Below are 288,358 nucleotides of genomic sequence, written 5' to 3' on the forward strand. Positions count from 1 at the left end.
AGGAAGCGCTCGGGCGGCGCGGGCAGCACGCGCGCCGCGAACTGCACGTCCAGGAAGGCGCCGGCGGCCTGCGTGCGGCCGTCGGGCGCCGCCACCCGGCACTCGTACTGCGCCGCGTCGGCTCCCGCCGCGCGCGCCAGCACCAGGCTGCCGTTGCGCTGCGGCGGCGTGGGCACGGGCGCGCCGGCGCGCAGCCAGCGCACGCTCCACGCGGCGCTCTTGGGCTGGCACTGCAGCTCGGCGCGCGCGCCCTCCAGCACCGTGACGTTGGAGGGCGGCGTGACGATGAGGTTGCCGCCGTCCACGTCGAGGCGGTGGAACGTGCCGTTGTTGCGCGCGGGCGGCGTGCGGTTGGGGAAGGACACGCGGCAGCGGTACACGCCGGCGTCGCTCTCGCGCACGTTGCTCACGTTGACGGCGCCGCCGCCCACGTCGCGCTCGCCGCCCACGCGCCGCACGCGCCCGCGCCAGCGCTCCGCCACGCGCGGCTCGCCGTCGCCGCTGTACCACGAGAAGATCTCCTCGCCCTGCAACCGAGCGAAGCGGTCACCTCACCGATACAAACCGGTCAAGTGCGAGTCGCACTCGCACTACCTCCTTGGCGCAGTGGTAAGCGCTGTAGTCTTATCAGTGGGAGGTCCAGGTTCGCTTCCCGGCAATGTCAGTTACAAATTTTATAATTTCTAAATTTCCTCTGGTCTGGTCTGGTCTGGCTTCGGCCGTGGCTAGTTACCACCCCACTGGCAAAGTCTTACCGCTATACGATTTAGCGATTTAGAAGTTCGATAAATCGCACACGCCAGCTTAAGCTGAGCTGGACGTTCCTGTTCTTGGTTCCTGTACATTGCGGGTTTCAAATTAAATGTAGGTACCTAATATTGAGGGTTGTAATGTCTGTAATTTCTGAACTACAAAAATAAAAATATTAAAAAAACCGACTTCCAAAAACACTACGAAGTAAAAAATAATTTTTGTAAGGCTACATTTAGGTATTGCGCGAAACAGCGGTGCGCGGGGTTGCCGCGTCCCGCTCCTGCGTCTGCCCCTCAGGGCCTCAGTACTTCCGTGTTCGACAACGTGCACGCACGCAAGACAGCGAGCTCGTCACGAGCCCTGCCGCGTTAACATTATTTACCTCGTGCCTATGTAATTCAAATGACTGTTAATTTGTAATATACTTTTATCTTGTGAGCCAAGTATTTTATTGACTCATATTTTTGTTTTTCTACACGCGTATATAATATTATGTTGAAGTCGGGCGAGCTTCACGCTCTGATTTCTAGTTTCTTTCATTGTGCTCGCCCGACTTCATACATTCATACACATGTAGAAACAAAAGTTATTTTTTACTTTGTAGTGTCTTTGGAAGTCGGTTTTTTAACGTTTTTATTTTATTTTTAGCTTGTTATTGTAGTACCTAGTTATTGCTTGGTACCTAAAATATCAATTCACCAACAGCATCAGAATTGAAGAGTTGAGACTTAGAATTTAATAACAAAGTCTATGCTTGGCATTTACAATATTATTTCACCAGGAACAGTTCCTCAATCTTTATGGTTTAGGAGTGCTGCACCCTGCATCATCAGGTTAGAGTATTTCGGACTGGGAGTGTCATCGTGAAGCCGTTGCTTGATACCTAAAATATCAATTCACTATCAGAAATTCTAAAATCCCCACGATTTAGGACTTCAGTACTTTGCAGCATCAGGATTGAGGAGTTAGGATCCGAAGTTCAATGATGTAGCCTATGCTTGGTACCTAAAATAATTTTGCATCATCCGCCGTTACTGAAACATTATAGTTTAGGAGTGCTGTACCCTACATCATCAGGGTTGAGGAGTTGGGACTTGAAGTCTCAGAATAAAGTCGTTGCTTGGTACCTACAATATGAATTCACTATGAACGCTTCCTGAATCTTGATAACTCAGGCGGGCAGTAACCCTGCAGCATCAGGATTAAGGATATCCAGAATTTTTTATGGGACTACCACGAAAACTTCGTCTGTTGATTTTTAAAAAAAATTTGAAAGTCGGTCCAGAAACCTCGAAAAAATCGATGTAGAAAAAAGAACCACCTCATTTTTGACAGTCGGTTAAAAACCGATTACCTTGAAATATTTACGGAACAATTTTTAAAATATCCCCTTTCTAACAAAAAAAGAATGAATGAAATCGGAGTACGCGTTAATGAATTACAACTCAGCATACATTTTAACTTTCATCCCCTCTCCTACGGGAACCATGCTGAATTTCGGGATTAAAAGTATCCTATATTCTTCCTCATAGTATGACCTCAAATCGTACCAAGTTTCATTGGAATCCATTCAGTAGTTTCAGCGTGATGCGCGGCCGTGATACAGACAGACAGACAGACAGACAGACAGACAGACAGATAGACAGACAGACAGACAAAAAATAAAATAAAACTGTAACAGGTCAAATTCTGTACATTGAAGATATTTTGAAATTTTTTTTCGAGGGCACTCTATAATCGATACTGAACACAAAACTGTAATTTTTTTCATTTTTGTCTGTCTGTCTGTCTGTCTGTCTATCTGTCTGTCTGTCTGTCTGTATCACGGCCGCGCATCACGTTGAAACTACTGAATGGATTCCAATGAAACTTGGTACGATTTGAGGTCATACTATGAGGAAGAATATAGGATACTTTTTATCCCGAAATTCAGCATGGTTCCCGTAGGAGAGGGGATGAAAGTTAAAATATATGCTGAGTTGTAATTCATTAACGCGTAGTCCGATTTCATTCATTCTTTTTTTGTTAGAAAGGGGATATTTTAAAAATTGTTCCGTAAATATTTCAAGGTAATCGGTTTTTAACCGACTGTCAAAAATGAGGTGGTTCTTTTTTCTACATCGATTTTTTCGAGGTTTCTGGACCGATTTGCAAATATTTTTTTTAAATCAACAAAAAAAGTTTTCGTGGTGGTCACATAAAAAGTTCTGGATTCAACTCCTCAATCCTGTTCTTAGGCTGTCGAGAGAATTAAGGTTCGTACGCACCTGAGCGGCGCGGCGCGGCGCTTCAGCGAGCTGCACGTCGCGGCACAGAGCGTCAAAATATCATTTCTATCATTTTGTATGGCGCATATCGCACTAGAGCGGCGCTGCACAGCGCTTCACCGCGCGTTGCCGCGCGGCACGGCTGGAGAGAATATTTTGAAGCGCAGCGAAGCGACGCGCAGTGCAGTGACGCTAGTGCGACATACCCAGCGGCGCGGCACGGCGCTTCGCGCTCGTACGCGAACGGGTATAAAAGTGACGCGCAAGTGACGCGAGGTGCCGCGTGCTGAAGTTGTAGTGCGGTAGGCACCGTCGAGCGGCCTGAGGTGACGTGTTCTGCAGTCGGACTGAAGCGCCGCGCCGCGCCGCTTAGGTGCGTACGAACCTTTATCATCTTTATTAGGTACCACCGTATAAAGAGTCAATAATTAATTTTTAATAATATTGCAAAATTTATAATAATAAAGTAAAAAAATAAAAATAAAAAAAGAATAACTGATGACACATTATAGGTACACACGTATAATATAGGTATAGTTAAGAGTACTGAAAAATAGTACTCACTTCGGAGCGCTGTAAAACCTTAACTATTGACTTAATGAAAAAATGATGCGAATAAAAGTTGTTCCTCAAAAAACGATCTACAAAAATGGTCAGATATCATTTTTTTGTAAAATGATAAAAAAAAAGTTATTTCGAAAAATATAATTTTTTTTTTCGAATTTCTGAAGATTTTCGCTTATAACTTTTTTATTTATAGTTCTACGACAAAAAGTTACTGGACCAAAGTTGTAGAAAATTTAATTTGCAACAAAAAATGTTAACAAATTTTTTTTATCAAATAAGTAGTTTAAGAGATATATCGTAAATACCATTTCAACCCCTATTTTCAGGATGGCGGCCGTGGGACAAGGGTGGCGACCCCACAAACTTGGTTTTAGCTTTTCACTAACCCCCCTACACATAAAAAAAAAAAAATTGCGTCCTCTAAAAAACGCAAGGTTAGGCCTAAAAAGTGTAACATTTCAATGGACTACAGGTACCTACATAACTCATTGATGTACCAACTTGTCAAAGGGCAACACGGTAACAGTAAATGTATTATGTAATGGTATAGGTAAGTACTATCAGGTTTGATTTTGGCATAAATAACCTGAGTGCAATTCAAGATGGGTTTGTTTAGGGGCTAGGAGTAGGTCCCGCACGACGCGCGACGCACGACGCACGACGCGCGACGCGACGGTCGACGAAGGCAAGTGGGTAGCTAATTATTGTTTCGTCACAGCAGTGGTCGCTGTACGTTCCTCGTTCCTCTAACGTAATAACAATAAGTGTGGCACCACTCGCAGCAGTAGGTCATTTAGATTAGCGCGCTTCCTGCCGCTTCCCGCCGCTTCCCCCCGCTTCCCGCCGCTTCCCGCCGCTTCCCGCCCCCACCGCCGCCGCCGCCGCCTCGCCTGGGACGAGACGCCGTCATCTCCACCTCGAGTCCGCCTCAATTACGACTAACTAAATTAGCCTTCGTGTTCTCGCGGCGCGCTTCACACGAGGAGCCCCATACTACCCACGCGCGCTGCGTCGCCCGCCCTCAGCGTCACCGACCGACAACTCACAACAACATTTACCCACGCGCGCTGCGTCGCCCGCCCTCAGCGTCACCGACCGACAACTCACAACAACATTTACCCACGCGCGCTGCGTCGCCCGCCCTCAGCGTCACCGACCGACAACTCACAACAACATTTACCCACGCGCGCTGCGTCGCCCGCTCTCAGCGTCACCGACCGACAACTCACAACAACATTTACCCACGCGCGCTGCGTCGCCCGCCCTCAGCGTCACCGACCGACAACTCACAACAACATTTACCCACGCGCGCTGCGTCGCCCGCCCTCAGCGTCACCGACCGACAACTCACAACAACATTTACCCACGCGCGCTGCGTCGCCCGCCCTCAGCGTCACCGACCGACAACTCACAACAACATTTACCCACGCGCGCTGCGTCGCCCGCCCTCAGCGTCACCGACCGACAACTCACAACAACATTTACCCACGCGCGCTGCTTCGCCCGCCCTCAGCGTCACCGACCGACAACTCACAACAACATTTACCCACGCGCGCTGCGTCGCCCGCCCTCAGCGTCACCGACCGACAACTCACAACAACATTTACCCACGCGCGCTGCGTCGCCCGCCCTCAGCGTCACCGACCGACAACTCACAACAACATTTACCCACGCGCGCTGCGTCGCCCGCCCTCAGCGTCACCGACCGACAACTCACAACAACATTTACCCACGCGCGCTGCGTCGCCCGCTCTCAGCGTCACCGACCGACAACTCACAACAACATTTACCCACGCGCGCTGCGTCGCCCGCCCTCAGCGTCACCGACCGACAACTCACAACAACATTTTTTATGTTCTTTAAAATCTGATCAATACAATGATTACAGTGTTTTCGATGTGGGCAATGTTGGCTACGAGACCGGCTCCGCGACTCACCGACACTGACATCGTACCACGTAGCTGCACCTCTAGCTAGTGTAGCTGCACCTCTAGCTAGTGTAGCTGCACCTCTAGCTAGTGTAGCTGCACCTCTAGCTAGTGTAGCTGTACGCCGAACAAAGCGCGGCCCCGGGAGCGCATTGTGCCGCGCCGTGCCGCAGCTGCTCTGTACTTACGTACGCTACTGCCGTGTATGACGCACCATGCAAGGAGCTGCACCTCTAGCTAGTGTAGCTGCACCTCTAGCTAGTGTAGCTGCACCTCTAGCTAGTGTAGCTGTACGCCGAACAAAGCGCGGCCCCGGGAGCGCATTGTGCCGCGCCGTGCCGCAGCTGCTCTGTACTTACGTACGCTACTGCCGTGTATGACGCACCATGCAAGGAGCTGCACCTCTAGCTAGTGTAGCTGCACCTCTAGCTAGTGTAGCTGCACCTCTAGCTAGTGTAACTGTACGCCGAACAAAGCGCGGCCCCGGGATCGCATTGTGCCGCGCCGTGCCGCAGCTGCTCTGTACTTACGTACGCTACTGCCGTGTATGACGCACCATGCAAGGAGCTGCACCTCTAGCTAGTGTAGCTGCACCTCTAGCTAGTGTAGCTGCACCTCTAGCTAGTGTAGCTGCACCTCTAGCTAGTGTAGCTGCACCTCTAGCTAGTGTAGCTGCACCTCTAGCTAGTGTAGCTGCACCTCTAGCTAGTGTAGCTGTCCGCCGAACAAACTCTGTACTTACGTACGCTACTGCCGTGAATGCACGTATTGAATACATTTGCGTTACTCAATACGAACTGTAAGCAGCCACACGTAGACAAGTGTACGTCCGCTACGATACGACACTACAACTACAAGTGTACGTCCGCTACGATACGACACTACGACACTACAACCACAAGTGTACGTCCGCTACGATACGACACTACAACTACAAGTGTACGTCCGCTACGATACGACACTACGACACTACAACTACAAGTGTACGTCCGCTACGATACGACACTACAACACTACAACTACAAGTGTACGTCCGCTACGATACGACACTACGACACTATAACTACAAGCAAACAATTCACTACTTAAACAAAACCGACAAAGTAATCCCGCCTAGAGCTATATACTTTGGACTTGGGACAAGTCCCACGGGCAGCACAAATCGAAGCTCAGCTAGGGGCTTGGCTCTACTAGAGATCTCATAACTTTTAACAGTGAAAGCATTATGAACTTGTGAGTCTTGGCAACCAAATTTACATGAAATGTTTTTGGCGGGATTTCATTCCTTTTTGGCAGATACCTAACCTAGATTTTTTATGACCTTAAACTAAATTCTTTTTATTAAAAGAAGAAAGTATGTCAGTTTGACTACGTAGTAGTAGGTCCTTGTACACAAGTAGGTACACTAGATGTTAATTTAAAATTATATTAAAAATTATATAGGTTTGTATGAATGTTTGTGAGAGTTCGATAATCTTTGTCAGCCTTAGCAGTTAGCACAGACTACGGTCTAGGTATTTGGGCTGCAAACTGCCAACTACCAACTGCCAACTGCCAACTGCCAACTACCAACTACCAACTGCCAACTGCCAACTATCAACTGCCAACTGCCAACACCAGTCTCGGCTGTTTATCAAGTTTTATCTAGTGCTTTGGTATAAAAGTGTGGTGTAAAATGTTCACGTTTCATTTTGTCGAAATAAAATAAATATTAATTATTTTTTTTATTCTTTCCTCGCAAATGGGAGAAAAGTACTATGTACTGTATGTATGTGTGTGTGTGTGTAACGGGAGTGAACTGGGAACTGTCTTGTCGACACATCGCTCGCTGCGCCACAGGGGACTGGGAACTGTCTTGTCGACACATCGCTCGCTGCGCCACAGGGGACTGGGAACTGTCTTGTCGACACATCGCTCGCTGCGCCACAGGGGACTGGGAACTGTCTTGTCGACACATCGCTCGCTGCGCCACAGGGGACTGGGAACTGTCTTGTCGACACATCGCTCGCTGCGCCACAGGGGACTGGGAACTGTCTTGTCGACACATCGCTCGCTGCGCCACAGGGGACTGGGAACTGTCTTGTCGACACATCGCTCGCTGCGCCACAGGGGACTGGGAACTGTCTTGTCGACACATCGCTCGCTGCGCCACAGGGGACTGGGAACTGTCTTGTCGACACATCGCTCGCTGCGCCACAGGGGACTGGGAACTGTCTTGTCGACACATCGCTCGCTGCGCCACAGGGGACTGGGAACTGTCTTGTCGACACATCGCTCGCTGCGCCACAGGGGACTGGGAACTGTCTTGTCGACACATCGCTCGCTGCGCCACAGGGGACTGGGAACTGTCTTGTCGACACATCGCTCGCTGCGCCACAGGGGACTGGGAACTGTCTTGTCGACACATCGCTCGCTGCGCCACAGGGGACTGGGGACTAATATTGTAACCGCATGAAGTACATGAAGTACCCAGCTATGGCGTCGTGCAGTTTCTATCGCGAGGAGTGGTCTCTTCAGTGGACACAATGTGTCGGGGTCAGGGGAGTACACGGTGGAGTACACCATGAAACACCTCCGCTGTTACTATATAGGTACCTACTATACTGGCAAAGTGGACCAAATACACTATAAACTGCGCTCTTTTTGGAGTAAACCCGTCCTTGTCCCGCTGCAGGCGGCGCGGTACTCACGTCCTTGTCCCACTGCAGCTGGTAGGGGATCTCGATGCCGAAGGGGAAGTCGAGGTGGCAGTCCATGACGGCGTGGCCGCCCACGGCGGCGCGCAGGCGCTCCGCGTCGGGCGGCGGCGGCGCGGCGCGGCAGAGCGCCCACAGCGCCCAGCACGCCCACAGCGCCCGTGTCGCGCCCATGGTCGCTCGCGCGCGGTCCGCTCGGCGCGCTGCCCGCTGGCGAGTGGGCTCCCTCGCGATATAATTATTGTCAGTCGCGAGTCGCGAGTCGCGCTCCACGAATGACCTCACTTATGCAATTTTATTCCTTTCTCGTACCTACATACATACACACATACAGTCTACACACACACACTCACACGCCGTTTAGTCATGGTTGTAACTTGGCGGTCTAGTGGTTAGATGTTCGACTGCGGATGACAAGGTCGCGGGTTCGGTTCCCGGGTCGGGTTACAATAAAAAGTATCGGGTTTTACTGTCAACAAAATATGTTCTAACCGGGCCGGAGTTAGTCAGTTGGCGGTGGCGCTGTATCACCGCGGCTCGGGAGCACGTGGAGCCGTCGATCGTGCGCCTGAGCTCTCGCCGGACGTGTCGGATTACCGTCCCGCACATCAGCATTCAGCACCAGCCAAATATTTTATGGAACGATGTCGCAAAGTTTAAAAGTCGATTAAAAAAGTAACCTATGTTACTCCTCTACTTGTCTGTGAAAGTCCCGTCAAAATAGATTTAGCCGTGCCAAAGATTAGCCCGTTCAAACAGACAGACGGACAAAAATAAACGTGTTTCAGTTATGGGTACACCGTACAGTTCAAATAACCATATGAGCTTAATATGAGGTAGTTATTTCGAAATTGCAGACAGACACTTCAATTTTATTTATTAGTTAGATAGATATACATAGATGAATCAATTTTTTGAAATATTTTTGTTTGCTGTGTTGTATGCACCAGTTACCAACAGGTGACCTAGTGGGTAATACTAGTTTTATGTTTGCTGTGTTGTATGCACCAGTTACCAACAGGTGACCTAGTGGGTAATACTAGTTTTATGTTTGCTGTGTTGTATGCACCAGTTACCAACAGGTGACCTAGTGGGTAATACTAGTTTTATGTTTGCTGTGTTGTATGCACCAGTTACCAACAGGTGACCTAGTGGGTAATACTAGTTTTATGTTTGCTGTGTTGTATGCACCAGTTACCAACAGGTGACCTAGTGGGTAATACTAGTTTTATGTTTGCTGTGTTGTATGCACCAGTTACCAACAGGTGACCTAGTGGGTAATACTAGTTTTAAATTTTAAAATATCTCTTACATTGAAAATTATCTTCCGCGCACATTATCGGGTCCACCCTGTACCTGTACTCACTGTATGTACCCACCCCCTACATGTATGTTGTCTGTCTGGCGGGCTGGTTGCTGGTTGCTGGTTGCTGGTTGCTGGTTGCTGGCTAATCTGCGGAATGGTTGTAGCGACTTCAGTGATCTACATTCTACAACTACTAGGGACCTAGGTTACCTAGGTAAATTCCACGCAGACCAAGTCGCGGCAAAGGCCAGTACCTACGTACAAATTAATTAAAAACAGCTGAGTAAATAAAAACAAAAATGTTGTTTATTACGTTTATTTAGAATCATTATTATTTATTTATTATAGTCTTTGTACATCCGTATTATACATTTCCATGATGTGTATAATGTATATAGCATGTGTATAATGTATACCTAACTATACTAATTTTAATTTAAGTTCTTAAAAATATGTTAAATTCTGGAATATGCTTATCTAAGTACTTATTTGAGGCCCAGGTGTACGACACGCGCTTAACGGCACGTTACGGGCACGGACTATACAGGTGTACGACACGCGCTTAACGGCACGTTACGGGCACGGACTATACAGGTGTACGACACGCGCTTAACGGCACGTTACGGGCACGGACTATACAGGTGTACGACACGCGCTTAACGGCACGTTACGGGCACGGACTATACATATAAAGTGCAACGCACACTACACACTACACTAATGACACGAGGCAGGATTTGTTCACTTTGAACTAAACATATTTTACGAGTTTAGAAAGCGAAATAAATACAATCACTTGTTTCAGTTCAGCGCGTGTGGTTTTTGGGTCTTTATATTCTACATGAAATAGAAACAAAATTGAACACAATTTCCTCGATAGAAAATATTGAAATGACATTGAAAACTGCTCCAAATTTCTAGATTTTTAGTTTCGATTGTTAACAATAATTAATTTTTCTGTAGTTTTTTAGTAGTACCTAGATAATTGCAATTTCCAACCATAAATGGTTAGAAATTACGGTTACTATGGTTTGGAGGTATGAACAGTTGTGCAACTCACTTTACTTTTTTTCGCAGTCCAAATGTAACGCTAACCGTAACGTAACGTCAGCCACCTGTCGTGCACCTGGACCCAAATCGTTAATTAATAATTTATAATAAAAATGGAAATGTCAGGGAATTGTTAGTGTGACCCAACTACAACTGTCTCACACACACTCCGGCTCGTCGGAGCTACACCTACACACTGTCGGTGAGTGTCGAGCATCACACACCCACTCCGGCTCGTCGGAGCTACACCTACACACTGTCGGTGAGTGTCGAGCATCACACACCCACTCCGGCTCGTCGGAGCTACACCTACACACTGTCGGTGAGTGTCGAGCATCACACACCCACTCCGGCCCGTGGGACTGTCGGTGAATGTGAAGCGCCACACACACACCCACTCCGGCCCGTGGGACTGTCGGTGAATGTGAAGCGCCACACACACACCCACTCCGGCCCGTGGGACTGTCGGTGAATGTGAAGCGCCACACACACACCCACTCCGGCCCGTGGGACTGTCGGTGAATGTGAAGCGCCACACACACACCCACTCCGGCCCGTGGGACTGTCGGTGAATGTGAAGCGCCACACACACACCCACTCCGGCCCGTGGGACTGTCGGTGAATGTGAAGCGCCACACACACACCCACTCCGGCCCGTGGGACTGTCGGTGAATGTGAAGCGCCACACACACACCCACTCCGGCCCGTGGGACTGTCGGTGAATGTGAAGCGCCACACACACACCCACTCCGGCCCGTGGGACTGTCGGTGAATGTGAAGCGCCACACACACACCCACTCCGGCCCGTGGGACTGTCGGTGAATGTGAAGCGCCACACACACACCCACTCCGGCCCGTGGGACTGTCGGTGAATGTGAAGCGCCACACACACACCCACTCCGGCCCGTGGGACTGTCGGTGAATGTGAAGCGCCACACACACACCCACTCCGGCCCGTGGGACTGTCGGTGAATGTGAAGCGCCACACACACACCCACTCCGGCCCGTGGGACTGTCGGTGAATGTGAAGCGCCACACACACACCCACTCCGGCCCGTGGGACTGTCGGTGAATGTGAAGCGCCACACACACACCCACTCCGGCCCGTGGGACTGTCGGTGAATGTGAAGCGCCACACACACACCCACTCCGGCCCGTGGGACTGTCGGTGAATGTGAAGCGCCACACACACACCCACTCCGGCCCGTGGGACTGTCGGTGAATGTGAAGCGCCACACACACACCCACTCCGGCCCGTGGGACTGTCGGTGAATGTGAAGCGCCACACACACACCCACTCCGGCCCGTGGGACTGTCGGTGAATGTGAAGCGCCACACACACACCCACTCCGGCCCGTGGGACTGTCGGTGAATGTGAAGCGCCACACACACACCCACTCCGGCCCGTCGGAGCTACACCTACACACTGTCGGTGAATGTGACACACTATAACAATGAAATGCCAAACTCGACTTAAAAACAAGGTAATTAAATAGATACATTAAAATGCGATCCGGTTTTCAGATAAGATACTTGTACAGACGCATGTTGTTGCATAACGTGCGAGTAGGACAGAAGATGCGAGAGTGCAAGAGACCACGCGCGGTAGTTTCAAGTGTTCGCGTCACATATATATATCGTGTATCGACTTCCTTCATAGTACAATAACACGAACTGCGAGCCATCGTACTAATGCAAACAGAACATTGTGACGTGTCTATTGTCTATGGAATGCTTTGAGTCCGTTGACTTTGACGTACCCAAGCGTAGATAGAGTAATAAAGTTAGGAACGTTTGCTTTCTCATTCACACAAAAAAAAAACCGGCCAAGTGCGAGTCAGGCTCGCGCACTGAGGGTTCCGTACTACAGTCTTATTTTTTCGACATTTTGCATGATAATTCAAAAACTATGATGCATAAAAACAAATAAAAATCTGTTTTAGAATGCATAGGTGAAGACCTTTCATATGATACCCCACTTGATATAGTTATCTCACTTCGAAAGTTGAAAATACTAATTATTAGTTCATGACCACAATTTAATTTTTTTTGTGTGATCTAACCCTAAGTTCACGGTTTTCAGATTTTTACCCAAATGTCAGCTATAAGATGTACCTACCTACCAAACTTCATGATTCTAGGTCAACGGGAAGTACCCTGTAGGTTTCTTGACAAACACACAGACAGACAGACAACAAAGTGATCCTATTAGGGTTAAAGAGCACAGATAAAGTTACTAATGTGATAAACAGAGACGCAGCTAACGTATTTTTTGTCCCTTATCGTGTAACTGGGTTTTTTCAAGAATACATACAACTTACATTTACATAGGTAGTCAAGGCATGCAACTTTAGTTGCGAAACAAACTTTGAGAATTCGTGGCGTACCTAATTACCTACTTGTTTTCACATAAAAAACGTTTAATACAAATATTATTGATCGGTTAATACAAATATCGACTACTAAACAATGGTAATAATTGTCGTGTTATTCGTCGTTAGTCGTTACGTCGTGCTATCGCTATCTCACACGCGGTTACACACTTACACAGTACTCACACATCTACCTGTATGACTCTATCTACGTGCCCAATACTTAGGGAGGCGAATAGGGGAATTTTCGGCAATACTCGAGCGTGGCAGTTTAAGATATGAGAGATACCTTAGACCTAATAGAACAACCTTGTAAAGTATTTAGCTCTATATGTAGTGACGCGCGCCTAGGATAGACGATCAGATTAGTAAAAAAAATCGATAGTCTGAAATACTCGAGCGCGTCAGATTAAGATATTGGGGGTTGATTTTAGTGTTTTAAGACTAAATTTAACTAATCTGCCGATAAGTCCTTGACGCCGCCGAGTTATAGGGTCGCGAACTTGTAAAAAAAAACGTTAATCCGGAATTCTCGAGCGCGATTTTTTATTTTTTTATTTTGAAGAATATAATCTAAAATTTACTAAAAATACAAAATCTGCCGGTTTCCGCATGACCGGATGTGTGGAGGAGCCATTTCGTCTTCCGAAAAACGCGTTGCGGCATATAAGTCGCGAACGATACATTTTACCAAAAAAAAGTTTAAATAAACAAAAAAGGTAATTTTATTTTACACAAAAAAGGTCTCTTTACATTTTTGTCCAAAGTTAAAACTTTTTGACTTGAAGCATCATAAAAACTCAAACTCCCGGTTTTTTGAGTATATCTCGAAAACTGAGGGTGTTAAAAAAATTGATATGAAATAATGATAATTAAATTATGTGACTTTTATTATATCTCAAAATTTATTTTTTCTTAAGCTTCTCGACAATTTTCGTGGACTCGGAAAAGTTACGCGTATCTGTATACAAAAGTATCATTAACATGTACAGTTTCATGTATGTATATTATTCAATAGCCTGTTGATCTTCAAATTGTTTTTTGGACGTACCGTAAGCAAATCGAAGTGAAGAATTGAAGCAAAAAAGAAAAAAAAGAAAAAAAATTTGCCATAAACATGTAATACAGACTGAGCGCTTCGCGGAAATATGCCGTCCTACCAGTATTTTTCCTTAATTTCAATTATCAAGGAGAAAGAAAGGAAAAAAAAAGAAACCAAAAAACCTTTTTCGGTCAGATTAAGAGAACCCACCAACATTTTTGTCAGATTAATAAAATATGCTTTCAGGATACCGAGATAAACCTCCCCTATGAAAATCTGACGCGCTCGAGTATTTCGAAAAAACTTTTTTTTTTGCATTTTCAAAAATTCATCGTAACTTATCGTCGCGCCGAAATCGTCAGTTTTTTTAAAGGGAGCTTCCTTGGGGCCTACTCAACACCCCTTCCGAAAATCTGACTAATTTTTTTATTTTGCATTTTTGACTACTTTATATACCTACCCCCACCACGCAAACCGGCAGATTAGTATACCGTTGTTATCAGAGGCACTTGGGGCATACGTAGTATGAATATCTGACGCGCTCGAGAATGCCCAAGTAACTGTTTTTTTAAACATTTTTGAAAAACCGTACACGCCAAACCCACCGCTAAAATGGTTTTTACCATACGAGCTTTTCTTTTCGAAATTATTTTATCTTTCGATTTTGATAGGTCTCCACGGCGCCGTTGAATTACGCCATTTAGCTACCTCGCCTCCCTAACTACAAGTCTTTGCCAATACGGGGCTCTACAAACATCATGCAATTTGAATCAAATTTTAGCAATGAAGCCCTCAAAAACGTAAATATAATATATTTTTACCAAAAGTACAGCTAAATGTATTTTTGCGGTTTGGATGAAAACCGAAAATAAATACTAATTTCCCATCATCAATATTATGTAAGAAATGCTTCACAGTCACCACCGACACGACACGTTGTGTCTCTCAGTGCCGTGGCGGCGGGTGGTGCGGCGGCTAGCCCTGCATGATGAGGTGCACGAAGTTCTCGTAGTTGATGTTCCCCTGCGAGTCCTCCTGCCCCTGCAGCAGCTGCTCCACCTGCACACACACACACACACACACACACTATTGAGTACCAACTGACTTGCATTATCTATGCAACTACAGTTAGAGACAAAAGATATCTGTAATGGCGAGGCACTCCCTACGAAAGGAATTTTAGACACCCTTACGGGGTTCATGTAGGGGATGAACGTTTGTATGGGGAGTGAGTCATACCTCAAGTTACAACCAGCAAAATTGGCATAGTTTAGGTTATCAGTTAAAAATTAAGAAATAATAATTTCAGGATTGTTGCAAATGCCACTTGAGCAAAGTGAGGCGGAGTCAGCTGACACACGACATACAGTGTACACTCTATATTGCAAAGTGAGGCGGAGTCAGCTGACACACAATATACAGTGTACACTCTATATTGCAAAGTGAGGCGGAGTCAGCTGACACACAATATACAGTGTACACTCTATATTGCAAAGTGAGGCGGAGTCAGCTGACACACAATATACAGTGTACACTCTATATTGCAAAGTGAGGCGGGGTCAGCTGACACACAATATACAGTGTACACTCTATATTGCAAAGTGAGGCGGAGTCAGCTGACACACAATATACAGTGTACACTCTATATTGCAAAGTGAGGCGGAGTCAGCTGACACACAATATACAGTGTACACTCTATATTGCAAAGTGAGGCGGAGTCAGCTGACACACAATATACAGTGTACACTCTATATTGCAAAGTGAGGCGGAGTCAGCTGACACACAATATACAGTGTACACTCTATATTGCAAAGTGAGGCGGGGTCAGCTGACACACAATATACAGTGTACACTCTATATTGCAAAGTGAGGCGGAGTCAGCTGACACACAATATACAGTGTACACTCTATATTGCAAAGTGAGGCGGGGTCAGCTGACACACAATATACAGTGTACACTCTATATTGCAAAGTGAGGCGGAGTCAGCTGACACACAATATACAGTGTACACTCTATATTGCAAAGTGAGGCGGAGTCAGCTGACACACAATATACAGTGTACACTCTATATTGCAAAGTGAGGCGGAGTCAGCTGACACACAATATACAGTGTACACTCTATATTGCAAAGTGAGGCGGGGTCAGCTGACACACAATATACAGTGTACACTCTATATTGCAAAGTGAGGCGGGGTCAGCTGACACACAATATACAGTGTACACTCTATATTGCAAAGTGAGGCGGGGTCAGCTGACACACAATATACAGTGTACACTCTATATTGCAAAGTGAGGCGGGGTCAGCTGACACACAATATACAGTGTACACTCTATATTGCAAAGTGAGGCGGGGTCAGCTGACACACAATATACAGTGTACACTCTATATTGCAAAGTGAGGCGGAGTCAGCTGACACACGACATACAGTGTACACTCTATATTGCAAAGTGAGGCGGAGTCAGCTGACACACAATATACAGTGTACACTCTATATTGCAAAGTGAGGCGGAGTCAGCTGACACACAATATACAGTGTACACTCTATATTGCAAAGTGAGGCGGAGTCAGCTGACACACAATATACAGTGTACACTCTATATTGCAAAGTGAGGCGGGGTCAGCTGACACACAATATACAGTGTACACTCTATATTGCAAAGTGAGGCGGGGTCAGCTGACACACAATATACAGTGTACACTCTATATTGCAAAGTGAGGCGGGGTCAGCTGACACACAATATACAGTGTACACTCTATATTGCAAAGTGAGGCGGGGTCAGCTGACACACAATATACAGTGTACACTCTATATTGCAAAGTGAGGCGGAGTCAGCTGACACACAATATACAGTGTACACTCTATATTGCAAAGTGAGGCGGAGTCAGCTGACACACAATATACAGTGTACACTCTATATTGCAAAGTGAGGCGGAGTCAGCTGACACACAATATACAGTGTACACTCTATATTGCAAAGTGAGGCGGAGTCAGCTGACACACAATATACAGTGTACACTCTATATTGCAAAGTGAGGCGGAGTCAGCTGACACACAATATACAGTGTACACTCTATATTGCAAAGTGAGGCGGAGTCAGCTGACACACAATATACAGTGTACACTCTATATTGCAAAGTGAGGCGGAGTCAGCTGACACACAATATACAGTGTACACTCTATATTGCAAAGTGAGGCGGGGTCAGCTGACACACGACATACAGTGTACACTCTATATTGCAAAGTGAGGCGGAGTCAGCTGACACACAATATACAGTGTACACTCTATATTGCAAAGTGAGGCGGGGTCAGCTGACACACGACATACAGTGTACACTCTATATTGCAAAGTGAGGCGGGGTCAGCTGACACACAATATACAGTGTACACTCTATATTGCAAAGTGAGGCGGAGTCAGCTGACACACAATATACAGTGTACACTCTATATTGCAAAGTGAGGCGGAGTCAGCTGACACACAATATACAGTGTACACTCTATATTGCAAAGTGAGGCGGAGTCAGCTGACACACAATATACAGTGTACACTCTATATTGCAAAGTGAGGCGGGGTCAGCTGACACACAATATACAGTGTACACTCTATATTGCAAAGTGAGGCGGAGTCAGCTGACACACAATATACAGTGTACACTCTATATTGCAAAGTGAGGCGGAGTCAGCTGACACACAATATACAGTGTACACTCTATATTGCAAAGTGAGGCGGAGTCAGCTGACACACAATATACAGTGTACACTCTATATTGCAAAGTGAGGCGGAGTCAGCTGACACACAATATACAGTGTACACTCTATATTGCAAAGTGAGGCGGAGTCAGCTGACACACAATATACAGTGTACACTCTATATTGCAAAGTGAGGCGGGGTCAGCTGACACACAATATACAGTGTACACTCTATATTGCAAAGTGAGGCGGAGTCAGCTGACACACAATATACAGTGTACACTCTATATTGCAAAGTGAGGCGGAGTCAGCTGACACACAATATACAGTGTACACTCTATATTGCAAAGTGAGGCGGAGTCAGCTGACACACAATATACAGTGTACACTCTATATTGCAAAGTGAGGCGGAGTCAGCTGACACACAATATACAGTGTACACTCTATATTGCAAAGTGAGGCGGAGTCAGCTGACACACAATATACAGTGTACACTCTATATTGCAAAGTGAGGCGGGGTCAGCTGACACACAATATACAGTGTACACTCTATATTGCAAAGTGAGGCGGAGTCAGCTGACACACAATATACAGTGTACACTCTATATTGCAAAGTGAGGCGGGGTCAGCTGACACACAATATACAGTGTACACTCTATATTGCAAAGTGAGGCGGAGTCAGCTGACACACAATATACAGTGTACACTCTATATTGCAAAGTGAGGCGGAGTCAGCTGACACACGACATACAGTGTACACTCTATATTGCAAAGTGAGGCGGAGTCAGCTGACACACAATATACAGTGTACACTCTATATTGCAAAGTGAGGCGGAGTCAGCTGACACACAATATACAGTGTACACTCTATATTGCAAAGTGAGGCGGAGTCAGCTGACACACAATATACAGTGTACACTCTATATTGCAAAGTGAGGCGGGGTCAGCTGACACACAATATACAGTGTACACTCTATATTGCAAAGTGAGGCGGGGTCAGCTGACACACAATATACAGTGTACACTCTATATTGCAAAGTGAGGCGGGGTCAGCTGACACACAATATACAGTGTACACTCTATATTGCAAAGTGAGGCGGGGTCAGCTGACACACAATATACAGTGTACACTCTATATTGCAAAGTGAGGCGGAGTCAGCTGACACACAATATACAGTGTACACTCTATATTGCAAAGTGAGGCGGAGTCAGCTGACACACAATATACAGTGTACACTCTATATTGCAAAGTGAGGCGGAGTCAGCTGACACACAATATACAGTGTACACTCTATATTGCAAAGTGAGGCGGAGTCAGCTGACACACAATATACAGTGTACACTCTATATTGCAAAGTGAGGCGGAGTCAGCTGACACACAATATACAGTGTACACTCTATATTGCAAAGTGAGGCGGAGTCAGCTGACACACAATATACAGTGTACACTCTATATTGCAAAGTGAGGCGGAGTCAGCTGACACACAATATACAGTGTACACTCTATATTGCAAAGTGAGGCGGGGTCAGCTGACACACGACATACAGTGTACACTCTATATTGCAAAGTGAGGCGGAGTCAGCTGACACACAATATACAGTGTACACTCTATATTGCAAAGTGAGGCGGAGTCAGCTGACACACAATATACAGTGTACACTCTATATTGCAAAGTGAGGCGGGGTCAGCTGACACACAATATACAGTGTACACTCTATATTGCAAAGTGAGGCGGGGTCAGCTGACACACAATATACAGTGTACACTCTATATTGCAAAGTGAGGCGGGGTCAGCTGACACACAATATACAGTGTACACTCTATATTGCAAAGTGAGGCGGGGTCAGCTGACACACAATATACAGTGTACACTCTATATTGCAAAGTGAGGCGGGGTCAGCTGACACACAATATACAGTGTACACTCTATATTGCAAAGTGAGGCGGGGTCAGCTGACACACAATATACAGTGTACACTCTATATTGCAAAGTGAGGCGGGGTCAGCTGACACACAATATACAGTGTACACTCTATATTGCAAAGTGAGGCGGGGTCAGCTGACACACAATATACAGTGTACACTCTATATTGCAAAGTGAGGCGGGGTCAGCTGACACACAATATACAGTGTACACTCTATATTGCAAAGTGAGGCGGGGTCAGCTGACACACAATATACAGTGTACACTCTATATTGCAAAGTGAGGCGGGGTCAGCTGACACACAATATACAGTGTACACTCTATATTGCAAAGTGAGGCGGGGTCAGCTGACACACAATATACAGTGTACACTCTATATTGCAAAGTGAGGCGGGGTCAGCTGACACACAATATACAGTGTACACTCTATATTGCAAAGTGAGGCGGGGTCAGCTGACACACAATATACAGTGTACACTCTATATTGCAAAGTGAGGCGGGGTCAGCTGACACACAATATACAGTGTACACTCTATATTGCAAAGTGAGGCGGGGTCAGCTGACACACAATATACAGTGTACACTCTATATTGCAAAGTGAGGCGGGGTCAGCTGACACACAATATACAGTGTACACTCTATATTGCAAAGTGAGGCGGGGTCAGCTGACACACAATATACAGTGTACACTCTATATTGCAAAGTGAGGCGGGGTCAGCTGACACACAATATACAGTGTACACTCTATATTGCAAAGTGAGGCGGGGTCAGCTGACACACAATATACAGTGTACACTCTATATTGCAAAGTGAGGCGGGGTCAGCTGACACACAATATACAGTGTACACCCTATATTGCAAAGTGAGGCGGGGTCAGCTGACACACAATATACAGTGTACACTCTATATTGCAAAGTGAGGCGGGGTCAGCTGACACACAATATACAGTGTACACTCTATATTGCAAAGTGAGGCGGGGTCAGCTGACACACAATATACAGTGTACACTCTATATTGCAAAGTGAGGCGGGGTCAGCTGACACACAATATACAGTGTACACTCTATATTGCAAAGTGAGGCGGGGTCAGCTGACACACAATATACAGTGTACACTCTATATTGCAAAGTGAGGCGGGGTCAGCTGACACACAATATACAGTGTACACTCTATATTGCAAAGTGAGGCGGGGTCAGCTGACACACAATATACAGTGTACACTCTATATTGCAAAGTGAGGCGGGGTCAGCTGACACACAATATACAGTGTACACTCTATATTGCAAAGTGAGGCGGGGTCAGCTGACACACAATATACAGTGTACACTCTATATTGCAAAGTGAGGCGGGGTCAGCTGACACACAATATACAGTGTACACTCTATAGTGCAAAGTGAGGCGGAGTCAGCTGACACACAATATACAGTGTACACTCTATATTGCAAAGTGAGGCGGAGTCAGCTGACACACAATATACAGTGTACACTCTATATTGCAAAGTGAGGCGGGGTCAGCTGACACACAATATACAGTGTACACTCTATATTGCAAAGTGAGGCGGGGTCAGCTGACACACAATATACAGTGTACACTCTATATTGCAAAGTGAGGCGGAGTCAGCTGACACACAATATACAGTGTACACTCTATATTGCAAAGTGAGGCGGGGTCAGCTGACACACAATATACAGTGTACACTCTATATTGCAAAGTGAGGCGGGGTCAGCTGACACACAATATATAGTGTACACTCTATATTGCAAAGTGAGGCGGGGTCAGCTGACACACAATATACAGTGTACACTCTATATTGCAAAGTGAGGCGGAGTCAGCTGACACACAATATACAGTGTACACTCTATATTGCAAAGTGAGGCGGGGTCAGCTGACACACAATATACAGTGTACACTCTATATTGCAAAGTGAGGCGGGGTCAGCTGACACACAATATACAGTGTACACTCTATATTGCAAAGTGAGGCGGAGTCAGCTGACACACGACATACAGTGTACACTCTATATTGCAAAGTGAGGCGGAGTCAGCTGACACACAATATACAGTGTACTCTATATTGCAAAGTGAGGCGGGGTCAGCTGACACACAATATACAGTGTACACTCTATATTGCAAAGTGAGGCGGAGTCAGCTGACACACGACATACAGTGTACACTCTATATTGCAAAGTGAGGCGGAGTCAGCTGACACACAATATACAGTGTACACTCTATATTGCAAAGTGAGGCGGAGTCAGCTGACACACAATATACAGTGTACTCTATATTGCAAAGTGAGGCGGGGTCAGCTGACACATACAGATATTCTTGTTGATGAACTTCTGTTTAACCAAAAACTCCTTATAGTGTACAAATTGCTAAGGTTTGCTTGGTTTACATTGTTACCCTTGTGTTGAAACATTGCATATAGAGTAGCGACCACTCTCCATAGCGAAACAATACATTTAAGAGTAGATCCCAATAAACATTAACTCCACTAACCTTAAACACCATACTGATATTATATAGTCGTTAATATTTGGTACGTACAATGGAATATTTAGAAACATGTTCACTTGTTTGTTGTATTTGCGAGCACATATTTACTTACTGTACTTGCTAGTATCGTTTTATTGCTTTTCGTTTTAGTAACTACTTATTGATAAAATTACCTTGTTTTCTCTTGCTTTCCCTTTAACGAAAACTCTATAATGCAATAGAATACTCGTTCCTACGCTTCGCTTCGCTACCTACAGTGTACAGTCAGTGGCGTGCACAGGAGTTCAAGCCAGGGTATGCATTTAGGTATGAACTTATTTTACGGCAGGTTATAATGAAAAGTAAGCATTGATTTATTACAATGAAGGTAAGCAGTGCGTTCATGCCTCTATGAGCTGTACGCCACTGTGTACAGTGACAGTGTACACTGTACACTGTCACTGTACACTGTACACTGTACACTGTCATTACAATAACATATTCTCTGTACACTGTATATATATTTTCTGCAGAACTTCAGTTGAACCTTTGAATTTCTTGTTCTCCATCAGCAAGTAGTCACATCACACCCAACATGTCTCTACTTATATGCAAGTGTCATATCTTGACACTTTTAGTAGAGATATCTTGGGTGACTAGAAACATTTCTGGGGAAGTACACAAACTGGTTTTACAAAAGAAAATTTGGGAATCAGAGAGTTGTCATCAACCATCGTAATATTTGAGCTTGAAGAATAGCCAACTATTATGTGTTACCACTTCCCAGACGTGTACTTGTGGTCCAGGTAGTTCTTCATAGTTAGGTGTCAAAACTATGGACAACCACCGGGACCACCCGGAGGTCCCATCGCATGTACCACATAGAAGCTGTGACCCTGAACGCAGAGAGACAGTACCTCGTCGTCGCTGAGCTTCTCCCCCAGCGTGGACAGCAGGTGGCGCAGCTCGGCCGACGAGATGAAGCCGTTGCCGTCCTTGTCGAAGTGCCGCAGCCCCTCTATGAAGTCGTTGGCCGTGTCCCCGCTGCGGGCCTTGGAGATGGCCTGCAACAATGCGCGACCCGCGTCAGTACTGGGCGGACGCGGCGAGGCTCGCGCAACTCGCCGTCGCGCACCTGGTAGATGGGCAGGAACACCTCGAAGGAGATGCGCTCGTCGGGCTTGAGGTGCAGCGTGCACTTCTTGACGTCCGACTCGGTGGGGTTCTGGCCGAGCGCGCGCAGCGCGTCGCCGATCTGCGCCACGTGGATCTTGCCGTCGCCGCGCGAGTCGAACAGCTGGAACGCCTCCTGGAACTCTGCAACAGAGAGCGGGCGCTGTAGCGCGGCGGGCGGGGCGGGGGCGGGGGCGCGGCCGCTGCAGCCGCGACGTACCTTCCACGGAGGACAGCTTGAGCTTGGTCGGCGGCTCGTACGTGAACATGGCGCGGGGGCGGTCGCGAAGGCACTGCGCGCGAACGACCTCCGCACGAATGTTAAAGTACGAGCCGTATAAGGTAAGTAGGGCGCTTGCAAAACTCGACGCTTTCGGTGACAACGGTGACGATGTTGATTGACGTGACTCAGTCGCAGGCGAGTCGCAGCTCGCAGGGCAGCCCGCGCCGCCGACTGGCGACTGCTCCTCGGTCACACTTGTTACGTTGTTACGATTGCGATAGTGCAATGAGTTAAAATAATAAGTTAACACACCGAACGAAAGAATAATGACGACAAATTAAACGAAATGATAGCAAATGACTCACCCGCTAGTTGATCTTCGGAATACCCAGCCTGCAAGCATAATAAGTGTAAGATTATACAATGACAATGAGTTAGTTATTTAATTCTAACATTAAAAGTTAATTTGTATTGATTTTACCATAGTTTTTAGTGAATTTAGCTTAGAAAACAAACAAATAATTTTTAGTTTAGTTCCGCTCACAGCACAGCTTATCTGTCACCATTGTCTGTCAACTGTCATCTGTCACCACGTCAACTGTCATTATAGATTTTTTCTACCTTAGATGAATGTATACTATCTCTATGCTATCTACTGGCTCTGTGTACTACCTCCGCGGCCCCCGCTTGGTAATACCAATGTTACCCATGTCTACTGTACATACTTTAAATATAATAATGATTAATTAATATTTTGGCCTTTTGCGCAAGATTTTCTTAAATATTGATCTATTTTCTATTCTTATTTCTGCTATTCAACGTACTTTTGGTTTAATTATATCTAATTTAATTTAAAATATCTTATAAAATCATTTCTGAACGTTTGTAGCCATTGATCTTTTCATTCGAAAAAAAGCCGATTGATACGATGGCGCGGTCGGGTTGGTCGACGATTGGTGAACGAATAATTTGTAGAGGAAAGGAAAAAGAAAAAATGGCAAAATGGTGTTGAAGTCGTTGAAAAGGTTAGTCGATCGCTTTATCGGACAATATTGGATTTGAAGAGGATTTAATCATCAACGTTCATCTTAAACCGTTCTACTCATTATTCGGCAAGCGACACCGTTATCGGGCGAGGCGGCCGCCCCGGGGCGACGGCCGCGTTCGGCACGGGCTTTGTTCGCCAGACTCCACGTGCCTTCCGCCATTTAGAATAATTTTTGGAACGATTTACTGCATATACTCGTCGAAATCGATCGCATCGGAATCGCCACGCGGTCGTCTGCTTCCTTTTTCTTATTTTTATCGAATTGTTGGCCACAGTTTACGGAAAAAAATGGACATCGGTGAAGGAGCGGCGTGGTCTGCCGGAGCCGGCTCGCGCTGAGGCGGGCGCGGCGCATGGCGGGCGAGTTCGTGGAGGGCTGGCTGGTGGCGCAGGTGCTGGGCGAGGGCGCCTACGGAGAGTGAGTGCGCTTTATATTTCCCACCTAACCTTAGCGCTAGGGCGAGTATGTTTTGCGAGTACGAAGGATGATAACAGCTGGTTAGAGGATGGCGCCTAGCTTGTCGTAAAAACAATGGCAGTGAATATCGTACTGAAAATATGCACCATCAGTTTAATACTATAATGTTAAGCATTGCATTGACTTTTATATTGTTTAAACCACATTTCGGTAAAAATATTGGATACAATTGTGTGTTACCATGAACAATAGTGAGTGTAAGTAAGGTCAGTGTAATGTAATACAAATTATGAACAGGATTCAATTGAATAACATGCTTGGAGCTTCGTAACTATCTATACCCTGTGGCCAACATGGTGGCCACTTGGAACAAGACATGTTCTACGGGGAGCCGTCACTTCAGTTGTGTAGAACTAGCCTCTTTGTATTGGCGTTGGCTGTGGTTTGGTTATGTGTTACATATTACTGATAACAAATTCATTTGGTAAATATACTGAATATGTGTTCTCAGGACACAAACTATCACAATTAGTGTTTAAAATGAACTAAACTAGGTTTTGTATGAATCACAATATAGTACTGAATCCATCACCACAGGACTGCAGCCGAGTCCTGAACTGAGGAGCTGTTACCGCTTCAGTGAAATACTTAAGTAGTTTATACAGACAAACACTCCTTCAGTTTCATTATTATGAATGTTGAGATGTATTGGGACTTGCCAGATTTGAGACTACATATTCATCATCATGGTGATCAACCCATCGCCGGCTCACTACAGAGCACGGCTCTCCTCTCTGTACACTGACTGAGTGCAGATTGGCAGGTTTCCTTGCGAAGTTATATTTGATTGGGGGCAAACCCCCACCAGCCCAACAGGAGGCAGAGGTCCAGCAAGTCTGCCAGCTCGGGTACAGATACCTGTCAGAAACTAATTATTGGAATTCAAGATCTCGATCACTTTGTACATCAATGCACATTTCACTTGTCCCTCACAATATGGGCATTTTTGGCAAAATATCTGGAGCCCTTATCTTCTATACTAGTTTACATGGTGGACCAGGAGCCCGGGCGAGCCAAACCTTCGTTTCTTTATAAAGCTGAAAGGTTCCCTGTAAATCGACAGTGGCATGCTTTTTACATACACTTGGGTTTTTACTTACACTTGGGATTCTGATTTTTTTTTAAATAGACTAGTGTTTGACTGCACTTACAACTGCATCTTCACCTGGTGGCAAGTGATGGTGCAGTGCATCATCACCTGGTGACAAGTGATGATGCAGTGCAAGTTGAACTCGCCTAGAAGATAGTCTAAAGTCAGCAGAAACTAGAGGCAGTTGTAAACACAAAGTGAAACAACGACACAACCACACGCACACGCACAGAGCACGCACGGCAACTACTGGGCCGCGTCGTGAGCACTTCGACAAGGACGTGGCCCACTGCTTGCACACACACACACGCTGCTACTGGGCCGCGTCGTGAGCACTTCGACAAGGACGTGGCCCACTGCTTGCACACACACACGCTGCTACTGGGCCGCGTCGTGAGCACTTCGACAAGGACGTGGCCCACTGCTTGCACACACACACACGCTTGGAAGCACATGCATGGTACCTCCTCCTAGTGTTGTGTCACAAGTCTGCTCAGCACCTATAATATTGTTTTGCCACCGACCGTTCCTGGATCCCACCATAACTTTAGCAGGCAGGAACCTTGCAGCATCAGGATTGAACAGTTAGATCCAGAAATTTTTAAGGAGCCATCTTGCAAACTTCTTTCTATTGAGTTAAAAATCGCGAATCTGTGGTTACATCATGAAAACTAAATATTATATTCATGAACAAATAATTAGTATTTTCAACCTTCCAAGGAACATTAATATACCGAGTGGGGCATCAAGTGAAATGAGTTTACCTGTACATTCTAAGGCAGATTTTTATTTATTTTTATGCTATAGTTTTTGATTTATCGTACAAAATGTTGAAAAAATGGACTCGGAGGTCGCGTCCGGTGCGCGAGCCTGTCTTGCACGGGGATAGGTGGTGTGCAGCAGTGACGTCACGCGGCGCGATCGTCGAGGCGGAACTGGCCGTGTGTCTGCGTCCTTGAGAGTGTGAGCACCTCGCGCGGTCAGTGCCGCCGCCGTCGCACGGGGATAGGTGGTGTGCAGCAGTGACGTCACGCGGCGCGATCGTCGAGGCGGAACTGGCCGTGTGTCTGCGTCCTTGAGAGTGTGAGCACCTCGCGCGGTCAGTGCCGCCGCCGTCGCACGGGGATAGGTGGTGTGCAGCAGTGACGTCACGCGGCGCGATCGTCGAGGCGGAACTGGCCGTGTGTCTGCGTCCTTGAGAGTGTGAGCACCTCGCGCGGTCAGTGCCGCCGCCGTCGCACGGGGATAGGTGGTGTGCAGCAGTGACGTCACGCGGCGCGATCGTCGAGGCGGAACTGGCCGTGTGTCTGCGTCCTTGAGAGTGTGAGCACCTCGCGCGGTCAGTGCCGCCGCCGTCGCAAGGGGATAGGTGGTGTGCAGCAGTGACGTCACGCGGCGCGATCGTCGAGGCGGAACTGGCCGTGTGCCTGCGTCCTTGAGAGTGTGAGCACCTCGCGCGGTCAGTGCCGCCGCCGTCGCACGGGGATAGGTGGTGTGCAGCAGTGACGTCACGCGGCGCGATCGTCGAGGCGGAACTGGCCGTGTGCCTGCGTCCTTGAGAGTGTGAGCACCTCGCGCGGTCAGTGCCGCCGCCGTCGCACGGGGATAGGTGGTGTGCAGCAGTGACGTCACGCGGCGCGATCGTCGAGGCGGAACTGGCCGTGTGCCTGCGTCCTTGAGAGTGTGAGCACCTCGCGCGGTCAGTGCCGCCGCCGTCGCACGGGGATAGGTGGTGTGCAGCAGTGACGTCACGCGGCGCGATCGTCGAGGCGGAACTGGCCGTGTGTCTGCGTCCTTGAGAGTGTGAGCACCTCGCGCGGTCAGTGCCGCCGCCGTCGCACGGGGATAGGTGGTGTGCAGCAGTGACGTCACGCGGCGCGATCGTCGAGGCGGAACTGGCCGTGTGCCGTCGCGCTGCTGCTCGTATCTACTCGTGTGGTGCGATCGTCGAGGCGGAACTGGCCGTGTGTCTGCGTCCTTGAGAGTGTGAGCACCTCGCGCGGTCAGTGCCGCCGCCGTCGCACGGGGATAGGTGGTGTGCAGCAGTGACGTCACGCGGCGCGATCGTCGAGGCGGAACTGGCCGTGTGCCGTCGCGCTGCTGCTCGTATCTACTCGTGTGGTGCGATCGTCGAGGCGGAACTGGCCGTGTGCCGTCGCGCTGCTGCTCGTATCTACTCGTGTGGTGCGATCGTCGAGGCGGAACTGGCCGTGTGCCGTCGCGCTGCTGCTCGTATCTACTCGTGTGGTGCGATCGTCGAGGCGGAACTGGCCGTGTGCCGTCGCGCTGCTGCTCGTATCTACTCGTGTGGTGCGATCGTCGAGGCGGAACTGGCCGTGTGCCGTCGCGCTGCTGCTCGTATCTACTCGTGTGGTGCGATCGTCGAGGCGGAACTGGCCGTGTGCCGTCGCGCTGCTGCTCGTATCTACTCGTGTGGTGCGATCGTCGAGGCGGAACTGGCCGTGTGCCGTCGCGCTGCTGCTCGTATCTACTCGTGTGGTGCGATCGTCGAGGCGGAACTGGCCGTGTGCCGTCGCGCTGCTGCTCGTATCTACTCGTGTGGTGCGATCGTCGAGGCGGAACTGGCCGTGTGCCGTCGCGCTGCTGCTCGTATCTACTCGTGTGGTGCGATCGTCGAGGCGGAACTGGCCGTGTGCCGTCGCGCTGCTGCTCGTATCTACTCGTGTGGTGCGATCGTCGAGGCGGAACTGGCCGTGTGCCGTCGCGCTGCTGCTCGTATCTACTCGTGTGGTGCGATCGTCGAGGCGGAACTGGCCGTGTGCCGTCGCGCTGCTGCTCGTATCTACTCGTGTGGTGCGATCGTCGAGGCGGAACTGGCCGTGTGCCGTCGCGCTGCTGCTCGTATCTACTCGTGTGGTGCGATCGTCGAGGCGGAACTGGCCGTGTGCCGTCGCGCTGCTGCTCGTATCTACTCGTGTGGTGCGATCGTCGAGGCGGAACTGGCCGTGTGCCGTCGCGCTGCTGCTCGTATCTACTCGTGTGGTGCGATCGTCGAGGCGGAACTGGCCGTGTGCCGTCGCGCTGCTGCTCGTATCTACTCGTGTGGTGCGATCGTCGAGGCGGAACTGGCCGTGTGCCGTCGCGCTGCTGCTCGTATCTACTCGTGTGGTGCGATCGTCGAGGCGGAACTGGCCGTGTGCCGTCGCGCTGCTGCTCGTATCTACTCGTGTGGTGCGATCGTCGAGGCGGAACTGGCCGTGTGCCGTCGCGCTGCTGCTCGTATCTACTCGTGTGGTGCGATCGTCGAGGCGGAACTGGCCGTGTGCCGTCGCGCTGCTGCTCGTATCTACTCGTGTGGTGCGATCGTCGAGGCGGAACTGGCCGTGTGCCGTCGCGCTGCTGCTCGTATCTACTCGTGTGGTGCGATCGTCGAGGCGGAACTGGCCGTGTGCCGTCGCGCTGCTGCTCGTATCTACTCGTGTGGTGCGATCGTCGAGGCGGAACTGGCCGTGTGCCGTCGCGCTGCTGCTCGTATCTACTCGTGTGGTGCGATCGTCGAGGCGGAACTGGCCGTGTGCCGTCGCGCTGCTGCTCGTATCTACTCGTGTGGTGCGATCGTCGAGGCGGAACTGGCCGTGTGCCGTCGCGCTGCTGCTCGTATCTACTCGTGTGGTGCGATCGTCGAGGCGGAACTGGCCGTGTGCCGTCGCGCTGCTGCTCGTATCTACTCGTGTGGTGCGATCGTCGAGGCGGAACTGGCCGTGTGCCGTCGCGCTGCTGCTCGTATCTACTCGTGTGGTGCGATCGTCGAGGCGGAACTGGCCGTGTGCCGTCGCGCTGCTGCTCGTATCTACTCGTGTGGTGCGATCGTCGAGGCGGAACTGGCCGTGTGCCGTCGCGCTGCTGCTCGTATCTACTCGTGTGGTGCGATCGTCGAGGCGGAACTGGCCGTGTGCCGTCGCGCTGCTGCTCGTATCTACTCGTGTGGTGCGATCGTCGAGGCGGAACTGGCCGTGTGCCGTCGCGCTGCTGCTCGTATCTACTCGTGTGGTGCGATCGTCGAGGCGGAACTGGCCGTGTGCCGTCGCGCTGCTGCTCGTATCTACTCGTGTGGTGCGATCGTCGAGGCGGAACTGGCCGTGTGCCGTCGCGCTGCTGCTCGTATCTACTCGTGTGGTGGTTACAACCAATGAGCAAAAGTCGTCGTTTTTGCTCACCCCACTGGGTGAGAAAGTGTTTTGAATTTAGAACACTCTGGATTCGGCATTTCTTCAGTTTGTTATCTCAAGAAACGTTCGAAAACTTTCTATGTAGTATTTTATATTGTATGGGGAGCCCCAAACACAGAATACATCTTACACTTACCAAGTTTCAACAGTATAGCTCTTATAGTTTCGGAAAAAAGTGGCTGTGACATACATCCAGACAGACATGACGAATCTACATATAAGGGTTCCGTTTTTTGCCTTTCGGCTACGGAACCCTAAAAAGAGAAAAAAAATAAGGATATAAAAAATCTGTTAAGTTACTGCCCCCGCCTAAGTTATCAAGATTCAGGAAATGTTTATAGTTAATCAATATTGTAGGTACCAAGCAACGACTTTATGCTTGGGCTCCAAGCCCCAACTCTTCAACCCTGATGATGTAGGGTACAGCACGAGTTATTCCCGTTGAGTCACACCCCCGTGTGTAACACTGAGACACAAGGTGCCAAAAATTTCAAAACATTCCCGTTGAGTAACACTGTTACACAACGGGAATTTTTTGAACTTGTTGGCACCTTGTGTCACACCTACATAAATACATATTATTGCGCGTGTATCAAGTATTAACTGATTGTGCACTTTTCCGGGATGTTATTTATTTATAAATCCAAGATGGCGGACATGAATTTTTTTTACAAAAAATTTACATGGGTGTCGTTTTTAGGGTTTTCGAGGGTGCTGAATTTGATGATGACATTTATTCTGAAATCCAAGATGGCGGACATAGATTTTTTTACAAAAAATTGACATGGGTGTCGTTTTCAGGGTTTTCGAGGGTGCTGAATTTGATGATGACATTTATTCTGAAATCCATAAAAGTAACTAGAAATCAAAGCGTGAAGCTCGCCCGACTTCAACATACATACACGTGTACAAACAAAAATTATTTTTTACTTTGTAGTGGTTTTGGAAGTCGGTTTTTAATATTCGGAAATATTTTTTTGATGATTCTTTTTGTTTGGGCTACACCATCCTACAAGTATGTATGTTTGGGCTACACCAACCTACAAGTATGTATGTTTGGGTTACACCAACCTACAAGTATGTATGTTTGGGCTACACCAACCTACAAGTATGTATGTTTGGGCTACACCAACCTACAAGTATGTATGTTTGGGCTACACCAACCTACAAGTATGTATGTTTGGGCTACACCAACCTACAAGTATGTATGTTTGGGTTACACCAACCTACAAGTATGTATGTTTGGGCTACACCAACCTACAAGTATGTATGTTTGGGCTACACCAACCTACAAGTATGTATGTTTGGGCTACACCAACCTACAAGTATGTATGTTTGGGCTACACCAACCTACAAGTATGTATGTTTGGGTTACACCAACCTACAAGTATGTATGTTTGGGCTACACCAACCTACAAGTATGTATGTTTGGGCTACACCAACCTACAAGTATGTATGTTTGGGCTACACCAACCTACAAGTATGTATGTTTGGGCTACACCAACCTACAAGTATGTATGTTTGGGCTACACCAACCTACAAATATGTATGACCTATCATACTTCAGAGGTGGTTCCATTACAGTTTGGTGAAGATCTGATGAATATCTTCAGAGATGGAGAACGGAACACCTCAATGGACAAGAGTTAATTGGTCGCGATCAGTGTAACAGTTTAGTAAGCGGTAGAGTGTTTAATCAGGCATAGCATATTCTAGTACAATGGAGCCACTCAAAATTGTGTAATAAAATATTCAAAAAAAATAAACAACGACTGCAATAACTACACACTGAAAGTGGTGCCAATGTGGAGTCACAAAACAAGATGCAGAGTAGTTGGACGCTTCGTGCGGCTAATTGTGCACTGTGCAGGGTGCGGCTGCTGGTGCACTCGGCGACGGGCGCGTGCGTGGCGCTGAAGGCGGTGCGCGCCGAGGCGGAGGCGGCGGGCGAGGCGCGCGAGGCGGCGCTGCACCGCGCGCTGCGCCACCCGCACGTGCTGCGCTGCCTGGGCGCGCGGCGCCACGGCGCGCTGCACTACCTGTTCCTGGAGTACGCGCAGGGCGGCGAGCTGTTCGACCGCATCGAGCCCGACCGCGGCATGCCGGCGCCGCGCGCGCGCCGCTACGCGCGCCAGCTGCTGGCCGGCCTGCGCTACCTGCACGCGCGCGGCGTGGCGCACCGCGACCTCAAGCCCGAGAACCTGCTGCTGGACGCGCGCGACCGCCTCAAGATCTCCGACTTCGGCATGGCGACGCTGTTCCGCGTGGGCGCGCGCGAGCGGCGCCTGGCGCGCGTGTGCGGCACGCTGCCCTACGCCGCGCCCGAGGTGCTGACGGCGCCGCGCGCGCCCTACCGCGCGCCGCCCGCCGACGTGTGGAGCGCCGCGCTCGTGCTGCTCGCGATGCTCGCCGGCGGTCAGTACGCACTACGCAGACATATATACGCTATATTCATATGTTATTTACTGTGTTATTATTTTTGTTGGTCACGGTTTTTTTCTGGAGAAAGATGGTTTGACACATTCGGAAGATACTAAATACTGTGAAGGTAATGAATACCTTTTCATGCAATAGTTTCATAAAATACTATTATCGCCCGTGTGATAAAAGTCTTCTTAATAGTTTTAATAGCGAGCGATGAAGTAAGAGCCCCTTTACTAACAAATGTAATGTAAGTACATTGTAGGTAATAGTTTGTTCTCCCACTCTCGCTCGGAATCGGCGACTTTACTGAAGGGGCGATGTCACTACAGAGGACTGTAAAGGTTCGTACGCACCTGAGCGGCGCGGCGCGGCGCTTCAGTCCGACTGCAGAACGCGTCACCTCAGGCCGCTCGACGGTGCCTACCGCACTACAACTTCAGTACGCGGCACCTCGCGTCACTTGCGCGTCACTTTTATACCCGTTCGCGTACGAGCGCGAAGCGCCGCGCCGCGCCGCTGGGTATGTCGCACTAGCGTCACTGCACTGCGCGTCGCTTCGCTGCGCTTCAAAATATTCTCTCCAGCCGTGCCGCGCGGCAACGCGCGGTGAAGCGCTGTGCAGCGCCGCTCTAGTGCGATATGCGCCATACAAAATGATAGAAATGATATTTTGAAGCTCTGTGCCGCGACGTGCAGCTCGCTGAAGCGCCGCGCCGCGCCGCTCAGGTGCGTACGAACCTTTAGCGGGTCTTCACTGGCCGCACGCCAGCAGGTTCCAAGAGGACTGTTAGCGGGTCTTCACTGGCCGCACGCCAGCAGGTTCCAAGAGGACTGTTAGCGGGTCTTCACTGGCCGCACGCCAGCAAGTTCCAAGAGGACTGTTAGCGGGTCTTCACTGGCCGCACGCCAGCAGGTTCCAAGAGGACTGTTAGCGGGTCTTCACTGGCCGCACGCCAGCAGGTTCCAAGAGGACTGTTAGCGGGTCTTCACTGGCCGCACGCCAGCAAGTTCCAAGAGGACTGTTAGCGGGTCTTCACTGGCCGCACGCCAGCAGGTTCCAAGAGGACTGTTAGCGGGTCTTCACTGGCCGCACGCCAGCAGGTTCCAAGAGGACTGTTAGCGGGTCTTCACTGGCCGCACGCCAGCAAGTTCCAAGAGGACTGTTAGCGGGTCTTCACTGGCCGCACGCCAGCAGGTTCCAAGAGGACTGTTAGCGGGTCTTCACTGGCCGCACGCCAGCAGGTTCCAAGAGGACTGTTAGCGGGTCTTCACTGGCCGCACGCCAGCAGGTTCCAAGAGGACTGTTAGCGGGTCTTCACTGGCCGCACGCCAGCAGGTTCCAAGAGGACTGTTAGCGGGTCTTCACTGGCCGCACGCCAGCAAGTTCCAAGAGGACTGTTAGCGGGTCTTCACTGGCCGCACGCCAGCAGGTTCCAAGAGGACTGTTAGCGGGTCTTCACTGGCCGCACGCCAGCAGGTTCCAAGAGGACTGTTAGCGGGTCTTCACTGGCCGCACGCCAGCAGGTTCCAAGAGGACTGTTAGCGGGTCTTCACTGGCCGCACGCCAGCAGGTTCCAAGAGGACTGTTAGCGGGTCTTCACTGGCCGCACGCCAGCAGGTTCCAAGAGGACTGTTAGCGGGTCTTCACTGGCCGCACGCCAGCAGGTTCCAAGAGGACTGTTAGCGGGTCTTCACTGGCCGCACGCCAGCAGGTTCCAAGAGGACTGTTAGCGGGTCTTCACTGGCCGCACGCCAGCAGGTTCCAAGAGGACTGTTAGCGGGTCTTCACTGGCCGCACGCCAGCAGGTTCCAAGAGGACTGTTAGCGGGTCTTCACTGGCCGCACGCCAGCAGGTTCCAAGAGGACTGTTAGCGGGTCTTCACTGGCCGCACGCCAGCAGGTTCCAAGAGGACTGTTAGCGGGTCTTCACTGGCCGCACGCCAGCAGGTTCCAAGAGGACTGTTAGCGGGTCTTCACTGGCCGCACGCCAGCAGGTTCCAAGAGGACTGTTAGCGGGTCTTCACTGGCCGCACGCCAGCAGGTTCCAAGAGGACTGTTAGCGGGTCTTCACTGGCCGCACGCCAGCAAGTTCCAAGAGGACTGTTAGCGGGTCTTCACTGGCCGCACGCCAGCAAGTTCCAAGAGGACTGTTAGCGGGTCTTCACTGGCCGCACGCCAGCAAGTTCCAAGAGGACTGTTAGCGGGTCTTCACTGGCCGCACGCCAGCAAGTTCCAAGAGGACTGTTAGCGGGTCTTCACTGGCCGCACGCCAGCAGGTTCCAAGAGGACTGTTAGCGGGTCTTCACTGGCCGCACGCCAGCAGGTTCCAAGAGGACTGTTAGCGGGTCTTCACTGGCCGCACGCCAGCAGGTTCCAAGAGGACTGTTAGCGGGTCTTCACTGGCCGCACGCCAGCAGGTTCCAAGAGGACTGTTAGCGGGTCTTCACTGGCCGCACGCCAGCAAGTTCCAAGAGGACTGTTAGCGGGTCTTCACTGGCCGCACGCCAGCAAGTTCCAAGAGGACTGTTAGCGGGTCTTCACTGGCCGCACGCCAGCAAGTTCCAAGAGGACTGTTAGCGGGTCTTCACTGGCCGCACGCCAGCAAGTTCCAAGAGGACTGTTAGCGGGTCTTCACTGGCCGCACGCCAGCATCTTTTTTAAATAATTTTTAATAGTTTTTATAATTAGGTATAATTTTTTTGGTTTTTTTATCATTATTACTTTTTCAATAATACATAATTTAGTAATTTAGAAATAATAATAATTTGTTTATTTGTGTCTGTATATGCTTGAATATCTCATATGAGCTTCGTCTCTGCCACTCACACCTGTATGACGATGTGTTACATATCAGCTGATGTGCTCGGCGACGTTCGGCCGGGGACAGGTAACAGACAAACAGGAGGTACTTTCGCATTTATATTAATGTTATCATTTTCTGCTGTTTCTAGAAATACAATTATTTTGTGTAATGTTCCAAAAATATTGTTTAGCATGTTGTGTATCCCAATGTAATATGTGTGTGTGTGTCGGATGCGGGGGGCGGGGCGGGGCGGGGCGGGGCGCGGGCCGCATCTTTGGTATCCTAGCTGTAGGCGTGCTGCGGCCTAAAGTTATGGTACCGAAGTTACGGCGCGCGCTGCGGCGACGGCGCGGAGTGGAGTGGAGTGGAGCTGAGTGGAGCGGAGCGGAGCTACCCACGTGCACATGCCATTCTAGTGTTGGACACCGAACGTGGATTTAGTTCCGAGGCTACTACTTACCTACTTATTCAGCCTTGTAACAGTTAAAGCGAGACAGTTGTATACAGGGTGTAACCAGAACGCTAGCAAAACTTAGCGTTATTGTTATACTACCTAAACACAATCCAATACCAATAACTTTGCCTCATTTTGCAGTTTTAGTGATTTGGTATTTTTCAAACCCGCAATGTATAGTGTGCAACACTCAGGTTGATGCCCCGCCTACGAAGCGGAATTGACTCCGCGTGGCCTACTTACGCAATCAGATGTTTTATTTGCATTATATGTATTTAGTTCTTGTTTGTGTAGTTGTAAGTTTTCTTTTTGTGTAACCTGTTGATTGTCCTTGCAAATAAAAAAAATTAAATTAAAAATTTATTAAATTGATTTTAATATAACTGAACTAGCTTCTGCCCGCGGCTTCGCCCGCGTGGCCTACAGGAAACAAATGGCATTTTTTTTCAGAAACAAACATTATAACATCAGGACACGCACTCTGAACAGCACCGAATAACACATATAACCTTCCAACCCCCATTTCACTCCTTTAGTGGGGGGGGGGGTTTCTCATAGTCGTTTCTTAGCTGACACCTAACCTCAAGAAAAAACCTACTTTCCAAATTTCAAGTCAATTATAATATCAATAATTAAAACTTTCCCATACAAACTTACATCCCCTATTTTACCACCCTTATGGGCGAATTTTCCAAAAATCCTGAAACACGTATTTCTTCATTTGTGACCGAAAACCAAATACCAATTTTCATGCAAATGACCGACTTTCATACAAACTTCCATCCCCCATTTAACCCACTTAGGGGTGGAATTTCGAAAAATCCTTTCTTATTGGATACCTACTCTTTACAAAGAATAGACCCTCCAAATTTCATGTCTTTAGGACCAGCGGTTTAGGCGGTGCGTTGATATCTATGTCAGTCAGTCAGTCAGTCAGTCAGGACTTTGAATTTTATATAATATATAGATGTATTCAGTATTTATAACAAGCTATCTGCATTGTACATGTCAGCCATGTGTGTGTGTGAAACAGTAACTAATAACCAAACTTGCACATTTGTAACATTGTGGTCTAGTCTACACTCTAGGTCTAGGATGTTATGTCTTACGTATTTATAACAAGCTATCTGCATTGTACATGACAGCCATGTGTGTGTGTGAAACAGTAACTAATAACCAAACTTGCACATTTGTAACATTGTGGTCTAGTCTACACTCTAGGTCTAGGATGTTATGTCTTACGTATTTATAACAAGCTATCTGCATTGTACATGTCAGCCATGTGTGTGTGTGAAACAGTAACTAATAACCAAACTTGCACATTTGTAACATTGTGGTCTAGTCTACACTCTAGGTCTAGGATGTTATGTCTTACGTATTTATAACAAGCTATCTGCATTGTACATGTCAGCCATGTGTGTGTGTGAAACAGTAACTAATAACCAAACTTGCACATTTGTAACATTGTGGTCTAGTCTACACTCTAGGTCTAGGATGTTATGTCTTACGTATTTATAACAAGCTATCTGCATTGTACATGTCAGCCATGTGTGTGTGTGAAACAGTAACTAATAACCAAACTTGCACATTTGTAACATTGTGGTCTAGTCTACACTCTAGGTCTAGGATGTTATGTCTTACGTATTTATAACAAGCTATCTGCATTGTACATGTCAGCCATGTGTGTGTGTGAAACAGTAACTAATAACCAAACTTGCACATTTGTAACATTGTGGTGTACTCTAGACTCTAGGATGTTATGTAAATACGGAAGGTATTTAGAGACATCAAATCTTGATTCAAACTCAGTAGCTTATATTTTGACTGTGTGTGTGTGTTAGTTGTGCACCGATTTGTGCAGGATTTGTGACCGATGGGGACTACTAGTCAAATCGGCGATTTATTATCAAACGTCGAAACGCTCGCTTAGTATGGCAGTTTGTGTGAAATACACAGGTGTGACGTCATAAACATTTGACTAGGGATTGCAATCCCGCAAAACGGGATCCGGCATTCCCGCGGGATCCCGCTCCACTTAATAATCTGCTGGATCCCGCACCTTCAAAACGCAGATCCGCGGATCCCGCAAATTTAAATTTACCGCTAAAACATTGGTGAAGTTTTGCGTAAGAAAGCGAGTGGCTCGAGTACGACGTTGCCGTTTCGCAGTGGCGGGGGCGGGCGGGCGGCTTCGTGTCAGTTTCACATAGACTCACCGTGCGCTTCGCGCGTCGTTTTACATTTAAAAATTAAGGTCTAATAAGGCTGATTACTAATTACTCGTACTTAATTATAATTTCATTGTTATTTTGTTAGAAAGCAAATAATTTTTGTTGCATAATGTAAGACATGTTTAATAGGCTACTTGACTCATATCTAATTTCGTCCAATAAATTATTATTTATTATAGTATTTTGCTTAAGACAACGAAATATATCAATAACAATTATTAAAAACGCAGGATGGATATATAAATCCAATTTGAAAAAAGACAGTTTTTATTTTTATTTGAAACGCAGAAAACGCTGTCAGCCATGATGTGACGTCATTAAATATGTAAACAAAGAAATGTCATCCCTATGTCACGGAAGTTTATGCTGTTGTTTACAAATGCATGACGTCAGAGCACAGATAATCAATAGGCCAAACATGGCCGACAGTGTTTTCAGCTGTCTATGAAAAATATATTTTTAAATTAAAGTTTTACGGTTTTTAGGGCGTAAAAAAATATAGTGTTAATTTTTTTGATCTAACAGGACAAATATTAACCATTTAAGACCAACTTAAAAAAAGTGTCAACTAGCCTATTAATAATACTTGATCTTTTAAACAAAAACCTGTAATTTCAATTCGATTTTATAACATAATTTTAAATAAGATAATATTAAAATGGTTAGCAAACTTAGTACAGTAAAGTAAAATGGTTAGCAAACTAAGTACAGTAAAGTAAGTTAAACAAAAGTAACAGTGCATGTGGATTTCACGAAGAAGGCCGTCTATTTGATAATTCCAAATAAATAATTAAATTTTGACGTTCGGCGTCGCTCGTACCGAGTGGAGCGGTGTTATTCCCGTTGAGTCACACCCCCGTGTGTAACACTGGGACACAAGGTGCCACCAATTTCAAAACATTCCCGTTGAGTAACACTGTTACTTAACGGGAATTTTTGAAATTGTTGGCACCTTGTGTCACAACTACATAAATACATATTATTGCGCGTGTAACGAATATTAACTGAATGTGCACTTTTCCGGGATGTTATTTATTTTCAAATCCAAGATGGCGGATGAGAACTATTTACAAAAAATTAGACATGGGTGTCGTTTTCAGGGTTTTCGAGGACCGTGAATTTGATGATGACATTTATTTTGAAATCCAAGATGGCGGATGAGAACTATTTACAAAATATTAGATGGGTGTCGTTTTCAGGGTTTTCAATTCAATTCAATTCCCAATTATTGGCTTTTAGGTGTGCCAGCTGGGCACAGAGTGTTTCGCCAGTGTCACGTTCAGGGTTTTCGAGGACGCTGAATTTGATGATGACATTTATTTTTAAATCCAAGATGGCGGATGGGAACTATTTACAAAATATTAGACATGGGTGTCGTTTTCAGGATTTTCGAAGACGCTGAATTTGATGATGACATTTGTTTTCAAACCCAAGGTGGCGGATGAGAACTATTTACAAAATATTAGACATGGGTGTCGTGTCGTTTTCAGGGTTTACGAGGACGCTGAATTTGATGATGACATTTATTTTCAAATCACATTAACTCGTCTACCCTGATGATGCAGGGTAACTTGAATATATGTTTTAAATTAGTATTTATTATTGTCCCATGTCTAATATTTTGTAAATAGTTCTCATCCACCATCTTGGATTTGAAAATAAATAACATCCCGGAAAAGTGCACATTCAGTTAATACTCGTTACACGCGCAATAATATGTATTTATGTAGGTGTGACACAAGGTGCCAACAATTTCAAAAAATTACTTGAAATTGTTTTGAAATTGGTGGGGGTTATTCCCGTTGGGTCACACCCCCGTGTGTAACACTGACACAAGATGCCAACAATTTCAAAACATTTTTTTGAAATTGTTGGAGCGGCTTATTGTGACGCGCCTCGTGTCCGCAGAGCTGCCGTGGGAGCGCGCGAGCGACGACGACGCGCGCTTCGCGGCGTGGAGCGCGCGCGGCGGCGACGGCGCGCGCGTGTGGCGCAAGGCGGGCGGCGCGCTGCCGGCGCTGCGCCGCGCGCTGTGCCCCCGCGCCGCGCGCCGCGCCACGCTCGACGAGCTGCTCGCCGAGCGCTGGCTGGCGAGCGCCGACGACGGTGAGACCGATACCTACACCTGTTGCTGAACTTTCCTCGTGTGTTTTAACGATTTGTTCGGCAGGCGCGGCTCTCGATCGTCCGCCGAGGGGAGTCCGCGCGGCCGCCTCAGGTACTAGGTGACTCTGAGTGGCTCGGTCTCAGAGGCGCCTCGTGCCTCAGCGCGGCCGCGCGGCTCGGCACTGCGCGGCGCGGCGCGGCTCGGCGCGGCGCTTTGGCAATTTAGCTCCATGACGTGTCGAAGGCTCATAAAGCTAGATTACCAAAGCACTGCGCCGCTGCACTGCCAGCGATGGGGCGTGTCCAGCTGTTGTCTACTCGCTGTACCCGTGTTGTGTGTGATGTATTATGACGTAGTAATGTAGTCTTATCAATTTACGTGTATTGTAATTATCTTCGCACACCATATCGATTGAACTGCAACTCGCCCCGCGTGTGCACGCAGAGAGCTCGGACGCGCGTCGCGCGTGGAGCTCGCAACCGCTGCCGGGCGCGACGCCGGCGCGCGCGCTCACCGCCGCCGACATGGACGCCATGCTGAGCTCCTCGCAGCCCGCCACCGCAGACGACCTGCTGCTGGCCACGCCCGACCAGGTACGTACGGAGACTATATGCCGCCGCCGACATGGACGCCATGCTGAGCTCCTCGCAGCCCGCCACCGCAGACGACCTGCTGCTGGCCACGCCCGACCAGGTACGTACGGAGACTATATGCCGCCGCCGACATGGACGCCATGCTGAGCTCCTCGCAGCCCGCCACCGCAGACGACCTGCTGCTGGCCACGCCCGACCAGGTACGTACGGAGACTATATGCCGCCGCCGACATGGACGCCATGCTGAGCTCCTCGCAGCCCGCCACCGCAGACGACCTGCTGCTGGCCACGCCCGACCAGGTACGTACGGAGACTATATGCCGCCGCCGACATGGACGCCATGCTGAGCTCCTCGCAGCCCGCCACCGCAGACGACCTGCTGCTGGCCACGCCCGACCAGGTACGTACGGAGACTATATGCCGCCGCCGACATGGACGCCATGCTGAGCTCCTCGCAGCCCGCCACCGCAGACGACCTGCTGCTGGCCACGCCCGACCAGGTACGTACGGAGACTATATGCCGCCGCCGACATGGACGCCATGCTGAGCTCCTCGCAGCCCGCCACCGCAGACGACCTGCTGCTGGCCACGCCCGACCAGGTACGTACGGAGACTATATGCCGCCGCCGACATGGACGCCATGCTGAGCTCCTCGCAGCCCGCCACCGCAGACGACCTGCTGCTGGCCACGCCCGACCAGGTACGTACGGAGACTATATGCCGCCGCCGACATGGACGCCATGCTGAGCTCCTCGCAGCCCGCCACCGCAGACGACCTGCTGCTGGCCACGCCCGACCAGGTACGTACGGAGACTATATGCCGCCGCCGACATGGACGCCATGCTGAGCTCCTCGCAGCCCGCCACCGCAGACGACCTGCTGCTGGCCACGCCCGACCAGGTACGTACGGAGACTATATGCCGCCGCCGACATGGACGCCATGCTGAGCTCCTCGCAGCCCGCCACCGCAGACGACCTGCTGCTGGCCACGCCCGACCAGGTACGTACGGAGACTATATGCCGCCGCCGACATGGACGCCATGCTGAGCTCCTCGCAGCCCGCCACCGCAGACGACCTGCTGCTGGCCACGCCCGACCAGGTACGTACGGAGACTATATGCCGCCGCCGACATGGACGCCATGCTGAGCTCCTCGCAGCCCGCCACCGCAGACGACCTGCTGCTGGCCACGCCCGACCAGGTACGTACGGAGACTATATGCCGCCGCCGACATGGACGCCATGCTGAGCTCCTCGCAGCCCGCCACCGCAGACGACCTGCTGCTGGCCACGCCCGACCAGGTACGTACGGAGACTATATGCCGCCGCCGACATGGACGCCATGCTGAGCTCCTCGCAGCCCGCCACCGCAGACGACCTGCTGCTGGCCACGCCCGACCAGGTACGTACGGAGACTATATGCCGCCGCCGACATGGACGCCATGCTGAGCTCCTCGCAGCCCGCCACCGCAGACGACCTGCTGCTGGCCACGCCCGACCAGGTACGTACGGAGACTATATGCCGCCGCCGACATGGACGCCATGCTGAGCTCCTCGCAGCCCGCCACCGCAGACGACCTGCTGCTGGCCACGCCCGACCAGGTACGTACGGAGACTATATGCCGCCGCCGGGCGACATCGACAGCATCAAGCAGACATCGCAAAAGGTCTAAATGTTTGACTCGAGCACAAATGTACGTGCTTGACTTCAAGCCGCTTGACAGTGTCGGAACGCCGTCGCATTGAACGTGCCGTCGTTGCAGGGTACGCCGGGCGACGCGCTGGCGCGCCTCGTGCGGCGCATGACGCGCGTGTGGCTGCGCTGCGACGCGGCCGCCGCGCTGGCCGCGTTGGGCGCCGTGCTGGACGCGCAGCGCGCGCCGTGGCGCCGCGTGGCGGGCGGCGCGCTGGCCATCGAGTGCGGCGGCGGCGTGGAGATGCGCGCGCGCGCGCTGCCGGTGGCGTGCGGCGCGGGCGACGCGCGCTCGCTGCTGGAGTTCCGGCGCTCGCGCGGCTGCGGGCTCGCCTTCAAGCGCCGCTACGTGCGGCTGCGCGACGCGCTGCTGGCCGCCGCGCCGCGCGCGCCGCCGCCGCCCGGCCTGGAGCCCGATCTCATGGACGCCGATGCCGATGTTGATACGAGCAGAGCGTCGCTATGAGTTGCACCTTATGAGCCTTGTTCTAACGCTCAAATTCGTCCACGTTTCCAGACAGTCTCCGCGTGAAAACCTTGTAAAGTTGAAATCGGTGCTACTACATTTTCCACCCTAAATCGTGGGCATTTAGGTCCATTTTACTTTGACGACGTTGTAGTGTTGGAATCCCATGGACGCCACCTCGCCAGTCGCACCGACCGGACTGACAGACAACTCTGGGTAACTGAGCCGCCTGTGATCGATAGTTGTATTGTGTGCTTGTGTGTCACGAACTACGATTGTTTGGGAAATGAATGTCGTTTTATAATTAGATACGTGTTAACTATTGTTTGATTAATGACAATTATTATTTAAAAAAACGTGTGTGTATGAATTAAAATTTATTTTAATACATTTCACTTTTTCAATGAATCCATCACCAAATATTTGTGTATATACGAGGGTCATTCAATAAGTAAAGAGACAAACTCTATAATTTTAAAACTATTCAATGAATGTGTACAATCTTTTCAGGGGTGTTAGTTGGCACCCTTGGGATATGCTCTGGTCAGCTATTTCATCATTTTATGTCAACATAACCTCCAAATTTTAGTTCACCTTCACCACGGCAAGTCCACTAGAAGATTGCACCGTAGAAGAGTAGCGCTGTCATTATATTTTTAGTCGCAGAGGGAAGGTGTAAAACCAAGTGAATTTTTTTCTAGAATGTTGATACAGTACGGTAAAAGTTGTATGAACCGTGCGAATGTTTACAAGTGGGTACGGTTTAAAAGTGGCCGAACAAGTGTAGGTGATGAACCCTGATGTGGACGTCCAGTGGAAGTTTCTGGTCCCTCGTTGGAATCGAGGATTGACGGACTTATTCGTGATAACAGAAGAATGACTGTTGAAATGATAGCTGAGGAAGTTCAAGTAAGTGTTGGAACTGTTCACAATGTCATTCAGAACAATTTAAACCGTTTTTGAGCTATAGCCATTTGTCTCTACTTATTAAATGACCCTTGTATTAATATTTAAATAATCCTTTACACTTGGCACTCGAATGACATTGACAGGGAGGCATCCCTCCACCTCCCGGCCCCACCAACCTCGCGGTAATACCTATGGGCCGAATCGCGGGAGGGCGCCCGTTCGGTACTTGATCTTGGCGTTTTCCGATTGACAGGGGGGCGCTGTTGGAGAACAAAGGCTTAGATTACTATTCAAACTAGAACAAAGGGGACACTTGACGGCAACGTTAGTTCCGATTTTCGCCACGCGCCAAGATAGCCTTGTCGCACTGTACATCACTTTCTACCGCGTCTATCTGGGGTTATTCCCGTTGAGTCGCACCCCCGTGTGTAACACTGGCCAACAATTTCAAAACATTCCCGTTGAGTAACACTGTTACACAACGGGAATTTTTTGAACTTGTTGGCACCTTGTGTCACACCTACATAAATACATATTATTGCGCGTGTATCAAGTATTAACTGATTGTGCACTTTTCCGAGATGTTATTTTATTTATTAATTCAAGATGGCGGACATGATTTTTTTTACAAAAAATTTACACGGGTGTCGTTTTCAGGGTTTTCGAGGGTGCTGAATTTGATGATGACATTTATTCTGAAATCCAAGATGGCGGACATGGATTTTTTTACAAAAAATTGACATGGGTGTCGTTTTCAAGGTTTTCGAGGGTGCTGAATTTGATGATGACATTAATTCTGAAATCCAAGATGGCGGACATGAATTTTTTTACAAAAAATTTACATGGGTGTCGTTTTCAGGGTTTTCGAGGGTGCTGAATTTGATGATGACATTTATTCTGAAATCCAAGATGGCGGACATTAATTTTTTTATAAAAAATCCTCCCGAACTCCTCAACCATGATGATGCAGGGTAATGAAACTCCTAAGCCGTGTGGCCGGAAAATTTTGCTGGTGAATTGATATTTTACTGACCGAGCATTGATTACTTACACTGAAAAGCTTATCATAAAAATAATTTTCAAAAAACCAACATTTGTTTTCCAAACGCATAGGTACATGTATGAAGTCGGGCGATCATAAAAAGAAACTAGAAATTAAAACGTTACGTTCGCCTGACTTCATACATACGTATAGAAACAATATTTTTTTACTTAGTAGTGGCTTTGGAAGTCTTTTTTTTGAAAAACATTTTTGTTTCCTTAATCTACACCACTTTTAGATAGAATTATTTAAAGTTAATTAAATTTTAGGGTTAAATAAAAGAAGTTTTGTAAGAATCGCGTAGGTGCATTTATTAATTTATCAAATTCAGCACCCTCGAAAACCGTGAAAACGACACCTGTCAATTTTTTGTAAAAAATTCATGTCCGCCATCTTGGATTTATAAATAAATAACATCCCGGAAAAGTGCACAATCAGTTAATACTTGATACACGCGCAATAATATGTATTTATGTAGGTGTGACACAAGGTGCCAACAAGTTCAAAAAATTCCCGTTGTGTAACAGTGTTACTCAACGGAAATGTTTTGAAATTTTTGGCACCTTGTGTCACAGTGTTACACACGGGGGTGTGACTCAACGGGAATAAGGGTTGTACATCACTTTCTGCCGCGTACTGTACCTACTGTATCTATCAACGACAACTACCTAAGGAATGGGCTTTTCAATAAAATGCGCTTTCTTAAATAGATTTATTACAAAAGTGTATCATCACTCGACAGCAACATCCAGACTAGGAGCCAACGCAGACAATACTTATCGCTAGGTGTACTTGTACCTACATAGTATATGCTACACAGACAATACTTATCGCTAGGTGTACTTGTACCTACATAGTATATGGTACACAGACAATACTTATCGCTAGGTGTACTTGTACCTACATAGTATATGGTACACAGACAATACTTATCGCTAGGTGTACGTGTACCTACATAGTATATGGTACACAGACAATACTTATCGCTAGGTGTACCTACATAGTATGTTGTACACAGACAATACTTATCGCTAGGTGTACGTGTACCTACATAGTATATGGTACACAGACAATACTTATCGCTAGGTGTACGTGTACCTACATAGTATATGGTACACAGACAATACTTATCGCTAGGTGTACCTACATAGTATATTGTACACAGACAATACTTATCGCTAGGTGTACCTACATAGTATATGGTACACAGACAATACTTATCGCTAGGTGTACCTACATAGTATATTGTACACAGACAATACTTATCGCTAGGTGTACGTGTACCTACATAGTATATGGTACACAGACAATACTTATCGCTAGGTGTACCTACATAGTATATGGTACACAGACAATACTTATCGCTAAGTGTACCTACATAGTATATTGTACACAGGCGTATTGTTACTAGCGCACTTATTACACATTATTTCCTATTTACCTTACAGCGACCATTTCAATTGTATCGTCCACTATTACCTACTATATAAGTAACACTGAGGCCGAGTAAGCTGGAGCGTCCCGGAGGACTTCCGTGACGTCATGTAGGTGTGACGTCAAGTAGGTGTGACGACGCGACGCGCAACGGACGAGGTTGAGTGTTTCACAGTCCTCATGAAATAAAGTAATTGAGCTTCGTGCCTGAAGTGACCATAAACAATCATTGCTCTGACTTACAAACTAGCTTACGTAGGTATCAATATGTCTGTTCGTTAATTTGAAAACTTGTTAAATTATTTATCATAGTAATTATTATTATAGTCATTAATGTCTCGATCTGGTCGAAATTAATGAATTTTATTTTTATTTTATTTATTTACTAATACACAACACATAATATAGTGCTACTGCTAGGTCGTCGGCCTGAAACGGAGGAAGCCTGCGTGCGGGAGAATTGTCCGTGATGTTGTCGACAGTGTGTGCACTGTGCAGTGTGTGCACTGTGCAGTGTGTGCACTGTGCAGTGTGTGCACTGTGCACTGTGCAGGTACCGCAGCTGGCGATGACGATAGGTGCCTGCAGCTGCTTGACCTCCACACTCGCGAGGCGCACACGACAGACTATGTCGACTAGCTACTGACGCCAGTGTTGCGTGTGTGTCGTGTGTCGTGTGCCGTGTGCCGTGTACCGTGTGCCGTGACCGTGCGCATCTCCGTGGGTGAACTGATTATGTAGATAGTACCACCGGCCATCAGTGGTCGCCAGTGGTCGCCAGTGGTCGCCGATGGACGCGAATAGGCCTCCCCCGACATTAACAAAAGAGAGTTGTAGGAAGTATAACACATGGTAGCTAGTTAGCCAGTCACCAATGTCGTATCGGTAACAAGTAACGGCTCATGAACTAAACTCGCCAGCGCAGTAACAGACAACGCACGTAGTATCTAACATCATCAACGCTGATATGTGTATTGCACTCGCAGCCTCCGCCACCTCCGCCACCTCCGCCACCTCCGCCACCTCCGCCATCTCCGCCACCTCCGCCACCACGGCCGTCACAATCCTTACTATAATATTAATATTCTCTAAACGACTAGAGGCTTCAACTAGACGCAAGCGGCTGCGGCTGCGGCTCCGTGCCGCGCGGCGAGCGTGCGGCTGACTCCATTCAACTAGACGCAAACGGCTGCGGCTCCGTGCCGCGCGGCGAGCGTGCGGCTGACTCCATTCAACTAGACGCAAGCGGCTGCGGCTCCGTGCCGCGCGGCGAGCGTGCGGCTGACTCCATTCAACTAGACGCAAGCGGCTGCGGCTCCGTGCCGCGCGGCGAGCGTGCGGCTGACTCCATTCAACTAGACGCAAGCGGCTGCGGTTCCGTGCCGTGCGGCCGCCTCCCACAGTCCCACGAGATTTGGTTCCGGTTACGATTACTTACTTATAGAGTTTTAGCTTTTTCTAATAAATCGTTGATAAATTTCTGAAAAGAAAAACACCTTTTATTAATATTGTACCTACTCCTCTACACTTGAGAGCCCCCACTTTGTATGAGAGCCGCCTTCAAATATAGAAGATTATTAACCAAGGGGATAAACCAGTGTCTTCTGTCGCGGGTGACGATTTGAATCGCGAGCGTAACGAAGGACTCGAGGTTTACTCCCGAACGTAGCGAGGGTGCTAAAAACTTAAATCACGAGCGAAGCGAGGGATTTAAGACGAGTCCTGAGTGTAGCGAGGAATTTAAGTTCACCCAAGACTAAGACAGCTTTATCACTGAGGAAAATACTCTACTTTTCGTACCATTTTCGAAAAAATTAACAATAATAATATGAGATAAGCATTTATTAAACGTATTTTTAGAACATTAACTTATTTATAAAAAAAAACCGGCCAAGTGCGAGTCAGGCTCGCGCAATGCGGGAAGTGAAGACCTTTCATATGATACCCCACTTGATATAGTTATCTCACTTCGAAAGTTGAAAATACTAATTATTAGTTCATGACCACAATTTAATTATTATTTTTAAAAAAATTTTTTTTTGTGTGATCTAACCCTAAATTCACGTTTTTCAGATTTTTCTCCTAATGTCAGCTATAAGACCTACCCATCCTACCCATAGAGATGGTAATCATTCATCTAAGGACCCACCTACCTGCCAAATTTCATGATTCTAGGTCAACGGGAAGTACCCTGTAGGTTTCTTGACAGACAGACAAAGTGATCCTGTAAGGGTTCCGTTTTTCCTTTTGAGGTACGGAACCCTAATAAATTAAAATAAACTTAACGTTTATGTATTTGAAGAAAACAAAAACTCGGCAAATTCCTAGACTAATATTTTTTTGTCGGAAAAGCAAAGGCATCAATCTCATACGGCCTCGTCGGTTTTCGTAATTTTATTTAATAATCACATAACTGCATAATAAATGCGTATTCATTTTTCAAAAAGATGTATAATGCTTTATATACAAACTCAATGGTGTAAACCTTCGTGGTTTTTGCTGTGTCTAAATTGGATTTGTTAAACATTCTTTATGTTGGTAATTTAAAAAAAAAACACAGATGTAGTCTGTCTGTCTGGTGGGAGGCCTCGGCCGTGGCTAGTTACCACCCTACCGGCAAAGCCGTGCCGCCAAGCAATTTAGCGTTCCGGTATGATGCCGTGTAGAAACCAAAGGTGTTTGGGTTTAATAAAAATTGCCATACTCCTTCCAGGTTAGCCCGCTCCCACCTTAGACTGCATCGTCACTTACCATTAGGTGAGATTGCAGTCAAGGGCTATCTTGTATCTGAATAAATAAATAAAAATAAAAAAAAAAGTTCAGTATAAATTTCGGTACCTAAGTATTCCAAATTTAAATCACATTCTCTCCCTAGGGGATGAATGAAATTCAGTACAATTTTCTTTCCCTGTTTTTAACAGATTAAAAATGACTATTGTTATGTACGCTTTTTGTGGCATTCATTGAATGTCACTTTTTTGAGCAAGTGGTACGAAAAAGCTTTTTATATTTTTAATGCAATATTCGGCTGAAGACCATCAGTTTACATATCGTGTTTAAAGAAGTACGTAGGTAATTAGGTTCGTTCAGTCATTCAGAAGTTATAAAGCTCTGACAGACGGACGAGCGACTCGACACCTCGCTTCGCTCGCCGCTCGCTCAATTAAACAAAGCAAATGTTTAAAGAAGTACCTACGTAATTAGGATCGTTCAGTCATTCAGAAGTTATAAAGCTCTGACAGACGGACGAGCGACTCGACACCTCGCTTCGCTCGCCGCTCGCTCAGTTAAACAAAGCAAATGTTTAAAGAAGTACCTACGTAATTAGGATCGTTCAGTCATTCAGAAGTTATAAAGCTCTGACAGACGGACGAGCGACTCGACACCTCGCTTCGCTCGCCGCTCGCTCAATTAAACAAAGCAAATGTTTAAAGAAGTACCTACGTAATTAGGATCGTTCAGTCATTCAGAAGTTATAAAGCTCTGACAGACGGACGAGCGACTCGACACCTCGCTTCGCTCGCCGCTCGCTCAGTTAAACAAAGCAAATGTTTAAAGAAGTACCTACGTAATTAGGATCGTTCAGTCATTCAGAAGTTATAAAGCTCTGACAGACGGACGAGCGACTCGACACCTCGCTTCGCTCGCCGCTCGCTCAATTAAACAAAGCAAATGGACGTTTCCTAGACTGTCATTCTTTTCAGGACTTTTCCGAATAATAAAATATAGCTACAGTACGCGGCCTAAAGTAATGTACCTACATCGACCTTTAGAAGGAGATAGCAAAGTAGAGCACTGTCTCTGTCGTTGAGACCAACGAAACGTCATACAGGTATGAGTGACAGAGACAACGCGCTACAAAGCCGAAATTACATTCTAAAGGTCGATGTACAATACTTTACCTTCGTATAGTGTAATACTTACATTTACATCTTTTTGGGGCTTCCTGGCATCAGCTAATAACGTCTGTAACAACAATCATTACTTTAAGTAGTGTGGTGGTGGTGGTGGTGGTGGTGGTGGTGGTGGTGGTGGTGGTGGTGGTGGTGGTGGTGGTGGTGGTGGTGGTGGTGGTGGTGGTGGTGGTGGTGGTGGTGGTGGTGGTGGTGGTGGTAGGTAGGGGAAGTGAGAGTGTGTTAGATGCAAGGGGCGCATTAATACACCAAGGTGGATTTAAGTTTTTCTTTAAATCCTGTGGGAACTCTTTGATTTTCCGGTATAAAGAGTAACCTATATGTCCTTCCCCGGGATGTAAGCTACATCTGTACCAAATTTCATCAAAATCGGTTAAACCGTTGGGCCGTGAAAAGCTAGCAGACAGACAGACAGACACACTTTCGCATTTATAATATTAGTATGGATTTGAAAACCGTTTAAAAACCGTTCTACGTTAATCACTGATATCTACAGAGAATGTATGCCAATAGATCCCATATTTTACATGCTGTGACACATGCCCTATTGGAAGCATTATTTACGAAGGAAACTTAATCTTAGAAATACTGAAAAATATAGTTGCTAAGTGAACCTTAGACACGCCTGAAAGCAAAAATATAGTTGCTAAGTGAACCTTAGACACGCCTGAAAGCAAAAATATAGTTGCTAAGTGAACCTTAGACACGCCTGAAAGCAAAAATATAGTTGCTAAGTGAACCTTAGACACGCCTGAAAGCAAAAATATAGTTGCTAAGTGAACCTTAGACACGCCTGAAAGCAAAAATATAGTTGCTAAGTGAACCTTAGACACGCCTGAAAGCAAAAATATAGTTGCTAAGTGAACCTTAGACACGCCTGAAAGCAAAAATATAGTTGCTAAGTGAACCTTAGACACGCCTGAAAGCAAAAAGCTCTGCAGGAAGTTTGCAATCTGCTACAACAGTTGTTTTTACTGATTTGGATCATTCTGTCTAAAAATAGGTTTCCCAGCTTCTCTACACTCGTCGATGTCCACCTCCAGCTTCTCTACACTCGTCGATGTCCACCTCCAGCTGCTCTACACTCGTCGATGTCCACCTCCAGCTGCTCTACACTCGTCGATGTCCACCTCCAGCTGCTCTACACTCGTCGATGTCCACCTCCAGCTGCTCTACACTCGTCGATGTCCACCTCCAGCTTCTCTACACTCGTCGATGTCCACCTCCAGCTTCTCTACACTCGTCGATGTCCACCTCCAGCTTCTCTACACTCGTCGATGTCCACCTCCAGCTTCTCTACACTCGTCGATGTCCACCTCCAGCTTCTCTACACTCGTCGATGTCCACCTCCAGCTTCTCTACACTCGTCGATGTCCACCTCCAGCTTCTCTACACTCGTCGATGTCCACCTCCAGCTTCTCTACACTCGTCGATGTCCACCTCCAGCTTCTCTACACTCGTCGATGTCCACCTCCAGCGGCTCTACACTCGTCGATGTCCACCTCCAGCTGCTCTACACTCGTCGATGTCCACCTCCAGCTGCTCTACACTCGTCGATGTCCACCTCCAGCTGCTCTACACTCGTCGATGTCCACCTCCAGCTTCTCTACACTCGTCGATGTCCACCTCCAGCTTCTCTACACTCGTCGATGTCCACCTCCAGCTGCTCTACACTCGTCGATGTCCACCTCCAGCTTCTCTACACTCGTCGATGTCCACCTCCAGCTTCTCTACACTCGTCGATGTCCACCTCCAGCTTCTCTACACTCGTCGATGTCCACCTCCAGCTGCTCTACACTCGTCGATGTCCACCTCCAGCTGCTCTACACTCGTCGATGTCCACCTCCAGCTGCTCTACACTCGTCGATGTCCACCTCCAGCTGCTCTACACTCGTCGATGTGCACCTCCAGCTTCTCTACACTCGTCGATGTCCACCTCCAGCTTCTCTACACTCGTCGATGTCCAACTCCAGCTTCTCTACACTCGTCGATGTCCACCTCCAGCTTCTCTACACTCGTCGATGTCCACCTCCAGCTGCTCTACACTCGTCGATGTCCACCTCCAGCTTCTCTACACTCGTCGATGTCCACCTCCAGCTTCTCTACACTCGTCGATGTCCACCTCCAGCTTCTCTACACTCGTCGATGTCCACCTCCAGCTTCTCTACACTCGTCGATGTCCACCTCCAGCTTCTCTACACTCGTCGATGTCCACCTCCAGCTGCTCTACACTCGTCGATGTCCACCTCCAGCTGCTCTACACTCGTCGATGTCCACCTCCAGCTGCTCTACACTCGTCGATGTCCACCTCCAGCTGCTCTACACTCGTCGATGTCCACCTCCAGCTTCTCTACACTCGTCGATGTCCACCTCCAGCTTCTCTACACTCGTCGATGTCCACCTCCAGCTTCTCTACACTCGTCGATGTCCACCTCCAGCTTCTCTACACTCGTCGATGTCCACCTCCACACCCGCGCCGTCCGCACCCGCCGCCGCGGCCGCACCCTGCGCAATACGTATGACCGCAACACGGCTGGGTGGTGACTGGTGGTACTCACCGCGAGGTGCCGCCGGCGGTGGTCGTCGCTATCCATGTCCAGCAGCTCGTCGATGTCCACCTCCACGTCCGCGCCGTCCGCGCCCGCCGCCGCGGCCGCACCCTGCGCAATACGTATGACCGCAACACGGCTGGGTGGTGACTGGTGGTACTCACCGCGAGGTGCCGCCGGCGGTGGTCGTCGCTATCCATGTCCAGCAGCTCGTCGATGTCCACCTCCACGTCCGCGCCGTCCGCGCCCGCCGCCGCGGCCGCACCCTGCGCAATAAAGTTACTTGAGTGAGATTGCGCTCGTCAGTCTGTCAGAGCCTTATTTCTGAATTACTGAACGTAGTTACTTCAAATTAAAATATAAACTGATGGCCTTCAGCCGAATATTGCATAAAAAATATATAAAACATTATTTCAGGGGGGCTGTCATAGGAAATGGGGGCACTATATATCAAAACCGGCCAAGTGTGTAACGTGCACACAACCACTCTCTCCGGCGCAGAACTCACGGGCGCCTCGTACAGCTTCTGCAGCTCGTCGTAGAGCCACATCTCCACGGCGAGGCGCTTGCGGATGAGCGCCATCTGGTGGCTGCCGTACTTCGCCGTCAGGAACTTCTCGCGCCGCTCCTTCACCTGTAACGTGCACACAACCACTCTCTCCGGCGCAGAACTCACGGGCGCCTCGTACAGCTTCTGCAGCTCGTCGTAGAGCCACATCTCCACGGCGAGGCGCTTGCGGATGAGCGCCATCTGGTGGCTGCCGTACTTCGCCGTCAGGAACTTCTCGCGCCGCTCCTTCACCTGTAACGTGCACACAACCACTCTCTCCGGCGCAGAACTCACGGGCGCCTCGTACAGCTTCTGCAGCTCGTCGTAGAGCCACATCTCCACGGCGAGGCGCTTGCGGATGAGCGCCATCTGGTGGCTGCCGTACTTCGCCGTCAGGAACTTCTCGCGCCGCTCCTTCACCTGTAACGTGCACACAACCACTCAGTAGGTACCTCACCTTCACAACACTATATGTTCTACGACTTGGTCTCTTGTACCGACACGTGATTTTCTTGCATGGATAATAGTGAAAGATCTGAACATACTACATAGGTTTTTCAAAAAAATCAAAAATTCCCATGAGATTTTTGAACTTTAATCCACGCGAACGACGCCTAGTAAGTATTCAATATCCCGGGAAATTGCGAAACAGGTAATATTTTTAATTTATTCCTAAGCAATCATAAAAACAACTTACATATTAAATCTATACTTAAAATGAAAAGGGGACAGGGTCCAAGGTTTGTACCGCCCGGGGCAATAGCCCCTAGCCCCGGTAGCCGTGTACGACGACGTTGGCCGGCGAGCGCTCGGTGGGCGACAGCGCGGCGTGTGCGGGGGGCGCGAGGGCAGTACCAACCTCGCCTTTGTCGCTGAAGTTGACGTGCAGGCCCGCCTTGGCCGGCGAGCGCTCGGTGGGCGACAGCGCGGCGTGTGCGGGGGGCGCGAGGGCAGTACCAACCTCGCCTTTGTCGCTGAAGTTGACGTGCAGGCCCGCCTTGGCCGGCGAGCGCTCGGTGGGCGACAGCGCGGCGTGTGCGGGGGGCGCGAGGGCAGTACCAACCTCGCCTTTGTCGCTGAAGTTGACGTGCAGGCCCGCCTTGGCCGGCGAGCGCTCGGTGGGCGACAGCGCGGCGTGTGCGGGGGGCGCTAGGGCAGTACCAACCTCGCCTTTGTCGCTGAAGTTGACGTGCAGGCCCGCCTTGGCCGGCGAGCGCTCGGTGGGCGACAGCGCGGCGTGTGCGGGGGGCGCGAGGGCAGTACCAACCTCGCCTTTGTCGCTGAAGTTGACGTGCAGGCCCGCCTTGGCCGGCGAGCGCTCGGTGGGCGACAGCGCGGCGTGTGCGGGGGGCGCGAGGGCAGTACCAACCTCGCCTTTGTCGCTGAAGTTGACGTGCAGGCCCGCCTTGGCCGGCGAGCGCTCGGTGGGCGACAGCGCGGCGTGTGCGGGGGGCGCGAGGGCAGTACCAACCTCGCCTTTGTCGCTGAAGTTGACGTGCAGGCCCGCCTTGGCCGGCGAGCGCTCGGTGGGCGACAGCGCGGCGTGTGCGGGGGGCGCGAGGGCAGTACCAACCTCGCCTTTGTCGCTGAAGTTGACGTGCAGGCCCGCCTTGGCCGGCGAGCGCTCGGTGGGCGACAGCGCGGCGTGTGCGGGGGGCGCGAGGGCAGTACCAACCTCGCCTTTGTCGCTGAAGTTGACGTGCAGGCCCGCCTTGGCCGGCGAGCGCTCGGTGGGCGACAGCGCGGCGTGTGCGGGGGGCGCGAGGGCAGTACCAACCTCGCCTTTGTCGCTGAAGTTGACGTGCAGGCCCGCCTTGGCCGGCGAGCGCTCGGTGGGCGACAGCGCGGCGTGTGCGGGGGGCGCGAGGGCAGTACCAACCTCGCCTTTGTCGCTGAAGTTGACGTGCAGGCCCGCCTTGGCCGGCGAGCGCTCGGTGGGCGACAGCGCGGCGTGTGCGGGGGGCGCGAGGGCAGTACCAACCTCGCCTTTGTCGCTGAAGTTGACGTGCAGGCCCGCCTTGGCCGGCGAGCGCTCGGTGGGCGACAGCGCGGCGTGTGCGGGGGGCGCGAGGGCAGTACCAACCTCGCCTTTGTCGCTGAAGTTGACGTGCAGGCCCGCCTTGGCCGGCGAGCGCTCGGTGGGCGACAGCGCGGCGTGTGCGGGGGGCGCGAGGGCAGTACCAACCTCGCCTTTGTCGCTGAAGTTGACGTGCAGGCCCGCCTTGGCCGGCGAGCGCTCGGTGGGCGACAGCGCGGCGTGTGCGGGGGGCGCGAGGGCAGTACCAACCTCGCCTTTGTCGCTGAAGTTGACGTGCAGGCCCGCCTTGGCCGGCGAGCGCTCGGTGGGCGACAGCGCGGCGTGTGCGGGGGGCGCGAGGGCAGTACCAACCTCGCCTTTGTCGCTGAAGTTGACGTGCAGGCCCGCCTTGGCCGGCGAGCGCTCGGTGGGCGACAGCGCGGCGTGTGCGGGGGGCGCGAGGGCAGTACCAACCTCGCCTTTGTCGCTGAAGTTGACGTGCAGGCCCGCCTTGGCCGGCGAGCGCTCGGTGGGCGACAGCGCGGCGTGTGCGGGGGGCGCGAGGGCAGTACCAACCTCGCCTTTGTCGCTGAAGTTGACGTGCAGGCCCGCCTTGGCCGGCGAGCGCTCGGTGGGCGACAGCGCGGCGTGTGCGGGGGGCGCGAGGGCAGTACCAACCTCGCCTTTGTCGCTGAAGTTGACGTGCAGGCCCGCCTTGGCCGGCGAGCGCTCGGTGGGCGACAGCGCGGCGTGTGCGGGGGGCGCGAGGGCAGTACCAACCTCGCCTTTGTCGCTGAAGTTGACGTGCAGGCCCGCCTTGGCCGGCGAGCGCTCGGTGGGCGACAGCGCGGCGTGTGCGGGGGGCGCGAGGGCAGTACCAACCTCGCCTTTGTCGCTGAAGTTGACGTGCAGGCCCGCCTTGGCCGGCGAGCGCTCGGTGGGCGACAGCGCGGCGTGTGCGGGGGGCGCGAGGGCAGTACCAACCTCGCCTTTGTCGCTGAAGTTGACGTGCAGGCCCGCCTTGGCCGGCGAGCGCTCGGTGGGCGACAGCGCGGCGTGTGCGGGGGGCGCGAGGGCAGTACCAACCTCGCCTTTGTCGCTGAAGTTGACGTGCAGGCCCGCCTTGGCCGGCGAGCGCTCGGTGGGCGACAGCGCGGCGTGTGCGGGGGGCGCGAGGGCAGTACCAACCTCGCCTTTGTCGCTGAAGTTGACGTGCAGGCCCGCCTTGGCCGGCGAGCGCTCGGTGGGCGACAGCGCGGCGTGTGCGGGGGGCGCGAGGGCAGTACCAACCTCGCCTTTGTCGCTGAAGTTGACGTGCAGGCCCGCCTTGGCCGGCGAGCGCTCGGTGGGCGACAGCGCGGCGTGTGCGGGGGGCGCGAGGGCAGTACCAACCTCGCCTTTGTCGCTGAAGTTGACGTGCAGGCCCGCCTTGGCCGGCGAGCGCTCGGTGGGCGACAGCGCGGCGTGTGCGGGGGGCGCGAGGGCAGTACCAACCTCGCCTTTGTCGCTGAAGTTGACGTGCAGGCCCGCCTTGGCCGGCGAGCGCTCGGTGGGCGACAGCGCGGCGTGTGCGGGGGGCGCGAGGGCAGTACCAACCTCGCCTTTGTCGCTGAAGTTGACGTGCAGGCCCGCCTTGGCCGGCGAGCGCTCGGTGGGCGACAGCGCGGCGTGTGCGGGGGGCGCGAGGGCAGTACCAACCTCGCCTTTGTCGCTGAAGTTGACGTGCAGGCCCGCCTTGGCCGGCGAGCGCTCGGTGGGCGACAGCGCGGCGTGTGCGGGGGGCGCGAGGGCAGTACCAACCTCGCCTTTGTCGCTGAAGTTGACGTGCAGGCCCGCCTTGGCCGGCGAGCGCTCGGTGGGCGACAGCGCGGCGTGTGCGGGGGGCGCGAGGGCAGTACCAACCTCGCCTTTGTCGCTGAAGTTGACGTGCAGGCCCGCCTTGGCCGGCGAGCGCTCGGTGGGCGACAGCGCGGCGTGTGCGGGGGGCGCGAGGGCAGTACCAACCTCGCCTTTGTCGCTGAAGTTGACGTGCAGGCCCGCCTTGGCCGGCGAGCGCTCGGTGGGCGACAGCGCGGCGTGTGCGGGGGGCGCGAGGGCAGTACCAACCGCGCCTTTGTCGCTGAAGTTGACGTGCAGGCCCGCCTTGGCCGGCGAGCGCTCGGTGGGCGACAGCGCGGCGTGTGCGGGGGGCGCGAGGGCAGTACCAACCTCGCCTTTGTCGCTGAAGTTGACGTGCAGGCCCGCCTTGGCCGGCGAGCGCTCGGTGGGCGACAGCGCGGCGTGTGCGGACGACGCGGACGGCGCGGGGCGCGCGCGCGCCGGGTAGCCCGCCGCCGCCACGCCGCACTCCATGGCGCCGCTGACGCCGCCGCTGCGGCTCTGCAACAACCACACGGCTGCATCACCTGGTCTCCACCTCCTCGATTACGACGTCGGATACTGTGAGTGATGTGACTTTGGAATAAAAAATATATAAATAAAATAAAAATCTTTTTTATTCGAATAAACTTTTACAAGTACATACTTACGAATAGTCGGATGCATCTACCACTGGTTCGGAATGCCTTTCCTACCGAGAAGAACCAGCAAGAAACTCGGAATTGTATTGACGCAGGAAATCTAAAGTATCGAGGTGCGAGGTGCGAGGTGGTGGTGGAACACTACATAAGTACCTCACGAGCTCACAGAGCCTTGGCTGCCCACAACCTGTGAGCAAAAGTCGTTTTAACCGACTTCCAAAAAGGAGGTGGTTCTCAATTCGGCCCATTTTTTAAAATGTAGGTAGGTACCTAGTCACACCGATTTTTTCGAAGTTTCTAGACCGATTTGCAAATTTATTTTTTAATCAACAGCAGAAGTTTCCACGGTGGTCCCATTGTTTTTTGGATCCAACTCCTCGAACCTGATGATGATTCAGGAGCTGTTCCTGGTGAAATAATATTGTGAATGCCGAGCATAGACTTTGTTATTGAATTCCAAGTCCCAACTCTTCAATCCTGATGCTGCAAGGTACTGAACTCCTAATCCGTGAGGATTTGGAAAGTTTTACTGTTGAACTGATATATTTTATGTACCAGACAAAGCCTATTTTACTGGTTTTGGAAGTCAATTTGTGTAATATCCTCCTACCTATTTATAGAATTGCTCACCACTAGGTACCACTAGGTAGGCAAGGGCGGATCCCCCCCCCCTGGGCTGCGTCCAGGACCTAGGTGGACTACTAATTAAAATTGTTAAACATAATGTTTTTTATATTTTTATATACCTAGATTTTATGTAAGTTCCTTCAATACTAAATTGGCATTTAGGTATTTTGGGTTCCGTGTCTTAAGGTGAGACTGAGTGAGTAGGTAAGTGAGGCCTTTTGCAGCGGGAAATTTCAGATCTCATGAGAAACCAGAAATTTTACGCTGACGAAGTCGCGGGCAACTGCTAGTAATATTATAAATGTGAAAGTGTGGATGTTTGGATGTTTGTTACTCAATCACGCAAAAACTACTGGACGGATTTGGCTGAAATGTAATGGAGATAGATTATACTCTGGATTAACACATAGGCTACTTTTATCCCGAAAAATCAAAGAGTTCCCTCGGGATTTTGAAAAACGTAAATCCACGCGGACGAAGTCGCGGGCATCAGCTAGTTGTGAATAAATGAGGTGATACGAGTCACATCACTGCGTCGACAGGAATTACAGTAGCAGAGTGGTACATCCAAACTGTTTGCATCTCTGAGCTCTGTACTCTGTCTGTAGGTAACGGTACATTGCTCCACATCCTACCTATTTATACTCTTTGATAGGTATGAAAGCTTCGAACAACAATCCTTGAGTTAAGGTTCGTACGCACCTGAGCGGCGCGGCGCGGCGCTTCAGTGAGCTTCACGTCGCGGCACAGAGCTTCAAAATATCATTTCTATCATTTTGTATGGCGCATATCGCACTAGAGCGGCGCGGCGCGGCGCTTCACCGCGCGTTGCCGCGCGGCACGGCTGGAGAGAATATTTTGAAGCGCAGCGAAGCGACGCGCAGTGCAGTGACGCTAGTGCGACATACCCAGCGGCGCGGCACGGCGCTTCGCGCTCGTACGCGAACGGGTATAAAAGTGACGCGCAAGTGACGCGAGGTGCCGCGTACTGAAGTTGTAGTGCGGTAGGCACCGTCGAGCGGCCTGAGGTGACGCGTTCTGCAGTCGGACTGAAGCGCCGCGCCGCGCCGCTCAGGTGCGTACGAACCTTTAAGGTTCGTACGCACCTGAGCGGCGCGGCGCGGCGCTTCAGCGAGCTGCACGTCGCGGCACAGAGCTTCAAAATATCATTTCTATCATTTTGTATGGCGCATATCGCACTAGAGCGGCGCTGCACAGCGCTTCACCGCGCGTTGCCGCGCGGCACGGCTGGAGAGAATATTTTGAAGCGCAGCGAAGCGACGCGCAGTGCAGTGACGCTAGTGCGACATACCCAGCGGCGCGGCGCGGCGCTTCGCGCTCATACGCGAACGGGTATAAAAGTGACGCGCAAGTGACGCGAGGTGCCGCGTACTGAAGTTGTAGTGCGGTAGGCACCGTCGAGCGGCCTGAGGTGACGCGTTCTGCAGTCGGACTGAAGCGCCGCGCCGCGCCGCTCAGGTGCGTACGAACCTTTAGTTGTCGCGCCTCGCGTGCGGCGTGCGGCGTGCGGCGTGCGGCCGCGCGGCGTGACACCTAGCTACTAGCTAGGTAGGCAGCTGGCAGCGACGTCGCTATATGTATAATTAGGTTACCCGTGTCGCGTTACCGCTAACCAGATAAGTCCTAATCTGTCCACCATGTCCACAGACCCCGAGGAGAACGTGCCCCTGTGTGCCTGTGTGCCTGTGTGCCTGTGTGCCTGTGTGCCACCTGTCCCTGCCTAGGGCTGAAACAATCTATTCGCTGTAACAAGTCCCACCTACAATTCCTGTTGTATCTATGTAGAACTGAACGTATGTACCTAATAGGTACTATATTTTTACACGACCAAAAAGGAGTGTATTTTTAGGGTTCCGTACCTCAAAAGGAAAAACGGTACCCTTATAGGATCACTTTGTTGTCTGCCTGTCGGTCTGTCAAGTAACCTACAGGGTAGGTACTTCCCGTTGACCTAGAATCATAATTTTTTTTACAGAAAAAATAAAAACCGACTTCGATACACAAACACTAAAAATTGAAAAATAATTTAATATATTATTATGTATACAAGAGTTGATATAGTTCCATAATAATATTTTTTGGTGCCGGTGCCAATTAACTTTAGCTGCGCGAATCGTCTAGACTTCATATTCGTAGCTTTAGTTTTAAGTTTGCGTAATAATTATCACCATTATATCTTACAAATCTAACACCATACCAGACCATCAATAAGCGTAATTTATTACCTATTTTGAATAAATCATTTGACTTTGACTTTGACTTTGACTATTTTTATGAGACTACACAATGACTGACGGACGGACGGACAGCGGGGGCTCAGTAACAGAATTCCATTGGCACTTTTTGGGTAAGGACCGTAAGGCGTAAAGGCTAGATAGGTACCATGCGCGATGCCGTGCGGCAGTCGGCACCGTTAGCGGACAGCGAGGTGTCGAAGGTCGGTGCCCCCGCTCCGCTCCGCTCGCTCCGCACCACACACGAGGGACACTCGACACTAGACTCAACACACAAATCGAACGGCACATCACACGTACGAAGCGAAACGGGCTCGGATTCGGACTGCGCAGCGCTGCGACGTGCGGCGGCGGGACAGATTATCTCTGGCGTTGCGCACGTCACTGCGTCGGGCGTCCGCTCGCTGTTCACGCTTCAGCGTGCGCCGCCGGGGGGCGCGGGGCGGGCGGGGCGGCTCACACCGAGCGCGGCTACACAGACAGGCTTCAGCCGAGGTCATCGACCGGCGACGATCATAACTACAGATCCTGAATGAACAGCCAGTAAGTAGGTACAGTACAGCCTTAGATGCCTGCTGAAGGCCTGCCGCTAATTTGTAGTTTTTCTGAATAAAACACTGAATCTAACTTTTGACTGCGATCTCACATGGTGGTAACTGATGGTGCAGTGTAAAGTGGGAGGAGGCTTACTTGGATATGTAATCCATACTAAACTAATATTATAAATGCGAAAGTGTCTATGTCTGTCTGTCTGCTAGCTTTTCACAGCCCAACAGTTTAACCGATTTTGATGAAATTTGGTACCGAGTAAGCTTACATTCCGGAGAAGGACATAAGCTACTTTTTATCCCGGAAAATCAAAATATTCCCACGAAATTTAAAAAACCTAAATCCACGCGGACGGAGTCGTGGGCATCATCTAGTACCTACCCAGGGCCGTCTTTAACCTATTGTAGGCCCTGGGCACATTAGAATAACGGGGCCCCTGTGATCTTGACAGAGTAGGTACTGTTTTCTTGGAATAGGCAAAGAAAGCAGATAAGTCACGTTCTAGATAATAATATTATAGGTAAATGCGAATGTTTCTATCTATCTGTTATCTTTTTAAAGCCCATATTCTAAATCAAAATTTGGTACTATTCAGAGATAGTTAACACTCGGAAACGGCTTTTTATCCCGGAAAATTAAAGAGTTCTCACGGAATTTTTAAAAACTAAATCCATGTGGACGAAGTTGCGGGCATCAACCAATATAAAGTAAAAGCGCGAGCGAAGCGAGCGCGAAGTTTTTGATATATTTACGAAAAAATCTTTAGGTAGCTACTAATATTATAAATGCGAAAGCGTGTCTATCTACCTATCTCTTACATTTCACGGTCTATCTATTTAACCAGGTACTACACAGAGAAAGCTTTCATCCCGGAAACCTGCAAAGACTTTTTATGCAGAAAATCAAAGAGTTCTTACGGTTCTTTGAAAACCTAAATCAATGCGGTCAAGGTGGCGGGCGGGCAACAATTAATACAGAGCAAAAGCGCGAGCGAAGCGAACATGAAATTTTCGAAATATTTACGAAAAATCTGTAGGGTTATCAATAATATAATATGATAAATACGAAAGCGTGTCTGTCTATCTATCTACCTATCTGTTACCTTCTCACGGTGTATCTTCTTAACCAGGTACTATACAGAGAAAGCTTGCAAAAAACCTATAAGTATTAATGTTATAAGTGCGAAAGTGTGTCTGTCTGTCTATCATCTTGTTAGGCACTTTTTTACGGCCAAATGTAGGTACTACTCAGTGATAGCTTGCATCTCGGAAGGGATTTTTAATCGTAGTGAACAGAAAGCGCTAGCGAAGCGAGCGCAAAATTTATGACATTATTTACAAAAAAGAAAAGATAAATGTCAGAAATATTGTATTACGATATATAGATGAATGTCAGAAATTTTGTAATATTATGTAGGTAGGGGTAGGCAGGAGGTACCGTGCCTGCAAACAATACATATTATGTAGGTAGGGGTAGGCAGGAGGTACCGTGCCTACAAACAATACATATTATGTAGGTAGGGGTAGGCAGGAGGTACCGTGCCTGCAAACAATACTTATTATGTAGGTAGGGGTAGGCAGGAGGTACCGTGCCTGCAAACAATACATATTATGTAGGTAGGGGTAGGCAGGAGGTACCGTGCCTGCAAACAATACATATTATGTAGGTAGGGGTAGGCAGGAGGTACCGTGCCTGCAAACAATACATATCTCTATGTTCTACTTGATTCAGTTTCTTTGCTCACGAAGTGAAAAATCGGCCAAGTGCGAGTCAGGCTCGCGCACAGAGGGTTCCGTACTCGGCTACTTTTCTCGACATTTTGCACGATAAAACCTGACCAGAAATAAAAAGCTCGCTGGGGGGGGGGGGGGCGTCACTAGTACGGCCACTAAGTAAATGGTCTTGTATTTACAAACTAATAATAATACTCAAATACGTAGCAGCGATGAGTTCATGACGATCCGAGTTGGTGACGGTGAGCACGGAGTAGCGAGAGAACTTCACTCATCTGTGACGATGACAGATGACTGATGACTGATGACTGATGACTGATGACTGATGACTGATGACTGATGACTGATGACTGATGACGCACTCAACGCCACATATATGAGACGCCGGTGCTCATTTAAACAGAATCATGTTCTTGATGATGTGCTGGAAACTAATCCAAATAAAAGAAAAAGCTGACTGACTGACTGATCTATCAACGCACAGCTCAAACTACTTATCGGATCGGGCTGAAATTTGGTATGCAGAGCGCTGTTATGACGTAGACAATAGACATCTCCTAAAAAAGGATTTTTGAAAATTCAAGCCCTAAAGGGACAAAACAGGGGTCCGGGTGTGTAACATGTGACGTGTTGAACACAGGTGCTCATGTACCTATGTAACATGTGACGTGTTGAACACAGGTGCTCATGTACCTATGTAACATGTGACGTGTTGAACACAGGTGCTCATGTACCTATGTAACATGTGACGTGTTGAACACAGGGTGCTCATGTACCTATGTAACATGTGACGTGTTGAACACAGGTGCTCATGTACCTATGTAACATGTGACGTGTTGAACACAGGTGCTCATGTACCTATGTAACATGTGACGTGTTGAACACAGGTGCTCATGTACCTATGTAACATGTGACGTGTTGAACACAGGTGCTCATGTACCTATGTAACATGTGACGTGTTGAACACAGGTGCTCATGTACCTATGTAACATGTGACGTGTTGAACACAGGTGCTCATGTACCTATGTAACATGTGACGTGTTGAACACAGGTGCTCATGTACCTATGTAACATGTGACGTGTTGAACACAGGTGCTCATGTACCTATGTAACATGTGACGTGTTGAACACAGGTGCTCATGTACCTATGTAACATGTGACGTGTTGAACACAGGTGCTCATGTACCTATGTAACATGTGACGTGTTGAACACAGGTGCTCATGTACCTATGTAACATGTGACGTGTTGAACACAGGTGCTCATGTACCTATGTAACATGTGACGTGTTGAACACAGGTGCTCATGTACCTATGTAACATGTGACGTGTTGAACACAGGTGCTCATGTACCTATGTAACATGTGACGTGTTGAACACAGGTGCTCATGTACCTATGTAACATGTGACGTGTTGAACACAGGTGCTCATGTACCTATGTAACATGTGACGTGTTGAACACAGGTGCTCATGTACCTATGTAACATGTGACGTGTTGAACACAGGTGCTCATGTACCTATGTAACATGTGACGTGTTGAACACAGGTGCTCATGTACCTATGTAACATGTGACGTGTTGAACACAGGTGCTCATGTACCTATGTAACATGTGACGTGTTGAACACAGGTGCTCATGTACCTATGTAACATGTGACGTGTTGAACACAGGTGCTCATGTACCTATGTAACATGTGACGTGTTGAACACAGGTGCTCATGTACCTATGTAACATGTGACGTGTTGAACACAGGTGCTCATGTACCTATGTAACATGTGACGTGTTGAACACAGGTGCTCATGTACCTATGTAACATGTGACGTGTTGAACACAGGTGCTCATGTACCTATGTAACATGTGACGTGTTGAACACAGGTGCTCATGTACCTATGTAACATGTGACGTGTTGAACACAGGTGCTCATGTACCTATGTAACATGTGACGTGTTGAACACAGGTGCTCATGTACCTATGTAACATGTGACGTGTTGAACACAGGTGCTCATGTACCTATGTAACATGTGACGTGTTGAACACAGGTGCTCATGTACCTATGTAACATGTGACGTGTTGAACACAGGTGCTCATGTACCTATGTAACATGTGACGTGTTGAACACAGGTGCTCATGTACCTATGTAACATGTGACGTGTTGAACACAGGTGCTCATGTACCTATGTAACATGTGACGTGTTGAACACAGGTGCTCATGTACCTATGTAACATGTGACGTGTTGAACACAGGTGCTCATGTACCTATGTAACATGTGACGTGTTGAACACAGGTGCTCATGTACCTATGTAACATGTGACGTGTTGAACACAGGTGCTCATGTACCTATGTAACATGTGACGTGTTGAACACAGGTGCTCATGTACCTATGTAACATGTGACGTGTTGAACACAGGTGCTCATGTACCTATGTAACATGTGACGTGTTGAACACAGGTGCTCATGTACCTATGTAACATGTGACGTGTTGAACACAGGTGCTCATGTACCTATGTAACATGTGACGTGTTGAACACAGGTGCTCATGTACCTATGTAACATGTGACGTGTTGAACACAGGTGCTCATGTACCTATGTAACATGTGACGTGTTGAACACAGGTGCTCATGTACCTATGTAAATTGTGACGTGTTGAACACAGGTGCTCATGTACCTATGTAACATGTGACGTGTTGAACACAGGTGCTCATGTACCTATGTAACATGTGACGTGTTGAACACAGGTGCTCATGTACCTATGTAACATGTGACGTGTTGAACACAGGTGCTCATGTACCTATGTAACATGTGACGTGTTGAACACAGGTGCTCATGTACCTATGTAACATGTGACGTGTTGAACACAGGTGCTCATGTACCTATGTAACATGTGACGTGTTGAACACAGGTGCTCATGTACCTATGTAACATGTGACGTGTTGAACACAGGTGCTCATGTACCTATGTAACATGTGACGTGTTGAACACAGGTGCTCATGTACCTATGTAAATTGTGACGTGTTGAACACAGGTGCTCATGTACCTATGTAACATGTGACGTGTTGAACACAGGTGCTCATGTACCTATGTAACATGTGACGTGTTGAACACAGGTGCTCATGTACCTATGTAACATGTGACGTGTTGAACACAGGTGCTCATGTACCTATGTAACATGTGACGTGTTGAACACAGGTGCTCATGTACCTATGTAACATGTGACGTGTTGAACACAGGTGCTCATGTACCTATGTAACATGTGACGTGTTGAACACAGGTGCTCATGTACCTATGTAACATGTGACGTGTTGAACACAGGTGCTCATGTACCTATGTAACATGTGACGTGTTGAACACAGGTGCTCATGTACCTATGTAACATGTGACGTGTTGAACACAGGTGCTCATGTACCTATGTAACATGTGACGTGTTGAACACAGGTGCTCATGTACCTATGTAACATGTGACGTGTTGAACACAGGTGCTCATGTACCTATGTAACATGTGACGTGTTGAACACAGGTGCTCATGTACCTATGTAACATGTGACGTGTTGAACACAGGTGCTCATGTACCTATGTAACATGTGACGTGTTGAACACAGGTGCTCATGTACCTATGTAACATGTGACGTGTTGAACACAGGTGCTCATGTACCTATGTAACATGTGACGTGTTGAACACAGGTGCTCATGTACCTATGTAACATGTGACGTGTTGAACACAGGTGCTCATGTACCTATGTAACATGTGACGTGTTGAACACAGGTGCTCATGTACCTATGTAACATGTGACGTGTTGAACACAGGTGCTCATGTACCTATGTAACATGTGACGTGTTGAACACAGGTGCTCATGTACCTATGTAACATGTGACGTGTTGAACACAGGTGCTCATGTACCTATGTAACATGTGACGTGTTGAACACAGGTGCTCATGTACCTATGTAACATGTGACGTGTTGAACACAGGTGCTCATGTACCTATGTAACATGTGACGTGTTGAACACAGGTGCTCATGTACCTATGTAACATGTGACGTGTTGAACACAGGTGCTCATGTACCTATGTAACATGTGACGTGTTGAACACAGGTGCTCATGTACCTATGTAACATGTGACGTGTTGAACACAGGTGCTCATGTACCTATGTAACATGTGACGTGTTGAACACAGGTGCTCATGTACCTATGTAACATGTGACGTGTTGAACATTCTAACACATATCTACAGTAAAACTACCTACATAGGTATTCGTATCCAGATCCGTATTTACGGGCGCAGTGAGCACGGACGCGGACGCTCAACGAGCAACAGTGCACTGTCCACTGTCCACTGTCCACTGTCCACTGTCCACTGTCCACCAAGGCAAACGACGGCCGGGACTGTAGAGACGATGCCGACGAGATGCTTTGTGAGGCTTTGCAGTGAGCTCCGAGCCTCCGTTGAGACGGCCCTCCCGCCGCGCCGCCGCGCCGCCCGCCGCGTCCCGACAATGCAAATGGTGTGAATGCATTTCGCTCGCAAGACTTGGCAAACATAACAAACAAAGCCAAGTGCCTCGTTTTTGTATACGTCATGTGTGACGTCATGTGTGACGTCATGTGTGCGAGAACTTCCCCAGCTACATCAGCGTTGCTCCCAATTTTTCAAGTCAAAATCAAATGTCCCGCGCGGGACAGGCTCAGTCCCGCTTTTCGGAGATAACTCGACCGTGCGTGCAGCGTGCTGAGAAAATGTGAGCGAGTGGCACAGACGAGCCCGACAAGAAAAAATCGGCCAAGTGCGAGTCAGAAGAAGGCACCCAGGCCAGAAGGCACAAATATGAAACTATTTTCTATATTTAAATGTTATACACGAGCCGGTTCTTGGTTCTGTGAATTGCTCACGAATCGGCACCAATGAAGTACACGGGATTTATTGAGCGTTGAAATACTTAATTAATAATAATTAATGCAATTAAGTGCTTAAATCAGGTTTATTGAGTCCGCGAGCGATCGCTAAGTTCGCGGCCTCCGCGGAGGCCTCGACGCCCGGGGACGGCGACTACAAGCGGAATGGTGCAGGCTGCAGGCCCTCGCACTCGGCGGGTACTCACCGCGCTCCGGAACTTGAAGAACAGGGACATGAGGTCGCGAGGCTGCGGCGCCGGGCACACTGCCGCGCGCCGCCCGCCCTCCGCCCGCCCTCCGCCCGCCCTGCGCCGCCGCGCCGCAGCGCTCACTGATAACCGGTGATAATGGTATACGAGATTGCCCAACCAATTTATGACACTAATGGGCTACTTGACTCATATCTAATTTCGTCCAATAAATCATTATTTATTATAGTATTTTGCTTAAGACAACGAAATATATCAATAACAATTATTAAAAACGCAGGATGGATATATTATAAATCCAATTTTAAAAAATACAGTTTTTATTTTTATTTGAAACGCAGAAAACGCTGTCAGCCATGATGTGACGTCATTAAATATGTAAACAAAGAAATGTCATCCCTACGTCACGCGGGGACTAACGTAGTATCCATATATATAAAATTTAGAGTCCTGACTAACTTATATATCAACGCACAGCCTAAACATCTAAACAGCTGGTCCTAGATACATGAAATTTGGTGGGTGTGTTCTTTGTAGGTAAAGAGCAGGTATCCACTAGGAAAGAATTTTTTGAAATTCCACCCCTGAGTGGGTTAAATGGAGGTTTGAAATTTATGAAGTCCACGCGGGCGAAGTCACGAGCATAAGCTAGTTTTTATATATTTCTAAAAACTCATAGTAAACGTAAAAAAATATCGTTTTCTCTTTATAAATTGAATAAGTTATTACAACAAAGTGATCTTTGCAAAAATAAATTTGGGTTGAAGTCGTTAGTCATATAGGATCCCTTTAAGCAAGTCTTCGCGTGTTACGTATATTTATTTCACTGGGCACTCTAATCCACAACTTTCCTGTGGTCTTTATCGATGCGTTTTTTACATTCTCGGATGATAAAATAACGAAAATTACTATATTTTTCATGTACACTAGTATAGAAGTCATGTTTATTAAACTTTGGGAGGTTATGCTATTGTTTACAAATGCATGACGTCAGAGCACAGATAATCTATCAGCCAAACATGGCCGACAGTGTTTTCACCTGTCTAAGAAAAATATATTTTTAAATGAAAGTTTTACAGTTTTTAGGGCGCAAAAAAATATAGTGTTAATTTTTTTGATATAATAGCACAAATATTAACCATTTAAGACCAACTTTAAAAAAGTGTCAAGTAGCCTATTCTACGGCAAAAATTACGTATTTCTGTAGTTAAAATTATGGGGCCATGGAGTCTTAGTGCTAAAAAATTTTTACGAGACATTTCACCGCGATTAATAGCCTCAACTGGTGACAGAAGGGCTGGCTCATTTTTTGCGCAGCGGATCAGCCTGGCTGTCCAGCGCGGAAATGCAGCCAGTATTCTTGGCACCATTCCACGCGGTCATGATTTATATAGTAATTAGATAAGGCTAGCTTTAAGTTTTATTGTATAAAAAAAAAAAAAGTTAAAATAATTGTTTTAATGTAATTTAGGTAAACCACAGAATATATAATAATACATACTAACGTAGAAATTATTTAACGAATGAGGCATGGTTCCAGCGCAATAGCAATTTGCGGGACTTGTATACAGTAGCTAGTATCGCGCGCTTGCACTACATGCCAATTTGCAACCAACTCGTTGCAACGTTATTTTGAACATGAGTTGCTCACAACGTCGACTTCGCAGAGGTACATGTGATGTCGCGTGAGGCGGTACAGCGAGTGGCCCGCAGAGCTCGGCGAGCGGCGCGGCGAGCGGCGTGGCGAGCGGCGCGGCGCATGCGCGACTCTATCGATCGCGGCGCCGGCTTCAGCTGGCAGCGACGTGTTTGCTGACGCGACGTGAACAGCTTCGCGGATCCGAATGACGCTCCGAGCGCCGAGCAGGCAGCGTGCGATGCGCGCGGCGTGGTGGGCGTGCTGGGCGCGGTGCGCGCTGGCGGCGGCGCTGGCGGGCGCGGGCGGCGCGCGCGAGCTGGACCCCGCGGCGTGCGCGGCGCGCTTCGACGTGCAGCGCGACAAGATCATCCGCACGGAGGAGTCGCGCGAGATGGGCGCGCGCTACCTGTCCGAGCTGGACGTGGGCGCGCGCGCCGAGTGTCTGCGCCTGTGCTGCGAGACCGACGCCTGCGACGTCTTCGTCTTCGAGGAGAAGGTGCGGGCGCTGCCGCCTGTGCCGCCACGCCACGCCACCTGTGCCGCCACGCCACGCCACCTGTGCCGCCACGCCACGCCACGCGTCGTGCACACTTCTATATTTACGATGCTCGGAGCCGGAGTAGACCACACTACTTACACGAGGTTGCAGAGCTACCTTGAACCAAATTAGAAGCCATGATCTCGTAACGGAGCCACTGCTGCCAATGAGAAGGCTCAGGGGTCACATAAGACTTTCAAACAGCAATTCATTCAGTGGGCAGTAGTGAGTAGACAATGGAATTGTTCACTCGAAGGTGTTCCGCAAGCCTCCCGGTGCGCGGTGGCAGTGGTGGCAGTGGTGGCAGTGGTGGCAGTGGTGGCAGTGGTGGCAGTGGTGGCAGTGGTGGCAGTGGTGGCAGTGGTGGCAGTGGTGGCAGTGGTGGCAGTGGTGGCAGTGGTGGCAGTGGTGGCAGTGGTGGCAGTGGTGGCAGTGGTGGCAGTGGTGGGTCGTGTGTATATAGTGTCGCTGTGTGTTGCAGAGCCCGGGCAGCTGCTACCTGTTCAACTGCGGCCCGCCCGAGGACTTCCGCTGCAAGTTCACGGCGCATGGCAACTTCAGCAGTGGCGTGCTGGCGCTGAGCCGCCGCCTCGCCGAGCTGCAGGACCGCGAGCGCCTCGCGCACCACGAGAGGGAGCTCGCCAGCCTGAGGTACGTCTCCCCGCCTGCCACTTCAGCGGCGGCGTGCTGGCGCCGAGCCGCCGCCTCGCCGAGCTGCAGGACCGCGAGCGCCTCGCGCACCACGAGAGGGAGCTCGCCAGCCTGAGGTACGTCTCCCCGCCTGCCACTTCAGCGGCGGCGTGCTGGCGCCGAGCCGCCGCCTCGCCGAGCTGCAGGACCGCGAGCGCCTCGCGCACCACGAGAGGGAGCTCGCCAGCCTGAGGTACGTCTCCCCGCCTGCCACTTCAGCGGCGGCGTGCTGGCGCCGAGCCGCCGCCTCGCCGAGCTGCAGGACCGCGAGCGCCTCGCGCACCACGAGAGGGAGCTCGCCAGCCTGAGGTACGTCTCCCCGCCTGCCACTTCAGCGGCGGCGTGCTGGCGCCGAGCCGCCGCCTCGCCGAGCTGCAGGACCGCGAGCGCCTCGCGCACCACGAGAGGGAGCTCGCCAGCCTGAGGTACGTCTCCCCGCCTGCCACTTCAGCGGCGGCGTGCTGGCGCCGAGCCGCCGCCTCGCCGAGCTGCAGAACTATTTTTTAGTGGTATATGTATTTGACCATCCAAAGTACTTAATATCGTCCAAGTACTTAATATAGAAGATTAATAATAATTTGATCAAAAACATTTTCATTTTTACTTTATTTTCTTTGTCCTCGTTTCACACGAGCGATGCTTGCAGTCTGTTTGTTCTACGGGTCCGGGTATGTCACAGATTCTATACTAACGAAAAGAAAGTCCTTGCTGAAATGAGAAGCGTCTCTCGGGTACTATGAGTTCCTATGAGAAGAGACCCTAGAGCGGAATGATGACACGCTTGTGTGTGTGCAGGAGTCCGCCGAGCAGCACGGCCAGCACGCCGCCCACGGCGCGCAGCACGGCGCCGCCGCGCCCGCCGCCGCCGCGCGAGCCGCCGCCGCCGCCTGCGCTGCCAAGTAAATAACTATTGTGTCCTCTCCTGCTCCACCACACTCCTTGTAGCTATCATTTACTTGTATTTACTTTCTTTTGATTATAGTTTTTGCTATCGTGTGATACATGCAACTTTTCACCTCAATAGCGGAGAAACACAAATAGTTCTTATAAGTACAGGTACTTAAACCGTAGAATTCCACTTTTCATGAAGCGCCTGACTATTTCATGAAGCGCCTGACTATTTCATGAAGATGACCCTGACATCATGATCACTAAAGTTGGTGTTACAATTATATTGCATGATTTAATAAATTGAAATAATATTATAATTACGTGATGGTGTGATGGTTTGTCGCGTGGTGTTGCAGCAGGGCGGTGCCACCGCAACCAGTTCGAGTGTCGCGTGGGCGGCGAGTGCATCGCGGTGTACAACGCGTGCGACGGCGTGCCGCAGTGCGCCGACGCCAGCGACGAGGCGCCCGAGCTGGGCTGCCCGCCGCCGCCCGAGCCCGTACCGCCGCCCACCACCACAACGCCGCCCACAGCGCAGGTCAGTGCTCTCTGCTGCCAGTTCGAGTGTCGCGTGGGCGGCGAGTGCATCGCGGTGTACAACGCGTGCGACGGCGTGCCGCAGTGCGCCGACGCCAGCGACGAGGCGCCCGAGCTGGGCTGCCCGCCGCCGCCCGAGCCCGTGCCGCCGCCCACCACCACACCGCCGCCCACAGCGCAGGTCAGTGCTCTCTGCTGCCAGTTCGAGTGTCGCGTGGGCGGCGAGTGCATCGCGGTGTACAACGCGTGCGACGGCGTGCCGCAGTGCGCCGACGCCAGCGACGAGGCGCCCGAGCTGGGCTGCCCGCCGCCGCCCGAGCCCGTGCCGCCGCCCACCACCACACCGCCGCCCACAGCGCAGGTCAGTGCTCTCTGCTGCCAGTTCGAGTGTCGCGTGGGCGGCGAGTGCATCGCGGTGTACAACGCGTGCGACGGCATGCCGCAGTGCGCCGACGCCAGCGACGAGGCGCCCGAGCTGGGCTGCCCGCCGCCGCCCGAGCCCGTACCGCCGCCCACCACCACAACGCCGCCCACAGCGCAGGTCAGTGCTCTCTGCTGCCAGTTCGAGTGTCGCGTGGGCGGCGAGTGCATCGCGGTGTACAACGCGTGCGACGGCGTGCCGCAGTGCGCCGACGCCAGCGACGAGGCGCCCGAGCTGGGCTGCCCGCCGCCGCCCGAGCCCGTACCGCCGCCCACCACCACAACGCCGCCCACAGCGCAGGTCAGTGCTCTCTGCTGCCAGTTCGAGTGTCGCGTGGGCGGCGAGTGCATCGCGGTGTACAACGCGTGCGACGAAAATAAACTTTTCCTTTAAAACTTAGGTTTGTACGCACCTAAGCGTCGCTTCAGCGAGCTGCACGTCGCGGCACAGAGCGTCAAAATATCATTTCTATCATTTTGTATGGCGCATATCGCACTAGAGCGGCGCTGCACAGCGCTTCACTGCGCGTTGCCGCGCGGCACGGCTGGAGAGAATATTTTGAAGCGCAGCGAAGCGACGCGCAGTGCAGTGACGCTAGTGCGACATACCCAGCGGCGCGGCGCGGCGCTTCAGTATGCGTACGTCGCTCGAATAACATACACGCGCATCTTGTTAGGTATTTAAAGTACAGGCAAGAATCGTCAAGATAGACCTCAAAATAAATAACGTAGGTTTAATTTTTGGCACATGACGTGTTCCTCATGCTCTTAGAAGTATATCCTCAAAAGTCCCAACCAGGATGTCGGCTTCCCCCCTTCCCAGTGTCTAAACTCTAAATGTATAAATGTCTCTCCGAGCGTTAAGAGAAAACATCAATGGTAAAAATAATCCTGATTAAAATATAACTATAATAATATATTAAGGTAGAATTAAAAGTTTCGGAAATATGCCTACCTATTGTTTTTATATTACTTTGCTTTACTTGTGTTTATATTATACTAGCTTATGCCGGCGACGTCGTCCGCGTGGGCTACACAAATTTCGAACCCCTATTTTGAATTGAATTTTCATAAATCCCTTTTTAGCAGATGTCTACGTCATAATAGCTAGTTAGCTAGCCAGCATGCCAAATTTCAGCCCGATCCGTCAAGTAGTTTGAGCTGTGCGTTGATAGATCAGTCAGTCAGTCAGTCAATCAGTCAGTCACCTTTTTCTTTTATATAGGTATTTCAATATACTTATAATAAAACTGTAACAGGTCAAATTCTGTACATTGAAGATATTTTGAAAATTTTTTTTCGAGGGCACTCTATAATCGATACTGAACCCAAAACTGTAATTTTTTCATTTTTGTCTGTCTGTCTGTCTATCTGTCTGTCTGTCTGTCTGTCTGTATCACGACCGCGCATCACGCTGAAACTACTGAATGGATTCCAATGAAACTTGGTACGATTTGAGGTCATACTATGAGGAAGAATATAGGATACTTTTAATCCCGAAATTCAGCATGGTTCCCGTAGGAGAGGGGACGAAAGTTAAAATGTATACTGAGTTGTTATTCATTAACGCGTAGTCCGATTTCATTCATTCTTTTTTTGTTAGAAAGGGGATATTTTAAAGATTGTTCCGTAAATATTTCAAGGTCATCGGTTTTTAACCGACTGTCAAAAAGGAGGTGGTTCTTTTTTCTACATCGATTTTTTCGAGGTTTCTGGACCGATTTGCATTTTTTTTTTACATCAACAAAAAAAGGTTTCGTGGTGGTCACATTAAAAATTCTGGATTCAACTCCTTAATCCTGATGCTGCAGGGTTACTGCCCGCCTGAGTTATCAAGATTCAGGAAGTGTTCATAGTGAATTCATATTGTAGGTACCAAGCAACGACTTTATTCTCAGACTTCAAGTCCCAACTCCTCAACCCTGATGATGTAGGGTACAGCACTCCTAAACTATAATGTTTCAGTAACTGCGGATGATGCAAAATTAATTAAGGTACCAAGCATAGGCTACATCATTGAACTTCGGATCCTAACTCCTCAATCCTGATGCTGCAAAGTACTAAAGTCCTAAATCGTGGGGATTTTAGAATTTCTGATAGTGAATTGATATTTTAGGTATCAAGCAACGGCTTCACGATGACACTCCCAGTGCGAAATACTCTAACCTGATGATGCAGGGTACAGCACTCCTAAACCATAAAGATTCAGGAACTGTTCCTGGTGAAATAATATTGTAAATGCCAAGCATAGACTATGTTATTGAATTCCAAGTCTCAACTCTTCAATCCTGATGCTGCTGGTGAATTGATATTTTAGGTACCAAGCAATAACTACTTACACTAACAAGCTTAAAATAAAATAAAATAAAAATGTTAAAAAACCGACTTCCAAAGAATAAGTTTTTGTTTCTACAGTCTACACGTGTATGAATGTATGAAACACAAGTTATTTTTTACTTTGTAGTGTTTTTGGAAGTCGGTTTTTTTTAATATTTTTATTTTTGTAGTTTAGGAATTACAGACATTACAATCATCAATATTAGGTACATTTAACTTGAAACCCGGAATGTACAGGAATCTTTGAACGTACAGCTCAGCTTAAGCTGGCGTGTGCGATTTATCGAACTTATCTAGGCATAGATGAATAGACATACGGTCTATGATCACGGGATCGTACCAGAACGCTAAATCGCATAGTGGTACGACTTCGCCAGTGGGGTGGTAATTAGTCACGGCCGAAGCCAGACTAGACCAGAGGAAATTTAGAAATTATAAAATTCGTAACTGACACTGCCGGGAATCGAACCTGGACCTCCCATTGATAAGACTACAACATTACCGTGCTACAGCGCTTACCACTGTGCCAGGGAGGTAGTCAAAATTAGAATTTATAGGTAGGTACACTACCAAGCAACGACTAGATATAGTACGCGACAGGTCGAGATGGCAATTGGGTTACGAGGCTTGGGGACGCGAACGCCACGCACACCCCCACACCGGCTTAGCGCATACCCACCCCGATTGCCATCTCGACCTGTCGCGTTCTATACATGATGAAACTTCAAGTCCCAACTTCTCAATCAGCTATTTTAGGAATAAAAATAATCAAATAAAATAAAAATCTTTTTTATTTGATTAAACTTTTACAAGTACTTACAAATAGTCGGATGCATCTACCACTGGTTCGAAATGCCTTTCCTAACGAGAAGAACCAGCAAGAAACTCGGCGGTTGCTCTTTTCAAAGAATAGTCGATGTTGAATTGGTATAAAAGTTACGCTTAGAATAAACTATCTCTGGCTTACGTACCTACCAAGCAACGACTTCATGATTCAACTCCATATCCCAACTCTTCAACCCTGATGATGCAGGGTATTGCATTCCTAAGCCACTGTTGATTGTGAAATAATATTGTAGATGCCAAACATATATACCATTATTGAACTTCAAGTTCCAACTCTTCAATACTGATGCTGCAGGGTACTGCACTCCTAATCTATGGGTTTTTAGGAACTGTTGATGGTGAATTAATATTGTACTATTTACTATTGTACCAAACCACGACTACATGATTGAACTCCGTTCACAAAAATCCTCGCACTCCATCGAAATCCTATTCTATTCCAAACTTATTCACCAGCGAGACAGGAGTGGAGAAGGCGGATAGGGACGTGTGGGGGGTGCAACGGATCAACGTGATTTTTTCCATCATCATCAGCCTGCGGACGTCCACTGTTGGACATAGGCCTTCCCTTAAGAGCGCCACCACACCCGGTCCTCAGGCTTCCTCATCCAGCCACTTCCCGCCAGCCTCTTTATATCGTCGGTCTATCGTGCTGGAGGGCGTCCCACACTATGCTTGCCTACCTACGCGGTCTCCACTCAAGGACTTTCCGGCTCCAACGGCCATCACCTCTACGACAGGCATGACCTGCCTTCTTTTATCCCGGAAAATAAAAGAGTTCCCATGGGCTTTTGAAAACCTACATCCACGCGGACGAAGTCGCGGGCATCAGCTAGTAGATATAATATGTACCTGTGTTTACCTGCCTATTTTAAATATATTATTGCACATAAAACAAAGACATTTTGCGAAAATGCTTTTTCTAATGTAATTTCCACAAAACCTAAGGGACTAGCTGATGGCCGCAACTTCGTTCGCGTAGATGTAGGTTTTTTAAAGATCCCGTGGGAACTTTTTGATTTTCGGGATAAAACTAGCCTATGTGTAGGTACACATAGGCTACTTGTATCCTACAGGGTATAACCTATCTCAGGTATATAGGTACGAGTAGGTAATTCCCGGAAATGTGCTCACCTATAGAAAAAATCTAAATCCACGCGGACGAAGTCGCAGGCATCATCTAGTTGCAATTTTTTTTTAGATTTTTAATCCCGTGTGAACTCTTTGATTTTCCGGGATAAAAAGTTGCATACCTCTGTCAATTCCCGGAATGCAAGCTACCTCTGGTCCAAACTTCATGTAAATAGGTAGGGGGTAGGGGACACTTGACTTTAATAAAAAATAGAACTTTAAAACATCATATTTTACAAATGAATCTGGAAAATGAAAAATTATGTGTCCCACACCCACAGTATTTTTAAAAGACCTATTCAACGATACCACACACTATGGGATAGACGACAAAAAAAAAGTCATCCCCACTTTACATGTAGGGGAGCTACCCTAAAAAAAATTTTATCAAAATTTCATTTCACCACTTTGTCGGCGTGATTAATGTTTATATCTATACCCGCCAAATTACTAAAAGAATAACTTTTTAGTGAACTTATGGTTTGATGGAACAACCCCCCACCTCCCATGGCCCCACCAACCTCGCGGTTATATGGGGCGAAACGCGGGAGGGCGCCCGTTCGGTACTTGCTCGGTGGCTCTTTCCCAGGGCGCCTTCTTGACTCCCTAGTAATTCGTTCTTTCCTGTCCTTGTGCAATGTTGTTGTTTGATGGAACAGATTCAGCTGCAAGAGAGTGTGGAGGAAGGCTCGGCGGCGGCGGAGGGCGCCGCCCCGTGGCCGCACCGCCTGGTGCAGGCGCAGACGCTGCGCCGCTACAGCGCAGGTACGACAGCTCCTTCAACAAAAGGAACATGGTTATCCAAATAAACAATAAACACTTATATGTCATGGTAGTATTAGTAATATTTCATGAAATTCCACCATGTAATATGAATGCCGGCCACGACATGATATTATTATAGCTGTTTGTGTTACGGCTGGTGCTTGCAGCGAGCGCGAGCGGCGCGGGCGGCTCGCACATCTTCAGCCACAAGGGCGGGCTGCTGCAGGAGGGCGCCTTCGAGCCGCCGCCCGCGCGCCCGCCCTGGCCGCCGCGCGCCTGGGCGCCGCCGCCCCCGCCCGGTGAGTGCACGTGTGACCGACTCGGTGTTATATTCCTGTAACTGGTGTTCCCGCACTTGCACACTTATGCATGCCGGTTTGCCAGTAATTATTGTATGTACACTTTTTTTTCTTTCTGCATTGTAATTTTTCATCTGCTTTTTCATCTGTTGGCAAACCAATAAAATAAAATAAATATTACATCTTGTAAGAGTGACTAAAGTGTAAACTGTCGGAGCTGTTTTCTGCGTCTAGAACAGATCTAGAACAACTAAAAGTGATCTACTTAGAAGATCTAGAATAACAAAATTATTGTCATTTTATACTTAAGACTTTTGAAACTATTTTAACGTAAATAAGAACAAGTTAGGTATTTTTATTTCGAAGGACAAAAAACATTAAAGATTTAAATACCTACATGTTACACTATGATATCTTATGTTATATTTATAAAAGTTGCATTTGACGTTTGTTCATCCAGTAAACATGTACTTGTGCAGCAGGCGAGGGTGCGGACGCAGAGCGCGGCTGGGGCTACGGGCGCCTGGACTGGCCCGACGTGGAGCCCCGCCGCGCCTGGCCCGTGCCGCCGCCCCGCCCTGACCCGGTACACACTATCGTCATCACGCCGCGCGAGTCTCTACTCACACCGTCACCCGCTGTCCGGTCAGCAGGTCACGAGTCACGAGTCACGAGTCACGAGGTGCCTACGTCGTGTACAACAATGTCAGCTGGTGGTAGCGAGGTGGCAGTACAAAGGTCACTTCTAACTATCCACTCGCTAAAAAGATCCAGAACCCCCGACCGAGTCAACCGACCATTGCGTTTCACTGAGCCTGGTTTCGTTCATGGGCCCCGAGATGACGGTTCTATCGTAGAGTAAAGCAGTTTTGAAGCAACCCTAAACAACAGCTACCACCCTACCGGCAAGGCAGGTGCCGCCGAGCGATGTAGCGTGCGATGCCGGTGCCGCCGAGCGATGTAGCGTGCGATGCCGGTGCCGCCGAGCGATGTAGCGTGCGATGCCGGTGCCGCCGAGCGATGTAGCGTGCGATGCCGTGCCGCCGAGCGATGTAGCGTGCGATGCCGGTGCCGCGAGCGTGTAGCGTGCGATGCCGGTGCCGCCGATCGATGTAGCGTGCGATGCCGGTGCCGCCGAGCGATGTAGCGTGCGATGCCGGTGCCGCCGAGCGATGTAGCGTGCGATGCCGGTGCCGCCGAGCGATGTAGCGTGCGATGCCGGTGCCGCCGAGCGATGTAGCGTGTCGATGCCGGTGCCGCCGAGCGATGTAGCGTGCGATGCCGGTGCCGCCGAGCGATGTAGCGTGCGATGCCGGTGCCGCCGAGCGATGTAGCGTGCGATGCCGGTGCCGCCGAGCGATGTAGCGTGCGATGCCGGTGCCGCCGAGCGATGTAGCGTGCGATGCCGGTGCCGCCGAGCGATGTAGCGTGCGATGCCGGTGCCGCCGAGCGATGTAGCGTGCGATGCCGGTGCCGCCGAGCGATGTAGCGTGCGATGCCGGTGCCGCCGAGCGATGTAGCGTGCGATGCCGGTGCCGCCGAGCGATGTAGCGTGCGATGCCGGTGCCGCCGAGCGATGTAGCGTGCGATGCCGGTGCCGCCGAGCGATGTAGCGTGCGATGCCGGTGCCGCCGAGCGATGTAGCGTGCGATGCCGGTGCCGCCGAGCGATGTAGCGTGCGATGCCGGTGCCGCCGAGCGATGTAGCGTGCGATGCCGGTGCCGCCGAGCGATGTAGCGTGCGATGCCGGTGCCGCCGAGCGATGTAGCGTGCGATGCCGGTGCCGCCGAGCGATGTAGCGTGCGATGCCGGTGCCGCCGAGCGATGTAGCGTGCGATGCCGGGTAAACCAATAAGGGATCTATGCTTTGGCACGTTAGCTCGCTTCCATCTCATACTGCAGCACCACTTCTACCAGCTGAGAGTGCGTTCGAGGTTCACGGTGCATGAAGCATCACAGCAACAAATACACTCCGAACTTCGTGCAGGATAAACGTTGCTTAGCGCTGCACAATGGCGGGTTCCCTTTACGCTTCCGCTTTTTTCCAGGAGCTCCCTCTGTACTTGCCCTCGAAGACGATGCCTGAGATGCCGATGGTGTACGCAAGCCAGCAGCACACGCTGCGCGACGCTCCCAAGAAGGGCTTCGAACTGAGTGCGGGCCCCGCGCCGCCCGCCGCGCCGCCCGCCGCGCCGCCGCCCGCGCCGCCCACGCCGCCGCGCGCCGCCGCGAGCGAGGACAAGTCCGCGCCGCTCGAGAACACCACCAAGAAGAAGGCTTTGAAGGACAACGTGAGCATTCCTGACTTCTTAGATAAATCGTTTTTAAAAAATTTATTCAAATAATTTTTTTTATTCAAATAATTTTTTTAAGTAGGTCCTCTTGAATTGTTAAATGCTTTGGTTCTAAAATGCCTTTTAAAGTAACAAGTGGTTCATCCCGTTCTAAAATCTCGCGCCCTTTGAATTCGGCCTACCTGTTTTGTATTTTGCATTGCATTAAATATTGATATTAAATTTTGCAGAAAAATTAGGCCAGGCCCTTAGTGTATTATCTTTCTCTTTCACATAAAAAGTGTGACAATTTTACTTATATTAATGAATACTTTAGTTTACCCAAGTGGTGACTCACGGAGCGCGGTGTGGTTGCAGGCGGCGGAGCCCGGCGCAGCGCCGGCGGCGGCGGCGGGGCCCGGCGCAGCGCCGGCGGCGGCGGCGGGGCCCGGCGCAGCGTCGGCGGCGGCGGCGCGGGAGGCGCAGCGCTGGCCGGACGAGCACGACGGCCTCAGCGAGCACCCGCCCGCCGCCGTGCTGCTGCTCGTGCTGGGTACCTACCTACCTACCTACCTGCCTGCCTACCTACCTACCTACCTACCTACCTACCTACCTACCTACCTACCTACCTACCTACCGATATTTAAATTAACTTTTACAAATACCTACTTCAGAATCATCGAATGCATGTATCAGTGGTTCAGAACAGCATTCATTGCATTTTAAAGAACCAGCGAGAAACTCGGCAATTGTTATGTTCAATAACTCAACAGTCAACATTGTGCCATACTTACGTAAGGTAACTACTTGCCTGTGCTTCGCTCAAACCTGCGGCGCTGCGGCGCGGCGGCGCTGCGGCGCGGCGGCGCTGCGGCGCGGCGGCGCTGCGGCGCGGCGGCGCGGTGCTGACAGTTCAATCCACAAGTTTTATCATTTACATAATCTACATCTGAAATTAGTACACTTATTATAAAATAATGTGAAAGTGTGTTGGTTGGTTGGTTTGTCCTTCAATCATGTCGCAACGGTGCAACGGATTGACGTGATTTTTTGCATGATTAGGTACTAAGTATAGATAAAGACCTGAAGAGTGACATAGGCTTTTTATCCCGGAAAATCAGAGTTCCCACGGGATTTTCAAAAAACCTAATTCCATGCGGACGAAGTCGCGGGCATCAGCTAGTGTATAATAATGTGCTTTTTTCAGGAGCATTCTTTTAAATGATTACTTATGTATTGACTTTGGGAATCCTCTTGGGAACATCTTAAACCACACGTCAACTGTCGATAGTGGCACAGGGTTACGAGTAGGTCTGTATGTTCAATCACCTCTGATTGGATTGGGAAATAGTGGTTACAGGAAAAACACCCTAAACTTGCCATAGTAGCAATTGCTATAGTAGCAATTGCTATAGTAGCAATTGCTATAGTAACAATTGAAATTGTAACAATGATGGATGCGGCTTTGCCGTAGTCGACCAGCTGTCAGTGTCAGCTGAGCTACTTGCAGGCGACATCTAGGTTCCCACACCCCACACAGTGAGGAACACTTCGATGGCCACCCTCACAGTTGGACTGTCAGCTATCAGACCCGTTTTCGTATCGCGAGTGGCCATCGGAGACGTTCAGTGTGCAGTGTGCAGTGTGCAGGATCGCTTGGTAATCGGTACTCCAAGCATCTGTAGTGTGGGCAGGGCACTGAAGTGCGCGTGTTGGCACTTGGCAGGCACGCTGATGACGGCGTCGCTGGGCGCGCTGCTGGCGTGCCGCGCGCGCGCCGCACGCCGCCGCCGCCGCGCGCACCCGCGCCTCGCGCTGGACGCCGACTACCTCGTCAACGGCATGTACCTGTAACCGTCGCGCGTCGCCCAAGTGACGCACAGCACTGTCCAGCCTCCCTGCGACTGCTACCTTACCTCGCAGCACAGCACGACGCAGCACAGCACGACGCGACTGTGGCTACTCAGTACAAAACACTGCTATTAGGTGATGCGGTTGAGCGAGTCGTGCTAGCTAGTTAGTTAGTTAGTCACATATGATTGTGCCGTCAGTGCCGGGCGGCATGGAGCAGTCGCAGTACATACTATCGTAGAAGTCATTTTCCAACAACGCCACTTTTAATAAAAACCGACCAAGTGCGAGTCAGGCTTGCGCAATGAGGGTTCCGTATTAAAGTCGTATTTTTCGTCATTTTGCAGGATAATTCAAAAACTATGATACATAAAAATAAATAAAAATCTGTTTTAAAATGCACAGGTGAAGATCTTTCATATGATACCCCACTTGATATAGTGAACTTTCTTAGAATATTGAAAATACAATTATTAGTTCATGACCACAATTTAATTTTTTTTTGTGTGATCTAACCCTAAATTCACGGTTTTCAGATTTTTCCCCAAATGTCAACTATAAGATCTACCTACCTGCCAAATGTCATGATTCTAGGTCAACTGAAAGTACAGACAGACAGACAGACAACAAAGTGATCTTTTAAGGGTTCCGTTTTTCCTTTTGAGGTAAAAATCACTCGAACATGAATATTTTGAGATTTATCAAACTAAGTAGCTAACTCCTAATAAAATATTTAATTTCAACATTCAACATTCAACATTCAACATTCAACATGCTCGAACACTTCATTTGTAATTTATAACGACTAAGTATTAAGTGTTTCGTAAAAGGGACGAAAGAACATTAGGTATAATAATACTTAGCTTCGAAATCGGAAACAAAATGACTGTATTATTTAGACATTTTGTGATGTAGGTGTGTAGGTGTGTAGGTTAACAACTCACTAGCTCTCTGGTGTGTAGGTTAACAACTCACTAGCTCTCTAATGCCTATCAGTTGTTACACTTATTATCATTATAATGATTAGTAAGCAGTGGTCGATTATGAATATTACTTACCTAAGTAGAAAATGCGCTATATACCTACTTAGCTGATGAGACTAGTTTTATTTATAGGTATCGCATTATATTATAATAAATAAATAAATATTTTTTTTATTGGATTAGACCTTTTTAATCAATATATATATATATGTACAGAATTTGACCTGTTACAGTTTTATTATAAGTATTGATATATATATATATATATATATATATATATATATATATATATATATATATATATATATATATATATATACTGTACATTGTCAAATTCTGTACATTGAAGATATTTTGAAATTTTTTTTTCGAGGGCACTCTATAATCGATACTGAACACAAAACTGTAATTTTTTTCATTTTTGTCTGTCTGTCTGTCTATCTGTCTGTCTGTCTGTATCACGGCCGCGCATCACGCTGAAACTACTGAATGGATTCCAATGAAACTTGGTACGATTTGAGGTCATACTATGAGGAAGAATATAGGATACTTTTAATCCCGAAATTCAGCATGGTTCCCGTAGGAGAGGGGATGAAAGTTAAAATGTATGCTGAGTTGTAATTCATTAACGCGTACTCCGATTTCATTCATTCTTTTTTTGTTAGAAAGGGGATATTTTAAAAATTGTTCCGTAAATATTTCAAGGTAATCGGTTTTTAACCGACTGTCAAAAATGAGGTGGTTCTTTTTTCTACATCGATTTTTTCGAGGTTTCTGGACCGATTTGCAAATATTTTTTTTAAATCAACAAAAAAGTTTTCGTGGTGGTCACATAAAAAATTCTGGATTCAACTCCTTAATCCTGATGCTGCAGGGTTACTGCCCGCCTGAGTTATCAAGATTCAGGAAGTGTTCATAGTGAATTCATATTGTAGGTACCAAGCAACGACTTTATTCTGAGACTTCAAGTCCCAACTCCTCAACCCTGATGATGTAGGGTACAGCACTCCTAAACTATAATGTTTCAGGAACTGCGGATGATGCAAAATTATTTTAGGTACCAAGCATAGGCTACATCATTGAACTTCGGATCCTAACTCCTCAATCCTGATGCTGCAAAGTACTGAAGTCCTAAATCGTGGGGATTTTAGAATTTCTGATAGTGAATTGATATTTTAAAAAAAATTAAAAAATTTGAATCGACTGTTAGGCGGAACGAAGTCGTCAGCTAGTATTAAATAAATACCTATGCATGTTTGTACAAAATGTTACTATAGGCGTAAAATTTAATTATTATTATTCTTACATAGATTTCATTTCAAGTTTGTACAGTCTAGGACCTAGGTAATATACCTACATTGTTATTTTGAAATTAAAATATAATTTTCAACTGTTTCGATGTGGTTTGATTTACAATTACCTAAAACACAAAGAATCGAGTCCAAGATGTTTTGGTTAGGAACTGCACTAAAAGCGCACCGCACTCATTCGGAATGGTCAATGGACTGTGTTACAGACGTCAGAAGCAGAACGTCATACTAAATGTAGATATATAGTCTGTATAGGCTGCTGCTGCACTGCTGACAGCTTCACCAGCTGGTAGACCATGCTGCGGAACTAAGTGCCTACTCGGTGGACGGTGGTTACAGTGGTCGACCTATTCATGATGCTCGGCAGTCGCGACTCCGTCTACTCTGTGGGACCCTTCGCGTGGGAACTCTGATTTTCTGAGATAAAAAGCTCCGGGTGCAAGCTATCTCTGCACCAAATTAGCGAATTCGCCTACGATGAATTAGATTTTCAAAAATCCTATAGGAAGTCTTTGATTTTTCGGGATGAAAAATAGCCAATATTCATCCCCGGAATGCAAAAAGTCGGTTTAACCGATGCAATGGGCCGTGCAAAACGCAGCAAACACGCATTAGTGTGATGTTAGTAGTTGGCTCATATTCCTGGTTAAGTAGGTAACCTGGTAAGTACATCAATCAATTGTAATTACAGAGAAATTAAACATTCTTCTCAATCAGTTTCATTATAGTTAATACCTACTTACCCATCTGCGATTATAATTACATGTCACGGCAAATGTACGACATACGGCATTGTATAATCGGACCATAACATACAATTTAAGTACCTAGGTATATTATTTTTTAACTATTTTTTACTTAAAAAAAATTTAAAAATGTCAAATGAAATTATACCTAATAATTATCGATAGGAAAATTATTATTTTGTCGACGACTAAATATTGAAACGGGCGACTAAGTAATATGTACCGTACCTAGTTGTATGAAGTAATATGTACCGTACCTAGTTGTATGAAGTAATATGTACCGTACCTAGTTGTATGAAGTCATATGTACCGTACCTAGTTGTATGAAGTCATATGTACCGTACCTAGTTGTATGAAGTCATATGTACCGTACCTAGTTGTATGAAGTAATATGTACCGTACCTAGTTGTATGAAGTGATATGTACCGTACCTAGTTGTATGAAGTCATATGTACCGTACCTAGTTGTATGAAGTAATATGTACCGTACCTAGTTGTATGAAGTAATATGTACCGTACCTAGTTGTATGAAGTGATATGTACCGTACCTAGTTGTATGAAGTCATATGTACCGTACCTAGTTGTATGAAGTAATATGTACCGTACCTAGTTGTATGAAGTAATATGTACCGTACCTAGTTGTATGAAGTCATATGTACCGTACCTAGTTGTATGAAATAAACCGGCATCGTTTTAATTTTTTTGTGACAAATAAATGAAATAAGTAGGTAACTAATTTAAGTTAATCTTTATAAAAATATACAAACGGTAGAATAATAGAGACAAGCATGGCCGTAGCCAGCCCAGCCCAGCCCAGCCCAGCCCAGCCCAGGAGGAGGCTAAAAGTTTTCGTTTTTCCGGGAAATGAATAGAATGTCCGAATAATAGGTACAGAGTACACACGCCCGAACGTCCGAACGTCCGAGCGTCCAACACGTTGGACGCAGCTGGGTATAAGTATCGACTTATAGGTAAAGAGGTTGTTAGCGCTTCATTTACTTATTAACTAAGTAGCTACGCTCCATTGTAGAAGGGCTCGTTTGAATTTCATACAATTTTTAAATAAATATAAGTACTTCTTAAATTATTGTTAAATATCTAGGTACTCATAATAATATATCCAGGTAAGAAGTTTTTGTATTTTTAATCGGTCTTTTTTATTTTGATAAGTGCATAAAATATGAAAAGGTTCTGAAATAAAAAGTGCATCGGTGCCCCGTGCCTGCCAGTCGACGAGCACAGACCCACAGGGCAACTATATAATATCTTCTAATACACTCTGTATTAGTAGATAAATATAATAATATATTGTATGTTGAGAGAGGTCAGTGAGACCTTTTAAACTAAGTAAGTAGTTAGGTACCTAAGTTCTGTTTAAAGCCATTAATATGATTCAGCCGCAGTCAAGGTAACCTAGTTCAATTTATTTTATTTTATTCAGATACAAGTTAGCCCTTGACCGCAATCTCACCTGGTGGTAAGTGATGATGCAGTCTAAGATGGGAGCGGGCTGCGATTTCCCTTCCATGTTGGAAGGGAAATCGCAGTTCTATCAAACTCATGCCCCTTTTGGTTTCTACACGGCATGGTTCCGGAACCCTAAATCGCTTGGCGGCACGGCTTTGCCGGTAGGGTGGTAACTAGCCGCGGCCGTAGCCTCCACTGCTACATCGTCACGATCAGCCCATCGCTAGCTCACTTCCGGCTCTCCTCTCAGAATGAGAATGGTGTGGCCATAGTGTAGCATGCTGCCAGCAAATGCAGATTGGCAGACTTCATACACCTTTAGAACATTATACTTAATGTGATGTGTAATGTTTTTTTTAGAAAAATAGTTTGTTTCTCCTGCAACTAAACAGAAAGTTCGACTTTCCCGGTTTCAGCTGTCCTCAGATGATAGAGATGTCAGCTAAACTGTTCAGCGAGTCTCGTCACGGTAACGCGTTGCTGTCTCTGCGGTTCCGGTAAGTAGAAGCGCTTGCATTCATTGAACTTTTGTTAATACATGGTTAATTATTTAATTTAGTAAGTGGGTACCTACTTAGTAGGTGCTATGTTTTCCTGTGTTCACTTTGCAGCGCTCGGAGCCCTACGGCCGGCCCGCGTACACACAAGGTCTCCGTGAACGCCTCGAGGGCGGCGCACTGCACAGTGGACGAGAAGGATCTGTTCCAAGCCAACACTAAAATACTGAAATCGTTCTGGGACCCCGAAGGGACGTGGAAGCCGCTTCACCAGTGGAACTATGTTCGGTAACCTGCAGCCTCAGCCCTCAGCTCCCTCATTACATTATCGTCGGTCCATCGTGCTGCAGGGCGCTAGGGCGCTAGGGCGCTAGGGCGTCCCACACTAACTATGCAAAAGTGTGTCTGTCTGACAACCTGTCTGCTAGTTTTTCACAAATTTTTATCAAAATTTCATTTTACCACTTTGTCGGTGTGATTAATATTTATACCCACGGCAAATTACAGATTTCTAGCACTAATAGTCTCTGAGATTACCCGAGGCGCTCCGGGGAGGTTGCTCTATGAGAATATGAGTATATAGAGTGTACGAAGTGATCTGTGAGACTGTGAAGGAGCAACTATATTACATGTAGCTGGTATTGGTGTTACGACTCCGACCGCCGCACCTCGCCGCACCGCGCCGCACTTCGCCGCACCGCGCCGCACCGCGCCGCACCTCGCCGCACCGCGCCGCACCGCGCCGCACCGCGCCGCACCGCGCCACTTACCTAGTTTAAGCTTTTGCATGTCGATTTTCTCTAATAGCAGAAACCCACGAAGTAAGAAAGGGTTTGCAGAATTCTGAACCCGAAGGGTGCCATTGGGACCCTATTACTAAGTCTCCGCCATCCGTCCGTGTGTCTGTGTGTCTGTCAGCGAGCTGTCTCGTGAACCGTAGGTAGAGAGTTGAATTTTGCAGAGCGTATTTCTATCACCGCTATAATAACAAAAAATCAAATATCTACTAAAAATTAAACTACAGAACCCTTCGTGTGCGGGTCCGACTCGCATTTGACCGGTTTTTACCCCCCAAAGCGAAGCTATTGTCAGCTAACTTGACATTATTAATTACTTCCTCCACTGTTCATCGTTTTGTGTCGTCACAGACTGCCGTACATCCGGGACCGGCTGGTGGAGGTCGCTCCCGGGGAGAAGTTTTCCACCTGCTTGAAAGGGATGAAGATTCTGGATGCCGGCTGTGGAGGGGGGGTGCTCTCCGAGGTGAGTGACGTCACAGACTGCCGTACATCCGGGACCGGCTGGTGGAGGTCGCTCCCGGGGAGAAGTTTTCCACCTGCTTGAAAGGGATGAAGATTCTGGATGCCGGCTGTGGAGGGGGGGTGCTCTCCGAGGTGAGTGACGTCACAGGCTGCCGTACATCCGGGACCGGCTGGTGGAGGTCGCTCCCGGGGAGAAGTTTTCCACCTGCTTGAAAGGGATGAAGATTCTGGATGCCGGCTGTGGAGGGGGGGTGCTCTCCGAGGTGAGTGACGTCACAGGCTGCCGTACATCCGGGACCGGCTGGTGGAGGTCGCTCCCGGGGAGAAGTTTTCCACCTGCTTGAAAGGGATGAAGATTCTGGATGCCGGCTGTGGAGGGGGGTGCTCTCCGAGGTGAGTGACGTCACAGGCTGCCGTACATCCGGGACCGGCTGGTGGAGGTCGCTCCCGGGGAGAAGTTTTCCACCTGCTTGAAAGGGATGAAGATTCTGGATGCCGGCTGTGGAGGGGGGGTGCTCTCCGAGGTGAGTGACGTCACAGGCTGCCGTACATCCGGGACCGGCTGGTGGAGGTCGCTCCCGGGGAGAAGTTTTCCACCTGCTTGAAAGGGATGAAGATTCTGGATGCCGGCTGTGGAGGGGGGGTGCTCTCCGAGGTGAGTGACGTCACAGACTGCCGTACATCCGGGACCGGCTGGTGGAGGTCGCTCCCGGGGAGAAGTTTTCCACCTGCTTGAAAGGGATGAAGATTCTGGATGCCGGCTGTGGAGGGGGGGTGCTCTCCGAGGTGAGTGACGTCACAGGCTGCCGTACATCCGGGACCGGCTGGTGGAGGTCGCTCCCGGGGAGAAGTTTTCCACCTGCTTGAAAGGGATGAAGATTCTGGATGCCGGCTGTGGAGGGGGGGTGCTCTCCGAGGTGAGTGACGTCACAGACTGCCGTACATCCGGGACCGGCTGGTGGAGGTCGCTCCCGGGGAGAAGTTTTCCACCTGCTTGAAAGGGATGAAGATTCTGGATGCCGGCTGTGGAGGGGGGGTGCTCTCCGAGGTGAGTGACGTCACAGGCTGCCGTACATCCGGGACCGGCTGGTGGAGGTCGCTCCCGGGGAGAAGTTTTCCACCTGCTTGAAAGGGATGAAGATTCTGGATGCCGGCTGTGGAGGGGGGGTGCTCTCCGAGGTGAGTGACGTCACAGGCTGCCGTACATCCGGGACCGGCTGGTGGAGGTCGCTCCCGGGGAGAAGTTTTCCACCTGCTTGAAAGGGATGAAGATTCTGGATGCCGGCTGTGGAGGGGGGGTGCTCTCCGAGGTGAGTGACGTCACAGGCTGCCGTACATCCGGGACCGGCTGGTGGAGGTCGCTCCCGGGGAGAAGTTTTCCACCTGCTTGAAAGGGATGAAGATTCTGGATGCCGGCTGTGGAGGGGGGGTGCTCTCCGAGGTGAGTGACGTCACAGGCTGCCGTACATCCGGGACCGGCTGGTGGAGGTCGCTCCCGGGGAGAAGTTTTCCACCTGCTTGAAAGGGATGAAGATTCTGGATGCCGGCTGTGGAGGGGGGGTGCTCTCCGAGGTGAGTGACGTCACAGGCTGCCGTACATCCGGGACCGGCTGGTGGAGGTCGCTCCCGGGGAGAAGTTTTCCACCTGCTTGAAAGGGATGAAGATTCTGGATGCCGGCTGTGGAGGGGGGGTGCTCTCCGAGGTGAGTGACGTCACAGACTGCCGTACATCCGGGACCGGCTGGTGGAGGTCGCTCCCGGGGAGAAGTTTTCCACCTGCTTGAAAGGGATGAAGATTCTGGATGCCGGCTGTGGAGGGGGGGTGCTCTCCGAGGTGAGTGACGTCACAGGCTGCCGTACATCCGGGACCGGCTGGTGGAGGTCGCTCCCGGGGAGAAGTTTTCCACCTGCTTGAAAGGGATGAAGATTCTGGATGCCGGCTGTGGAGGGGGGGTGCTCTCCGAGGTGAGTGACGTCACAGGCTGCCGTACATCCGGGACCGGCTGGTGGAGGTCGCTCCCGGGGAGAAGTTTTCCACCTGCTTGAAAGGGATGAAGATTCTGGATGCCGGCTGTGGAGGGGGGGTGCTCTCCGAGGTGAGTGACGTCACAGGCTGCCGTACATCCGGGACCGGCTGGTGGAGGTCGCTCCCGGGGAGAAGTTTTCCACCTGCTTGAAAGGGATGAAGATTCTGGATGCCGGCTGTGGAGGGGGGGTGCTCTCCGAGGTGAGTGACGTCACAGGCTGCCGTACATCCGGGACCGGCTGGTGGAGGTCGCTCCCGGGGAGAAGTTTTCCACCTGCTTGAAAGGGATGAAGATTCTGGATGCCGGCTGTGGAGGGGGGGTGCTCTCCGAGGTGAGTGACGTCACAGACTGCCGTACATCCGGGACCGGCTGGTGGAGGTCGCTCCCGGGGAGAAGTTTTCCACCTGCTTGAAAGGGATGAAGATTCTGGATGCCGGCTGTGGAGGGGGGGTGCTCTCCGAGGTGAGTGACGTCACAGGCTGCCGTACATCCGGGACCGGCTGGTGGAGGTCGCTCCCGGGGAGAAGTTTTCCACCTGCTTGAAAGGGATGAAGATTCTGGATGCCGGCTGTGGAGGGGGGGTGCTCTCCGAGGTGAGTGACGTCACAGACTGCCGTACATCCGGGACCGGCTGGTGGAGGTCGCTCCCGGGGAGAAGTTTTCCACCTGCTTGAAAGGGATGAAGATTCTGGATGCCGGCTGTGGAGGGGGGGTGCTCTCCGAGGTGAGTGACGTCACAGGCTGCCGTACATCCGGGACCGGCTGGTGGAGGTCGCTCCCGGGGAGAAGTTTTCCACCTGCTTGAAAGGGATGAAGATTCTGGATGCCGGCTGTGGAGGGGGGGTGCTCTCCGAGGTGAGTGACGTCACAGGCTGCCGTACATCCGGGACCGGCTGGTGGAGGTCGCTCCCGGGGAGAAGTTTTCCACCTGCTTGAAAGGGATGAAGATTCTGGATGCCGGCTGTGGAGGGGGGGTGCTCTCCGAGGTGAGTGACGTCACAGACTGCCGTACATCCGGGGCCGGCTGGTGGAGGTCGCTCCCGGGGAGAAGTTTTCCACCTGCTTGAAAGGGATGAAGATTCTGGATGCCGGCTGTGGAGGGGGGGTGCTCTCCGAGGTGAGTGACGTCACAGGCTGCCGTACATCCGGGACCGGCTGGTGGAGGTCGCTCCCGGGGAGAAGTTTTCCACCTGCTTGAAAGGGATGAAGATTCTGGATGCCGGCTGTGGAGGGGGGGTGCTCTCCGAGGTGAGTGACGTCACAGGCTGCCGTACATCCGGGACCGGCTGGTGGAGGTCGCTCCCGGGGAGAAGTTTTCCACCTGCTTGAAAGGGATGAAGATTCTGGATGCCGGCTGTGGAGGGGGGGTGCTCTCCGAGGTGAGTGACGTCACAGGCTGCCGTACATCCGGGACCGGCTGGTGGAGGTCGCTCCCGGGGAGAAGTTTTCCACCTGCTTGAAAGGGATGAAGATTCTGGATGCCGGCTGTGGAGGGGGGGTGCTCTCCGAGGTGAGTGACGTCACAGGCTGCCGTACATCCGGGACCGGCTGGTGGAGGTCGCTCCCGGGGAGAAGTTTTCCACCTGCTTGAAAGGGATGAAGATTCTGGATGCCGGCTGTGGAGGGGGGGTGCTCTCCGAGGTGAGTGACGTCACAGACTGCCGTACATCCGGGACCGGCTGGTGGAGGTCGCTCCCGGGGAGAAGTTTTCCACCTGCTTGAAAGGGATGAAGATTCTGGATGCCGGCTGTGGAGGGGGGGTGCTCTCCGAGGTGAGTGACGTCACAGGCTGCCGTACATCCGGGACCGGCTGGTGGAGGTCGCTCCCGGGGAGAAGTTTTCCACCTGCTTGAAAGGGATGAAGATTCTGGATGCCGGCTGTGGAGGGGGGGTGCTCTCCGAGGTGAGTGACGTCACAGGCTGCCGTACATCCGGGACCGGCTGGTGGAGGTCGCTCCCGGGGAGAAGTTTTCCACCTGCTTGAAAGGGATGAAGATTCTGGATGCCGGCTGTGGAGGGGGGGTGCTCTCCGAGGTGAGTGACGTCACAGACTGCCGTACATCCGGGACCGGCTGGTGGAGGTCGCTCCCGGGGAGAAGTTTTCCACCTGCTTGAAAGGGATGAAGATTCTGGATGCCGGCTGTGGAGGGGGGGTGCTCTCCGAGGTGAGTGACGTCACAGGCTGCCGTACATCCGGGACCGGCTGGTGGAGGTCGCTCCCGGGGAGAAGTTTTCCACCTGCTTGAAAGGGATGAAGATTCTGGATGCCGGCTGTGGAGGGGGGGTGCTCTCCGTGGTGAGTGACGTCACAGACTGCCGTACATCCGGGACCGGCTGGTGGAGGTCGCTCCCGGGGAGAAGTTTTCCACCTGCTTGAAAGGGATGAAGATTCTGGATGCCGGCTGTGGGGGGGGGGTGCTCTCCGAGGTGAGTGACGTCACAGGCTGCCGTACATCCGGGACCGGCTGGTGGAGGTCGCTCCCGGGGAGAAGTTTTCCACCTGCTTGAAAGGGATGAAGATTCTGGATGCCGGCTGTGGAGGGGGGGTGCTCTCCGAGGTGAGTGACGTCACAGGCTGCCGTACATCCGGGACCGGCTGGTGGAGGTCGCTCCCGGGGAGAAGTTTTCCACCTGCTTGAAAGGGATGAAGATTCTGGATGCCGGCTGTGGAGGGGGGGTGCTCTCCGAGGTGAGTGACGTCACAGGCTGCCGTACATCCGGGACCGGCTGGTGGAGGTCGCTCCCGGGGAGAAGTTTTCCACCTGCTTGAAAGGGATGAAGATTCTGGATGCCGGCTGTGGAGGGGGGGTGCTCTCCGAGGTGAGTGACGTCACAGACTGCCGTACATCCGGGACCGGCTGGTGGAGGTCGCTCCCGGGGAGAAGTTTTCCACCTGCTTGAAAGGGATGAAGATTCTGGATGCCGGCTGTGGAGGGGGGGTGCTCTCCGAGGTGAGTGACGTCACAGACTGCCGTACATCCGGGACCGGCTGGTGGAGGTCGCTCCCGGGGAGAAGTTTTCCACCTGCTTGAAAGGGATGAAGATTCTGGATGCCGGCTGTGGAGGGGGGGGTGCTCTCCGAGGTGAGTGACGTCACAGGCTGCCGTACATCCGGGACCGGCTGGTGGAGGTCGCTCCCGGGGAGAAGTTTTCCACCTGCTTGAAAGGGATGAAGATTCTGGATGCCGGCTGTGGAGGGGGGGTGCTCTCCGAGGTGAGTGACGTCACAGGCTGCCGTACATCCGGGACCGGCTGGTGGAGGTCGCTCCCGGGGAGAAGTTTTCCACCTGCTTGAAAGGGATGAAGATTCTGGATGCCGGCTGTGGAGGGGGGGTGCTCTCCGAGGTGAGTGACGTCACAGGCTGCCGTACATCCGGGGCCGGCTGGTGGAGGTCGCTCCCGGGGAGAAGTTTTCCACCTGCTTGAAAGGGATGAAGATTCTGGATGCCGGCTGTGGAGGGGGGGTGCTCTCCGAGGTGAGTGACGTCACAGACTGCCGTACATCCGGGACCGGCTGGTGGAGGTCGCTCCCGGGGAGAAGTTTTCCACCTGCTTGAAAGGGATGAAGATTCTGGATGCCGGCTGTGGAGGGGGGGTGCTCTCCGAGGTGAGTGACGTCACAGGCTGCCGTACATCCGGGACCGGCTGGTGGAGGTCGCTCCCGGGGAGAAGTTTTCCACCTGCTTGAAAGGGATGAAGATTCTGGATGCCGGCTGTGGAGGGGGGGTGCTCTCCGAGGTGAGTGACGTCACAGGCTGCCGTACATCCGGGACCGGCTGGTGGAGGTCGCTCCCGGGGAGAAGTTTTCCACCTGCTTGAAAGGGATGAAGATTCTGGATGCCGGCTGTGGAGGGGGGGTGCTCTCCGAGGTGAGTGACGTCACAGGCTGCCGTACATCCGGGACCGGCTGGTGGAGGTCGCTCCCGGGGAGAAGTTTTCCACCTGCTTGAAAGGGATGAAGATTCTGGATGCCGGCTGTGGAGGGGGGGTGCTCTCCGAGGTGAGTGACGTCACAGGCTGCCGTACATCCGGGACCGGCTGGTGGAGGTCGCTCCCGGGGAGAAGTTTTCCACCTGCTTGAAAGGGATGAAGATTCTGGATGCCGGCTGTGGAGGGGGGGTGCTCTCCGAGGTGAGTGACGTCACAGACTGCCGTACATCCGGGACCGGCTGGTGGAGGTCGCTCCCGGGGAGAAGTTTTCCACCTGCTTGAAAGGGATGAAGATTCTGGATGCCGGCTGTGGAGGGGGGGTGCTCTCCGAGGTGAGTGACGTCACAGACTGCCGTACATCCGGGACCGGCTGGTGGAGGTCGCTCCCGGGGAGAAGTTTTCCACCTGCTTGAAAGGGATGAAGATTCTGGATGCCGGCTGTGGAGGGGGGGTGCTCTCCGAGGTGAGTGACGTCACAGGCTGCCGTACATCCGGGACCGGCTGGTGGAGGTCGCTCCCGGGGAGAAGTTTTCCACCTGCTTGAAAGGGATGAAGATTCTGGATGCCGGCTGTGGAGGGGGGGTGCTCTCCGAGGTGAGTGACGTCACAGGCTGCCGTACATCCGGGACCGGCTGGTGGAGGTCGCTCCCGGGGAGAAGTTTTCCACCTGCTTGAAAGGGATGAAGATTCTGGATGCCGGCTGTGGAGGGGGGGTGCTCTCCGAGGTGAGTGACGTCACAGGCTGCCGTACATCCGGGACCGGCTGGTGGAGGTCGCTCCCGGGGAGAAGTTTTCCACCTGCTTGAAAGGGATGAAGATTCTGGATGCCGGCTGTGGAGGGGGGGTGCTCTCCGAGGTGAGTGACATAGTTCCGCAGGTGCAATACATTGCAGATTCATCGTCAGCGTCAACAAGAAGAATGACAAGGATTTGCCATAGTCTACCACGCAGGTTAAAGCAAGTGATATTTAAATGCTAAAAACGCATATTAGGTACCTAACTCCGAAAAGTTAGTTGTAGATATGCGCGGGATGGAACCCCGGATCTTCCGAACGAAGCCTGCCGCCTCAACCACTACGCTATGACTACACTCTACTGTCTACAATTATAATAATAGAATGAAGGGCAATAGAAATTGGCAGCGCACGTGGGTAATATGTTTGCTTTTCACTTGACATTGTATGAGAAAGGTGAGAGGCACGATGATTTTCACCGAAATCAAGCGCGCGAAAAGGGTTTAGGAAAAGTATTTTTGAGAAAAAACTACTGAATTTATGTTTGTAAAATAAAGTTATTTCAACTAATGAATAAATATACTAGTTTTCTAATGATATTTTTTTTTAGAATTTTTGTATCCCTAATCTTATTTATTTACGCCCAAAGTTGTCATAAATTTAGTGTTAAAATAGGAATCTTTTGAGGCTCGTAACTTTTAAATCAATATTTTTTTTAATGTTTTATATATCAATGAACCTAGATAAAGACGAGATAAATCGATGTGATTCTTAGTTTTGTGCATCGAATATTGTTGTATTTTCTCTCGGACTACGTTTGTATGAAGAAAGCACTGAAGTGAGTCCCCTTAGTCCTTCTCAGCCAGTGGCGTGCAGGTCATAGAAGCATAAAAGCACTGCTTACTAAGTTGAAATTGCTCAATCGTAATTTTTTCGTCATGACAGTCGCGAAATAGGTAACCTACCTAATCACGCAATGCCTATATACCCTAGCTTCGAACTGTATGCAAGGTTGTCACTGCTCTCAGGGCTTGGCGAAGTACGGGGCCGAGGTGACAGGAATCGACCTCAGCAGAGAGCTGGTGGAGCTGGCGCAGCAGCACTGCGCCGCCAACAGGCGCCTGGCCGACAACCTGCCAACCTACATTTACACTTCCATAGAGGTATGACTATATGATTTTTTTATTGCGTCGGCTTGCGCTTGACAACCGTCATCCATACTAAACTTAATATTATAACTGCGAAAGTGTGTCTGTCTGTCTGCTAGCCTTTCACGGCCCATCCGTTCCACATATTTTGACGTTTGTTACTGAGATAGCTTGCATTCCGGGGAAGGACATAGGCTACTTTTTATCCCGGAAAATCAAATAGTTCCCACGGGATTTTCAAAAACCTAAATCCAGGCGGACGAAGTCGCAGGCATCATCTAGTGCTTAATAAAAAGCAATGATGAGGTCTGGATCGGAGTGCGCTTGTCTAGAAGATGCCTCGAAGTTATTATACCCACCTGGCACCTGGCACCTGGCACCTGGCACCTGCGTGGCAGGAAACGTGGGAGCCGGCGGGAGCGGTACGTGTCAGAAACGGAAGTGGACATCCACTAACATTTACGGCTCACCGTGGTGATGGTGGTGATGGTGGTGGACATTTGTTCAGGAGCACAGCAGCAAGTGCGCGGAGCAGTACGACGCCGTGGTGGTGTCGGAGGTGCTCGAGCACGTGGCGCAGAAGGAGCTGTTCGTGGAGAGCTGCGCGCGCGCCGCACGCCCGGGCGGCAAGCTGATCTTCACCACGCCCACCAGGACGCGCGCGGCGCAGTTCTACATGGTCTTTCTCTTCGAGAATATCCTCAAAGCGTACCCCAAGGGTGCGCACGACTACAACAAGTTCCTGAGGCCGAGCGAACTTCAATTCATGCTAGAAATGAGTAAGTGCTTAATAAAAAAAACCCGAAAAGTATTTTGATGTATTTCGCCCTTTATTTTTTCTTAGTTTAAAAATACTTAGGGCGTACATATTTCGGTCATAATTACCCATTAGATCAGCAGCAGGAACTTCTTCAATATATTTGCTATTTTAGCGTACTTTGCATTAATCTAAAGAAAAATAAAACGAATTAATAAATCAAATCTTCGTCTTGGAGGATGTCCCCAAGAAGTTCCCCAAGAGCGCGCACGACTACAACAAGTTCCTGACACCGAGCGCACTTCAATTCATATGAGAAATGAGTAGTAGAAACAACACTCCTCTCCCATGGACCAGAGATGTGCTACGTTGCTATAGCGCGGACGTATGTCAACTGTCAAACCCACCAATAGGATCGTTTGATTTTCATAGCATAGCTTAGCTTTTTACATACTGTAGTTGAAGCGAGGACGTACAAGCTAAAGGTGCAAGCTGATGACGCGAACTAGGGATGTGCGAGTTATTCCCGTTGAGTAACACTGTTACTCAATGGCGAGTAGTGTAGCTATGGGAAGTTTGGAGCACAGCCAATGACTATGACAGGCGACAGCCAATGACAAGTATACGTACTTTAGTTCGCGTCTCATGTCACACCGCTGACCGCACACGCTCGCAATATTTCTGAAAGAGCTATCCAACAAAGCGGCACCAGGCTGATATCGCTGACATACATAAATGTTGTTTAAATGAAATATTGACTCGTAATCACACACGTTTATTTTCTCGTAAAACACTAGTTTTGTTTCATCTATTATTTAGCTAATAAGTATTCTCAATTTAATAAAAATAGCGTGAGATAATCTTATATCAACGACATCTCTTTTACGGTAGGGAAACTACATTTGCTCTGACATGCAGAACTATTTTAGACAAATGTAAAAGCCTGATGATAAAAGATTTTAAAAAACTCCCGGCACCGTGACATAGACGAGAAACTTTCTTTTTCAAGATTTTAATCTCGCTCCGCGTAATACCCATGCCGAATTACAGCTTCCTAGCGATAGATGCGCATCGATCCCTAAAATCGATGTGCCAAGCAAATAATGTAAGATTCTTGGTTATTGCAGACGACTGCTCGGTGGAGTCGGTGCGCGGCTACATCTACCACCCGCTGGCCAGCTACTGGGAGTGGACGCCGCGGACGTGGTTCTCCTTCGCCATGGAAGCTGTCAAGGCGGCTTAGCTGGAGGTGTGCGTGTTGCAGACGACTGCTCGGTGGAGTCGGTGCGCGGCTACATCTACCACCCGCTGGCCAGCTACTGGGAGTGGACGCCGCGGACGTGGTTCTCCTTCGCCATGGAAGCTGTCAAGGCGGCTTAGCTGGAGGTGTGCGTGTTGCAGACGACTGCTCGGTGGAGTCGGTGCGCGGCTACATCTACCACCCGCTGGCCAGCTACTGGGAGTGGACGCCGCGGACGTGGTTCTCCTTCGCCATGGAAGCTGTCAAGGCGGCTTAGCTGGAGGTGTGCGTGTTGCAGACGACTGCTCGGTGGAGTCGGTGCGCGGCTACATCTACCACCCGCTGGCCAGCTACTGGGAGTGGACGCCGCGGACGTGGTTCTCCTTCGCCATGGAAGCTGTCAAGGCGGCTTAGCTGGAGGTGTGCGTGTTGCAGACGACTGCTCGGTGGAGTCGGTGCGCGGCTACATCTACCACCCGCTGGCCAGCTACTGGGAGTGGACGCCGCGGACGTGGTTCTCCTTCGCCATGGAAGCTGTCAAGGCGGCTTAGCTGGAGGTGTGCGTGTTGCAGACGACTGCTCGGTGGAGTCGGTGCGCGGCTACATCTACCCCCCGCTGGCCAGCTGGAGGTGTGCGCCACGGCCACACGAGAGCGAACTGCATCATTGCTATCCACCGATAGACGTCCACTGCTGGCGATAGGTCTCCTGACTCTCCTGTACGGACTTCACAACACAACGGTTCATAAGATATAGCCTCCTGGCAGAGAGGACGAACAGCGGAGGCGTGATGTGGGAGCCCCGTTAGCACCCTAACTAGCCCTAAAATCTAGCTGCATTAATCAATCAATTAGTTATTATCATGCCGAGGCAGTAGCCCCTTTAGCACACGAAATGGCTGTCTTTGTATGTTCTAGTTCGTAGTTTTAAGTTTAGCTGTAATTTTTAACCGACTTCAAAAAAATGAGGAGGTTCTCAATTCGTCGGAATATTTTTTTTGTAGTTTTAACATCTTTTGTATTTGTCTTTTCGGGTTCTGTGAGCTCATTTATTTAAAAATCACCTTAACCTTTCATTTCGACTTCTCTTACACCAAACCCCTGACGCAATCTCGGCAGGGATTTCTACTAGGTATATGTTACATAGTTATATAGTTGTGGCGACTGCGTCCATTTCTGAACGCAGCAGTCACTGACCGTAGTGACAGTTGACGTGCAATGTTTGGCGCGTTATTGTGTGACATTACTTATTATGCTAATTTTCATTGTCACATCTTATAATAATCTTTTAATGTAACTTAGGTATATCTCCTATGTAATCCGATCCTAATTATAATCACATGAAAACAATCAGCAGTATTTAATTTGGACCCTTTACTGGAGGGGTCTACCGCCAAACAGTAAATAGTCTCTGGTCTGGTGGAAGGCTTCGGTCGCAGCTAGTTACCACCATACTGGCAAACACGTGCCGCAGTATGATTTGCGTGTGGCGACTATACATCGATGGTGGCGACTCATGACGCGAGGAAGCGACACGGGGTTATTCCCGTTGAGTCACACCCCCGTGTGTAACACTGTGACACAAGGTGCCACCAATTTCAAAACATTCCCGTTGAGTAATAGTGCTACTCAACGGGAATTTTTTGAAATTGTTGGCACCTTGTGTCACACCTAATAATGCACGTGTAACAAGTATTTATTTTCAAATCCAAGACGGCGCGGCGGATGAGAACTTTTTACAAAATATTAGACATGGGTGTCGTGTTCAGGGTTTTCGAGGACGTTGAATTTGATGATGACATTTATTTTGAAATACAAGATGGCGGATGAGAACTTTTTACCCTTTTAAACCGGAAAACGACACACATTGAGTAACACTGTTACTCAACGGGAATCTTTTGAAATTGGTGGGCTGGTGGCACCTTGTGGCAGTGTTACACACGGGGGTGTGGCTCAACGGGAATAATAACCCGCGACACGCTGTCCACATTCCACAATATATTTTTTTAGAAAATTCTTGAGAATCAGTTAAGGCTATTTACAAATAAAACACATAGTTTTGATCAACATTTTATTAATTAAATGATAATTAGTTAATAATAGTTATTCTCCGTGCATCGTTTCGCGTCGCTCCACCACGCTTGCGAGCGGTAGATACACTACCCGGTAGGTGCGGGGGGGGGGGGGGGGGACGACGACAGACCACAGACGTAGCTCTGACAACGGCATCAACTTTACTGTAAGCGAGGAGGAACTGGGAGGAGGGCCCACCCCGACACATACCCTACACATATCACATCGCAGTGAAACAACCCCCTACATCCATATAATATCCGTACTACTAATATTATAAATGCGAAAGTGTGTCTGTCTGCTAGCTTTTCACGGCCCATCCGTTCAACCGATTTTGATGAAATTTGGTACAGAGTTAGCTTACATCCCGGGGAAAGACAGGCTACTTTTTATCTCGGAAAATTACAGAGATCCCACGGGATTTTTAAAAACCTAAATCCAGGCAGACGAAGTCGCGGGCATCGTCTGGTATACAATATACATGTTATATGTTATAGGTGTTACTTCTGCCACACTGATGCCAATTTGCTAGTACACAAGTCTCTGATCTAATGTCAAAGTAGTGTTATCCTTTTTACATTGTTCGCGCGGAAAAGGACAGCACTAGTTTAGGGTAAGGCATTGTGAAATTTCACCGCGCTATTAGTTCTGCAGTATTCTGTGACTTATTATGTAAATCGAGTTTTTTTTTAAAATAGAGATAGCGAGCAAACAAGCGGACGGGTCACCCGATGTTAAGTGATTACCGCCGCCCATGAACATTTGCAGCACCAGAGGAACCGCCGATGCGTTGTCGATCTTTTAGGAATTTGTTGGTCCGCCCCTTGAATAACCCCATGTTGTAATCTAGTGGGAACATCGCCGAAGGGAGTTGATGAGTGCATGCGACTTAGTTTCCCTATATAGGGAATATATCCATAATACATATTATGTATAACATAATTCTGCGAGACAAATCGCGCGGTAAAGTTCCACAGTGCGGACTTACCATAATTCAGTTGAATGACTGTACAAAGTTATTTGTGTACATAAACATCAACTGATCTTCCAACGGCAATTACTGTACAAAGTTATTTGTGTACATAAACATCAACTGATCTTTTAACGGCAATTACTGTACAAAGTTATTTGTGTACATAAACATCAACTGATCTTTCAACGGCAATTACTGTACAAAGTTATTTGTGTACATAAACATCAACTGATCTTCCAACGGCAATTACTGTACAAAGTTATTTGTGTACATAAACATCAACTGATCTTTTAACGGCAATTACTGTACAAAGTTATTTGTGTACATAAACATCAACTGATCTTTCAACGGCAATTACTGTACAAAGTTATTTGTGTACATAAACATCAACTGATCTTCCAACGGCAATTACTGTACAAAGTTATTTGTGTACATAAACATCAACTGATCTTTTAACGGCAATTACTGTACAAAGTTATTTGTGTACATAAACATCAACTGATCTTTCAACGGCAATTACTGTACAAAGTTATTTGTGTACATAAACATCAACTGATCTTCCAACGGCAATTACTGTACAAAGTTATTTGTGTACATAAACATCAACTGATCTTTTAACGGCAATTACTGTACAAAGTTATTTGTGTACATAAACATCAACTGATCTTTCAACGGCAATTACTGTACAAAGTTATTTGTGTACATAAACATCAACTGATCTTTCAACGGCAATTACTGTACAAAGTTATTTGTGTACATAAACATCAACTGATCTTTCAACGGCAATTACTGTACAAAGTTATTTGTGTACATAAACATCAACTGATCTTCCAACGGCAATTCATAAACCGAGTCTAATTTACTGATGGTATTTATAACAATCGCCAGAACATTGCACGGAAAAGTGAGGAGGTTTGAAAATATAAAAAGAACGATTTTTATTATACAGTTTTCAATTTGCGATAGTTAACTACATCAGGAATTGTATAGAATCATTAATCACCTTACAGTTAATTTCTTCAAAGTATTCAAACAAAAACTCAAATTCTTCTTTACAGTTTCAAGTAACAAAACAGTTTCATCCTAATATTTAAAAATCCTAAATAAGTTGATTCGTGTTTATATTACTTACTTAATAAGTTTATTTTGATATAATCAAAATTGAAAACCATTAATCACATAATAGCTGCATATAGCAGTTATATTATAGTGCTCCAACAAAACTCACAAAGTGTAACTTTACGCGCGCAAGTAAACACGTGAGTTGGATGTTCGCTGTAAATAGTGTTATATTTATATATAACAATCATTATATAAATGTTACACAATATGTACATTACATTAACTCCTACTTACAATGAAGGCACTTGACATAATATTATAACACGCATCCCTCCGGCGGCGGCGGCGGCGGCGAGCTGACATGTTCTAATGAAATATTCAGAAATATACTAACATTAACTAAATCAAACACCCGTTCCGCGGCCGACTTACGACTAGTCGCCCGGCAACTCGGACGACTTACGACTAGTCGCCCGGCAACTCGGACGACTTACGACTAGTCGCCCGGCAACTCGGACGAGCTGTAATGTAATCAATTTTCTGTAATTTATATGGAATTCGAAGTCGCCGCAACTGCGTGCGTACGATACACACGGCGACTTCCATATAATTGACAGATTGTAAGGATCGCCGTCGTGCGAGTTGCCGGCGACCAGTCGACCGCTCGCAATGGCTCTCATACAAACTATGGGCGACCAAGAAAAAAACCCAAAGGTAGGAATAAGGCACAACTTCATGCAAATACTCTATTAGCTATCAATACGTACGCGGGAGGTATTCATTGCTAACATTATACAGTATACTATATCGAGTATACAATTCTGTGTATCTTAGTATGTAATAGCGACAATTGACTAATACATACAATATAGTTGGGTAGAGCAGACAAGGGTAAAATGCAAGCGATTACAATGTAAACGGACAGACAGACACACAGACAGACAACAAAGTGATCCTATAAGGATTCCGTTTTTCCTTTTGTTTTGAGGTACGGAACCTTAAAAATAAAGTGTGTTGCACAAAATGTGTGGGATAGTGCACTGTACAGTGTATAGTGTATACCTACAAAGTACACAGCGCACTCCAGTTGCAATCATTAAACGCATTTCAAACGCAAAGTGGCTAGCTGTTACAACTTTATAACAAGTATAACACCTAATGTACCTACACAGTTAACGCAATAAAATTTATTCTATTCTATTCTATTCAAAATATAAGTGTTGTAAGTACATCAACGAAACGGTGACCATAGAGTCAAGTTATATAGACTGACGGCGATGCGGACTGCTGAGACAACGTGCAAGGCGCGCGATGCGGACTGCTGAGACAACGTGCAAGGCGCGCGATGCATTCCAATTGCATTTACTTGTTACATTCCATTACAATTCCATATTGCACTTGTTAGCATTCCAAGCTGAGCTATCGGCGCGGTGCGGCGCGGTGCGGTGCGGTGCGGTGCGGTGCGGTGCGGTGCGGTGCGGGCGCATCAAATACACAATGTGGACAATCACAAGTTTTCACGAGACTAATTTATTTAAATTATTTGCAAAAATTTGCTTTTACTTTTATATCAAAATGACATAGATAAAAATGAACTCTTGAACTCGTATATACGCGCCGTTCAAAACATAACGAAATGACATCAAAAAGGAAAATTGTACAAAATCCACATCTCAGTCTCTCATCAGTACCCTTATTATAAATGAGAAAGTGTGTTTGTTTGTTGGTTTATTAGTTTATTGGTTTGTCCTTCAATCACCTCACAAACGGTGCGACGCGGATTGATGTGATTTTTTGCATGGATATAAATAAACACCTGAGGAGTGACACAGACTGCTTTTTATCCCGGGAAATCAAATAGTTCCCACGGGATTTCTGATTCCACGCGGACGAAGTCACGGGCATCAGCTAGTCTCTTTAATGAAAGTCTTCTGAATGAATAGAGCGTCACACACTTGGGAATTAGATAAGTATTTGTACGTAATTTCCATATGAAGGTGTATTGATGTGAACCGTCCACGAGACGGGAAGAGCGGCGTGAAGGGAGCCGCGGACTGCCACGCTCGTGTACTGCGCACGTACACGAGGATGAGCCCGCATGCACTTGTAGCAGCTCTGTACATTTCACTTAGAGTCACATTGACAGCGAACAGACGAACAACGGACACATCTTTTTCGATACCAGTTTGCGCTTTACGTTAATAAAGATGGATGGCAATATGCAGCACGCGGCAGAAAGTAATGCACATCGGCCTTTACAATGACATTTCGGCTTTGTACAACATTGTCTCTGTCGTGTACCTATGTGACGTTTTGTCGGTGTCAACGACTGAAACAAAGCTCTACAAAAATCCGCTATCTCGTTCTAAAGGTCGATGTACATTACTTTTTGCCGCGTACTGTAATGATATGTATAATTTTAGATATTCACTTGGATTCGCTGTTCATGTAAATTGACTTTTCAGAGACTACATCAACAGAGGAGTCATCAGCTTCCTTTATAGAAATTAGCTTCTTTTATTGGCTATTCATTTCTCAATTTTTTTTCAAAGTACTAGTCCCTAGGCAAGAGATGGCGCCACTAACGTGATACTTAATATTTACTATCACACTACTAGTGTACAATAAGGATGACCAATCAACATTGAGCTCAGCTAACGTTCCGGACTCCGGTGCACATGCGACATGCACAAGTGCAAGCGAGACAGACGGAACACTGAGCGAGATGGACGATGCCACGACGAGCGAGTGTTTAACAGCACAGCAGGGTTTGTAAGAGCAGCGATAGATCACAGCACAGCACAGCACAGCACAGCACAGCAGAGCTCAGTGTTGATTGGTCACATCATCTCTGAAGTAAACTTAATCTTAGATGTAAAAGCAATATCCTTGTTCACGAGAAAAAAGGATAGCATATTTTTTTGCTCCGTCAATTTAGTTTAGTGCTGAGATTGTATACAAGCAACAATGTAACGCTAATTATAATAGTCATATGTGGAAATGTAGTGAATAATGCTTCAAAGCATATATATTATTTAATAAGATATATAGTTTCCAACTGCACCGTGTCGCAGCTGCGGCAGTTCTCGTCAAATATTGTACAATTGTTCTTCAAAAATATATATACAAATGCGTACAGTTGGACCGGTATCCGATAGTTTTGTATCAATTATTACTTAATTATTATTGTACATATAATATTATAATAAAATAGAATAAAAACATGACGCTACATGAGTGTAGTGTGGCGTTGGACATTTGCTTTGCTTTCCATTACAAATATACAAATATACAAATATACAAGTTAGTGAAGTTAGCAACGCAATGAGATAACTTACGAAGTGTTTTGAGCCATGGAATGTGTTAGTTTTGATTCGTAAGTCAAATGATCCAATGATTGACACAGTTGAGCTACCATACAGTTTGGGAATGAGCTAAACATTGCTTTATAAATATTTTGCAACTTATAGTTTTGAAACCAGACGAAAATGAAACGTAAGTGGTTCTTTGTAAGTTAGTAAATAGGAACTAGTCACTAAATATTGCGGAACGCATCGCGCGCGCGCGCAGGAGCGATCATACAATAGTTTGTTTGTGAACTGTACGTTTGCTAGGGTACAACTCCTGGGCAGTCCAGTCGGTGAGCACGGGGCTGGTCGCCGGTGGTCGCCGGTGGTCGCCGGTGGTCGCGAGTGGCCGGCGGCGGTCAGGGCAGGCGCGACTGGTGCGGCTGGTGCGGCAGGTGCGCCAGGCGACAGTTCTCGATGTACAGGTCCTGCGACAGTACAATACGTCGCTATTATATTATCTACCCGCACAATCATAAATAGTCGTGATAGCCCAGTGGTGTAACGTCCGTCTCCTATTGGGAAGGTGGGGTTTCGATCCCGGCACATAACTCTAACTTATTTGCTTTAATGGTGGAAGAAAACATCGTGAGGAAACCTGCATGCCTGAGAGTTCTTCATAATATTCTCAAAGGTGCGTGAAGTCTGCCAATCCGCACTCGGGCAGTGTAACTGACTATGGCCTAAACAGTTCTCATGCTGAGAGGCGACCCGTGCTCAGTAGTGGGCCGGCAACGATGACGATGACCATCACATCAGGTGCAGGTTTTGCAATGGAACTGTTTCCTGTTTGAGTGGAGGCGCTGATATCTCCTGACGAGTGGTCTCCCGCGCTGCGCACTCGGGCTGCGGGCGGAGTCCCCGCGCCGCGCACTCGGGCTGCGGGAGAAGTCCCCGCGCCGCGCACTCGGGCTGCGGGAGGAGTCGCTGGCATCAGCTAGTAAAACGTTTTTGTCAGTTACCTTGACGAGCAGGTCCGCGGCGGCGAGGCGCGCGTGCAGGCGCTGCGCGGCGCGCTCGGCACGCGCGGCGCGCGCGCGCAGCGCCGCCGCCTCGCGCGCGCTCCACTCCGCGCCCAGCGCCGCGCGCCGCGCCCACGCCGCGCCCGCGCCGCACGCGCACGCGCACGCCTGCGCACGCACATCGGCACAATGATAACTAGTTACAGCGTCATAGTCGCCATGTTTACCCAATGTGTCAACTGTCACGTCTAGGTCTCTAGGGTGGGCTATGGTGGGCTATGGTAGGCTATGGTGGGCCGCTTGTTAACGGTGAATCGTACTTTTGCCAAGACAGTTGACACATAGAGCAAATATGGCGACAGAGTTCTCAACATTTATACATTATTGGTATCGTGAACAAAAGTCGCAGGCAAAAGCTAGTAAGTAATAAAGTAGTGTTGCAAAACGCAAGTAGCTAGATGCATAACACTATCTGTGATAGCCTATATATATATATAGTGGTAGGTACACACCACTAACTTTTCGGAGTTTCGTGCGTTTTATGTAATTAAATATCAATTGCTGTAACGGTGATGGCAAACATCGTGAGGAAACCTATGCAATGCATACCTGACAATTTTTTATTTGTCAAAGGTGTGTGAAGTCGTGGTAGATTATGGGTTATGGGTTCTAGCCGCGAGGAGACCGGCGCGGCGATGGCGGGTGCCTACGTGTCTCAAGACATGGCGTACATCTCGCGACCATTGCCCTTAAACGTCCGGCTACAGAGAGACAGCAATAGACGCAAAGCAAAATAAGATGCAATACACTTGATCGCTTTACATACGTTTTAAAAAGGCTCAGCAAAAATTCCAGTATAAAAACTGCATTGCTTGCATATCATGTTGTGTGACCTCACTGTTACGCTATGCTCTTGTCGTATGGGGTAACTCTGTAAACGCTGATAAGGTATTTATAAGACAAAAAGCATGCTTGAGGTCCATTTGTGGTGCGAATATGATGGACAGCTGCCGGCCTTTATTTAAATGTCTCGGCATACTTCCCTTGCCTAGTCTCTATATATTAGAAATATGTTTACTTGTTAAAAAAATCCAGGATTATTCTTGGCTAATGAGGTCAATCCAAACTTGAAAAGCAGCAGAATAATAATATCCAGCTACCTCACACGAGGATAAATCTTTTTTCTAAAAGCGCATACTACATGGCAATAAAAACTTACAATAAGCTACACGAAGTGATAAAAAACACGCCTACTATACTACTCTTCAAGCGACAACTACATGATCTTCTTTTAAACAAAATGTATTACAAAATTAATGACTATTTCATGGATAAAAATTTATAATATAATTAATGAATTTGGACTTTTATATGCGCTGACAAACTATGCTCTTGTCCTGCTTCTTTTTAAATGACTGGTTTATATTCTGTAATCACTTTATATTTTATTTTGTTCATAACTACGACATGGAAATCCTTATTTTATTTTATCTGATTGAGTAATTTTTAAATTTTTGATTTCGTAAATGTAATGAAGTAGAATAATTTGAATGTAATTGTAATATTCATTAACCATTTGCACACCAGGACCTGGTAGAATGCGTCAGGCAACTCAACTGATGTAACACCTTCATATACCCACATTCCAGCGAATAAACGTTTATTTATTATTAAGAAGAAAAGAACAAGAGAGACAGAAAATGAATTGTCGCATTGCTACTGCTGTCGCTACTGCAACGTTTTACGTAATCACCCCGCCGTCCTCTGTAGTGAGCCGGCGGTTGGTGATCATGACGTTGAGATGTATAATTACCGGCGCGGGGTGCGCGGGGTGCGCGGGGTGCGCGGGATGCGCGGGGCGCCGCTCCAGCGCCTCCAGCCGCTGCTGCAGCTGCTGCACCTCCGCCGCCTGCCCAACCAGACAACAGCTCCATCAAACCAATGCAGGCTTCGGCCGTGCCTAGTTACCCTCCTACCGGCAAAGTCGTGCCGCCAAACGATACGATATCGCGTAGAAACCCGGCATGACATCATCGAACTATAGTACTGTGCCTCTGTGGGATATGGATTCATGCGTCTATCCATGCCCATTGCAAGTTAGCCCGCTTCCATCTAGTCTGCACCATCACTTACCACCAGGTGAGATCGATTAGTCGATCGCGAGGTCGATTTTAACTTTGTGTCTTGTCAAAAGTGCGATTTTAGTCCCGTACAGCACTTTTGACCTACACACTGTACAGTTGACCCATAGACCTTTAACATTTCTGATTTATTGTACCTTTTGGGAAATTAAATTATCACTTGTTTTAACGGTGAAGGAAAATATCGTGAGGAAACCTGCATGCCTGAGAGTTCTCCGTAATATTCTCAAAAGGAGAGTGAAGTCTGCCGACCCGCACTCGACTCACCCTGGCCGCGAGCTGCGCCTCCTTGTCCGCGCGGTAGGCGCCGAACTCCAGCTCCAGCGCCGTGACCTGCTGCTCCAGCGCGGCGCTCTCCTCGATGGGCGGCAGCGGCGCGGGCCGCGCGAACTGGCGCTCGTACTCCGCGATCTTGGCCACCAGCTCTGCCAGCCGCTCGTCGCCTGCAACCAGCGGCACCACAAGTACTGACACTGAGCTCTGTCGCCTATCTATCTACGTGGTGGTGGAGTGCCAACGCACCGGCGCGCTGCTCGTCCGCCAGCAGCTCGCGCTCCTCGTCCAGCTTGCTGGCCCAGTACTCCTCCGTGCGCTCCAGCTCCGCGCGCAGCTCCGCGATGTCGCTCTCGTGCCGCTGCCTCGCGTCCCCGAGCGAGGGTAGCTCCGACTCCTGCACGACTGCTCTCAGCGTGGCCAGGGTGGCTCGCGCGGCCGCGCATCGCGGACAGGCGCTCTCCGTGCGCTCGGGGAACGTTTCAGTATCGAAAATCGATTCCAGTTTTATCACAATTTGGCTCAAATTTAGTTCTGCAAGTCTCGCCGTCGGCGACGATCCGGGACTCTGAAATGAGCGCAAATCGAGTTACAGGTCTCTGGAGGGAGAGGAGAACTTATTTAACTGTTAAAGGTACAAGGACTGGCTACCTCATCGAGACAGGGCGCGGCGTGCATGGCCACCTCGTCGCGCCAGGAAGGCGCGTGCGCGCTGGGGGCGGCGGCGCGGCGCGCGCTCGCCTCCAACGCGGCGCCGAGCTCGTCGGCGCGGTCGCGCAGGCGCTGGTTGTCGGCGCGCAGCTCGGCCAGCCGCGCCGCCGCCTCCGCGCCGTCCGCGCGCGCGCGCTCCTGTCGCGCCGCCTCGCGCCGCGCCGCCGCCGCCGCCTCGTCCGCCGCGCGCTCCGCGTCGCGCGTCGCCGTCATCGCCGAAGCCTCCAGCGTCTTCACCTGCTCCTGTGACACGGAAGCCGAACGGTCGAGCTGGTCCCCGACAGGAGCTCCTCTGTCAACACCCACCTGAAACTACTGCATAGGTCGGGTTGAAATTTGGCTTAAAGAAGCTCCTATGACATAGAATTCCTCAAAAAAGCATATTCAAAATATTGAACCCCTAAGGGTAAAATAAGGGTTTTGAAATTTGTGTAGTCCATAGACAAAGGTGCAGGCATACATTAGTAGTGTTATTTTAATGTGTATATCTGTTTGTCTGTGGCATCGCCGCTCTCTATTTGAATACAGTTTCTTCTATTTGGTAACTGAGATGTTCTTGTTTACCCATTGGAGGATTATTCTCAGCTGTTCCCTCTGCCAGCGCAGTCTCCGGATGTCAGTCATTCAGTCATTAGTAGCTGACTAGCTGATGCCCGCGACTTCGTCCGCGTGGAATTAGGTTTTTTTAAAATCCTGGGGGAATTCTTTGATTTTCCGGGATAAAAAGTAGCCTATATGTCACTCTCCAGGTCTTTATCTATACCCACGCAAAATATCACGTAAATCCGTTGCACCGTTGCGACGTGATTGAAGGACAAACCAACAAACCAATAAACCAAAAACCAACAAACAAACACACTTTCGCATTTATAATAAGGGTACTGATATAACTTGCACTTGTGCTATGAATTTGATTCTGACTACAACAATATTGTGGCACTCTTGTGGAGGGTGAGCTCAAGTGTTTATATGAACTTGTTGCTGTGCAGTGTGCAGTGTGCAGTGTGCAGTGTGCAGTGTGCAGTGGCCAGTAGTTCAGCAGGTGAGGGCTGAACCGCCATTCACATTTTATGATGCTACTTAACTTGAAAAAACGTTGATGTTTATTGGAGACATTACAAGATTGTACACGAGGTCATTCATCTCGGGGCCTCGCTATATTGTGCTGAGGTGGTGGAGGAGGTGGAACGGGCTACGACATCCTGCATTCATTGTCGTTATCGCCGACCGCTAGACGAACCTGTAAGTCTTGTATCTGGTCGCGCAGCGCGGCGGTCTCGCTGCGCAGGCGCGCCTCGGCGTCCACGCGGCGCGCCGTCTCGGCGTCCAGCTGCAGGCGCGCGGCGGCGGCGCGCTCGCGCTCGGCGGCCGCGTCGGCGGCGGCGGCGCGCGCGGCGTCCGCGTGGCGCGCCTCCAGCTGGCGCAGGCCGGCCTGCAGCTCGGCCTCCAGGCGCACGTGGTTGTCGTCCACGTCCTGCGCCAGCACGCGCGCGCGCCGCTCCGCCTCCGCCAGGTCGGCGCGCAGCTTGTCCCGCTCGGCGCGCGCACAGGCCAGCGGGCGCGCGGCGGCGTCGAGGCGCAGGCGCGCCAGCGCGGCGGCGGCCTGCAGCAGCAGCGCGCGCGCGTCGGGCGGCTCGGGCGCGGCCACCGCGCGCAGCTCGTCGTCGAGCGCGCGCTCCAGCTCGGGCACGCGCAACGCGGCGCCCGCGAAGCCCAGCTCGGCCAGCAGGCGGCGCGGACGCTGCACGCCGGCGCGCTCCCACGCCTCCGCCACCGCGTCGCTCGCCAGGACGTCGCCGCCCGCCTCGCCCGCGGCGGCCAGCGAGCTCGCCAGCGACGCGTTGAGCCGGTCGAAGAACTCGCCGACGGAGACCTCGTCGACGGCGGCGGCGGCGAACACGCGCTCGACGAGCTCGCGGTCGACGCCGCCCATGCGCAGGCCGCGGCACAGCGCCAGCGCGCGCGCGCGGTCCACGGGCCGGTCGTGGTCGAGCGCGTCGTCGCGGCTCTCCATGGCGGAGGCGCTGCGCTTGCCGCGCGCGCGGGGCGCGGCGCGCGCGCTGTCGAGGCGCGACTCGGAGGCGCCGCGCGGGCGCGAGCGGCGCCCGTACTTCTTGGCGCCGCACACGAACTTGGGGGCCACCTCGCGGCCGGACGAGTCGTCGTCGCTGTGCTCGGGCGCGGGCGCGGCGGGCGGTGCGACGGGCGGCTCGCCGAGCGCTGTCAGCAGGCCGCCGCGGAACTGCGCGAAGGTGACGCGCTCGACGCGTCCCTCGAACAGCGAGTCGACGAGCGCGGCGCCACGACCCTCGAGCTGCAACGTGTCACAGAGCTGCAGCACGGCGGCGCGGTCCAGGGCGCCCTGGTCGCCTACGTCGAAGGCTTTGAACACACGGTACAGCTCTCGTTCGTAGGGGTTCGTGGACGCGCTGTCCATATCTCGGGATCGTTTGGGAACTGAACAGGTCGTGTAAAGCGCGTCGAGCTAAATATTTACTTTGAGGAGATCACATGTTGCGTTCTTGTAAAAAAAACTTATTAATGAAACGAGAACAGCTATAAAATCATCTGGTCGAATTGCCAAAATATGCCAAAGCCAAAGTGATGCCAATTGCCACTTCACTTTCATGCTATGTTGTGTCAAATTGACAACGTCACTGTCAATCTGTCAACTATGTCAAAAACTGACAAGCACAGACTAACATAATATAGTAACAAGAAGTGAGCATCTAAAAGTTGCTTAGTTCACAGCAGGGGCCGGAAAGTTGCTTATTATCACCTGTTGTAGTTTTTATTAGCGCCGTCTATTAGTTGGTCACATGAACTAAATTATTGCTTGATTTACTTTACTCTATGGTCAGAGATTGCAAATGGCTGCCATTTGTGTTTTGAATCGGCATGGTGTTTTGTTTTTTCTGTTTTGGCGAAAGGTAAATTCCGTTACTAGTACGTCGAGTCGAGTGGTTTCTTCTTCGTCTTCTCGTGAAATTAACATTTAGTGATCTGTGAGACATAATAAAAATAAAAAGTAAATCACAATCAGTGTTGTTATTCCAATGAACCTATAATAATTAAGGTGCCAATAAAAAGGTGGTCCTGTTACACTGCGTGCATTAAATAGATAAACCAAAATCACATGGATCTTTGACTTTTCAGTGTTTTGTTGTTTTCAATTCACTAATAAATTAAGTATTATTGTTAAATTAATACTTGTTTTGAAACTCAATAAAACACTGTAAAGTCAAAGGTCTATTGTGGTTTTGGTTTACCTATATGCACGTAGTAGGTACCACCTATTTATATATAGGTATAGTAGGTATATATGTATGTAGATACCTATAGGTATGTATACAGTTACAGTTGTAGTTGACCAACTAATAGATGGTGCTAGGTTTGCATTAGGAATTTGGGTGACATTAAAATCTTATGAGAAGGCTCTCTATTTCCAGTGTATTACTTTACTCTATGGTTCACAGGCTTAAGCTTAGATGAATGATTAAGTGCTTAACTCTCAGACTTGGCATCAAAGTAATAATACCTTGTTAGAGCAAGCTAGGTGTATAGAAATGAAGTGATGTAGTTAGTAGAATTGAAGTGTGTAGAAAAGCTCTGAAGAGTGAAAGAAACATAAACACAATTTTTTGTTTTTGCCATAGTTTAGCTTTTTTTGTTGGGGCACAAACTAATTACAACATCTGTGAATTTTACGATATTATAAATTTACAGAGAGTTCACAGAGTACATTGAATATAAGGGTCACAGCATAGAGCAAATAGTATATACGTTTTAAGAGACCGGACTTTCATACAAACCCAAAATGTAGGTACCTATGCTTGTATTGGATGCTTCAATACCAACATTATAACTCTTTTCATTCATTCATTCATTCACTAACACTGTCAGAAAGACAGTCCTGCCAACATAACCAAACAAGTAGCTCCACAAACCTTACATTGGCTAATCTGTGTAAAGTCAGAACAAGAGCAAAAATAAAAGAGTAGCTGCACTAGGGTTCTTCCTAACTTTTTTTTTTTAATTTAATAGGTTTAAAATATGTTTAAAATAAAACAGAAACACAGAAAACTGTTTTAATTTTAATTATAAGACTTCTTTCAGTAAAAGACTAGGTACTTATCATCTTAGGGATAAATACAAATTTCAAATAATCATCATTTAGAGTAATATATTAGGTAACTACTAACGAACTACATCAATTCATTTGAAATTAATTAATTTAACTCCATAACTTCATTTGAAATTAATCAATTTAAGACCAATCCAAATACCACAACCCGGCATGGCTTAGCTTTCAGCTGGATTCATGTTGTCACACCGGGGTCCAGGAAAAAAGAGTCTGCAGTCTCCGTACCAGGAAGTATACATTCTTCTATTCCCAACAATCTTACGCATTGCTTACAACTGCAAAGTTAGAATGGTATAATTTAATAATACAGTTTTGATGATCAAGGAATGCATATGACTTTTAATGGCTCTCCAAACTTTTTGCAGAAATCAGATGATATAGACTTGTACTCAATATAAACACCTAATACCTCAAGGTCTTCCAAAAAAAGGTACCTAGCGTAGAACCATCCGGTATTGGGCCAGGGTGTCCCTGCAGTTTTCAACCAGTCTTGAGTTAACCAACCTCCGAGGACAGAGCTGCAAGAGCTGCCTGGCTGTCCGTATTTTTTATTGACGTTGTTGTTTTGCAGGATGTTTTACGTACAAATTATTATAGCGTATACTTTCGCTCGGAAATAATTTTTCGTTTTTAGTGGGTGCAGTAAACAGCGCCATCTATGAAAATTTTATAGAACGTTCGGCCTGAAACTTCCTCATTTTCCTAACACCCGATAAGCAAGATTTATGTCGCTAATTACACATTTCCATTATGTAAAAATTCAAAATTTGTAAAAATATTTTCAGTAATTTCAGATTTTGATAGACGTTTTATGACAATAGAGTAATTTTTTAAGAATTTTTTATAATAGAGTCACAGAGAATAACCTAATTTTTTCTGTGATTTATGATTTATAATTCTGTGGATGCTGGTGTGTCATTTCAAGGCATAACAGGCATACAAAAATTTTGCTATACGAAAGTTTCGCCTGCCTGATAGGGGATGTTATTGGTCTGTGGTAATCAACAATCAATTTTCACAATTTATCCAGGGCCGTAAAATAAATTAAAAAAAAAAAAAAAAAAAATCACAAAATGGTAAACATTCAGGCCCTGTCAACTGAGGGCCATAAAAGATGCATCAGTCCATTTCTTTCGCACTTTCTATTCCTCTTTCGAAATCCACAGGACTATCTCGCTCCACTCACACAGTATTAAAGGCACATGTACATACAGCACACTCTCTCAAGATTGCTCGAATATTATTGGTCGGTGATTAGCTCCAATCGGCTTTCATTACATAGAATTTCAAAATAAAAACGTGATGTCGGTTTTGAGAGATTTTATAACCTAACCTAAAAAACTTAATTTTTCTCCTATTGCGAGAGTTGTAAACCTTGTGGTTTAAACCTGGAAGTGTGCTGCAGTTATAACAGGATATTCGTTTTATATTTCTATTTTCAGTTTTTTAAGGGATTGTTTTAATTTAGAGATATAGTGGATGTGCTCTTTAAACTTGCCTACCTAATTTAGGCTTAGTAATAATTGTTAGTGTTTCTAAATACCTACCTAGTATCCTTTTTATCCGATATGAGGCAGTGTAGTGTACCTAAGTGTAAAAGCACCTTACATTTACACGCCGTACCTTTTACCGACACAACTAGATGGAAGGCATGGTTGTTTAACTGTCCATATTTGCGTAAGTACTCCCTTAGGCAATTAGAAAATGTCAGGATTTGCGAATCCCATTTCTTACCTCGGTATATCGTAAATAATAGATTGACAAAAGATTCAATTCCCACGCTGAATTTGCATATTACACAGTCTTCTAAAAACCCTAAAACTAAACTAAAAACCCTAAAAGGTACTAAACCAGTACATTTTAAAATTGACAAATTTCTAGAGATATCCCCTTTACAGCGTGGTAAACCCTTCGATGTTAACATAGTCGATATCCCATCGACTTCACAATCAGACAACCAAAGTAAGAATGAGCAAGCTTCTGTTATTTTAAGTCCTATTGATTTAGTAAACCCCTTGCCAAATATCCCGATTCCTGACAAACAGAAGTCACCAGATTTAATTCAGCAGTCTATTTTAGAGCCAACAACTTCTATTACTCATTACTCACAACCACTGAGTCCTGCTCCTCATGAGTCCATGCATTCTGAAGTGGTACCGGTGTTATTGAAGGATTTGAAGATCTAGGAGGTGGTGAACGCACTAACAATGTTGCTGACAAAGTTTTAGTGTTTATGTTACGGGGCATATTTTTACCTTGGAAGCTACCTATAGCATTTTATTTTGTACGAGATGGAATTAAAACCTTCTTTCTAAAAAACATTATTAAAGAACTAACTAAGGAAATATTAAAGACAGGATTTGTTTTGAGATCAACAGTATCAGATCAAGGCTCTGCCAATGTTGCTGCGATAAACTCATTAATAGCTGATGCACGCGAAGATTTACTTCGAAGTGGCAACGATGGGTGTAATATAATACATTATGTCATCAAAGGAAACAAAATATATCATATATATGATGTCCCACATTTACTCAAATGTTTCCGCAATAATTTTCAGAAGAAGGACTTGCTCATCGGGAGTCAGCGTGCTCAGTGGGACTACATTGAGAAGCTGTTTGCTGTTGATGGTGTGGCAGGTGTTGGGTGGTCTACCAAATTAACAGACAAACATGTGAAACCAAATTCATATGACAAGATGAAGGCAAGTAACTTTTGCTTTGTAACAATAGCTTTGTGATAATGTCCTTGCCATGGAAAAATCCAATAAAACTACGGTGCGCAGACCTTAGTTGTTGGTACTAAAACTTCTTGTTTTCGTGGTGTCTATGTGATCACGTTTTTGAAAGCACTATCTCCGAAACTATGGGTTGTAGACCCTGTTGTTGGTCCATTTTAAGTTTCAGCTTACAAAATTCTCATCACATGATCACATAGACACCATGAAAACAAGAAGTACCAATAACCAGGGTCGGCGCCCAATAGTGTCGAAGATAATTATGAGCATACTAGGTGATGCCCGCGACTTCGTCCGCGTGGATTTACATTTTTCAAAATCCCGCGGGAACTCTTTGATTTTCCGGGATAAAAAGCAGCCTATGTGTTAATCCAGGGTATAATCTATCTCCATTCCAAATTTCATCCAAAGCCGTTCAGCTGTTTTTGCGTGATTGAGTAACAAACATCCAAACATCCACACTTTCACATTTATAATATTATTAGGATTAGGATAATTAGGTTGAGGATAGTATAGTTATGAGCATAGAAGATAATTTTTTAAACAAAAATTTGAATCCTTATGAATTTCCAACCCACTCATTTAAATTCTTTAATTATATTTTAAGCCCAATGGGGCCGATTCTCTAGTACACAATCTCTAAACTAAACTAAATTAACTGGTCTAAATCTAGTGCTTTCCTTTTCCGCAAGCAACATTATGAAAGGGATAGCAATAGATTTAGACGTACCATTTTAGTTTAGCTTAGAGTTTGTGTACAACGGAATTAGCCACAATGTTTAGTTTAAATCTAAATAGCATTATCAAATTTAGTTTATTAACATATCTAATAAAAAATAACTATGCATTACAGGTGAAACTTGCTGCGCAAGTCTTCAGCAGAGATGTGGCCCACAGCTTAAGAATACAGATGAACACTTATCGTCAACTACAACTGGAACATGGTTATTGTCCTCCATCTGTAAACATTGATAATGGACTTTTCACTGCTGAGATCCTTTTATTGATTCATAATTTATTCAGCAGCCTGAACTCCTCCGGCTATTCCAGTACTGACCTATGTAATTCTTTATCTATAAATTCAACTCATCTTGATTTTTGGAATGAAGCAGTGAAGAAACTAGAATCAATGAAATTCGATGCGTCAGATTCAAGAGAAAGTAAGCCATTGTGTTTAAGAAATTTTATACACGACATTAAAACTATAAAACATCTTTGGTCAGATCTTAGATTAATCTCAGGCGTTAAATTTTTGAGTCTGACGCGTTTAAACCAGGATCCCCTGGAAAATTTCTTTTCTCAGATTAGAGGTCAGGGTGGTTCTAGCACACACCCGGACTGTCATAATTTTGTTTCATTGTTCAAAACATTGTTGATCAATAACATTACAACCGGGAAATCTCTGTATGCGAATTGCGCCGCCGATAGTGATAAAATGCTCGGTACTCTAAGTAATTTGGTAAGTAGACCAAAACTTGATACACGATTTGTTGATTACAGTTCTGATATTCATAACGTAAATTTTATTGAAGAATGTGTTCCACCTGAAAACGTTTTTCAAACGAATGCTTTGTCTTATATTGCCGGCGCAGTTTGTCGGTATTTATTTCCAAAGTTAAATTGTGAGCAATGCCCAAATTGCCGAAATACACTATTGTCTAACGAAATTAAATCATTTCATACTTTAATTGAAATGAAAGAATTTGATTCAAGTAACAAAAAATTGTACTACCCATCCAATCAATTGTTGTCCCTGGTATGGGATTGTGTATCTATCATTGAAAAAATTTTGCCAGACATATGTAAGGTTTACATATATTCAGATTTAATTAACAAATTCGAACAAATTAATACATCTTGGTTTGATTGTGTTGAGCATAAATCAGATTTTTTAAAAGCTTTTTGGTTGTTCGTAATAAGAATGCAAGTTAGACAATGGTGTATTAACTTCAATAGAAGAATACATAATGTTGATTCGAGAAAAAAGGGAAAGGAAATGGAAAATTTGATTGCGACAAAAGTTACTAAAGGCGCAAGCTATAGAACTGTACGTCGCAAAAGTAATTAAGGTTTTAAGCCACTGTTAAAAGTTTGAATTGATGTTTTAATGTTCACTAGCATATGCTCGCGACTTCGTACGCGTGGACTACACGAATTTCAACCCCCTATTTTACCCCCTTAGGGGTTGAATTTTTAAAAATCCTTAGCGGATGCCTACGTCATAATAGCTATCTGCATGCAAAATTTCAGCCCGATCGGTCAAGTAGTATGAGCTGTGCGTTGATAGATCAGTCAGTCAGTCAGTCAGTCACCTTTTCCTTTTATATATTAAGATTAACTTTATTATTTTATCTCTCTTGAACAACATTAAAGTCGTATCATTTTGCCATTTCCGTTCGCAGACTAACTGACACGCCATGGCTTCACTCAGGTGGAATTCTATTTCTCTTTATTCTCTATCCCGTGGTAATTTAGAAAATTGCATTTCGCTTCAAAAATTTCAACTTTTTAGGTCCAAGTGTTTGGGCTGGGTGTTGATGAGTCAGTCAGTAAATCGAGACTTTTCTTTTGATGTGATGATGATTGCACTCCAATATAATATGTTATACAGCATACTGACAGGTTCATAATGTATCTATCTAGTATAATATTTTAAATTATAGCCTCATTGAGCGCTTCTAAATTCTTAACCACATAAGTAAAATGTTAAATACCTAGTATATATATAAAACTCGCAATCCGCCTGTGCAATCACTTATAATTCTAAAGTAATATTTTGAATACCTACTTCAAAACTTATTAGTTTTCTAAGTTAATATGTTTTTTGGAAAAAAACTTTTTGTTCTTATTTTATAATAGAAGCATAATCATCTAATTTCGTAAATATTTTAAAACACAGCTGATATCCTCATTGAAGCTCTGGCTATTGCAGTGATTTTGTATTGTATAAATCTTTATCATTATAATTTAAAAATTCGAGTTTTTGGGATGAAAAAATTACAATCATCCTAAAAATATGCTTGATGGTGCAACCACAGTTTTAGTGGTGCGGAGTTGCAAGTAACACGCGTGGTTTTCAAATGTATGATTTTCACACTCATGTAATGTAACGATCCTTAAAACCTTTTTGACCTAAAAATAATAAGATTGATTAAGCTGTGCAAGGGGTTGAGGCGGTTGCGCGGGTTGCACTATGAGGTTGCACTTATTTTTAGGATGACATTTCTATTGATCGAATAAATCATTTTATGTATTTTGTATCAACTAAATATGGCAAAGATAATTAATTAATTAAATGTGCACCCTGCATAAGACTTATATAATGTCAATACACTTTCTGCTGACTTAAATATGCACCTACAGCATGCGTTATATCTATCCAAACCCATCATTGTTTAGCTGGTACAAAACTATTTTAGACCTAAAATCTTTAGAATTAAAATAGAATACAAGTCTTAAAATAATGTAATACACTACAAAAAAAGAGCAACTATTGAGTTTCTTGCCGGCTCTTCTCAATAGAATCTGCTTTCCGAACCGGTGGTAGAGTCGCTTATTATTTATTCTAAATAAAGTTTTTATATTTTGATAAATTTGTTTGATTTTTCTTTTGAAAAACTAAATTCCTAAATAATTATTAGTAGGATTACCGATAAATACTGAAAATCGGTAATTAATAGCAAAACCGTTAAAATCTGTAAAAAGGACATCACTAAAAAGTTACGGTTTTCCTGCTGTCACGCCATCCCTAATTTACGACAATCCGGGCATATAATTGCTATATATTATATAAAGTTAGAAAGAGATGGTCCTGTGGATTCTCATAGTAAAAACCAATAAAATGTGAGACAGACAATCACTACTACAATGACAATTTGTTATATAAATTCCTTGCCTCCCACTTCCCCTTACTACTGAAACAAACATCGTCTATGGAGTTAGCGGTCTGTATCCTATAAGTTATTGGTCTGTGGTAAACATTGGTTGTGTTGGTGAAAATTAAAAATTAAACTGTAAATTCAGAGGATAATTTGGTAATTAATTTTAGCTTTGGAAACTCGAGCGTAATTATATCGACCTTGCTGTGCAAATTACTTCAAGTTTACGTCACACGAATCACGATAGTCGATATCACACATCATCACACAGAGAATATTCCATTGTGCGCAGTGCTGTCCCAGGTGCGCAGGGCCGGAGAGCTTCTTTGTACAGTAATCCGCGAGTGGGTGTGGTCTTTTACACCAAATTAACTAAATAAAAGCGCGCAAAATGGTATTCAAAAAAATAAAAATCAAAAAGAGCGATTTGGAGAATCCTATAAACATCCTTGAGCCGCAGGAGCCCAAGGAGCGGTGCTACGGCGTGGCGCTGTTCGCGGTGTTCGTGGCCGGCTTCATCGTGTTCTTCACGCTGCTGTCGTGGGCCGCCGTGCTGGAGGCCACCGCGGCGCGGCTGCCGCGCGACTGCGACGCGCCCGCCGGGCCCGTGCTCGTGTGCTACTACAACACGCCGCGCCCGGGCGCCGCGCGCCAGCTGCAGCCGCGCGACATCCACCCGCGGCTGTGCACGCACATCAACGTGGCGTTCGCGACCATCGAGGACGACGAGATACACCTGGAGGAGCACCAGCGCCAGACCATATCCGAGCTCGTCAAGCTCAAGGAAACCAATCCCAATCTGAAAGTGCTGCTGTCGGTGGGCGGCGCGGGCAGCCACAGCGGGTTCCAGAACATGGTGTCCAACCACACTTGCCGAAAAACATTCATACGATCCATCAAGTACATCCTCCGAAACCTCACCCTGGACGGAGTCGACCTGGACTGGGAGTTCCCCGCGGTGGAGTACCAGAGCGAGGCCGGCAAGCGGGAGCGCCAGCACTTCTCGCAGCTGCTGCGCGAGATCAGGGCGGAGTACCGCAGGGAGAGGAGGAGCTACCTGCTCACGGTGGCCGCCGCCGCGCCGCAGGTCATCGTGGACGCGGCCTACGACGTGGAGCAGCTCAACCTGTACGTGGACTTGGTCAACATCATGACGTACGACTTCCACACGTACACGCGCTTCACGCCGCTGACGGGGCTCAACTCGCCGCTGTACGCGCGCGCCGCCGAGGAGCTGTACCTGGCCACGCTCAACATCAACTACACCGTGCAGATGTACAGGAGCAAGGGCCTCGACCCCGGCAAGATGGTGGTGGGCATTCCGACGTACGGCCACTCCTTCACGCTGGTCAACAGCGAGAACACCAACGTGGGCAGCCCCGCACTCGGCTTCGGCAAGCTGGGAGAGCTGGGCTTCGTCAGCTACACGGACATATGTCGATTCCTAGACACGTTCGGAAATGAATCTAAGATACACGTGGACGAGGACGCGCGGGTGCCGTACTTCTACAGGGGCTCCGAGTGGGTCTCCTACGACAACCCCGACAGCGTCATGGAGAAGGCGGACTACATTCGGAGCAACAAGCTGCGCGGCGCCATGGTGTACTCGCTGAACGCCGACGACTACGAGGGGGTGTGCGTGGTGGCGGGGAGGGGCCGCTTCCCCCTCGCCCTCAGCATCAAGGAGACCCTCGGAGTCAAGTAACATATTCTAAGTAGCACATAGTTAGGATGTACGGAATGGAGTTATCGGAGCGTGGAAGACACTCAGTTTACCTTCTGCTTCCTGGACACGTAGGTGATCTTGTACATGGCACAGGATCTCATAGCTGCTGACGGCGCGACACTGCGCGCGCTCGGCTCATGGTGGGCGCGCCCACGCTGGGCGGCGGGCTCGGCGTGCACTGCGCGCTCACCGCACGAGCGCTCGCGGGGCACGCGTCCACTTCATTACCGTATCTACTTTTACAATTAGAAAAAAATGCAAGAAACCGTATGTTTGAAGTGGGAGTTTCCACTCGAGCGGGCGCCGCACGCGCACACGCACGCGCACGCGCACACCGCAGTACCTACTTAGTAATTATATACAGTATTGACAGTTATGTATAACTACATGTTAATTGTATTTGGGCTAATTACAATTATTTTGCGTTTCACATTAAAAGTCAATCATTTTGTCATTTATTTATGTTTTAATGTAAGTTAATTAATTTATTATGTTGAGGCTGTGAATCTGATATTTTTGTGTTGTGAATTATTTGTAAATAGGTACACTTTGTTATTGTATTCTTTGCATTGCAGTACAATAAAGGGGTTTTAACTCTCTTAGTATTTCATTTATTTATTTTTCATAACTCATCGAGTTACGATGATGATGGTCATGGATACCGGGAATTGAACATGACCCACCGAGGTGACCCACCCATTCTATCAGCTCAGGGCATCTGCATATTGTTTGATTCAGAACTAGGTAGATAGGTATGTGGTAAAATTCGAAACAACTATAGGTTACGCAGCCTTCGCCCGACCAATCGAAATACAACAATTAGGTTACGCAGCCTTCGCCCGACCAATCGAAATACAACAATTAGGTTACGCAGCCTTCGCCCGACCAATCGAAATACAATAATTAGGTTACGCAGCCTTCGCCCGACCAATCGAAATACAATAATTAGGAAACAGATATGTACCTACTCACTAATATTAGTTTATTCAGTCGGGAATCGAACCTCGAGCAGGGGCGACTACAAACATAGTAAGCTAAGCACACAAATAAAATAAAGATATTACGCGATCTCGCTTCTTTTGTTTTCCTAAATCGTGCGATTTTTAATAAAATGATATCTAACTAGATGATATGCCCGCGACTTCGTTCGTGTGGATTTAGGTTTTAAAAATCCCGTGGGAACTCGATTTTCCGGGATAAAAGTAGCCATGTCCCCTTCGGATCCAAGCTATCTCTAATCACTACCAAATTTCGTCAAAATCGGTTGAACGCATGGGCCGTGAAAAGCTAGCAGAAAGACAGACACACTTTCGCATTTATAATATTGCTTACCTAGTATGGATTAGATACGAAGTGTTAGGTAGGTATTTATTATGCGCGATGGTAGAATGACATTGACGGAACCCGTGGGAGTCTACCGAGTGTCTGCAATTTGTTATAAGTTCAAGGCTTTTCCAAGTAGAGTAGGTATGTAGTTTTTCCTTCTACTGTATTCTAAGTAGGTGGGCAACAGATTAGCATAAACTTGTACATTTTATACAAAGTAGGTTCGGTTCATATAGCCGTGGGCCCGCGGATGTGCAGTGGTTAAACCGACGAAGGTCGGCGCGTTCGATCCCGGGCACGTACCTCCAACGTTTTGGAGTTGTGCGTTTTAAGCAATTAAATATCACTTGCTTTAACATCAGTAGGATTTTTTTATTTTTCATGTACCAAAATTGTAGTAACTGGAACCCTGCACGCGTGAGAGTTTTCCATAATGTTCTCAGAGATGCGTGCAGTTTGCCAATCCGCATAGTGAGAAGACTGCGTGTCACATCGTCGCTGGGCGGCAACGAGTTGATATGATGTTCGGTTCAAGCTCAACATACGGAATGAAACGATAACGGTCGTAGATTCAAACTTTGGGTACACTCACCAGTTTTCGTTTCTCAACTTGATGTGCGAGATCATGCGAGATGCTCAACTGCTGCCACTATTACCCCCACTATTGCTGCGCGTGATTCGGTTACGGACAATTTTTCAGGTCCTGACGCGTGAACTGTTGACTTGATGTTATATTTGCCTAAGATAGGTATCTCCTCATCGTCGCCGGCTCACTACTGAGCACCGGTCTCTCAGAACGAAAAATTTGACCATAGGGCCTCTAGGGGAGCTAAATAAATCTACTTATAAAACATGCAGTAGGTACGCGGCAGAAAATAATGGGGCCGATTCTCTAGTACACAATCTCTAAACTAAACTAAATTAACAGGTCTAAATCTAGTGCTTTCCTTTTCCGCAAGCAACATTATGAAAGGGATAGCAATAGATTTAGACGTGATATTTTAGTTTAGTTTAGAGATTGTGTACAAAGGAATTAGCCACAATGTACATCGACTTTTAAAAAGAGGTTTCGGCTTTGTATAGCGTTGTCTCTGTCACTCATACCCATGCGACGTTCTGACGGTCTCAACGACAAACCGCTGTCTCGTTAGGTCGACGTAGATTATTTTCTGGCGCATACTGCACAATGCTTACCTACCTACTCAAATTAGGAGTGATTATTTTGGTTTACAAATAAAAGACGGTGTAAAAATAGGAAGCTCTTTAATATGGCACTACCTTACAGTACCTACGCCTATGTGACAGCAGTGTCAGCAATCCAGCAATAGCCCGGGCTTCCCGAGGTGCTGACCAGGCCCCTCGAGGCCCCTCGTAGCCAGGCCCCCTAGGGCGCTGCGTGCCAATACTAGGGATATCTACTCGTGTGCCAATACTGTCGCCTCTTATCAATAGCAATAGGAATTTCAAGTCAGCAAAATTATCCATCCGTCATGTAGATAAATAAAAAATTACATTAATCTTGTACGATGGTACGGAACCTTCACCGACTTTTTACGGTTCTAACTTCTATGACCGCCAAGTTTGTTGACGCGTACCAAATGTAACTTACAGACTGACAGCCGCCGGGCGCCGGGCGCCGCCGGGCGCCGGCAACCGAGCAACTCACGACAGGCTCTACATTATAAACACAAGTGAAGCTCCAGTAACCACACGACTAGCGCCACCTACATACATAGTTAAATGTACTTACACTATTAGGGCTCTCGCAAAATACTAACTTTTCGATTGACCGTAGATTGAAATTTGAAACCTATTTATAGTGCTCTCCAGGCTCCAGTATAACACCCGCTGCATACAAACGTAGTTTCACTCTCATTTGAATACTAAGCGACCAAACTCCATGACGTTTTTCAAACTAATATCTGTGTCAGGGTTGCCAGATTCCCGTAAAAATGTCAAGTTTTCAGATTTGTATTTGTATGTAAATCCTTGAGCCCGTACAACTTAAAACAAAATATTTTAACGGACATCTGAAAAATCACACACCCAAATATTAATTCCTAGAACTTATCTACATTGGGTTTGGTGTTTGAGTGGTTAATATTCAAATGAGGATCAAAGTACGGTTGTATGGAGGGTGGGACGGAGAGGCCGTCGCATCGTCCGCTAAGGACGTCCACAACGCCCACCGGCCTACCGAAGTCACGACGTCTCTGACAATGCACACGGCACTGTCTGACAATGGCCCTTCAAAGGTACAGCTGTGAACTTACCAAGTGCACCAAGTAACGATTTCTAACTGACACAATCCCTATAGGTACGAGTTCAAATCCCCTAGTTTCAGTCGACCGTATCGCCAGTAGTTTGCGAGAGCTCTTAAATCTAACTCATAATAATATGGCTGGTATTCGATATCTAACAGCCAACAGGCACTCGAACATGGTGATACGTCTCTCCAAACACTAGCTACGAGGATCAGGCGGAGATCGTGGGAGCGGAGCGGAGGCGACAACTTAACCTGTAAAACTTTTGTCGCAAAATGTTGTACCTACTCCTACACCAAAAGTTTGAAAAATCTTATTTCTTTTAGCATTTAAATAAAAAAAAATAAAAAAAACCGGCCAAGTGCGAGTCAAGCTCGCACAACGAGAGTTCCGTACAACAGTCATATTTTTTCGACATTTTGCACGATAATTCAAAAACTATGATGCATAAAAATAAATAAAAATCTGTTTTAGAATGCACAGGTGAAGCCCTTTCATATGATACCCCACTTGATATAGTTATCTTACTTCGAAAATTGAAAATACTAATTATTAGTTTATGACCACAATTTTTTTTTTGTGTTATGTAACCACAAATTCATGGTTTTCTGATTTTTCTTCTAATGCCAGCTATAAAACCTACCTACCTGCCAAATTTCATGATTCTAGGTCAACGAGAAGTACAATGTAGGTTTCTTGACAGACCGACAGACAGACAGACAGATAACAAAGTGATACTATAAGGGATCCGTTTTTCCTTTTGAGGTACGGAAACCTAAAAACCGCGTGGAAGGGGGAGGGGGACGCCGGGCAGAAGTGAAGCTTCTACACACTTTTCGGTGAAAGTGTACTCGCGCAAAAGGAGAAGTTAACAGTGACGGCGCAACAACGCCAGTCTCATAGAAGCTTCGCTTCAAAATCACTTTGAGACTAAACTTTCGCAATTAAATTGATTTAATAACTCAATTGATTGGTTTATTTAAATCAGTTCAAAAGAATTTCAGATACAGTTTACGTCAACAAAGTGGAGGGCAAGAGCTGGGCTTTTTTTCAATTGAACGCCATGTTTGCTTGACTCTCTACCAATACAACATAACTTAGTCTTTGCCTAATTATCTGCTCCCAAAATCACAACCTGTATAAAACATTTTAAAAAGATATCAAACTTCTTGCAAAAGATAAACTGAGAATTTAACAAGTGAATAGTTGAGAGACCTTAAACTAACTTAAATGTAACTCATATAATATATCAAAGCATACATATTATAAAATTATTGTATAAGTCTATGTTCTGAACATAGTAATATTGTCTAAGACCACCTTTTAAGGTGACACCTAATATTTAATTAAATTATTATGGCGCAAGTCAATTTCAATCTCAATTTTATGCCTTTTTAGAAAATTATTTGTTACAAGAGAGCTAATTAACTGTTTTGAGTATTATACCTAAATAATGAGTACCTACATAGCTCTATGACTGAATCAATAAACAATATACTAATTTATAAAATAATAGGAGTAATCCAAAGTCAGTTTGTATGTACCACATATTTTCCAATTTGCAATTGCTATTTCTTTAAGTAATCCATAAACCTACAAGTTAACCAAGTATTGAGGAATATAAATGCAAAGTTGTATTTTTTGTAAGTTCAAGGAATAGCAAAGAATTACTGAAAACCAAGGAATGTACAAAATCATGTCTAGGCAGTGAATTTCATTCAAAATGCAGTGGGGCAAGCAACACGCAGGGCGGCCTGCCCGCTGCAGGGCGGCCTGCCCGCTGCAGGGCGGCCTGCCCACTGCAGGGCCCTGCTCCTTACGCTACTTCCACCCTACGTCAGTACAGCAAATATTGTACATTTCACACTAAATGTAAATTCTTCATATCACAAACTATAGGTATACATATACTCTATACTTCTCTATGCATATATAATATCATCGAGTATCTAAATATTAGGATATGGCAACTTAACAACTTATTGTCTAATGGAATATTGTATCAACTAGGGCTTCCTCGCTGCTCACCGCAGCTATGTGACGAGTCACAAGCTGGAATGTAAGCAGTTATCCATCGCACTGCAGGCATTTCCCATTCAAAGTTTTCCTTTAGAAGGGAGGCTGTGCCAGTTCAAGCCAATTCTAAAATAGTAACTTGTGTCCAACATTGTATGGAAATCAGCTCCGCTTATTATATTATAAACTTTAAGAATCACCCAACCAACATCTTGTACAGTATTTCTCCATCCCTTCCCCATACAACTACTTTACAAATCACAAGCAGCCTGTAACATTAAACTATTCCCTAGTCTACAGCAGGACGGTTCCCTCCACTGATATGACGTGTGACGCTCTCCACTGATATGACGTGTGACGCTCTCCACTGATATGACGTGTGACACTCTCCACTGATTTGACGTGTGACACCTCACACCCCTACACAAGCTGCAATCTTACACCTCGATATGTGAACTACATTGACAATTTTGATTTTAAACTAACTATGCCAAAGCACCAAACTCATCAAAAATATTTTAGTAATTCATGTAGACTTACAGCTCAGATGATATGTCCACAACACTACCACGGAATTTCAAAAGCAGATTCTACAGAGAAGAACCGGCAATAATACAGTTAAAATGCAAATACTTGTACTACTTATTTGTGCTAAAATAATACAAGAAAGAATAGAATAAAATCAGATTGAAATGACAAGTTTGGTGCTAAGGCAATGTTTCTTAATAATGAGCTCAACAAGTGTGAATATACCTAGTCAGTGGAGTGATACGGGTCGAGCACGAGCGGCGCGCTGCTACGTCTGCAGCCAGTGGAACATGAGGCTGTGCACGGTCGGGTAGTCCAGCTCGGCGTTGGGCGCGCTCAGGAACTCCTGCAGGTCGCGCGGCGGCGGGCGCTTGTCGTCGGGCGCGTGCGCAGAGTTGTCGTCCGAGGCGCAGTCCGAGGAGCCCGCCTCCCGCCACTCGTCGTCGTAGCGCAGGTCGCACAGCGTGGGCGGCTCGTCGCCGTCGCTCGGCTCCTCGTCCGCCGCCACGGACTTGCCTCGCGCGGCCTCGCCGTCCGCGCTGTCCCGCGACCCGTCGTGTTGCCTCCTCGCGTTCTTCAGAGCCCTGTACCTCCGCGACCTCTCCCGTTGCAGCCTCCGTTTCCGCTCGTCGGCTCTCTCTAGCTCTTCGGCCGTTTTCTTTGTTGCATTCTTCCCAAAAAAATACCTCATGAAAGACTCGTCGCAGTTCCGTTTGGACAGGTAACTCGCCATCAACTTGTAGTAGTACTGGTTGTCCATTCCCCTGCACTTGATATGTAAGGTTTATGAGAAAAATAAATCAAAATAAGGGATATTTAATTAATATTCTGGAAATTGCGAAATAAAAATAATGAGAACGTAAGTGGATGACGTGACGTCATTTGACATTTTGATTTGAGCTTTTTTCAACTGGCTTTACCACTCTGGGTTCTAGCTCTTTTGAGCCAGCTCAGCTGCCATCACAGAATAAACGGCAATAATAATACACAGTCGTCACTCGTCACGGGTAACATTGTAAACATATCAAAATGTGGATTATTGGTGAGTGTCGTGAAGAAATCAATTTTTAACTGAAAGTATACAATTTTTCCATGCTTTTCCCCCTTACTAAACCCATTGTTCAAAGTTCGTCAAAAATAAAAGGCTAGTCAACTCACGACCCGAGTTTTATTTATTCTCCTGTGTCTACTACGTCACTATCTAATCTGTTGATCTATTATCATATTTATCTAAAAACAGTTCAACTGGACTGCCGACTGTAGCGGATGATAGCGTCAGCAGTTTCGCCGATGTGGCTTTTATAGAAACAAATCGGCGTCAGTTGCCTTGCAACCACTAACCACCGCTAGCACTGATCGTAAGTTTTAGGGCTAATTAAATAATTCAATTTTCCTGTGAAGTATCTTTGTTGTTACATTTCACCACAACCTTGATAGATAACACCGCGGCGCAGGAACGTATTTGGTCACTGAACCATACCATGATACCACCCTCTCGTACAATAGCTAATATCTAGTCTGATTTATAAAATAGGAACGTTAATAAAAAACAGATTGGTGAAAATGTGTTTTATTCCTTAAGACTAGATGGAGTAGGTATCAAAAGACGGGTATGTCGGTGCGCTTGACGGCGGACAGCCCGTCGTCCCAGGTGAGCAGCGCGCTGAAGGACAGGTACAGCGCCACCGCCGACAGCATGTGCCACAGGTCGTGGCTGTCGTAGAACTGCATCACCTGCCACGCGACAACACACTGCGTCACATGACGACACAACACATCACAACAACATGCATCACATTTTTTTAAAATTATAGGATAGGCATGCGCTTGATGACAATCATGCCTTAAGGTTGGAGGCAAAGTTGGAGCGCACTTGCCTAGGAGATGTGCATATTCACCTTGAAGGTAGTAGATACTTAAGTTATACGCGGCCAGCAACACGGACGCCAGAAGGGCGTTCCAAACCTCAGCGACTCATATCAGAAACATTGAGCAAAGACGTTTTGTGCGAGTGGAATAGATAATATCGACTACGCTCAGGATACTAAGCTGTGCTTTAGCTCAGAAACAGTTATCGGCCATGGCCATCCGCACCTTGCAGTCGTGATTGCGGTGCCTCGAGAGCGCGGGCGTGGCGGACCAGTCGGAGGAGCCCGACACGAAGAAGTAGAGCGCGGGCAGCCAGGCCGCCGCCGCGCCCGCCAGCAGCGCCCAGGCGTACCAGCGCAGGCGCTCGCCGTGCGCCAGCTTCATGCCGAGGTAGAACAGCATGTACAGCAGCGCGTTGCCCAGCAGCACCATCAGCATGTGTCCCGCGAAGTCGCCGCTCTGCTGAAGCAGTCTGTGCGCCACACACTCATCATGAAACATCATGCATTGCAACGGACGTAATTATGCTGACTGAACAATATCAACTGTCTAGTGTTAACGCCGTACTAGATGGCGCTAGCAGCAAGTCAACTCGCACCTAACATGTTTGTCGTTTAAAAATAGCTATATACGTATAAGATGTTTCTTCCATAAAGCATGTTACAAACCTGTTTATCTCGCGCATAAAGTTGTAACAATGCCAAGACAATAATAATCTGTTACCCGTATGCAGCCAGCATCCAGTTGAGCGCGTTGCCGACGATGAGCATGATGAGGCGCGCGCGGTACATGGGCCGCGCGCCCTTGCGCAGCTCGCTGGCGGCCACCACCAGGCTAGACTTCTCTGTGCAAGGACACACGGCAGATTAGTCGACTCAGTGACTATTAATATGAGATGTATGCAATGTAGTAAACACTCTCCACAGTCCACACCGTAACATACCGAGGCGGAACTGGCCGAAGTAGTAGATGTGCAGCGACAGCAGCAGGAAGGTGAACACATGCGCTGCCGTGAACACGCCCCAGAACACGCGCCCGCCGCCCAGCACGCCCCACACCACTGCACACACACACACACAGAGTCAACGCTTTACTGTATCATCTCTACAAAAATTCCAATTATTGGAGTATTAGGTATTTGATGATATTGACTGTCGAACTATTAAAGCAGATCGGCAGAAGGGAAGGACATACCGGTGGCGATGAGCACGGCCAGCACGGCGAAGGAGGCGTGCGCGCGCGCGTTGATGTCGGGGTGGCGCGCCTGGTAGATCTTCACCATGATGAGCGCCGCCAGCACGTACATGAACGCCGTGTCTGCAAAGCGAACGGACATGACTTCGATGTCTCAAGCCGGGTAATAACTGCTTGCTCGAATTCAAACATTCTGACATCCGCAAACAGAATCCCGCATGTGACTTTGACGAAGACACGATTCCAGCGGGTGAAAGCCCAGGACGAGCGGGAGTTCAGAGTTTCAGAATGCCGAGTTATGATGACGGAGCAGTAAGTCACATATTGTAGGGCTTTCCGAACCAAATTACACAGTTAAATTGACATTTGGTTAAAAATGTCATTTGTCATTTGGTTAAAAAATCAATAGATATAACAATACAATAAAAGATTATTATTTTTATTTTTTATTATTTTTATATTATTTTATTATTCTTATTATTAATATTTTTTATATATTAATAATAAGAATAATAAATATTTTATTTTTCTTCGTAATTTTTCTTATTTTTCTTGTTTTATGTAATATTTAGTATTTAATATTTAGTACTATTGTAAATTGCAATGTTTTTATTTTTTATTTTTTCATATTTGTATTTTTAGCTTTAAGTTAACTGGTAATCCCGCACTTGCAAGCTTTTAAAATGCATGCCGGTTTGCCAGTAATTGGGTGTACACTCTAAATTTTTTCTCTGTGAATTGTAATTGTTATTTTATAATATGTGTACTATCTGTTGGCAAACCAATAAAATAAAATAAAATAAAATACAATAATCGATCACCTGTTTGAAAAATTCCATCCATCTTAGACTGTACTTCATATCAAGCTCTGCTACCGCAGCATAAAATTAAAATGAATTCAGTACAGGTAAAAGTTTCAGATAGAAGATAGAAAGGTATGAAATCAAAAGCGTACCGAACTGGAAGTTGAGCCTGTTGGGGCAGACGTGGTAGCTGGCAGACAGCACGGCCACCACCATCATGCCGGCGCCCAGCGCCGACAGCAGCCCGTAGTGCGCCGGGATGCCGTACTCCTGCGGACAAACCACCCATTATCATTCCACTGGAAATTTTATCAAGCAAAATAAAAAACCTCTACCGCATTTTGTAAGTCAACAAATTAAGTTATCATATCAATAGCAATCATACACTCCCATTTACACACACACACACATGCACACACGCTCACACATACTCATAAGCACACACTCACACACGCATACACACACACATACAATCATACACACACTGTTGTAATTTTATTTTATTATTGTATATACCTACATTTATTCTAACTCTATTCTGTTAAAATAGTTTAATTATAATTTTAAGTAATCTCTTTTGGCCTTCTGTTATACCTAGATTTAAATTTAAATAATAATTATGTATTTGCGCTGTTGATTACTTTCAAAAAAAAAAAAAAAAAAAAAAAAAAAAAAAAAAAAAAATTATACCAGCGTATGCCCCTCATTTTGGAGGTATTTGAGAGGCTGGCGGGATATCAGGATGCCTCAATATAATACCCAACTAGTTTACTCAAACAAACGAACTGGGTACCTGGTGCCTGGGCTGCCGCTTGCGGCGCATGCGCCGGCGCCGCACTTGCAGCATGAAGAGCGCGCCCAGCAGCAAGTAGCCCAGGTTGGAGATGACGTGGTTGAAGTCGCTCAGCGCGCCGGCGCGGTGCGCGCACAGGAAGTTGTAGTAGCAGTAGTCCAGCGAGCCGGACACGTTCAGGAACTGCGGCGGAAACAAACGAACTGGGTACCTGGTGCCTGGGCTGCCGCTTGCGGCGCATGCGCCGGCGCCGCACTTGCAGCATGAAGAGCGCGCCCAGCAGCAAGTAGCCCAGGTTGGAGATGACGTGGTTGAAGTCGCTCAGCGCGCCGGCGCGGTGCGCGCACAGGAAGTTGTAGTAGCAGTAGTCCAGCGAGCCGGACACGTTCAGGAACTGCGGCGGAAACAAACGAACTGGGTACCTGGTGCCTGGGCTGCCGCTTGCGGCGCATGCGCCGGCGCCGCACTTGCAGCATGAAGAGCGCGCCCAGCAGCAAGTAGCCCAGGTTGGAGATGACGTGGTTGAAGTCGCTCAGCGCGCCGGCGCGGTGCGCGCACAGGAAGTTGTAGTAGCAGTAGTCCAGCGAGCCGGACACGTTCAGGAACTGCGGCGGAAACAAACGAACTGGGTACCTGGTGCCTGGGCTGCCGCTTGCGGCGCATGCGCCGGCGCCGCACTTGCAGCATGAAGAGCGCGCCCAGCAGCAAGTAGCCCAGGTTGGAGATGACGTGGTTGAAGTCGCTCAGCGCGCCGGCGCGGTGCGCGCACAGGAAGTTGTAGTAGCAGTAGTCCAGCGAGCCGGACACGTTCAGGAACTGCGGCGGAAACAAACGAACTGGGTACCTGGTGCCTGGGCTGCCGCTTGCGGCGCATGCGCCGGCGCCGCACTTGCAGCATGAAGAGCGCGCCCAGCAGCAAGTAGCCCAGGTTGGAGATGACGTGGTTGAAGTCGCTCAGCGCGCCGGCGCGGTGCGCGCACAGGAAGTTGTAGTAGCAGTAGTCCAGCGAGCCGGACACGTTCAGGAACTGCGGCGGAAACAAACGAACTGGGTACCTGGTGCCTGGGCTGCCGCTTGCGGCGCATGCGCCGGCGCCGCACTTGCAGCATGAAGAGCGCGCCCAGCAGCAAGTAGCCCAGGTTGGAGATGACGTGGTTGAAGTCGCTCAGCGCGCCGGCGCGGTGCGCGCACAGGAAGTTGTAGTAGCAGTAGTCCAGCGAGCCGGACACGTTCAGGAACTGCGGCGGAAACAAACGAACTGGGTACCTGGTGCCTGGGCTGCCGCTTGCGGCGCATGCGCCGGCGCCGCACTTGCAGCATGAAGAGCGCGCCCAGCAGCAAGTAGCCCAGGTTGGAGATGACGTGGTTGAAGTCGCTCAGCGCGCCGGCGCGGTGCGCGCACAGGAAGTTGTAGTAGCAGTAGTCCAGCGAGCCGGACACGTTCAGGAACTGCGGCGGAAACAAACGAACTGGGTACCTGGTGCCTGGGCTGCCGCTTGCGGCGCATGCGCCGGCGCCGCACTTGCAGCATGAAGAGCGCGCCCAGCAGCAAGTAGCCCAGGTTGGAGATGACGTGGTTGAAGTCGCTCAGCGCGCCGGCGCGGTGCGCGCACAGGAAGTTGTAGTAGCAGTAGTCCAGCGAGCCGGACACGTTCAGGAACTGCGGCGGAAACAAACGAACTGGGTACCTGGTGCCTGGGCTGCCGCTTGCGGCGCATGCGCCGGCGCCGCACTTGCAGCATGAAGAGCGCGCCCAGCAGCAAGTAGCCCAGGTTGGAGATGACGTGGTTGAAGTCGCTCAGCGCGCCGGCGCGGTGCGCGCACAGGAAGTTGTAGTAGCAGTAGTCCAGCGAGCCGGACACGTTCAGGAACTGCGGCGGAAACAAACGAACTGGGTACCTGGTGCCTGGGCTGCCGCTTGCGGCGCATGCGCCGGCGCCGCACTTGCAGCATGAAGAGCGCGCCCAGCAGCAAGTAGCCCAGGTTGGAGATGACGTGGTTGAAGTCGCTCAGCGCGCCGGCGCGGTGCGCGCACAGGAAGTTGTAGTAGCAGTAGTCCAGCGAGCCGGACACGTTCAGGAACTGCGGCGGAAACAAACGAACTGGGTACCTGGTGCCTGGGCTGCCGCTTGCGGCGCATGCGCCGGCGCCGCACTTGCAGCATGAAGAGCGCGCCCAGCAGCAAGTAGCCCAGGTTGGAGATGACGTGGTTGAAGTCGCTCAGCGCGCCGGCGCGGTGCGCGCACAGGAAGTTGTAGTAGCAGTAGTCCAGCGAGCCGGACACGTTCAGGAACTGCGACGGACGCCGGCGTAACAGATATAAGCTAATTAACAGTCAATTATAATTTACGCATTTCAGAAATCAGAAAAATATTTCTACGCAAAAAGAAAGCAAAACAGCGCCTGTAGAAAAAAAAAGTATGATAATATTGTAACTATTGATCGATATAAGAAATTACACACTTTGGCGTAATTTACTGACTGCGGACTAAACCAACTAGAAATTTAGAAATGCTGTATAATGATTACCTATATACCTAGGTATTGATAAGTTGCCTCAGTTTGCGATAAATGGAGAAATTCCTGAATCTACAGTAGCAGTAACAGTGATAAGCTTCAAGCAAGCTGTGGCAATCAGTCAATTGCAAAAATACTTATAAATGAGATTCACGTACGACTTGGAAGGCGATGACGAACTGCACGACGGGCAGCGCGTAGAACACGGCCACCGTGTACAGCGTGTGCAGGTAGCGGTCGGCGCGTGCGCGCAGCGTGCGCTGCGGCCGCCGCGCCAACTCCGCCACGCACGGCGCCGCCGGCAGCCCGAACGGGCCCTGGGAATTCACGCACGGATTCTATTATGCTATCTTTTAGCTCAAAAGCGACTAACCTCAACAATAGGCTTTTGAGTTATCGCCGAGAAACGTAGGACAGGCGTGGGACTTTCAAACAGTAATGTTTCTAAAAAGGTATACTCCATAGGATGAAGGTTTAAACTCATTTTTAGTTTGGTCTTACATAATATACTTTTAGATACAGTAATTTTTCTAAATGCTCATCTTTTGGACATCTTAAAACTGATTTTGAGGTCAAATAATAAAAAATACAGTATATGCTTAAAATCATTGTATTGCAAATTCAGCAATCGACCATCTGTTTACAAGATCAAGCGGCTTGACGGCCGCATCAAGCAGCTTCATCAAGCCGCTTGACCGTGTCGGCAGCTCTGTACCTGCGAGCCGTTCTGCTGCGACTGCACATCCCGCCCGTCGGTGGCGCTGGTGTCGCCCGGGTCGCCGGCGCGCCGCGCGGGGCTGGCGGGCTGGCTGCGGGGGCTGCTCGGGTTGGTGGGCACCGCGTCATATTCGTCGTCGGAGTTGCTGTCGTCGCAACTGTCGTATGTGTCGTCTGTCAACGAACCTTGTCGCGTGAATACCATTTGGAACTTTATTGAGAGAATTTTGTCATATATTAATTAAAGTCATTGTAGTTATTTACTACTTAGCATTTATTACTTACTAGCTTATGTTCGCGACTTCGTCCGCGTGGACCACACAAATTTCAAACCCCTATTTCACCCTCTTAGGGATTGAATTTTCAAAAATCCTTTCTTAACGGATGTCTACGTCGTAATAGCAATCTGCATGCCAAATTTCAACCGATCCATCCAGTAGCGTGCGTTCTTTGCGTTGATAGATCAGTCAGTCAATCAGTCAGTCAGTCAGTCACAGCTTTTTCTTTTATACATTTAGGTAGCCACAAAGGTGCCTACAAGTAAAAAATAAAATATAAAAAAAGAGTGTTGGCAAAGTATATAAATCTGATACACTCTCAAACTATGAACATGTGTCTTAATCGGGACAGTAGTTTTGAGCTTGATTCAAGTCATAAAACTTCCTCAGAAGTACAAACGAGGACAGCGTAGCGACTTACTAGAGCCGCGCCGTCGTCGCGGGGCCCCCGCGCCCGCGCCCGATGCGCCCGCGCCGCTCGCCTGCTCCACACCTGGAATATTTCACTTTACTTTAGCGTTTAGGTGACGTGCAGGTGTGCGGGGCGTCCCCCCACCTCATACCCCTATTGCCATCTCGAGTCTCGACCTGTCGCGTACTATAGCCACATATTTTATAATACTTATTTTTGCGATACCTATCCTTCCAAAACATTAAACCAGATATCAGATTGGATTTTAATTATTGTATGTATGACAATAATCTGCTAACCTTAAATGATGATAAAACTTTATGTATGTGTTTCTCTCCCACCAGTGCCGGTCTTCCGACCGACACTCCGAACATTAGAGTGCACTCTTGTCTGAATAAGTCTGACTGTGCAAACTGCAAAATATCTGAGGTGGGATAAGCACGTAGACATGCTGACTAAAAAAGTCCGAAGCTTGAGCTATATATACAATAATTTAAGAAACATTATGAGTGTTAACCTACTGTTAAGAGTTTACTGCTCTTTAACTCAGTCGTTAATATTATATGGCATTATAGCCTGGGGCTCATGTGGATCAACTTTACTAGACAAACTAAATAAGGCTCAAAAACTTAATCTCAAAATTATCTTAAAAAAGAACCGACGATTTCCTACGGAAGAATTATTTAAGCTAAGTAAAGTACTAACCCCAAGAAAAATATTCATTTGGCAAATAACAATGTATATGGCAAAATATATAGACAACTTCACAATCGAGCAAACTCCCAGTCACCAGGCAAAGGCAACTAAGATGTTCAGTTCCCCGACGAACGTCTGGATTCTCGAGTAGACATTTTACAGCTGCGGCACCAAAACTATTCAATAACCTTCCGCTGGAGGTATCTAATCTGATTTTATGTGCCCAGCGCCCATCCTTAAAGAAAAAACTTAAATTCTATATAAAGAAATTTCTCCTAGAAACCTCTTTTGAAAATTTTAAACGTCTTTATGACAAGATCTGTTGAAACGAATGCTTTAACTTATTACAACTTATCCTATCTATTTAAATTATATATCTAAACTCCGTATGCATTAACACTGTTGCACCAAATAAAATATAGTTTTAGTAATGTATGAATATATATATATAGTATAGTATAAATATAGTATAGTATATAATATAATATAATATAGTATGAATGAGGTCGATGAACTTTGTCAGCCCTAGCACAGACTACGGTCTATTTGGGCTGCAAACTGCCAACACCAGTCGCGGCTTTTTGTCTAGTGCTTTGGTCTGGAAGTGTGGTGTGAATTATTCGCTTTTTTTTGTCTAAATATAAAAATAAATAAATAAAAATAAAATAAATGTCGAGAGATGAACCCCTAGTGTGATCTTATGGCAACCACGTGGTTACCTGACGCATCGGTCCCCGGCTGCGGCGCCAGCACGGCTCTGGGCAGCACGTGTCGCGCGAAGGGCGGCCAGCGCTGCGCCAGCACCAGCGCGCCGAACAGCACGTAGAAGCACAGGAACACCACCAGCGTCACGACGGACGCTACGGCGTACTGCTCGCGAGTCAGCGCTGCCTGCGCCACACAATTGTTACCTGACGCATCGGTCCCCGGCTGCGGCGCCAGCACGGCTCTGGGCAGCACGTGTCGCGCGAAGGGCGGCCAGCGCTGCGCCAGCACCAGCGCGCCGAACAGCACGTAGAAGCACAGGAACACCACCAGCGTCACGACGGACGCTACGGCGTACTGCTCGCGAGTCAGCGCTGCCTGCGCCACACAATTGTTACCTGACGCATCGGTCCCCGGCTGCGGCGCCAGCACGGCTCTGGGCAGCACGTGTCGCGCGAAGGGCGGCCAGCGCTGCGCCAGCACCAGCGCGCCGAACAGCACGTAGAAGCACAGGAACACCACCAGCGTCACGACGGACGCTACGGCGTACTGCTCGCGAGTCAGCGCTGCCTGCGCCACACAATTGTTACCTGACGCATCGGTCCCCGGCTGCGGCGCCAGCACGGCTCTGGGCAGCACGTGTCGCGCGAAGGGCGGCCAGCGCTGCGCCAGCACCAGCGCGCCGAACAGCACGTAGAAGCACAGGAACACCACCAGCGTCACGACGGACGCTACGGCGTACTGCTCGCGAGTCAGCGCTGCCTGCGCCACACAATTGTTAGCGTTACTTTCTATATAGCATACGAAGCTTCATTATTGCACTACTTATTCGAGTGGAGCAAAGCACGTCTTTGTGACGGCGTTGTCGGTTTTGAGATTCACTCTCGTCCCAGTCCCATGTGCACATAAATTAAGAATTAATAAAAAGTCATTTATTCCGGACTTTAGTGGCATTTGAAAATTCAGGTGTGTAGGTTGGATAAATGTTCCTCCCAACTGAATTTCAGCCATAGCGGTCTATCTCAGCGGAGACTAGCCAGTTATATCTTATACTACACAATGTGCGCAAACGAAGTTATACCTACTTTCTTTTTCTCAACTCTCATAATTATCTAATGTCATTGCAAGACGCAATTTGACACGATCGGAGCGCGCCTCCGGCGTGTCGTGGCGAAGCACAACTCTTCGAGAACGGGAAGAATAACATCTCCTATCTAGAAGATAGGAGATGTTATTCTTCCCGTTCACTCTGGGCTCCTGTTGAAATATTTTTGACAGAAACCCCGAATAACAATAATAATTCGGGGCTGAATTTTCAAAAATCCTTTTTAGCGGATGTCTATGACATAGTAGCTATCTGCATGCCAAAGATCAACCCGACCCATCCAGTAGTTTGAGCTGTGCGTTGATAGATCAGTCAGTCAGCTTTTCCTTGTATATAATAGACGAGGCAGGGACTTTTACGTCGGTACTCACTCCGATAGCTATGGCGAAGTCCTTCTTCCGCGAGGGCGCGGCGGTTCGCGGGAGCTCGCCCCGCAGCAGGGCGTCGCCCCACAGCCAGTCGTCGCCGTGGGGCTCCGCGCCGCGGCACGGCTCGTCCGCGGGGAACACCAGCGCGACCACGAAGAAACCGCGCGGAAACTCGCTGCGCTATCACACAAGTCACTGGGGTTACAATCTTACATATTATGCATGTGAGAGTTGAGACTGAGAGTTTCATTTTAAAAAACTGCATTAGCATTAGTGACAACAAAGTTTGCCAGTGCCCAGCAGCATGTTGGTTTTTTTTATCCAAGTAAACTTTTACAAGTGCTTTTGAATCGTCAAATAATTAATTTACCATTTACCACTGGTTCGGAATGGCGATTGGTGTATTGGTGTTGATTTCAAAATAAATACTATTTCTCACCATGAGCTGCACAGCGCCGGAGTGTATCATGGTGAGCCGCTGACCGACCGTCTCCACGTCTGTCAGCGTCTGCGCTATCGGACACTGCAAATTAACAGGATTTTGAAATAGGATTGGTTTCTCTATTGGTAGTTTTCTAGTGGAAACATAGTATACAAGCATCCCGACTTTGAAGCCATCATAACTAGAGTTCTCAAACGACCAATAATTGCCAAAGTCAGAGAGATAAGAATTTAGCAGCATCATTTTAAATAATCTATTCTATATTCTATACTAATATTATAAAGGCGAAAGTGTATGTCTGTCTATCTGTCTGCGAGCTTTTCACGGCCAAACAGTTCAACAAAATTTTGATGAAATTTGGTACAGAGTAAGCTTACATTCCGGGGATGGACTACTTTTTATTCCGGGATATAAAAGAGTTACCACGGGATTAAAAAAATAACAAATCCACGAGGACGAAGTTGCGGGCATAAATTGCAATCTGTCACACCTTTTTTACAGGCACTGAATCTTACTATTGCTATTAAGTTAATGAAGGCGTTTCGAGTCGTAGACAATCTAACGTGGTCGTACCATAGGGTCGTACGTTAATCAACGTATGGTAGTCGACGTACTTACCGAGTAGTTCTGCACAGAGAGCATGGCGCAGGCTTCGCTTTCGGAGGACACGACAAGTCGCACGCTGCGCTGGTCGCCATCGAATGCGTAGTGTGAAACGCGTGGTGCTGACTGGGCCAACAAAAAAAAATTTACATTTAGATCGGGGATTAAATGGCATTGGATTAATTTGCCACTTCGTTCAATTGATTACCTTACACTTCAGGTGATTATAAAGTTTCATTCATAGTTCATTCTAATAATTCATACACTGACAGTCACCTTAAAAAAAACCGGCCAAGTGCGAGTCAGGCTCGCGCAATGAGGGTTCCGTACTACAGTCGTATTTTTTCGACATTTTGCACGATAATTCAAAAACTATAATAATAATAATATTAAGCATAAAAATAAATAAAAATCTGTTTTAGAATGTACAGGTGAAGAGCTTTCATATGATACCCCACTTGATATAGTCACTCACTATGAAAGTTGAAAATACTAATTATTAGTTCGTGACCACAATTTAATTTTTTTCGAGTGATCTAACCCTAAATTCACGGTTTTCAGATTTTTCCCCAAATGTCAGCTATAAGATCTACCTACCTGCCAAATTTCATGATTCTAGGTCAACGGGAAGTACCCTGTAGGTTTCTTGACAGACAGACAGACAGACAACAAAGTGATCCTATAAGGGTTCCGTTTTTCCTTTTGAGGTACGGAACCCTAAAAATCACCTCCGATGCAATTGATAGCGTTGATAAACATTTTGCAATAATGTTAATAAATTAATGAAAATGCAGTAAATAGATGCTAAAAGATCGGGGACAGCCAGGCTATGCTGTGACCTGTTATAGCTTACTGCTACACGATAGTCCTAGCTTGGCAATGTGCAGTGGCAGCACTGCAGCATGGCAACACGTGACGTAGAGCCACTTCCAGAGATAGGTGATAGAAGGTTCTATTCTATGCGAATCACGATATACCAGATCTCTAGGGGGATCACTGTCATCGCGTATTTCCTATGACAAAGGTTCGGTGGTTGTAGCGTACCTCAGTGGCGTATACGCTGACAGGGTCGCCGAAGGGCAGTCGCCACACGGCGGGGCGCGACACGCGCACCGCCAAGTGCAGCGGCGCCGCGCACGCCGTCGACACGTGCACCGAGAACGCGCTGCGAGCCTTCTCGCCCTCTGCACACAAACACAGTCTAAGCGCCACCGACCAATTCCAATATACACTTTTTTTCATGTTCTCAAAGAAAATCTTAGATCTGTCATTGCATTAGAAAGATTTTTCATTCAAATTCATTTTAACAAATGATTTTCAGTCGTCAATAGAATTTGCCACTAATTTGAAATGTCATTCCTTCCGAGAAGAACCAGTAAGAGTTCCTTGTCTTCTTGATTAGGGTTGCTCTTTTCAAATGTTCAATTTACAATAATTTTATAACGTAAATAATGTGTAATGTTAGTGTTAAATTGTATGTAATGTGTAAGTTTAAAAAGTTTTAGTGTATTTAAAAAAAATCACAAAATACTTTCCCACTTTGTGAGGCAAAGCGTAGTAGTCGCGAGCCTGTTACGATTTCTAGTTTGCTTTGTGGATACGTAACTAATAAGACCTCGCCGAGGGCTCATTTTTTATCTACCTACGGATAGATTATCGTCACATTGCGACGATTAGTTTGACGGAGAGGTAAATGTAAAGTAATTCATTCTGATTGTGGTACAAACTTAAACGGGGCACAAAATCAATTCTCGATTTTAATCATAACTGCTTTTGATTTAAACAAAAGAAAGGACTAGAATTTGAACAATGTAATAATAGAGTAGATACCGCAGTCGGAGGTAGCGTCGCCCGCGTTCGCGGTGTCGTCCGGGCACAGCGTGCGCTCCAGCTCGAACAGCAGCCGCGTCTGCAGCTCGTAGGGCAGCTGCCAAGTCACCGCGCCTGCGACAGACACCACGCGAGCTTTGTATTGCCTTTAACGAAACTGTTCGTGTGGCTCTAACTCTCAGATTGGGAACACCACTATGTCATAACCTCTGTGAGGTTGTGAAATTTGGAATTCACAGACTCTCCAATGCCAAGGGAGCGCCGTAGGCAGCATCTTTATGATACGATCAATGAGTTCTTAGTCCCACTGATATTTCTGTACTCATTGAGCCGGCAAGATTTAGTCGGGATGATGGCGAGACCGGATGGATTGCCGCTGGCGTTCTGTGAACGGGGACGGGACACATTGGCTCCGTGTCATATCAGGGAGACAGCATCAAGGCCGGGAGCCGCAGCAGAATATAGGTACAGGTGTACAGTATCTCGCCGTATGACAGTTTGGTTCCGTTTGCCGTGAGAACCCCGAGGCCATGAAGCCTTAGTGCAAAAAAGAACGAGACATTTTACCGCGGTTAGTAACCTCATCTGGTGACAGAAAGGCAAATTTGTTCTGCGAAGGATCAGCCTGGCTGTCCAGCGCGGAAATGCATCCAGTATTATTGGCACCCTACTTGGCGGAGACATGATTTGTACAGTAATAAGATAATCATACAAAACATAGAGGGTAGTGAAAGAGGCCTCCTTACCAGCTCGCTGGCGGGCAGTGACCAGCACGGGGTGCGCGATGTCGCCGCCGTCGCTGTGCAGCCACACCAGGCTGGGCATGTCGTCGTACGACCCGACCCCGCCCGCCTGGAATTACCAAAATAACTTTTGACAGTTGGGAATTTTGATTACGTAAACTTCTAGAGCGGGGGCTATTGCGGACGTGGCAATTTTTGGTGTTAATAAGGATACCTACATAAACCATTATTTATTTATTTTACTAGATGGATACCCCCGACTTTATCCGCGTGGATTTAGGTGTTTACAAATCCCGTGGGAGAGTTCCCACGGGATTTGTAAACACCACAATTTTCTGGGATAGAAAGTCCTTCGTCGTTCCCGAGCTGCGAGCTATCTCTGTCGTCAATCGCGTCAAAAGGTGTGTCTGTCTGTCTGCTAGCTCGAATCATAAGCCTGAATCAAAATGATCGGATTCAGGTGACCCATCATGCTAGTTTTTCGTAATATTTCAGATTGTACTCACCGGTGGCGTGAACTCCAGGATGTACTCGACGGAGTTGTTGAGCAGCAGCGTGTGCACTTCATTGTACGCCAGTCTGCGGAAACACCACAACAACTGCTTCACTAACTTGTCTAACTAGTGAGTCGGACATGTACCAGCTAAGTAGCTAAATTAAGTGATCTATTAATTATTTAATTCATACCTATGTACTTTGTTAAGTTATTGTTCAGTTAAATCTATTTGTTTTCTTTAAAAAAAGAAAAGCAATTGATAGACATGGGCAGTGTCTCTGTAGATACTTGGAAGGCTGGAAAGCTGGCAGCTCCGCGGGATCGCGCTGGGAGGCTGGGAGGCTGGGAGCACAGTGCACACGAGGTACTTGTTACTGGAGATACCTAAACACCTCGTTATTATGCATGCTTATAGTTTGACAGTAATGATATAACAAAAACACACCTACATTAAAAATATCAGATCACGACACATCAATCTATTTTGTTACTTGAATATTTATGTAAATGGCGTTTATTTCGGAGTGTTTTCATCACAACCTCGTAGGTACCTATATGTACGCACTAAACGATGAGACGGGAATAGACGTTTGATGACACGAATCTTTATTATTACTGTAATATTTTAGAGTTTATAAAAGAATTATTATTAGGGATTGTTTAATTAATTAGCGAATACGAGTAGATACAGTACGCAGGCCTTGACCTGCGGATTGATAGTGAAACGACAAAAAAGCTTCAAATGACCACAGGGAGTTATCGGCGAATCAATTCGCTCATCGGCTTTACCGAGACGATTGTTTCCCCAACACTTCAGTGGTTTACGTAAGACGCTCAAGTGTCACTGTACCGGACAATTTTGTATATTAGGTAGGTACTTCTATTATAATTCAAAAAGCTTGGATTCTAAATCAACTGGGCAAATGTAACCGCAAAACAATTTAGCTATTCTCAGAAATGTGTCATGATAAGGTTGGCGGTTGTGCGCCTACCTATAAGTAGGTAGGTACGAGTCGCAACTGAACCCAGGACAGGAATAAAATCGTATTCTCCAACTATCATCATCATCATCACTCGGGTCACGGGTCTCTTGTAGGGACTTCCACAATCCACACGCCACGGTCTTGCGCCGCTGCCATACCCCAGCAGCTACCAGCGGCCAGTCATCTAGCAGAAGGGTCTTCCAACGAAGCACTTTCCGGTGCGAGGACGCCATCCTGGCACCTTGGGACCACAACGAATTTCGGTTTTTCGAACTATCTGACCTGCCCATTTCCACTTCAGCTTCGCAAACCGTTGAGCTATGTCGGGCACTCTAGGTCTCCTACAGATCTCCGCAATTCTAATTTGATAAACTCAAAGCATAGCTCTCTCCGTCTGTTGAGTGACTCTGAGCTTTCTTATTATAATTTAATATCTAGAATCTAGATTTAGTTAAAGAAATCAAACCTACCTAGTTATTGGCTATATAGGTACATATGTAGTTAGGTATAGGTACTTACAGCAACTGAACCACGGCGACCGGCGGACTGGCGCAGGCGCATCCTACCAACAGCAGCACCAGCACTGCACGCGCACCGAGGGTGGCCATGTTACCTAGTGTTACCCTTCAAATACTGTCTCCAAATGTCCATCACACTTGACAACTTTTATCTTTACATATTTACGTAAAACACCAACAAAATTAATTAAGGTTTAGGTACCTAAAGTATCTATTCTTCAGCTCTTGTTTTATTGCAATCTTAATCCCATGAGTTTAATCGGAAGCGACTAATATTTGAGTTCAGTTAACTAGAGCTTTCACTCCCGCAAACAAACACACGGCCTCCGCGGTGGACTGACCGAAACGAAACGATCTGAAAATCTAGCTATTTCCACATGTTGTATGTTCTAGGAACTGTTTACAACTATTGTACTTGATGCAGGCAGCAGGCAACGAGCCGCAGAACACGACGCACCCAAAATCCGTTCACTGCTTATCAGATATGGGTTATCAGCTCCGATTTGTAGCTATCGATTGTCAACATTGCACATCGTTTCGAAGTACTGTTTAGGTAAGTAGGTACGGTACGCCTAGGTCACCTAGGTGTAAATAAATGAATGAAATTTTTAACACCTTAAATGTGAAGGCACCTTATCACTTACTGTGGAGTCAGGTCGAGTAGGTACACTACAATCTGGGTAGGGACCTCCCGCATCCCCGCACAGCCCCCGCGCCGACCCAGCGCGGTATAGCGCACCATACCCCGCTTGCTATCTCGCCCTGTCGCGTACTATAGGTACCTACTGCTCGTTATCAGCCTAACAATAATTCACTTCAGGACAAAGGCCGAAGCTATATAAGGCACAGAATTTTGGCCGAATGCTGCAAGTCCAGAACCTGGAAACCTCCGAAGTCTCCGGAAGTGCAGGCCACGTTGAAGTCAAAGTCAAAGTCAAAAGAGAGAGCTCTGGAGAGCGTGCTCAGCAACTAGCACGTCGGTCCTTCTCCACTCTACCACAGAGCAGCGAGAAGCCGTGACCTTTGCCATCTGGTCAAAACCCACTATACACACGAAATGTTTTTGCTTTCTTTTCCTAAATCTTTTACTAACTAGCTTATGGCCTGGATTACACAAACAAACCCTTATTGTATCCCCTTACGTGTTGAATTTTCATAAATCCTTTGTTAGCAGATGTCCTATCTGCACTCTGCAGGCCCGGCCCGATCCGTCCAGTAGTGTGAGTATATTTGGGTGTTCCGGCTGTCGTCGTGCAGGGAGCAGAGCAGTGACGATATCCCGGCTCCCGGCGAGTTGCTATCACTGGCGAGGTACGTACGGCAGCGATACGGCAGTGGGTCAACGCCGCTGATAGCTTATCTGCGTCAATTTGCTGTTCGCCACATTTGGATTTGTTCAATTTGCCAAGTCCTGCCATATATCTTGTGTTACCATTGTGTACTTGCCAGATAATGACAATCTCCGGAACCGGATTACTTCAGAAATAGCCCCGCCCGTTGCACTATTGTCGTACCTACTCCTAGCACAAGCCTGATGCTTAGTTGGAGAGGAAAGGGGAATATTAGTCATTTAACATGGCTAATATTCTTTAAAAAAAATTATAAATGCGAAAATGTGTTTATTTGCTGGTTTGCTGGTTTGTTGGTTTGTCCTTTCATCTGATGCCCGCGACTTCGTCCGCGTGGATTTAGGTTTTTGAAAATCCATTCTCCATAATGTTCTCAAAGGTGTGAGAAGTCTGCCAATCTACGCTAGACCAGCGTGGCAGACATTGGGGCCGATTCTCTTGTACACAATCTCTAAACTAAACTAAAATGGCACGTCTAAATCTATTGCTATCCCTTTCATAATTTTGCTTGCGGAAAAGGATAGCACTAGATTTAGACCTGTTAATTTAGTTTAGTTTAGTGATTGTGTACAAGAGAATCGGCCCCATTTTCCTTATCAAGCGCAAGCCAACCGTCAAACTATATAAAAATCTTGTCAGCAAATAAAAGTATTTAACGCTTGAGAAAATAATTTATTGAGTACAAGGAAATGATTACACTATGCAGTAACACGCCTTGTGGCGGCCTCTGGCGGCGCTCGGGTGTGTTAGGCGTTATACTACCCGGACCGGCGGGCTGATTACTATCTCGCGATCATTGCTGTCAAACGTCCGGCTAGAGAGAGACAGCAATAGCCACAAAGCAAAATAAGAACAAGAAGAAGAGAGCCAGCAAATGAACTCTCGCATCGCTACTGCTGTCGCGTTGCTGTCGCTACTGCAACGTTTTACGTAATCACCCTGCCGGTGGATAGTGCACTTGACGTCACAACAACGTGACTTAGAACCTGCGCAGGAGGCGATTTATCTATCTATTTTACGAAATGAGGCACTGTATTTATACAGGCGCACGATTGGTTTGTCAGTCAACACTCCGTGTCCTGCGCTGTTTAAGAAACCTATCTATGTGCAGGCACTAGGTGTAAACTAAATCAGGCCTAATTTGCTCAAGCTTCCGTTTACGATATGTCCCATTCTAAGCCAATATCTCACTAGGACACCATGGCGGCGCCACCGGTCACGCCACAGGGCAGACACCAAGATCTAAGTTACAGTGCGACAAGGCCCTCTTGGCACTTGAATGACATTGACAGGGGGGCGCTGTTGGAGAACAAAGGCTTAAAATATTTCAAACAAGAACAAAGGAAACACTTGACAGCAACGTTAGTTCCGATTTTTGCCACGCGCCAAGGTAGTCTTGTCGCACTGTACAATGACATTAAATTTCTTACCATCATCTGACATTAGACAATTTTTTATCTTTACGGCTTTGGATTCTAGCCCTTTTAGCTGTATTTGGCACTATATAGGTAAATATAGTATTTGAGCAGGTAAACATGATAAGTTGAAAGTCCATGGCCTGTATATGGTTTTTAATTTTATTATTCTTTCTCGATTCGGAAACAGGGACGGCTTTCCCAATTTCTCATTCAATTAAAATTGGATGAAACTTACTCGGTTTTCGACACTGACATGTTTAATATATTCCGTAAAATTGAGATTTTATTCGCTGGCAGCCTTTGTTCCACAACTACACGTTCCCTGTCAATGTCAGTCATGTAAAGTGAGGCTACCTTCCCAGCGTCCATCGAGTGACGTCACCACATCACGTAACTCTCAGGTTACCGTGTTAGGCGTTTGGTGTCGCGGCGCAAGCACTTTCATATAGCGATCAAACTGACAATAGGAATGACTTTCCGCCATGTTGTGACGTCATAACTATCACGTATTATTATTTATACTCAAAAATACGCGTTGCAATGCCATTTTTGTAATCTGTACAAACGTCCCGTGCGCCATCTAGTCCTACAAAAGCGAAACTTCGACACACTTTCCGGTGAAAATAACGCTCTTTAACGGTGCAATGCCAGGAACGTTCCCGCAAGTGCCATCAACAACTGTACAAAGTTACAAGTTGAATCTGTTTCACAAACATTATACGAGGTCATTGACTTTCCTATTATCAGTGTGATCAGCGCACGTCAACATAGTAATATGCAACATAGTAATAAGGAGCACTTGGCACTATGGTCCGTGCGGCGGCGGCTACGTGGCGGCGGCGGCGGAGGGCGGGTGGCGCGAGTAGCGCAGCCCCAGCTCCTCCACCACCTCCTCGATGGCGTCCAGGCACTGGTCCAGCTGCTCGCGGGAGTGCGCCGCCGACAGGCAGAACCTACACAATTAATACATACTTATGACTATTTATAATAGACCATAAAAGACGCCCTAAGCACGTCCTTAACGATAGTCAAATTACGACCGATAATGCACCCTATCAACAAGACGACGTACCCGTTTTGTAACGTCACCTGGACGTGGACTCTCGCTACAGCAGAGTTCTAGCCCACAGCCATTTTAGTTTTACTATCAAACATAGGTGGCGTTGAACAAAGCTACATCGCACTAACAAGTTACTACCACTATATAAAGTATGTTTCAGAAATTTTAGTTTTCTATAAAGGCCATAAATGCAGCTCACACAGACACAGAGTTGAACTAATCTAAAATTTTTTTGTATTTCCACTTTGTACGTATGCAGTAATTTCTATCAAGAATAAAAGACTGAGACGAACAAGTAATTGTGTCAAATGGCATAACAATATTTGGCTCGGGGGGGGCTGGGGCACTCACCGGATGCGCGCCTTGTTGAGCGGCGTGGCGGGGAAGCCCACGCCCACGCTGGCCACGCCGCGCGCCGTGAGCCGCTCCACCGTGGCCGCCATCTTGCTGAACGTGTACACCAGCATGGGCACCACGGGCGAGTCCTCGTGGCCGAACACCACGACGCCCATGGCGCGCAGGCGGCGCCGGAAGTGCCGCGTGTTGCTGCGCAGCGCTCGCACGCGCGCCACGCCGCTCGGCGACGCGATGGCGCGCATGGCGGCCAGCACCTGCGCGCACACAGCGGGCGCCATGGCGTGCGCGTACGCGTGCGCGTGCCCGTGCGCGCGCACCAGCGACACCAGCTTCGCCGACCCTGCAGGAGACACCATAGAGTGTTAGGATACGAACCTTTCACGTTGATAAATCTAAATGTTTGTTCCATGCTGTATACATACGTACCGGCGATGTACCCTCCGGCGGCACCGAAGCTCTTGGTGAAGGTGCCCATGAGCACGTCCACGTCGGCGGGCAGCACGCCGCAGTGGTCGGGCACGCCGCGCCCGCGCGGGCCCATGGCGCCCACGGAGTGCGCCTCGTCCAGGTACAGCAGCAGCCCGTACTGCTTCTTCAGCGCCACCAGCGCCGCCAGCGGCACGATGGAGCCCTCCATGCTGTACACGCCTTCCACCATCTGAAAGTGGGTTTACCTGTTATAATTGTTATTGCTCCAGTGCTAGAAACAAATAAATATCCCATCGACACAGTGCTCATATATAGAGTACGGATGACGATACAGTGTCGATACACGCCGCCCCGGTACGATACGCGACAGCGTCCGTTCCATGTCGAGACGCCTTTTGTCACATCCAAGGAGGAGAAGGAGAAAGTTGACGCAGAACTAATAAAAGCACAAACGATGCTGTTCTTGAACTTACAAATAATATTATTAGCCACCTAAACAATCGTGACAAAGTTCTAACCATATTCTTGGACCTTGCGAAGGCCTTTGACACAGTTCCCATTCCTACTCTCCTAGTCAAGTTAGAAGGAATGGGTATTCGTGGTAATCAATTGGATTTCTTCCGTAGCTATCTTACTGGGCGAACACAAATGACCAAAATTGATAATAACTTGAGTAATGAGCTACCAGTTTCTTATGGCGTCCCGCAAGGTAGCATACTTGGCCCGACTCTCTTTCTTGTCTTTATCAACGACCTCTGCAACCTTCAAATTCCAAATGCCCAATTAGTCTCCTTCGCCGATGACACAGCAGTTACCTTTCATGCTAAATCATGGACAGGACTTGAAAGAGCCGCTCAACTAGGTTTCGACTCTGTCCATTGCTGGCTACTTTCTCATTTTTCAACTCTCAACATTACCAAGACCAAATTCATGAGCTACTCAATACGTTCTAATACTCAGCCTACAAGTCCTTTAACCATCAAAGTTCACTCTTGCTCCAATAGGCTAAATAACATCTGTCATTGTGACTCCATAGCTTCTACTGATAAAATTAAATATCTCGGTATTGTGCTGGATCAAAATTTAAATTTTAAAGACCATGTCGATTTACTCACTAGCAGGGTGCGAAAATTTATTTTTATTTTCAAAAATTTACGAAGCATTGCAAATTCTACTGTGATCCGTAATGTGTATTATGCTCTATGCCAGTCAATAATTCTATACTGCATCACATGTTGGGGTGGTACTGCTAAAACTACTTTAAAGCCCCTTGAAATTGCTCAGCGGGCTATACTAAAGGTGGCAACTTTTCGGCCTATCCTCTTTCCTACTACCTTACTGTATAAGGATTGTGGCGTCCTTAGTGTCAGAAAGCTTTTTATTTTAAATATAATTATACACCAGCATAAAAACACACCATACAGATATATTGAAAAGCGGCGTCAAGATAAGATCTGCACCTTACGTGCGCCTAAATTTGCCTTTACAAAGCGATTAAACTACTATCTTGGCCCATTTCTATATAATAAGATCAATGCAGAATTGCCCATCTATAAGTTGCCGCTTACTCAGTGTAAAAAGAAAGTTATATCCTTTTTGTTGAATAAATCTTACGATGAAACAGAAGATTTCTTGCAATCTATTAATACCAAATCTGCTATATTCTCAATAAATAATAATAATTGAAGTGAATATAAATAAAAATATTTTTAATTTATTTATTAATTCATTTAATTTACCTATACAACATTATTTAATTACAGTTAGATTTTACTTACTTTCTTACTTACCCCTACACATTTACACTCACTTACACACACACACACACACAAACACACACTACACACACACTACATAAACGCAAACACACCACTCACTGTGCACTATAGTTTTCCTTCACAACTATCTAGGTTCATAAATCATACACACTTTATTTAAGTGTAAAAACGTTAAAGAACAGCAATCTTCTGTAATAACTGATTTGTGCTTGTGCACTCATGTTCTTATTTACTTTTTAGTTAACCGAGGGAGAGGGCTGGCTATCCTTAACACAGATCTAAAAATCTAGCTAGGATAGCCAGTTCTTGGTCTTGTACCATTTTTAATATTGTATATGTCAACAAGCACGCAAATTTGTTCAAGATCAAATCAATGTATGTGTGTAATCTAGATGATTGAAAAATAAACGTTTTATTTATTTATTTAACTGTTCAATTTGATACACGATCATATGATACGGAGTGAGCTGGAAGACTCCACGATGGGATACGGAGCTTGATACGGCGCGACGAATCATACGGATACAGGGATCGGGTCGGGCGAACGATGTCACGAGTAGTCGTACTCACCACGATGATCTTCTTCCAGCGGCCCTCGGCGATGGCGTCGCGCGCCAGCTGCTCGAGGTGCGGCAGGTCGTTGTGACGGAACACGCGCACCGTGACGTGCGCGAGGCGCAGGCCCAGGATGAGCGACGCGTGGTTGTTCTCGTCGCTCAGCACCAGCGTGCCCGGGCCCATCAGCCCCGGGATGCCCAGCGCGTTGGTCGCGAACCCCATGCCGAACACCACCGCCGCCTGCAACACAGAGATACACCCTCATGAACCCCATATCACCGGTGATCACAACACGGGCAACCTTGTTTGACCAGCAACAACCGTTAATTAAGAAATGTCACAACGAGGCCACATGTTCCTCATAAGTCACGTCACACGTCACATAAACTTAACATAAACCCACCACTGCTGAAACCTTTTCGTGACTTTTCAATCATGGAAAATTTAATCGACTGCATAATATCATCTAAAATTTGTGTCACAAAAATTTGTACGCGCGTACAAATTTACCAGAAGGTTAAATTACCAGAAGTAATTCATATTTAGTCGTACTAGACCCGCACGACGCCGCCAATTGTCACAGAGTTCCAGATCGGTGGCCCTACCGCGGTTGTTTGACAGCTACAATGTCACAATCGCAATCATCTCTGATTGGTTAATGCTCGCTCACTATTGGCTACAATGCATTGTTGCAACAAGAATGGCACAAATTCAGCCAATCAGAACAATTGAGATTGTAATAATGATTGATGCAGGTTTTAGACAATCGCCCTACATACATACGCTTCTGATGTTCGCAGCTTCTGACAGACAACTTCTAAGAATATGCGGCCAGCTTGAAGAGCGAAAAATTTACTGGATGCAGGAGCCGCTCTGAATATATCGAGGCAGCTTGTATTAAACAGCAAAATATCACTTGGCCTTTGTTGAGACGCCTTTCCCCGTTTACGTGACCTCAAATGACACTGGACGATAACCCCCTCACCTACCGATGTACCTGATCGTCACTTCACGTGATCTAGGGGCATCCTTTGAAACCAATATGACACAATCACGTGATCTAGGGGCATCCTTTGAAACCAATATGACACAATCACGTGATCTAGGGGCATCCTTTGAAACCAATATGACACAATCACGTGATCTAGGGGCATCCTTTGAAACCAATATGACACAATCACGTGATCTAGGGGCATCCTTTGAAACCAATATGACACAATCACGTGATCTAGGGGCATCCTTTGAAACCAATATGACACAATCACGTGATCTAGGGGCATCCTTTGAAACCAATATGACACAATATTCCAAACTATCATTGGTAAGGAAACCAATCTGAAACCGAAACAATATGAATAATTTAAAACATATCATAATCCTTAAATAGGTCGGAATAAGTTTTTGAACTGACATCATCAAATATTATAAGCTTTGAGATTCAAAAAGCTTTTCATAATCTTTACGTGCAGTTGGATAATTTTTATAATACTCCGGTTTAAAAATCCAGATTCCTTTTCGTTCACACTCAATTCTTTTGAGCAAACAAAATACTAGTATTTTCGATTGCATTACAGATCTGGCTGTATGCCTCAAGAGTCAAGGCCCACCTTCTCTAAAATCCTGTCAAATGAATGTTGGAGATAATGGCACTCACCTCCACGCCCAGGAACTTGGCAGTTGTTTCCTCCAGCTCCTTGTGCAGAGGCGTGGAGCCCAGCTCCCCGCGAGGCGAGGCGAGCGCGAGCCCGTAGCGCCTCGTGGCCGCCTCGGCCGCGTCCGCGCACTCGCCCGAAGGCTCCGCAAAGCCGAGGTAGTTGTACGAGCCGAGGTTGATGCAACGCTTCTCCGTGCCTGTGAACCTGGAGCCAAATCACCGTGTTTCTCGAGAATGTTTCTTAAGTCTGACAGTCAAATGTTAGATAACCGGGAAACAGTGAAAATACAGCACATATTTTCCACAGCACTTCGGGAATGGGCAGAAAATCATTTAGAATTTAGACCCAGACTTGCCATCATTGATTGACAAACCATATTGAGTGCGTAATTTACAAATTGGGAATGTCAAGAGCCAAACTGAAAATTTATTTTAAGCGCGTTCTCCTGACAATAGCCAAGTTAAAGGCATAACATGAAACTTCGGGCCCGAGAACGTTCATTTATTTGTTGAAAACGGCCAAATCCTGGACCTAATTTGGGATTCATTCAAACTATACCTGAAGGACCAGTTGTAGTCGTCCGTGGCGCGCTCCTTCAGCGTGACCTCGGCGCCGGGCGTGGAGCAGATGGGGCGGTTGAAGATGTGGCGCACGCGCCGGTACACGTAGCGCGAGTAGAACTGCTCGAACGGGTTGTATGATGACATACCTGAAGGACCAGTTGTAGTCGTCCGTGGCGCGCTCCTTCAGCGTGACCTCGGCGCCGGGCGTGGAGCAGATGGGGCGGTTGAAGATGTGGCGCACGCGCCGGTACACGTAGCGCGAGTAGAACTGCTCGAACGGGTTGTATGATGACATACCTGAAGGACCAGTTGTAGTCGTCCGTGGCGCGCTCCTTCAGCGTGACCTCGGCGCCGGGCGTGGAGCAGATGGGGCGGTTGAAGATGTGGCGCACGCGCCGGTACACGTAGCGCGAGTAGAACTGCTCGAACGGGTTGTACAGCGGCGCGTAGCCCTGCAACGACACCACCACACATTGTACCCTTGGGCTCAAGTTAACAGCTCTGGACGACAGCAGAGGGGGTATCTCTGCGCATAGGCATGTGCTGCGCGTTGAGCAGACGATGGCACAAATACCTGCCGTCGCATTTCACTTCGCACGTCAAAAAATAGAAAATAAGCTCTTTTCAAACGTTAAGGATTTTTGAATAAGGTATCTACTCTACCACTGTTTTCGAAAGCAGATTCTGAAGAGAAAGCAAAAAATTTTGGAGTACTAATAACCACCATCGTTTTGTCAAGAGTGTTTTTTTTGAATTATTATTTTAATATTGTGAGATAGCTTTGAGTATACCGGCAATCATGTCTGAGAAACAGAGGTCTAGGTTGGAGCGCGCTTGCCTAGAAGATGGCTATTCTCTCTTAGCTTGAAAGTTTTCGAGTTATACCTAGTGGCAGGAAACACGGACGCCGGCAGGGCATTTGCACACCTTAGCGGTTCGTATCGGAAACGTTGAGCAAAAACGTTTCGTATACGAGTAGATTGGATGCCAACCACATAAGGGTGCCATGCCACTAAAAAGGCTTTTTTCGGTTCTTATCAATACTGCACTTGTATCAGTTATCACACTTCTGTTGTCCGACGGCCGAATTCAGTATTAGGACGGTAGCAGGTCAAATGATCCGGATATGACGTTGACGCGATGTCGCGCGCGCATGGTGCATACAGATAACATAACCAATCAAAGAGATTAGATGGACAATAGATAATTACAAACCTCCGTACCGTCAATGTAGACAAGATTGGTGAATGGTCGTCGCTTAAGTTTTAACACAAGGTTAGTCATTTTAGGGCGGTTTTAACATTTTGATACGTTTCGCTAGAGTATCGAAGGACATGCGTCGTTTCTCTCTTAAAGGCATAAAATGTATGTAAACAGTCCATATCTCTGGAAACATCAAGTTTTTCGCTCCTCTGTAAAGTAGCTAATTTTTACTTACAGTAGGTACACGGCCGAAAGTAATGTACATCTACATTTAGAAGGAGATAGCAGATTTGTAGAGCGTTGTCCCTGTCATTGAGACCGACAAAACGTCACATAGGTATGAGTGACAGAGACAACGCCGCGCTCTACAAAGCCGAAATGTAATTCGTAAGGCCGATGTACATTACTTTCTGCCGCGTATGTACATGGTGTGAGAACCTGACGACCGTTTTGCAGTTCGCGATGAGCGCGATCTCCGCCAACTGCAACAGTGTGACGACCAAGGTGGTGCTACAACTAAAGCAACAATATGGAATTTATTCTTGTCTTTTAAACATATACCTAAAAAAATACTACACAGCCGTACTCAGAGTCGCTTAATCGTTACTTAAGTTTAGTTAAAATGAGACAGAGCTATATCTCTCACATAAATCTGTCTCGTTTTAACTCGATCTTAAGTAACGATTAGCGACTCTGAGTGCGGCTGTAAGATAGGTAAACTGTGATTCGTACTAAAGGTAGATGTGCCATTTCATAGAATTGCAGAACTGTAACGGCCGATAACATATTTCTTCCAAATCGCGATAAACAAGTAATTGTGCGCGTGTACTGTGTCGTTGTGTCGTTGTGTCGTTGTGGCGATACAATTGTTGAAATTGCGAATCACTCGATTTGTTGTGGGCAGTTGGCTCTTTAGGTACCTACTTGAATTACATTATTTTGTAGTTTCGTTACAGCTATTATCACTACCCATATTGTAAATGCGAAACTGTGTTTGTTTGTTGGCTTGTCCGTCACTCACGCCGCAATGGAGCAACGGATCGACCTGCTGCTCTATTGCGGGAGAATGACAGCTACAATGTCACGATCGCAATCACCTCTGATTGGTTGACGCTCGCTCACTATTGGCTGCAATGCATTGTTGCAACAAGAATCGCACAAATTCAGCCAATCACAACAATTGAGATTGTAATAATGATTGGTGCAGGTTATACGAAATCGACCTACGGATTTTAAGGTTGTTGAAGGTTGGAGTTTTTATCCCGGAAATGAAAGTTCCGACGGGTTTTTGAAAAACGAAATCCACGCGGACGACGTCGCTGGCGTTAGCTAGTTATATATCATCATCATCATGATCAACCGACCGGACCGAAGCGGACGGACGTGCGTCAGGATTCAGGACGTATTATTATTAGCGGTAGATAGTAATAATTACAATATTTATCCTTATCAGCAAGTATCGTATGTACCTACCCACTTACTTAATTACGTTCTAAATACTCATGTGAACTGTAAAATATACTCATTTGTATGAATACGTTTTGCTTATTAAATGCTAGCTTATGCTCGCGACTTCGTCCGCGTGGACTACAAAATTTCAAAACCCTATTTCACCCCCTTAGGAGTTGAATTTTCAAAAATCCTTTCTTAGCGGATGCCTACGCCATAATAGCTATCTGCATGCCAAATTTCAGCCCGATCCGTCCAGTAGTTTGAGCTGTGCGTTGATAGACCAGTCAGTCAGTCAGTCAGTCATTCAGTCAGTCAGTCAGTCACCTTTTCCTTTTAGATATATAGATTATCATTAATTTTAATATGTTTCCTTTACTTACCTACTAAAATATATTATACTAGTGTTAGCTTATTGAAGTTAGTTTAATGAATTAGACAATATTTGACTCATCCGATGTCACGCGATCTGTGGCGGGGAAGCCGTGTTTGAAGGTTTTTAAGCCAGTCTCAATCCGACTCGAGACTCAACGACTATAAATTACTTTTGTGTTTAGGTCGCTATTTTGATCAAGTGGTTGCAATAGCAATTGTGCCCTAATCAAGTATTGTGCCCTAATATTGCAGTTAGGTTATTATAAAGATTAAATCTCTCGATGAGCCTCGACGCGTTGTGATCTACATCCACGTGCAAGCTTTATATGAGGGAACATTTTAATAACTTATAAAATTACTTAAATTTAACCTGCTTTTCTGACTTTAGCTTTTACTAGCTTATTCCTGCGACTTCGTCCGCGTGGACTACAAACCCCACAAAAAACCCATATTTTAGCCTCTTAGGGATTACATTTTCAAAAACCTTTCTTAGCGGATGCCTACGTCATATTTTATCATGCCAAATTTCGGCCGATCCGTCAAGTAGTTTGAGATGCGCGTTGATAGATCAGTCAGTCAGCTTTTCCTTGTATAGTTCCCCAATATTTTTCCCTACTATGTAAGTACAGCGCGCCTAGTAACATACTTGTTTGCCGCAAGCCCGCAGCAAACGTTTAGCCCTCAGCTAATTGACCTCAGATATTGTTTAGCTGTCGTTAGTGCGCCAGTAATGAGCGGCTGCGGGCCGCGGGCCAGGGGCCAGGGGCCAGGTGCTGCGGGCCAGGGGCCAGGGCACAGGTGCCGCGCATCCCTCAACATACTTGATCATTATTCTCTTGACGGAATTGCAGCCACGACTGTCTAAACAACTAATCAAAACTAGCAAATAGTCCCTGCCCAAAGTTGAAGCCGAGACCTCCCGCTCATAAGACCACAGTGCTAACCACTGCACCAGGGAGGTCGACAACGCCACGCGACATAAAAAGTAGCCCTATAATAATAATAATAATGTTCTTTATTGTTCCTATCTCACTCTCCAGGTTTTTATCTATACCCATGCAAAAAATCACGTCAATCCGTTGCACCGTTGCGCACTGATTGAAGGATAAACCAATAAACCAACAAACAAACAAACACACTTTCGCATTTATAATAAGGGTACTGATGTAACTGACAGATGTTGAAAACGCAATCTCTCGTTGGCTCTATAATAGTGCTCAAATAGCTAATGTTTGACAGATGTCGATTGAGCATCAAACCGAGAGCTTCCACAGTCTAGTTCACTCTGACAACGTTTAATAGAAAGGTTATCGCATTATCTGCTGAGCGCGGATCGCGTGCGAATGTGTAAGAGAAACGCGTAACAATGCACGTGCACCGTCGCGCGACGCGTGCCGGCGTCATGACAAACACGTACACCGAGCGAAGCCGCGGGTGGTCGCTAGTCTATATATACACTGACTGATGTATCAACGCTTAGCTCACGACGGATCGGGCTGGGCATGCCGGTAGCTATTACGACGTAGACATCCGCTAAGAAAGGCTTTTTGAAAATCCAACCCCTAAGGGGGTAAAATAGATGTTTGAAATTTGTGTAGTCCACGCGGACGAAGTCGCGGGATAAGCTAGTAGTAATATAGTTAGCGCAGAGGCCAAGTACAGCCCTGCGCTGACCACCCCGCCTGCCCAGCGTGGTCAGTATGGGCACTAATTCTAATGAGCAGCGCCAACAGACAAAGGCCCCCAGTTCCCGGCAGCCCTGCTATTCCCGATTACGGTAAGGTGGTGGGGAGCGGATGGATGAGGAAGGCGGCGGACCGTGTTTGGTGGCGCGCTCTTGGAAAGGCCTGTGTCCAGCAGTGGACGCAAACAGGCTGATGGATTGGAGAGGCTAAGTAATTCGTAGTCTGTACTCTGTAGGCAGCGAGGCACAATTCGCTCTGTAGTCTGTACTCTGTAGGCAGCGAGGCACAATTCGCTCTGTAGTCTGTACTCTGTAGGCAGCGAGGCACAATTCGCTCTGTAGTCTGTACTCTGTAGGCAGCGAGGCACAATTCGCTCTGTAGTCTGTACTCTGTAGGCAGCGAGGCACAATTCGCTCTGTAGTCTGTACTCTGTAGGCAGCGAGGCACAATTCGCTCTGTAGTCTGTACTCTGTAGGCAGCGAGGCACAATTCGCTCTGTAGTCTGTACTCTGTAGGCAGCGAGGCACAATTCGCTCTGTAGTCTGTACTCTGTAGGCAGCGAGGCACAATTCGCTCTGTAGTCTGTACTCTGTAGGCAGCGAGGCACAATTCGCTCTGTAGTCTGTACTCTGTAGGCAGCGAGGCACAATTCGCTCTGTAGTCTGTACTCTGTAGGCAGCGAGGCACAATTCGCTCTGTAGTCTGTACTCTGTAGGCAGCGAGGCACAATTCGCTCTGTAGTCTGTACTCTGTAGGCAGCGAGGCACAATTCGCTCTGTAGTCTGTACTCTGTAGGCAGCGAGGCACAATTCGCTCTGTAGTCTGTACTCTGTAGGCAGCGAGGCACAATTCGCTCTGTAGTCTGTACTCTGTAGGCAGCGAGGCACAATTCGCTCTGTAGTCTGTACTCTGTAGGCAGCAAGGCACAATTCGCTCTGTAGTCTGTACTCTCATCTGTAGGCAGCGAGGCACGCGCGTGGCAATTATATTAAATGCCGAGACATTCCTCGTTAGAGTAGGAACGATTCAACCTCAGCGACCCATTTAAACACGAGGCCACGTCTTTAGGGTTCCGTACCGTCCGTCTGTCTGTCAGCGCGCTGTATCCAGTGAACGAGGCGTTTCAATTATCTACCTATTAAGGTAGAGAGTTGAAGTTTTCACAGAATGTGTATTTCTATTGCCGCTATAATAACAAATAATAAGAATTTCAAAATGATTGTTATGAAAATTAAAAGATAATTTTTTGTACGATGGTGCGGAACCCTTCGTGTGCTAGGCCGCCTCGCACTTGACCGATTTGTATCACATACTGCCAGTCCTGTAACTGCATGTGTCGGTACACTACACATTACACAAGTCACAATTTCAGCATTTATGTTATGTTCACCCTTCAACCTTAACCCTGCATCTTCCAGACAAATCTTCCATCTGGTGCTGCATCATCACTTGCCACCAGGTCGGATTGCAGCCACGCATACCAGCCAAGTGCGAGTCAGTTCCGTACGAGGGTATTTTTTTTGACATTTTACACGGTAAATCAAAACCTATTTATGCATAAAAATAAATACAAATATATTTTAGAATATACAGGTTAACCCCTTTCACATAATAATTGATACCCCACTAGTTATCTTTAGCACGTTTGCAGACGAAAGGGTTCAAGTGTTACCTCGCGGTTCCTCTCGGTCGCCACCTTGGGCTTGAAGAGCAGCTGGTTGACGAAGCCCAGCAGCATGAGCAGGTAGAGGCCGGCGTGCGTCAGCGCCGCCGTCAGCAGCGAGCACGCCTCGAACGCGCCGGGGAAGATGTCGTGCTGCGACCACGCCATCCGCGGCGCCGGCTGCTCCATGCTGCACGAGCTCTGACGACAATATACAATACAATCAACTTTAGAATCGTCAAAATAATTTACCACAGGTTCGGAATGCCGTTTCTCCCGAGACAAACCAGCAAGAATCGGCGGTTGCTCTTTTTCAAATGTTCAATTTCACTATCAATTAGGCTACAGTCCACCTCGCTGGCCAAGTGCGGAATGGTAGACACACACCTTTGAGAACATTATGGAGAACTCTCAAGCATACAGGTTTCCTCACGATGTTTTCTTTCATCCTTAAAGCAAGTGATATTGACGTAGGTACATAATTCCGGGAAGTTAGAGATCGAATGTTCGACCTGCCGAGTAGGAGGCCGACGCCTCAACCACTACGCTCTCACGGCTCCGACAAATACACACACTTCGATGTCGGTGTCGGTGTGTCGCTGCAGTCTGCACTGACACGTGATAACATATCCATTACTCTATTGAATTGTTAATCTACAGATAAACACCACTTTAATTGCCTATAAACTCCTGTAAATAATTGCACATCGGTACGTCAGCTCATAGTCTAGTGGTTAACACGTCGGCCGCCTATCAGGGGGTCGGAGGTTCGATCCCGCGCATGTGATGTGCATTTTAAACAATTAAATAAAGGTGAAGGAAAACATCGTGAGGAAACCTGCATGTCTGACTGTTTCCCATAGGTAATGTTCTCAAAGGTGTGTCAAATCTGCCGACCCGCACTTGGCCAGTACGGTAGACTGTGGCCAAACCTTTCTCACCCTGAGAGGAGACCCGTGCTCAGTAGTGAGTGGGCGATAGGATGATAATGATGATGACATCAGCTTAACTGATTGAGATGAGCATAAATAAAACGGAAATCTTTAAACCGGAGGTAAGTGTGCAAAACATAACTTTTGAATGGCCAGAGGCATGTGGCCAGAATGTACAGTGTGACCTAACCATATAAGTAATATCTATATAATAGCCTATAAGTAGACATACATATTGTATCTCAATGCATTCATTTAATAAATCAGTCCAAAACCAACGCTCGGGTCGTACGCTCATTTCCAACACCTTGTCCCAACCTTAGAAGAAGTTAGTAATGGGTCTACCATAGGTTCCTCCCTAAGTTCCTACCTTTGATACAGAATCCTGAGAGTCCACCGCCGTCGGCAACGCCGCCACAACTGACTGAGGAGTTGCTACGCTTTAGTCATTAATCTAAGGTAATGACGCGACGGGAAAATCTGTACATGTTCTATACAGGATGTGGCGGCAAGTGAGGGAAACAAAAACAATCAGTCAAGTGCGAGTTGCATGCCATCGTACAAGAAATAACACTTTTTTTTATGTAACCACCAATTCACGGTTTTCCGATTTTTTCCTTTACCTACCTATGCTATGAGACATTGCTAGCTGTCTAGTCAACGGGAGCTGGGAAGTACCTTGTATGTTTCGATTCCGTTTGTCTTATAAAAAATCCGAATATCATAAATTTGCAGTCAGGTACCTACCTCACAAAAAAATTAAATAGTGTTATTTTTTGGAAATCTGTACTTAAGTGTCTTGCTTGTAATAAAAGTCAAACCACATCATGGTTCCTTGAACAAAACAGTTCAAGTTGTCATTTCACTGATTCCATGCAAAATAATATCAGCCTGTATACGATGCGCTATAAATACAAGAGGATAAAGTTAAGGAAGATGCTGTGGGAGTTACTCGGGGAAAACAAACAACAAGGCTAGTGACTCAGACGGACACCACACATTACCCACATTATAATTATACAATAATAACGTTAATGCTGTACTGTTTCTTAATTATTATTTTTAGGGTTCCCTACCTCAAAAGGAAAAAAGGAACCCTTTTAGGATCACTTCATTGTCTATCTATCTGTCAAAAACCTACAGGGTACTTCCCGTTGACCTAGAATCATGAAATTTGACAGCAAGGTAGGTCTTATAACAGACAGGCGACAAATTGGAAAACCGTAAATTTGTGGTTACATCACAAGAAATAAATAATAATAAGTGTTCATGAACAAATAATTAGTATTTTTCAACTTTCAAAGTAAAATAACTATACCAAGTGGGGTATCATGCCAAAGGGTCGGTTTTTTACCAGAAAACCCCTGATATTTGTTTTTCAGGGTCCTCGAGTGTAAGCATTCCTTAATTGAAAACAAACTTTATTTAGCCTTAGATTCGTGAGCACTTCATGATAGATAATAATAAATAATATGATTTTTAACATTACATATGAGATCTTTCATAGGTAGAGGAGTTTTAAGTTGTGTAAATGAGTCAATGACGCAGGTTACGCAATGTTGTTCAGTCAGTAACCCGGATGGCTGACTGACTGATGATCCAAATTTGGACTTTTCATTGTCTTCCATGCCCCACAAGTTGCATGTTAAGCTGTCAGTCCCCATTATCATCACTAACATCTAATAATAATTAAATGGATGAGTTGAAACCCCATACTCTTAGTTGATTTGTGTGCAGAATGAATTAACTTTGAGCTCCCGCATTAATATCTCAACAGTAATCCTACCATTGTGTGATCGGGAAATGGGATTCAACTTTTAACAAAGACAAATATATGAAGAGAAAATATTTCAGTTATCAGGTGAGCCGCAATGTTGGTTTGTCATATTAAGTAAGTGATCCATTATAAGTGTGAAAGTGTGTATGTCTGTCTGCTTGCTTTTCACAACCTATCGCAACCTACCGCTGTAGCCGTTTTTGATGAAATTTGGTACATAGATGGCTTGCAACCTAAGGACAGGCATAGATTATTTTCTATTGCAGAAAATCAAAGATTTTGTGGGATTTTTAAAAACCTGAATCCTTACCTGAAGTTGCAAGAATCATTTAGTAAAAATAATGTATATTGCAAAAAACATGGATTTACTTAATGTAATTGTTTGAATGATTGCAACAATAAAATAGGTACCCACTTTTAAGCAAAAACAATACTTATATTATGGTAATATAAAGGACAAACTTGGACCTTGGATAAAGTATACTTCTGTAGTAATAATTTTATTTTGCTTGTAATAATTCTTAGGTGTTCCATGCAATTATTATGCCCTGATGTAAATAAATATTAGTAAGTTGTTTTTATAGATTCAAAGTCAATTGCTTAAAAAATAAGTTACTAAGTAATATCTAATAAGTCGAAAAACTAGTTTAAATCGCCATAGTGATTGCGTCTGCCGATTTAGCGATAAATCGTACGATGTAGCTATGGCCTTGATTATCTATTTGGATAATTGGTTTCATTGATTTAATTCCTGCTGGACCATGAGCCACCGTTGGGCACTGGATCCACTTAGGCTAGTGGGCGTGTTGGTGTCGACACTCAGGCCAGGGAGTGTCACCGGCGGAAGAGCCCCAATTTCATAACCACACCACTAGAGAAAATAAATGAAGATCGACTTACATCCACTCCATTACTAATAAGCTTTGATTTTACGTAGCCGTTTTGGTTATGATTCACTTTTCCATTTAGAGGTTTTTCCTCCTTTCCGTTGCATTCTAAGTTTTTATTTGTTGGATTTAGTTCGTTTAAATTAACGCAACCAGCCACTTGAACAGCCGCCATCCTTCGCTGTGAAACTGTGCTCTGAAAGTCTGAAACAAGAACCACACAAGAACTGACAGTCTGACACTGACACTTGACAGTCTAACAGCCAGACAATGACACTTCCCCGACGATTTTGGAAATAACAAAGAACATAAAGCGATTACACAGCTATAAATAATTTATTTGGATTTATCTTCTTTTCTAAAAAAAACTGCATTAAAGCGCTGCAGCGCTATAAGTGTGTAGTTCAAGAAACTGTTTTATCGACATCACATTTGCTGTCACTTCAATTTTGACTTTGACATCTAGTCGTTCGAAATCTTAATAAATTGGAACCAAAGATTCAGAATCAGTAAAAAAGGTAAAAATAAGTTGATAATATGATAATTAATATATAATAAAATTTATTATATAAATTGTTTTAATCAAAGGTTTACCAATAATAATGATGAAAAATTATTATTTTTGTTTTCAATAGCGTCTGGGTTCGATATTTATTTAAGTTACTGAACGGTATTTAACGGAAAGTCGGTGAAGCAGTTTTCCAGCGGAATCTTGTCAATAATTTCAACTCTTTCCATTTCCAGTCTCCACAATTTTTTCAAACTCGTTGGCGATATTCTAGACGTAATTCTCGTCACGATCAAATACATTGTTCATAATTTTGAAAATATTTTACTTAAATAAATTATTTATTTTAGTGGTCGTTTAGTATTTCTACAATTTAACTTTTTACCGGCAAACAGCGCCGCCCCCGCTCGATCGGGGCCTTTTGCGATGAGTAATACCGTTCGTCGTGGTGAGTGACGTCGTGCAGCGGCAGCGGGCAGCCGGCGAGCGGCGCAGACCTCAGTTCACTTCGGCTCGACACGGCCACGACGGCCCTCCGCACTGCTCCGAGCTCCACCCCTAGTCGGCGCTACCGCTCTCGCTGACTCTATCGATCACTTTCTTCTAGTCGTAATTATTTAAATTATTGAAACTCAAGCATGGACAAAGCGGACAAACTGATAGCCGGGCTCGCGAGCGGAGACGGCGCCTCGCCGGAGGAGCGCCCCGAGGCGGCGCTGAAGCGCGAGCACGACTCCACGGACGACTTCGAGCACCTGAAGCGCGACGACACCGAGCCGGCGCCGCAGCCCGCGGCCGCGCGCCACGCCACGCAGAGCTTCCTCGACATGGAGCGCGACGAGTTCGTGGACTCGCCGCGCGCGCCCTCCGCCGACCAGCTGGCCGACAAATTCACCGACAGCGAGTCGGACGCCGACACGGCCGGCGAGTCGCCGCTGCACCGCGCCGAGCCGTCGCGGTCGCCGGCAGCCGCGCCCGCCCCGCCGGCGCCGGTCGCCCTCGACCCCACGCCGGTGCTCGCTCCGACGCCCGCAGCACCCGCACCCGCGTCCGCTCCGGCGGCTCCTGCTCCCGCACCCGAGCCCCAACCGAAGGAAGAACCCGTCGCGCCCCCGAAACCGGCGGTGCCTAAGCCGGAGCCCCCGAAGCCGGAGTCAGTGCAGGCTCAGCCCGAGCCCCCCAGCCGGAAGCCGCCGGCGGAGCCCGCGCCCGAACCGCCGCGCGCCCCCGTCGCACACGTGATCGAGGCCGAGGTCATCTTCTGCCAGATGGGACTGGGTGAGCTTTTTACTGTTTAAATGTATGCATTATACGGCCTCATTAAACTGTAACGAGGAACGTTTGTAGCGAAACACTTTCACGTTGCGTCACGAGACGAGACGTCTCCACTCCCGGGCCTCTCGAGTGGAATGTATCAGCGATCGAGAGCGTCTGGAGCTACGAGCCTGTCTCTGTTTGCGAGCTGGACGCTGAAGCGTTCAGCGCGTGATTCCATCGTAGGTAACTATGTTTCTGCAATTACGTAGATTGACGCTCTACCGGAGTACTTGTACTTCACCCACCTGATCGATTGTTACGACGCAGCCGAATTTCAAGGCAAAACTTCAACCGTGACTAGAAAAACTCGGACAGGTGACGAAGCCTTCTACGTGGGAACAAAAGGCTCCGGAATGCAAAATTAACTACCTATTGAGAACCAGTCATTAAACTTAATTAAGTACACCACTGACGTCAGCGTCATGTTGTCTCCAAAATAATGACTTCCATGCACAGAGGAAACCAAATGCAAGCCAAATACATTGGAATGCACATAAGCTAGCAAAGAAAGAAGAGACAAGAGTCATTGTTGCGAAAGTGGGAAGCTCGAGGGGTAGATGCAGAGGTGGCGGGCTGGAACTGGCGGAGCGGCGAGAGCGATGACCGGCGGCGGACGCTAACGGCATCTGCTGAAAGCACGCCTCCGCACTCCGCCGCCTCTCACTCGCTGCACTCACGACCCTGCCTCAGGTGGCGGCGCTACCATAACACCATCGAGCAATACCGCTCCATTTATTACGTATCTAAATATACATACATATCAAGGGAAAGCTGACTGATCTGTCAACACGGTTACCCCCTAATAGGGGTTGGAAATTTGTGTAGTCCATGCGATATCGCGGGCATGATATATAGGTAGTCCCACATAATATTACCAAGATAAAGGATTTCATTTAAAATTCCCAAACGTGTACGTAATTGTGACAAATTTTCAATTTCGTAGAAACTTCTGAATCTTTTTAACATCCGCAAATCGAAATACTGCATCATAATTATTTATAAATTCAATACAATTTGAACACCACTTAGGTCAATTCCACTCTTGAGTCATAAATGCAAATCATAGCCGCGACGTTCTCGAATCAGTTTGCTAAGTTCCATTGAGAATTGCTATGAGTATCCTGCAACTCGGTGCAACCACGATCGAGTAACATTTATGTTCATGTCGTGAACTGTGGACAAGGGACCGATAACAGAACGTTATCTTATCGAAGAGCGTTCACTATGACTACATTGTATACGCGATAAAACTTTATGAAGACCGAAATAATATCTCGATAAGCAAGAGTAGATACAACAAGATATGCCTAACAAGACTCTCTAGGGCTACCTAGATCTCTAGATTATTGGAGATTTTCGTCCTGAACTTGACAATGTGCATGTAACCAATCCTAAAGGGACAACTATGGGAGTCGGCACAGTTTTAGTTTAGACAGCATCAGCGCAGTTGCAGTGACGAAGTGTTAAGTAGGTACAGTGCTAGTGTGATGGCACTATGGCAGCACAGCTAATTTTAGCAGCGGCTGTGAATCGCTCAGCGCTCACAAGCGGGAAGTTCTTTGCGGCGAGCTCACGTCGAGCGACCGTTGTTTCTGAGCGCGTGTTGGTCCGATTTCCGAGATACTAGATAAGACTGTGAACGTGGGAAAAAGAACTCGTCTTTCTGTGATTAACTTGTGAATTTAGGAACTCCACAATGGGATCTGACAGTGACGCGATCAGCTGTAAGTTTATAGAACAAATACATTAATGAGGGATCGGCCTTGAGCTCGTGAAATTATGATAGCACTTTCCTGTAATATTATCTTGACGGAAGACGTTTAAAGTATTGCGTCAGTTGAGCTTATATCACTGAGTCTGAATCGCACCCGCCTCGAATTTTTGCTTTAGTCACAGCGGAATTACATGCGTGTTTCTAAATTAGATAGCTTCCGTCTATTGCGTCAAATTGCTTCCAGCAGTTTTTACTTTTCATTTCAGTGATACATTGGCCATTGGCTTTGGCTTATTATATAAATTCCATCGTATTTTTATTCGCAGTCGTTCCTATCGACCTCAGCTACAATGTCTGGCATAAGATGTAAATACTTACTAATGGTATAATATTAACTAGGTAGGTATGTGTAGATTAAGCTAAATGCTTCATATAAACAAAGAAGCATTGTTTAGTACTGAATGCCAAAAGTATCTTAATAATTTTGGTCTGAATATTGCTGTACATACTTTCATTTAGATATTATTCACTAGTTAGATACTCTTCTTTTATGTTTTAGTCCGATTAGATACTCTGCTAAGCGATACAAGTTCTTGCTGAGTCAGACTACGTTTCGCTACGAAGTGATACTTAAATGCGGTGAACAGTGAACACTATTGACCCAGTTCATAGTTCTCCACAAAAACGTGCTGCGCCCTTTGTGCTCGTTGTGCACTCCTGCCATGACATCTTGCGCCCTATTTACTTGCAGTTAAGGTCACAGCCATACGTAATTTAACCTTTGCTACTTGTCTGAGCAACTAGACAACTCATTAAACTCGCATTACGGCAACATACAAATGTTATCAATTTTGTAGCAACCCAGTTCGTTAACTTTCTTAATTGATTCACAAACATCATGTCTATTGTAAGGAAAAATTTCCATGTTGCGTGTTCAAAGGTCACGTAATGCTCCGAAGTTCTGCATTTACTTTGGTTTTACTTTGTGATAAATTTGCTATTATACATATTACATGCTAGTATTGTAGAATCAAAGCATAATTTTATTTACAAAAAAACAACATAATTACAGGTTGCGCAATTGTTGTACGAGGGGTCATTCAATAAGTAAAGAGACAAATTCTCTAATTTTAAAACTATTATTGAATAGTTTACAATCTTTTCAGGGGTCTTAGTTGGCAATCTTGGCATATGCTCTGATCAGCTGTTTTATCATTTTATGTCAACATAACCTCAAATTTTAATTCACCATGGCAAGTCCACTAGAAGATTGCACCTTAGAAGAGCAGCACTCAGTCGTTAGATTTTTAGTCGCAGAATGTGTAAAACCAAGTGATTTTTTTTCTAGAATGTTGATACAGCACGGTAAAAGTTGTATGAACCGTGCGAATTTTTGATTCAAACCAGCCACAGTTTTTATCGTCGATGTTTTCCTTGTCGATTTAATAAGAGGGGATAACCAACAATGTGACCCAGAGGTTGCTTGGAGAGTTTCCTATATTGCGGGAGTTAGCCAGCAGTGGCGTGCAGCTCATAGAGGCATAAAAGCACTGCTTACCCAAGAAATAGTTACCCTAGTTGAAATAGCTTAATGCTCAATGTAAGTAGGTACCTTCCTAACTACTGCTTACCCTGGCTTTGAACCCTGTGCACGCCACTGTTAGCCAGACATGTTAGCAATAAAAGCAGCGAGGGCGAGCGAGGGCCGGATCGATACTCCACGCGCGACTCGACAGACAGACACACTGTCTATAGCTGGACTTGTGTCAACAGATAACTTCTATCAATGAAAATCTACACACTTAAAGACGACGAAATTGGCTCTAAGATTCTTCCACCCAAAAATCGCATCTAAGTTATGTTCGATGTTTGAAAATATGCGACACTTTATTTACGAGTTTATCGAAGACTTAAAAGCCTGAGATCTTGCAAGATCGATATAGATTGGAGAGATTTGAAACTTGAAAAATTAATTGCTTCTTATAAAAACTGCGTTTACAACGATCCTAACTATAAAGGGCAGGGGTTAATAAAATGACCGCTACCGACGATGACTCACTGGGAATTCTGTCAGAACCCCCATAGATAGAAACTGTAATGATTTTCTATTGCGTTTTGACATTTACTATTTGAGCTTACGTGAGGCTAACTAATTTTCAATTCTAAGTACATATGGAGTAATAAGTTTTTAATTCTGGGTCATGTTAGAGCCGTATGATTCTCTAAATGGGTCAACAGTTTCTCTGCTCAAGTTAGCCTTTGTTCCTTTCTTCTCATTATTAAGTTTTAGAAAGTAACTACCTACCTAGTAAGCACAGTGTAGGTACTAACTATACTGAACTTTGACTAACAGACGTCTTTGTTCTGAATCTGAGGTTGGAGCAGACGAACTTTCTAGTACTAATAATATTGATAACTAGCTCAAGCTCGCGACTTCGTCCGCGTGGACTACGCAAATTTGAAACCCCTGTTTTACCCCCTTGAAGTTTGAATTTTCTAAAATCCTTTCTTAGCGGACGTCTATGTCATAATAGCTATCTGCATGCTCCAATCCATCCAGTAGTTTGAGCTGTGCGTTGATAGATCAGTCAGTTAGTCAGCTTTTCCTTTTATATGTATACATATTATTATGATTCTGGTTACGGAGATTGGAGAACGAGATGTATCGTTTTTCAAGTTTTCAGTTTGACATTGAATGTGGAAGCTTCCGTACAACATATTTTATTTCAGAGAACATTCGTTTTATGTTTTGCTTGTACATCGCTTGTTGATCGTTGAGCTAGAGACAGCTCTTGTCTTTTGGGAAATCGTAAGCTAAAAAAGAGGTTTAGATTACAACTCAAATTATTTTGGTTTTGGTTGGTAATTAATCCATACTAATATTATAAATGCGAAAATGTGTCTGTCTGTCTGCTAGCCTTTCACGGCCCATCCGTTCAACCGATTTTGACGAAATTTGGTACAGGTATAGCTTGCATCCTGGGGAAGGACATACTAAGGCTACTTTTTATCCTGGCAAATCAAAGAGTTCCCACGGGATTTTTAAAAACGGGTGCGTACGAAGTCGAAGTAGTTACTCATATGTCCTGAATGTTTTGGCCAGACTAGAACGTTTTTTAATATTTCAGCGCGTCCTTAATATGTAATTCAACCTCTAATATTTTTTCTGTACAGCAAAATGTGTACTACAAATATCAAAACCAATTAATGTGCATTTAGACTTTCGTAACTAAAGTTCTATTTAAATATTTACCGTTTTCACTATTACCTATATAGTACATACTTAGACAACAAATTAAAATCAGTACTGAAAGTAGTGATAATGATAAATCTTACCAAAACTAAGTCAAGGCTAGGCTATAGATGATCTTCACCAAAAACTTCCATAACGTTGTTTTGCATGGAGCCATAAGAAGCCGTGACTCACCCAGCGCATATCGGCCTTATAGGTGTTGTTTTGTCATATTTTGTAGTCGGAATCTATGTCATAAAATTTGCATAGCCTTAGTTAATTATTGTTGGACTTATTAATTTGATTATCAGGTTATCAATTATTGAGTCATCAATAACGAAAATGAGTAGGTAGTTAGTTCCAAAAGCCTACAATTGAATTTCAGAGACATGTGCCAAAAACAGATTTTATGTTAATCTTTGACCTTGAAAAAATGACCTCGTGTATTGCGATGTAGCCTTGCAGGATCGATGGGGATCTTTGGAATGGATTCAAAAGTTTACAGTTAAGTTATTTCGAAGTGAAATGTCTATATTGGCGTAAAACAAATCATCATCATTATCAACCGATAGACGTCTGCTGTAGGGACTTCTGTACGCCACGATGTTGCGCTGACTAAATCCAACGACTCCCTGCGACTCGATATCGTCTGTCTCCCTAATGAAAGGTCTTCTGACGCAGCGTTTTCCGATGTGAGATCACTATTCTAGCACCTCGGGTTCCCAGCTTCTATCGGTTTTTCGAACTATGTACCCTGGCCATTGCCGCATCAGCTTCGCAACCCGTTTAGCTTAGTCGGCAACAACAAAACTATGAAGTGATAGTATTATGAGCGAAGTTAAACAGTTCCCACTTCCTGTGCCTGATTTCTTCGCATTTCAATCTGTGGTTAGCTGGTTAACTGTTCACAAGTATCTGCAACTGTGCAACAGTTTTAAAGAACTTAAAAGCTTTAAAAGGATCGAGGTTATCGGGACAGGTAGTTGGAAGCAATCGATCACTGAGTAATGTTCAACAATCCCCACTCGAGCTGGGGCATGGCAGAGGTAATGGTGCGTGCAGTGTGGTGCGCGGTGGTGTGTGTGGTGGCAGCATGTGCAGGTGCGGTGACGTCACGCTCCGGGCCGGCGGCTCGCGCCCGGGTATTTTTATCCGGCCCTGTCGCCGTAAGCCCGTCACTGTCGCTGCACACATTGCTTTTTGTTCGTTGCGTCGGTACTCGGTGCATTGTTTGATATGTTAGTCTATTTTTGGTGGAGTTTCTCGTCTGCGAAACATGCAAATATATTAACTATACAAGGTATTAGAGGCAGCTGTTGCACTGTATCTTAGGTACAGTAAAATATATGCTAAAATATTCCACGCCCATTGCTCGTGGTGCATCCACAAAATGCATAATCCACGTTCATAAATCACGATACATTTGCAGATTATCCTAAAGTCAGATATTATAGCAAAGCCGTAAAAACGCCAAAAGGAGCCGTCGAAATGTAATTCATTGAAAACATGCCAGAAGTTCTTAAAATGCGAATCACAGTTTTTCCAATTTACTAATCACTCACTAATGGCTACAATACATTTTTACAAAAACATCATCCAAATTCCTATCCAACCCATCAGTCTGCATACAAGCATTAAGGTAGCTCAGTTCGGTGTTTTCTCCATACAAACGTAGGAGGGAAAATACAACAATATTCGATATTGTACGCACAAAACTAAGAATTATATCGATTTATCTCGTCATTATCTAGGTTTATTGATATATAAAATATTGAAAAAAATATTGATTTAAAAGTTACGAGGCTCAAAAAATTCCTATTTTAACACTAAATTAATGACAACTTTGGGCGTAAATAAATAAGATTAGGAATATGAAAATACTAAAACAATTTATCATTAGACGTTGTTTATTTATTCATTAGTTGAAATAACTTTACTTTGCAAACATAAATTCAGCGGTTTTTTCTCAAAAATACTTTTCCTAAACCCTTTTCGCGCGCTTGATTTCAGTGAAAATCATCGTGCCTCTCAACTTTCTCATACAATGTCAAGTGAAAAGCAAACATGTTACCCACGTGCGCTGCCTATTTTGGTCGAGCGTCCTGCGTCACCTTAAGTTCTTTTGAAAGCTCGACACCAAACATGATCCTCCGCCTTCTCCCTGCATGCCGTCCTATTGAGGTCATGAGGCGAGCTGGAGGTATAGTCGTAGGACTATACCTCTTCTGTCCTTTCTGTCATCTTGGAGACCGGAGACGAACATAGATACTTTTTATCCTGGATAATCAATGAGGAATTTACGCGAATGAAGTCGCTGGCATCATTTACTTAGTTTATAAAATAAAATTGTTACATTGACTTACCAAAACAATTTTTATGAACAGTAGGCAGGTATTGAATAACTACTAAGTTGGAACATTGTATTTTGCAAGAACACGTTTTGCTCGAAGGCACATTACGTGATTACTTACCCCATTATGGGGACAGTGAGTCACCGGTGACGGTATCGACGACATGCATGTACACCTACATCATATTATAGCCATGGGTACACCTTCCAGATACTATGCTTTGCAAGGTGATTACATACTTGTTGCTGGATATCTCCGATCAAGATGTGAAAAAAATTCAAAACGCAAGTATTGGCATTTAAGGAAATTACATCTAGTTGTGTTGTTTTACTTCTTAGTATGTACTGTGCCTTACTACGTTCGTCTGGAGTTTAGATGGTTTAGATCTACTTTCTCAAAGCAATGACAATTCCTTTTGATCATTGCATCATAATTAATTACTAGAGAGTGGCTCAGGAAATTCTCACATTGCCATAAGTTTGTTCGTTGTTCATTTTGTCTTTGTGTAACTAAGAATAGATAGAAATTAGGACGGTATAATAGCCAAGCTGGTACTTTGCTAAACGACTATCACAAACAAACCGTTCAATTCAAAGTCTGATTTTTTATTTTTCTTGTATCAGTAATGTTTTTGTTATGCGATGTATCATGTAACATTTAAATTTAGTGAGTAATTGTTACCATGCCGGAGTCATTGTTTCTTTTTCATTTTTCGTTATGTAGTTGATGTTAGCGCAGCGTAGGAGTGAAAATAATTCAATAAATTACTGTGTATTTAAAGTCATAATTACATAGTTACTTTGCATTTAACAGAGTTACGTTACGTTTAGCGTTACATATTACATTTCCGTTTGATTAAGCTTCGCTATCTTGTCTGGTGTTTGTAATTTCTTCCATTTCTTTCTCTCTATTTGATTTTTTTTCTATAAGGTAAACAAAGTGAGATCTTGGCATTAGATTTTCCAGCGAAGTAAAAATTGTAACTTTGAAGATCTTTCTGGGTTTACTTTTCGACTTTTCCAATAGACACCCTAATTTCAGACCAAACTCTATCTTTGTTAGTGATGGAAAAAGTTAAGTCTGAGAGACCCTAGAGAAAGCCTGTGTTGCCGCTGTCAAAATTCTCATCCTATTATATTCACCTTTAAGAAGTTTTTACTAAAAGTATCATCGTCATCACTTCAGCTCGTGGACGTTCGATGCCTTAGCATAAACATTACATAGGCCTTTCCAAAAATTAGCCACCACCATCACCACCAGGTCCCCAGCCTCGGGCCATGTTGCTGGAGGGCGCCCCGCACTACTTACTTGTCCGTGGTGTCCACTCTAGAGCTCCCGGCTCCAGCGGCAAGCATGTCCTGCCACTACCAACTTGCTGATGGTTTGGCTATGAGAGCGACCTTGTTTCTCCTGCGAATTTAGTGATTTCGAATTTTATCCTTTAGAAGAAAAACTCCTAATACATACCTACCCTCTCTCTCGATTGTTTGCTGAGCGATTTTAAATTGAGGAGTTCAGTGTCAGTTATCAAAATATAGTTATTTTGAGTAGTTTGTTCACTCTGCTATAGGTATCGTTGTATTTTTGTCTTAAGTACGTTAAAATCTGTAAGATTTATGCCTACTTTCACCAAGCAATCAACCATGGTTAGTTAAGCATTCTTTGTATCACTCTTTTCAAATCGCGTGTATCATCTGCCAAAAAGGAAAAGGGACAGCATTGCAATCTTTAACTGAACGGGGGCTGAACGCTTGGTGGAATTGGGCCTTAGCTTATATAGCGCTTCCTAAAAGAAGCCAAACCATATAATTCGGCACAAGCCTTGAACTTGGCTATTAGGTAGTTAGTTGTGCCACGTGGTCACTGCGCGAAGGTCGCCACTCGCCACTCGCCACTCGCCACTCGCCACTCGCCCCGCAACACAAGTCACTTCCTCGATGACTCACGCCAATTTATTGTTGTCACTTGAAAACTAAAGTTTACGGTAAACGGAATTACCAAACTTTGTGTCAAAGCAAGTTGTGCGGAGGAATTTTCCAGGGCGTGCTCCTTCAAAGTTTTCATAGATGCCGCTGTCGAATGAAAGTCGTAGATTTTTGCAACGTTATCTAAATCGGAGTTTCACAGTCAAGGTGAAGGAAAACATCGTGAGGAAACCTGCATGCCTGAGAGTTCTCCATAGTGTTCTCAAAGGTGTGTGAAGTCCTCCAATCCGCACTTGGCCAGCGTGGTAGACTATGGCCAAAACCCTTCTCACTCTGAGAGGAGACCCGTGCTGTTCGTTCTCTCTGTAGTGAGCCGGCGATGTGTTAATGATGACGATGAGTGAGTGTAGAAACCCGAAAGTCTGCGAAAATGTCACTAGTTATTTTTATAACTTCACCTGGTTTTGATACTAGATTTATTTATTACTATACTAAATGTTGTCCGCGACTTTGTTTGCTTGGATTTAGGTTTTCAAAATTGTCGCGGGAACCACTTGACTAGAGAAGAGAATTTCAGTTTGATGCTGTCTTTCTCGCATTAGAATTAACAATCGTTGGTAGCATGGAATTTTGCTTTGGTCTACTTACAATATGTAAGTGCTATTTTTTTGTTTCTACTTAAAAAAGGAAACAGATTTTTGAATTTGTTAACGGTTGCTAACAGTTGGTCGGGTTCGTAAAACCTGCACCAATCATTATTACAATCTCAATTGTTGTGATTGGCTGAATTTGTGTGATTCTTGTTGCAACAATGCATTGTGGCCAATAGTTAGCGAGCGTCAACCAATCAGAGGTGATTGCGATCGTGACATTGTAGCTGTCATTCTACCGCAATAGAGCAGCGGCCCTACCGCGGTTGTTTGACAGCTACAATGTCACGATCGCAATCATCTCTGATTGGTTAATGCTCGCTCACTATTGGGCACAATGCATTGTTGCAACAAGAATCGCACAAATTCAGCCAATCAGAACAATTGAGATTGTAATAATGATTGATGCAGGTTTTAGACAATCGCCCTACTGCAGATGACAACCATCAGAATTGAGTATTGATTGATTTGTCCTTGGTATTCGGCTCAAGAAAAGCGCTCACTGTACAAACTTCATGTACATGTCTTCAATCTTCATACATCTATCGAGTGATATATTTATGTGGAATTGACTGCAGTGCACAAATTATTTGCTTCGAAATGGCCTTATTGAAAGTCGATGATTTAGGAAGTACCTAGATAAAATAAAACTTTAATATTCTGAAGAATGCTGGTATAAGAAATGACGCGTGCGTTCCATTCGGTTGATATTCATTTGATGTGAAGTGATTATAAATGTGCCAATAAATGATGCCATCCATACCGTTTCATTCTTTTTTGAAATTGGTCGTTTAGCACCACTTAGCACCAATGCTGGCACATGTTCGGCGAGCAAGTTTCATATCATCAAAATGAGAACTTGAGTGAGGTTACGTAAAAATGCGGCTACGCAGTGCAGCATCCCAGATCGTTGGAGATAACGTCTCATGTAGCTACAACTCATCTTGTAAGTTGTAAGTCATTGCACCATTATCATTTGATATGCTTAGTTGGGAATTTGGATTTTGGCTAAACTACTTACCTCTGTCGGATGCACAAGTCGAGCCTATTCGCTGATCAATTAATATGAATAATCATTCGTTGTTTATAATTATTATATTTCTAATTATTAACGGCATGATTTATATAATATTTTGTGTATTAAGTATATTATATATTTACTATTTTGTATTTAATAATATGTAGGTATAACTATTAAATTAATAAATACTTCTGTATCATTTTCTACTGTTCCTTAATTTAAAGGTGATGGAAATATTGTATATTATGTACCTACCTATATCTATTTGATAAAACTTCTGTATCAATTTCTATTTTCTTAATCTAAGGGTGGTGGAAATTCAGCTTCCCTGGCTAATGTTGATTGTAGGTTGTATAAATGATTGATGCCTGTATATTCCGTCTGACTAACTGTTGCAACGCGGCAAGCTAGGCGCAGGGCGCTGCATGCCAGCATGGAGTATGGCCGTAGACCCTGGGTCATGGGTGTCGGTGACGCAGCATGAGCGCGAGGGTGCTGGGAGCGAGGCGCATGCGCGCGGCGCGGCGCGGGGGGGAGGGGCGCTGCGCCGAGGGCGGAGGGAGCGGAGGGCCAGTATCGACGCGAATGTCGGGCGCGGCGCGCGCTCAGTCCGCCGCCTCCAGTCCGGTCGTGATATTACGTAAAGAGTCAGTATGGCGGACTCCGGACCCTCCCTCTGCAGCGTGCTCGACCCGCGTAAGTGCCGGCGCAGCTTCGCTTCGCGCTTGTCCCCTGTCGCGACTAACCCGCTAACGCGCAGCCCTCTCTTGCAGATGCTTGGTTCGACCCGCAGAGGCTGCACCCCGAAGGTGAGTGCGGGCGGCGCGGCGCGGCGGTGCGGGCCAGCGATCGATCCTGCCCCTGCCGCCGCCGCTCGCGAGCTGCCGTCTAATTGTATCGCCGACCGGCGACCCTGCGATATGTCACTCGTATCTCGTCAACCGATCGACACTGACAAAGCGCTCGGCACATCTTCACCTCGCACACGCATTATTGACACGCGCTTATCACACAACAACAACACATCTTCAGGCAGTCGGTTGAACAGTTTTCAAAGAATAGTCCAACTAGTTGCTGCGGTCGTATTTAACTTCGACTAAGTTTAGTTCTCCCTACACAATATGGTGTTGGTGGTAGACAGTTCAGTCAGTATTGAAAGATCGCGTGGCAGCCGGCTGTCCGTCAGCTCGGAGGTACACGCCATGTGCCAAGATCAAATTAGCATCATTCTCCGCGACATTGAAGCCTCATTACTGCGGGTTGCTGTGCCCTGAGCTGAGTGTCCATTGTTTGGTAATGAAGGGCCGCCTGCGCAATATTCATTCATCGAGGATAACATATTGAAGAAGGCCATTCGTTGATCATTTTATCTTTGACTAGCGACCCGCCCCGGCTTCGCACGGGTGCACTGCAGTTACCAATATGGTGTCAATGTGGTCGTTTTGTTATATTCCAAAGAGACGGCATGTTCGATAAAAACTAGTTGGCATAACAAAGTCTTCCGACATCTTTAACAATTATCGTCATATTTCAACAAAGTAACACAAAATAATAAAATCTACGTATAATTTCTCTTAAATCACTATGTCTATTTTGATGAAAACCGCATTCAAATCCGTTGCGTACGTTGGGAAGGGGAAGCGAGTGTAAATGAAATAATGTGAACTAAGAGTCCTACACGAATTAGTTAGATTCATAGTCCTTGCGAATCAACAAGGCCAAACTGACTCTAATTGAATTAGTTTATTAGTGTAGTCTCGTGTATTTGATGCAGTTAGCTATTGGCCGAAGACCTTTGATACATCACTGGCCGCGCCACCCTGTGCGGTGTGCGGTGTGGGGTGTGCCTCACCAGCAGAAAGCGAAGGAGCCTTTGTTTTCCGACTTCCAGCGAGCGTCACAGAAACATGATATCATTGGCTACTTATTGTACTTATCCTCATTCAAACCTTGCCTGTACTGTTAGCACATATGGCTTCTTATCCTTTGGCACTATATTATATGTTGTCCCTATACTTTTTTCACCACCTGCAATTTTGTTTTTCTGAAACATGACCTACGGACGGTAACCAAAGTATTTCATTGTTCATTGTTATTGCTAAGATCTAAATCTATAATCTACGAAACATAATCCTTATCTATGTAATAATTCATAACCAAGCATTAATCAAGATATTACTGTATTCACCTGCCTCTAGAAATGAATAATTAGAGAGGTTTTTGATCAAAAATAAATGATTAATTTCGCTAACCAGCTGCTCTTGTAAAAATATCAAAATTTAGAGAAAATTTAAATTTAGTCATTTAAATAATCCTTTACATTGTAATAGGACTTTTCAATTAGATTACGTTTTATGAAAACTTTGAACTTGTTGAGAGACATCTCCAATATGTCTTCTGGAAGCTTATTAGGAGGCAAAATCGTAGATAGAGATAGTGCCGGACTCCTACCGCCTGAATTCAAAATTAAAATAAATTCCTCGTTTCTTCGTGCAATAATATGTCCGCTTTGTTGGCCACCATTGGCCATTACTGCCGCAGTCTGACTCATCTTCTTCCTTCTGTTTCATCCTTCTCCTTTCTTAATCATGATCATTTATTTTGCCAGGATATAATATTATGGTACATGCAATTATTATTTTCTTAACCTTTCCATATTGCATTCCATGTATTTTTTACTTCCTTTTCTCCTCCAGCATTGTACATAATATTATGGGACCTAGTACCTACTGTGTACTTATGTGAAATAATTCTTTGTGTACGTAGGTACTAGGTACTTAGTTCACTGGCCGATACTCCCGTATGTTTTTTTATAACTGTATATGTAAAATTCAAGGTCCTGACTGACTTTTATAACAACGCACTGCTTAAACCGCTGGTCCTAGAAACATGAAATTTGAAGCGTGTGTTTTTTGTAAAGTGTCTGTATCCACTAAGAAAGGATTTTTCGAAATTCCACCCCTAATTGGGTTAAGTGGGGGTTTGAAATTTTTGTAATCCACGCGGACGAAGTCGCGAGCATAAGCTAGTTTAAGTATAAAACAACAAGTTTTGATTGTGTTGACTGCTGGCTACGCAACACATAACGCGTTACGCAGTAGGTATACCCCTAACCGGTTTCGGGAATGGCGCCTGCAGCCTGCTGTGGATTTTGGTGGCATACCTATTATGAACAATATGTAATTTCATTCAACGTGGCTGAATTTTGAAACCCTTTTTTAACCATACAACAATATTGTTATTATACTAAACTACCTTCAAAACTCGCGCTTACATTCTACCTCCTATTACTTCATTAGCAGAAGGCAAAATGCAGTCATATTTATTGTATTTAAAAACGTAGCTATTAACCTATTGAAAAAATTGTGAAGTAAGTGTACCTAAGTAGGTTTATTACTTAAATACTTAAAATCTCAAAGCTTTAGGATGGTTGAAGCCTTCGTTTAGTACTTGTAGATGTACCTAGTAGAACTTGCACCTGTCCTTGTAAACATGTTTATTCAATATTCACCTTTGGTAGTTGATTTCGAGTTTCGACCAAAGTCTAACCTTACAAATAGTTTACTCAGAATTACCTAATACTGACTGAGATAGTATTTATAATAGTATTTATAATACTGACGTGTTCATTATTTCTCATCTGTTGATTTGCTACATTATCACTTTTGATACCAATGTCGCGACCTGTATCTTCCTTAGCTTGGATGGCGATATGATCATTATGTGGTGTAGGCTAAGAACTCATATCGCCTGCATTCATGATATAGTAATGATAGGAACCGCGTGCGGTACAGAATACAGATGGGCCACATCCCGTCTCCCAGCACTAGCAGTTCTATTTCGTGTCGCAATGTAAACATTCAGAAATATTTCGGAATTTTCCTATTCGGTGTCAATGGTACTCAAACTAGGCCGGTTATCGTGATGTTACAATACTTTCCGATAAAAAACGTGTCAGCAAATAATCTTTAGATACCTATTCATATCTTAACTAGGTATTTACTTTGCTATGCTGTTTGAGTTACCAGTAAAACCCAGTTTTGGACACCAGTTGGGATGGGTGTCCAAAGCTGGGAGGGAGGAAGTTAGGTTATGTCGACTGTCACGTACGTAAGGTGGGTGGGGTATTCATCCTGCAGCATGGGTGTGTGAGGACACGTACTCTTTAGGTCATCTACTTCGTGCTCATGGTCATTGCCATGGATTTTAATGCATTTTAAACCTTTGACTTTATATTTAACCACCCAGTCCATTGAAGTGGTAGGCACTAACCGCTTAGTCAAGAGGCTTTTAAAGATACCTACCTAGTACCTATATACAGTTGATAGTCTTATAATTCACTGAGTCACAATTAAAACGGTGAAACATGAGAATGCCTTAACAACAATGGACAAAAGACCAAATACTAACTGTACCCTAACGAGCGTTGAGCCTTATTTATCTCCAGAGATACCATCAGCTCTCGGGACAAACACGTCCCAGCGCCTCGGACGAGGTGCGTTGACATCTGTATTATTCTCTCGTTTTAGCCGACATAGTTCAACCTAATGAGAAAATACCAGCCAATACCTACATGATTTTATACTATGTTGAGTGTTAGCAATGGCCACAACCAGATAAAAACTCAATGCATGTCCACTTTTGACTTTTCCAATGTTACCATTATCTTCCCTTTGCAATGCGGTTATTTGTTGCGTATCAATGATTTACTAGAAAGAAAGTAAATCTTGTAGTGCCATCACATGTTATACCTAAGGGTTGGTTATCCCGGCGCTTCCGCCAGTTGAGCATTAAAACCAAAATGCCGTAAGCAGAAAAAGCGCCGGAATAAACTGGCAATATCAAGACATTGTCAGGGTTGAGGAGTTGGGACTTGGAGTCCAAGCATGAAGTCGTTGTTTGGTACCTACAACATCAATGCACTATGTACACTTCCGGAATCTTGATAACTTAGGCGGGCAGTAACCCTGAAGCATCAGGATTGAGGAGTTGGATCCAAAAAAAAAAATGGGACCACCACGGAAACTTCCTCTGTGGATAAATAAAAAAATTTGCAAATCGGTTGCAAAAAATCAGTGTAGGTACTACATACATAAAAAACCGGCCAAGTGCGAGTCAGGCTCGCGCAATGAGGGTTCCGTACTACAGTCCTATTTTTCGACATTTTGCACGATTATTTAAAAACTATGATGCATAAAAATAAATAAAAATCTGTTTTAGAATGTACAGGTGAAGACCTTTCATATGATACCCCACTTGATATAGTCACTCACATCGAAAGTTGAAAATACTATTTATTAGTTCATGACCACAATTTGATTTTTTTGTGTGATCTAACCCTAAATTCACGGTTTTCAGATTTTTCCCCAAATGTCAGCTATAAGACCCACCTTCCTGCCAAATTTCATGATTCTAGGTCAACGGGAAGAACCCTGTAGGTTTCTTGACAGACAGACAGACAACAAAGTGATCCTATAAGGGTTCCGTTTTTCCTTTTGAGGTACGGAACCCTAAAAAACGAGCCGAATTGAGAACCACCTCCTTTTTGGAAGGCGGTTAAAAAGACAGCAATTCCTTTATTTCTAATAATGTACCTATTTGTGTACAATAGACTTGGTGTCATTGACCACTCAACTATTGAATTGTACTGACTTCCTTATCGTCTTCAAACTTTAAGACTGAGTTGTTCAACAGTTCAGAACTTTACAATGTAACGATGGAATGTGCTGTCCCATTTTCTTATAGGAACCGTTTGTAATAATTAGCTTAATTCGTATAATTAGGGATTCGCACTAGGAAAACATTCGCTCGCGGCCGCCGCCGGGCGTGTCGAGCGATATTTTTACCGCAGTCGGCTCGTCTCGCCTCCCATTGTATTTCTATTTAGCTTTGGTTTGTCTGCTAATGTCACAGCCTCACAGCCACAGCGGCATTTAGTTGCTATTCATTTTATTCAACACACATCCAACATGCTAATTTTACACCTTGAACTGCATTAAATTGTCTTTTATTCTGCCAATTGTCACGTATCAACTTTGATTAGATTTTATCAGTTTCGAGGAAAGGTCACTCAAGTAGTCTTCGTACTGGCAAAACTCATTTTTCATTGATTTGCATGAGTAACTTTGTAAATCATTCTATACAGTTTTATCAATATGTGCAGGAAATGGATTTTGTTTAAAGGCCCCTAAACTCATCGTACTTTATTCCTCTCTCCATCTCAACTTCCAATCACAGAATAGGTTCTGTAGTTCTGTGGGGAACAGGGAACATCCACATACTGTAGCATTTTGCTCTTTAGAAAGAGCAATGTTGCTAAGTTTCATGTCAATTCGTCTTTATAGAATCTAAAAGTACAATCAGTGACAGTCAATGTCAAGAGCCCTGCATTGACACAATTCATTACATTTCAAGAACCCTTTTGTTCTTAGTTCCTGTTTGCAAAGCTCACTAAATGTGTATTGACCAGCACATGTGGCTAGAATTTTTAAATAAGTAGGTACTATATATAGGTAGGTACTTCCATTTAAATAGTAGATGATGTACGTGGTGTCAACGTTTGCTTCTGTATTTTTGGCTCAGGTTATATTCACAGGTTAGTTCGGTGTATTTTTACCGTAGAGATTAGTTTTGTGTTTTAGATTTGATTAGACGACGAGACATATGTCATGATTCCATAGTATTTTGTTGTATGTTTTCTTGTGCCTTAAATCTTTTTTGGTTTTTCTTACCTTTGTGTTTCTTTCATAAGCTGTTAGTTCTTCTCACGACTTATCCGTCTAAATTTGCATGCTGTAGCCACCTATAATTTGAATTATTTGAATAATGTAATTTTTTGTATGATTCTGTTGGTGGTTCAATAAAAAAAATTAAAAACAATCGTACTTACTACCTATCCTAAGCTCGTCGTATTTTAAGTAAAATATTTGTCCAATTTTATACTTTATGTTGTGATTGCTTCAGTTATTCTTTGTTATTCAGTTCCTTGACGATCTTCTTCTTGCGTAGATTAGTTCGTACACGTGATCAATGCCTTGCGTACACAATACACGTCGTCCATTCATACGCAGACGGTACGTAAAGTGTGTCCTTACGCACGTTACGATTGTATAGTATGAAATTGAATTATTGCCTTATCAACGCCGTCAACTTTATTCGCTTCGATGAAGAGTTGTTCCTGTTCCTTTACGGCATGTTGGACGTCAACTTCGTCTTCTGTTCTTGATTGTCTCATTTTTTATTTTCGTCCATTCATAAGGCAGACGGCCGGTGAACTGTACCTAAAGTGTTTCTTTACGCACGTTACGATTATTTCGCTCAATTGAAGGCTCAATTAACTTTAATAGTCTTCTGTTCTTGATTGTCCCGTTTTTGTCCTGTACATGTTAGCCATTGACTGTAATCTCACCTGGTGGTAAGTGATGATGCAGTCATGTTAGATAATGTCCGGAATATCCCGGCAAGCTGAGGTTAAGACCGATGGTATAGATGTAGCAAATAATGAACCTCATGGCGTGGTTCCCGTGGGAGATAATATGAGAACTTGAGAAATTGTTTAATATTCCGATAGGTATGACAACCCTGCAAACAGCTGATCGAATGGAAACGAACTCGTTAAAAACTTGTGTGAACTCGAAGGACCATTTGAACGGTTGTCAAGTAGCAGAGATAACGAAAGAATCTATTGCGCTAACTATAATAATATGGTTTATGTAACGCGCTGTGAATATCTAATGTTGGCCTCTTTGTCGTCGGTTTAATGTTGTCGGATTAGCAAATGTCGGCCGTAGAGCCGTATCGATCTGTATAATCCCATGCCTTGTTACGCGCGAGCTCTGCCTAGATTTAATTTATTTCGCTAATCTTTTTGTTTATACATTGACGTAAGATATTTTCTCTTGCTAAAAAATCAGTCAGTCTGTCTCCAGACAGGAAACTATTGACTGCAACCCAGTTAATTTGGCAACTTAACCAAATTAGAGACTCAATAGCTCAACTGGGACTGAAAACCGAAAGGTCGACGGTTCAAACCCCGCCCGTTGCACTATTGTCGTACCTACTCCTAGCACAAGCTTGACGCTTAGTTGGAGAGGAAAGGGAAATATTAGTCATTTAACATGGCTAATATCCTTTAAAAAAACATATCGATAAAAGGCTCAGGAATATGTAACTTATAGTTAAGTTAAACTCTTTCAATTTTTAAGATTCCGTACCTCAAAAGGAAAACGGAACCCTTATAGGATCACTTTGTTGTCTGTCTGACTGTCAAGAAACCTATAGGGTACTTACCGTTGACCTAGAATCATAAAATTTGGCAGGAAAGTAGGTCTTATAGCAGAAATGAGGGGAAAAATCTGAAAACTGTGAATTTGTAAACTTTACACCACAAGAAAAAAAAAGAAAAAAATGAACAAATATTGCTCTTTTCAACTTTCAAAGTAAGATTACTATACCCAAGTGGGGTATCATATGAAGGGGCTTTACTTGAACATTCTAAAACAGATTTTTATTTATTTTCAAGCACAATAGTTTTTGATTTATCGTGTAAAATGTCGATAAAATACGATTGTAGTAAGGAATCCTCAGTGCGCGAGTCTGACTCGCACTTGGCCGGTTTTTCTATAATTACTTTTCATTGGTCTGTCCTCTATTATTGTATGAACTGGGGCTTCAGAGACAGTCAAGTATAGCTACTTTCCCGTTGTTGTAACTTCCCCAGCACTCAGCACAGCAGTGACAGCAGTGTCTTGTCCCGCTTGAATGTGGTGATGTCGCGTTGACACTGTGGCGGCGCTTCGCTGAACGCGCTCCTTTGAACAACGCCTTTTCATTCGTTCCCAATCAATTGCTTAACACTAAATTCTAATTTGCATTTCTAAGTGTTGTAACTCTAAAGCCTGAAGAACTCTGAACTAGCCTGTTCAATTTGAACTTGTAAAGCCAAACGTTCTAGCCTTCTAGCTTAAAAAGCCAGATGTTGCCTTGTAGTTTGAAAAGCCACACGTTGGGTTATAATGACGTCGTCTGCTTATCAGTCTTTGGTGGATATATTATTTTGGGGAATGTACTCAGGAAATTGTTCCTTGTTCCTTTGTTTGCATTCCAATGTGCTATGGTTTTATGTTCCTCTTTCCCTCTTCTACACAGAAGCAGCAGAACTTGGACGTTGGCATGAGGCATCCTTATTGGTATATCCAATCTTCTCTCGCGAAACGTATTTGTTTCAACGTTTGTGATACGAACCCCTAAGGTGTGGAATGCTCGTTGGATTTCCTGCCACGTAATACCTAAATTCCTTCAAAGCAAATGTGAATAGGCACTTCTAGCAAGCGCGCTCCAAACTAGATCTCATCATTGCTTTTTTATGCGTGATTGTCGTTAAGCGCAATAAAATAAAACAAAATATTTCCTAAATTGTGTTAGGTCTGGTCTAGTGAGAAATGTAGGTATAACTCATAAAATTTACCTCCTCACGAGCCATTTTAACTTTATGTGTCAAAGTACAATTTCAGTTCTTATTTTAAAGGTGAACCGGTACTTTTGACATGACAGTTGACCCATAGAGTTAAAATGGCGCGTGAGGAGTCATTTTCACGGACTATATTTCATTCCAACCTGTTTAATGTCCGTGTCAGCCATTGTCTCATAAATCTTTGGTGTTATTTCTGCATTGACGTGTTGCCGCATCGTTAAACACGGTCTTTTGTTATCGTCTGCCAATCTTTCTAACTCTTCCAATAATAGGGACTTAAAACACCTACACAGTCGCTCTACACTTGATTTAATATTATTATGATTAGTGGTAAACGAATTAAAATGTTCAGTGTGAGAAGGTATAAAATGCGATTTCTGATATTTTATTATCTAACTAGAAAATTTTAATTTTAATTTTGATAAGCCTTAATTTGATGTTTATTAAAACAGGGTCTGTTACGCACAGCAGACGGAAACGTTTAAGTGCGGAAACCAGGCCAGAGAGAATAAGAAAGAGGATCTGTTAGTGGCGTATCGTCATACGGCTTTTTGCTGATTTACACAAGATAGTAATGAATCTAAAACTGTACGTTTTTCCTACTATCGCGAGACCCAGCAACAAACTTGGTCGGCCATTCAAAATGCACATCATTATTTTCGTATCTGATATTCGCTTAAGCTATGTACCTCGCTGACCCATTTCAAGTTATCACCGTGTGGCCTGTAGTGGCTGTCGGCTGTAGCTCGAGCTAGCAGACAGTGTCACTCAGGCAATGGTCTCGTATCGATCTATTCCGCGTTGGGTTGGCGCGCCGCCTCACCGAACACGGCCTTTTGAATCGCCTTTCAGTCACTTCTCCATTGTGCTGCTGCTAATTCTAAACGACAAAGTAATTGTTTTGTTTTTCATTAGAATCAGGGCTTTTTTATTCTTTTTGACCTAGTATATACTCGTTAATCAAACAAAGCCTTCTTATTCGGCCCGATGTTTTCAGCAGACCTATCAGATTATACACAGGTGATGGACAAATATATCAATCTATTAATAATATGATTGGTCCATCCATCTCCGTCTTGTTGGATACCAGGTTATACCTACCATTATAATATTTCTGACAAGCTTCTTACAAGGTAGACAGTAGGCACCTACCAAGTCTAGATATAATAGTATCACAGAGCACTGAATAGGTACCTACTATAGGCTAAGCTGATTCATAGTGTCATGAATAGTATCACAAAAGGTTTTTGTTTCAATACGGGGTTCAGTTATGTTCTGGGTTATGTTGTGTTTGTCGAATATCATCAGTGATTCAAGTGATATCATGTCGTTTATTGTGACAAAACTATTTATCCTCAGTAATCTCACGAAATTCAAAAGATACGGATATCATCCTTCTCTAATAAAATTTATCTAAGAAGATAAAATGCTTCGTTTCGACATTACCCTTATCCCATTATCTTTCAAATCAACGACTCATTATATTTTAAGATATTTAACATACAATGCAGATGAACGTAGTTAGTAGTAGGGACATGTTTCCTCACATAGTTACGTAAGGTCGTTTCTAATGTGCACAGCAATGTGTATTATCAGATATTACAGCACAGTGCGTGCGAGCTGATAACATTGACCGTGATCTCCATGTCCGCTGTTTACACTACAGGTTTCATGCTACTTCATCTGCGATTATTTCTCACATTTTGCCAAGTCACGCTTTTGTTTAACCTCCACAATTCATCACTTACTATTTATGGAAACTTTCCACTCGATATTTTTAGTAATTTAAGCATTTTACACAAAAAAAAAGAGTTTATTAAGAAACATTTACGTCTTCAAGGTCTATGTGTAGACTGTAGGGAGTTTCTTTATTCCACCATAACTTCTAAATGCCTGAAAGATTTTGAATGTAGGTATAGGGTATCGTTAGAATCCTTACATCATTTCAAGTAAAACTGGTTATAATTTTTTGAAAAATAAAAGTCATCAGTTTTGTTTTTAGTTATTCCTGGTTCCGGTTTACTATTTCAAAGTTTTCTGAATCTCTTATTTTTTCTTAGAGGTTGTCTACGTCAATAGAACTATTTGCTAATATTAGCTCCATAGGTACATCAAACCTTTTAAACTGTTCAGAACATAGATCAGACTCCACCAGCTTGTATGGCAATTTCAACTGGAAAATGTCCTAAAAATTTCAATGGCTGTGCCCGATCAAATCTGTATGTCAATGGTCATTTTATTTCAATAGAGATAACTTATCTTCCGACGAATGTATTTGTTTATAAGCAACGGAGGTATTACATTTTACTTTACAGTGGCAACGTCCTCAGATAAGGACTAGCTACTGTTAGCATTTTACTGTACTTACGCTATTATCTGAATAATTAGCCGATAAAGTCTTTGTAATTTATTATTTAACTGTATTGCGTTACTGTCTAGTGATCTCAATACGCGGTATATGTATTACATGTCATAGTTCTTGCCACAGTCCCTTTTTAGAAGGCAATGCTACTTTCCCATACCTTGTGGGTACGGTATCATATACCTGAACACACAAAAATATTTGAACCTTTTTCCGTAATTCGATATCGTCAAACGAATGTATCGTCTATTTACTTATTCTATTGTTTTTACTTAACGTGTAATCAAACACTACAGTGTTGGGTTTTTTTGGTGTGAAACATAGCCTAAGCACATAATAATATAAAACTCTCAAATAACTTATTAACGATATCACATAAAGCGGACACAATTACTTCACTTATAGACTTCAACTTATCCAGGCGCCGTCATGATTGTATGGCATTCATGATTGTAGAGCAATTTTACATTTGTGTTCTATAATATGCTCATAGGCTTCTATCATCAGCGAAAGCTTTTATTTTATCTATGGCAAGTTAACGCTCGACTAAAATCATAAGGTACAGAGAAATCTTTTGGTTAAAATAGGTAGATACCTCATGACATGGTTCGTTTAACAGAACTCCTTAATTTGCATGATTTTAGCTATCTTATCACTGGTTACTTATGAAATATCACTATCTACAATTTTGAGGTTTCAAAATTTAAAGAATATTTTGAGTTCACACTTCCAAGTGCAAATCGAGAATCTGCGATGATCGATAGATTTGGCATAGATTAGCACAATAATATGCATTCCATGTTTTGATGAGGTAAACTTGATCAGACCGATGCGTGTTGTGTCGGACTGGGGCAGTAGTCACTGGGCACGGGCAGTTTTACAAAGGTCACTAACATGCACAGTGGACGCCTGCCTGTTTGTCTTGGCACTTGGCACGTCGCGAGTGATTGCGCCAACCGACGCTGACTTGTTCACCAGTAGGCAGTAATGTTATGCCGACCGCGGGGGTGTAGCACCGAAACTGATTGTAACATTGAGACCATTGCAATCGTTGTTATTTGCTAAGTATGCTTTGCTACAACTCTGTCATTTAGATAATTGGCTGATTCCTTTATAAACCTTGCAATCATCATAATATTTGAGTTTCATCTACGTTTTGTGCAAGTGTTCTTTGAATTTTAAACTATTTGCTCACTGCTCACAGTACTTGGAATTTTATTTCATTTCAGTTATTTTTGTTCTACGAGTATTTTGATAACGTTGTGTATAACATGGTAATATATAAGTATTGCTGGTATTCTAAAATTGTTATGGGGTTGCTGCTTGGTTTTTTCCTCACTGGGGTCCACATTCTACCAGTACATTTTTATATCGTATATTTTTAAATATCTTATAGGTACCTACAGTGTTATTTTGGTACTCCTTTTATTGTGTTTCAGTTCATATAATCATTGTAACCAAATTAGTAGGTATCGATGTATGCAGGTTATTCTTCATTACTGCTAACTTTTGGTGCAAAAACTTAGTTAAAAAATTCGTAAGTGCTTGTAAAAGTTTATACGAATAAAAAAGATTTTTATTTTATTTTATTTATTTATTTAATTAGTGACTCTGAACCTTCTTCACTGTCGGTTCTTTTTGCTACTTCTTAGTTCTTGCTCGTCAATTAACTTACATGGTGGTTGTGCTGAAAATTGGAAGCAGAATGAACTGTGTTCCTTCATATATTGCTCATTTCTGTAATACAATGTGACCAGAACACAGAAGAATCTGATGACGAGAGATGTATAGACTACGTACTACCTATTGCTAGATACGAAAGTGATTTGGCACTCGGCCACTTGACCTACACCACTGTACTACTGATTTAATGAAAGTACAATTACTTGTCGATGATTTTTTGTTATGTCCGAAAGCTCCAGCCTCCAGGGCAACTTTCGGTTTTCGCATACCCACTTACACTTCCTCAAGAGGATTTAAAACTCGTTGGGCATGCTTACGAAAGTTGGGTTGGTCGTCGTGCGTGCATTTTGTAATGTCACCAGCTGATCCCAGTTGCATGGCTTCGGCTTAAACACACGTATAAAGCCTATCATCTACTTCGATGTCAGAGCTCATATCTAATACTTGTTGACGTGTCCGTTTTCGTTCCGGCGGAAGTTCTGTTAATACTTTCTCTGTCGAGGGTTGTTTTAGTGAAACCGTACCTACGCCGTACCGTAAATCTCAAGGTTTTAGACCCAGATGTTTAGGTGTAAGTATATTGATATGACGGTTTATATTATCTTTTTATAGAAGATAGTTGTATGAGATAATATCGGCATCGGGCTTCAGAAAAGCCAATTCTGCAATAATAATAGGTAGGTTCACAAAGCGAAAACTATGTATTCCAATTCTGAATCGTTACTGTTTCTTATGCCTTTCTATTTTTCCTTTCTATAGTCTTATCGTTCCGTTCTAAATCTTTATTTATCCGAACATGTTGAAAAAATTAACTCTTTAGTTTTGTCCATTTCTTTACATTTGCAATTTACCTACTATCGAAAAATTGTATTTGTAGCTTTTTCATTAGATTTCCTTTTATGTTGCGTTTTCACTAAAGCGAAGCGGCTCAGACTTATCTAACTTTTAGTACCTAGCTCTATGTATGTTGTCTTGTTTATCTTGTGATATGTGTTGCTTTTCTGTATGTTTAATTCACATTTTATCGATATCTTCACTGGACCGTGATAGTGTGATGTAGCAAGTTCATGTCAAACGGTGTAGGGGAACTATGCGCTATGAATATGTCGAGACATTATATCCATCGGAGCAGTACAAGTGTTTGACCTCGCGGCCGTCGTGGTGCGCGAGGAAGGTTATAGTCTGTGGTTACATTCAACACACTTGAGCTCTACCCTAATCTCGGAGGTGCATATTGTGCTCAGTGATATAATTTATCTTAAGATTCTTAAGAGGTTATATTTGCTCTTAAAAATAACAAAATTAACTTTTAATCTGTATAGTTCACTAATTGCTTTTCGGAGTGCTGATATCAATGGCTGAGATAAGGTTTTATCAAAACAATTTCGTATTGCAGTAAGTTTCATCTTATTAACCGACTTCAAAAAAAGGAGGAGGTTCTCAATTCGTCGGAATCTTTTTTTTTTTATTTAGGTACCTATTAGTGATAGTTCTCACGTCAGAATAAAAGTATAGCTGAGATAATAGAAGATATTATTCATTAGTTTCTTAATACGTTTTGTTAAATTAATGAAGATTATTTACTTATGAAAGTATTAATTAGCATTTTCATTGTATTTTCATTCACTATAATTTATTTCCTCCCCATAGTTTCTTGTGACAAATCTTTATTTTGGTCACTAACTGTATTTGGTGTAACTGCAAAGCATTATTAATATTCTTTTATGTGAGTTTTGGATGTTGTTTAGATTAGATAAGGTCGGGCTTGGATAGGATTCAAAAAAAAATCCTGTTTTATCTAACAATTCTCATTCCACCTTCTTTTTCTACAACCGCACCGCACACCAGCGTTAATTTCACCCTCACTACCTGGGTGCCTGGTGCACTTCGACCGCCCGTTGTGCCAGATCCTTCTTTCCACGCACGTGCAAACTGTGGAACCAATTCCCTGCGGCGGTGTTCCCATTAGATTACAACATGGGGTTATTCAAGGGGTGGATCTACAAATTCCTGAAACGTGGGCAACGCATTGGTGGTTCCTCTGGTTCTCCATGTTCATCATCATCATGCTTACTACTGAGTACTGAGCACAGGTCTCGTTTCAGAATGAGAAGGGCTTAATCCGCCACGCTGGCCAAGTGTAGATTGGCAGAGGTAAATGTTCATGGGCGGTGGTAATCACTTTGACTGACACGCCTGCTTGTTTTGATCGCTATTTAAAAAAAAAACATGTTTCACCAGTCCCGTAAGGTCTCAATGAAACCATGGTATCAGTAGTGGGCTGGTGACGTGTGTAGAAAGGCAGCGCGGCGTGGCACCGCGTCGCAGCCATGCGGCGTGCGGCGTGCGGCGTGCGGCCGGCTCTCCGCCACTCGGTCACCATGGCGCGTCCGCGACAGTCGCCCCGCCACTCCGCACAGAACGCAGACCTCCCGCCCCGAGGACCAGGTACCTTCCAACCACCACCCTACGGCACAAAGTCCCGTGGCAGACTCCTGCAGGAGGCGCGCTCGGTTCGGTGTCAGTGAAGTGCAGTGTGATCGAACAGGTTGTGGGTAACGGAGCCCCGGGTATACGTGGACAACATATGACATATTGTTGTATTAAAATCGGAATAGGATGGCTACAGGTTACGGTTATTAACGTTCTCGATATCTGTTTCATTTGTCGTGTTTGAGTTAAGTTGAGTTTCATTCATAGATTTGAGTTTATCGTATTTGTTCATTTTCGATGATGGAACTTTTTGGTGTACGTGTAACTTTCCAGTCACTTTGTCTATTGAGGAAAAACGTAGTGATATTATAATATTCTCGTGATTGAGTTAAGAGTTTGATTCATAATATCGAGTACCTAGTGAATTGATATCGTAGGGCTCATATTCGTTTGGCAGAATGATGCTGGAATCCTGTAAAACTGTATGGATACCTAGTCGTTTTATTTCCAACGGGTTATGAAATATGAACTGTGTGAAACGGGAACGGAGACCGCCTACATGGATAATGTACCTGCTTAGGTTGTATTTTTTTTTAAAGAATATTAGCCATGTTAAATGACCCTTTCCTCTCCAACTAAGCGTCAAGCTTGTGCTAGGAGTAGGTACGGCAATAGTAGGAGTAAGTACGACAGTAGTACGTGTTAATCATTGCGATGAGAATTGAGGTTAGGATTATTGTTTTGTCATTTACATCTCGTTACTAGAGCATCACAAGTGAGTTGCTGAAGAAGGAGGGTTTCATTTATATTTTTGAGTTTGTCATGTTTGGTACATTCAAATGGACATTGTAAAAGTTTATTTCGAAAAGACCATTCCATTTGTTTGATGATGCTAACTCAGTGAGTGTCTTCGTAAGTCTTTCATAACTAGAATTTCGATATGTCGGTGAATTTTTTTGCGTTATTGAAGTAGAGTTTCATACCTACATTGAATTTTAATAATGACTGTTTTTGTGAACTTGTACTTGTTGTGCCTACCTACATAATTATTATGATGACATTTTAATCTAACGGACCCGTGTGTGAAATTATTAAACGCATCTATGCGATGTACGTTCGTACAACGTGGACCAAAAACGTTTGTGTTCTGTAGAATTCCACGCACTAGTAGATAGATATAGTTTGCGACACGTCACCCCCGCACGCTATCCCGCACCGGGTTAGCGCGGGGCTGTCCGGGTGTGCGGGGCGTCCCGCCGCCTCATACCTCGATTGCCGTCGCGAACTATACCTACGTATGCTTTAATATTATGTAGACATATTTAGACGATGACACGTCCGGTGTCCGGTGTCCGGTCGCTAAAGTCCAGTAGAGCTTCTATTACGATATTAATTTATTTGATTTTATTATATGAGTCTACCTATCCTACCTGTCTCACGGTTTCTCTATTTGAGACATAATTAATAAAAAAATTGGTCAAGTGTGAGTCGGACTCGAAGGCTTCCATCCATACTGATCCATACCAACCATAGTACAAGAAAGCTCAAAGCAGTACTATACGCTTCAACACCTGTAGGTACAACACCGCAACTAATTATCTATTGATCATGTCACACTATTTTTAGGGTTCCGTACCTCTTGTTTGTCACTTTGTTGTCTGTCTATCTGTCTGTCTGTCTGTCTGTCTGTCAAGAAACCTACAGGGTACTTCCCGTTGACCTAGAATCATGAAATTTGGCAGGTAGGTAGGTCTTTTAGCGAAGCGAAAGTCATCACTTGAACATAATCGCCGTATCCAATATGTTAATGCCACTGAAACTACACATTTAGTGGTATTTACATTATCTGCTAAATCATTCTCTTTTAGTAGCATGTCATGTATTTGTGTTCATAAATTCTATATCACTTCATATGTATTGACTACGTATTCACAATTCACATCACTCGCTGTGACATATCCGCTGTTGATCGTGGACCTCTGTGAAGTAACGCCAACATGTTCTAGTTTCGGCCTCGCATCCATCCATCTTCTTGCCAGCCACCTTCAGGATAGGTATCGTTCGACCTACGCGCTACGGAGACACTTATTGTTTACGAAATCTTATTAATTGTTTCTGTTGGGAGGATAATTCAAGATTTTATGAATCACTTTTTGCACGCACGGTGTAGGGGTTATATATTCCTGAATCGAATAACAATTCTCAACAAAAGATTTGATCATGCTCAAAATTAGATCCAAACCTCGATCGGGACATAAAACATCCAAAACACCAAGTAGGTCGAGTAGAGGAGCAGCTAAAAATACTTACTATTAAGGATATTACGAATGTCATTGCGAGTGAGGATGAAAAATTTAGAAAAAGAAAATGTTATGTTTAAAGTAAGTTATGAAGCTCGCACCAAACACTCTGGCTGTTTTCAATTTAGAAAACGTAGAAGATGTGTGGGAGCAGGCGCCCCGCCTGCTGTCCAACATAATAGAACTTTTTGTTGTGAATATATCATGTCACCCAGGCTGTTATATGTTTCCACCCAAAAGTGAAAACTTTTTTGAAACTTTGAAAGTATTTCCGAATGCGACGCCAAGAAAGATTAGCAAAACAGCAAAATGTAATAATTTAATTCTCTCGCGCCATCATTTACAGATGCTAAATGTCCCGTTCAGAGGACTGGAGCGGCCAGAAAATTTGGTGTGAGCTATACATCGTCGAGTGAGGGTGAATTGATTTTCAAGAAGCGTGTGGTTCTAAGAATACGTGTGTGTGGTTTCCAGTGGAGTCCCTGATCTACTGGCGGTCGGCAGCACGGTCGGGCGCGGCGCTGGGCGCGGGGCTGGCGCTGCTGGTGGCGCTGGCGTGCTGCTCCGTGGTGTCAGTGCTGGCCTACAGCTCGCTGCTGGCGCTGTCCGCCGCCGTCGCCTTCCGCATCTACAAGAACGTGCTGCAGGCCGTACAGAAGACCAACGACGGACATCCCTTCAAGTGAGTTGAAAAACAGAACAATACTAGCCACGTCTTCATCATGACTTATATTCAACTAAGCGTAACGCTTGTGCTAGGATTAGACGCGACAATAGTGCAACGGACGGAGTTTGAACCGCCGACCTTTCGGAATTCAATCCGCAAATCCCTAACCGTTGAGGCTGTCAGTCTTGTTTGTCAGTCAACTCTCATACTACGTACGTGACACTCCGTGTGTGAACCGTGAACCGTGAACGTTGGCATCCTTATGTGGTCGACATGCAATCCACTCGCACGAAACGTTTCTGTTCAACGTTTCTGATACGAACCGCTAGCGTGCGGAATACTCTTCCGGCATCCGTGTTTCCTGTTAACCTTCAAGACAAGAGGGAATGGGCATCTTCTAGGCGACGTCGTCGTGAAGCGCAAGCATATCAAAGTCAAAGTCAAATCATTTGTTCAGATTGGCTATGATTGTGTAGGGGCACTTTCTGATGGTCCATTGCTGAATTTGCAATCCAATGATGTAATGGTGAAATCTTGCAATAAAATCAAAGATTTTTGGGCACCTCGCTCACCTGCCAAAACGAAAGTTTTTTCTTTTACGCGCTTGAATGAATTATTTCGCCTGTTGCCCTCCAGTCCCAAACTAACTTCATAATTTACGTAAATACATTTGTGCTGTCAGTGTAACTTTAGTGAAACATGAAAACAAAATTCGAGCTGTTTATATAACAGCTTGAAAAATGTTTCTTTTATACATGAGCACACAACCCATTTTAGAGGCCTCCTTGTGTCAAATCGATAAAATATTTGATGTGTGGACTGTGGTGGCTCATTTTATAATGCAAATCACCCACTGCAATAGCCCAAGTAATTTTTTTTTTTTTTAATAAAATATTAGCCATGTTAAATGACTAATATTCCCCTTTCCTCTCCAACTAAGCGTCAGGCTTGTGCTAGGAGTAGGTACGACAATAGTGCAACGGGCGGGGTTTGAACCGTCGACCTTTCGGTTTTCAGTCCACTCCTTTACCGGTTGAGCTATTGAGGCTCTAAAACTATGTACCTCATTCTCCCCTTGCTCCGCAATGGTTGAACGTCATGTCATACAATTTTTGGGGCAAAACGAATTCAAATGGTTGCTATACAAGAGGATCCAGTTGCTGAGCGTGGCAACTGTCAACAGACTTGTATTTGTTCAGTTTGAATTTTCTGTTTTAAGTTCAAGTTACTATGCTACAAAAATTAGTTTGATTTGCGAACTCAGTTGTCTATTCTGTGATTATCATATTAGGTACATATTTAGTATTCAGTGAATATATTGCGATACCTATCTAGTTGTTATTGAGCGTCTTAGATAAATAACCCTGAACTTTAATTCAACAACTTGGGACAATTTTTTTAAAAGAGCAATTTATTCAAAAGTAAAATGTAACGCCTTAGCAACAAGTTTAAAAACAACGATGTTCTGACAATTTGGTGTGTACTCCATTTTAGATCTAGACGAGTTTTTACAATGACATTGAAACAAAATAGTTGGTTACCTAATTGTCCTAAACATTGGTCAAAATGTAACAAATTGCTAAATAATTAAATATTTATTTTTCACTGTTAAATTCTATTTTGACTTGAAAAACATTTATCGATACAAACTTACTGAAAAAAGTCTCTCCAAGTGTTGGCTATATAGAAGACACAAAGGCACATTGCAGGCTGCAGGCTGCAGCGTCTGCTGCCGGTTATGATTGAGCCATACCAATTTGACAAAGTTCGCACAATTTATTTTATTTTTTATTGTTTTATTTTTTATACAAGTTACGACTGCGATGTGAGATGTCACCTGATGGTGATGCAGTCTAAGAATACCCTGGATCGGTTTCTGCAGGGGCGTCACCGGCCCGTCCTTGGAGCGCTTATCGCAAATCTGGTATAGTCCGCGTCAGCTCGAGATGGCAATCAGGGAAGGAACGCCCCGCACACCCGCTTCATACCTCGGTTCCCATCTCAACGTGTCGCGGACTATAGGTACTAATTGTATATTTGGTTGGTGTAGTAAGGCGTGTGGTGGATGGTTTCAGATGGCTGCTGGAGAAAGACTTGAGCGTGTCGGCGGAGCGCGCGCAGTCGCTGGCGGCCGCCGCCACCGCACACCTCAACGCCGCACTCAGTGAGCTGCGCAGGTAAGTCGTCTCGTCGTCGTCATACGTCTCCAAAGATAATAAGTACACAGCTCTCGCCAATCATTACGACCGCTTGGAACTACGAGGCGAGTGGAACCGATCAGTAACCAAGCTCGGACTTGTACTCGTACTTATACCACAGTGTAAAGAGAAACATTTGGTTGTGCTTGCAGGCTGTTCCTGGTGGAGGACCTGGTGGACTCGCTCAAGTTCGGCGTGCTGCTGTGGTGCCTCACGTACGTGGGCGCCTGCTTCAACGGCATCACGCTCATCATCCTCGGTAAGCGTCAATTGCAACTGCTTCATGGTTACATCTACAATGTACATATATCTTGGTCAGAATCGTTTTGGGCGCATTCGTTACAATCACAAATTCATCATTGCTTCCTTTAAGGCATGATTATCGTCAAGCGCAAGCCTATTCGATCCTTTAATAAGATAAAATAAAAACTGGCCAAGTGCGAGTTGGACTCGCGCACGAAGGGTTCCGTACCATTATCTATAAAAACGAGCAAAAAATCACGTTTGTTGTATGGGAGCCCTCTTAAATATGTATATTATTCGGTTTTTTAGTAATTGTTTTTATAGCTGCAACACAAATACATCATCTGTAAAAATTTCAACTGTCTAACTATCACGGTTCATGACACAAGTAACACAGTATTTATGCCGATTGCCGTTACATTGTCTAGCCTTCAAACTAGGTATACATGTTATCCAACGCATTACGTCAGGAGTTCCAAAAACTGCTGAACAGCAAATTGGAGAGTCATATAGCCTTGAGGAATGACGGAGTGAAGGAGGACATGAGGGTTTTAGGAGTTTGGAACTGAACCGCTTCTGATAGAGAGGTTTGCTTGACCGAGCCAAGGCACACTCAGGGTAGTAGAGCTTCGATGTACTAAGCTTCTAACTGTGTAGTGACAGTGGACTCAGACAAAAAACCTGGAAGCCGTCAAAATTTTGCGATGTACACTCTGTTCACTATAATTTGACCTGTGTCATGTTGGCACCATTGCTTTGGTTGGTTTAATCCTTAGAACTTAAGGTTTATTATTGTGTGATTTGCAGTGGTGCCAACATGACGTCAAGGGACAAGTTAAAGTGAACGGCCTGCACTTAGTTGTTTATTCTGTATATTGATTCGATACTTAACACTAAAGTGGTATTGGACCACGATCGTCGATAACAGTGATATTATGGTGTTGTTTGTTAACACGGTATTTTGTTGTTTGCAGCGTGGATAGCGCTGTTCTCGCTGCCCAAGGCATACGAGATGAACAAGACGCAGGTGGACGCCAACCTCGAGCTGGCGCGCTCCAAGATTAACGAGATCTCAGCTAAGTACGTACTGCACTACTTTACCGACTATACTACTTTACCGACTCATCAGGCAACATCTTAATAAAACTGCTATAGATTAGCGAAACACGGTTCAGAGATGTTTCAACAATTAAAAGAATCGCAATCGAGATATTTTTTTTAATCGAGACAACGGGTAAAACTAAGAGTCGTTAGACTTACGACTCTTAGTTTTACCAACTCTGCATATTACCAGAACCTCACAAAATTGTTGGTCGATTGCGGAAAAACTGTATCAATCATTATTACAATCTCAAATTGTTGTAATTGGCTAAATTTATGGTATTCTTGTTGCAACAATGCATTGTAGCCAATAGTGAGCGAACGTCTATCATACCTGGGATTTAATGTCAAGAGCAACCAGTTTGTTCATTTCCCGATGATCGACCACAGATGCAAAGCAAGTTTGTGTAACTCACCGTTGTACGTTGCAGGGTGCGGGCGGCGGTGCCGCTGGGCAGGAAGGCGGAAGACAAGGACAAGTAGAGGGCGGGAGAGGGAGAGCGAGGGAGAGGCACGCGCCGGTGTTTCCCTGTTTGTTATATTATATTTATTGTGACGTACACCCGATGTACACCTTACTTACTGTAAAGCTTTATGAGACGAGTCATGCGGAGATTATTATTGTATTTGCTTTTTTGAAATTTTAAATTAAAATAACTGTCGACCGACCCCGGCGTTTCATTTCTCGTACTTGACAGAGTATACAAGCGGGCGTCGGTGACGTCGGTGACGTCGGTGACGTCTGTGAATAAGTCTTTCTACCAGAGGCTCGATTACGATAAAACGTGGATAGATGAGGTAAATGACAGGTACATACAGTGTGACGATCGCCATCACCTCCGGGAGACGAGAGGTCTATGATGACCTCCCTGGCGTAGTGGTAACTGCTGTGCTCTTATTAGTGAAGGTCCCGGGTTCGATGCCTGGAAGGGTTTAGTATTTTATAATTTCTAAGTTCTGGTCTGGTGAGGCTTCGGCTGTGGCTAGTTACCACCCTACTGACAAAGCCGTGCCGCCAAGCGATTTAGCGTTCCGGTCAGACTAGTATACAGTGATATGTGGTTCCGGTACGATGCCGTGTAGAAAGCACAGGTAGAAATGTAGAGTTTAAAACTGCCATATCCCTTCCAGGTTAGCCCGCTTCCATTTTAGACTGCATCATCATTTACCACCAGATGAAATTGCAGTCAAGGGCTAACTTGTATCCAAAGAATTTAAAAAGAAGAATTATTATTAAATACGTCTCTTATTATTAAGTACATCCATGCTTCTACCCACCTTCTACCTAAATGAAAAGAAACTGCATGAGAGCAAAGTAGCTAGCGAGAGTAGGGACATAAGATTACGTACGTACCATCTTATTACTTCTACCGTATAATGTGGTGTAGATACAAAAAGCCTAGTACTTGAAGTCCCACAAATTGCTAATGCGCGTGGCCGCCATTTTGGTGACGTCAGCTGAAGTTTCGAGCTGATGGTATATTTTTATTTCGTCTGACGTCATTTCGATGTTCATTTCAGATTGAAGGTGAAAAGACTAGAGTCCAGAGTCATAAAAAACTTATCAGATTGAGTTATCTGTGCCAACTGTCATTGTGAATAGCTTTGTCATAGGTATGTCACTGTCAGATTTTTTTCGTCGGTGCTGTCAGACATGTGGCCTCGAAAAGTGCTCCTTTTTTCAATTTCGTGATCTTTTGACCCTATTATTTTAAATTAAAGAATCAAATATGCGATATTTTCTAGACATATATTTACTCGCCACTGAGTTTTAAACAGTATGGCACGTTAGGATCACTCAGCTACTTACTTTCCCACATGTAACGTAGAGTTGACGAAATTATGTTGAATTGTTAAGTTTTGTGAATTAAAATAATATTTGAACAGCCATGAGCAGCTTGACAAGGTGAGATGATGATTGTAGCGTTTTGAGTTCGTGGTTAAAACCGCTCGCTTGCGTAGTTTGGTACCTTACACAATTGCACAAACAATTTCATTGTTGCATCTACTCTGAGGCCTGGTAGGCTCAACCGCTCAACACTCAACAGCCACTCTTGATCTTTGCAATTTGCATGTCATACAGCTTGCATCTAAGCACCAGCATTATACAGTGAATAACCTGCACGAGATGCATAAGTTACATTTTGTAAATAATGGTATAATTTTTTTATATACTTCGTCAAGAATCCCATGAAATCACATTCAAGTAGCAACAATAAGTATTACTTTTACTTGAAAGAAAATATGGTATTGTCATTCAAAACATGTAGACTGTAACATAAAACAATTGTATAAATACAATACTCAGCTGTTGTTTAAGTTAGATCTTGCCTCACGGTTTTTAACATATTTTATTATAATTAACATAAATTAATCCTTACCTACTATATTATGCAAAATAAAATGTGTGACTGTCTGTTATCTTTATATGGCTCAATAGCTGAACCAATCTTTACATTTGGTATAGAAATAGATTTCATCCTGGCGGCTGGCTGGAATGTCATAGAGTCCCCACAGGATTTACAAAACTAAATTCACACATACAAAGTTGCACGCATCAGCTATTGTATAGCATATCTTACTTCGGCTGTGCTTCGACTCTCACAGCCCATATTAATATTCATCCATATCCATGTCCATACTAATATTATAAGTGTGAAAGTGTGTCTGTCTGTCTGTCTGTCCGTCTGTCTGTCTGTCTGCTAGCTTTTCACGGCCCAACAGCTTAACCGATTTTGATGAAATTTGGTAAAGAGGTAGCTTATATCCCGGGGAAGGACATAGCCTACTTTTTATCCCGGAAAATCAAAGAGTTCACACAGGATTTTTAAAACCTAAATCCACACGAAGGAAGTCACGGGCATCATCCAGTAATGTAATAAATAGTGAGACTGCTAAAGATGGTAGACAAAAAGAGTCAAAGGTTGGTAATCTTACAATTGAATATCAGCCACATGCATTCATACAGTCAAAGTTAAAAATCCCTTCCCTGTCCACTTTTACTTTTTCTCTTTATTGTAAACTAGATGACGTCAGCGACTTCGTCCATGTGGATTTAGATTTTTAAAATTCCAATGGGAGCTCTTTGATTTTCCCGTATAAAAAGTAGTCTATGTCCTTCCCCCGGGATGCAAGCTATCTCTGTACCAAATTTTGTCAACGAACGGATGGGCTGTAAAAATCTAGCAGACAGTCAGACAGACACACTTTCTTATCTCTATATATAAAAACTAGCTTATGCCCGCGACTTCGTTTGCGTGGACTACACAAATTTCAAACCCCTATTTCACCCCCTTAGGGGTTGAATTTTCAAAAATCCTTTCTTAGCGGATGCCTACATTATAATAGCTACCTGCATGCCAAATTTCAGCCCGATCCGTCCAGTAGTTTGAGCTGTGCGTTGATAGATCAGTCAGTCAGTCAGTCACCTTTTCCTTTTATATATTTAGATGAATAGCTAAATGTGTTGCTGATCGCAAATCTCTAGAACAGCTGAACCGATTTCCCTAATTCTTTTTTATTATATTCCTTGAAGTATGAGGATGGTTCTTACAGAGAGAAAATTTAAAAAAATTGCCTCAAAAAAGAATCAACTGTTAGGCGATACGAAGTTCGCAAGGGCAGCTAGTTTATAATATTAGTATGGATGATTTAGGTACAAATAAATAATAATAATAAAATAACTACATTGTAACTTAACTGTATCAGAATAACTAGCTTATTCAACACTATTTTTATAATACAGAGAAGTAAGACTGGAATGGTGTGACTTTGAACTTGAGCAAATGTTACATACTACTACACAGGTACTTGATAAGGCTGGTTATCAAGTTTTTCATTTTGTATTCCTGTACATTAGCAAATCAAGTAGCTACCTAGTTACTTAGTTGCTTGGTTAGGTACTTTTTGTCCAGGGTGCCATTTAGTTTAACAAAATATTATACACTGTAAAAAATGTTATATTTTTTATGTATTGTGGTAACTAAATGCTAACCCGTCATATATTTATATTTATAATTATAATTATTACATACTAACTACATATATTTAAAGAGCCTCCACTAACTTAAAATTACTTTTTAGGTAAAATACACTTTGTCCTATTTTTGAATCCAGCATTACTACAACCCCTATCTAGATACAAATATGTACATTATAAATTGTAAGTTATGTCATAATGTAACACATACTCACACATATCTAATCCTCAAAAAATAAATCGAATTTTTCAAGCATAATGAATTTAAAGAGCAATATTATTATCAATACATAATATTAAAAACATGCAAGGTCCTAATTTTTTACACTTTCCAATTATTTTTATTTTTTAAGGTTCCGTACCTCAAAAGGAAAAACGGAACCCTTATAGGATCACTTTGTTGTCTGTCTGTCAGTCTGTCGAGAAACCTACAGGGTACTTCCCATTGACCTAGAATCATGAAATTTGGCAGGTAGGTAGGTCTTATATTAGACATTCGGAGAAAAATCTGAAAACCGTGAATTTGTGGTTACATCACACAAAAAAAATTAAGTTGTGGTCATGAACTAAAAATTTGTATTTTCAATTTTGGAAGTAAGATAACTATATCAAGTGGGGTATTATATGAAAGGGCTTTACCTGTACATTCTTAAACAGATTTTTATTTATTTTTGGGCATAATAGGCATTTGGGCATTAATGTGTGATGTTCCTATTCATTGCAGCAATCACTATAAGTATTGTAAATATTAATTCTCCTCAATCACCAGATCCAATTGAGAATCCATTTCAGTTTATACCTAAATATAACTAGACTGATTTCCTTATGGAATTCACGTACATATTCTGATTTCTGATTCATTTAATTTCTATCCTGTTGATCAAATATATTAAATAGTTATATTGTGTACTAGATTATGCCCGTGACTTCGTCCACGTGGACTACACAAATTTTGAAATTATTTTTACCCCCTTAGGGGTTGAATTTTCAAAAATCCTTTCTTAACGGATGTCTATGTCATAATAGCTAGCTGCATGCCAAATTTTAGTCCGTCCAGTAGTTTGAGCTGTGCGTTGATAGATCAGTCAGTCACCTTTTCGTTTTAATATATGTATTTTTGCCCTTGTCATCAGCATATCAGCCTGCACACATCCACTGTTAAATCTGCCTTAATAAGTTCCCTTTTGCCTTTCTCATCCAGCAGCTTTTTGCCAGTCTCTTTATATCGTCAGTCCATTGTGCTGGAGGGCGCCCCATGCTATGCTTACTAGTATGCAGTCTCCACTCTAGGACTTTGGCTCCAATGGTCTAAAGCAAGGCCTGCCCATTGATTTCAGCTTGCTGGTGGTTTGGGCTGTCACTGTTGCCAGTGACCCTAGTTCTCCTGCATTTATGACCTTGTATTGTTCATATACATTACCAACTTATAATAAATCCTTTAAGCTTAATCTGTGCAAATTCAATTGCTGTAAATTAAATCTCTTACAATTAGTAAATTGAATTACTTAACATGTATTAATATAAACATAATATATTTGAAAATTTAAACTTGTTCAGGTGGATGTAATTCTATTGAAAAACATAAATATATGTGTGTCAGGCTCAGGGTGTATATATATATATGTGTGTCAGGCTCAGGGTGTATATATATATGTGTGTCAGGCTCAGGGTGTATATATATGTGATAGTGCTCTGTAGTATACTTTAGTTTTCCTATTTAAAGATGACCTCGGAGAAACGCGTTTAAGCGTCGCATTTGCGCCGTTTTATACCTTCTGGAGTTCGGTTTTCGTATCGTATTTCGTACGTATCAGGAGTTCATCGTCAGTTCGCCGTTCTGGGTCGCGGGTAGTAGTGCGTCTCACGCATTACAGCGAAGAGACTTGTTTATCTTTTAAATAAACAAAGGAAAACTAAAGTAGTTGTAGTGAGCTACACTCACGGCGAGTCTCAGTTCGCACGTGCGGTGGTGGCGATGCAGCCCCGCGCGGACAGCGAGGAGGCCCTGCTGGCGGCCCTGCGGCGCACCATGGCGCTCGCGGTCGACAGGTAGGCTCGCGACGCGCGACGGTAGCAGTCAGTCAGTCAGTCACACGTGCTTGCTACTGTCGGCATTGCGCACTGCATGGACGCATACCTTTACATCCCGGAAATTTAATAGCTGCAAAAATGTAACGTATTTTTTTAATCATCAATATCAATATAATTATATTAGCGCACTCTAGTATTTCGGGCACAAATATATTATATAGCTTATAATTGTATTTTATGATATTGCAATATATTATATAGCTTATAATTGTATTTTAAGATATTGCAATATATTATATAGCTTATAATTGTATTTTATGATATTGCAATATAATAAAAAAATATTATTCTTTATAATTTTTATATCTAAGGCAACTCAACCATACCCATATAATCATACATACAACAAACAGACAAAATTTTATTAGGTACGTAGACAGTAGGTAGGTACATAAGTACAGTAGGTTTATATATGTTGTTTATTATATTATGTTCTTTATTTACTTAGGTACATACCGGATTTTTTTTGTAAACTCAGCTGGATTAGTATTTACATTTTATTGCGTTCAAGTCACTTGGGATTACACTATTTAAATTAACACTAATATAATCTAAATAGGATTCTTGTGATTTCAAAATTTGTTTATAAATAGTATTCATATTATTTGTATAATTATTTTAATTTCAATTTAAACTGCGAAATCTCCCAATCGGCCAGTACTTAGTTATCGCGCGAATCGCGATACACGCACATTCAAATGGTATAAAAGTACTATAAGTTTCTTGCACATATATCTATATATGTACATATACTGAGCACATAATATCCTATCGGTAGTTGAGTTGCTAACGAATTACAAACTAACCTTGGTGTATCGTCAATAGTAATTAGTTGGACGACGCTGATGATGGCATCAAACAGCTTCTGTTATCAAACACAGTTTAGTAACTATTTGATGTAGTTTTGTACTAACAGGTTTTGGTAATTAATTTATGCTAAATTAAAATAAAACGCTAGGTATTTTATAAGACTAGTTTCACGATAGGTACATATTATGTATAAGCATTATCAAGCTATTATTAAGCGATTATGATTAGCATGGTACCTTGTACCTACCATGTAGTTGCCATGGCCACATCATGATCAACCAATCGCCGGCTCACTACGGAACACGGGTCTCCTCTCAGAGTGAGAAGGGTTTGGAAATAGTCTACCACGCTCTGGCCAAGTGTGGATTGCCAGTCTTCACACTCCACTGAAAACATTAAAGTGAACGCTCAGGCTCAGGCGTGCAGGTTTCCTCACAATGATTTTCGTCACCGTTAAAGTATAATTGCATAAAAGCCAGAAAAGTTGCAGATGCACCTCGGGATCGAATCTCCGCGACGTCCCGAATAGGAATATTTGTCTGGTGGGAGGCTTCGGTCGTGGCTACTTACCACCTTACCGGCAAAACCGTGCCGCCAAGCGACATTAGAGTCCCGGTACGATGCCGTGTAGAAAAAATAAAGGGGCATGGGTTTATTTAAAACTGCCATACCCCTTGTGCGTTAACCCGCTTCCATCTTAGACTGCATCGTCACTTACCACCAGGTGAGATTGCAGTCAAGGGCTAACTTGACGACACATGAGGACATCATAACCACTTGGCTATCACGGCTTAACTAAACAAAAACTGAAATAATTAATGAACAATATCGTTCAATTACGTGATTTGTTAATCACATTCATTTGATCGTCATTATTGGTTTCATTACCAGCCGACGCCGACGCCGACGCCGACGGCCGCATGGCCCATCCGCGTCGATTTAGGTTTTTAAAAGTTCCGTGGGAACTCAGGTTTTCCGGGATTCTATAATGTCTCGAGGATGCACGCTGTATCTGCGCGCGTCAAGTTGCCGTGGAACAATGACTTGTAGTATTATACTAACTACTATTGTAGTATACATAGAAGTCATTGCGTAAAGCGGTAGCCGACAGACAGAACCTTACAATACAATATATTAGTAAGACCATTAGACAACGGAACTGGCGAGGTAGAGGTGGCAGATCGACGCCACTCGATACGCCTATCTGAGTGAGCACTCTTCGTGAGTGAAGTAACCAAGTAATAGCTTCGTAACGAGCTAAACGTGGCTGGGTTTATCAGCTTTTTTAATCACGATTTTTGTTCGTAATCGCCGTTTCTATCCATTTAATTATTATTCAAAGCCCTCTATAAAGAAGGTGGAGATAAGCCTAGTGGTCAAGACGGCGGCCTCTTGTTCGGGAGGTCAGGGGGTTCGATCACGGCTACTTTTATCTTGAGATAAAACCGGTCAATTGCGAGTCAGACTCGCGCACCGAGGGTTCCGTACTACAGACGTATTTTTTCACACATTTTACCACTTTGGAAGTGTCTCTCGCGTAAACTATTCAGTTTAGAAAAAAATGATATTACAAACCTCAATATCATTTTTGAAGACCAATCCATAGATACCCCACACGTATGGGTTTGATGAAAAAAATATTTTGAGTTTCAGTTCTAAGATTGGGAACCCCAAAAATTTTTGTTTTTTTTTTTTGATTTTGTGTAAAAATCTAAATGCGATTCACAGAATACATCTACTTACCAAGTTTCAACAGTATAGTTCTTATAGATTCGGCTGTGACATACGGACGGACAGACAGACAGACATGACGAATCTATAAGGGTTCCTTTTTTCCTTTTGAGGTACAGAACCCTAAAAATCAAAGAGTTTAACCTAATGCCAGCACAATAAGTCGCGAGCGCCAAGTACCTGGCTACTACCTAACTGCTGAACCTTCTTGGAAGGATGAATAATTCAAGCTTGTTTTAAAATATTCTTTATTATCGATACATTTTTAGGGTTCCGTACCTCAAAAGGAAAAAAGGAACCCTTATAGGATCACTTCGTTGTCTGTTTTTTGTGTATGTCAATAGGACAATAGGCCTTATAGCTGACATTCGGGGAAAAATCTGAAAACTGTGAATTTGTGGTTACATCACAAAAAAAAATTAAATTGTGGTCATGAACAAATATTGCTATTTTCAACTTTCGAAGTAAGGTAACTATATCAAGTGGGGTACCATATGAAAGGGCTTCACTTGTGCATTCTAAAACAGATTTTTATTTATTTGTATGCATAATAGTTTTTGATTTATCGTGCAAAAAGTCGATAAAATACGATTGTACTACGGAACCCTCAGTGCGCGAGTCTGATTCGCACTGATTTCTAATGTAATCAAATGAGATTATAAAGTGCACGTATTTAAAGTAATCGTATAGCAAAGAATAAACCTTATTTCAAACTGCGGGATATAAATAACAATAATATAATCCGGTCAATATTGGCGTTGGGTTAGTTTTACCTACTCTAAAAATTGGTACGAATGTTGGGAATGCCAATCTTGCCCGGACTATAATATAATTAATTAAAGCAATACCTATACCTACTCTAAAAATTGGTACGAACGTACCGTGAACGTACGGATGTACTATCTATATAAAACGCCTATATTTAATTAATACTATCTACTCGTAATTTGGATACACTAACACAGACATAATAAAAAGCCACTTGCAACTGTGTTGTGATAGAATCATAGAACTAGATAACACACTATGTAAAAGGCTATAATACTTATATGGGATTCACACGTACCTACCTACCTACTTAAACATTAAGTGTGTTCATTATACTTACGTCATAATAATATATTAATAAATAATTACTAGAAGAGATCTCGTGTCCGTATAACATGATCGCACATCTGTACGCGCCGCATACGACCAGCGTAGTTCCGCACGTCTGGTGCGGCTGCGGACATCGCATATTGATATAACGCCATAGTTTTATAATCTACATAAAATTCCTTTGAATAAGATAAAAATGTCTGATACTTTTTACAACACAATTTTGTTTGATTGCTAAAAAGATTACACAAGAACGACTAGATGGAGATAGCAATATATAAATTAAAATAAGACATGTGTTACTTTCTCGACCTAAAACTAGATTATTTCACAGAAGGTTGCCTGGTGGAGAATTAAAGGTTTTACGTACCTAACTAGACGGCTGGTTTTTTGTTTCTTAGTTTGTTTATGTTGCAATAAAGAGTCTACCTATATCTAAGTGATAAGGAATTTACACATTAATTTTATAACATTATAATTATCTTGTTTTACTAGCAATAAAGATATTTCAATCCGTCGCTCTAATAAGCCTACGATTATTCAATGAATCAAATCTTTAGGTACAGAGTAAGGGCGTTTGTGCACTAATCCGTATTCAGTTCGTTTCCGTGATGTTACGGATGAGTGCACAAACGCCCTTAGAGTTAGAAATCTAGTAGGTAGGCGCCTCTCTACGCAAGCAAAGCCGCATTGATTTTCCAAAGTGAAACATAAACATACATATAATATCATAATAAAATCATATTTTATATTAACATTAGGTACTTTTTAGATAGATAAATTTAAATATAAATAAGTTAAGTACATTATTGATTGTAAATTTTCACACTTTATTATTCTATGATAATGGAGTTAATATAATAATTTGCACATCAAGTTATTAGTTGAATGTCAAGGGCTCAAAATAGATTTAAGACCAAATTGTACCACATTCTAGCAAATAAAAACTTTTTCTATTTCTATAGATTATTTGAAGTAGCCCTCGTAAACTAGTTATTAGATTCGCTGATAACCTACTTTTGTCTACCTAGGTATTTCTGTTAGTTACGAATCTCTACTAGGTAGGTAATAGGTATCATATTTTGTGCTGACTTTTTCTATCTCACGAAACACTTGCAAGTTACTCCTGTAAAAGTCAACTTATAAGGCGGCGTTATACGGAAAATCTCTCAGCAAACCAGTATTTGACCTTGGCAGATTTATTGTGTAAGAGTCAATGATGACAGACTGAAGCAATCTTGATTCACAAGATGCCGGATTTATCTAACGTAGGTATGTCTTATATGAAAAGGTAATTATTTATGCTGTGTTTGTTAAGCATTTTTTAAAGTAGAAAATGATATAGTTAGTTAGTTACTTTAAAACATCCCAAACCTAAATTGATACACATATATTCTTATATTAATATGTTATGTGTAATTATAGCAATATATACGATGTAATTCTTAATATTGTATTGTATCTTTAATATTGTGTATGTTAAAATGAAAATTAAATCAACAATTTATGTATTACAAATTCAACAATTGACAATCAAAGAGTGTATAGTCCGAACAAAATGAGAACTCACTCGCCATTTCAACTGTGTGTCAACTGTCATGTCAAAAGTACGGTAGTATGGTAAGTAGTTTAAAATGAGGACTAAAATCGTATTTTTGACATGACTTTGATTTGATTTGATTTGATTGTTTGCTCACCAAGACTCGCCTTTACCTTTCTCCAAACGACACGGACCACTGCGTATACATTACTATGTTTTGGTGAAACTTGAAATTATTCTGCACTTTTCAATATTAGCGCTTTCAATCCGACAGACGTGGACTTTGCACTTTGTATTAAAATGTATCTGAGTGACGTTCGCGCTGTAGGTACCTATCGATGACTACTCAGTCTTTGTGTTGCAACTTGCAACTTGTTGATATCTGTGTACGTGGGTTAAGTGTCGATGTCATCGGGAATAGACTAGTACTGTGCTCACAATCAACATTAAAGGAAAGCGCTTTATCTGTCTGATGGATAGCGCCGAGATAAACCTACTAGCTACATAGCTACATACTACAAACTACATACCACAGTCCACACGGCACACTCGTAAGTGAAACGCTGCGCGATCGCCACACGTTCGCACATCCGAACCTGTTCCACAGCACAACTCGTCCTCGACCGTTCGTATCGACTCACTTCCTAATTACATCGCTGAGAAGCGAATGCTGTGTCGCGTGGCTTGATTCATTTGTCCCTGCCGCAGGTTGAACGAGGAGCGGGAGAGGTCGCCGTGCCTGGGGGAGGAGCAAGCCGACATGAGGGTGATGGGCAAGCAGCGGCGCGTGCTGCTGGACGTGCTGATGGCGTGCTGGGGGCTGGGCACGTGGCTCGGCGTCAACGGCGTGTTCATGCAGCTGCCGCTGCTGGTGCAGCGCCTGCCGGAGGGTTGGGCGCTGCCGTCCTACATCGCGCTCGTCATCCAGCTGGCGAACGTCGGCGTGGTGCTGTACGTGGTGCTACGGAGGCTGTTCCCGCGCACGCCCGACGCGCCCTACATCTACGCGCTGCTGCTGGTCGGCACGCTGGCGCTGTTCCTCAACGGCTTCCTGTACGCGGAGACCGCGCTCGTGGCTGGCGCCGAGCGCTCGGTGTCGTTCCTGTCGATCACGTTCTTCACGGGGCTCGTCGGCTGCACCAGCTCGGTGCTGTTCTACCCGTACCTGCGGCACTTCCGGGACGTGTACCTCGCCACGTACCTGGTGGGCGAGGGCCTGAGCGGGCTGCTGCCGAGCGTGCTGTCGCTGCTGCAGGGCTCGGGCGGCGAGCCGCGCTGCGAGTACGGGCCGGACAACGCCACGGTGCAGGCGGTGTATCCGGAGCCGCGGTTCGACACCACGGTGTTCATGGGCGTGCTGGGCGCGCTGTCGGCGCTGAGCCTGGCGAGCTTCGCGCTGCTGCACAACCTGGCCACGCTGCTGCCGGAGCGCGTGAAGCCGGCCGAGGCGGCCAAGCAGGTCGAGGCGGCGACGGACGGCGCGGCGCTGCTGCGCCCCAGCTGGCTGACGGTGATGGCGCTGATGGCGGTGCTGAACGCACTCATGAACGGCGTGCTACCGTCCGTGCAGTCGTACTCGTGCATGCCGTACGGCGCCGAGGCCTACCACCTGGTGGTGACGCTGTGCGCGATGGCCAACCCCGCGGCGTGCCTGGCGGGCGTGTGGCTGCGGCCGGTTCGCGCGCGCGTGCTGGGCGCCATGCTGGGCGCGGCGCTGCTGCCGCTGGCCTACCTGCTGGCCACGGCGCTGCTCAGCCCCGCTCCGCCGCTGCACAAGGAAACCAGCGGGACAGCGTTGATCGTAAGTAGCATTTCGTTTCATATCGTATATTCACAGTTATGCAGTTTTCACAGGAGGTCGTAGGTACACTAACTCATCTGGAATCTGTAAACTAATTTAATTTAATATTACTCGCTTTAACGGTGAAGGAAAACATCGTGAGGAAACCTATATGCTTGAGAGTTCTCTATAACTTTCTCAAAGATGACGTGAAGTCTGCCAGTCCGCACTTGGCCAGCGTGAAAGACGAAACGCATGCTCTAAACGCCCTCCTAATGACATATGTCTCTTCTCATTCTGAGAGGGGACGTGTGTCAGTGGGAGGGAGCTCGTGGTGGGTTGATCGTGATGATGATGATGACTTGTCTGTTAACTTAGCAACTTTCCAGAAGTCACGTTTTATGCACATACACAAAGTGTAATATGTAGGTACGTGTGTTTGGCCAGGTGGTGACGTGGGTGGTGGTGTACGCAGTGATCTCGTACGCGCGCATGTGGGTGTACGAGTGGGCGCGCGGCGGCGGCGCGGCCGGCATGCGCGCGTGCGGCGTCGTCACGCAGGTGGGCTCCGCGGCCGGCTCGCTCACCATCTACTTCCTCGTCAACTACACCAGCATCTTCGTGCAGGCGCCGCCGTGTCCGCTGCCTCGTCTCTAGCCGCTCACCGAGCTCGCAGACCGAGGCGTGTACGAGTGATGGCGACGAGAAGAGTACAACTCTGAGCTGCTCGAGCGCGCTCATTTTAATGGTTCCGAATCTCCAAAGGAAAAAGGAATCCTTATAGGATCAATGCGTTGTCTGTCTGTCGTGACCCTTTTGCTCAAGAACGCGTGGAGGTCTCAAGTTCAAATTAAAAATAAATACTCAGGTCTAGAAGCTGTGATTGAAAATCAAACTTCTAAATCAACGCAATCAAAAGATACAGGTATTTATACATTTTGACGCTCGTAAGAGAATCAAAACCTATAGGGTACCTACTTCCCGTTGACTTAGAACCATAAAATTTGACAAGAAGCAATGTATTATAGCACAAGTAAAGAGGAAAATCCCAAAAACTACAAATTTGTAGTTATATATCATTGAATTTTGCGATTACAAACTTATTACTTGCAGTTGGAGATAATTTAAGCAACAAAATAATTACACGTACCCTTCCAAGGTACGGAACCCTTAGAGTAGGAATCCGACTTATACTTGGCCGCTTCCTATAATAACAAGATGAATCGTACATCAAAGTAAATAAGCTGAATTTAAATTGATAAAAAATGAAGCCGCGCCACTCCACAGGTCGGTGTATGCACAAGTAGATTAGCAAAATACCTCGCAAGCATATCTCGCTAATGTTAATGTTAACGAGTGAGCTGCTAAGCTTGCTATGCTGATAAGTTGGTATAGTAGGCAAATACACAGAGTCGTTCCGTCGCCGGGCCAAGAGTTAACATTACATTCCCAACGCCTGCAAAAGACGACTACGTTTTAGGGTTTCAAAACAGTAACTGTCCAAAGCGAAGAAAGTACGCTGCAGGATTTTCATAGTGAATCATTTGTTCATTCAGTTATTCACCAAATGTCAGTGATTGAAATTGCAATCACCTTATCAGTATCAAGTATGCGCCGATCCTATCAAACAATGCGCCCTGATCGGCTACTCTATCAATCGAAAAATATTTGTAAGAGCAATCTCAGTAAAACAGCAAAAAACTATAGTGAAATAAAATAGTAATAAAAATAAAACAGTGTAAAATACTGTTTAATTCCACTGCTATAAATATTTTTTCTATCCCTGTACAATCGGCAGTACTTAATATGCGCGTGATTAAAGTTTGAAATTGACATTTCAATGTTAGGTGTAGGACGGTTTAAAATGCACTTAAATAATCGCTCGATAGGGGCAAAACTTGATCATGAACGACTGCATCTCATTTAGGCCAATTTTGTCTGCTGTGGTTAATTCAATAATGATTATTACTAGAATATACATATATTTGAGACTCCGCTATTTTTGGTTAGGTGGTAACAGCAGTACGGAAGTCTGTGATGAGTGATGACTAGACTTATTTTTGAGGTTAGTACTAATTCTGATGCACTTAAAACTTAAAATTGAAAAAAATTGACGTAATCAAAAGATATACCTCTAAAGAATAGTCTTAAAAGTATGACTAAAGTATTATTATACTTGCTGTCGGTTTGTCTTATGTTAGTTAGTTTGGTGTCCAACGGAATTAATACCTACCACTTGTCTCATTTTATATTTATTAAAGTTAAGCTTAATGTTGATTCAACCCGAATAAAACTACGTGATATCTTGTTGCTAGTTTTAAATCACCTTTGTTTAACTGATAAAACTTATATTTTAGTTTCCCCAGTGAGATAAACACTGATAGTAAACTGATACACATGGTAACTTTATTTAAATAGAATTAAGACGACTGTTGTGAAAGAGCTCGATTACCTTTTAGATATACCTACAATACCTACCTTCGGCATATAAATACTTGGGTATTTGTATAACTAGGTTTCAATTTTAAGTTACGGTTGTATGTAAAAAATACCTAAGTGTTTCAGGGTTTATTTTTGAAATATGTAAATATTGTAAACGTTACTGCAGCGCCTTCATGATTAGTTTGTTAGTCAAAGTTAAAGTCAAATCATTTATTCAAAATCATAGTTCAAAATACAGTGCGACAAGGCTCTTTTGGCAGTTGAATGACATTGACAGAAGGGCGCTGTTGGAGAACAAAGGCTTTTAGACTATTCAACCCTTGGACGATCTCTATGATTCAAACGAGAACCAAGAGGAGACTTGACGGCAACGTTAGTTCCGACTCTCGCCAGGCGCCAAAAGAGCCTTGTCGCACTGTGAGTAACATTGTGCACTTTTTTATTGTCACTTTTTGGATTTGTAATATAAGTGTAGTATTTCTATTTTCCTGTAAGCTATATAAATGCTCTGATCTGCAATATAGTTTGCTGTTCGATTGAACTAGCGGGTTAAGATTATGAAATTTCTGACCGCAATATTGAATGATTTGTATGGAAAGTGAAACCTCGCACAAGTACCTGCCAGTGCCCATCTATAGGTACTACCTGTGGTTCTGATTTTTTCCAAAAAAACAAAAATTCGTTTGGTGCGGCACGCGCGGAGCTGGCAACGGGCGATGTGCGATCATGTTTGTAACGAATTTGACCAAATAAATAAATAAATATATTATTGTTTACGTAATTTTTTGTAACGTATTACTTTGGTACTATACATGTACTTACTTTAGAGAATTTTATTGTAAAAAAAATGAATTTATTACAGGTAAAACAGTGTTAAATAAATTGTGATTTTTAATTTTATGTATACGTCGTGCTTTAAGCATGTCTGGTTCTTGGTAGACAAGTGCACGTCACGAAAGTTAAGCAGACGGTATTCCCATGCTGACGTCGCGCGTGTCGGTGTGTCTGTGCGTGTCTGTCTGTACGTCTCCAGCCCACTGAGACGCGCGACGACGCTGTTCAGGGTTCCGTACCCGACGGGTGCCAACGGGACGTCCGTCCGTCTGTGTCTGTCAGCGGGCTGTATCTCGTAAACCGTAATAGGTAGAGAGTTGAAATTTTCACAGAAAGTGTATTTCTCTTACCGCTATAACAAATATGTAATAATGATTTCAAAATGGCCGCCATGAAAATTAATTAAAATTAAAATGGTTGTTTCTTGTGGGATGGTACGGAACCCTTCTTGTGCGAGTCCGACTCGCACTTGACCGATTGTTTCGTGACGCGTGCTGTAATAGGTTGTAAGTAGTAATACAAGGTATCGCAGCCGCCGCCGCGCCGCCGCGCCGTCGCGCCCGTCGCGCGTCGCGCCCGCTTGGTGCATGTGTTTTTTTTTTATTTATTTATTCAGATACAAGTTAGCCCTTGACTGCAATCTCACCTGGTGGTAAGTGATGATGCAGTCTAAGATGATAGCGGGCTAACCTGGAAGGGGTATGGCAGTTTTTATTAAACCCATACCCCTTTGGTTTCTACACGGCATCGTACCGGAACGCTAAATCGCTTGGCGGCACGGCTTTGCCGGTTTTTGTTTGATGTTAGCTAATTATTTTAATTTATAGCGCTTTTATATGTGTAGTTGTTGAGGTGTGAGGGGAAGAGTATTTGCCTAAAGACAATAAACAATGTTAATCAAAATCTGGCTCGTTTTATTAGGGTTCCGTACCTCAAAAAGAAAAACGGAACCCTTATAGGATCACTTTGTTGTCTGTCTGTCTGTCTGTCTGTTTGTCTGTCTGTCTGTCAAGAAACCTACGGGGTACTTCCCGTTGACCTAGAATCATGAAATTTGGCAGGTAGGTAGGTCTTATAGTTGACATTTGGCGAAAAATCTGAAAACTGCGAATTTGTGGTTATATCACACAAAAAAATTAAATTGTGGTCATAAATCTTAATAGGCACATCTTTAGGGTTGCGAAGCTGAAGTGGCAAAGTGGTGGCAACCGCCGAGTTTTTTGCTGGTTCTTCTCGGTAGGAAAGGCATTTCAAACCAGTGGTAGATGCAGCTGACGATTTAAAAATACTTGTAAAAGTTTAATTGAAAAATAAAAAATATATTTTTGAATGGGCCTGCACACCGATAGACGTTGGAGTCCCAAGATGCTAGACTTCGTTTGCACTTAGCAGACCCCCCGCTAGGTGGACAGACTGGGTTCAGAGGCCTGCAAGAGACATGACCAGCAGTTGACGTCTATCGGTTGATGATGATGAAACCCGACTCCAAATGTCATATGTATAGTCCGCGACAGGTCGAGATGGCAAACTGGGTATGTGGCGAGGGAACGCCTCACACGCAGGTTCCCTCCTCGCTTGCTATCTCAACCTGTCGCGTAGTATAGGTACGTAAGTACCTACCTACTTTGTATTGTAGAGTCGTGTGCGGTAGAGCCTGGGAGGCCAACGCATTTATCCCACGAAAAGCCCTCGCGATCAATGGAAGAGGTCACAACTAGTAAAATGAGGGTAGGTACTCCTGATTTTACTAGTACCTGTACCACTACCACTACGTACCAGCTGCCGTACTGGCTCAGTGCTATTTCCGGAAAAGCAATTTTGTCAGGAAATAATAATTAGCTCGCCACTTATCCAATTGTCATAAATGCGGAGGATAATGTGTTTGGCTTGCAATCGCCGCACAGTTAACTTGATCTGATTGCTGCGCAAACAATATGCACTTAATCGTCACATTAAGGGCTAACTATTCCTACCTCGCCCTGGAAACAGGCCACAACATAGTGTGGAAGGCGTAATAGACACTTGAATGAAATAACTAATTTTAGGTAGAAGAAAGAGCGCCTGCTTGATATTTCCTAGCAAAAACTATGTCATTTTAAAATTTGAAATTGAAACTCAAAAAAATCTCAGTTTAGGGAACAGGTTCTACCTTTCACGAAAGGTTGCTTGTAAGATATTGCTTTAGCAATAAGGCCACCTTTGCACTCTCTTGTACAGTTTTGTTCTGTATCTTGTATTGTTTCTGTGTAGGTAGGTATATGTGTGAGAGAAAGATTTGTAAATAAATAAGACAAAGCAAGGTACCGGCTGGTATCATCATCATCATATGACCAACTCATCGCCGGCACACTACAGGACACAGGTCTCCTCTAAGAGTTTTGGACATAGTTTACCACGTTGGCCATGTGCGGATTGGCAGACTTCAGACACCTTGGACAACTCTAAGGCATGCAGGTTTCCGATGTTTTCCTTCACCGTTAAAGCGAGTGATTTAATTGCTTAAAACGCTATCTAAAAAGTTAGAGGTGTGTGCCCGGGATCGAACCCTCGACGGGACTCCAAACTCTCGAATAGGAGGCGGACGGAGCCTAGACGAGTCGTTACGCTTTAACTGAATATAATGCTGAAAAATTAATTATTTCTTGACCAAGTGTTCGACTACCCCTTAATGAACGTATAAAGAACCCTTGCCAGGGGAGCCATATTATATTGACGTCCGTAATCCCAGCTCGATGGACGTCATCAACTTCATAATTGCTTTCTTCGTCTCCAAAAAGCTGACTCTGTTGACAGCTTTCCTTTGCTGGAGACCAGGTAACTATCTCTTCTGGCTGGCTCTGCCCTCTGATGAGGTAGGTAGGTTTTATGTCAAGTCACAAAGAATGACGATCACATGGAAATGTTTTATCAACAAAATGCTTTTTAGGCTTCCGTAGCCAAAAGGCAAAAAACGGAACCATTATAGATTCGTCATATATGTCTGTCTGTCCGTCCGTATGTCACAGCCACTTTTTTCCGAAACTGAAAGAGCTATACTGTTGAAACTTGGTAAATAGATGTATTCTGTGAACTGCATTATGATTTTTACACAAAAATAGAAAAAAAATCAATAAATTTTGGGGTTTCCCATACTTAAAACTGAAATTCAAAATTTTTTTTTAATCAAACCCATACGTCTATCTATGGATAGGTCTTCAAAAATGATATTGAGGTTTCTAATACAATTTTTGCGCGAGAGACACTTCCAAAGTTGTAAAATGTGCCCCCCCCCCCCCTGTAACTTCTAAAATAAGAGATTGATTAAACTAAAAAATATATATGATGTACATTACTTTTTTCTTGAACCTTTATTTTTTTTTTTTTTTTTTTTTTTACTATTTTTTTTTTAATACAATAAAACTTAAGGCTAGCCTTATCTAATTACTATATAAATCATGACCGCGTGGAATGGTGCCAAGAATACTGGCTGCATTTCCGCGCTGGACAGCCAGGCTGATCCGCTGCGCAAAAAATGAGCCAGCCCTTCTGTCACCAGTTGAGGCTATTAATCGCGGTGAAATGTCTCGTAAAAAATTTTTAGCACTAAGACTCCATGGCCCCAGGGTCTCCACGGCAAACGGCACAAAAATGTAACTCTCTATAAGAGAGGCATACTTGCGCCGCTTGCCGTTTTCAGCTGTTTCTGCTGCGGCTCCCGGTCTTGATGCTGTCTTCCTGATATGACACGGGGCCAATGTGTCAACGCAAGTTGCGTCCCACATTAGCGCCCGTCCCCGTTCCCAGGGAACCAGCGTCAATCCATCAGGTCTCTTGCCATCATCCCGACTAATCCCTGCCGGCTCAATGAGCGCAGGAATATTTATGGTGGCAAGAGCTCTTTTAATTGTATCGTTAAGAGAGCCATGCCTAAACAGCCTACCGGAGCTCCTTTGGCAAGAGAGTCCGTGGATTCCAAATTTATCAACCTCTTTTCCACACGGACATCTGTGCTGATGGCACAGTGGTGTTCCCAATCTGAGACCTAGAGCCACACGAAAACTTTCGTTATCTAAAAGTGTGCCGAGATTTTTTGATGGCAAGGCATGCAGCCAATACCCAGATTCCTTTTCGGATAATGCTAGAAGCCTGGCACGAACCTTTATTTGTATTTAAATTTATTATTAATTATCTAGTTAGTGTAAGTGGCACTGCCGTTCTAATAAGATGTAAAAAATAATAAATAAATAAAATAAAATTACTATGCAAACTTCCACCGAAAATTGGTTTGAACGAGATGTAAGTAGTTTTTGATTTATCGTGCAAAATGTCGATAAAATACGATTGTACTACGGAACCCTCAGTGCGCGAGTCTGATTCGCACTTGGCCGGTTTTTTTGAATTGCAGCATAGGTTTGCGCTTGACGACAATCGTGCAACGATAAGGTCTAAGAGCGCGTTTGTCTAGAAGATGCCTATTTACTGGTGACAGGAATCGGACGCCGGAAGGGTGCTCCAAGCTTTAGTGGTTGTCTAGCTGTCTACTTGTATGATATGATCCTTCGAACCGGCTGGAATTTAGTTCAACTCGTTTTTTTTTAAATTACCTATTTATTTACGAAATGTTTACGAACAATTTCAAGGTGTTATTTTTAATAACAATATCAAAATTAATAACTTATTATAATATAACGCGTAAAATTTAACTCCTCACCAGCCATTTTAACTTTGTGTCAATTTTGTGTCAAAAGTACGATTTTAGTAAAGATTTTAGTGCTTATTTTTAAAGTAGTACATCCAAATTCTTTGGGTGAACCGTAATTTTGACACGACAGTTGACCTCTATTAAAATGGCGCGTGAGGAGTCATTTTGTACGGACTATAGAAATTTATGAAGAGGTAGGTAGGTCCTTTTACATGTCATAAATTCATAATATTATGTCAATAAGCAGAATAACATAATATTTAGCAATGTTTATTTGCAAGTTTAATGTACTTTGCTGACTGATGATAATTTGTAGGCTATGTCTGGAAATAAGATTTCTACCCATAAAAATATTTGCTTAGGTCATATATTAGTCTATGGCTTAGGTAGGTACACCGAGTAGATAAAAATGTCTGTGCTTAGGTAGGACCCAAGTAGGTAACTAACTTTGAGTTGAATGCTATTTACTCTTGATTTACCTATATTGAAGTTGTATACCCTACTGCTGTTGTACTGTAGGTAAATGTTGTGGAATCTACGTACGTGGTACGTACGTAATGAGGGGCGATGGCGAGAGTGACGACCTCCCTGGCGCAGTGGTAAGCTCTGTGGTCTTATTAGTGGGAGGTCCCGGGTTCGATTCCTGGCAGGGATTTGGAATTTTATAATTCAGCTCAGGTGCGTCGTATACTCTATTGAGGACACGACCTAATGTTTTCCATGCGTCTCTACTCCCTCACAGAAGATGTCAGCAAGCTGTTGAACCACGGCCGCGCGGCGGGCCTGCGGGTGCGGGTGTACCAGGAGTTCCAGCAGCTGCCCGAGCTGCCGGCGTACCGCACTTTCCGGGAGGGGATGCTGCTCGACATACGGTGTGAGCACAGCTCGCGCGTGCTGGACAAAGTGAGGGCTATTTAAATGTGCATCTCTACTCCCTCACAGAAGATGTAAGCAAGCTGTTGAGCCGGCGAAGAGTTCTTGATGATAAGAATGATGATGCACCTAATTCTTTCAGGCATCACCAGAACGCGCATTCAACTTGCGGCATGCCTGGCTCATCCTCGACGACTCCCCATTCAACGTCTCTTATTTAGAAGCAAGCCTGGGAAATGCCCTCCTCCTACCCGACGGCGACGTGACCTGGGCTTCAGCAGACGTCTTGGTGGATGTGTACCGGGTGAAGGGCGACCAGCCCCTCGTGGTGACGAGCCTCGGAGCTGGGCAGAGTCAGAGAGAGCTAGAGAAGTTATGGTTGCGGCTCCCGTCTGCAGTCTCAAGAAGGAAGAATTTAAATAACGTCTACCTCAATTCGGCGACAATTGTAAATATATCGCAGTAATTATACTTTTTATCATCTAATCTTTGTATTACTAAAGAGCTCTTGCCACCATAGACATTCCTGCGCTCATTGAGCCGGCAGGGATTAGTTGGGATGATGGTAAGAGACCTTATGGATTGACGCTGGTTCCCTGGCGTTGACACATTGGCCCCGTGTCATATGAGGGAGATAGCATCAAGACCGGGAGCCGGAGCAGAAGTATACAAGTGAGACATAATATGGTCTAGGGGGCTGTTGCAACTGTTGACTTTCTTACCGGCTCTTAGAATTTTCATTCCAAACCTGCGGTAGACGTAGCGAGAGACTGCCTGTAGTAATTCAACATGAAATAAATATATCATCTAAATGTCTTTGCTTTTGATTTTTTGTTTTGGTAGAAATGAGGATGCGAGATTGTTTTCAATGGCGCAGATCTCGCAGCCGCAGTACTTCAAGGGCTGGACTGATCTCGGAGATCGGCAGATCGACACGTTTCCGAAGCTCACTTACCCGCTGCTCATGTTGTGTGGAGAAGATCTTAAATTTCGGTAGGTAGGCGTAATTTTAGAATCATTCGGCAATTGTCAAACCTTTATTAGTGTTTGTTATGATCAACCTGTCGCCTGCCCACTTCTTAGCACAGGTCTCTTCTCTGGCTGGCCTCCTCGCTGGCCAAGCGTGGATTGGCAGATTTCACACCCCTCTGAGAACATTATGGAGAACTCTCGAGAGTACCTGCAGGTTTCCTCGCGATGTTTTCCCTCATCGAAAGCAAGTGACATTTGATTGCTAAAACCCTGACCCGCGTGCCAGCGTGGCCTAAACCCTTCTCATTCTGAGAGAAAACCGGCGGGGACCGGGGACCTCTTTCGGCGGGGATAGGTTGCTCATGATGGATGTGTTTAATGCCCAAGGGGTGAACGTTGAAGGTTCAACCTGAAGCAAGTGGACTTGTACGGCGAGGAGCGCAACGGCACATTCGACGGGCTGGTGGGGTACATGCAGCGCGGGGAGCTGGAGGTGGGCGTCACCTCCATGTTCCTGCGCGCCGACCGCTGGCGCGTGCTGCACTACTGCGCCGAAACTGTTGTACTGAGGTAGATGCGTCATCACAAGTATGATAACAAACTAGATGTCTGCCACGTGATTGTTAGGTATCCCAGGCCTTACTCAGTAAGGAGAAAGACTGTGCAGCCCTGCCCAGGCCATGTTCAGGGTATCAAAGCCGCGAAAAATGTCAGCGATGGCACCGACCTGCATAGCTGAGGGTCCAATGAAAAGTGTTTAAGATGAACGGCAGACAACACCAGACTACCACCGTTATCTTGGAATGCTCACCATCCCTGAGGGAGTTCCTCCTTTCAAAAATGAAGATCTACATAGGATTTCAGTTGACGAAGGAATGTGACTTCATCCGGGTAGCATTGCTGTAACGAGTACATAACCTTTGGCCACCCGGAGAAGTAGGTACTGTAAGGCGATAGATGCCGTGAGCGGTAACTGCAATTGGGCATAGAAAGAAGACTCAGTACTCACAAACCCAAGTAAGTTCAATTAAAAAAAATACATGCTGATGTCTGCGCCTGGAGTTAGGTTATGGTGGGATGCCACCAACGTATCGACGCAGGTCACGCTCCATCGTCCTTGGTACTATATAGTCATTCCGTCCAGCCTCTTGGCGTTATCACTGATAAAGCCAGTTTCATTTGTAAATTGAGAGGCTATTGGGGTGATTTCAGAGGCAACTTCCTGTTCCGGCAGCCGTCCCGCTCGGCGGTGTCCAACGTGTTCGCGCTGCCCTTCAGCCGGGGCGTGTGGCTCGCCCTGGCCGCTGTGTTTGGCGCCGCCGCGGTGCTGCTGCCGCTGTTTGGTTTCATAGCGCGCCGTTTCACGCAGGACGCCACGGCGCAGCGACTGACGTTGTTGGAGAGCTTCACTTACTCCATAGGGACCATTTGTCAGCAAGGTATATTTTTCATTTTACACTGCACGAGTTTCCTCTCAGAGTGAGAAGGGATATGATCATAGCGGTCGACTGCTATGCTGGCTAAGTGCAGTCAAACAAAGACCTTTGAAATTATTATGGAGAACTCTGAGGTACGCAGTTTTCCTAGGTATAGTTATTTAATTGCTCAAAAATTGTACATAGCTACCTCTGACAATTATTTAGAGGTGCATGCCCGGTGTCGAATCTTCAACCCCCCGAATTTACGAGGAAGTGGACGTCTTAACGACTAGGCTATTACCACTTTTTTTGTTGTTGTAAGTTATACTACCATTTTATTAACTGACTTCCAAAAAGGAAGTCATTCTCAACTCGGCCCGTTTTTTTTATCTGGCAGGATCAGACCTATCCCCCGAGTTGTTGTCAGTGCGAGTGCTAATGTTCTGCACGCTGCTCGCGTCGCTGTTCGCGTTCACGTCCTACTCCGCCAAGATCGTGGCCATCCTGCAGGCGCCCAGCGACGCGCTGCAGACCATCGCCGACCTCACACGCTCGCCCATGGACCTCGGGGTGCAGGAGACTACGTACAAGCGCGTGTATTTTGCCGTGAGTTCAAGAACTTCACACCTTCGTGGACATGACAGACGATGACAGACCAACTAAAAATTATATACCGAATTTTGTGACGAGACGTCGATGCCCCAGGCCTTCATGACCAGCTGTGTCGTTTTTACCTGTCCTTAAAATCTAATAATCTTCGTCCACCAAAATTATTTTTTTATGGTTCCAAATTATCGCCATGGCACCTATACCGCGTTCATTTGCATGATTCAACAAGCTCTTGGACAATAATGCTCAATGGGTTCCACTTAGTGACGGGTGGACGACTTTGGTTCTGGAATTACTGAAGCACGCTAAAAGCATTCGATAAATGCCCCTGCTTGTTATTCAAAATTCTGAGAGGAGACCCGTGTTCAGAAGTGAACCGGCTATGGGTTGGTGATGATGATGAGACTCTCATGCTGAATATTACGCCTAGTTCTAAACATCAGCTCATGTCATTATGTGGTCGGTAGGAAAGCAACGACCCAGCGACCCAGGCTCTATACCGCCGCAAGCTGCTGCCACTGGGCGACCGCGCCTACCTCAGCGTGGTCGATGGCATCGCAAGGGTGCGGACTGGACTCTTTGCCTTTCAGGTTAGCTGTTCCGTAACTGACTACTCTGGCCTCTGTATTGTTATTTGTTAATGTTTCAAAAATCACGAGTTGGGTCAATTTCCAGTTGACCCAGTTGGATAATTTCTGAATTGGCTTAACGAGACCAGATCTCGTTGATCCAAGTCAGCCATGGTCGTGGAAAGATCGCACCGCTAAGACATTCGTTGGAAAAAAAATGATTGGCGGTACTGCATTTCGTTGTCTCAACTCTAAATTTGTTTCAAAAACAATTTAGAATTTAATGAATTACCATTAAACCTCTTCCCAACTAGCTCATTGCCATCTTCTTTCAAATTTTGAAAAGAGTAACCACCAAGTTTCTCGCATCATCGCATAGATGCATTTGACGATTCAAAAGGAAATCTCATTTCTATTTTTATTTCTCTTTCATCGCCATTCACAGGTAGAGTGAGATTGCAGACAAGCTAAGATCTTGTAGGCTATTTTCCTTCAAATGAAATAAAATTACAAGGGATGCAGAAGCTTCTTTATAGTCAGCTCTGAGTAGGTAAAGAATAGAATTCCTTAGCATTGAAATGTGTGATTTAGGTGGAAGAGAGTTCGGCGTACGACATCATCAGCAAGACGTACACGGAGCGTGAGAAGTGTGGCCTGAAGGAGATCAAGGCGTTCACGCTGCCCATGGTGGCGGTGCCGGTGCGCAAGCACTCCGGCTACCGCGACCTGCTGGCAGCCAGGTAACCGCTCACGAGAAACCGGAGCAGAAAGCCAATTTGATAAAAAAAGAGTTATTAGCAAAAGGAATCAGGGAATTTTAGTGTAATTTAGGTGTGTTGGTATACAAAATAGGTAACAATGAGAATTTGCCAACCACGAATTAGCGGTGAATTTGCAAGACACATGACTCACATCACAACTCACATCGACCACAGCCTTGTATCGGCTGTGGTCGATGAGAGACTCATTGATGTGCGGCAGTTAGCATCAGCAGTCAGCACATTTATTAGCTTTCAAGGGTGTAACAGAACCTTTTGATCTAAAGAAAGGTCGTTATAATATTGTCGTTACGCTCTCGGCTCTTGACAGAGCGGTTGCGGTCATCACTGCAATGCCGTGGCATGTTTAACAATGCGTCTTCATTCGGCCTCTCTGATGGCTGCCTAGCTTGTGCGCTTATGTAAGGGAGTGTCTGTTGCAGCGTGATGGTTGCAGCCTTCACTTAGTCTGTCAATCTCATGGGCGATCTACCACGTGCTATGGTCACCTGGTGCCCTTTACGCTAATTCCTTAAACTGCTAGACGGTATTTTATTAGTACAGGGATAGAAAGGTAAAGAGATTCCAAAACGCGGACACAGACTTATGGTTGCTAGCAAACGTGAGTGGTATTATATTTGTGTGTGCAGATTGCGCTGGCAGCGGGAGGTGGGGCTGATGGACCGCTTCCGGCGCATCTGGATGAGCTCGCGGCCGCAGTGCGACGCGGGCAGCGGCGGCTTCGTCAGCGTGGGGCTGGTGGACGTGCTGCCGGCCGCGCACGCGCTGCTCGCCGGCGCGCTGCTCGCCGCCGCCGTGCTGCTGCTCGAGCTCATCGTCCATGCGGCGAAGCTGTGCTGCTTAGGTCCGCACGCGGTTAGACAATCAGTATAGTGCGCGTAAAACTGTACTCCAATTTATGATTGCGCATTGTACCTACTACAAAAATAGATCCTTTTTCCCCTTCCACGAGGCGTAAAGCTTGGAGTAGTTACGACAATAGTGCCTAAAAACCTTAAGTGCAACAGTGGGGTTTGAACCACCGACCTATGGATTTCAGTCCGCTCCTTGAACCGTTGCTACTGCTACTGAAGCTAATCTAAACCGTAGTTCATGTGAATTTAATTTGATTGATGATTAAATACTTCATCGAGATGGCCTGTGTAAAGTGTTATGTTGCAACTTCAGATTGGACTGCTTGTTTTACGATCACTATACCGACCGATGACTTCAAGGAAGTGGTAGGAAGCAGGATGAGGGTAGGATGACAGGATTATATTTGGTGTTGCGCTCCCAAAAAAGCCAAAAGTTAATGCATATAGGTTGACGGTCTGATGGAGAGGTTTCATGTGATACGTGAGGCAGACACAATTGGAAAGAAATATAATTTCTTATTTCAATCCTTTAATATATAATTTTCGGTCACCTTATATATTATTAAGTACTTAATTATAATTATTCGCAATTAAAATTATTTATTCTCTAATTATAAAAATAATAAAATACTTGGCACAATCATTTTGGGTTATTTTATTTACCTATCTAGTACCTACGTATTATATCTATCACAGAAGTGATTTGAATGTCTTCTTAATTATTATAAGAATGTTTAAAAATAAAGTAAAAGTTATTGCACAGGTAGTACCGAGTTTAATTTCTGTTGAATCTTGATAGCTACAGTAATACAGTGAGCATCAATATACATATTGCAGTCCGCGGTGCACAGTAGGCATAATTTGTCTGTCTCACTCTCAGCATACTACGAGTAGTTACAGTACCATCAATTTTATCTTTTCAGGCGGACAAAATTGGAACTAGAACTAGCTACCGCGTCACATTTAAAATCCACACAGACCAATTCGCGGGCATCATTCATCTTGTGAACAATAAAAATGAAGAATAATAGAATCTTCATTACGTTGATAGCATTTTAATACCTTTTGTTCTTGGTGAACTTCTTAATTCTCCCCTAGCGACGCTGGCTGTCACCTGAACAGATAAATTGGTGGCACTATAGTGGGCTGTAGACATGCCGCTGGACTCTGGAGGGATGACAGTACGCAGTATGGACTAGCATTCAATATGTTAAATAAACACATCGCGTGCCTACTTCTTTGTTTCATTCCTTCTTATTTGTCGCCAACTGCAGTCCGGTCTTTATGTTTTCGTCCTGGATCCAGCCTCCTCACCAGGCTACTGGCTAGTGGATGGCGAGGTAGACGCACATGAGGACGAAGAGCGTGAACAGCACGGCCGCCTGCAGCACCTGGTCCAGCAGCTGCGCGGCCGCCGCCCACGCGCTCCACTCCGCCGTGCTGGCCTGCACAGTGCACACAGAAGCGGACTTCGATTACGACTGACAGGAGCGCGAACACCACAGCGGAAACCGATGTTTTTTATTATTATTCAGATACAAGTTAGCCCTTATTGACTGCAATGGCTCTTGACTGACCTGGTCACATAATGCAGTCTAAGATGGAAGCTGGCTGGCGATGCCTTAATCATGACGATGATAGAAGGATATAGGTTGGTAACTCCGAAAAACTAGTGGTGCGTGCCCTGGAATTCCGGAACTCCTGATGCTATAAAGGGAAAAGCAATGGTGCATTACATCAGGAGGCGCGAGGTTGCACAGCGAGGAGGCGGCGGTGACGAGCGAGCGCAGCGCGCCGGGTGGCGGCGACGTGACGGACGCCACGCGCCGCGCCAGCGCCGCGCCCGCGCCCTGCAGCGCCGCGCACACGCACAGCGCGCCCATCACGCGCATCAGCTGCGGCGCCGCCGACGCGCCCGGCAGCCGCGCCAGCGCCGATACCAACCTGCAACCGTCATACAGTGTAGAGAACACAGGATACGGAATGCTTGAAGATCACAGTCTTCGAACAGTGCGTGTTGCCACTTGCCAATGATGACATAATATGGGTCCGAGATATGGTCGCTTTCTATGGGCCGCAAAAGAAAGCATACAGTCACTCAGCGCACGCCGTGATGAAGAGCACTATGCTTGGAGTTTCTCTACATCATCTGAAATGAGGAGATCTGTAGGAGGAGAACCGCAAGATAGCGCAATGTGTTATGAAGCTGAACTGGCAATTGATAGGGCACATAGTTCAGAAAACCGATAGACGTTGGGGTCCCAAAGTGCTAGAATGGTGACCTCGTACCGGAAAACGTAGCGTTGGAAACCCGTCTATGATGTGGACAGACGACATCAGACGAGTCGCAGGAAGCCGCTGGGTTCAGGCGGCTCCAAGACCGTGGTATGTGGAAATCCCTATACAAGAAACCTATATGTCTATAGGTATATTCATAGATAAAAGAAGTAAGGGGTATATGAATCCTTCTGTATGAACGTTGAATAATACAGTCACTATCTTGGTCAACTAGTGGCTAGCTTTTCGGCTGCTAATCATGAGGTCCAGTCCAAGTAATCAAGTAACCGTCACTTACCGATGTTGGAGACGTCCTGACATCCTTGGGGGGCCCCTTCATGGACTCCACAAGTCTGGGCGACTTTGAGTGCACGATCGTCAACAACTAGCCTCTTGTAACAGCTCCGCGAAGCAAATCAAATAATATAGACGCGAAATTCTACATTTTGGACCAGCAACAGACACCTATGGACACTGTAGCACCGCATCGGGGGCCACTTATAAGTACTTACATATATCTATCAGTGGTGTTCCTAGATCCTGGTAAGTGACTACATTTAAAACCACTGACCGTCCATTAGCTAATATTGTTAACAGGTTCTGATGTCTCACCACAAGGAGGCGATGAGCGCAGCGGTGGCGGCGAGCGCGGGGCGCGCGGCGGGCGGCAGCAGCGCGGTGCTGATCAGCAGCAGCGCAGCCGCCGCCAGCACGCTGCCCGCGGCCAGCGCGTGCGCCGCCGCGCGCCGCCGCAGCGTCACCTGCCACGCCGCCACGTCGCCGCCGCGCCACGTCGACTCCGTGCTGCTCACCTTCACCAGCTCCCACGTGCCGGACTCGAACACGGTCGCGTGCTGAAACATTACATTATATCCGCATATTATAAATGCCTCGTTTGTTTAGTGAATTCATCATCATCATGATCAACTCATCGCCGGCCCATTACTGAGAACGGGTCTCCTTTCAAAATGAAAAAAGTAACAATGATTTACCGAAAAATGTTCAACGCTCAAGTTGAACAGGCCGCCATGGTGTCGCGAGCCGAACTTGAAGGTGACCTGCTGCACGTCGGAGGGCCAGGCCTGCAGCGCCAGGCTGAGCGGCGACGTGAGGTCGAAGCGCAGCACCCAGGCCACGCGGCCCTCGCTGAACAGGCGCGCGCGGAGCCCCACGCCCGCCGCGTTGCCGCGCGTCACGGCGTTGAGCGCGTTGACGTCGGGCAGCCACAGCCGCTCCGCTGACGTCACCGTCACGTGGCAGCCCCAGCTGCTCGCGTTCCACGACAGCCGCTTGTCCTCCCAGTTCTGGAAACAGTCGTTCAAGTTGCCGAGCATCTCTAGACGACTTCCAACAAAATTTTCAAAAAAAAATAAAAACCGACTTCAATAACTACAAACACTAAAAAGTAAAAAATAATTTAATTTATTACCCAATATATTATGTACACAAGAGTTATTGTAGTTCTATAGTAATATTTTTTGGAGCCGGTGCCAATTAGCCGCACGAACCATAATATATCTACTTTTCATATTGTTTTGTGACTCCACATTGGCACCTCATTGGTGGACGGACGACATCAAACGAATTGCAGGGAGCCGCTGAACGGCGGCGGCGCAAAACCGTGTCGTGTGGAAGTCCCTACAAGAGACTCATAGTATGGCTAGCAGTGGATATCTATCGGTTGATAACGAATAAAGAATGGAAAAGAAGTTGTGTACCAAATGCATCGCAGCCAGCAGCCTCACGGTGGCCGTGCCGTCGTCGATGGTGGCGTGCTGCACGTCCAGCGCCGCCTTGACGCGCACGGCGCCCGGCGGCAGCTCGGCGCGGTCGTACTCCGCCAGCATGAGCTCCAGCTGGGTGGACACGTACGACGTGTTGAAGCAGAACGACGACGCTCGCACGCTGCCTGAAACCAGTCCATATGGGATACGTGTTATGGACCGGACCCAATAGGACTTTCCCGAGTAAAGATCCAATGTCACGCAATACCTACAGAAGAAATGAAATCAAATCTTAGTAGGTATTTGTTGGGCACTATGCCCATATTTTTTTTTTTTATATTTTTTTTTTATTCAAATACAAGTTAGCCCTTGACTGCAATCTCACCTGGTGGTAAGTGATGATGCAGTCTAAGATGATAGCGGGCTAACCTGAAAGGGGTATGGCAGTTTTTATTAAACCCATACCCCTTTGGTTTCTACGCGGCATCGTACCGGAACGCTAAATCGCTTGGCGGCACGGCTTTGCCGGTAGGGTGGTAACTAGCCACGGCCGAAGCCTCCCACCAGACCAGACCAGAAATTAATAATTACCACTTGAGTCTTGGTATGGTAGGTGTAGGTATATACATATTTTATTTTTAGTTTCAGTTTCCTGACTGGATATGTTGGCTTAACTCTCTATTGTAAACACTTTGTCTTCCTATATTCATACAAATAAACTATTTCATTTCATTTCATAGGTAGTGATAAATTTTTTATGTACTTAGGTATATTAGAGACTGATACGAATCTTCGAATCTTTGAAAAAAGCAACCATTGAGTTTCTTGCTGGTTCTTCGCGGTAGGAAAACCACATCCGAATCAATGGTAGATCCATTAGTTAGACGAAAGTTACTTGTTTTTAACCGTTGTATTTGTATGCGTTTGACCGTATTTACTCCAAATATTGCCTGAACTGAAGGTACTTACTCACTCATCTTTACGAAGGCTAAAACGGTGGTCGCAAATGAAGCGGTTGGTTCTATTCACAGTTTTCGCCGCCACGGATGCGGACGTCGGAACTCAGAATCATCGGTTGGAGTAGGCATTGCGAATAGAGATAATGAATGCCAATTAGAGTATGCCAGCAAACTGATAATAACAACTCAATAGTTTGGATACCTACAATTTTTTTTGAACGAAGTCTATTCGGCCTGTTGTCGTCTCCTGCAACTTTGTCCAATTCTTTCTTTACACACCACCCTAGTCCCTACCTTTCCACACAACAAAAGAAAAACTGAACCAACCACAGAATTCTAATATAGAGAAGGTACTTACTTACTAGCTGATGCCCGCGACTTCGTTCGCGTGGAATTAGGTTTTTTTTTATTCCGTGGAAACTCCTTGATTTGGGATAAAAAGTAGCCTATGTCACTCTCCAGGTCTTTATTTATACACGTCAATCCGTTGCACCGTGACGTGATTGAAGGACAAACCAACAAACAAACACACTTTCGCATTTATAATAAAAGTATTGATAACCCAAAAATAAAATAAGGTAGAAGACATACAAAAGTGCACTGTTTACCGACAACGCAGACGAGGAGTGCAGCTGCAGCAGTGAGCGGGCTCGGGGCGCGCGCCATGGTGCCTGCAGCCCGCACTGCAGCCAGCCGAACAGTGGCCCGTGGCGTCACTGCAGCTCGCAGGAAGCCGCCCAGATGTACTCAACGCTTTTATCTAAGTAGCTTTTGTTTTTTTTTTAATTTATAGAATAAGTGTTTGGCTGCAATCAGACCTGGTGGCAAGTGATGATGCAGCCTAAGATGGAGCGCGCTTGCCTAGAAGATGCCTATTCAGTATTCACTCTTGACTTGAAGGTACCCATATTATAATTGGAGGGGAAAAATGAGGAGGAGGCAAGGAAATGAGGAGGCAAATCGCTTCGTACGTATCCTTGACATTTCGACTACGTACGTTTTATTTATTTATCTTACAGCTACCATGAGAATAGCGGCGATAGCCTAGTATACCCAATTAAATTGTTCGCCTTCTACTCGGGAGGTCAGGAGTTCGATCCCTGGCCCTAACTTCTAAGCTTAGTTGGGTTTTATTTATGCCACAGTGAAGGCCAACATCGTCGTGAGGAAAACGCGTGACTGCAATCACACCGAATAGTAATCATAATAAATAATGAAGCAGCCAGACTAGTGAACTGTAACATTGCTTGCTGTAGGTAGTCAGTGTGCTGGTCGCTGCCGCCGTTCCTTGTGATCAATTGGAAATGTATACCTGCCTACCTACTTACTCTACGTTTTTAATTAGGTATCATCATCAAAGCTACTAGCTGATGCCTGCGACTTCGGCCGCGTGGATTTAGGTTTTTAAAAATCCCGTGGGAACTCTTCGATTTTTCGCGATAAAAAGTAGTCTTTGTCACTCTCTAGGTCTTTAACTTTACCCATGCTAAAAATCACAACGATCCGTTGCTCCGCGATTGAAGAACAAACCAACAAATCAACAATCCAACACACTTTCGCATTTATAATTAGGGTAGAGATTGCTAGAATTTCGAAAGATTTTTAAGAAGAATTAGAAAGCGCTGGAAGACCCCCCGTCAGGTCGACACGCGACATCAAACGAGTCGCAGGGGGACGCTGGATTCAGGCCGTGGCGTATGGAAGTCTCTACAAGAGACTTATGTCCAGCAGTGGATGTCTGTCGGTTGATAATGATAATTATGGTGGTGATTGGAGCCTCAATAGCTCAACGGGTAAAGGAGTGGACTGAAAACCGAAAGGTCGACGGTTCAAACCCCGCCCGTTGCACTATTGTCGTACCTACTCCTAGCACAAGCCTGACGCTTAGTTGGAGAGGAAAGGGGAACATTAGTCATTTAACGTGGATAATATTCTTTTCTTAAAGAAAAAAAAATGAAGGTTTGTAAGCTCTGGCGGGTGGGGCGTAGGCGCGCTATCTCGGCCGCGTCCGGCGCCGCAGCCCGCAAGGACAATCCCCACAGAAATACTCCACCGTATCAAAACAACATTATTTTTACATTGTTTCCTCGTGAACATATACCTACCTACCTACCCGCTATCATGTCTATTTATTCTATTCATGTTACAGTTCATTGACTCAACCAGAATCATTCAAAGCAGAAGAGCTATCACATGAAGCCGAGGTGAACTGTAGGTTGACAGGTTGTGAGCATCATAATATTGTGCTAACATAAAAAGAGCAACCGCCGAGTTTCTTGCTGGTTCTTCTCGGTAGGACGGCATTCCAAACCAGTGGTAAATTAAACTACCTGACGATTCAAAAACACTTGTAAAACTTTACTTGAATAAAAATATATTCTATTCATTGTTCTACAAGTTCTGAAATTTTGTATATTATATAGGTAAGTCCCGCAAATTGCTATTTGCTATTCCGCTGGAACCATGTCTCATTAAGAACGAAATGACGTCATTTTGACGTCATTTGACGTATAGGTATTTAAGTAAAAATATACCATCAGCTCGAAACGTCAGTCTAACTCTAGTGCTGACGTAACTAGAATGGTGGCCACGCCCATTGGCAATTTGCGGGACTTATACAAGGTCTATAGTACGTGACAGGTCGAGATGGCAATCAGGGAGGGAACGCTAGAGAAGGGAAAATATCTAACTACTTAACTAGTCTACAAAGGTTATGTAAGACTTAGGTCTTATAAAGCCCATACCATTTCTCCCAGAATAACTAAATAAAACCAGAAAGATTAATTAAAGGAACTTTATTGTATTAAACAATGATTTGCAACAACAAGGAACAATTCAGTATATTTATTTACATACCTAATCTATTTATGATTTTCATAAACGCAGAAAATAAATTCAAAAATACTGTACACAAAAGCAAAATTATTAACAACAATTAGTAACAAATTACAAATACTTAATAAATACTTAATTAATTAATTAGGTACTATTTACTTATATTTACGCAACTTTTTATCTCAAAACATTAAAGATTCCCCGGGGATTTAAAAAAAAACCGGCCAAGTGAGAATCAGACTCGAGCACCGAGGGTTCCGTACTACAGTCGTATTTTTTCGACATTTTGAACAATAAATCAAAAGCTATATTAAGTATGCATAAAAATAAATAAAAATCTGTTTTAGAATGTACCTACAGGTAAAGCTCTTTGATATGATACCCCACTTGGTATAGTTATTTTACTTTAAAATTGAAAATACTAATAATTTTATCATGAACACATTTTAATTTTTTTGTAACGTACCTAACCACAAATTAACGGTTTTCAGATTTATTCCTTTGATTGTGCTATAAGACCTAAGTACCTACTTGCCAAATTTCATGATCCTAGGTCAATGGGAAGTACCCTATAGGTTTTCTTGACAGACACGACAGATGGAATGGATGGATGGAATCGACGTCAGTAGTGCTAATATAAATATAAGAGGTGAAGCTTTGGAGAGAGTTTTTCAGGCGCGTAATTTGGGCCTGCTTATGGACTCAGACCTGAGATTTGAAAATCATATAGCCGAGAAAGTTCGCAATTGCTTCTATCGACTGAAGATACTTTACAAAGTTCGTAACTATCTTTCTCAAGAACTGCGTATCCAGTTGGTAGAGGCTCTGGTGCTTTCAAAGCTGAACTATGCAGACACTATATATGGGCCACGGTTGTTATGCAGAACAAAACGTCTCGTTCAACGTGTGCAGAACGCATGTGCACGTTTCAGTTTTGAGGTTCCTCCGCGCAGTCATATTACCCCTTTTCTGAACAATCATAAGTTGTTGAAGATGAGATCAAGGAGGAAGTTACATCTTGCTGGTTTACTTTTTGGTGTGGTTAAACTGAGCAAGCCCACGTACCTAGCCGATAAACTTCATTGGGTAGGCGATGGTGAATCTGACCGTTTGCGAAGCTGTCGCCATCAACTTCGTATTCCATTCCATCGCACTGCCGCATTTAGAGGTTCATTTACGTACTCCGCCACTAAATGTTGGAATAATATCCCCCCTCCAATAAGGAATTTAAAAAGTAAATTTTCATTCAAAACTAAATTGAAAAAATTCCTTTTGGAGAAACAGGTAGAATTTCAGGATCATGTGGCGGAGTACTCCTTTTTGTAACAAGATTTAGGTTACATCATAGCCATACCTTATACATGTGCATAGATGTGTCCAATTATATATATATATATATATATATATATAAGTAAGTATAATATGTGTGAATTTGTATATATTATTAACATATAGAATAGATAGATTAGAATATAAGTACAATTGAAATAATTCCGTGGCGCCACCCGAATCAGGGTTCCTACTGAAAACCAGCGCTGTATGTTTTTGTACTTGTGCAAGACATATGGCATTTATGCTGAGTAGGGACCTTTTTTTTCGGGTTGTGCCACACATGACATGGTTTATTCCGGCGCTTCTTCTACTTGAGGTCTTTTGACTTTACTACTCAAGTATAAGAGGCGCCGGGATAACCTAACCTAATAATGGTAATGTGTGGTACAGCCTTAAAAAATAAACGTTTTTCTTTCTTTCTTTCTTTCTTTCTATGGACAGACGGACAAATAGACACCGAAGTGATATTATAAGGGTCCCTTTTCTCCTTTTGAGGTACGGAACCCTAAAAACTAGATATACAAGATGCTGAAAAAGTTGCGGTCATCATCTAGGTATTAATATTAAAAGTTAATAATTAGGTACTTATAATACAATGCGATAGAACTAAAGTTTTCAATGGTAGGTAAGTTATATCATATTAGAAGGGTTACAGGTTACCTACATAACATTAGGAGTTAGGAGCCTAAAAAATAAATGCTTAATATTCTTAATTACATTTCTACTACCTATAGTCTAGGTAGTATAGGACAACAAATGATATTATGATTAATCTAACTATGATTTAGGTCTAATTTTATTTCCTAACTAGCTTATGCTTGCGACTTCGTCCGCGTGGACTACAAAATTTCAAACCCCTATTTAACCCCCTTAGGAGTTGAATTTTCAAAAATCCTTTCTTAGCGGATGCCTACGTCATAATAGCTATCTGCATGCCAAATTTCAGCCCGATCCGTCCAGTAGTTTGAGCTGTGCGTTGATAGATCAGTCAGTCAGTCAGTCAGTCAGTCAGTCAGTCAGTCAGTCAGTCAGTCAGTCAGTCACCTTCTCCTTATATATATATAGAAGAAGATAGATTTTATTATTATTATAACACTTTTGGACTTTACAAAAACTTCCTTTTATGGAATACGTCGGGCCAAAAAATTCTTGTAACAAGACCAATCTTGCCAAACACTAAAACAGATATTTTAGTACCTACTAAATATAAGGATGCTTGAATAAATCATCAGAAGCTACTCACAGTTAATTCAATCTTTTTTGGACCCTTCGGCCTTAATCACTGTACTAAAATGATTCACTGAAAAACCCACAATAAGTCACCGAAGTTCCGGCTGTGTTTCAAAAAACTGTGCAGAAAAAAGTTACATTTGTACCTAAGTAACTGTTTTAAGCTGAATTGGTCACTGAATCACTCTAGTTATAGTACTTAGTAGACATTATCCAGTCATGTGACTGATGAATACCGAAAACTGTACCTATAGAATTCGTTTAGGTAAGTAAGTATAATAACTACTTTTCAACACAAATAAAATAATATTAGATAGGTGTAAGTATAAGTAGGTAAGTATACTTAATTGTGAATTACGTGTCAAATTAACTAACACTAGCTTATGTTTTTAATTGGTTTTCTAAAAAAGTTTTTTTGATTTTTCGTAATATTTCTTACATTCGCAATAATAAAATTCAGTATAACAATCTCATAATTTCTATAAACTAACACACAGTTGAATGAAAAATAATTTTACAAAAACTATTACTAATCGCCACAAGTGTGAACCGCACCGGTCAGTGTTCCGTGTCACTGTAGGGGCGGGCGGTGATGTGGGGCGGGCGGCGTAGCTGCGTTGGGGTGCGGGTGGGTGGTAGATGTGTGCGGTTATTGCGCGTGTGCGGAGGATGCGTGCGGCTGTTGCGCGTGTGCGGAGGATGTGTGCGGTTGGTGTGGAGATGATGAGGATGTGTGCAGTTGGTGTGTAGATGTGGAGGAAGTGTGTGGTTGTTGCGGTTGTAATGCATGTGTGGAGGGTGTGTGGGGTTGCACGTGTGTGGAGGACGCATGCGGTTGCGGCTGGTGTGCGGGCGGGTGCGGGCGCGGCGCGTAGTGCCAGTAGGGCGGCGCGTCGGGCGCCTGCGCCTGGCTGGCCGCCGCGAGCCCCGCCCAGCTGAAGCGGTACGCGTACCGCGTGCCGTGCACCTGAACACACACTCATTATTTACGACACTTAGGTAATCATAATCATAAATCGCGGTGCTAGCCTGGTTCAGCTCAGTCTACGACACCGTCGTAATATCGCCTCTCTCTCGGTCTTCTATCGGCCTACATATTTCGGAGAGTGTGCTCGGGCCACAATCTTGTTCCTCCTTCACGTCTTCTGTCACAGAACAGCAAGAAATCGTGAGCTTTGGCCTCCTTATGTGACCGACATCCAATCTACTCGCATGAAACGTTTTACCGAACCGCTGAGGTTTGGAACGCCCTTCCAGCGTGGCGTCCGTTTTCTTTGACACGTATAACTTAAGTAAATATTATCTTCGAGGCAAGAGTGAATAAGCATCTTCTAGACAAGCGCGCTCCAACTTAGACCTCATCATTGCTTTCTTTAAGGCATGATTGTCGTTAAGCTCAAGCCTTTCTTGTAATAAAGAAACAGTACCTATATAATACATACCTTGCTCATGATATTCTTGTCGTAGTAGTAGCGCAGCGCTCGCGACAGCTTGTCGTAGTTCATATTGGGCTTCTGCTTGCGTCGGCCCCAGCGCCGCGCCACCTCGTCGGGGTCCGACAGCCGGAACTCGCCCTCGGCAGGGTTACCCTGAACCACCAAATAGGTATTATTAACCTTATTTCAAAGACGATAGAATGACAAAGGCACTATATGCGGGCACGAGGTCTGCCTCTGCATGCTGCGTGCCACCGGCAAGGTAACCCGTGAAAACTGCCCCGAGTGTGAAAGGAGTACACGCCCAACCACGCAGTTTTTAGTGCAGCAAGTTCGTATATGCAAGAAACGAAGCATGCGGTGACGGAAAATCCCTCACAAGAAGTCACCTGGTGCCACAGATGATTTACAGTGTAGTGGGTTGGGACAAGGATGATAAAATGCTGCAAACTATTATGGGGAACAGTCAAGGATGAATGGCCCAGGAAAGCTAAATGAAGACCCTTTCCTGTTGTCTTGCACATCGCAGTTCCGGGAAGAGCGACCAGAGAAGGCAGGACTCGGAAGGTTTTAGTACGTTACCTACGTACTAAAACCTTCCGAGTCCTGCCAAGAGCGACTCAGTAAAGTTGTATGTCAAAAGGTTGATATGCACGAGGATTGCCTCCTATAGAGAAACATAACTAACCTTCTGCCCACCACATTATTATCTCCAGAAATCCGTCACCATTATGAGATTTGATTAATGAAATGGGAAAATTGATGACCTCAAGAAGGAAGCGGGTGGGTTAGGAGGGGCATGTTGCCCTCGGCCTCTGTTCAACAGTGGCTGCATGGAAACTGATGGATTGGATTGGATTACAGATGCTCATTGACCATGTGCCAAGAAGGTGAGTAATCGACCTTGTTTTTAGGATTCCGTAGCCAAATGGCAAAAACGGAACCCTTATAGATTCGTCATGTCAGTCTGTCTGTCTGTCCGTCCGTATATCACAGCCACTTTTTTCCGAAACTATAAGAACTAAGTATACTGTTGAAACTTGGTAAGTAGATGTATTCTGTGAACCGCATTAAGATTTTCACATAAAAATAGAAAAAAATCAATAAATTTTGGGGTTCCCCATACTTAGAACTGAAATTCAAAATTTTTTTTCATCAAACCCATACGTGTGGGGTATCTATGGATAGGTCTTCAAAAATGATATTGAGGTTTCTAATAGAATTTTTTCTAAACTGAATAGTTTGCGCGAGAGACACTTCCAAATCCAAAGTGGTAAAATGTGTCCCCCCCCCCCTGTAACTTCTAATAAGAGAATGATAAAACTAAAAAAAATATACAATGTACATTGCAAATGCAAACTTCCACCGAAAATTGGTTTGAACGAGATCTAGTAAGTAGTTTTAGATTTATCGTGCAAAATGTCGATAAAATACGGTTGTAGTACGGAACCCTCAGTGCGCGAGTCTGATTCGCACTTGGCCGGTTTTTTTAAATAAAAATGGCGAGCAGGCGGGTCACCTGATGTTAAGTGGTTACCGCAATGCAGTACGTAAGAAGGAGGTCTGTGTCTGTGGGAAGCTGACAGGAAACACTGTTGACTACTCACCACCCACTCGATGCCGGGCGCCCGGGCCGCCAGCTCTTCCAGCAGGAACTGCCACAGCTGCACCTGCCCGCCGCCGCTGCGGGAGCTCAGAGGCGTGAACGGCTCTACAAGAAAAACAATCATTAGCTAAGCTTTTACCTACTACTAATTTTCCTGAATGTCGGTGCGAAGTTTTAAAGTTTACGAGCAGACCAGTCACAACCGGAAGTTTACGAGCAGACCAGTCACAACCGGAAGTTTACGAGCAGACCAGTCACAACCGGAAGTTTACGAGCAGACCAGTCACAACCGGAAGTTTACGAGCAGACCAGTCACAACCGGAAGTTTACGAGCAGACCAGTCACAACCGGAAGTTTACGAGCAGACCAGTCACAACCGGAAGTTTACGAGCAGACCAGTCACAACCGGAAGTTTACGAGCAGACCAGTCACAACCGGAAGATAGTTCATAGAACTTAGGTAATGCTTGACTTAAATTAATAACCGTGAAATAATCCGTGGGCGGGCGGAGGGCCTAGAGGACAGATTTTTTTTCGTGAAGAAAATTTATCATGCATACCGGATGGAGAAGCAGTCACGGTGGTTTTGTCGGACTCCTATACTGATTAAAAACCTCACGGCGGAGCATAGGGGATCGCGGCGACTCCTCGCTACTCTGCCAGGATGTCCGCCGAAGTAGACCCACCATCAACCACGTTAGAGGCGTGCAGGAACCACAGCACGACCACGCCAATCAATTTAAGCACCATATAACTGTGAGCACCGGACCCTGGCAATAGAGGATAGCTACCGTATCGTACATTTGAATATACTCAACTAGCGACCCGCCCCGGCTTCGCCTGGGTGCAGCGTAGATACCAATGTTGTGTCAGATGTGAGACTCGTGTGGTGTCAGTGAGGAGATTGTAGGCGCCGCGGCACCGCCCGCCTCCGTCTCGTTTTGCTACGCGTTAATCTTACGATATTTCATATCATTTTAATTTTGTGATATCTCGTAAGATATTATTCTAAATTAAATGATGTAAAGAGCAATTTTGGTCTAAATTGAATATTACAGATGATCAACTATTTTATTTTGATGAGAATTAATAGTATGTCAGTAAAAACACCCTCGAAAGTACTTAAGGCTTTGTTTCAGATCACATTTGAAAATCATAAAATCGAGTATTGTGAGCCAACCTTCAAAGATAGATGTAGGTTAAGAGAAACAATTTCACCATACATTGTTTTCGTGTAACTTTGACCATTTAGGCAGCGCACGCCTCGGAAACTTTCAAATGAGAGGATTTTTTCCGACCTAATTCACATTATTTCAATTTCCCTGGGGATCTCTAATTTTTTGAGAATTAAACTATACCTACAAACCTTCCTCTTGAATCACTCTATCTATTACTGAAAACCGCATTAAAATCCGTTGCGTAGTTTAAAAGATCTACGCGTTCATACATACATATAGACGCGGGAAGCGACTTTATTTTATACTATGTAAGTAGAGAAGAGATAACTAACCGTGGTACAACTGCTGGATCCGGCGATGCTCGCTCGCGCTCAGCCACAACATTGCTTTTTGTCACATTTTAAACATTAATAGCTACTTAATATTATTTGAAACAAAAAGTTCATCAACATTATTAAGATTTCATAGATAATGTAAATTGAGATTTTTCGGAGCTTTGATTTTGTGATGTTTTTATTCGCTGATTGCAATCGTGGTGGTGAGTGACAATTCAATCTGGGATGAAAACGGGCTAACTTAGAAGAGATATTACGATTGTTTTTTAATAAAATCTGTTTCTACTCCGGTGGCGTTAGGCGTACCAGAACGCTGAAACGCTTAGCGGTAAAAACGTCGCCCACCACCAGACTAGACTACACCAGAGACATCTTAGGAATCAGTCATTTCTAAACAAGTCCTGCCGGAATTCGAACCCGGAAACTCCTATCGCACTCGGCAGTCGTAGAAAATAAAGTTTGTTGTTTCATTTACATTATTTGTCTAGGTCATTACTTATTAGTTACATGACTGCCCAAAACTAAGGAGTGAAAAGTTTGCAGGGGCCATGTACGTGTGTATGTCAGTTTCTTTATTCCACTATAGCTCTGACTTGGTCGTAGCAGTATCATTAGAACCCATACATCATCCCGAGTGACGCTGCCTATTTATTGAAAAAAAAAAATCGTGCAACGATCGTGTTTTAATAATTTTTTGATTATTATACAAATAAAAGAAATTACTATTGGTTAACATAATTATTAAAATAGGTACATAGGTACTTAAATCAGACTCCAAATTATCACTTATTTAGGTTTAATTTACATGTTTAAGTTATAAACACTTTTTAATTGAAAGTGAAACACTGAGGTTTATAAGTTAGTTTGACGCGACGGTTGGGCGTCCGGATGCGCCACCGGAAGCGACTGAGTGTCGGAAACGGCTGAAGCCCCGCCCGCCCGCCCTAGCTGCGGATCAAGGGCGAGACGGCGCCACGGTATACAGAGAGGCACAGTAGTCCGACGTCTTTCATCTCGTGCTAAATGAAGACCTGCCGGGCGATTGTCTAAAACCTGCATCAATCATTATTACAATCTCAATTGTTCTTATTGGCTGAATTTGTGCGATTCTTGTTGCAACAATGCATTGTGGCCAATAGTGAGCGAGCATTAACCAATCAGAGATGATTGCTATCGTGACATTGTAGCTGTCAAACAACCGCGGTAGGGCCACAGGACGACTCTTCAACATAATATTATAGGGCCCTAACTACGTAGGCCAGTTCGGGCCGCACCTTCGTCCTGCACAAACCGTACGATAGCTCTGTCTGGACGGCTTTGTCGAACCTCTGTATGCATCTCAGCTAATATCGTGACAGAGCAGTGCGTGGCGCCCGCTGGGGGAGCCTTCATAATGTACTACAAGTGCCAAGTACTTGAGCAATGGACGGGATTAGAAGGGCAACATAGTTTACTTCACCAAGACAATTATTCAGTAGAACAAGTTATGCTTGTATTTCTATTTTCTTACAGTAGGTAGCTATTATGTGATATACATCATTGTAGTACGTACCTATTCATTTTAGTTGACGAAAATAACTGAAACTATTAAAAATACTCAAATAGTCATGTTTCTGTCACCAAAACTACATAATAATTATGATTCATACCTACTCATTAGACCATTTTAATTAACGTTCTTATCAGTACAAATCACAAGCTAGTCTTAGAATCGGTCTAGAATCACACGCTAGATGACTTTGTTGTCTAATAGAACCTCTTTACCTACTTAATATTTTCATGGTTCATATAGGTATGTAGGTATGTGCCTACCTTCCACCCAGTAGCGTGCACAGGGTTTGAAGCCAGGGTAGGCACTAGTTAAAAAGAAGCCTGTTTACTGGCTGGTAATAATGAAATATATGCATTGAGCTTTACAACTGGGATAAGCAGTGCATTTATGCCTCTATGACCTGCACGCCACTGCTTCCACCTATGTATGTGAGTTTTTAATTCACCATGATTAATGTTTGAAAAGATTCGGAAGTATGAGGTACCTATAGTTACCGTTGGAAATTACAATGCTCAGGTACATGATTTCTAATTTCTCACCGAATTCCGGATTTCCGAGTGACTACAACTTTAAAAAAAAGATTCCGACGAATTGAGAACCTCCTGCTTTTTTTGAAGTTGGTTAAAAAAACAACATGGCAGAGCAATCATGTTCACTTACTAAGTAAGTACCTACCTATATAGTACGCGGCCGAAAGTGATGTACTTCGGCCTTTAGAATGACATTTCGGCTTTGTAGAGGGTTGTCTCCGTCACTCATACCTATAAGTAGGTACTTATGACGTTTTGTCGGTCTCAACGACAAAGACATAAATTTGCTATCTCTTTCTAAAGGTCGATGTACATTACTTTCGGCCGCGTACTGTAGGCACCTAAGTACTCGTTTCTAACATTTTTGTGAATTATGGTTTCTGTTTAGAGTTTAAATTCATCTTTTGCAAAACCAGTCAGGTACCTTTGATTTGATATTTCTAAGGATATCCCTTCTAGTCTAGGCTCCCAGGGGGTAGATTATATTTGTTAGGGTTGGTTATACCCAAGGACTTGATATGAATTAATTGTATTTAACACTGATCCACAAGGATTTATTCGTTTCCATTAGCTACAAAAGTTTTTAATAAAGTTTCCCTCCGTCAAAGCCCCCGCCGCCGCCGCGCCGCATGCCGCATGCATAATGCATGCCGGGCTCGGAGCAATGTGGGTTTGCCGTAGTGTGACCCCGGGGCGCGGCGGACACCCCGGGGTCAGGTCGCATAGATATTGCAATGATACGGGATTCCTTTTATCCCGATTCAATTATCTTTTTTATCTAGGTAGGTTCACGATTTGTCTAGGTATGTGACATCTGGGAGCCTTATTATATCAAGATAAGTATGTCACTAAGCACAGGTCTCCTGTTACAATGAGAAGAGCTTAATTATTAGGTATATAGTCCACCTCACTGGCCAAGTGCGGAATAGCAGACTTTAGGTACACACCTCTGAGAACATGGATAACCTTCAGGCATACCTACAGGTTTTCCCACGATGTTTTCCTTCACCGTTATGCAAGTGATACTTATTATAATGGGGTGCGTCATGCGTGCCCGGTATCGAACCCCCGACCCTCCCGAATAGGTGGCCTCTGAACCGCCATCACCGCCTAGCTAATAGCTAGGTAATTACTTCCATACCTACTACCTACCTAGTACCTAGACCTACCGCAGACAAAAGCTAAATCTGACAATTTTTTTGCAAATGGTTAATTTATCAAAAATTGTGTTGAGTGTTCCGGTTTCGTCAGTTTAAAGTTATTAAGCCGATTATACTAATTGATTATATAAGAAGTAGCGAAAAGAGCGTGGGTTCGAGTCCGGGCGAGGCACTAGGCAGGGCAGGCTAATGGCGGCGCAAGGTCGCTATCAATTACCGCAGCCGCCGCGACGCTTCTTGGAAACTGCGGTGAAACCGGCGTGTGGCCCGAGTCACAAGGAACAGAGACATTTTATGATTTTTTTTATAGAGAGTGAGCAAACGAGCAGGCGCGGGCGGGTCACCTGGTGTTAAGTGATTACCACCGCCCATGAACATTTGCAGCACCAAAGGAACCGCCGAAGCGTTGCCGGCCTTTTAGGAATTTGTTGGTCCGCCCCTTGAATAACCCCATGTTGTAAGTAATCTAAAGGGAACACCGCCGAAGGGAGTTGATTCCACAGTTTGCATGTGCGTGGAAAAAAGGATCTGGCACAAAGGGTAGTCGAAGTGTCTGTGGTGCTCCAGGCTTTCCAACGAGCCGGTTAGTTTGGGATCGTCCACAAGTCGAACAGCCCGCCTTTGGATCCGATCGAATGGAAGGAGTTGGTACTGGGTTGCTCGGTGCTCCAGCCCAAAGGTAAGAGCAGTACCTACTCCATGTGTGGGCGAATTTGCGCTTTATAGAGAAGGAGCCTGTGCTCGGGCGTGAAGTACCGCTTTGCTTTGTTGAGCACCCCAAGCTTTTTGATACCGAACCAGTGGTATTGAGGCATTCCGAACCAGTGGTAAATTAAAACTACCTGACTATTCATAAGCACTTTTAAAAAGTTTACATGAATAAAAAAAACATTCTATTCTATTCTATTTGAAAAGAGTAACTGCTGACTAACTTGCCAGCTCTTCTCAGTAGAATCTACATTCCAACCGGTGGTAGAGTCACAGATGTAGCTTAGCAGACACTAGTTGTCCTACTTAGGTACTTAGGTACATGAATTTTTTGGGGTTTTCCTGACGAACATTCGACTCGATGTCACTATCATGCCAGTGACGATGAAGATAGAGGTGAGATTTCTAAGTCTTCGGAACGCTAAATCGCTAGGCGGCACTTCTTTGCTGGAATGGTGGTAACTAGCAGCGACCGAAGCAAGCTGATCAAGGCATCAGAACAGACTTGGGCCAATCAAGAAATTATAAATTGCCAAATTGACATAACCGAATTGAACGCAGGACCATATACACTCAGACTGAGAGCACAGGATGCGTTTCCGGTGCGTTGCGGCATGCGGATGCCACACGGGCATTGCTGCGTTGTCGCTCCGGCAGAAAGTATGGCGTTGCACCGCACCACCCCTGCCCGCCTCGTCTCTCTGCTCCCAACTCCGGTGCGCGAGCGGTGCGATGCCGCACGACGTCGTAACGCATCGTGTGCGCAACTCTTACCGAAAGATGACGACTTTCCTACTTGGCGCCAAGGAAGGCAGGCGCTCTTTGACACCATTTTCAAATGAATTTTTTACCTTTTAGTTCATTTCTTTGGCAGGGCAGCCATGTTTTATTATTTTAAAGTAGGACTTGTTTTAGTAATCGCCCTGCCATCTCTCACTTATATCTTGCGCCACACCAAGAGTCTCTGGGAGGTACGGAGGCGGAGCGTCGTGGAGGAGTGTCCTCGCTCTCGGGCCCTCTCGCTCCGCCCGCTCCGCCCCCTCCGCCCCCTCCGCCCCCGGGGCCCACTCCACTCCGAGTAGGACAGACACTCCACGCCGATGAGTTGGCTGAGATACGGTGGCGGTGGGAATGAGACTGACGACGGAACAGCTCTACGTGGATTTTTCACAATTTTTTTTAAGAATTTCCAAAAAGGCCAAAAGTGTACACCATCCCGCCGGCGCCGGCCGGTCGACAGCAGTTCGAACTTTGAACTTTAGTCTCAACGTAAGCCTGCCTAACCTAGGTACCAACTTTTCAAATTATAAAAAAAACAAGTGCGAGTTCGACTCGTACACGAAGGGTTCCGTACCATCGTACAAACACTTAGATATTCTTTTTTTTTTGTAAATTTTCATGTCAGTCATTTTGAATTTCTTATTATTTGTTGTTATATACAATAACTATATAGGCATAGAAATACACATTCTGTGAAAACTTCGACTCTCTAACTATGACGGTTCACGAGATACAGCCCGCTGACAGACAGACGGATGGACGGACGGACAGGGAAGTCGTCGGGTCTCGTATAGGCACCCTTCGGCTACGGAACCATTTCTCATTTCTCTCTCTTCATTACCTATGTGAGCAATAAGATACCTAGGTATATAGGTATTCATCGACAAGTTCCTGCCTAGTTTCAAGTCCTGAAAAAAGCGCGGCTCGCACTGGGTCCGCATTCCGCATTCCGCAAGCATGTGTGACTCACGTGCCGGGAATGTGAAAGCGTTCCCACGGCACGCGCTGTTGCCACGAGATATCTCGCGGACACTCATCTATACCGGCTCGTCTCATTGCGATACAATCCTTATACCTACTTACTTAGCCGTGATAGTGATGTCCGCCTCCTACCCGGGAGGTCAGAGGTCCGATCCCGATTCCCGGGCACGCACCTCTATAACTTTTCGGAATAATATGCATTTTAAACAATTAAATAAGTAAATGTCACTTGTTTTAACGATGAAGGAAAACATCGTGAGGAAACGTGCGCGCGTGAGTATCCTCCATAATGTTCTCAAAGGTGGGTGAAGTCTGCCCATCCGCACTCGGCCAGCGTGGTAGACTAGGCCAAAATCCTTCTCATTCTGAGAGGAAACCCGTGCTCCGTAGTGAGCCGCCGCCCGATGGGTGGATCTTGATGAGGACGATGTGATCCGACTACGGGACAAACCGACACACAGGCAGCAGTTAGATAGCTCTGTTTTGGTTCAGCGGTTCATTTGTTGAGACCGACAAAACGTCACATACTTAGGTAGGTAGGCCAAGGAAACGCGGTAAGCACCTAATTAAAATGAAAGCTTTAGTAAATTGGCACGCGTCGGGGCTCAGAGCCGTGTTTATGAGGCTCCCGATGCTGCCGACCGAGTCCCGACACCATTGACTTGCTAATGCTCACCCGCTGACTCGGCGCGCTACCATTGTAAACTCGGAAAAAACTTATTCGAGTGATGAGTCGAGTCCCGCTCGACTCACAAGATACAGTGCGACAAGGCTCTCTTGACACTTGAATGACATTGACAGGGGGGCGCTGTTGGAGAACAAAGGCTTACAATATTCAAACAAGAACAAAGGGGACACATGACGGAAACGTTCGTTCCGACTTTCGCCACGCGCCAAGATAGCCTTGTAGCACTGTAAATGGAAGATTTTAAATTAGGTTAGGATGACAGTAGTTAAGACATCCGCCTCCTGTTCTGGAAGTCAGGAGGGGTTCGATCTCGGGCACGCATCTCTTCCTTTTCGGAGTTGAGTGCGTTTTAAGAAATTAAATATTACTTGCTTTAACGGCGAAGGATTTTGGAAGGAAGGATATCGTCAAAGGATGTGTGAAATCTGCTAATCGTGGTAGACTATGGCCAAACCCTTCTCATACTGAGAGGAGACGGCCGTGCTCTGTAGTGAGCCGGCTATGGGTAGATCATGATGATGATGATAGGTATTTGGTTTCCAAGCATCTTAGTTACTCTTGAGTAATATTTTCAGGGTTCATGTAAGTATGTATGTACCTACCCATAGGTATGTGAATTTCTTTATTCCAGCATAACTTCTAAATGCCTGAGCAGATTTGGATGTATGGGCCATGCAGGGGTATCGTAATTAAGCTCCTTACATCATCCCAAATGACACGGGCTAAAATTTTTTTGGGAAAAAAATTGATATAGCGGCTGAATGGCCACATTTTCAAATATTAATACTTTTAGTTTTAAGTTAGTTTTTGGCAGAGCAGTCGTATTTTTTTAATTTTTTTATTATAAACTATAACAAAATGGTAGGGGTTGTAAATGCTACAGTGTCAAAGGCGAAGCGTGCCGGCTGCCGCGGCCGCCCCGCCGACGTCGGGGGTGAACATTGCGATGTCATTATTCAAGTAAATCCTCCTCTCTTCCGCAAAATGCCAAGTGAATAATATTATCAAGTGATCTTATTGGCGGAATGATGGTGGCAAGCCTACCTACATCAATTAACAAAATCAGTAACCTTATTATAAACGCAAAAGTGCGTTTTTTTGTTGGTTTGTCCTTCAATCACGTCGCAACGGTGCAACGGATAGACGTGATTTTTTACATGGGTATAGATAAAGACCTGGAGAGTGACATAGACACTTTTTATCCCGTAAAATCAAAGAGTTCCCACGGGATTTTTATAAAACCTAATTCCACGCGGACGAAGTCGCGGGCATCAGCTAGTACATAATAATTGTAGTGCCTATTTACCTAGTTACCCACCCGTTGTTTAAATAATGATTCACTGACTACAAGCCGCGTTGTCAAAGCAATTACATACTTATTCTTATATAAACACTTGGCTACAACATTTATTTTGCAATAAGAAAACTGCATGAAAAATAATTAATTATTACGATGTTAGTAGGTATTGCGATCTTCTTCTGGTTCAGCCCAGCCACAAAATGCGAATCATTAAAATTGTTTAGGATAAATTAATAATTGTTTCTGCCCAATAACTTCGAAGGTTTGGTAGCGCCGCGTGGGAGTGGTTTCCACTCGGCGCCCAAAAGAGGGGGTGTTTTATGAATTTATTTCTTGTTTACATTCGCCTTTAACCAACTAAAAGTGTCGTTTTATTACACGCCTGCCTTTTAACAGGAAAGTCACGCTAAATGTCGGCACAATTAATTATATTAAAGCCAAAGGACGCCTAGGTCGAACGTCTCTACGACATGCTAAATTATTTTTCGACATGTTCAAATTAATGTTGGTGCTCTAGGCAATATACCTACCTACCTAGGGTTTATAGGTTTAGCAAATTATTACTAAGTCGGTCCTTATATCCAAATATAAATAAGTAAAATGAGTTACATATAAAATTAAATTGAAGCGGCGAGTTTGTAGGCGCGGGGTGATCACATCACAGGATCAAGCTTCTTACTGACATCTATCCTGATTCCTGTGTCTAGCCATGCCAAATTACACCTTTCTACACTCTAGTACCTACCTACCTATTAATAGTCTATGAGCTAAGCCACCGATGGACGGACGGACCGACAGACGGACATGTCACATGGCGATCCTATAAAAGTGCCTTGTTTACTAATAATAATCTGCATCGTTTTTAAGAGCCTTTTGCTTTTATCATACCAAATACTTAAATCCTAATGATGCTATCAGTTTTTAGATAGGTACCTATTACCTAGGTATTATAATTTATAATGTGTCTTTATAAGACCAAAGAGACCTATATATTTCGATATAACGCGAAATTATAATTAGAGTAGGTACAACATGACCAAATAATAAAATATGACTATTTTTATGACACATCGCGAAACTCTCCCACGAAGTTTTTGTCAGTCACCGCCGGCGCCAATTTTATTATATAATTCGTACACATAACAGCCTATGTGCATAAACTAAAGCTGAAGAACTCTCGTCATTAAGATCTTTTATATTAAAGTCGTAAATTGAAAATTCCATGGACGAGAAACGATGGATGTTGCGAGCAGATCTATTGAGTCAATCCGGAACTGTGATTCACAGTTCCTAGTAAATATTGAATCACTTCCGTAGTTAACTGAGATACAATATAATAACGCTTAAGAATTCTGCACACTGGTGCCTCTTGGCCCACTTTTGTCCACTGATGGGATGATGAATGGAGAACGTTTCTTGGAACGCGTGTGCAATAATTTGGACCTACCTACCTATAATTTGAGTAGCGATTGCAGTATTTATTAATTTTCCTTATGCGCTTGGAAAAAGGTTCTTTACTATAAAAGCCTTCTTAGAGTTCCGTAGTAAAACAAGGAACCCTTAATATAGCGTTTAATCTGTATGTCCATCTGTCTGTGTATAGCCATTTAAAAATCTAAATATAAGTAAGTAGGTATAAAAGGAAAAGCTGACTGACTGATCTATCAACCACAGCTCAAATTACTAAACGAATCGGGCTGAAATTTTGCGTTCAGATATACCTAGCTATTATGACGTAGATATGCGCTAAGAAAGGATTTTTGAAAATTCAATCCATACAGGAGTAAAATGTTCTCAAAGGTGTGTGATGACCGCCAAACCGCACTTGGCCTGCGTGGTGGACTATGGCCAAACCTTTTTCATTTTGAGTGGAGACCCGTGCTCAGTAGTGACTAGTGAGGCGGTAGGCTGGTGATGATGATGATGATGACCTCTAGATTATAGGTAGACCAATCTCATGAAATGAAATTCCAAAGTTAGCAACACTGTACCTACTCTGTGAATGTCCTATGTATAATATAGTAGGTACTTAAGTACTCTGTGGTGAATATTAATAAATTCACCACAATATTCTCCACATAGTAGGTACCTACCTATTAGGTATATATTCTACATAGGATATTCACAGAGCACAGTGTTGCTAACTTTCGAATTTCATTTCCGTATTTTTCATGAGATTCTGGTCTACCTATAGGTAGATATCACTAAACGATAAAATTACTATTATACTTATATTAAAAACCTAGGTACGTAAGTAGAATTAGGTAGCTACGCTATGCTTACGACATGTTTTCGAAGGTGAAAGTAGTAATAATATTACAATGTTAAGAAACATGTGAATCCGTGTCAATACTAGGCCACATCACACATGTCTCACCTGCTACTGTGAGTGATGAGGGAGGAAAACCCAGAGCATCGCACACAATTCTAGGTGACTCAAGAGCTAGGACATCGAGATTGCAAAACTCGCTCGCGGATCTAGTGTTCCTATAGGATTTAACATTGTATAAAAAATTTGTCGGATTTATTACTCGCTATGTCTTGGAATATCTGAATCATTATCTCTATTAGAGCATTCCGAAACAGTGGTACAGTAAACGGCCGAAACTAATGTATATCGACCTTTAGTAAGAGATAGCAGATTTGTAGAGCGCTTTCCCTGTCGTTGGGACCGACAATGCGTCATATAGGTATGAGTGACATAGAAATTGTATGGGGACCAGTTAAGGGACCAGTAGTGCCGTGACAGGACTGTGACAGCTGGTGACAGCACTGTTGCGGCAGCGCTGCTGCGTGCAGCGTGCTTCGGAATCATACCTTTATGTATTTTATTTTCTCTGTGACTAATGAAGGTAATTATTGTACAACAAGGCAATTATTATCAGCATTTATACAATGAGAAGATTGATTCGTTTTTGTGCAACTTCGTTTGCGACATTGTGGGTAAGAATGGCCTTAGATTTCGGACTAAATGTAATTTTCTCTAAAACGTGATGATTGATGAAGAAGCGTGTGTTAGTGACGCAGCAGGAATGTCAGCAATGCTGTCGTGAGGCCGCGTGCTGATGATGCTCAACACATTTTTGGCGACCGCCACCACGCGCCACAGTTACCTACTCACGAACTTTTGTGATTCATTGAATAATTGGCAGTTTATTTCAATGTTAATTCTGTGCCGAATTGTTGGAATAGCTCGGAGAGCGTTGGTCGTAGAACGCGAACTTTTTTCGTATGTGAATTCTTCGATGTTTTGTTTTATCTCAAGCCGGAACCGAAATATTAAGTAGAAAGAGTTCCTAATTGGACACTGAATCAAACTAATCTAGAGTCTATTTAATTTATTTTAGTTTTAATTTAATGTTGTTTTTTTTTTAGATTTAAGTTTATTAATAGTTTATTTGTTAACCGTTTAAGTATATTTGAGTTTTGACAAAAAATACTTTAAAAATTTAAAATATTAATACAATTTCACGATCGCAATCACCTCTGACTGGATGACGCTCGCTCATCTAGAGTATTAAGATATTTTGTTTCTGGCAGCAATTTTTTTTTAGCTGGACGATGCATGATGGAGAGATTTAGAAGTCAAATACTATTTCGATATAATGTGCCTTTTGGCGTGGACAGCTTGGCTGGGGCTCTTTAGTCTTTTTGGGATATTTCAAAAAGAGTCGACTGCGAGGACCCAAGAGCTTGGGCAAAGAATTAAGTAATTTGGCCATCCAAATGGACAATGCTGCCAGCATCAGCATCTTGGGTACGATGCCTCGCTGCGATGGTCTCGATGAAGTTTTAGATTTAATTTTAATTTATCTCACTTTTTATCCCATTTTTAGTTTTAATTTAGATTAATTTAAATAATTCTTATGTTTGTTTAGTCTCTATATATTAGGTAAATACCTATTAAATTTATTTTTTAAAATTTTTACTTTGATAATCGAGTTCACAGAAAGATCTTTGTGTTTGTACTCTATACCTAAGAGGAATGCTACCAGTCGGGTTGTATAGAACTCGCGACCTGCCTCTAAGGAATGCGCTGTTTTTTACTTTTATCGAGTAGGACTTTCCTGATTCATGCCCATTCTACTTTATATAAACATAGGAGCAGGATAATTATTGGTAGTAAGAAGGCTATAATAATACTAAACTTAATTTCTACGGTGAAGATTCCAGTCAAGAGTCAAGAGTCGAGAGAGTCGAGTCACGTTGGTAATGAATTTATTACGTACCTACCAGTTTTATATACTGGTAACAAATACAAAAAGAACCAGAAAGAGTTTCGTAGAGCCTCTACGGTAGAGCCTTCTAAGAAAATAAAAATAATCTTGAACTATTATTTTAAACTAGCTTATGCTCGCGACTTCGTCCGCGTGGACTACATAAATTTCAAATCCCTATATCACCCCCTTAGGGGTAGAATTTTCAAAAATCCTTGCTTAGTGGATGCCTACGTCATATTAATAGCTATCTGAATGCAACTTTCAGCCCGATATTATATTCGTATACTTATAGGCTGTGAAAGAAATCCACGATTTTTTACTACTTTTATAGGTTGAACAATTTGAACCCGTTCTTGCATTGTATAGGAATTTCGGTGGATTTGGGGAAACGAGCGATATCTTGTAATAGATCGAGCAGAAATGAACATTGCCATCGCTACCAGAGGGGGACGCTCCTCTGAGACCGGCCACTGATAAATTATGATGTTATCAAATGTTCATGATTACAATTGAATAAAAGATTTGGACCGGTCGTTAGATTATCTTTAGGTACTTACCTACACGTTTCCCGGGATAAAAATAGAGACCCATATTACTTAAGTATACCTACTTACCTATAGTAGCTACTAGCTAGTAGGTAACTAATGCCTTTCTCTAGACCTTAGGATGGATAGTATCGGGGAACTGTGTCTGTCAAAATCAGTTCAGCGATTGAACCGTGATTAGGGAAAGAGACAGACTCTTTAAAAAAATTAGCACTAGGTGCCTACTGCCTATATTGAGCTGATACTGTAGGTACGTATAAATAGGAAAATCATGATCACAGATGAGGGAACTTATCTGTGATCATGATCAATCAATCACCGGCCCACTACTGAGCACAGGCTCGAATGAGAAGAGCGCTACGTGCGGATCGGCAGCACAATAGTATTATGTACCTACTCAGTAAAAAAAAACCATTAAATCATAAAAATTGGATAATAATACAGCGCCTATTATTGAATAAAAATTCGCTGAATTCGAAATAAATGATTTCACAAAACTCTTGAAATAACCGTTAAACAACGCCATCTCTCGGCTGCGCGTAGCGACTCTGTAGTTGGCGCCAAAACTCATGAATGGAACTATGAGTCATGGCGGCCGCGCTCCATTCACTAGCGCGGCCGGTGTGCGGTGGATTTCGCGCTGACTCAGTACATTTTCTTCGAAATTTCATACAATATAATCATACATAACAAGCGCCGAGTGTATCTCATGTGCTTCTATAATGACTGTAGACTAATTATAAAGTAATGATTATTATCATCTAGGTACTTACTCTTTTTAGTCCTACCATAGGTAGGAAGCAAGCTTATTTTTAGGGTTCCGTACCTCAAAAGGAAGAACGGAACCCTTATAGGATCACTTTGTTGTCTGTCTGTCTGTCTGTCAAGAAACCTACAGGGTACTTTCTTGTAAGGTCTAAATCTTCTGAGGATGCTCCCTTGTCGACTGTCGAGGCGAAACGTGCGTCGAGTGTGTTTTAGGATTTGTGTGTTTAAATCATACAGATTCGACCTGTTTCAGCGGATTACAGCAAATTAAACTATTGGTTCAGTGTAAAATAATGCTTTCCAAACCAGTGTGGTAGAGTCTTGATTTATCATAAGTGGCACAAAGTCATGCTGTTCTATATGAACTAAATAAGTAGGTATATAAATAAAATCATTTTAAACTCATTTCAATCGATCGAACCCACAGGTTATGATAACATTCATCATCATGATCAACTATCGCATCGCTGGCTCACTACTCAGCATTGGACTTTTCCCAGAATGAGGAGAGTTTGGCCCCAGTTTGGCCATAGTTCACCACGCTGTTGGCCAAATGCAGATTGGCAGACTTAGCATACCCTTGGAGAACTCTGAGGCATGCATCTCAATATGTTTTCTTCACCGTTAAAGCAAGTGATATTTTATTGCTTAAAACGCACATAGCTCCGAAAAGTTAAAGGGGTCAAACCCGGAACCCCCGAGCAGGAGGTCGACGTCTTATCCACTAGGCTATCACCGCTCTAAAGTGGGGTAAAAAGAGGGAAAGACCCTTTAATATAAACGTAAACGTGTTTGCCTATCTACTATGTTTTATCGTTTCTGTAGGCTCACGAGGCGAGGCATCGTTGCCACAATGTTGCGGCTGTAATCTCTTTGATTGATTATATTTTATCAATCAGTGTTTTGCATTTACCAAGGCAGTCTAAAAAAAATTACAAACGGGAAAGACCCCCGCAAGAATTATCTACGTTTTATCTAAAATGTATCAAGTGTCCCAATTTTACCTCTGCTAATCTCATCTGATTATCATTTATCTAATACTTAGACAAGAGTAAGTATAGACCGTACTTACATCAAAAATTTGCCGTTTTTTAACGAAAACATACCTACATATTTTTAAAATAAGTACCTAGGTAACTATAGGTCCGAACCGTTCGAGTTAGTCCGCTTTGAAATGCATCTATAGTGTTGCCAGTTTTAGCAACCAAAAGCTCTAGACTATTATCTAGAGCTTTATGGTTTCCAAAATAGCTGGGCAGTAGACTTTTTTGGGGAAATTACTCGAGGAGATGAACTTTATTTTCGATTCTCACTTTTTATATTCATGAGTCCTACTCTAATTATTGTTTTCATCATCGAGCGTAGCCGCTTTAGTCCACCTGTTGGCTGTTAGGTCAAAGATTGAAGTAGCGAGCTTAGATCTTTACTTACGCACGGCATTTGAACAAGGAGAACATAATATTTTATAGACGAGGGAGGGCGAGAGGACAATTTGTGGAAAAGGTCTTATCCTCTATTTGTATAGGATATGGTAACTGATAATCGAAGGAAAGTCGCCATGTGGATGTTACCCAAGAAGACGTTGGAGGGACCAGGAGGAAGCACTTGACTCTGACTTCTACCTACTGTGCTTATCACAGGCTCCGTTGCAAAAATATTATCAACTAGCTGATTCCTGCGACTTCGTCCGCGTGGATTTACGTTTTTCAAAATACCGCGGGAACTCTTTGATTTTTCGGGATTGTTGTCGTTGCTTGGTACCTACAATATGAATTCACTATGAACACTTCCTGAATCTTGATAACCCAGGCGGGCAGTAACCCTGCAGCATTAGGATTAAGGAGTTGAATCCAGAATTTTTTATGTGACCACAACGTAAACTTTTTTTGTTGATTTAAAAAAAAAATTGCAAATCGGTCCAGAAACCTCGAAAAAATCGATGTAGAAAAAAGAACCACCTCCTTTTTGACAGTCGGTTAAAAACCGATGACCTTGAAATATTTACGGAACAATCTTTAAAATATCCCCTTTCTAACAAAAAAAGAATGAATGAAATCGGACTACGCGTTAATGAATTACAACTCAGTATACATTTTAACTTTCGTCCCCTCTCCTACGGGAACCATGCTGAATTTCGGGATAAAAAGTATCCTATATTCTTCCTCATAGTATGACCTCAAATCGTACCAAGTTTCATTGGAATCCATTCAGTAGTTTCAGCGTGATGCGCGGCCGTGATACAGACAGACAGACAGACAGACAGACAGACAGACAGACAGATAGACAGACAGACAGACAGACAGACAAAAATGAAAAAAATTACAGTTTTGGGTTCAGTATCGATTAAAGAGTGCCCTCGAAAAAAAATTTTTAAAATATCTTCAATGTACAGAATTTGACCTGTTACAGTTTTATTATAAGTATTGATTGATGATTGATGATGATGATTGATAGAGTGCTATCAGAAAGGAATCACGATCCTCATAAGGAAGGAGGAATATCTAGAACCGTATAATATGATACGTGTACTCACGTGTTTCAGCAGTGGGGGAGGTGTCGCGCATGTGCTCCGGCAGCGGCGGCGGCGGCGCGCGGCCCGTGGCCGCCGCGTGCGCGTGCTGCAGGTACGCGTGGAAGATGCGCGCCGCCTGCTCGTGCCCGTCGCACACCTACCACACGAATGAAACATCCATACTAAGTGTAGTACGCGACAGGTCGAGACAGCAATCGGGGTATGAGGCGGGGGACGTCCCGCACACCCACACGTCACCCGCACTTGCCAGCACCGAGTAGCGCGGGGACTGTGCGGGTGCGTTCCCTCCCCGATTGCAATCTCGACCTAATGCGGACTTATATCTAACTAGCTTATGATCGCGACTTCGTCCGCGTAGTCTACACAAATTTCACCCCTTTAAGGGTTGAGTTTTCAAAAATCGTTTCTTAGCGGATACCTACGTCATAATAGCTATCTGCATGCCAAATTTCAGCCCGATCCGTCCAGTAGTTTGAGCTGTGCGTTGATAGATCAGTCAATCAGTCAGTCAGTCAGTCAGTCAGTCAGTCAGTCAGTCAGTCAGTCAGTCAGTCAGTCAGTCAGTCAGTCAGTCAGTCGGTCGGTCAGTCGGTTAGTCAGTCAGTCACTTTTTCCTTTTATATATTTAGATTAGACTTATATATCGGTTATATGTAATCCACATTTGCTAGCATAGTTTGAAGAGCAGATAGTACCGTACCAATGGGATGGCGTCTGGCGACCTCGCACTGGAAAGCACACTGTTAGCACTTAGCTGACGCCCACGGTGGACAGACGACTTCGAGTTGCAGGGAGTCGCAGGCAGCGCAACACTGCTGTGCAGATGTCGGTGCTATAGGTTGTAGATGATAACTAACTTGTAGCCAGTTGGCCTCTGTGAGGTGCAGCAGCGCTCGGCCGCAGTCGGGCAGCAGGTGGCGGCGCGGCGCGGGCACGCTGAACGTGCGCGACACCCAGCGCACGCACCGCAGCACGTCTGCACGCTGCCATTGCTCTGGATCTGCACATATAAATAACCTCATCAAATAGAACGCCCCTCCTGCATCAGTTTTCTCAGCATTTTGATAATGGTTACCATCAATAGGTATCTTCTGGACAAGCGCGCTCCATCTTGGGCTGCATCATGACTTGCCAGCAAGGGAAAGTTTGCAGCCAAGCGCTAGTCTATAAATTTAAATAATTTTTTTTTACAAAAAAAATAAAAACCGACTTCAGTACACAGACACTAAAAATTAAAAAATAATTTAATTTATTACCGAATATATTATGTATATACAAGAATTAATAAATTTCCATAATAATACTTTTTGGTGCCGGTGCCAATTAGCTTTAGCTGCGCAAATCGTCTAGACTTTATATTTTTATGAGACTCCACAATGGCACCTCATTGGCAAATCCGGTTTTGGAGTTCAGTACCTTGCAGCATCAGGATTGAAGAGTTGGGTTCCGAAGTATAATATTTATTTATTGTCAAGCTGTGATAGCCTAGTGGTTAGGAGTTAGGACGTCCGCCTCCTAATCGAAGGTCGGAGATTCAAACCCGGGCACGCATCTCTAACTTTATGTGCGTTTTAAGTTATTACTTAAATAAAACATCGTGAGGAAACCTGCATGCCTGAGGGTTCTCCATAAAGTTCTCAAAGGTGTGTAACTACCAATCCGCTCAGTAGTGAGCCGGCGATGGGTTGATCATGATGCTAATGATGATGATTTATTTTTATTGAGGTACCTACCTATGTATATCCATTGATAGAGAGTTAAGTACTAAGCTTACCAGTCACCAAGAGCTTGCCTTAGATACATTTTGAGTAGATCATGTTTTTGGCGAAAATATCCAAATAAAACCAGTTTAAAATGGAAATAATCTATTACTTAGGAAAGATTTGACGATAAAGTAAAGGTAAGAAGTTGTGATAGTGCGAAGTGCAGTTTTCAAGAGTGGTTGTTGGCACTGATACGGGATACCACCATCTCCAAATATCAGAACAGAAACTGCTGGATGCTTGGTGTTCTATTTGTATGTTGTATAGAAGCAGGCGTTACTTTGCGGAAATCCATGATATACATGATATACATGATATACATGCAGGAAAAGCCAGCCACCACGCAAGCAATACACACCACCAACCAGGAGATGTAGACCTTGCAATCCAAAACAATTGTAAGATCTACATCTCTTGAGGATGCTCCAGTGTCGGGGCAAAACGTGCGTCGATTGTGTTTTGAGATTTGTGTGGTGGTGCGTATTGCTTGCTTTTTCTGCACGTTTAGCAGCGGGAGGGCGGGCGGTGCGGTATACCGCATGCTCCATGTTACACCACACTTTGATCTGTTTCAGCGGATTATAGCAAATTAAGCTTTTGGTTCATTATATAGCTTGGTGTTCTTCCACTGACCACTGTTCGTTATTCCAGATAAAATCTACCTCGTAACAAGGAAATTGTGGAACCATCGGCAAGGTACCTATTGGCAGATCCACGCGTGCCGCAGATTGGTAATCACTTCTGACCATTTATTAGGTAGGTATGTCCTAAGCCGTCCTCTTTCTGAGAGGATATTCTGCTAAGCAGTGGACCGACGAAGTAATATAATAATCTTGATTGATTTCTTGAAATTGAAACCTAGGACTTTGATTTTCTTCCGAAGGAAGTAATCGATCGCTGTGCCATCTTTAAATCAGTGAAATGACTGTTCGCTGCTATCGTTGATCGCTCAGTATCGATGCTGCCGATCCCAAAATCCCCTCCTCAATACTGATAAAATGTTGTAAATTATTGTTTTAATTATCACCTAGAACAATGATGCGGGTTGTTTTTAAGAGTTAAGTATGTCAAATTTTTGGCTTTGTAAGTGAATGGAAATGTATGATTTATTTAAAAAATATCAACGCACAGCTCAAACTACTAGACCGTTCGGGCTGAAACTTGACATATACAGATAGCGATATATTTGATTATGACGTAGCCATCCGATAAGAAAGGATTATTGGTTTGAAATAGGAGTTTGAAATTTGTGTAGTCCCGGACGAAGATCGCAAGCATAAGCTAGTTGTTTGATAAGCACCTATTATAGTCCTTATCTCTTTTCTGGAAGCTCATAAGTTAGCTTTGTCGGTAGGGCGCCATCACGCAGATCACTATAAGTAGCTGCACCTACCCAACTAACGCTGCGGGGAAGCTTTCCACCACCAGATTGGAAACTTTCATGACTAGAGACTTTTTTATGTTTATTTTTAGCCGGGGCTTTATCACTTCGCGATTATGTCGCTCCCATAAACAAATTAACTTATAATAAAACTTAATCACTAATTAAAGTTGGAGAGCCGCTTGGAGAGGGTCTTTGTCTATATTGATTATATTCTTATCTACTCGATAGAAAAAAACTTCTGACTGACTGACTGATCTATCAAAGCACAGCCTAAGCTAAGCTGCTGGGGAAACTTGAAATTTTTATAGGTTCATTATAGAAACTAGAAAGGAGTTTTAGAAATTCCTCAGTCGAAAACCATTTTTCAAGTTTGGTAGATATTTATCCATGAAAATTGGTATTAAGTATAGGCTCTCGGTTAAAAAAAAATGTTGTTTGATTTGAAATTTTTTCATGAACCTAGGTTGGTAGGTACAGTTCCGACGGAGAAAAATTGCTCAACATTTCATCATAATAGATTCAATCTGTATCAGATGATTGTAATAAAATAAGATTGTATTCTCATTAACCATGGTCCATGAGTCTAACAAGAGATTAATTTATTGATATTTTTAATTAAATATTATTTTTGCTCACATCCCTCAACCAATGTTACTTCTACGGCTAGTCATTGATTATATTATACTCTTTGCGGCTAGTATTAGGTACATCTTGATTATTATTTTTGATTATTTTATAGGTACCTACTTACTATTCTTCCTTTTACCAACATTTTTTTTTATTTGACGCGATTTTCAAACAATTTTATATATTTTTTGCATAGACAGGTAGGTATAGGTAGTCGGCATGGATTCCTAAGTAACTAGGTAGGTATGTAATTTTTTTTACAGTAGACATAAAAATTGTCTACATTTTAGTATATTTAGTATAAGTAAAAGCCTCCTGATAAGAATTAAGTACAAACAGACTTAACATTTCAGAAGAGATTCTAAAGTAGGCCTACTTTAAAAAGATAGTAAGTATTTTTAGTTGCTATTGGTCTAGTTCATTGATGTTGGAATCCCCCTCTATTCTAGGGTCTAGTTGATAGACCCATCAAGTAACAGTTCGTTTCAAAGTCAAAGCCATTAGTTTGTTCAAAATATGTATTTTTGTACACTTTTGATTGTCAATTATTGAATGAGTAAGACAATTTCATGTATCATCATCATCAGCCTGTGGACGTCCACTGTTGGACATGGGCCTTCCCTAAAGGGCGCCACCACACCCGGTCCTCAGCCTTCCTCATCCAGCCACTTCCCGCCAGCCTCTTTATATCGTCGGTCCATCGTGCTGGAGGATAATTTCATGTATGGTGATAATTAATTAAGTAAGTTAACGCAAAACAGAAGTTACGAGGGTTACAAACGCGCCGTGGTCTCAGAAGAGCCCACAACAAACCACAACCTCAACCGGGTAGATATTCTTTTTATGACAACCATTTCTCAATATTTATCACTAGCTTTCATATAAAACTTATAGGATTTCCGATTTTTGAATAAGTTTGCGTTTTAGAAAAACTTTGAACTTGTTTTAATTTCATTAAAATTAATTAGATTACAATTAAGATTTTTAACAGAATAATTGTATGATTTTTCGGGTTCCGTACTTCAAAAGGAAAAACGAAACCTTTAAATACGATCACTTTGTTGTCTGTCCGTCAAGAAACGTAGAGCGTAATTCCTATTGACCTAAAATCATGAAATTTTGCTGGAAGGTAGGTAGGTCTTATAGCAGACATGCGGGGAAAAATCTAAAAATCGTGAATTGTGGTTATACATCACAAGAAAAAAATTAAAATGTGTTCATGACCAAATATTGCTATTTTCAACTTTCAAAGTAAGATTACTATAGCAGATGAGGTATCATAATATGAAAGTGCTTTACTTGTAAGACATTCTAAAACAGATTTTATTTATTTTTAGGCATAATAGTTTTTGATTTATCATGCAAAATGTCGATAAAATACGATTGTAGTACGGAACGCTCGGTGCGCGAGTTTTTTTTAAATCCAAAGTAATGTTTATAATCAGCATTTACCGGCGGGTACAGTTTCGTCCCCGGAGGAGTCGGCGCTGGAGTCGCCGCACGGAGGGAAGCCGGGCTCCATGCAGGCATGTCGGGGGGCCAGGGTAGCTGCCAGGCTGACTGCACAACACAACACCGCACCACACCGCACCACACTACACCACGACACGTATCGCCGGCTAGCTGACCTCGACAGGAGGTACACAGCACAAGGTATTGCTAGCTAAATGAGCTGGCGGCTATAGGCGGGCGCGCGGCATTTCGCGTGCTTTTATTTGGCCGCTGGTGTCGTCACGGGTGACGTAGCACTCGTCAGCGCGGTGGCCGATGACGACGCGCTTGAGGAAAACGCATTCTGGGAAGCTGCGCCCGCGACCGCACGCCGACTTCTGATCTGATCTGAGTCTTATTGTTGGAGACTATTAATAATCAGCTGTTTGCTTGTTAATTGGAATTGTCTTGTTGAATACACTGAGCGGTGATAGCTTAGTGGCCTCGTATTCGGAGGGTCGGGGGTTCGATCCCGACGCACCTTTACTTTTCGGAGTTAAGTAATGTGCGTTTTTTAATCAATAAAGTATCACTTGCTTTTTAACGGTGAAGGAAACCTGCATGATAGTTGAAATTGACGTATTTAGCATAAAAAGTAGTACCTACCTATAAGTATGTGCCACTCACCCACTCACTCATGTGAGGTACACTCATGCAATAAGAACCGGCCAAGTGCGAGTCAGGCTCGCGCAATGAGGGTTCCGTCGTATTTTTTCGACATTTTGCACGATAATTCAAAAACTATGATGCATAAAAATAAATGAAAATGAATGAATGAAGACCTTTCATATGATACCCCACTTGATGTAGTTATCTCACTTCGAATGTTGAAAATACTAATTATTAGTTCATGACCACAATTTAACTTTTTTTGTGCGATCTAACCCTAAATTCACGGTTTTCAGATTTTTCCCCAAATGTCAGCTATAAGATCTACCTACCTGCCAAATTTCATGACTCTAGGTCAACGGGAAGTACCTACCCTGTAGGTTTCTTGACAGACAGACAGACAGACAGACAGACAGTGGGCAGTGATAATACAATTATTTGTAATGATAATCGATATAGGTACTAATATTATAAATGCGAAAGTGTGTCTGTCTGCCTGTCTGCTAGCTGTTTACGGCCCAACAGTTTAACCCAGGATGATGAAATTTGGTACAGAGTTAGTTTACATCCCGGGGATAGGCTACTTTTTATCCCGGAAAGTTAAAGAGTTCCCACGAAATTTTTAAAACCCTAAATCCACGTGGACGAAGTTGCGGGCATCATTTAGTATTGTTATATTGATTAAGGATAGGTCGAGATGGTAACTAAACTAAAGAGTTTTTTTTTCCTTTTATTAAAAGAATATTAGCCATGTCAAAGATAATATAATATTCCCCTTTCATCTCCAACTAAGCGTCAAGCTTGTGCTAGGAGTAGGTACGACAATAGTGCAACGGGCGGGGTTTGAACCGTCGACCTTTCGGTTTTCAGTCCACTGCACTCCTTTACCCGTTGAGCTATAGTTCCTCATTGCAAAACAACTGTTTCGAACACGTACCTACCTACTACCACACGAGTAGAATATCTACTCGTGTGCTACTACTTAGGTACGATAGAAGCTCCGCTGGACTAGGTCAAGGGGGTCTCGGGGTGGTCTGAGGGATAAATATTCTTTCAGCCTCTTGGGAGGTTTCCACGAGGTTTCCGGCCGGATGTTTCTGTTGGCAGTTCACATGTACCGTAGGTACGAGCGGAAGCATCAACTAGTTATAACCAGTATATTGTTATCAAGATTATGATAATAATAAATTCAGTAAGTATACTTATCTGTAACAAATGCTTTATGTTCCGCGTGATAGTGAAAGTCGGATCAGCACAAAGTAGGTAGGTGTGTTTGTGAATGAAACATTCGTCACCGCCACGTGTAGCTGAGGTGTCCGAGTGGTTAAGGAGTTGGACTTGAAATCCAATGGGTTCTACCCGCGCAGGTTCGAATCCTGTCCTCAGCGAACGTGATTTTTTAATGAATAATTGAAAAATGTAACCGACTCGGTTTAATGACTATTTTTAAAGTATTTTTTCATTCAATGAAATGAAGTTGTTGTTTATAGCCACTAGATAACTCATGGTGGTCTGTGTTTATAGCACACTTTAGTGTTTAGTTAATGTCGAGGCCATACACAATCAAGCTGTGATAGCCTAGTGGTTAGGACGTCCGCGTCCTAATCGGAGGTCGGGGGTTTCATCCCGGGTTCATCTTTAACTTTTCAGATCTATGTGAGTTTAAGTAGGTAATGATGATGACGTAAGCTTCGTAAAGCACGTCGTGCTGATCAGATATTCCGTGTCGTTAAACCACAATCTACTTAATAAGTATTGCAAGTTCGTCTGCTCGCAACGAACTCGGAATCTGTTCCACCTACCTTGGTACTTTTATGGTAATGGTGTGGTCGGAAACCCCCGGTGCGCAAGTGACTTAGTTCTGTTTGTCTTGTCTACAATACGTTGTTTTTTAAACGAATAAAATTACGGTGCGAGATCTTCTGCCCATCTAATGGGGGGTCTAAACTGCATTCAGAGTAATTGTTATTTGAAATTATTTCCCAGACTAGAAGTTTAAGTAATATTTTAACGGCAGAATTGGCTTTACCCAGCCTTCGGACTTCGGCAGTAGCACTAACAGATATAGATTTTGCAATAGATTTTTTATCATTTTCAACAGCGGATATTGTGTGGAAAGTCAGGAAACGAGATAGGATAAGACTTGAAGGATTACGTTTATATTTTCGCATTGTAGGAGGAGGTATTTATAATCTCATGGAGAATAGACGATAGCAAATCAGTATACCCTTATTATAAATGCGAAAGTGTGCTTGTTTGTTGGTTTGTCCTTCAATCACGTCACAACGTTGCTACGGATTGACGTGACTTTTTGCATGGGAAGGTATACTTAGATACAGACCGAGAGTGACATAGGCTACTTTTTATCTCGGAAAATGAAAGAGTGCCCTCGGGATTAAAAAAAAAACGAATTCTACGCGGACGAAGTCGCGGGCGTCAGCTAGTTGATAGATAAAGAGAAACATTTAATTTAGTAAAATTACCGAATGCGAGAGACTAAAGGATACAGACGAGGAAACCTGAAGGTAAGCCTGAGAATTTCTCTATAATGTTCACAAAAGTGTGTGAAGGCTACTAATCCTCACTTGACCCACGTGGTGGACTGCAGCTTAAACTGGAAACCTTTCTCATTTTGAGAGGAGATTATTCTAAAAGAAGGCATTTCAACAAGGCAGGCATTTCAATATATTATTCGGATGCTTTATTCGCCAGTCAGTTCCTAATGTACCTGCGCGATAGGTCGAGATGGCAATCGGGAAGGGAAAGCCCCGCACACCCGCACTGCCCCCGCGCTAACCCGGTGCGGGCGATGTCCTGCCGCCATCCATCTCAACCTGTCGCGGAAAATACCTTCGGCAAATCAACTGATTTCGCAACAGTGATTTTAAAATCGAGTAGATAACTACATACTTATACCGAGCTTTTTCTGTTGAATGCTTCACCTAATTAAATAGAGTAAATAGTTTGGGCATAAGGGGCCAGGGCAAGGACGCATAATTAGTTATTTTTTAGGGTTCCGTGCCTCAAAAGGAACAACGGAACCCTTATAGGATCACATTGTTGTCTGTCTGTCTGTCTGTCAAGAAACCTACAGGGTACTTCCCGTTGACCTAGAATCATGAAATTTGGCAGGTAGGTAGATCTTATAGCTGACATTTGGGGAAAAATCTGAAAAGCGTGAATTTAGGGTTGGATCACACAAAAAAAATTAAATTGTGGTCATGAACTAATAATTAGTATTTTCAACTTTCGAAGTGAGTGACTATATCAAGTGGGGTATCATATGAAAGGTCTTCATTCATTCATTTTTATGCATCACAGTTTTTGAATTATCGTGCAAAATGTCGAAAAACTACGACTGTAGTACGGAACCCTCATTGCGCGAGCCTGACTTGCACTTGGCCGGTTTTTTAAATTTTTCACGCATTTGATAAAATTGTTTTGCAGATTTTCCACATAATATGACTATAGAAAAATTAATATTTCCAAACGTTCCAACTAAAATGATTGGCATATTTGACAAAATATCAATGTCAACGTCAAAGTGACATTTGATATTTTGTATACAAATGTTTAGTGGTGGGCAGTGTGTTTTTATTTTTTAATTATTTAAAAGAAACTTTATGAAACATCCTACTAATAAAGACATGGTTATTTATGGAGTTTATATCGTGAGCAAGTCAGGAGGGCTCATATACAACTATGACCACAACATCCCGAGGGTGGAGACAGAAAAGACATTCGGTTTTCCTCTGGACATCAAACTAGAATATGAAAACAAGAAAGTTGTAGTCGTTTTTGGGCAAAGAGATGGAATTAATGGTAAGAAACCCTTGCTAGAGCTTCTTGTGTAACTAGTCTTCGTGTTTGTAACAGCTCATATTCAATTTACTTACAATTTGCAGTAGTATACTTTTGCTTAATATAATTTACAGTTGGTCATGTTTTGCTCTCTGTGAACGGTTCCCCAGTCACTGGTCGGACGACAGAAGATGGAAGAGACGTGTTCGATGTTATAGGAGTCAAGGTACTGTAATTCTGCCTTGAATTGGGCAATTTGTTCCTAATATCACAGCTAATATGTGGAAATTAGTTTAAAAGTTTTTAAATCATTTAACAATGTGGCTCAATTCTTGTTCACAATCTCCAAATGGCAATATATAAAATAAATATATCCCTTTCATAATACTTCCTGTGGAAAAGGATAGCATTAGATTTAGACCTGTCAACTTTGTGTAGGGATTTGATAGAACTGGCCACATTGCAATTGATATCCTTATTTAAGGTCATGCGAAGGTAGGATATAGAACACCCTTCCAGCATTAGTTTTCCCCCTCGAATTTTAATTTGGGTACCTTCAAGTCAAGAGTGAATAGACATCATCTAGGCAAGCACACTCCACCTTAAGCTGCATCATTACTTGCTAGTAGGTCTGATTGCCACCAAATGCTAGTCTATAAATTTGAAAAAAAGAAACCCTTAGCTCAGGCTAGCTTGAGCTGATTAGATATAACCTTTACATGTGCAGGATAGCTATCCCCTGAGCCTGAGGTTTGGTCGGCAGCGCGCCACCACCAATGAGAAGATAGTCCTGGCCAGCATGTTCTACCCGCTGTTTGCTCTGGCCAGTCAGCTCAGCCCCGTGCCCAAGAGCTCGGGCATTGACACGCTCACCGCTGACTCCTTCAAGCTCTCTTGCTTTCAGACTTTAACTGGTAAGCTTGCTATATACATTTTTTTTAAAACCCTTGTTTATTTCTGTGTCTAAAATCTAAACATATAAAAGGGAAAGCTGACTGACTGATCTATCAACGCACAGCTCAAACTACGGGACGGATCGGGCTGAAATTTGGCATGCAGATAACTATTATGATCCCCGACCTCACTCCATGAAGCCCTCGGCAACCTGGGCGGTCTATTTGGCTTCTGGAGTGAGCTTGGATGGCTGGAGTGAAGACTTCGGCGGGGAGGGGCAATGCACGCACAACAGACGGAAACGTTTAAGTGCGGAAACCAGCCCAGAGCGAAGAACTATTATGATGTAGACATCCACTAAGAAAGGAGTTTTGAAATTTCAACCCCTAAGGGGGTAAAATAGGGGTTCGAAATTTTCGTAGTCCATGCGGACGAAGTCGCGAGCATAAGCTAGTATAAAAATATAAGGACTTAAAATCATTCCTTTATATAGATGTAGTATTGTATAGTATATTGTTATGGGTTGTAACTTGTATTTTCATTGCCTGAAATAAAATTATTTTATTTTTATCTTTTTATTTATTTATTGTGTGTGACTGACGCAAAATAGACCAGTTTTGGGTGATGTCCTTTACATCAAGCTATTTTATTTCAGGTGTGAAATTCATAGTGGTGACAGACCCCAACATGCAAGGCTCAGACGTAGTGCTCCGGCGGATCTACGAGCTGTACTCGGACTACGCTCTGAAGAACCCCTTCTATTCTCTGGACATGCCCATCCGCTGCGAGCTGTTTGATACCTCGCTACACACGCTGCTGGAACTCGTCGAGAAGTCGGGCACCTCCAATGTGTAGTCCAGTGTCCAGTGCTAATAATATCAATGCAAAAAACTGAGTGCATAAATCAAATCTCACACACTGGATAATGTTTCATAGCTGAGAGTGGAAGCCATGTCTAAAAACGTCGTGTGTTTTAGCGTTTAAACTATCGTGAGTGATTTCCATATTATACATATCTTACACCCGGCTGTACTCACATGTTCAGTCAACGTTAGCCCGACTAGTTTCGAACCCATCCGGGGTCCTTTTTCAAGGAGTCAGTTCACGCACAAGTCGCGGTTGAGACTGACTGATCTATCAACGCACAGCTCAAACTACTGGACCTGGATGGGTTCGAAACTAGTCGGGCTAACGACTAAACACGTGAGTACAGCCGGGTGTAAGATATGTATAATACGTCAAGTGTGAGTCGAATTACCGGGGTTTTCGTGTTTTTCTCTTTACTTGTGCTATAAAACATTGCTTCCTACCAAATTTCATGATTCTAGGTCAACGGGAAGTACCCTGTGGGTTTAGATTCCCTTGATGGGGCTTGACAGACACGACAGACAACAAAACAAAGTGATCGTTAAGGATTCCTTTTATCTCTGTAATGCCACCCTAAAAATGCAAATAAATATCGCATTAATTGTCAAAAAAATACTTTATCCACTAGCAACTTGTATACGTAGGTAATTATTTTAATTTTATAAAAGCTAGGTGTAAATAATTTTTATTGTTAGCGAATAAGTTACTATTAAAAGTATTTATGTTATTTAACTGTGTGTTTGTTTTAATGTTAGATTTAGATCAATTGATATGGTTTGTATTATTAATATGTACCTTTCTTATCAAACGTTAACTTGAGAGTCATCTACCTATATTCTCTTATAGGTAAAGAGGGAAGAATAACTCATCTCCTATCATAAAATCCATATTAATAATATAGTTTGTAATTGATAAACTCTGAAACTATTGAATCAATTTGAATAAATTTTTCACCATTAGAAAACTACTTCGGACACACGGTTCCAGCGCAATAGCAATTTGCGGGACTTATACCCAAAAGCCAAGGTTGAATTGTGAGACAGATTACGATAAAATGAAACACAGGATGTATGATAAAAAATTTATTGATATATAATCATTATCTATTTATAACAATCGAACGCGCGCCACCTCTATGTCTACCTATCTATCTATCTTTATATTATTATTTATTTATCATCTATGTACGTGTTCTACTTATTTGGGACACTGTGGATCAAACTTAAACCAAAATTGTGAAATCTTTTTTTTAAATTTATCAGTACCCATATTATAAATGTGAAAGTGTGTTTGTTTGTTGGTTTGTCCTTCAATCACGTCGCAACAGAGAAACTGATCGACGTGATTTTTTGCATGGGTATAGTTAAAGACCTGCAAATTGACATAGGCTACCTTTTATATTTTATGTATAACTTGTATTTTAATTCCTGCTTATTTTTATGTTTTTAATTTAAGGTAATAATATTCAAACACCAGTTACGGTAAAATGTATAAGGCTCATCAAACATTGTTTCAACCTATTGTACCTGCATTTTATTGAATAAATAATTCATTCATTCATTCATTCATTCATTCATTTATCCCGGGAAATCAAGGAGTTCCCACGGGATTTTTAAAAATCTAAATCCACGCGGACGGAGTCGCGGGCATCAGCTAGTTTATTATAAATAAACGCTTGACCACAATCACACCTGATGGAAAGTGATGATGCGGCCTAAGATGGGACGCGTTTACCTATTCACTCTTGTTTTAAAGATACCCGGGTTGTTATTGGTAGGAAACAGACCGTGGAAGAGTATTCCAAACTGCGAGTCGCCAGTATCTTTGCTAATCTATGCTTTTTAAAATGGAAACAATTACATTGATGATCATGCTGAATATAAGCAGCCAGGGTTAATTTGTAGAAGTCCAACACAACGATGGCAGAGTCACTCAGCGGGCGATAGAGAAAGCTATGCTTGGAGTTTCTCTACGTGATCAAAGAAGAGATCCGTAATTCCGTAGGAGAACCAGAGTAACGACAGCTCGGTAGGTTGCGAAGCTGAAGTGGCGATGGGCAGGGGCCAGGGCACATACCTCGAAAAACCGATAGATGTTGGGGTACTAAGGTGCTAGAATGGTGACTTCGTACCGGAAAGCACAGCGTTGGAAGACCCCCCATTAGGTGGGCAGACGACATGTCACCACACCGACTTGACACATAGGAATGCGGACTCAACAGCTGGATTCAAGCGGCGCGGCGCAAGACCGTGGCATGTGATGTCGAAGACCCTACAAGAGACCTAAGTTCAGCGGACGTCTATCGGTTGGTGATGATGACCAAGAATCATGATACACAAGCGGGACAAGCTTTAATTGCCATAATTGCACGTTAGTACCGATTTATCTGGTAGGTTCTGGATTATTTCTGTTGTTGAAGAATCACCGGATTTGTCCGAGCTGTCCCAAATAAGTAAAGCACATCGATCGCGCTTTGTACTTCTACACAACACACTCACACCGCTATTGCCTGGTTTTTGGTACGATGTGAACTCCGGGATGGGACTCTTCACACATAACTCGTGCCTATAACAAAACGGTCAAGTGTGTAACGTACTCACACACGACAGGTTCCGTACCATCGTACAAGAACTAACACTTTTAATGTTTTTAATTTTCATGGCGGCCATGTTGAAATTATTATTTGTTATTAAAGCGGCATTTGAAATACAGATTCTGTGAAAATGCCAGGTCTCTACACCTATTTTATTATGGTTCACGAGATACAGCCCGCTGACCAGGGGTCCATACCCAAAGGTTGCCAATGGGACCCTATCACTAAGTCTCCGCAGTCCGTCTCTCCGTCTGTGTGTCAGCGGGCTGTATTTCATGAACCGTAATAAGTAGAGAGTTTTCTATTGCAGCGATAACAACAAAACCCAAAATGACCGCCATGCAAATTAAGTTTAAATCTTGTACGATGGTACGGAACCCTTCGTGTGCCAATCCGACTTGCACTTGGCCGGGTATTTAATTAGTTTTTTTATTGGCATGAGTTATATGAATTTTCTTTTTTTTACCTTTTGTTGTAGGTCATAAAAGATGCTCTTAATTCATTTAAGAAACTTTTTGGTATTCAAGGTAGTCATCTCATTAGTTTTCACATACGTCTTTCTCCTTTCATTGTGAGCGAATGACATGGACACTTTCATTTTTTTTTATGATAAAATATTTCTAAAATCACAGGTTATAAATTCGGTAAATAGACCAATGGACATAACTATTTCATAATGCGAAGTAGATCTTTGTATTGCATAAAATTTCTATTTAAAATCATTTTTAATTTAAAGTTATATTAATAGAAAATAAATATTTTAGGATCTCAGACTAAAGTAAAATAAATAGACTAGTACTGAAGACTGAAAGAAGAAACAGTACCGCAAAATCACTCAACTTCCGCAGGCAACGTTGTTTGCGTGACACGCAATTAAATAGCTTCATTTTTTATATTTTATGGAACCATTTGTCAAGTTATGATTGTACGAATAAAGATAAGACATATCATAACACAGAGATCCCGGAGTTCATTAAAAGCAAGCATTATACATCAGCTTTTGATAACACGATTTATTTACTTATTAAAAAAAACTATTCGAAACGTCACACATTTCCGCCAATTTAATAAGCAAGGGCGACGTCGTGTGAGAGCGGCCCGAGCGAAGTAGGGAAGCAAGAAATTTACATATTATGTCTGTCCTCGTGGGCGCCTTTAAAAATGTGTTGAAAACATATCGTGTAGACGCCACGCCATGTAAAGTGCTCCCGTAAACAAACACGTTTGTCAAACACGCCGTCAATCAAATTTGCCAAACACGTTGTTTGTTTGACAAACGCAGCCGTACACCTTCAAGCATATTTGACAAACAAGTAGTTTGTTTGACAAACGCATCAAACACGACTGCAGACGTTCAAATAATTTGACAAACACGTAATGTTTGACAAACATATTTGACCGTTTATGGGGCACTTAAGGCGACAGTTTTGTGCCCCTTGTGTGTAACCTTATAAATAGGCAATTAAATTACTTCACCTGATTCTCAAACTAAAAGAAAAAGACAGCTCTGAAGAGAATAAATAAAACTGCAGCCCTAACACCAAATGTAAACACAGATAATCGCAATGTAATAAATCACAAGTTTGGTGCTAGGGCTTCACTTTCACGAACACTGCTAGTTCGTGCGCGCTACGTCTATCTTTTTTCTCTTAGTCTATGGCTTGTTAGTGTAAAACAATCTAAACTATGATACATATTGTTTAAAAAATAACAATTACAACTGTTTGTAAAGTCAGTAAATAAAATGAGGCCCACAGAAAAATATCCTGATCGAATTTGGTAAGTCCAAACGAAGTAACACGTTTAAACCTTTTGTTGCATAACTAATATAACATAATACAATACTGCAACATATAACAAGTCTATATAGTGCAAATATAACAAATTAATTTGACATATTGTATCTAACCCTTTTGCCTGAGTCATGCAGTTTCCATACTAAAACATGTTAGAGATTATTTTCATTGACTGGCCTGTTGCTAATTAAACAATGACTAATCTTCAGGACATGTAATATCAATCAATAACTTGTGGTGACCGTCAACAAATTCCAAATTTTGTTCTAAACATACTCATACCAGCTATTACAATACAAACACTTTATTTCTGAAAGCCTTCGCAATCTGAATATATAATCCAAATTAAGATATTGTGATTTTGACGCTTATATCGTGCTGATAAAGAAACAAATCGAAAAAAGCGGCGGCAATCACTCTCTCTCACTTACACACTGACATTTGCTATAGTGTGTGAGTGAGACGGAATGATTAGCGCAGCTACGTAGTACGTATGTATAGCGCGTCCAAACTAACAACGGGAAATCCTTTCCACCGTTTTGTAACGTCTTAGCTACAAATATAATATTTTTATTCAATAGATTTTTAATAGATTTTGTAACTAGGACAAAATCAAAGTTAATGCATTAAAAATATTTTTTTAGCTGTGACGTCACAATATGGCGGACGCGATTTCCCTTTTTGTTTGGACGCGTTATATAAGCCGTGTGTCTTTTCTGATTTAATATAGTGAGTTTTACTTTCTAGCATCAAATGTCTAAAAACCGACAGTTTGACAGAACCTTCAAGAGCAAGCATAGCACCCTGGGGGTGGCACAGTTGGTTTCAGATAAAGAGTTCTGGACCACAGTGGAGGGGATGTGTGTGCATGCGCCTCTTAAGTGTCCACTGAAGCGGAGCGGAGCGGAGATGTGCTGAACAGACCAATCAGATTGTCGGTAAATAACGTGATATTTTTATTCCGTCATCTGATAAAACTCTGACTGGTCAACTATACATATCAGATATCTCCGCTGCGCTCCACTTCAGTGGAAGGCAGCCTAAAGCAGATCGAAGCGGAGATGTATTTAGCAGACCAATCAAATATCTATAGATGACGTAAAAATTTTACTACGCCATCTCTTAATAATTCAATTAGTCAGCTGAATACATCTCTATATAATTTGCTCCGCTTTAGTGGACCGGCACCCGTACAAGGTACATTGAAAGGTTGACTGAAAAACAAGTAGTGCGGCGACACAATGTCGCGCCTCACTTCGTGCCACCAAACAGATCGATAAATCACCCACTGCGCAGGTTTAACAAGAGTTCTTTTTACCTGACACCAACTGTAGAATCAGTACAAAAATATAGGTAGTCCAAGCGGCCACAGATTCCCCGCCGATCGCTATAATAACTTATTTCGTTAATTATTTTAATCCAAGTCTTAAAGTACTATTCTAGTCGATAGGTCGCCCCGGGAGCCGCAGGGAGCCCCCACATATCCTCTACCGTACGACATACACCACTAATATCTATAATAACAGTAAAGTTAGTATAGATAGTATTGCATTTCACATTAAAAGAGTTGATAAGAACCAAATGTTAAGAAAAATGGCATTTAAGGTAGCTCAGTTCGGTGCTTTCTCCATACAAACGTAGGAGGGAAAATACAACAATATTCGATAATTGTACGCCCAAAACTAAGAATTATATCGATTTATCTCGTCATTGATATATAAAATATTGATAAAAATTTTGATTTAAAAGTTACGAGGCTCAAAAGATTCCTATTTTAACACTAAATTAATGACAACTTTGGGCTTAAATAAATAAGATTAGGGATATGAAAATTCTAAAACAATTTACCATTAGACGTTGTTTATTTATTCATTAGTTGAAATAACTTTACTTTGCAAACATAAATTCAGCAGTTTTTTCTCAAAAATACTTTTCCTAAACCCTTTTCGCGCGCTTGATTTCAGTGAAAATCATCGTGCCTCTCAAGTTTCTCATACAATGTCAAGTGAAAAGCAAACATGTTACCCACGTGCGCTGCCAATTTCGGTCGAGCGTCCTGCGTCACCTTAACGTGTGGAAATCAGTCATGTTTTCAAGTCTATTTTCACATCTCATAGACAGTGCCATGGTTCAATCGCGTTTAGACTAGCGCTTGGCTGCAATTACGCCTGGTGGCAAGTGACGACCTAAGATGGAGCGGACTTGTCTAGTAGATACTGATTCGCTATATCGGTGTTTAACGCTGAATGATAGCCACCGAGCTCATTTGACATTGATTTTTAATCCATTGAAGGTTTTCTACAAAAAATTATTTTTATATTACTTAGTGAAGTAGCAATGTAGAACCAACCAATGTCATATAAGCTTGGTGGCTATCATTCAGTGTTAGACATTGAGTTAGCGAATCACCCTGCAGGTTTGGTTGAAGGTAGCTAAAAAAAATAAAATAGGCCAACTTTGTGGCTCTTCAAAAACACCTCAATCAATTTCAAACTCATGACACAACTTTAAATTTAAACATCTTCAAAATTCACAAAACTTACAAAATCACTAAGTTACAGCTAAATAGCTAAACAGTTAATAATTAATGTTAAATCTCAGTTCTTTAATTTTGATAATATAAAGCTTAACTAACTTATCCCCCCCCCTCCCCTGCGACTATTACCCCCACACCATAGTAACAAACAAAAATTATCAGATACGATGTCTTATACGATCTAACAACAGCTGGTCGATTGCAGAAAATTTGCATCAATCATTATTACAATCTCAATTGTCGTGATTGGCTGAATTTACAGTGTGACAAGGTTCTCTTGGCGCGTGGCGAAAATCGGAACGAACGTTGCCGTCATGTGTCCCCTTTGTTCTTGTTTGAATATTGTAAGCCTTTGTTCTCCAACAGCGCCCCCCTGTCAATGTCATTCAAGTGCCAAGAGAGCCTTGTCGCACTGTAGCTGTCATTTTACCGTAATCGAGCAGTAGCTTTAGATAAAGGTCGTTGTCAACTGGCAGTGTATTTTTGCCTGTATGAGGAGACAAAGGATCGTCCTGTATGCTCATAAATTCTCCAAACTGTTGTCATGTCAAGTCCCGCAAATTGCTAATGCGCGTGGCCGCCATTTTAATGACGTCAGCACTAGACTGAAGTTTCGAGCTGATGGTATATTTTTACTTAATTAAACGTCAAATGACGTCATTTCGATGTTAATGAGACATGGTTCCAGCTCAATAGCAATTTGCGAGTCCTATACTTGCATGCTAAAGTCCTTGTAGACGTTCGCCGAACATATTCGGCGAAAGTGTTTGTAAATGGTAACACTCCACTATCGGGAATCGGGAATCGGAAAACCATTCGACTTAAGAGATCAGAGTGTAGTGGCGCCACTGAACTATCTTCATCTAAGTCTAATATTTTATCATAAGTTAACTTTTCCTGGCAACTTTTTATCATCAACATATCAAATCATCATTAGTAGGATCTGACGTTACAAAATAACGTCAGATCCTATGTGGAGTAGCAGTGGAGCCGCACCACAACGTCCGTTCACCCCGTCGATCGCCCTTACATTATTCCTTTACAAACATTTCTTTGTATTTTAAAGATAATAAAATTTTCGTATGTCTGTAAGTAAAATTATACAGGTAAATTTCAATGTGGCCTATTATATAATTGTTTATTATTGCACTTTTCGAAAACTGTGTTGGCAGTAAAAGTTAGTACCCATAACGTATCCATCGAAGCATGAATCCTTCACTTAAACAATAATAATAGTAGCATTTGACTAAACATTTCCAAAAACATTCAATTATCTCAAGAATTCGTCAATTTCATGCAATTATGTACATTTTCGTAGTTATTTGATCTTTTGTATAATAGCGGACCGACGCGCGCTGTGATTGGTCGAGATATTTTCGCGCCAAACAAAAACAAGATTTCTGCGCAAGTACACCGAGTGGAAGTACTGTGGTAGGGCGAAATGCATGACATCTGTGCTCTTAACACATCTCTATTTGACACAGTGTGGCTATTTCTCTTGTACACAATCTGTCAACTAAATTGACAGGCCTAAATCTATTGCTATCTTTTTCCACTGGGAAGCATTATGAAAGGGACAACAATTATTTAGACCTGTCATTTTAGTTTAGTTAAGAGATTGTGTACAACAGAATCAGCCAGACTGTAAAGCTAACAGCGAGAGCACAGAATCTAAGCGGTAAAATCATTTTATAGCCTGACCAGAAAAATAAAATACCTCGCCATATTGCGGAAAACCCATGGAACTAATTTAAAACGTGACCATATACTAGTGGCGCCCCCAGAGCAAGTCCTTTCTATTTTCTGGTCAGGCTTGTTTAGTGTTACCGACTGTTCCGTTTCCGTTAAATATTAACCTATGATATATAAACATAATCCTTGTTGCAAGGAACCTCCGGAGTAAAACTAAGCCGCGTTGGTAACAAAATAGATCTGTTATTGTGTAAACCGTTATGTAGCATCACACAAGTGGCGACATTATTACTATTAGTACTATTTGTATCTATTAAAGTTAGTCGTTCGCTGCCTGTGAGAAGCTACGCTTGATGTTGTCAAAATAGCTCAACGGGTAAAGGTGTGGACTGAAAACCGAAATGTCGACGGTTCAAACCCCGCCCGTTGCACTATTGTCGTACCTACTCCTAGCACAAGCTTGACGCTTAGTTGGAGAGGAAAGGGGAATATTAGTCATTTAACATGGCTAATATTCTTTCTAAAAAAAAAAAATATATAACTTCGAAGAGCAATATCTTCACTTCGTCCGCGTGAATTTAGGTTTTTTTTTTGTTTTCCGAGATAAGAATAGCATAGGTCCATCCCCAGGACGTCAGCTAACTCTGTACCTTTCATCACAATCGGTTTAACGGATTGGCCGTGAAAAGCTAGCAGACAGACACACTTTCGCATTTGTTATACTATTAGTAAGTACTGTGGATTATTTTTATTCTAAAGTATTTTTGACCAATCTCATTTGTCAAAAACCAGTTTTGACCAAGTACACATTTTGACGTTAACATCCGTACTAATATTATAAATGGATCTATGAATGGTCTGAAATAAACGTTTATTTATTTATTTATTTATTTATAAATGCGAAAGTGTGTCTGTCTGTCTGTCTGCTAGCTTTTCACGGCTGAACCGTTCAACCGATTTTGACGAATTTTGGTACAGTGATAGTTTGTATCCCGGGGAAGGATTACAAGGGGCGGGATTTTCAAAAACATAAATCCACGCGGACGAAATAGAGGGCATCATCTAGTAATAATATATTGTGATTGCTGTGTTAGTGTGGGTTCAATTAAAATTTTATTGACTTATAATATTGCTGGATTTCAATCACTGTATGCTGCAGGTAAATTTACCAAGACCAAAACAACATTTAATTTAAAGCAGATTCAAAGCAAGGATTGTTTGGTGTCATTTTGACTGTGGTCGTCTTCCTGTATTCATTCATCCTTTAAAAAATTATGCTAGTTAAAAAGTAGTGGTTTATTTAGATTGCTGTTTCTGTGGGGTACTGTACAATATAAGTATACTTCATTCTCTCACTCGTATAGGCTGAGATGTATATAGAGCGCACTTTGAGTTTGCTCAGACTTAAGACGCTGTTAGAACGGGACAGCGCCATATCGCTGACAAAAACTTGTCTTGTTTTAACCGAAGCTTAAAGGTTATCGCTCATTAACCACCCGGCACCCGACCTGCAATGCCTCGTGCGGTTAGTATTATTTATGGACTTCTATGGACATACGCTTACTACATCAACTCCGTGACGTCAGCGGACACGCCCCTACGTCGCTCGGAGTTGACACAACGAGCGTATTTGTCCATACAAGTCCATATAAAGAATACTATAGTCCGCGCAAATTAAATAGTCGTTCTTGAAGTTAGCCGTAAAACACGTCGCAATAGCATTTTTTAGGCGTCAGTGGAGCACGCGACGCGAGGGAGCGGAACACATCACGTGCTGCGCCAAACCCTGCGTTCACCATCTGCATTAGTGTGAGTGCTACATCCTTACACAGTAGGTACACGAGCGCGTGGAACAAAACTCTGCGCGAGCTCGCACTCGCATCGTCAGACGCGACTATTTAATTGCCGGGAACTATAACCGCGCGAGTCGAGGCGATGCAGGTCGGGTGCCGGGTTGCTCTAATGAGCTATGACCTGAGTATAACCATAGTGTGGTCTATAGATCTCAGGCGTAATATAGCTGGGTTTAGATCAAGGGTATACAAGTGTGTATGCTAGAGCTAAGCGGTGGTGTCTCGGCGCGCGACGGCGGGCACTAGGAGTGGTGCGTGCGCGGGCCCCACAGGCGCAGCGAGTAGTCGTCGGAGGCGGACACCAGCACGTCGTGGTGCGCGGGGTTCCACGCCACGGCGTTGACGCAGCGCGTGTGTCCCGACACCACCGCGATGGGCTCCTCGCCGCCGATGTGCCAGATGTACACCTGCCGAAGCAAACACATAGCAACTACACTACTGTCCAGCTCGGAAATGAAGCGATTGCCAGCCGAGTAATATTGCAAGGACGAGGTGAAGCCGAGGACTTCCCAAGTGAATTTAAAAGGACGAGGTGCTTTGAATGAAGAACTTGCGGAAGGGCATTAAATATTGTATAGAAGCAGGCGTAATTTTTTGAAAATCCATGATATACAATGAACCAAAAGCTTAATTTGCTATAATCCACCCGCCCTCCCACTGCTGCTGCTTGCACTTGCTTTGCAATTGTGGATTGAAATGAAATGAAATTCCTGCATGTTTAACAATGGGAGGGCGGGCGGTGCATATCGCATGCTGCATGTTGCACCATACAGATTTGATCTGTTTCAGCGGATTATTGCAAATTAAGGTTTTGTTTCATTAAAGGGCATTAAAATAAATCGTTTCTTTAAGAAAATAGATAAAAATTGAAATTATACCCCTGGCGACAACACCTGGTGCCGACGAGGCGGTGCTGGCCGGGTGCCGGGTTGGTCTAGTGAGCTACAACCTGTAGTCGTGATGGTACAGTACCTTGTTGTCCTCGCTGCCGGACGCGATGAAGTCTTGGTGCGCACCGCCGAAGCACGCGTGGATTGTGAAGTGCCCCTGCGACAGTCGCGATGGTACAGTGCCTTGTTGTCCTCGCTGCCGGACGCGATGAAGTCTTGGTGCGCACCGCCGAAGCACGCGTGGATTGTGAAGTGCCCCTGCGACAGTCGCGATGGTACAGTGCCTTGTTGTCCTCGCTGCCGGACGCGATGAAGTCTTGGTGCGCACCGCCGAAGCACGCGTGGATTGTGAAGTGCCCCTGCGACAGTCGCGATGGTACAGTACCTTGTTGTCCTCGCTGCCGGACGCGATGAAGTCTTGGTGCGCACCGCCGAAGCACGCGTGGATTGTGAAGTGCCCCTGCGACAGTCGCGATGGTACAGTACCTTGTTGTCCTCGCTGCCGGACGCGATGAAGTCTTGGTGCGCACCGCCGAAGCACGCGTGGATTGTGAAGTGCCCCTGCGACAGTCGCGATGGTACAGTACCTTGTTGTCCTCGCTGCCGGACGCGATGAAGTCTTGGTGCGCACCGCCGAAGCACGCGTGGATTGTGAAGTGCCCCTGCGACAGTCGCGATGGTACAGTACCTTGTTGTCCTCGCTGCCGGACGCGATGAAGTCTTGGTGCGCACCGCCGAAGCACGCGTGGATTGTGAAGTGCCCCTGCGACAGTCGCGATGGTACAGTACCTTGTTGTCCTCGCTGCCGGACGCGATGAAGTCTTGGTGCGCACCGCCGAAGCACGCGTGGATTGTGAAGTGCCCCTGCGAGAGTCCGCGAAAGCGACGCACCAGCGTGCGTGCACCTGTTCAACAATTTAAAATTTATACCACCATACCCTATCCGCGGAAATAAGTTAAAATAGCGTCCTCTCTGTTATGTGATCCCATACAAATGATAGAGGCAAAAATCTCAGAGGGCGTTAACCATTTTGAGTCACCAAGCAATCACACAAATGGAACTATGTTTTCTAATTGAATTCCGAATGTATTTTGAAATCATGTTTGTGATTGGTTGGTGCCTTAAAATGGTTAGTTCATCCACTAAGATTTTTGTCTTTACCATTTGTACCGAAAAATCTCAGTGGGCGCTAACCATTTTGAGTCACCTTCCTCTTTCCGAGGAATAGAATAATATAGTGTGTGTTTTACACATTGTTTTAATCTGTTTAATGGTAAATCTAAAATGTCTTTTAAAACCATATATTATTATTGTGGTTGAAATAAATCACGTCCGGGTTACCAATGTACCGTAGCGGTGTGCAGGCTCGATTGTACCAAAGGGAGATCTCCCACCGAGCGGTTGGTTGTGCTCGGTAGCGCCAGCTGGGTCGAAGGTTGTAACTTGAAACTTCTATATATAGTCCAGATTGCAGAAAACTCCGTTAGTGCGAGTTCTGTCGGCGGTACATTTGTTCGGGACTACGTCATGAAATGTTATCGATTGAATAGCGCCATCTAGTTGCAGTTGTGGCAACCGCCACATTAAAAAAGCGAATACTGAGCCTGTCTGTAATTTCCGCAGACGACATAGCAACACTACCAGTATATGAGGCACCCTAATGCTGGAGTCAGGACTCACGTATATCCCACAGGTGGACGCCCTGGTTGGCCACGTTGAGCAGCAGCAGCGTGTCCGCCGCGTTCAGCGTCATGGCCATCACCGCGTGCTCCTCTTGTATTCTGGAACATTGCCAACACGACTGGTAATAACAGATAGCCGACACCTGCGAGTTCCTCCGAGTGGATTTAGGTATCGAAAAATAAAATAAAAATCCCATGGGGACTCACATGTTCCGGGATCAAAAATAATAAGTTACTCTCCAAATCTTTAACTACCCATAAAAAAATCTTTCGAAAAAATGATGCCGATCCGTTAATCTGTCGCTGCGTGATTAAAGAACAAACATGTTAAAATGGCCGCCTAGATGTGACTCAGCAACACCCAGCCTAAACCTTTAGACCTAAAAGGCTGATATTTACCTAATAATAACTTTTTATGACATAGACAAGGAATTAAGCCAAAGCAAGCGAATAGATTCAGTAGACCAATCAGATTCATAATAGATGACATGAAAATATTATTTCGTCATCCTAATCCTATCCTAATCCATACTAATATTATAAATGCGAAAGTGTCTGTCTGTCTGCTAGCCTTTCACGGCCCATCCGTTAAACCGATTTTGACGAAATTTGGTACAGATATAGCTTGTATCCCGGGGAAGGACATAAGCTTTTTATCCCGGAAAATCAAAGAGTTCCCGCGGGATTTTGAAAAACCTAAATCCACGCGGACGAAGTCGCGGGCATCAGCCAGTCTTTTATAAATGTGATTGGTTGAGTGTACTCTCTCTCTTCTCCGCTCCGTTTAGGTGGAGACAGGGGTGAAGTGAAGTCGCGGGCGGTCACTACTAGTGTATACGCACAGGTTTCGGTCAGTGAGGTCTGCGAAGTCGTAGGCGCGCACGCGATGGTGAGTGTCGGCCGCCAGCGCCTTGCCGTCGGCGCGGCACGCCAGCGCGTTGACGCGCACGCCGTCCCAGTTGTTGATGAGCGTGCCCTGCAACACAGACAGTACCCACTTGTTTATAACTTACTAGCTGATCCCCGCGGCTTCGCCCGCGTAGATTTAGGTTTTTAAAGATCCCGTATAGCCTATGTCACTCAGGAATAATGTAGCTTTCTACTGGTGAAAGAATTTTTAAAATCGGTTCAGTAGTTCTAAAGATTACCCCCTACAAACAAACTTAACGACATCGGGCCGTGCAGCAGAAATCGTAATATTTTAATTTCGCCATAACTTCAAAACCAAACGTCCAATTTTAATCATTGAAAGACCAAATATTATCTCCATAAACTGTTCTTAGTGATGAAATCATTTATTTTGATAAGGATTAATAGCATGAGTAAAATAAACGCGTTTAAATGTAGTCCAAAAAAAATTCAAGATTTTTAAATAAAAAAATGGTTGCTGTGCCTCACTCGACATAGATGGGTATAGTGTGTCGCGGACTTTTTTGTAGATATTTATAAGATCTACAATTAATTAGAACATTTTATGGTTCTATCTTTTATAGTTTAGGCAGCGTACGCAAAATAAGTAACTTTTCTGGTTGATTTTTTACACCTTGTGTCCGAAAAACCCAAATATCTTACGGAACCCTATTTTTTTCCAAAATAAAATATAGCCTATGTTACTCATGGATAATGTAGCTTTCGAATGGTGAAAGAATTTTTAAAATCGGTCCAGTAGTTTTTGAGCCTATTCAGTACAAACAAACAAACAAACAAACAAACAAACAAAGTTTTCCTCTTTATAATATTAGTGTAGATAACTGTTATACTTTAATTTAATTTTAATTAAAATTAAATTACTTAAAATAAATTTAATTTATTTATTTTACCAAATTTTACTTTCTCATCCACACCTTGCGAGCTATCCTATTTTATTTGATTTTTTCTTCATAATATATACAAAAAAAATATATCGTACAATTTTCCTATTCTTACAATTTACAACATTTATTTAAATGTTTTATTTCTTATTTCATCTTTTATGCTCTAAATCACTTTAAATTTAAAAACTTTAAACACTTTATTTCATTTTATTTATCCATTTACTCGCCAACTTTACATATTCTATGCCACTGACGTTTGGGTAGTATAAAAGGCGGTCACTGAAAATCAGCGTTGGGGCGTCTGGTACCTCAGATATTTGCTATAGAGGTTTGAGTCTGAGGGGCCCGACGTCTCAACACAAGCTGAGTGGCCTACCTGTTCGAGGTGTTGCACTGCTGTACAGGACGATATTGCCTACACCATGTACCACCTATATACCTCGAATAAACATTATTCTATTCTATACCACACAGGTCTGAAGCTTGTAACGAAACCTCGAGGCGCCCCGCACACCCACCGCGCTAACCCGATGCGGGTATGCGGGGCGTCCCCCGCCTCATACCCCGATTGCTATCTCGACCTGTCGCGGACTGCAGGTAGATGTCGTTTCTGATCGATCAACGCACAACTCAAACTACTGGCCGGATCGGGCTGGGCATGCAGATATAGCTATTATGACGTAGACATCCGCTATGAAAGAATTTTTAAAAATTCAACCACTAAGGGAGTTAAATAGAGATTTGAAATTTGCGTAATCCACGCGGACGAAGTCGCGAGCATAAGCTAGTTGTCTGAATTTAAATTTAGTTCACTCTGATTATACTGTAACATTTGTGCGCGTGACCAAAAATAACGCGTAGCTTCGCTATCATACCGGGTGTAACCAGAAAGCTATCATACGGGGTGTAACCAGAACGCTATCATACCGGGTGTAACCAGAATGCTATCATACCGGGTGTAACCAGAACGCTATCATACCGGGTGTAACCAGAACGCTATCATACCGGGTGTAACCAGAATAAAGATGGGCGTTATTGGCTATTTACGGCAACGGTTAATCAACAGTTACTTAGTTTCAATACCGATATTGTTAACCGTTGCCGAATATCGGTATCAGAGTTGTGTTTCAACTAATTTAATATGCGCAACGCGCAGCGGTTTCCGTAGTAGTAACTAAGCTAGCTGCCGTATCAATATTCAATACCGTCTGTATAGCTAGCGCGCGCACATTCACTAAAATAAAACCAATTTTACTTTCATGAATATCGTGAAGTAATCACAACCTTAAGTTCATAGCAGTAAAGTTTAATTTGATCATTGACATAGGTCAAACTATAGTGGACGCCTGCACGAATAGTTTGCCACAGTCCAGTTAACCAAAAACATTTCATAAAGATTGAGAAACCAAAGAGGACCTTATCTCTATTACTCTAAGGCTAACTGTATTTAGAATGATAGATCAAAGTGTAATGGACAAGTACTTGTACAGTTAAGCCTTAGCGTAATAGAGATAAGGTCGGCTTTGGTTTACCAAGTTCTTAGTTACTAAGCCGGTAGCCAATAACCGCTCCTTCTCAGCTTTCAGTGAAAGAAAGAAAGAGAAGGCATAATTATTGCGTTTCTAGTTACCCAAAAACCAAACAATGCATTGTCGGTTGCTAGTTGGCAGTGTTGCGTTGTCAGGTGGTTCGTCATAGATGATAACTGAAAACCGTTGCTAGCTACGACAATAACGCTATGGTACGCTATAGGCACGGCAGCGGTTTTCAGTTAAGTTAAGCTATAGCGGACACATGTCTGAACCAGAATGCTATCATACCGGGTGTAACCAGAACGCTATCATACCGGGTGTAACCAGAATGCTATCATACCGTGTGTAACAGAAGCTATCATACCGGGTGTAACCAGAACGCTATCATACCGGGTGTAACCAGAATGCTATCATACCGGGTGTAACAGAACGCTATCATACCGGGTGTAACCAGAACGCTATCATACCGGGTGTAACCAGAATGCTATCATACCGGGTGTAACCAGAACGCTATCATACCGGGTGTAACCAGAATGCTATCATACCGTGTGTAACAGAACGCTATCATACCGGGTGTAACCAGAACGCTATCATACCGGGTGTAACCAGAACGCTATCATACCGGGTGTAACCAGAATGCTATCATACCGGGTGTAACAGAACGCTATCATACCGGGTGTAACCAGAACGCTATCATACCGGGTGTAACCAGAATGCTATCATACCGGGTGTAACCAGAACGCTATCATACCGGGTGTAACCAGAATGCTATCATACCGGGTGTAACAGAACGCTATCATACCGGGTGTAACCAGAACGCTATCATACCGGGTGTAACCAGAACGCTATCATACCGGGTGTAACCAGAATGCTATCATACCGGGTGTAACCAGAACACTATCATACCGGGTGTAACCAGAATGCTATCATACCGGGTGTAACAGAACGCTATCATACCGGGTGTAACCAGAACGCTATCATACCGGGTGTAACCAGAACGCTATCATACCGGGTGTAACCAGAATGCTATCATACCGGGTGTAACCAGAACGCTATCATACTGGGTGTAACCAGAACGCTATCATACCGGGTGTAACCAGAACGCTATCATACCGGGTGTAACCAGAATGCTATCATACCGGGTGTAACCAGAACGCTATCATACCGGGTGTAACCAGAACGCTATCATACCGGGTGTAACCAGAATGCTATCATACCGGGTGTAACCAGAACGCTATCATACCGGGTGTAACCAGAATGCTATCATACCGGGTGTAACCAGAATGCTATCATACCGGGTGTAACCAGAACGCTATCATACCGGGTGTAACCAGAACGCTATCATACCGGGTGTAACCAGAACGCTATCATACCGGGTGTAACCAGAACGCTATCATACCGGGTGTAACCAGAATGCTATCATACCGGGTGTAACCAGAACGCTATCATACCGGGTGTAACCAGAACGCTATCATACCGGGTGTAACCAGAATGCTATCATACCGGGTGTAACCAGAACGCTATCATACCGGGTGTAACCAGAACGCTATCATACCGGGTGTAACCAGAACGCTATCATACCGGGTGTAACCAGAACGCTAGCAAATACTTAGCGTTATTGTTACACTACCTAAACACAATCCAATACCAATAACCATTTGCCTCGTTTTGTAGTTTTAGTGATTTAATATTTTTCAAACCCGCAATGTATAGCGTACAAAACTCGGGTCAATGCCCCGCTTATGACGCGGCATTGACTCTGAGTGGCCTACATATGGAACGTTCGTTGACCTCTAGCGTCAGTCAGATGTTTTATTTGCAATATATCATAAAATTTTACAAAATATATTATGATATTTTTTTCGCGTTTTTTTATGGTATCATATTACTAATCAGTACTATCACCTGTCTGAATGCTAGCAAAAGCCAGCGTTCTGGTTGCACCCTGTATACACGTCAGGGGGAGGAGGTGGTCAGGGGTTCGACCCGGGCACGCACCTCTAACTTTTGGGAGAAAACACGATGAGAAAACCTGCATGTCTGGGAACTCTGTAATGTTCTCAAAGGTGAAGTCTGCCAATCCGCACTTGGCAAGTGTTGTGGACTGTGGTCAACCCCCTTCTCATTGAGAGGTGACACTGCTGGGTTGGTGTGACTCACGTCGAGCGCGCAGTGGTAGAACTGTCCGCGCGCGCCGCCGCACACGAACTTGTCGGAGGACGCGTGCCACGCCACCGCCGTCAGCGAGTCCTCCTGCGAGTGCGTCATCTTCAGGTGCAGCTGCTCCGTCTGCGGACAACCAAGCACTCAGCGAGACAGACCCAACCAGGGGGCAGCGTTGTGATACATACAAACAAAGAAAAAAACCGGCCAAGTGCGAGTTAGACTCGCGCACGGGGTTTAGGACCATTCTAAAAATAGTGCCGAGAGGTCCTCACCTCCATGTTCCATATCCAGAGGTCGGGGCAGTCCTCTGGGCCCGCGGCTATGAGGTAGCGGCCGTCGGGGCTCCACGACAAGTACGACACGCCGTACGAGTGACCGTCCAGGGACTTTCTGGAAATTAACATACAATCATGAAAATCCACGAATCCGATATTATGTATTGACAAATTATTTACTCAGAAATGAAGATATATCCGTAAGAGAAGCCGGCATAGCTCGACAGGTTGCGAAATATCAACGCTTGCGCAATGAATCTTC

The 288,358-nt window shown here is 45.0% G+C and overlaps 16 protein-coding genes, 2 long non-coding RNA genes, 1 other non-coding gene and 1 pseudogene across 29 annotated transcripts in view; 10 read left to right on the plus strand and 10 right to left on the minus strand.

The window, feature by feature from the left end:
• Positions 1–5: 5 nt before the first annotated feature.
• On the minus strand, positions 6–8,490 carry LOC117984422 (protein borderless-like; the record flags this gene model as incomplete). Its single annotated transcript, XM_034971039.2, has 2 exons — positions 8,206–8,490; positions 6–527 (listed from the first exon to the last, which is right to left on the minus strand). Coding segments are annotated over exons 1-2 (702 nt in total), but the record flags the coding sequence as incomplete, so codon positions are not given.
• Positions 8,491–9,817: 1,327 nt separating this feature from the next.
• Mlc-c (Myosin light chain cytoplasmic) lies at positions 9,818–24,055 on the minus strand. 2 transcript variants are annotated; one of them, XM_034971143.2, is made up of 5 exons: positions 23,947–24,055; positions 23,831–23,858; positions 23,205–23,386; positions 22,987–23,133; positions 9,818–15,040 (listed from the first exon to the last, which is right to left on the minus strand). In XM_034971143.2, the coding sequence occupies exons 1-5, from the start codon at positions 23,947–23,949 to the stop codon at positions 14,957–14,959; spliced, it is 444 nt and encodes a 147-aa protein (XP_034827034.1). In that variant the 5' UTR covers positions 23,950–24,055; the 3' UTR covers positions 9,818–14,956. The 2 variants fall into 2 exon arrangements, with proteins under 2 accessions (XP_034827034.1, XP_034827033.1); XM_034971142.2 differs by lacking the exons at positions 23,831–23,858; positions 23,947–24,055 and adding an exon at positions 23,463–23,646.
• A 299-nt stretch (positions 24,056–24,354) lies between these two features.
• On the plus strand, positions 24,355–43,430 carry grp (serine/threonine-protein kinase grp). 2 transcript variants are annotated; one of them, XM_069500470.1, is made up of 6 exons: positions 24,355–24,490; positions 24,789–24,931; positions 32,142–32,686; positions 40,092–40,289; positions 40,735–40,883; positions 42,645–43,430. In XM_069500470.1, the coding sequence occupies exons 2-6, from the start codon at positions 24,867–24,869 to the stop codon at positions 43,038–43,040; spliced, it is 1,353 nt and encodes a 450-aa protein (XP_069356571.1). In that variant the 5' UTR covers positions 24,355–24,490; positions 24,789–24,866; the 3' UTR covers positions 43,041–43,430. The 2 variants fall into 2 exon arrangements, with proteins under 2 accessions (XP_069356571.1, XP_069356572.1); XM_069500471.1 differs by lacking the exon at positions 40,092–40,289.
• Positions 43,431–45,688: 2,258 nt separating this feature from the next.
• LOC117984212 (uncharacterized) lies at positions 45,689–61,214 on the minus strand. Its single transcript, XM_069500107.1, has 6 exons — positions 61,005–61,214; positions 57,664–57,834; positions 53,397–53,858; positions 52,898–53,154; positions 50,350–50,391; positions 45,689–47,905 (listed from the first exon to the last, which is right to left on the minus strand). Exons 1-5 carry the CDS (start codon positions 61,005–61,007, stop codon positions 50,382–50,384), a joined length of 903 nt encoding a protein of 300 aa, XP_069356208.1. The 5' UTR covers positions 61,008–61,214; the 3' UTR covers positions 45,689–47,905; positions 50,350–50,381.
• A 6,131-nt stretch (positions 61,215–67,345) lies between these two features.
• LOC138402673 (ras-associated and pleckstrin homology domains-containing protein 1) lies at positions 67,346–83,609 on the plus strand. The gene is made up of 12 exons (XM_069500247.1): positions 67,346–70,365; positions 70,889–71,058; positions 71,201–71,279; positions 71,317–71,522; positions 71,893–71,996; positions 72,345–73,246; positions 77,919–78,024; positions 78,192–78,323; positions 78,803–78,909; positions 80,372–80,614; positions 80,975–81,149; positions 82,323–83,609. The coding sequence occupies exons 1-12, from the start codon at positions 70,075–70,077 to the stop codon at positions 82,448–82,450; spliced, it is 2,643 nt and encodes an 880-aa protein (XP_069356348.1). The 5' UTR covers positions 67,346–70,074; the 3' UTR covers positions 82,451–83,609.
• Positions 83,610–86,984: 3,375 nt separating this feature from the next.
• LOC138402674 (ubiquinone biosynthesis O-methyltransferase-like) lies at positions 86,985–99,866 on the plus strand. Its single transcript, XM_069500248.1, has 7 exons — positions 86,985–87,113; positions 87,313–87,449; positions 87,507–87,737; positions 88,598–88,712; positions 96,431–96,565; positions 97,059–97,329; positions 98,435–99,866. Exons 1-7 carry the CDS (start codon positions 86,985–86,987, stop codon positions 98,548–98,550), a joined length of 1,134 nt encoding a protein of 377 aa, XP_069356349.1. The 3' UTR covers positions 98,551–99,866.
• Positions 99,867–104,183: 4,317 nt separating this feature from the next.
• LOC117984425 (ninein homolog) lies at positions 104,184–112,694 on the minus strand. The gene is made up of 7 exons (XM_069500091.1): positions 111,329–112,694; positions 110,029–110,331; positions 109,627–109,945; positions 109,372–109,547; positions 108,777–108,872; positions 106,964–107,131; positions 104,184–106,429 (listed from the first exon to the last, which is right to left on the minus strand). The coding sequence occupies exons 1-7, from the start codon at positions 112,523–112,525 to the stop codon at positions 106,361–106,363; spliced, it is 2,328 nt and encodes a 775-aa protein (XP_069356192.1). The 5' UTR covers positions 112,526–112,694; the 3' UTR covers positions 104,184–106,360.
• Positions 112,695–115,310: 2,616 nt separating this feature from the next.
• On the plus strand, positions 115,311–120,562 carry LOC117984426 (uncharacterized). The gene is made up of 2 exons (XR_011236973.1): positions 115,311–116,936; positions 117,823–120,562. It is a non-coding gene; the product is annotated as an uncharacterized lncRNA (long non-coding RNA).
• Positions 120,563–120,946: 384 nt separating this feature from the next.
• Positions 120,947–123,171, plus strand: Cht11 (Chitinase 11). The gene has a single exon (XM_034971044.2). It carries the CDS (start codon positions 121,239–121,241, stop codon positions 122,550–122,552), a length of 1,314 nt encoding a protein of 437 aa, XP_034826935.1. The 5' UTR covers positions 120,947–121,238; the 3' UTR covers positions 122,553–123,171.
• Positions 123,172–125,145: 1,974 nt separating this feature from the next.
• Positions 125,146–129,617, minus strand: LOC138402642 (uncharacterized). The gene has a single exon (XM_069500108.1). It carries the CDS (start codon positions 129,465–129,467, stop codon positions 128,976–128,978), a length of 492 nt encoding a protein of 163 aa, XP_069356209.1. The 5' UTR covers positions 129,468–129,617; the 3' UTR covers positions 125,146–128,975.
• Positions 129,618–129,839: 222 nt separating this feature from the next.
• On the plus strand, positions 129,840–136,841 carry LOC138402643 (uncharacterized). Its single transcript, XR_011236998.1, has 3 exons — positions 129,840–130,065; positions 130,290–132,916; positions 136,531–136,841. It is a non-coding gene; the product is annotated as an uncharacterized lncRNA (long non-coding RNA).
• Positions 130,307–146,253, minus strand: LOC117984428 (SID1 transmembrane family member 1-like; annotated as a pseudogene).
• Positions 146,254–147,785: 1,532 nt separating this feature from the next.
• lace (serine palmitoyltransferase long chain base subunit) lies at positions 147,786–165,135 on the minus strand. The gene is made up of 8 exons (XM_034971395.2): positions 164,931–165,135; positions 161,331–161,522; positions 155,244–155,398; positions 154,383–154,587; positions 152,741–152,968; positions 150,390–150,621; positions 149,958–150,303; positions 147,786–149,499 (listed from the first exon to the last, which is right to left on the minus strand). Exons 1-8 carry the CDS (start codon positions 165,090–165,092, stop codon positions 149,373–149,375), a joined length of 1,647 nt encoding a protein of 548 aa, XP_034827286.1. The 5' UTR covers positions 165,093–165,135; the 3' UTR covers positions 147,786–149,372.
• A 539-nt stretch (positions 165,136–165,674) lies between these two features.
• Rtnl1 (reticulon) lies at positions 165,675–200,762 on the plus strand. Of its 7 annotated transcripts, none has more exons than XM_069500077.1 (7): positions 165,675–166,703; positions 178,409–178,444; positions 196,360–196,567; positions 198,628–198,729; positions 198,903–199,009; positions 199,968–200,073; positions 200,526–200,762. In XM_069500077.1, exons 1-7 carry the CDS (start codon positions 166,064–166,066, stop codon positions 200,575–200,577), a joined length of 1,251 nt encoding a protein of 416 aa, XP_069356178.1. In that variant the 5' UTR covers positions 165,675–166,063; the 3' UTR covers positions 200,578–200,762. The 7 variants fall into 7 exon arrangements, with proteins under 7 accessions (XP_069356178.1, XP_069356180.1, XP_034827289.1 ...); XM_034971398.2 differs by lacking the exon at positions 165,675–166,703 and adding an exon at positions 168,273–168,466; XM_034971396.2 differs by lacking the exon at positions 165,675–166,703 and adding an exon at positions 178,186–178,331.
• A 3,922-nt stretch (positions 200,763–204,684) lies between these two features.
• On the plus strand, positions 204,685–227,202 carry LOC117984431 (ionotropic receptor 75a-like). The gene is made up of 14 exons (XM_034971047.2): positions 204,685–206,122; positions 212,052–213,144; positions 213,571–213,779; positions 214,152–214,156; positions 219,094–219,213; positions 221,823–221,983; positions 222,096–222,401; positions 222,831–222,946; positions 223,328–223,495; positions 224,138–224,364; positions 224,741–224,949; positions 225,420–225,542; positions 226,113–226,261; positions 226,930–227,202. The coding sequence occupies exons 1-14, from the start codon at positions 206,049–206,051 to the stop codon at positions 227,171–227,173; spliced, it is 3,204 nt and encodes a 1,067-aa protein (XP_034826938.2). The 5' UTR covers positions 204,685–206,048; the 3' UTR covers positions 227,174–227,202.
• A 1,073-nt stretch (positions 227,203–228,275) lies between these two features.
• Positions 228,276–232,787, minus strand: LOC117984432 (neuronal acetylcholine receptor subunit alpha-4-like). 2 transcript variants are annotated; one of them, XM_069500081.1, is made up of 6 exons: positions 232,723–232,787; positions 231,150–231,340; positions 230,490–230,735; positions 230,044–230,285; positions 228,891–229,098; positions 228,276–228,599 (listed from the first exon to the last, which is right to left on the minus strand). In XM_069500081.1, exons 1-6 carry the CDS (start codon positions 232,778–232,780, stop codon positions 228,480–228,482), a joined length of 1,065 nt encoding a protein of 354 aa, XP_069356182.1. In that variant the 5' UTR covers positions 232,781–232,787; the 3' UTR covers positions 228,276–228,479. The 2 variants fall into 2 exon arrangements, with proteins under 2 accessions (XP_069356182.1, XP_034826939.2); XM_034971048.2 differs by having other exon boundaries at positions 230,424–230,735.
• Positions 232,788–238,017: 5,230 nt separating this feature from the next.
• Positions 238,018–263,187, minus strand: LOC117984812 (transcriptional regulator ERG homolog). Its single transcript, XM_069500082.1, has 6 exons — positions 263,057–263,187; positions 258,688–258,830; positions 257,831–257,966; positions 240,555–240,658; positions 238,954–239,100; positions 238,018–238,478 (listed from the first exon to the last, which is right to left on the minus strand). The coding sequence occupies exons 1-6, from the start codon at positions 263,124–263,126 to the stop codon at positions 238,161–238,163; spliced, it is 918 nt and encodes a 305-aa protein (XP_069356183.1). The 5' UTR covers positions 263,127–263,187; the 3' UTR covers positions 238,018–238,160.
• Positions 263,188–265,010: 1,823 nt separating this feature from the next.
• Positions 265,011–265,092, plus strand: TRNAS-UGA (transfer RNA serine (anticodon UGA)). The gene has a single exon. It is a non-coding gene; the product is annotated as a tRNA-Ser (tRNA).
• Positions 265,093–267,263: 2,171 nt separating this feature from the next.
• Trs23 (trafficking protein particle complex subunit 4-like protein Trs23) lies at positions 267,264–269,998 on the plus strand. Its single transcript, XM_034971460.2, has 4 exons — positions 267,264–267,526; positions 267,640–267,731; positions 268,233–268,419; positions 269,055–269,998. Exons 1-4 carry the CDS (start codon positions 267,328–267,330, stop codon positions 269,252–269,254), a joined length of 678 nt encoding a protein of 225 aa, XP_034827351.1. The 5' UTR covers positions 267,264–267,327; the 3' UTR covers positions 269,255–269,998.
• A 9,975-nt stretch (positions 269,999–279,973) lies between these two features.
• The window catches only part of LOC117984811 (WD repeat-containing protein 26), a 13,355-nt gene continuing 4,970 nt past the window's right edge, over positions 279,974–288,358 (minus strand). For both annotated transcript variants that reach the window (XM_069500360.1, XM_034971463.2), the window contains exons 6-11: positions 288,094–288,211; positions 287,816–287,944; positions 283,152–283,285; positions 282,308–282,408; positions 281,416–281,531; positions 279,974–280,143 (exon numbers count right to left, since the gene is read on the minus strand). In XM_069500360.1, coding sequence (XP_069356461.1) covers positions 279,979–280,143; positions 281,416–281,531; positions 282,308–282,408; positions 283,152–283,285; positions 287,816–287,944; positions 288,094–288,211 — 763 coding nt within the window. In that variant the 3' untranslated portion in view covers positions 279,974–279,978. The remainder of the gene's footprint in view (positions 280,144–281,415; positions 281,532–282,307; positions 282,409–283,151; positions 283,286–287,815; positions 287,945–288,093; positions 288,212–288,358) is intronic.

Source organism: Maniola hyperantus, chromosome 8 (assembly GCF_902806685.2).
Source record: "Maniola hyperantus chromosome 8, iAphHyp1.2, whole genome shotgun sequence".
In the NCBI taxonomy this organism is placed as follows: domain Eukaryota; kingdom Metazoa; phylum Arthropoda; class Insecta; order Lepidoptera; family Nymphalidae; genus Maniola; species Maniola hyperantus.

Excerpts from the sequence above, each read along its gene's own strand:
- LOC117984425 (XM_069500091.1), bottom strand. The coding sequence starts at position 112,525 with ATGGACAGCGCGTCCACGAACCCCTACGAACGAGAGCTGTACCGTGTG. Across the intron at positions 107,132-108,776 it reads ACCCCGCGCACCCCGCGCCG|GCGTGCGCGTGCGCGTGCGG; the intron begins GTAATTATACAT and ends GTGCGTGCGCAG. Across the intron at positions 106,430-106,963 it reads CCGCGGACCTGCTCGTCAAG|GACCTGTACATCGAGAACTG; the intron begins GTAACTGACAAA and ends GTACTGTCGCAG.
- grp (XM_069500470.1), top strand. The coding sequence starts at position 24,867 with ATGGCGGGCGAGTTCGTGGAGGGCTGGCTGGTGGCGCAGGTGCTGGGC. Across the intron at positions 24,932-32,141 it reads GGCGAGGGCGCCTACGGAGA|GGTGCGGCTGCTGGTGCACT; the intron begins GTGAGTGCGCTT and ends TGCACTGTGCAG. Across the intron at positions 40,290-40,734 it reads GCTGGCGAGCGCCGACGACG|AGAGCTCGGACGCGCGTCGC; the intron begins GTGAGACCGATA and ends GTGTGCACGCAG.
- LOC117984212 (XM_069500107.1), bottom strand. Across the intron at positions 53,859-57,663 it reads ACTTCAGCGACAAAGGCGAG|GTGAAGGAGCGGCGCGAGAA; the intron begins GTTGGTACTGCC and ends TGCACGTTACAG. Across the intron at positions 53,155-53,396 it reads AGAAGCTGTACGAGGCGCCC|GGTGCGGCCGCGGCGGCGGG; the intron begins GTGAGTTCTGCG and ends TTTATTGCGCAG.
- LOC117984431 (XM_034971047.2), top strand. The coding sequence starts at position 206,049 with ATGCAGCCCCGCGCGGACAGCGAGGAGGCCCTGCTGGCGGCCCTGCGG. Across the intron at positions 206,123-212,051 it reads ATGGCGCTCGCGGTCGACAG|GTTGAACGAGGAGCGGGAGA; the intron begins GTAGGCTCGCGA and ends TCCCTGCCGCAG. Across the intron at positions 223,496-224,137 it reads GCCGAAACTGTTGTACTGAG|AGGCAACTTCCTGTTCCGGC; the intron begins GTAGATGCGTCA and ends GGGTGATTTCAG.
- lace (XM_034971395.2), bottom strand. The coding sequence starts at position 165,092 with ATGGCGGCTGTTCAAGTGGCTGGTTGCGTTAATTTAAACGAACTAAAT. Across the intron at positions 152,969-154,382 it reads CCAAGTTCCTGGGCGTGGAG|GCGGCGGTGGTGTTCGGCAT; the intron begins GTGAGTGCCATT and ends TCTGTGTTGCAG. Across the intron at positions 150,304-150,389 it reads CGCCGGAGGGTACATCGCCG|GGTCGGCGAAGCTGGTGTCG; the intron begins GTACGTATGTAT and ends TGTCTCCTGCAG.
- LOC117984432 (XM_034971048.2), bottom strand. The coding sequence starts at position 232,780 with ATGGCGCGCGCCCCGAGCCCGCTCACTGCTGCAGCTGCACTCCTCGTC. Across the intron at positions 230,736-231,149 it reads TGCTGGCTGCGATGCATTTG|AACTGGGAGGACAAGCGGCT; the intron begins GTACACAACTTC and ends GACTGTTTCCAG. Across the intron at positions 229,099-230,043 it reads GCGCTCATCGCCTCCTTGTG|GTTGGTATCGGCGCTGGCGC; the intron begins GTGAGACATCAG and ends TGACGGTTGCAG.
- Mlc-c (XM_034971142.2), bottom strand. The coding sequence starts at position 23,511 with ATGTTCACGTACGAGCCGCCGACCAAGCTCAAGCTGTCCTCCGTGGAA. Across the intron at positions 23,134-23,204 it reads TGTTCCTGCCCATCTACCAG|GCCATCTCCAAGGCCCGCAG; the intron begins GTGCGCGACGGC and ends GCATTGTTGCAG. Across the intron at positions 15,041-22,986 it reads AGAAGCTCAGCGACGACGAG|GTGGAGCAGCTGCTGCAGGG; the intron begins GTACTGTCTCTC and ends GTGTGTGTGCAG.
- Rtnl1 (XM_069500077.1), top strand. The coding sequence starts at position 166,064 with ATGGACAAAGCGGACAAACTGATAGCCGGGCTCGCGAGCGGAGACGGC. Across the intron at positions 166,704-178,408 it reads CTTCTGCCAGATGGGACTGG|ATGCTTGGTTCGACCCGCAG; the intron begins GTGAGCTTTTTA and ends CCTCTCTTGCAG. Across the intron at positions 178,445-196,359 it reads GCAGAGGCTGCACCCCGAAG|TGGAGTCCCTGATCTACTGG; the intron begins GTGAGTGCGGGC and ends TGTGGTTTCCAG.
- Cht11 (XM_034971044.2), top strand. The coding sequence starts at position 121,239 with ATGGTATTCAAAAAAATAAAAATCAAAAAGAGCGATTTGGAGAATCCT.
- LOC138402674 (XM_069500248.1), top strand. The coding sequence starts at position 86,985 with ATGGGAGCGGGCTGCGATTTCCCTTCCATGTTGGAAGGGAAATCGCAG. Across the intron at positions 88,713-96,430 it reads GAGGGGGGGTGCTCTCCGAG|GGCTTGGCGAAGTACGGGGC; the intron begins GTGAGTGACGTC and ends CACTGCTCTCAG. Across the intron at positions 97,330-98,434 it reads TCAATTCATGCTAGAAATGA|ACGACTGCTCGGTGGAGTCG; the intron begins GTAAGTGCTTAA and ends TGGTTATTGCAG.
- Trs23 (XM_034971460.2), top strand. The coding sequence starts at position 267,328 with ATGAAACATCCTACTAATAAAGACATGGTTATTTATGGAGTTTATATC. Across the intron at positions 267,527-267,639 it reads GCAAAGAGATGGAATTAATG|TTGGTCATGTTTTGCTCTCT; the intron begins GTAAGAAACCCT and ends TATAATTTACAG. Across the intron at positions 268,420-269,054 it reads TTGCTTTCAGACTTTAACTG|GTGTGAAATTCATAGTGGTG; the intron begins GTAAGCTTGCTA and ends ATTTTATTTCAG.
- LOC117984812 (XM_069500082.1), bottom strand. The coding sequence starts at position 263,126 with ATGGAGCCCGGCTTCCCTCCGTGCGGCGACTCCAGCGCCGACTCCTCC. Across the intron at positions 258,831-263,056 it reads GGACGAAACTGTACCCGCCG|ATCCAGAGCAATGGCAGCGT; the intron begins GTAAATGCTGAT and ends TTATATGTGCAG. Across the intron at positions 238,479-238,953 it reads ACAAGAATATCATGAGCAAG|GTGCACGGCACGCGGTACGC; the intron begins GTATGTATTATA and ends GTGTGTGTTCAG.
- LOC138402642 (XM_069500108.1), bottom strand. The coding sequence starts at position 129,467 with ATGGACAACCAGTACTACTACAAGTTGATGGCGAGTTACCTGTCCAAA.
- LOC138402673 (XM_069500247.1), top strand. The coding sequence starts at position 70,075 with ATGACGCTCCGAGCGCCGAGCAGGCAGCGTGCGATGCGCGCGGCGTGG. Across the intron at positions 71,997-72,344 it reads GCCGCCGCCTGCGCTGCCAA|CAGGGCGGTGCCACCGCAAC; the intron begins GTAAATAACTAT and ends GTGGTGTTGCAG. Across the intron at positions 78,324-78,802 it reads GGCGCCGCCGCCCCCGCCCG|CAGGCGAGGGTGCGGACGCA; the intron begins GTGAGTGCACGT and ends GTACTTGTGCAG.